Source organism: Haemaphysalis longicornis, unplaced genomic scaffold (genome assembly GCF_048455015.1).
Source record: "Haemaphysalis longicornis isolate Haplotype H1 unplaced genomic scaffold, Haemaphysalis longicornis Haplotype H1 scaffold_14, whole genome shotgun sequence".
Classification (NCBI taxonomy): Eukaryota; Metazoa; Arthropoda; class Arachnida; order Ixodida; family Ixodidae; genus Haemaphysalis; species Haemaphysalis longicornis.
In genome coordinates this window covers 32,418,667-32,707,024 of record NW_027526245.1, presented here as the reverse complement: position 1 = coordinate 32,707,024, position 288,358 = coordinate 32,418,667, and the positions used below count along the sequence as shown (strand labels likewise).

Genomic DNA, 288,358 nt, shown 5'->3' with positions numbered 1-288,358 from the left:
AAAGCGCGCCGCTGAGCCAATGCATTGGAACCGTACGACACACAGTGGCAGACATGATACAACGATTTGAAGGTTGCCAGCTGAGTTTTTGCTTACTAAAAACGGCGAAAGCGATGGGCTGTAATCTGGCAACGGGCTACTGTGGCGTTTCCGCGTCTGGCTAGCGAAGCATGCCGGGATTAATTGTAACATGGCGGACCCCTGGCCAGGCGGATTTTGTGTAGGCGGCGTCGACAGTATTGCGTAGTTTATCTCCTGGGGGTAGGTAACCGACGCGTTTTCGGTTTAGCGTGTGACTTATATGTACTGAGACTATTTGAGCAAGATGTGGCAACGCTCAGACAACACTTGCGCGCAAGCTCGAATGCGACTGATCGCATGCGCGAGGACGTCTAGGAATCAGCTGATCCGTACTGGGGCGCACAGAAAAAATGAATCTCCGTCATGATCTCCGTGCATTTTTGCGCTGTGCTGCTTTGTTTGCCATTCTGTGACATTTTGGGAGTCGCTCAATGCTTTTCAAATTAAGTGAAGTGAAGAACTGTGGCTTTGTAGCTGAATGTAAAACCTTTGTTGACACACACAAAAAAAGAAAAAAACGTTATCGCATGGGCCAACGCTGATATTGCCGGTGAGTCGCGCCCTTTGAAGCACAGGAACGAAAGAGCACGGTCGATCGCAGGCCAACGGAGTGGCAGAATGCATGCCAAGGGAGTATGCGAAATACAGTCAGCGGCGTGTCCCGTTTTCCTTTCCGTCTGTATTCGTCAAGTTCTAGCTGCTTTCCACCACTTCAAAGGGAAAGCTTGCGGGACTGAATGGGCAGTATTGAATGGCAGTAATTTGCCGCACAGAGCGCGCGAGGAGAGAACATTGACTTGTTGACCTATTGTGATTGATTGATTGATTAAAAAAGAAACCGCATTTCGTTACCTATTTTTTCGTTCTACCTTCACGAACGTTTGCGTGAAAGTTCGAAGCACGGAGAGCTGTAAGAAGTTCCGTGAATAAAACAACTGGAACCGAACAATTATAAAAGTTCCTTTTATTTCTCTTCCAACGGGAACAATCGCTGGCTGCCACTCCGTAGCCTGTAGTGAACTTGCGGTAGTCAAGGTCAGACCGGAATCGCTGTTCCGGCGTCAGTTCAGGGGCAATAGACAGGGTGTTTAAAAGAAACGAATGACAGCCTCGCAAGCGCCCGGGGAGGCACTTTCTCAGCGCGTGCATCCGAGTTGTACCAGTTGTACGCGTTTTGCACGCAAGCAGATCTGAGCTGGATACTGCACACACACACCACACACACTGCGCAAGTCAGGCGCAAGGGCCTCGCAACTTCCTAGCACACTTAAAGAAATCGAAACCAAAACTGAGCTACGCACTTACTTTTTGTTCGCAAATTAGAGCTTAATTACACTAAAAGTTCTTTGTAGAGCTAGTTTTAATTACTGAAGCAATTATTTGCAACTGTTTTGCTTCAGTTCTTTGTTTTAGTTAAATAATTAACGAACAACTCTTTACAAAACTGAATACAATTGATCTGGCAACCATGGGAATTGTATCATGTCAGCGCCCACGATTCGTATGGTCTCGGAGCTCGCTTTACCCCCCTGGCTGGGCGTGCTGCGCCAGCGATAAGCCACCTTACCTGAACTCAGAGTTACTCAATATAGACAGTTGCGAAACTCCGCTTCAGAATCCGGGCGGCCCTAGCCCCCCTACTCCGTGGAAGCTGAGGGGCAAGTCGACGCGCGGCACCTAGGAGATAAAAACGGAAATTCGCTAAAAAACTATTATTATTCAAAATTCTTTTGTAAAATAAAGATTGCTTTTTAAATTAAAACACAATAATTACGTAAAATTTACTTGTGTTTTTGCGGCTTTTCTTTTTATGACTTACGGCAGCAGCCGCAAGCACTTGAGTACTGCTTCAACGTCCTGCCGACAGACGACAGGCTAGTCAACTTGCCCCGCGCTTGCCCCGGCGCAGGGGGGCAACCGAAGACCGGCTTTCGATACATGGGGCCTATGGGGAGTTTCGCAATTGTCTATATCCAGTAACTCTGACCTGAACTTACCTGCGAGGCTGCAAGAAGAGCCGAGAGAAATCTAACTAAGCCGAAAAAACTGCAACAAAGTCAAGCCAAGCCATGCCAATGGTCTTCATTGGGTAGCCAATATGGCGACAACATCAAAGTGCGGCTGGCGTGTGTGTACATTCGGGAAGAAGACGGTTAGAAGGAAGCGGCTTTTGGCGTTATTTCACATCAGACGAGTGTGCATCGCGTCATCGAGAAGTGTTGGAGATGTGTCTAGCGCCCGTATAACTTTGGCAAGTATGAACCATGCCGCAGCGCGATCCATCATGGACCCGTCACCTCGCGGCTCCGGACATCTTTGCTCTGTCTGGTGGTATGCTGTGTAACGAACGCCTGACATCGCAGAAAGAGTGTGCATCACGTCATCCAGAAGTGTTGGCGATGTGTCTAGCGCCGGCTTAACATTGACAAATATGATCCGGGCAGCCGCCCGACCCATCTGACCCGTCTCCTCGCCGCTTCGGTCTCCTTTGTTCATTCTCAAGGGAATGCCTCACGAAGAAGAGACTCCATTCTAATCGCGTGTTGCGGAAGGGTGAATGCCGTTTTGAAGTTGCATCAAAATGGGAATGGTGTTCAATCGGCCATTAATGCGCTCGATATGTACCTATGGCTGGACCGTACAGGTTTGACGAGCTTTTCTGATTGCATGTTGCAGCTATTTTGTGGATTCGCATTGCAATTTATTCGTTCGTTCTTGATCAGGTTACCAACTTATGTATCATTAAATTATTCAGCCGGATTTCTGTCAGCCAGAGGAATTTGCCTGTGCACCCTGAAAATAAAATGTGTTGCCATGTTTCATTGCTTTGTTCGAACTTGCCACTGGTTCTGATAGAACTAGTACACTCTGGTAGATCTATCAGACTAATACAATCTGATAGACCTACCAGACTAATACACACTAATAGACCTAATCGACTAATACAGACTGATAGATCTGATAGACTAATACAGACTAATAGAATAATACAGACTAATAGAACTAATAGGCTAATACAAACTGATAGACCTAATAGACTAATACATACGGATGGGTCTATTAGTGGCAATAAGCATATACGTGTATTAGAATTTGTATCAGAATTTTTGCTATGGAGCTCTTCTTCGTCGTCACCATCCTTGGTGGTGGGCCATGGCGCCACGGGGATTGTCCGCCACGTCCCGTGACAATATAGTACCAACTATGGCTAATGATATGTATCTGTTTATATGAATTAAGTGAGCCTGGGTTCATGTGACTGGTGCTACTCATTTACCATGTGCCGCCTGAACGTGACAGCACTGGATCGATTCGCTTTTTGAGAGTGGACCATCTGCCTTAACCCGCATAGAATTCTTAACTACGGGAGCATCATTTTAAACTGTGCGGAATGCTTTTTAACACCATTTCCAAACTTGTTGCGTGAGAACAAGTTTCAGCTGTTCAATGCCACCGTACACCACAAGCTGAATCCAAAATGTATGGCTGTCATGCGGCACAAGGCCTAGATATGGGATAGTTTGAATTTTATCACTATAAGGATATCAAAAGCGCTTGAACGTGTTTCCACGACTTCGTTTGTATTTCCCTTCATTTTTGTCTTCACGTCTAAAGATTGCTTGCATCAATGCATGGAAAAGAAACCTACTGATAGTGACTCTAACCAGCCCCAAAGTAGGGGTAGTAGTCAGATTTAAGTGCAGTTCATATTTAAATTCACTCATCAATGGACCCCTTTTGAGAATGTGTCTCATCAAAATGGAGTGCTGACTGTGTTACTTGTTCATTGGTGATTCACTGTCTTCGTAGAAACTGCAGTCTACGACCTCTTGCTGTCCGCTAAGAGTACTCCTTGCATTGCCTTATTGTACTGCACTGAGCTTCGTCTAATTTGTCATGATTACAAGTGCCGGATGTAGTTTGCCATCCCATGCTATTTTTCTGTGAATATAGGAGTTCCACCCGAGACTGCATGCAACTAGCACAGAATAGCTCGTTCTTCACTGAAATGCCTCGAAGCTCTCACCTGTTCTTCTATTCTTCCTTAGACCTGCGATATCTCAATCAATGCCAGAGAGTTGCGGCCATTGGGAGTTTCCAATTGTGGTTTTTATTTTTCTTGCCTTTTTCTGTTTTGTTTTGTGACTGTTCATGCTTATCGTTAGGTGCGCTTTTGTTCTGCAATGGCGCCCTTCGAGCCATCCTTCTGTACCAAATAACATTTAAAAGTGTGAAAATGTACGCTTTGCGCAACTCTTTGCCAATCGTACGTGTTTTAACTTGCAGCCATGTTTTAATGTCTTTGCTGGCCTTTCCCCTCCCCCCTTATCTGATACCCTGAAACGCACCTTTAAAAAAATGAGTCATGGCCTGGTATATGTGGCACAAGGCGAAAATCTTAATCAGGAATAGCTTTTTGATGTTGTTGAAACAACGCAACAGCTTGAAGGCATACGTACACAAGAACAGTAAATGTGCTAGCTGCATGAGTCCATGACACAAGCAATCGAAGACGCCAAAAGGAAGTCAAAAGTTTTCCCCCTCTGTTCCTACGAACATTTGTTAAAAGCTAGTTGCGCATAGCTGCCTTACAAGGCAATTGCATAGGTAACACTTTTTTTCTAGTGCCTGCAATGGAAGATATGGCACACAAAAATAAACTATAACACCATAAGTATACGTATGTCAATTGATGTCATCATGCAGAAACATGGCTTGTGGTGGGAAACATCATCCACTGCACGCAATGAGGCAATGTACTGAGCATGAGCACACAATGAAACAACCAGAGAGAGAGAAAGAGAGAAAAGGCTTTATTGGACCCAAACGAGAAGTCTAGTTTTCTTCCATCTTGCGAGGGCTTGGCCAACCCCATGGTAGTCAGTGGACTTCCTTGCTACTTGGAGCTGTGTATGGCCTCGTCGTTGTGTACGCTTGTGTGTGGTGTGTTCCTCTGGCTTTTTAGTGATGTATGGGCACTTCCGCATGATTCTAAGAGCCCTAGCAAAAATTCTGATATAAACTTGTATTAGTCTTATACATTTTTGTATTAGGTGTATAAGACATGTATTAGTCTTATACAAACTTGTATCAGTTTTATAAGTTTCATATACAAGTTGCATTAGTCTAATACTATTAGTTTGTATTAGTTTACAAATACAAATAGATCTGATAGACCTGAGTCTAATACGAATAGAGACGTATTGGTTTAAATAAAAACTAATACAAATGAACCCGCAAAGTGCGATTGTCTGAATTTTTATTTTTTTTCCCGAAAATCACGAGACAAAAGGTTGAAATGATCGCCCTTGAGCAATTATTTTATTTGGTATAATATTATTAAGCGTTTTGTTCACTAATAAATCTCCGTAAATCTGCACCTTAATTATTATGCAAAAAAGGTCAACATTTTTTTTTCATTTTCGCTCCTAAAAAATGCGCTACATGAAGAGAGCTGATGGGAGCTGGGAGTGCTGCGCCAGCGATAAGCCACAGCGAGTGATCTACAGCTGCGGTTTGCGACAAGGATTCCGTCGACAGGCTCTCGAAATTTTGGCACGGCTGACTTTGAAGAGGTCGCTATAGGCGAGCTAGATAGCGTAATTTCTTGTCTTCCAGCGTCTGCGCCTGGTCCAGACGGTATCACCGCAGCGATGATTAAACTGTTGTACAATGAAGCCCCGGCAGACCTGTTGAATGTGGTTAATATTTCCCTTAAAAACGCGTGGATACTTCCTGAATGGCGCTTGGCCAAGATTTTACTTTTTTTAAAGAAACCGGAGCTTGGATTTACAATTGATAATATTAGGCCAATAGCACTAACATCCACCCTTGTAAAAGTAATTGAGCGCGTTTTGCTTCTCCGTATTAAGAAGTTTTTGCGTACAAGGAACATACTCAACTGCAGACAAATTGGTTTTAGGGAAGGATGCTCTATCTGGTGGGCGCATATAGACTTGGAAAGTCGCATCCACTGGGCCCGACGAAATAAGCAGATCGCAGCATTGGTCACCTTGGACATTTCGAAAGCCTACGACAGTGTGGAATATGGCATCCTTCTAGATCTCCTAGCTCGCTATTCGTTTCCGGAGTACATTACTGCGTGGGTAGCGGCTTTTCTGGAAAACAGAGAGTTTTTCTGTTCCCAAAATGGTTACGCATCTTCCCGGTATAAGCAGACACGTGGAGTACCCCAGGGGTCTGTTATCTCCCCAGTGTTATTCAATGTGCTTTTGAGCTCCATACCCATTCACCGAGATGTGCATACATATGTCTATGCAGATGACATCGCCTTTTTCTCTTCATCGCAAGACATCCATTCCTTATTTCATTCCCTTCAATCATATTTAAATGCCCTGGAAGCGTGGTTGGATACTTTGAAATTTTCTTTAAACATTGATAAGTGTGCCATCCTCGTGTTCCCTCTTACGGACCAAATATCGATTTCGTTATCGTATCACCAACAAACCATTCGTCAGGTTGATTCGCTAAAATATCTTGGGGTCATATATGACAGAAAATTGAATTGGCGCCTACACATTGAACATATAGCTGCGAAAGGCTCCCGTGCTGTGGCTCTACTGAGGGGTCTTAGCCACAAAAGAACAGGTCTGAGGGCAGATACGCTCTTGATGATTTACAGCATGTATGTTCGGCCAATCTTAGAATTTGGGTGTGTTGTATTCTCTGGCGCTGCGACATATAAGCTCGTGCCTTTGGTGAAGCTGGAACGACAAGCTTTGCGTTGCTGCTTAGGCCTACCCGGTTACGTCCCGATTCGGGTATTATACTTGGAGGCCGGAGTCCCAACGCTGAATTCCAGGTTTAAATATCTCACCATCAATGCATTTGCAAAGTACCTAGAGTCACCGCTGGCCAGATCACAGGCTGTGTTTGTCCAACACGCATTTGCGTTTTTCGGCACTAATTGGTCTCGTATCCGGCGCCCGCAGGTCATTTTTGCCAATTCTTTACTTCATCCATTAAACACCACGCTCCTATCAGTCCCCCTCTTGCAGTCTCAACCCACAGTAGTGGAGGTCTCTTTTGATAACATTTTCCCAAAACATGCTAAGTTGCTTCCAACCAACTTAATTAAAAACATTCTCCTGGCTCACCAATCCGAATACCCATCGCACGTGGTTATTGCAACCGACGCCTCTGGAAAAAATGAGAAAGTTGGGGTGGGTATCTTCTCTCCGGCATGGAATTGGTCTTTTTCATTGCGTCTACCCGATTATATTCCCATATTTTATGCAGAATTTCTGGCTATTCTTCTTGCTGTTCTGAAACTCGATTCGGCGCAATCTTCAGTGATGATACTGACGGATTCCCTCTCCGTGTGCATGGTCCTTTCTTCAGAAACTGTCAGTCCCATGCTTAAAACTTTTTACTCCTTCGTTCCCACGTATGTGCGGGCAATTAGGCTTGTCTGGCTGCCTGGCCACTGTGGATTAGCCCTTAATGAAGCCGCGGATACACTAGCGAAAATGGCATTGTCGTTACCTATTGTGGAGGTGCTTCCCCCGTTTGCTTGTGTGTTGTTAGCCCGTTATCGACAATACCTGTTGGCCCAGGACGTGTCCGATCACGGGCTGCACACCTCTCCGGAACTCGACCACCGCAGGTTTCGGTGGAAAAGAAGCCTCTGCCAAACTCGCTCGTGCGAAGTTTCGCTGACTTCGTTTCGGTGTGGTGTTCCCCCACTTAACAGGTATCTTTACCGGGCAGATCTAGCAACCTCACCCTTGTGCCACTTCTGCCATGAAATTGAATCGGATGAGCATTTCTTCCTTTTTTGCCGTCGATTCTCGCATCACCGGAGAAGACTGCTGGAGGCTCCCCTGCGGCGTCTTGGAATGCCACTAACCTTGCCAGTGCTTTTGTCGTTTGGAGGCACACAGCTAGGTCACTGCCATGGGGATGTCTGTCAAGCCATTCATTCCTTCATTTCAGAGACAGCTCGTCTGCCTTGTTAAAATGATTCTGATCAGGCTCTCTCACTCCTCTTTCTCCTTCTATTTCTGTCTTCAACCTATAGTCTAAATTCTTTCTTCGACTGCACCTTTTTGCCTATCTGGTTTTTTAGTTAAAAAAATACACTCTGCTTGGCCAATCCCCCTGAGTGGGTATGCGCCACTTTATGGGCCACCACCACCACCACCACCTTACCTGACCTTACCTGCGAGACTGCAAGAAGAGCAGCAAGAAATCTAAGCCGAAAAACTGCAACTAAGTCAAGCCAAGCCATGCCATTCGTTGGGTAGCCAATATGGCGACAACATCAAAGTGCTCCTGGCGTGTGTGTACATTCGGGAAGAAGACGGTTAGAAGGAAGCGGCTTCTAGCATTATTTCACATCAGACGCGTGTGCATCGCGTCATCGAGAAGTGTTGGAGATGTGTCTAACGCCCGTATAGCTTTGGCAAGTATGAACCAGGCCGCAGCGCGATCCGTCATGGACCCGTCACCTCGCGGCTCCGGACATCTTTTTTCTGTCTGCTATGCTGTGTAACGAACGCCTGACATCGAAGAAAGCGTGTGCATCGCGTCATCCAGAAGTGTTGGCGATATGTCTAGCGCCCGCCTAGCATTGACAAATATGATCCGGGCCGCCGCCCGACCCATCTTTGACCCGTCACCTCGCCGCTTCGGACTCCTTTGTTCATTCTCAAGGGAATGCCTCACGAAGAAGAGACTCCATTCTAATCGCGTGTTGCGGAAGGGTGAATGCCGTTTTGAAGTTGCATCGAAATGGGAATGGTGTTCAATCGGCCATTAATGCGCTCGATGTGTACCTATGGCTGGACCGTACAGGTTTGACAAGCTTTTCTGATTGCATGGTGCAACTATTTTGTGTATTCGCATTGCAATTTATTCGTTCGTTCTTGATCAGGTTACCAACTTATGTATCATTAAATTATTCAGCCGGATTTCTGTCAGCCAGAGGAATTTGCCTGTGTACCCTGATAATAAAACGTGTTTCCATGCTTCATTGCTTTGTTCGAACTTGCCACTGGTTCTGATAGTACTAGTACACTCTGGTAGACCTATCAGACTAATACAATCTGATAGACCTACCAGACTAAAACACACTGATAGACCTAATAGACTAATACAGACTGATAGAACTAATAGGCTAATACAAACTGATAGATCTAATAGTATGGTCCCTAGAATATGAGCTAGTCTGCCGTCCGCGCGGCTTATTCCCAAACCATATCCCGTAGGGGCCCAGGCCGACCACGCCCCCTACGCAGGGGTGCAGCCAAAGAGATTTAAAAAATTGCAATTTTTTAACCTCCTTGGAGGCAGCACCATGACGTCTCTACCTATATGTGAGCGACTTCATGCGAGGTGGATTTTTTTCTTTTTCCCCCTCCCCTCGTTTCGACTGCTTGGCAGGCGGCCAATGGTTTCGCTCCGTGGCCGGGGTTGGTCTGCGGCGCTGGGGAAGCTGACGCACATGTGGTAGAAGCTAACCTTTTGTACCTGAGCCACTGATCTCTCCGCGCTCTTCTTGCGCACCTGCAAGTTGACGCTGACCTCCGATCGTGTTCCTAAATAAGCGCTCGACTCGGTGCTCGAAGTGCGCGCGCGCGGATGGACGCTTTCACGTGCGTGTGGCAATTATACACGGTCCGGAAAGCAAACACCCTCATTGAAAGCTCATTCTACAGCACACAGAAGGGTATACAAGGGTATACAATTGAGTTGGGTGCTCTTTCACTATATACACAGCTCAAAACACGATTCGGTGCTGCAGGTAAGGATTACAAGAAAGGCAGCCAATTACCCATGACTACATTTACAAACTGTCCTACTCTTGCTAAATATTACAGCTACATGAGCTGCTACATTTTGGCACTTTCATAAGCACTATTACATTGCATTTCGTTAACATTACCTTCATTGCATTATTCTTTATCAGGAACAGTGCCACTAAGGAAAACATTGACATTTTGTTAACAGCAATGGAAGGTGTGAATCGTTCTTGCAAGGGTGATACATTGATAAGAAAGACACCAGCTCAAAGGTACACGTTTTACACTCGGTCATGAATTCTGCATAATTTGCACTGCTGGTCATAACAATTTAGGGAAACAATATCGAAAATATATACCAACCAAGGGCTAAGTAATAAATGGATTGTACAGCAACTGAAGTACTCGAGTAGTTTGATATATGTCTTCTGTACAGGGCTATTGACCACAGTCACTTCACTGAAGCCATCAGGCCGAGTTTGTTATCAGTAATCATGCGTGCTACCACTCACGCTGTTGCCAATGTCGATTAGTTATTTTTAACAATTTGTGCTTCACGCACACAGAGATTTTGCTGCATAAGATACGTTATTTATAAATAGACAGCTCCAGCAGGGTCTGAATGGCGCTGATTCCCCCCTGTAATAGGGAAGGCACACCAAATCGTTACCACTTAATTCGGCTCTGCCCGTTATTCGACCGTAATCGCCACCAGCTTACTAGTCCCGCCCCTGCAACTGAACAGGAACATGTTAGTCGGGTCCGTGACGATCCCACAGCACTAGAAGCAATTACCGAGTACGCCCTTGAAAACAGACTCTACAAATTGGTGTAGCAGCCTGGCCGACTTCCCCGTTCGGTATACAGTGTGAACTGTCTGCAGCGTGCATTGTTTTCAGTGTGAACCGCATTGTCCACAGTGTGAACTGTGCGTTTTGCTGCCACTGACTGACTTTAATGTGTTCATTTTGCGATTAGGACCCAAAGACTGCAACTGTGTTCATAGTGCGAGTTTTGACCTTCCCCTTTTCTCCTCATCCTTGCTCCCCCAGGGCCCCATGGCCTCTAATTTAATGCAGTGTTACACTCACTCAGATACGTATATTCTTTTCGCTGGGACTAATGAGTAGTTGCCCGTGAGCTTGAAGTCACAGTAGTCGCAGCAGAGATATAACTTAGTAAAAAAGTTATCTCCTTGGCGCACTATTTTTGCGATAGTGACCTCGGAGTCCAAATAGCGGCAAAAATTTGTAACTGTTAGAGATCCACTGATGGGTATAGATGAGCAGTTTGTGTCTCTTTCCTGCGACGCATTTTTAGCTACCACATATATATATTTCTGTAGTGTCTGGCCTTTTAATTCGCCAGCATTGTGTCACAGCTCATGCCTCAACTGTAAGCCACACACACGCAAAAAAGTATACAAATGTATAAACAAGAAATAGCAGGAATAAAAATATAAATAGTACAACACAAGTTGCCCGCGGAGCGAAACCATCGGCCGCCCCCAAAGCGCCGAAACGAGGGGAGGGGTAAAAAAGAAAAAATCCACCTCGCATGAAGTCGCGCCCATATAGGTACAGACGTCACGGTGCTGCGTCCAAGGAGGTTAAAAAATTGCAATTTTTAAACCTCATTGGCTGCGCCCCTGCTTAGAAGGTGTGGTCGGCCTGGGCGCCTACGGGATATGGTTTGGGAATACGCGTCCGCGCGCCTTCTCTATGGGGAGGCGTGTCCGCGCTGCAGATGCACGCACAGCGCTGGGCAGAGGCAAGGAGGTTATATAAAGATTGCTGGAGTGGAGGCCTCCTATGCGCGCCACTGCTAAGGGGTGAAGCCAGTCCGAGCGGGCGGCGGCCATCTTGGCATAGGCAGAAACGTACATAGCCAAGGCGCACACATTCGCGATGAAGCCTCCCTGGCCTCTGTTATTTTTGTAATTCGTAAAAATAAAAGAAAGCATACACATATCATGAAACAGCTTTATTCCAGCTACTACGATGCTGATTAAACAAGGTACGGGTAGTAGCAGGAAAACTTCATTTTGTAATTACACCACCTTAATGACCCCTCAACTTGAGGTTTCAACAGAGTGCCTACTGATTTTTGAAAAGTATAAGCTTAGTTAGCACATTCCTTACTTTTTCTGCCGACATTTTTCGATTCTTTTCCTTGATCATGTGGTGAATTCGAATTTTTATGTACAATTCCACCACATCTTTACACAATTTGTAAATGTGGTTGTCCAAGGCATCACCATCAAGGATGTGTTGATTAAGACTTGAGAACCACTGCTTGTCCGGCAGAAGACCAAGAATTTCCAGAACTAGGTGCCTTGATCTTGAGTGAACAGCCCCCAGTGTTGTGCATTCTGCCTGTAACCGACGCAGACCTTTCTCTGCAGCTGTACAAATCGACACAACGTCATCCGATGGTGAAGTAAGCCCACCTCTATTCTTATGCCTCACCAAAGCAGGCTGTTGTTCGGTTTGAAGGGCCATTACGCACTCTTCACACATGCTTGAGGCACCAAGACTTCTAGCAACAAAGCCAGCAATGTATGGCACCACAGATTGGCTAAATGAAGACAAACTCTCAGGGATGTCCAATCGGTGAGTGTAATCATGGTCTTCGGGCTGCATGATTGAACGCCTTGCCACAGTTGTGTCTGTGTTTTCCGTGCTGAGAACGGTAGCAGACTTGCTGAGGATGGACACAAGGTCTGGTGAACAGTTGCCTGCACTTGATGACGACACTTCTGTGTGCACTAAGAGGCGCTTATACGCAGCAGTGAACTGCGCTGCTGTAGGGTTATTGTTGAAACCACCTCGACCTCGAACACCGCCAAAAAAGGTTTCAGCATGGTCTTGGCTCATTTTATGAGTTAAAATATACGTCATAGAGCCATGGACTACCAAGTGGTCAAAAATATGCTCAATGCTTTGCATGCAAACAATGAATCCAAGGAATCCTGTCTTTTTTGGAGACTCTAGAACAGGCCGACCAGCTGGATCCTTCAGAGCCGTGATGTACCTTCGAGCTTCATCGAAGTGAGACTTCCAGCAATTTTCATTTTGCTTGCGCAGTGGGGCCTTGAACGACTTAGCTAAGGGGTTCCTAGAGTTTAGGATGTCGAAGAGGTGGTCGAAAACTCTGATGAACCTCGCAGTCGCACTAGCACCCCTGAATTGGGGCAGTTTCAGTTCGTGCTCACAAAACACCAAGGCATCAGCAACTGATGCGCTGAGTGCTTGGACGGCAAGTCGCACTTTCATTTTCTGCCTCTCCCATTGGACATGGGCACTCGTCAACTTGTTTCCCAGTCGCAATCCCTCTTCACGCTGAAGGGCGTCTAGTGCCTTTACATATGCCCATTTCACAAATTTCCCATCCTCATCAACCAAGTGACTTACAGTTGCCAGCGAGTTGCGTATTAGCTTTATCATGTGACATGCGTCTAATACAATGTAGACGAGCTTGCACGGATCACTAGGGTTCTTGAAGCTTGTCACGAAGTTCTCACTGCCGAGTTGGAGATCTGCACCAAGACACTTTGCCATGCTGAAATTAGACGCTGCACCATCAAAAGTGAGCGAAACAACTTCCACCCCTATAGATGCCAGCCTGGCAATGCATTGCCTCGTCAGTTCAGCCCTTTCTGAACCTGTGAGCGAATCAATTAGGAAGTAGCCTACAGGCAACTTCAGTCTCATATTCAAACCGACAAGCATATATACACATGCATTCCTTGCCTCCGGAATGCTGTCATCTTGCATGCCTGTGCCTAAATCGACATAACCAACGACCTTGTTTCCAACAAGCTCGATTTGCTTTCTGATAGCCATGTCATCAACTATTAGGGCACAATGGAGATTGCCAACACTTTTGACAAGCTTCTCGAGAAAGGAGAAGGACTCAACGGTGAACCCTGGCTCCCCATTCACCGACCGGTACCACTCTCGAAGCGTACGAGTTGCTGGCAGAGCTCCATTGAATTTCGATCTAACATATTCGTAAGCAGCCGGTGAATAGAAATGCAGTGTTAGCGCAAATGCACGCAGCTCTGGGGGGTATTTGCCTTTTTGTTGTTCTTGTGCCCTAGATAGTAGCTGCTGAATCTCAGGAGAAAAAGTAGCTTCCAAAACTTCTACCCCCTCCTCGGACAGGAGCTTTTTCTCCTTTAGTTTTTTCATTATTTCTTCGGCCACCTCGTTTCTTCGGCTGAGCCTTCGCTTGTTTTGCTGCAAAATTTTAACTTTCTTCTGAAGGTGAGTCACTTTTTGAGTCGATGCGTGGAGCAATTTCTTGTAGTGCTCTTTAGTTGGTGAAGCCGTGGCACCATCTTCCCCTTCTTGTTCAGCACACACAACTTCAATGCATCCAGTGGCGGGAGGATCCCGAGGAGTTGGTGGAGGGCGCTTCCTTTTCACCTGTAATTAAAAAACCAGTGCATTTAGTACTTCTGCATGCCGAACGAGCCAACTGTAAACACTAATGGAGTATCTACTCAAAACCTCTAGAAAAACATTGTCGCGCAAAATAAGCTGCATACATAAAAGAACACTTAACATGCCCAGCGAGGAATCTTGCTTGCTACGCAATGAATCGAGTTATGTATGAGTTATAATCATTCTGATATCACATGCCACGTTGCTTGTATATGTTCTAACAGCTTTACAGCTGAGTGGAAGGCAGTTAGGTTATTTTGAGGTAGACTGTGAGAGCGTTTGAACCCGCCGCGGTGGCTAAATGGCTAAGGCGTTCTGCTGCTGAGCAAAGGTCGCGGGTTCGATTCCCGGCCGCGGCGGCCGCTTTTCCGACAACGCGCGTGTGTTCGAGATTTTGGCGCATGTTAAAGGTCCCCGTGCTCAAAATCAATCCGGAGCCCTTCACTACGGCGCGCCTCATAACCTGAGTAGTTAATTTCGGCGCGTTAAACCCCACAATCAATCAATCAGAACATTTGTGTGCGACTTCGCTATCGCGAAGCTTTGTGGCGCGAAATATTACTGCCACCATCGACGTCAAGAATTCATACGAGAGCAACAAACATTACGTTTACGAGTGACGAAAACGCGCACAACGCACATTGCACGAGCCAATTTGAAGCAGAGACATTTAATACCGCTACACTGCGGACTAGGAAATGACTCTTACTGGCTTTTGCAGGTGTTTTGGGAACTCTGGAAACACTGTCGGCAAGCTTCCATGTCGCAGCCGAACTGTTTGTCCTGTTCGGTCGAAGCATTCCGGGGTGAAATGGACGGAACACAACTGGTCTCCGTCTTTCGGCTCCCAGCCCTCTCGACGAACCGCTTGTTTCCACTGGTTTCGCACCTCGGCATTTTTGGGGAATCTGTACAAGAAAAACTAGCTGTGATACCAGAAAACAAAGGACGAAGCGGAAGCAAGGCCCCCAAAATGGGCCCACAACGAGCAGCCGTGGGTGAACACACCATGTATTGTTTTGAACAAACTTCGGTACTTACAGATGAAAAGTTATTCCCTATCCTTTCTTCGCTCTATTCGTACATCCGTAGGCGACGCACGATGACACCATTTCCGCTATTTGCGTCACACTCGCGAACACACGTTTTTCATCTCCGCAGAAGCAAATGCAGCGCCCGCACGAACGAGGCCAGGTGCACGTTGGCCAGGCGTACCGGCGTACCTTCTGCCTTCTGCCTATGGCAAGATGGCGCCGTCGGCGCCGGGTGGCTTCAGCTGAGGAGCGCCCCCGCCACTCCAGCAAATTTATTTAAACCTCCTTGGGCAGAGGACGCTGGCAGCAATCGCAACGCCCGAGCAGCGGGAGCGAGAGCGGCCGCCGGCCGGCCTGTGCCGCGCGCTACTGCCGCGGAGAGCGGGCGCGCATGGGGGTTTTACGGCCAGTTACAGCGGTGAAATCCAGCGGCTCGGGGTACATCAGCTCACAATTGCAGCTGCGATAGAACTACTGTAGGTCCTTTTAATTTCGGCGGCCCGAATTTTTCGCGAATCGGGCTACAAAGCCTAGGCTATTTGCGGACGCTTACCTTCGCGAGTGAGACCGAAGGATGAAACCGCAGCAACGAGAGTAGCCGTTTCGCTACCACCGCTGGCACCATTATTTCGCGCATTGTTGAGACAGTGAGATCCGTTCCAGGAGAGCCCGGCGGCGCCACACGCAGTGTTTATGCTAATTGTGAAAACTACGTGGTTATCCCCGAACGTCATGTATTGAAGGTGGTCTGCATGTACCCGTCCTGGCTGACTCGAGAAAAAAGAAAAAAAAAGCTGTAGTGAAATGCTTTACCAAAACACCCGTTCGTAAATACTTCTGGCCGAGCCCTCCTACTTCCCCTTGGGAGGGGGGATGTTAAAGCAAGGCATATGGTCAATGAAATAAATAAGGGCAAGTCTCGTGCCCCGCGCGGGGTACGAGATCTAGCCCCCTCGCGGTGGCTCCTGCCCCCCAGAAGTGACGTCAAACTAAACTAGTCCCGTGACTTCCTGTGACGTCACTATTTTTTTTTTGCACATTTGAAGACGTTGTTGTTTGACGGCATGGAGGATGGTTGACGGCGTGTGTGCGCCATGTTGGATTCTGGCCTTGGCTCCAACCGCAAGCCTGCGCAACGTTACGTCCTTATCGCCTTGCGCAGCGGCTGCCTCGCGGTGCTTTTTTCTTGTTGGGAGGATTGTTTGCAATTATTCATTAAGTAGTTTTCGTGAACTTGCTGCTGCTAGTCTTGGTAAGCCTAACGCATCCTATTTTGGCAAGCTGCTTCGCCCCGCTTTTTTCCGTGCTCCTTTTGTTGCCGTTAAATATGTTGCTAGCTTCATATTGTCTTGCAGTTCGCGTGCCATCGGTTTTATGCTCCTGCATTTGTTGTCTACTTGTTCCGATCGCTACTTGCATTCCAAGCCTTGTATTTTGATTATGGCGTAAAACGTGCGGATCAGTTTCCCAGCGCTTTGCGCCGTGGCTAACGAGGTAGCTGACTTTTATGACGTGAAAACGCGAGCGACGCAGTGTCAGCGGCGTCAGTGTGCACGAATCAAGTATCGTCAGGTAGCGCAGGGCATCGTCGAACGCAATCCGTCCTCGCATGTAGCCTGTTCTGCAATTTTTCTCGCGGGGCACTGCAAGAAACCTTACTACCCCGCGGAAACGATCCGTGCACGCTGCATGCAGGAAGCGCAGATCCACTTTCGTGAGTGGCCTGGTAAATGGGAGAGCCCAGCAGCCGCCCGTCCATGGGCAGCATAGGTACTCAGCTATCGTTGAAACCAGCCGCTCACTGGCTGGCTTCCTGTGCAAGGAGGCTCAAGCTCCAAATGTGCAAGTTCGGGAGAAGTCAAGCCGATAAGATCGCCGTTTGTGCCAAGCTTGACACTTGTGTTAATAGTGCTTTCAAGTTTGGTGTGCTCAAGGTAAACAAGTGACTCTTGTTGTTCATCTATGTTTTTCGAATTTGTTGCTTCGAATAATACTAATGTTCTTTCATGATAGGCAAGGCTTCAAATGAGCTGCGAATTCTAAGCAATCCGTAGGCAGCCATTATTGAATGCACAGGATACAATGCTTTGTCTACCCTGAAATTTTCTACGTGTAACTGCCAGCTAGCAAGTTTAATGAAAGGCTGTTATCTGCTCAAATACAGTAAAGAGGTAGCAAGGGATAGATAGGATAGCCCTCCCTCCTCACCAGCAGATCGTCTGGCAGCGTCTCATAACTTCATTCACAATTACCGCATGGATTTTATTTCCCTAACCTTTGCCCCGGTGCCTTCTGCCTTCTTCAACCCGGTTAGTCAACAAAACTTCACCCTGCATATGTTCTAATTGTGTATTTTGGTACGCTAGTTTTTTGTTTACTCGTGTTTGGCTTGGAAGTCAACGTAACCAACAACAATACTTTCATGCCCACTTAGTTGGATGGCCAGTAATGGTGAGAGCTTCTTTCGAAGGCTTACAGTGGATTCACGAATTCTGACTGTGACATCAATGTACCCATCTGGAGCACCCTGTGGAATTCAACTTGACGTTAATACTTGTGTTCACAGCTAGTAATTGTCTGCTTTGTGTTTGGGGGAGGGAGGTGAACAGTAAAAGTTTCTAATTGCAAGGAGATATTTCATGTTCTTTTGCTTTTTAAGTCTGTGCTGTGTACCACTGACACCACTTTTAACACAAACTTCGCTCAAATAAGCTACATAATTAGGAAAAAAGGAAATGACCATGCGACCCACCAGCTCATTTTTCGCAACAGAACCTATGATGTCACTCGAGAATGCTTTGCGATTGGCGGAGGCCGGCAAAAGCAAACGCATGTTAGGCAGGGCTTACAGTTTGCATAGCGAGCTAAATGCCCGTGAAACATACTGCACATTCTTTTTATGACAAAGAACGGTGAAGTAAACGGTTGAAGTTCCGAACGAACACGCAAGCGTGTGCGCCAATGCGTACGAAACTACCGGCGGCCGAGCTCGACATCTCGCCGTCGCACCGTCGCGCAGACGAATTTTTGGGGTTCGAGGCTCTTCAGGGCCAACGAACAGTCCCAGCACGCACAGCCGCGACCTTGCTTGGTATCGTAATCCCTTCACAGGAAGTTGGCCGTCATATCGCCAACCAGCAAAGGTAAAAATAGAAACGAGGGGAGTAAGCAACAGCAAGAAGCGACGAGATAGTGCCAGTCGTCGCAGAAGTTTCGAATGATGTTGGCTTGCTGCTGTCGTTACGGGCTCGTTTCCAGTTTACAACCACTGAAAACTTCAGTTTGTTCGAGTACTTTACAATGAAATTTCGTTGCTGCGTTTTGAACAGCCCATGTAGTACGGGCAAATCTTCGAGGGAGTGCGACATCCCCGCCGGTGAGGAGATCTCCTTTCATGTGCTGCCCAACGACGAACCTCGGCGAAGCAAGTGGCTACGTTTTGTGAACTTTGCGAACGGAGGATAAAGAGAGCTAAAGGAAGTACGAGTGTGCTCGCTTCATTTCCGGGGAAGTGATTACGGCAGGACCCTTACGTTAGCTCACTCCTGGGACATGCTGGCGCTCGTCGCCGACTTTGTCAAATCGCAGTCAAAGCGGTCTGACCTTGGGGGAAAAAAATGCCGTAAACACCGCGCATTGACGCTCGTATCTTTCTGGTCGAAGCAGAGAGCTCGCGCGAACGGCTTTCCATACACGACACCGGCCAACTGGCATAAGCGATACTGCTACTGAAATTGAACTATTATTAACCGTAATAAAAATACGGCACATACGTACCAGTCTGTATTCGTCCGTCGCGACGGGGCTGACGAGGCAGCGGTGCCGACGGCAGGGCGTTCGTCTGTTGTGGCTATCGCGGAATGGTCGCTTTCCCGTCCACCGCGTATCCCACAACTCTTGCCGCTAGTGCACTTAGAAGCATTGAGCGTTCAAGTGGTGTGAGGGTGTTAAATGCAAGCCCGAGCTCCTCGGCGAGAGTTTTGTTCTCCGGATCAGGCGATTCCATGACTAGGGCAGCGGGTGCACTAGGTTTTACTAGTATTTTTAAAATGGCCGCCATCTCAGTCGACTCCCGCGTGTGGGTGCTATATGGAGTCGACATACTAAGTATCTGTTTCATGGACCGGCTCGTACGACGCCATTGTTCACGTCACGGAATGTGCAATTTTAGCGGGACATTTAAAATTTTGGCTTAAATTGCCTTATTTCTCAGTGAATAAAGCATCATTTGCTTCCGGGAAAGCGCTTGGGGTACTATTGTCACAAACTCGAGCGTACGACGTCTAAAAGTACCTTATAAATTTTTCATTTTTATTGTACAGCGCCTAATTCTTCTTGCAGTCGTTCGATTCATTCAGTTCGGTTCTATTCGCCCGAGACAAGGCTGGAAGTTTCTCGAACGAAGAGGCGGTAACACGATCTCACGCCGGCTGGCCGGCCAGAAAACAACAAAAATAAAATCTCCGCCGCTCCGGTTTCGTCGAAGCTTCCAGTACTTTCGAGGAAGTGCGCGTGGCCTTGCCAGTGCTAAAGAGCGTCGATGATTCTAGAAGGGAGAAGAGTGAAGTTGTTCGCTGACGGCGGCGGGCGCGTTGTGTGTTGTGCTCTCCCTCTCCGCGCCGGCACGGTTATAAAAGGAGGAGCCGCGCCTAAGCAAACCAGCTACGTTTGGACGTCGTGATTGACAACGGCACCTGCCAGTTTGTACATCACACCATCGGCGACCCGCGCCCTGGAGGACTCCAACGTGCTCCCGGGCCTCGAATCACCGTGATCGTCTCGGACGGCCTGGCCTACAGCGAAGCCACGCTTCCCAGGTAGCCGAATCACCTCCGACAGCGGTGCATCGTCCGGCCCGGTCGGTGAATATGCTGGGACTCTGTCTCTCATATGCATCGAACTGTTCGTTTCTTTTTTAGTTCACTGCTCCGATTCGTAATATTCATTTGTTAACGCTCCTGTTTGTATCATTTGGTCTAATTGCACTGTTTCTTGTATTTGAATTCCATCTAAGTTGTCTGTCATTATCGATCCGCTATCTCGTGCTTGTGTTTGTAACTTGCCTGTTTAAATATAAGTCTTTGTGCTGTTTTCCGTTCAAGGCTCTTACTCATTCTTGCCGCTCTGGTCGGCGAAAGCCGCACATCAGACGGCCACCCCCCTTTGTCACCTGTGCCCTGTGGATTCGGTGGGGTTTGTTGGCTATCTTGAGTCGACTCCCCATATCTTCTGATAGAGCACCCTAATTTAAGGAAACGGGTGACAACTATGAAACACCTAATCTTTCGAATAAAACAAACTTTTGTTTTCTCTTCATGGCTCCTTTAAGTGACTATGCTTAGTCGTAAGGGCCATAATACGGTGTCCCATATTTTGTTTGCAACGATGCATACCCAGCAGAGCCCAACTGCTAGAAGGCACATTCTCTGGTGGTGGTAATTAGCTTGAAAAAAAAAGGGCTCTGAAACTATTTTTTAAGCTAACAAGCCTAAAAAACAGTTTATAGAGCACATCTACGAGGGAATGGTTCTTGTACAGCTTGACATTACCCTCCAAGAGTACCTTATACCTTGTGCAGGACCTGGAGCCAAGGACACCTATGTGGACGTGAATGTCTGTATTGGTGTTTGTGAATATTGCAGTACACCTTAAAGCTGTATGTATCCTGGAAGGCTTCAACAATAAAATGACTCCAATGAACATACTTCTGCTTTGGTGTCAATGGGCAGCATGTGAGCATTGATTAGTGCTTCGCTGTTGACATTTTGTTACACAAAAACAGGTCTGATCAGGCACTGTAGCAAGTCTTCATGAAAAAACACGGGAAAGAAACTGGACAAAAAAAGCTGCGAACACATGGACACTGTTCATCACACCACCTTTCCGTGTACTTCAGTACTGTTATTGTCGCTGTATTTTCCCCAAAATATAAACCAAATCTCCCAGCTTCACACTTCATGCATAAAGCAAACATGGTGTTTGTCAATGACAAGTGATTCTACCAAACTTCCGTGGCTGTGAAAAAAGTCAGTGAGTAGCTCTACTTTCCCTGCACAGTCTGTGCTGTGAAGTTCCTTTTCCAAACAAAACGCAAGGGTTTCTTGGCACAATACACAGAAAAAATGCCAAATAAGCAAGTGATGCCTTCTAGCACTACACTACAGTCCTGCAGGAAAGCCAAACAACCAAGTGATCTTTTTGCTTGAGTACAAAGCTCTGCAGAGAAGCCAAGAAAGATTCTTTTTTTGTTGACATTAAAGCTCTGCTAGAAAGCCAAAACGTGTGGCTTCTGTCACTGCTGATTTGCTGTAAGACGGGCATGTGAATGTATTGCAGTAAGGCATTTGTTGTGTACATTTGCTTCATACCTAGATAAATATGAACCAGGCTGGCTGTGTAACAAAAATGTCAAGTGAGGTAACAACCAGATGTTTTATGTAAAATGTTAGAATACTGTTTGTTATAAGTAGCAATTAATGTTTTAATATGGTTTTGACAGTAGTTAAAGTGGCCTGTTGGTAATCATAGGCTAAAACTAAACAAAAGCAATGTTTCATACAGCTGCAATCGTGTGAAATAGAAAAAGAATGGTTTGGGCCCTAAATTCAGCAGGCATGTTCCAGCTGGGAATGTGTTTGTAGAGCACAACAATAATAAAGGCATGAGAAAAAAGGGTGAGCTTAGTTGAGTTACCCCCAAAGTATTGGTAGACAGTTGGAATGCTTACAAAAATTTATAAATAGTTTGGATACCCTGAAGCAATAGGGGAAACTTGCTTAATGTACCCCACACAACACCATTGAAGAATGTTACGCCTGCATGTACACAGCAGCGTTTAAGGTATAACACAGTTTTATTTGAGCAGAGGTAAATATGAGAATATTCCATAATCAATCCATTTGTACATAAATTAGAAAAAGCAGGGTTTTTAAAGTGAAGCTCGGAAGCACGCTAAATGAAAGGCACAAATGCCGAGTTGATGTTGTTACTAATCACAAATTTTAACTCGACCACCTTGCCGGAAACAAACCCTTCCATGGAGGGAGTGTGTGTAATCGCAAGATTTTCTAGAGAAAAGTTTGTGAATGCACTGTACACGTAGGCCAGAAGGTATTTTGACACCCCAGCCGAGGACTCTGAGTCGTCAGCGCTCTTTTCTGCTGTTTTGATGATCAAGGGCTGTTTGTTCAGGAACCACCCTCTCTTCTCCCTTTGGCCACCATCTTTCTCAGTCACTGCATTCATGTGCTTGCTGAGGGAGCTAGCAAACATGAGGACCACCTATAGGTAGGGTTACCTCAGGCTCGCACGATTGCTGGAGAGGCTAAACAATGTTTTCAAGATCCCCAACTGTGAGCTTGCACTTTTTTTTTGCGAAAAAAACAAAGACGTCTAGATAGGCCTTTGAGAGCTGTCTGAAATCACAAAAGTGAGTATTTTGTGCCCAAACTGGCCAGCTATACCTCACTAGTCGACCCACACGTTGAATGCCTCGCATAAAAATCAAGAGACTCACTGCATTCACTTATTGCATTGCAATGTGTGGGTGGGCTTTGGTTTCCACCTATGAAGCCTGCTGGTTGTGTTAGTGTCCAGTCCTGCTGTCAAACTTCTTTGAGACTTGCACTGCCCTGGAGTGTAGCACTGTGGATTCCTTGGAATTTATGTTGGCCATGAAAAATCCTAGTAAATCGTTACAAGCCCCTGAAGCTGGCTGGCAAGTGGGCATTTGTTTAGCGACCACTGTTTAGGGGCACAGTAGGCAGGCAGTTACAGAGGCTACGAAGAAAAAATACAAGGTTCGTTCATTAAAAAGACTTCTTTGCCCAAAAAACAAATGACATCAATTTTATTGTAAACTTCAAACAAATAAGATAGTACAGAAAATGTGTAGATCAGTAGAAGTTCCATACACACTTTCCAGCTATTTCTCTATGACATCACAGAATCTTGTTTGTGCAATTGACAGCCACCAACCTAACCCACCGCAAAAAAAAAGCATAACTGGGCAATTGCACTGGGGCCTCCATTCCGTTTGATCGTATCACTTGAGTGCTAATGTACAGTTAACACACAGATAACTGCATTTACAGTGCACGTCCATATGACGTCAGTCGTGCCCATATTACATCAATGCAGTTTGAAATTGGGATGTTTTTCACCATTTCTTTTGGTTAAACTCGCACCTTTGCCTATCAATTACATTTGCAGTGTGTTCGCTGCTTATACCCATGGACACAAACAATCCGCTGAGGCTTTCACGTTCCAGGCACACCTTAAGATTCTCTTTGACGTTGACTATTGAGCCTGCGTAGAACCCATGGGTTTTCAAATGCTGGAGGCATGATGGTCGGCCAAGTGTATACCCTTCCTGTTACCGTCTGTACAGCTTCTTCTATGACCCTATCGGCTGGGTGTCCTGAATTACGTCCCTTTGCATGAGGGGACTCGGTAAAATCTGGCCAACATAGCATATACTGCCACATATACTGAGACGTGAAGGTTATGCCAATGCAGCAGCTATGGCATGAAGTGCCTAGCTATTGTACCTTTTGGAGGACACAGGTCCTAATTTGTCGTAGCATCATGTGTGTGCCAATATGAGGAGCTGAATGCATGATGGAAACTACCCAGCCATAATCTGGGCCACGGGATACGAGACTGTCAATGTTCTCACTCTTTCACATCCTTTGTATCGCAGATGTATTTCTGCCACATTTTACTGTAGTGAAATGGCTCACCACTACAGCTGCAATAATTTCTTCTGAAAAATCTTTTCAAGCGCTGAACACCATGCATTTATGATGCAAGAAGCTCATGATTACCAGACTTTTCTGGGCACAAAACGTATTTCGGGTAAACAATTGTAAGCCACAATTCAATCCACTCGAAAATATATACAAAACGCGCGACAAACTGCCGATTTTCGGGTCTTCTTTGCTCATTTCCTTAAAGGGGAAACTACTGTGCTGGGTTGTACGCGGTACATGTGTGGAGACACCAATGATTACCTTTTCTAGCTATCCGTGGTTTGCACTTGTAATGCGTACATGCGACCAGTAAAATAACAGTGGCCGCGTCTAGCCTACGTCCTGAGCACTGTACGTTCTGCGCTGATTTCAGGCCACCCATTTAAGCATTCTGAACTTGCCGTGGTGCAAACTGTTGATAGCAGATGCCGCCGCGCGGACATGCCGCAGCAGGCTCACATAATGACGCTCGGACGGTGTCTTTTCTTGCGTGGGACGTGGGTTGTTCGAACGGGGCCACTCGACTGCGCGAGGTATCATCGGCATACAGCAGGCGGTCACAGGTCAGCAAGAGCGGATTTCGCTACCGTGTGGAAAGGCTGGCTTGGTCCCCGCATACGGCAACGTTCTCGCACATTCTGATAGTGCGTCTAACTCTGTCAATTCTGCTTTATCTACGTTTGTCGATCCAAGAAATTCAGGCATTCAGGGCTTTCGGAAACGCCATACCACGGTGTGCGCCATACCGACACAGAACAGGGAGCCGCGGCAGCATCGGCGGCTTCCGCAAGAACGAACAAAAAAATTATTTAATAAAACTTCTAGCAAATGAGTAGCCTTCTAATTTTTTATTAAAATGTAAAAAAAAATGTGCTTTTTGTATTCTACTACGCAATATAATAACATTAGCTGTTAATATGACGTCACTATGACGTAATTATGACGTCACGCGAGGCAGGAGCCGTTGCGAGGGGACTCAATCTCGCGCCCCGCGCGGGGTTCCAAAATAAGCGCTGACCTTTTTAATTTCAAACAGCCGCAAGTAAAATGATTGGCCATAACACAGATGTTCTCCCTTGTTGCTTTCCCTGCGTGCGTCTCGCGATTCACCCCGAGTATGCGGGTGATCAAAAAAAGAAAAAAAGAAAGTCCCGTGTAATGAAGAATGCAAGCGCATGCAGTTACTGTTTGGCAGCCTGATTCTAGTGAAAAAGTTTCCCGCACTCTTCAAGTTAGCGAATTTTCCAAATCGTGGAATTCACAAAAATTACAGGCGCGCAAAAGAGAAGCTAGTACCACAGTTTCTGTCTGTTGATTGAAAGTGCCCAAAACATCATATGCGGGCGTACATTCCTATTACTTTTATTCGGCATTTACATTTAAGAGATATTCCCAACTGGGGAGGCAGCGTTCGACGTGCGATGGGGCCTAATTAATGAACGATGCGAATTGGTCAGATTCCGTTCAAGCTTCAAAGCGTATACAGTAATCCCTCGTTATAACGAAGTCAGCAGGACGGCGGGAAATTTCGTTACAAGCGGTATTTAGAGATAAGCAACCGCTCGAGAAGAGCTTAAGCAAATGAGCTTTAATTGCACCACAACTGCAAGGAACCAAAACACAATGTATTCAGAGAAGAAAAACTTTATTCGGGTGTAAAAAGGGAATGAGTTTTGGCTGTTTCAAGTTTTTGTCGGGCACGAGCAACCCCATCTCCGATTTGACCAGCAACGCATGAGGCCGTGGTCGTCGCCCATAAAAGTAGCAGTGGCTGTGGCCAATTTATAGGGAGGCGTGCGGGCGCCACGGAATGATACGCGAATTTCGCGCTGGAAACCGCCGCAAATGCCGTGGCTAGAGTCTAGGGTTGTGCTTGTTGCGCTCAAAAAACGATTACCCGCTCACTCTGGGTACAGAGCGCAATCATGAAAACTGACGGTTTTCGCACTAGAGGCTTAGCATGATCACTGGGCAAATTTTCATCGAGGTGTGAAGCCGTGAAGTTTGCAAAACAAGGGCTTTTCAGCGTTCCCTCGTCAACGACACTGCTAATTCTACTGTTCGAGTGTCGGTGTTCGCACACCGTCGCGAAATTTAAGCACCGTACCACGCAGTTGGACCGTTTGTATAAAGTCGGTTGACGCAAATCGAGCATGAACTGACTCCAGAAAATCGCCCGGGGAAAGACCAGTTAGCGTTGACCGGCCATGTTTACCGCCTGACTTGCCGATGGGTCGCCGCCAATGGGCGACGCCTCCGCTCGACACTTCGCTCTAAGCGGGTCAGGCTCTTCGAGCGCTTCGAGTAATGTGGCCTAAAAAGCATGCGTTTGGGTTTGGACCAGAAGAAATTTCGAATAAAGCGATCTCGTTATAACGAGGGAATACTGTATTTGACTCCCAAGCAAAGAGGAGTGAGGATGGTTCCAAAGCGCCTAAAAAAAAATTACGAGGCACCCACACACAACACAAATATTTTCACGCGCTATATATCCACGAGGTCGCGGGTTCGATTCCGGGCCGTGGCGGCCGCTTTTCTGATGGAGGCCCGTGTGTACGTGATTTCGGCGCATATTAAAGATCCCCAGGTGGTAAAAATTAATCCGGAGCCCTCCACCACGGCGCGCCTCATCGCCTGCGTTGCGTCGGCGCGTTAAACCCTACAATCAGGCAGCGTACGGCGGGGGTATACACAAAAACGCTTCTTTGTTAGGTAACTTAGTCGGAATACCGCGTGATGTGCCCCAGCTAGCAAAAGGTTCCGTGCCGACAGTATTTCCGATGCCCCCCAGAATGTGTCGAAACCTTTTCCCTGGAAGACGATATCGAGGATAGAGCGCAGTGACACGATTCCATGGTTTGGCGGCTCGATCGTTCTTAATTCGCAAAAAAAAAAAAACGTACTGGCATCAATTCATGCTTCGGTAACAAACTCTTCGTATTCGTAGGAACCAATTTATTTGGCTAATCTGTTTTGTAGAGGACGAAAATGCGCCCTTGAAACCGGCTGAAAGCGCCCATACCTACGAATGCAGCACAGCGAAGCGCCGTCCGCTGCACTAGCTGCACTGCTTCCCAGGCCGACACTAGCCGGCCGCGCTCCGACTGCGTGCAGCGCCGCCGCTGCATGCATCACGGAGGAACCCCCTTCGCGGCCGGCGGACGGCAGACTAGCGCATATTTCTAGGGACCATACTAATAGACTAATAGAGACTGATAGGTCCATTAGTGGAAATAAGCATTACGTGTATTAGAATTTGTATCAGAATTTTTGCTAGGGAGGCAAGTCCAGCGAAGTTCGATCTCTGGTGGGATTTGCTATGTTGTATATAATTAAGGACAGTGGCTCGACCTCTACGTCACAAACTATGGACACACATGATTGGTGCATGAGGCAATGACGCTAATTATGGCCCAGCTTCGCCAATCACGCGTTAGGCATTGCGAGGGAGCGAGACCCAGCGCGTGGCGATCGAGGAGTACACATGCTTTGGGAAAGAGGCGGTGACGCTGGAGAGGAGCATAAAGTGAGGCTGCAACCAACGTTTATAGATACTTTTTCAGTTTCGGAACTGCGCCTTCCCGAGCGGGCGCGAGTTTACCCTAGGCGCTGAGAGGGCGCTCCTGTCGCGAGTTGCGCTGTGTAGGGTGTCCCTATTCGCACGCCCCGTGAGAACAATTTTTATTTTTAGTTCGCACGCCGCGTGGGAACAATTTTTATTTTTATTTCGCACGCCGCGTGCCAACAATTTTTATTTCTAGTTCACACGCAACTGAACTGGAGAGGAGGAATACACGTCCAGCCGTCCAGCGGTCCAGCCAGTTCTGTTCAGCCAGCCGTCTGTGTGGAAATGTGGGAGGCCTCGTGTTTGTGCTGCTTCAGGTGCTACAGGGAGGAAAAGAACAATTATTTGTAGTTGGCTCTCAACGTGTAAGTATTAGTTAATTGTATCGGCGCCTTTGTGACTGTATTGCAACGCTACTTGTGATACATTCAAGCAGTGCTCAGAGATCTGTCTCAGTTTGGCGGGTGGATTTGTGACGACGGCGAACTGTACCGATGTTTGTTGTCCCGCGAAGGTTTGCGTCGTCTCAAGTCACAAGTGTGCGTTCGTGCCCAGGGAGTGTCGTTTTCTCCGCGCATGTGCCAGTTTGACGCGGTGGGCGAATCGGCTGCCTACGCAAGTTATGTCAACGCCTCCTAAAAATGCGTCATTGGCATTGAGTTATGTCAACGCCTCCTACAAATGCGTCATTGGCATTGGAGGCAAGTGAGACAGTAAACAAAAAAGGAAGTAAAAAAAACTTAAAATGGCCACTTTCGAGCATACTGATGTCTGGCCTTCATCATCCTTGTTGCACTTTCAAAAGTGCCTTTTCGGCGCCAAGAAGTAACCTAGTGGTCCTGTTGCCTGGCCTGTTTCTTAACTAATCTGAAAAGTGATTGCTGCAGGGTTGTTCTGATCTGAAATATTAGTTTTTGTGTCGTGTTTTTTATCAGGCGATATGCACCATCTAGCCCAACAGCATATATTACTGAAATGTGACATTAGTGCAAAATTTGTAAGAAAATGGGAGTGGTTTTGCTTAAAACTTTTTTTTTCATGTGTGGTGCAACCCTTTCATGTATGTTGCAGGGTATTGCAACATATAAACTGTATACTGCAACACCCAGTATATTTCTCATTAGAGGGCAGTATTATAACTGTAGATCATTGTGTAAAAAGCCTTTTTGATAGCTCTGCAGGATGGGACCCTAGACAAGCGCCCTTCCCCTCTCCTCTCAAAACTGTACCTGCGGGCTGATCCGCAAATATGCGCATAAGCACAACACTGAATGCTGTTTGTACTGATTAGCGTCCTCTATTATCACTCCGTTTAATTTTTGCTGTATCTAAAGGTACTGGACGTACCCGCAAAATTTCTTAGCGATATGGTGGACGTATTGGCAAAACGTTTTATATTTGTGTTGGCTCTCTGGACTGCTCTTGACCTCTTCGATTATCAACCACTAATTGTTTGCCACCTTAGCGAGCTGATCCAGGAGCTTAAGCCACTTGAGACACCGGCCTGGTCATAATTGTTCTAATGCCACGTGATCATCTTGTACAGTTCGATGCTTTCCATACAGATCTGTCCAGACAGAACGCCAGCTGTCAGTAAAGTTCTGTTTAGGGGAAACGCAACTCATGATGGGAGCAGTCTTTCTTGCTTTTACTCAACCGGCCAAGCCCTTTCGGCGCTTGGCCGGTTATTATTATTATTCAATACTAATTATTATTCAATACTATTCAATATTCAATTATTCAATACTAATTATTATTCAATACTAATAATTACAGTTGAACCTCATTATAACAAAGTAGTTTCGTGGCAGTAAATTAGTTTATTGTACCGGATAGGCGTTGTGATGGTAGAGGTAAAACTTGGCTCTAATGAATCGGTAATCTGGCTAGTGCAAAAATCCCAGCTACGAAAACGCATTGTTCTAGGCTTCGAACTTACTGTAAACGAGTTAATCCTTAGCGGTCTCATTGTGGCATTTCAAACTAAATAGGCCCAAACATGAGAACGTGAAATTACAACAGGGCACAGATCATTTGACAGAACAGGCCTGCATTATTATTTATTTGAAGAAGGATGTGATCTTTGTACGGTGGCTTTTCATAGCGCCGAACAGGATAAAGGTTTCCGCAGTGACCACACGCAAAAGGGCCTTTTCTACTTCTACAGTTTTGGGCGTCAAGAGGTTTTTCTTCATTACAGTCGATATCGCGTGCAGCTCTTGCAGTTCCACTTTTCGGCACTGAAATGATGCGTGACCAACCAAAGTTTGTATTTAGTTCATTATAGCCGATAATTTGCTATATCAGTGTTCGTTATAATGAGGTTCAACTGTAAAAATGATTGGACTAACTCTAGCTCAGTCCAAACGGAATTCCAAACTGCTACCCCATGCCCGCTTCACAACATGCAACAACAGCAGTTTTTCTTGATATTTACTCAAACTGCCAAAATGCGTCTCCTCACTGACTAGCCAGAGTCCCTGTTAATTATTAATCATTGTTATTATTGATGATAGGACTTACTCTGGCTTAATTCGGGTGGAACTCCAAGCTGCTACCCTAAGCCCATTTCACAATACAAAGCAAGAGCTGTTTGCCATGATTTTACACAACTGGCCAAACTGCTTCCATTCACTGACTAGCCTTAGCCACTTGTATTAATAAAAACAGATGATTGGACGTAACTCTTGCGATGGCGACGTCAGCCTTAGCTTCAGTGAGCAATAGCAGTTTGGACAGTTGTGTAAAAATCAATAGCGACTGCTTTCACTGCGTGAATTGTAAAGCGGGCATTAAAGGGGTCCTGAAATACCTTCCGCCGATGCGTGGATGTACATGTAACCAAATAAAGCAATGTATTTGCAATCTCCTCCCGCAAGAATTTTGTTGAAGCAATGAGTATTAGCTGAGAAATCGTAAATCAAAAACCGCGCATTATCGTCGCGCCGCCTTTCCTCCTCCTTTCAACTTACTCTCCGCTGTTGACGGCGAGGGAGCCTTCCCTCCCATGATGCTGCGCTCCTCGGCGGTGACGTACTTCCGCTATCGCGCTGCTCATATCGCCGTCTGCTACGGGCAAGCTTTGTTGACACCTTGAATCCCTCACTCCGATCAAGGCTGGAAAAGCGAACGAAAAATCTGGCCCCATGTGTGCAGCGGCCTGGCCTTGCCCTTTCGCGGTGTGCGTTGCTGAAGGGCAGCACGTGTCTTTTAATCGGCGGCGAACTCGCAGTCGATCGGGGAGGACCGTGCGCTCGGTCCCTCGTGCACCGCGCACTGTTTATCCAAAAAGCGCCGTATCAGATGTGGCCCCGCTGGTGCGGGGTCTTATTTTGTGGCGGTGGTAATTTCTGCCGGCGGCATGTGAAAAAGACATTTTAAACCTACACAGAACCCGTGCACAAAACGCCAGTTCAGCTTGGGGCGACGCGTGGTGGAGAGCGGCAACGTTGGCAAAACATGCTCCGCTGCGGCTCTGAGCTTTCTAGCGCTGGATCGAGCACCATTTCTTTGACAATATCAAACATTGGTTGCCCTGGCAACAAGGCACAAACCGCTCTAGAAGTCAGTTACGGTTGCGTGATCCCGGTTCAGCTTGGCGCCCCACCTCGCGGCATATGGGCACTGCAGGCATACTACTCACTCCCATTTGGAAGTGCGAGATGCCTTTGGCATTACAGGAGGCGATGGTGTGTGTGTTGTGGACGCCTTTGTTTCGCGATGAAATGCGACGTTGTGCTTCTGCGGGTGGATAGTGCTTCCCATGGTCTGGATTATCTTTCTCAAGAGGCGTACTTCTCAACCTCGCAGGGGGTGTGTGCAGTGTGCGTGGCTAAAATCCATCTCGGCTTGTGCGCCAGAGTTAAGTGACTTGCTGTTCGTCCCCGCATACCGCGCGCGAGGTGAGTGCCGAATTTACGAGGGGCAGGAGGAGGCAACCCATCGTCTGTCAATCGCGGTTCGGACTTGCAACGCATGTTATGACGTTGTGTTCGTTCGAAACGCATCTCTGGATTGTTTGGAAGTTGAATAAACTGTATGCGTCAAACCCGGGCATTCGGCTCAGGGCGTTCTTTGCGATTGTACGAAAGAAGTGCCACGGGGCTTCAACGCTTTCTTTATGGAACGTGCTCAGGTAAGAGAATATTCATGTCGTGTTATGGCCGTGTTGCATTCAATACAAACGGTTAAGAGTTTGTTTACACTTGTTTCGTTTGTCGTAAAATGTCCAAGCACTCCGGCACTCCGCTGGCAGATCAGCCGGCGAGCCGACGCTGAGCAGACGACTTGTCTCTTTGCCGGAAGTGCGTGAAAAAGCCGCCCAATAGCAGGATGTCTAGCTCATGACGAACATCTGGGAATTGATGATGTAGACATGTGAAGATGGCGGCGTCCAAAAACACGAAGGAAAGGGTGAGAAAAAAGCGACAAACTTTGCAACAAAAGTGTGAGCTTTCCGCTGCGCGTAAAAGAGTAATACTTGGCACAGATGATGTTGACGACCCAATCTAACGATTGCGCTAGTCAATTTAGTGTGCTCAAAACGCCTTTCAGGGCCCCTTTAAGTATAGCTATTACAAAATGCTATCCACGGGTATGCACACACTAAAGGAAAACCTGTGAAGATGCGAATCCATCCGAGTTCAACCTAGTGCTCCAAACTACCTTTAAAAAATTTTGCTGCAGCTTTCCCACTCATGGCAGTCCTTTCAACAGTGATTACTCTGTAGTTATTTAGCAAAATGTTAAAATTTTTTGCGCAGCTAATATTAGGGGGGGAGGGGAACTTGCTTTGTGCACAGTTTCAAGTCTCGCACGTTGCGCGACTAGGTTCCTGAGCCATGGAAACTATCCCATAGAAATGTATGGGGAGTAAGATTTGACAGCGAATCACACAAAAAATATTCAGAATCCTGGAAAATTATTTTACTGTTTTCATCTTCAGGTTGACTTTTTGCTTTGTGCCAAATATCACTTTCTTGAAGTGGTTTTGCTAGGTTCCTGAGAGGTCGGAATTTTGAGCGAGAAAGCTGGGTATGTCTGACGTATCCTTAAGAAATTTTGCGGGCATGTCTGCTGTACCTTTAGAAAGTGTTTAATTTTCTGCCCCTTCCACCTACCGACACAACGATCAACTTGCCAGAGCTTTTCCACTAGTTGACATGCTCATTTTCTTCCATTAAATACTCTTATTGTTGCCCTGCATGCATGCACATTTTAGGTGAAAGATTGGTGTTTCTGACCCTGTTGCTTGGACAGCTTAAAGGAGCCATGAAGACAAAATACAAGTTGGGTTTATTAGAAAGACTGCTTAGTCCCGATAACAATGATACCAATATCATCGCAATCTTCGAACAAATAACGGAGATATTAAAGAAACCGTGTGAAGCAGTCGCGACCCCCTAGCCAATTTCCCGCAACTTTTCTATGACGTCACGGAACCTTGTTTATGCGATTGGGGGCCGCCTAACTGACCTGTCGCGACAACAAATGACTGTACGTCTGTAATGGGGCCTCTAGTTCGATTTGACCGCATCACTTGAATGATAACGTGCAGTTAACGCACTGAAAATTATGTTTTATTGTTGGCCCGTATGACGTCATTCTTGCTCATAACACGTCACTGTGGCGCAAAATTTGAAAGTTTTTAAATACTTCTTGCTTTTTTTTCGTTAAGAAACATCTTTTGTGGCTGTAATGGAGCTGACTGAGATACTGTATCCTAGTTCTTTCAAACTAAACGAAGTTGTATTTCCTCTTCATAGCTCCTTTAAGTGGTTTAGCTGAACATTTTGCATATGGGTGCTCATATTTTTTCCCCTTTACATATTTTCGTTTTCTTGTGTAAGGCATATATATAAATTCATTACGCTGCTGTTCTTCGCCATGGTTGAATTTTCTTCAGATGCACGCTGTCCCTGTCGACGTTTGCTTCAGCGAAGGCACGAGGGCCATCGTTGTGGCTGGTTTTATGAAAAACAGCTAATTCGGCACCCTCAATTATTTCATTCACAAGAAGCTACTGAGTGTTTTAAAAATATCTTTGAGGTGAGATTTTTCAGCACAGGTGGAATTTCGTCCTTGGGGCATTCCTTCCTCTCAACCGTGCATGCTGAAAAGGTGTGGTGTGCGTTATAAACAACTGGAGGGACCGTACAGTTGCTCAGAACAGGCTTCAGTTTCTCATTGCAGCATGGTGACCATCACTTTAGCTGGGACTTTAGAGATAAAGGGCAGCTATATATTTCTAGGGGCAAAGATTAGACATACAGACAGGGTGATGTAAACTTTTATTGAAGCAATAGAGGAATGTGGTGTGGGAGAAGAAGCTATGGGCAACGAGTGACCATCTTAGTCCGATTGACTGCGCGCTGCAGTTGCCCGAGTTCAGGGCCCTCTGATCTTTGAGCGGGTAATAGGAGAGATTTTTCAATTAATTGGTGCATTTATGTTAAGCAGCTATCTGCCTCTGACTGTGGCTGAACTGACATCAGATTCTCTAAAATAGTCATTTTGAAGTGATGCAGTATTGGTGCACAAATGCATGTGTGCCTTGGTTAGACGTCCCGCAGAGGAGTGGAAGATTGTAGAAATCGCACAGTACGTCTTGCTACTGTGCACGTCTACTCGACCTTAAAACGACAGGCAGAACAATGCACCCTCATTCTCCTGCTCCTCCACAAAATTACCTAACCAAGGAAAACGTGCAGGCTCAATTGTTATAACCATTAATAAGAATAAGTGTAATTAAATTTAATAAGCGGTTTATTTTACCATACAACATATAGCGAAGTTGTTGGTGCCGTAACTTTATTGTTATGTCCAATGATGTTATGAGTGGGTTGGACTGTATATATAATGCTCCTGTGTTGTTTTTATTGCTTAGAAATAATCTTTGGCTGCTACAACTCCCTTATTTTTTCTCTCCAAAACAGACTTATTGCTGCTCCCAAACAGTCCAAAATGACTGGGGCCAACCACATCACTTCCAGTGGGTTCCAGTTGCTGTGAGGGCTCTGGACAGCATGGAAGGTACCCCAGAGCTTGCGACGTGTGGGTAAACCTCCGAGCCAATGCGCGATCCAGCTCATCCCTGCCTGTCAGCCAGTTAGCATGGCATCTGCAGGCAGCGCAGTGTGCTGGTAGGCCATCCATTCAGCAACGGGACTTGGAGCACTTTTCCCTACTTTCCACTCTGCCACCTTCAGCTGCAGTAGCCTCTGGTCCAGCTTGACATTGGTTACGTATCACAGTGGACCAGATCCTGGAACAGCTCTGCCCCCTTCACCAGCTCCACCATGGCAAGGCACTTGCAGAACTGGACCCCGTAGGCGACATGGTGCTGTGTGGAACGCAGGGCCGGCTTCCTAAGTGGTGTAATGTGCAGTGGTTAATAAAGTTCTCGTAAACGCGAAGTATCAGCTGCAGAAACTGACAACACTACGAGGTGCTGCTCTGTAACCAACATGGGCTGGGCCTCGTGCAATTTGCCCACAGTTAGGCAGCACATGTGACTTAACCCTTGTTGTAGCTATCTTGCAGCTGTCACTGGAAGCAGTTATTCCTTGAATAACTTTTAAAGAAGTCATGAAAGTTAATCGCGAGCCTCACTCGTTGCGGGCAATGCTGTGCTCGGCACCAAAGGTGATTTTACGCTCAGTAATCTGTTCTAGTACCAAGGGCCCTTCAGAACTTTGGAAAAAAAACCTGTTTGGCAAATGTAACAAAAATGGTGTCAAACATGAGGAATGATGGTGGTGGCATTGTCTCTACAAAAAAACGGCTTTTTTTGCAATACTTCGGGCAGCGTCTGCTTAACACCTCGAATTTGTCTCCAAGAGTGAGTCCGACTTTCTCTGTGACTGCACAGTGGCTTCAGACAATGACAAGAGCGACAATGATCGTGATGATGCACTGGGTAATACATAAGTAATGCAAACCTACTGCTCCCTTTTTGTTTGGTGTCTGGCAGGCACTGAGGCAGAGGTGCCCTTCATAGCAGTTTTTTCTTCTCAGTTTTTAAGTTCCAAGCTGAAACCATCTTTTCAAATCATAATGCAAAAAAAATTACGATTAGAGAAAATTTGGAGAATTGATTGTTTTTTTTTTTAGAAACAATGTGGAGGTGCAAGGTGCAAACTTGGGAATGGGGAATAGAAAAGTAATTGGGCTATAGGGTGTATTCACAGGGCTTCGGGCCGCGCGGCGGCGCTACCTGCGCGGCGGCGACGACGCCATACTTGAGGTTGCACTCCGCCGCGCGGGCAGCGCGTTTCCCGACGCGAAACGTGGTTTGCAGCGTGCTGCTGGCAAGAACGTTCGTGTGGACGGTGTTTTTTCTGCGTGATTCGTGGGTTTGCGAATGCCTTGTCCTACCGAGTAGCTAGCATTGTTCTCGCTTCGAAAATCCGGACTGCGCTGGTCTCCTACAACCGCAGTCCCGAAGCAGGCCGCACGACAAAATAAAAAAAGCGCGCCGTGTATTTTTTTTTTTCCTTTCGATATTTCGAAGCGACGGTTAGGGCAGTGCTTGAAGGCTGTCTGTCTTCATTTGACGAATTCCCAAAGAAGTTATCAAAAATATGGATAATCAGTATCGAATCTGTTGGAACCCGTTTCATCCAGGTGGGCTCCGGGACGATGGGCGTCGGAGCTTTCACCTCGCACCTCGTCACATGTTTGAAACATTCGCACGCTTAAAATGTTCACAAATTAAGGTGGCCGGCGTACTTTATGGATGAGACGAACCATACTGGCCTCCCAGCCTCAACATGGGTTACTTCGAGTATTGAGGTGAACGCACGCGTACATGCAATTTCACTTCCCAGGTAATTGCGGGCATCCAAATTTACCCAATTCTTCATGGTGAAAAACAGCGCATCCAAGACGAAGACAGAGAAGGGAAAACACAAACACGGCGCTTCTCTGTCTTCGTCTTGGATGCGCTGTTTTTTACCATGAACATTCACCAACTTGCCCAGTTCGCCGCACTGGTAGATCCAATTCTTCTTCGTCGCTTTCGACTTTTCTCTAATTACCAAGCGTGTTACGTGATCAGACACTAAAGCTTGACGCTGGGTACACAGTTTGACTACTTCAAAAACAGCGCAGAGACTAAAACGTTACCGTATGCAGGCACAAACAGAGCAGCCTTTGTCACTTTCTCTCCGCTGCGTTCGAAGTAGCCAAAATGTACGTGTTCCATAATATTGTTCTGCTTATAATTTCCGCTTCGTCTTTACCGAAAGGAAAAGACTTGAAAATCATCGGTGGGATCTTTGTCGTCGCCACCATACCTAATTTTATCACGTACTTACCTCGCGATGGTTTCCACCCAGACCCTGTGCGTAATTGTTCCGCTTCATTAGGAGCTCAAATGTACGACCTTCGTGCGTTCAACGCACAGAACACTGTCTCCAGAGAACTCCACGGTCTCTCATACTCATCAAGAAGCGCGCAACATGCCTGGGTGGCACGGTAAAGCCAGCTCCTCTCTCACACGCCACCACCACATCAAATATACTCCCAGCCTTGGGTGAAGAAATTTTCTCAGCTCGCGCCACGGTCGCTTCAAGTAACGGAGGAAATAATGAAATATGCGCTCGGGCATGACACTGAGATAGCGCGAAATCGCCAAAACGGACCGGGTTATGCACGCCGCTGGCCGCGCCTGTCAAACCATCGGACAGTTGCATTCGTCGCGCGAAATCATGCCGACTTCAAGCACTGTCCTGGCCTTCGCTTCGAAACAACAACAAAAAAAAACAAAAAAAAACGGCGCCCTTGCTTTTGTCGTTCGGCCTGCTTTGGGTCTGCGGTTGTAGACGGGAACAGCGCACCCCGGAATTTCGCAGCGAAAACAATGCTGGCTACTCGTTACAACCAGGCATTCTCAAACACACGAATCACGCAGAGAAAAACACCGTCCACACGAACGTTCTTGCCAGCACCACGCCGCAAACAACGTCTCGCGTGGGGAAACGCGCTGCCCGCGCGGCGGAGTGCAACCTCAAATATGGTGTCGCCGCCGCCTAGGGTGCCTTGATGCTCGCGCGCTCCGCTAGCGCGCATCGAGGCACTCTACCGCCGCCGCGCAGGTAGCGCCGCCGCGCGGTCCAAGGCCCTGTGAATACACCATATATACCGAAAAGCATGTAACGATAGAAAGGTGAAGCCTTCCGAGATTTGGGTGCACCCATTGTGTTGAAGGAGACGGTAAGGCTTGGAAGAGTTCGGGCGATGCAGTTGTCCCTAGTTGACAAGGTAGCGACAGTGCAGTACAGCTGGTCAACGTCGTCAAGGAAGAATCATGAATATGAACTTTGAACAAGGGCCAAATCTTCACTGGTTTGATAGACACGTGGTAGTTGGGTCAACCGCTAATGACAGGTGTAGACATTGGGTAGGATACCGCAATGAGGTCTGGCTGCTGGTACCCTACGCCACTGCCCTTCCATGGTGTTGCCTAGAAGACACATAAAGGTTGTGCGACCGGCAGCATCAGGTACAACACTGGGGCCTAACGTCGTCGGCCTAACGTCGTAACTACACTGGATTTGTTGCAGCACTTCCTGCCTCACCATCTCAGGTAAGAACACTAGAGAAACCAAACTTAACTGTGTGCCTGCCCCTCTGAATTTCAAACATTTCAACGAAGATGGAAAAATAAAATGCACGTCGCGAACCTGTTTGCTCTCTGCTGCTAAAGATAATATACCATTTATTGTCCGTGTAATTAATAATGGTTACAAAATGTGTGCAGGTCCGCTCCCCCTTGCTGGTTTACAAGTTCCCCTATCCCTCTGTAGATATCCACAAATCTAATGGTCCTGTGCATAAAGTATTAGCTGTGCATAAATACATTCGCTCCAGTTGGTTCTACCATATATTGAACGCAATGAGATGACAGCGGTGCTTCCTTGGCGAAAACAACCTGCCAAGTTCTAGCCTCTATTACTAAAAATATTTACTATCAACACAATACATGTTTGGATTCAGCAAGCTGACACCAAAACGACAAAATTTCTGTGGCTTTAAAACGTTGAGAAGTTCATGCATAGTTCATGTTCTGCAATAATTTCCGCCCCGCATTTCCTGTCTCTAAAAGATATGGCAAACAAAACACTCAGAGAATGTACTGCTTTTCCTCACCACAGTATCTTGGAGGTGCCTGCTTTACACGCATAAAGTATCAAGCGCTCTATTTCTAGAAATATGCATATTTGAATGAGCAGCACAACCGCTGAACACGATGGTTCTCCGAGAACTGCTCATCGGTCGCATATGATAGAGCCCAGAAAAACTATAGGGGTAGAGATTTTCCCAGTGGAGCAACATCAGAATGCCTACCGGAATTACAAAATTGAAAAATTAAACGGCGGAGATAAGTCAGCTTCAACACTGAACTCACCGAAACACAATTCAAGCATTCAACCAAGAACAACTCGACGTGTGGCTCCGCGGAACCAACATGTTTACCAACGTGTTTGTCAAATTTATTGCTGCAACTGACAAACTATTGAGCTACTTACTAATACAGATTAGCCAACACCTATGCGGACAGCTTGACAATGCTAAGCTTGAGGTATGCCAACAGAGACCAGAGTGATTCGAAAGGGACAGCGCAAGCCGCGCTGGTCGCAAAGTAGGCGAAGCGGGCGAAGGCTCAAAGACGTGCGAACAATTTTTATTTTTTGTTGGCACGCGGCGTGCGAACTAAAAATAAAAATTGTTCCCACGCGGCGTGCGAACTAAAAATAAAAATTGTTCCCACGGGGCGTGCGAATAGGGACACCCCGCTATGTCGGTGGCAGCGGTTAAAGCCCCTCCATACTGCTCTCGTCCGCCGTGATGGAGGGCTTTAGCAGCGGTGGCCGCGGCGGCAGCGTTCACGGCGCGCGCCGATCCGCTGAGCCCAAAGTTGCGGTGTAGTTGCGTGTCTGCTCTACAAGTTTCTTCTTTTCGCTTGCGTTTGTCTCTACCCTTGAGCGGGAACCTTGGCCTTTTCGTGCATTCCGTTTGTGGTGCTACTGAACAGTGCGGCCGCGGACGAAAGCATTTCATGACTCCGTCAACACGCTTTGTTTTCTTATATGTGCTGGGCTTGACCAAATACCGACCTGCTTCGCAGCCGGCTTTACGAGCAGATAATAATAATAATAATAATAATAATAATAATAATAATAATAATAATAATAATAATAATAATATTAATAATAATGTACAACTAGAAGGAGGAGGAGGAAATCTCCTCTTGCTAAAAACTAATAATAAAACAGACTATTGAACAAGAGACAAATTCCTAATGCTAACACAATTATAACCAGTAAGCATATAATTCAAATCTAAATACCAAACTTCCTAACTTGACCAGGATTTTGGGTTTGCTTTAACCGGAGGAACAATTAGATTGTTTTGAAACTATGAAGGATACGCGAATGCCTATCATAAAGAAAGCAAGCAGTTGTTGCTCATTGCTTTGAGAAAATATCATTCGTGCAGCAATGAATTTTCGTGAATTGGCATGGCAAGCGGATTCGTGTGCACGCTTGACAGCTACTGCTACGCGATAATTCATTTTTAACGCTGTCGTTCTTGATATTTTACCCAGGTCCGCTCAAAATCACGTACACTATATAATTTCTTATGATAATGCGGCCTGTTTCAAATAAATCGCGCACTGGAACGGCCGCAACAAAATGATGACAAACTTTCGAGAACAGTTATTTGTTTTGCAGTATGCACCCAGAAGTGGTGAAAACCGGAGATGCCGGGGCCGGAACGCTACGGGTGGCGGTTCTCGACATTTGCATGAGGGCGAAAGAGCCCAACAGCGAAGAAAATCACGTGACTTTTAACCCTACGTACCGTTTAAGTTGGCGTACTTTTGTTTGCTGCGGGTTGTGTCATATTTTGCTGCATTCTTTTTTTTTTTTTTCTCGCGCACACGCACCGTTTGCGCGCGTTGCCGGGGCCCCTCCGGCGCGCATTGCCGGGGCCCCTCCGGCGGCGTGAAATAAATTGCCCGGACGCGTGAATGACAATCCTGGCCGCCTAGACGCACACCACGTGACCTTCTCAACGTCATGTCCGGTGTGTTTATTATACTAGCGCTTAAATAAACAACGTGTGTTTAAATCAAGCTCATATTGAAATATAATTTGGCTTAAAATTTTGTTAGAGCCTATATCAAGGTCTTTGTAAAGTTGTCGCCTCCGTTGTTATGGTAGCTGTATAAGCAAATGGCGGCGCCCTGCGTCTACGCTACGAGCACGAGCCGGTCGTGGCTACGAGTGATCGTCAGGCGCGCTTGGTCAGCATCAACAGATGTGTATCTGCAAACGCATGACACTATCTTAAAGCTCTGACATTAATGCTTTAATAAAATGCAGAAGGCGTATCAGACCGACGCGCGAAACAGCGCGCTTTTTGGTAACGCCCGTCGGTTCTCTTGAAACGTCGTGATCGAGCTGTTCAGACTCCTGCCGCGTCCGTCCTGTCGCTGGAACAAATAGGCGATTTTTCTTGGCTCGTCAGCCGGCAAAATGACACCGAGGAGTCCAGTTCAGGCATGCGTAATCTGCTGCGTATGCTTGTCGGAAGCGGCTGCTACGGAGTGGTGCGTCTAGTGGTTTGGCCGACACAAACACGTCTCGGGATCGCCAGTCCGGACGAAGCGCACGAGGTACCACTTGTAACTTGTTCAAATGACTTCATTAGTAACCAGTGCCTACATTTCGGCTACACAGTTAGGAGCGCGGGTAAATAATTCGGACGTTTTGCATGTGGCGTGCTGAAAGGTCAGTACATTTGGTGGCTTTACGTCTTGCACCAATTTCCTATATGCCTTCGTCATGCTCATGATCATTTTCGCATCTTTTTCTATCATTGCAAGTAGCGTGAAGCTCAGTAAAAGCGCGAGTGAAAATCTCAATTCATGCTAAAAATCTGTTTGCACTATTCCTCTTGAATCCACTACCGCACTTCATCGATAGGCAGTGAGCCCCTAATCATGTACAGCATGCTGTTGATGAACTCGTTGATCTCAAAGACTAACGAATGTTGTCTCACTTGTACACTAAATACGGCGTCCCCATTTAACTTAGTGGTCAAAAACTTGTGCAGTATCTTGACTATCAGTATTAGGCCTTTGGCATCCTTGTGCTTGGAGGACAAACCGTCGCATGGGCTGCCTATGCTGCCTTGCTGGATGGTGTCAAGGCAAGTGTCTTCAGCACTGTTTCCGGATAAGGTTGAAACCATTAGGACAGCTGACAAAACAAGTGCAAAATAAAATCACGGTGTCCAGGCAACAAGCTTGGTGAGGCGTCGGCCAGGCCTTTGGAGGGTCAACCAGAGTTACAATCAGGAAAGGAGCAACCAAGCGAGCCATTCACTCAGCCTGAGCATTCACAGGAACACAGCTGGTGTCAAAACCGATCAGGGTAGAATGACTTGCTTGGTTGCAATGATGGCACTGTTGTAAATAAATGAGATGGGCGCAGGCAGAGGGCGATAGCTGGGGTAAAGAAGACGAAGCTGCGCCCACTGCCTCGCTCACAGTATGTTCCATCGCCTTACGAGAACGGGTGCTGGGTCGTGCTTCTCTCTTGGATACTCCACACGCTGGTGCCGAAACCCGGGAGAAGGGACCTCCAGAGGTGAGCTACAGCGAGCGTATTTCGCTTCTGTTCGACCGCCTTCTTACCTCTGGAGATTGGGAATGAAGCCGTACAGGAAGCCTCCAACTCGGAGAACAGCGGGGCAGCCTTACAAGAAGAAGGTTGAACGAACCCAGCCACAAGATATCTGCCCGACACAGCGTGAGATGTCCGTGAGAGCAGACAAGACCGACGAGGAGACGACGCCGACTTTTGCCTTCTGAGCCCGGTCGCCAGCTCTAACAATAGACGCGACGCTGGACCGGACCATGGAGGCCCATCTCGAAAGGCGGCGCATCGTCCGACTAGAAATCACGACAATCATCGGCCAAGTTGAAGACCTCCTCCCAGTGACAAGACCATCAATTAGTGAGTTGAGTGAGCTTGCTACTAAGTTAACAGTACATCACGATGAACTGCGCCAAATTAACCGAGAAGTAGAATATTGTGTAGACATTGATAATCTGGAGGCCGAGTATGAAGACGCATTCAACTTTGACTACCTAGTTTTTATGGCAAAATCCAAGATTGAACTTAAAATAGTTGAAACAAAGAAAGCTCGTGAAAACCTAATTGCTTCTCTCAAAGAACGAGTTCGCGCTGAACGCAGGGAACGCCGGTATAATCAGACCAGATATTTGGAAAGTAGCAAAACGTCATATGCAAATCAAACTCATGGAGCGGAAAATGACGACGGACGACAAGAACTGAACAGGAATTTCCAATATATTACCCCAATGGAAGCCAACGGTCTTGTGAATTCTCCCGAAGAAACTGGAAGCGAGGGAGAGACAACCACCACTACGTTCATGAAGCGAAAGGCAATGATTTCTACCAGGACCGGACTTGCGCATACTGTGGAAACCACCAGCGACTTTGACATCGATTACCGGACACCGAAGATGCCCCAGGAGAAGCCTTGTGAAGGAGAAACGGTGCTCCAAGAAACCAATGATACAGAGTGCAAAAGTATGAATCCCACGATGTTTGACAGTTATTTTCCTGGCGAAAAGAAAAGGATATCTTCATTACAACCTCGCGTACTTGGCCCTCCATTGCTCAAACGTAAGGCACTGAGAAAGCAGCGCGTGACAAAGAAAGGCGACACTGCTAGAATTAATCGTTCAAGGACAAAGGACCTCAACGGCGGTGCTCTCAATTTGCCACTGCTGGATAATAATCACCAGTGCCAGCTACTGTTGAGGGTACGAAGGAAGAATCTTCTCCTTCTTGCAAGACGACACACAGTGAAACACAACTCAAAGCGCAGAACTGCAACAGCAGCTAACACTAGAAACCGAACCGTGCGCTCTGAAAAGAGCCGCAACGAGAGTACGACTCAAGTGCACCCGGCTGCTACAAGGAAAAATAACTTGTGCAAACAGAAAGAAATACCTGCAATCCGGACAAGCAAAAGACTGCATCAAGGGGCTGCAGTAGCTTGGCTCACAGGTCCAAGAAAGCCACGGCATTGTTTCCATCGATGGAGGTGGAAGCCGACATGTGTCGAACTTTTTTGGCCCACTCGGACATGAAGTTAGCTCTCCATGGACTGAACAATTTCTCGGACACAAACCATACTCATTGTCGCGCGGGGGAGGATGTTGTGAAATAAGTGGATATCCTTCTCTCGTGCCCCACTATCATCATCAGAAGTATGTTGGATTAAAGGCACCATCGGGAGGGGTCTGCGCGGCTCGTCCCTTTCTCCACAGGCACCATTGTGATGTGGGTAAAAGTTTCAAGATTTTAGAGGTTTAAATTTGGGTTTTACACCCCTAGGTTGCCTAGTACGGGTGTGCCGCGGTGAAGGCTCACAAATTATGTGAATGAGTTCCCCGGATGCTAAATTTGGACAGGGAGGGGAAGAAATGCGTGCACAGTTGTAGTTGAATGCATTTATTTCACATTTTTCTGTCATTAGGCTGCTATGAAGATAACAACAAAATCCTGGAAAAAGAAACTAGAAACAAGTTCTCATATTTCATCACTGTCTTTGACCGTGACACACTCTACTTTTGGCTCTGTGTCCGTGCCGTCCGAGCCTTGAATTGCTGGCAGGAGCTTGTGGACCCCCAATAAACTTGTGCAACAATTGCCAAAACCCATTGGCAACAGCTGTGGTAGCATGCAAATCTGGTGCCACCCAGTTCAGGAGGAAAGTTGCCCCCCCCCCCCCCCCCCCGAGGCGAAGCCACCACCAGAGCTCTGGAAGCTGAATGCAGCAGGTAAATCCACAGCCAGTGCTCAAGGCCGACCTGGGTGCCGCTGGGTGCCAGGGAACGGCGGCTTTCTTTGCTGCAAAAACACTGAAAACAGAAGAGGAGGGAGGTGAGTAGGGTTCAGTTTGTAGCCACCAGAATGTCACTTGCAGCCACCGGGCAAGCAGTCTTGCAGGGAAGTAGAGGAATACTACTATGAAAATTGGAGGCGCTGCGGAGATAGTCCTTGTCGGAAGCTACGAATACTGTAGGATCGAGCCACTGATTGCGTGCCTGTTTGAAATTAGCAGATTGGAGAATCGCTAGGGTGGTTTTGAGTACCTGCATAGAAGTACTTTGCATTCTAGTCGATGGGCCCAATTGTTTCCTCATATGCAGAAGCACAGCCACTATACCCCCCCCCCCCCCCCCTCCTCACCCTTTTGGAGTGACAGGCAGATTGGTCTTGCAAACAAAATAACATTGTGAAAGCAGAAGTTGACTCACTGATCTGCGAAGAAAGTGCTTTGCACATGCTTGCACCGCCGCGTGTGAAGGGGACAACCTTTCTACTCTTGACTCTTTTACCCTGCCATCGTCTGTTCAGCATGAGAGCTAATTGGGTGGCACAACTAACCAGCTCCGACCTTTCCTCCCAGCGTAGCCTGGTAGAGAGGGCCCGGGTGGCCAGTGCAGGCCAGGGTATCCCGGACTAGAGGAAACCCCCCACCAGGCGGGTGCCCAGACAGCAGCACCTAAGGCTCGCACAAATAAAGTTTATTCCTCCTCCTCCTCCCTTTTTTTTTCGGAAATGGTGTTACGTTTACCAGTCTGTGGATGCCTAAAAATTGTCGCACGCCACTTTTCAAGTGGGATGCCTCACAAAATGCGGAACTGTGCTACCATGAACTGCTATCAAAAGAAAACTTTCAATATGACCGGCTGCAAAACATTTTCTTGACAAGGAAGTGGGGTGATTGGGGACATGGAAAGACAAGAGGTTGAGATTAAGAGAAAGCATTTTAAGCCGAGTAATACTATTATTTAAAACGTTACATTTCGCACTAAAATTCACGCAGGCAGAGGCAACGAAGCACCCCAAATGGGACATTCAAATGAATTAGGGGAATTCATTTGAATGTCCCTTTTGGGGTGCTTCGTTGCTTCGCTGGCGGTTTAATTTGTTCCTAGCTCCAGGACCGTTCCGCAACGTCTTTGTTTTACTTCACCGCAGACAATTACAAGGTAGAAAGCATATGCAAGTTGCTGCTTCCAGCTGCTGTGCCGACTCAGTTTCCGCCCTACCCAGCCTACACGTTGCCGCCTCGTGCCAAGGAGAGCAAAACTCTGTTTAGTGCTCTCTCACTTCATCAGTTCACGTAAGCCAGAATATCAGGGGAACCAGTGTTAGTAGCATAAGAGAAAAAGAGAAATGCCTTCGTATAGAACAACGCAACACTGAACGTGCAGCCAGTGGATACCACTAAGAAAACATAGCTTCGGGCAAGCCTTCAGACTGTCAGAAACACTTGGAAAGTGGATTGAAAGCTGAACAGTGCCAGACAACATTTGACCTGGTTAGATGAACTGCAGAGACTAACCAAGCGCTTGGAATAACAGTTCAGCAATATGGGGACAACTGAGCTGTGCAAGCTCTAAAGACCTCTCAGAATCTGCACGAGCAGGAAATAGGAATGCGAAATTTGTCGAACAGATTATCAACATCGATAATCATTTATTGGGGCGGAAGAACTGCGTGAGTGCAGCCTGCTTCTTGGAGCGCAACGCGCTGCTGGTGACTGCTTGCTCCACGGTATCTAAACAGTCGACAAGCACAAGACTGCTGCCCTCAATGGCACTGCAGCATCGCCGTAGCAGGGCCACGGCAGCGATGGCTTCGCTCGCGCTCAGAAGCGGTACGGAGTCCTCAGTGTCTTCGACAGAGCGGAGACAAGCATGGATACAAGCAAACAATGGCGAACCCAGCGAACCGAGCAAGAAGTGCGCGCAGCGAGTTGCGCGGTCTTGAAGTTCGGTGACACCGCAGCCCGCAGCGCCCAATGTATCGCTTTCGGCTCCAACGGCATGCATGCGTGAACCTGGTCCACTCTGCCACGGCCTGGCCACGGCCGGTTTGGATGCGCCCGAGCTCGTGCGGGACTCGCAAGCGACACTTGCGCCACCGCTGCACACCGATATATTGCGAGACAGCCTGCCACATGCCTAAGGAGAGCGAGAAATCCCACGCGGAAGAGTTCGATATATCCATTGTGAGCAAAATCGCGTATGATATAAAAAGATTTAAATGCATGTAATTTTTACCGGAATTATACAAGGGTTTGATATAGGCAATAATTCAATATATCCATGTTCGATATAAGCTGGCTTTACTGTAATAACCATTGCTTTTTCTCTGTTCTCTCTCAGTGCTTGTTCCTTTGTACTGTGCCTGTTCCTGCTTCACGAACTTGCACTTATGTATTGGGATTTTGGTGAGCCACACCCTAAGTAATCAGGGAGTGAGAATGACAAGCTGGCTTAGTTTTCAATTACAGATCATAGGACTGCAAATTATAGATGCAACAAGCAGTAAGCCAGCATATGTTAGGGCTTTCTTAGACCGTGGTTAGGGCACAAAACCCTGCGGTATTGTTTTGCTTTCACCAATGGCGTTTCGTCGCACTGTTCCATTACCACAACTTGTATCCAAGGCATTTTGCATTATACAATTAGGTGCAATGAAACTGCAGCGAAAGAACATGCAAGAAAACACACCGGACACCTACTGTAAAAGTAAGACTGTCGAGTGAAAGTGAAAGAGAGACATCTGGAAGTTTTAACTATAGATAAACTTTCCTAACTTCTCGGGATACTTTACGTTAACATGTTTAGATCTATTGAAAACACAAACAACACTTACTTTTCTCAAAGCAGCGTTTGGTTTTCAACATGGGACCGTTCTCGCACCACAGCTGGAACCCTTGAGTGTTGAGGTGCTGATTCCCCCTGTAATACGCCAAGACAGATTTGAGGCACAAAAAGACTTTTGCATCAGCGTCCATGTAAAGAAGCTGTTGCACACCCAAATTTAGTGTGGTTGAATAATTTACTGCTTTTCTAAGCAAAAAGGTAATCAAATTTAAAGTTACTCAAAGGCTGTGCCAAACTCTAAAGCTCCCTTACCAAGTGATAGCCACTTCTATGCATTTCTTTAATCATGGATTTGTTTTTTTAAGGGGACAAAACATTGCCAACATTTAATAATGGCATCTGCATTGGCTGTATAGTCGATGTGCTTATTGCTTTACTATACTATACACTATACTTTAGTCGCCACTGTTTCCCTGCACAGTTGATTTTAATTAAACAAAAATTTGTTTTTCAAGACGGGTAGGTTAGCCTTGCAAAGGTTGAGTACCCCAGCTGTTTCTTTTCTGTGCACAACGTGAGAAGGCGCCATCCTAACTACTCAGGTTTCGGACTGGTATCGCTTAAAGCTCAACAACCAAATGTTTCATCAAAACTGCAGCCCACAGGCAAGGCTTCCCAAAGTAGCGACAAAATATTGCACTGGCTTTCAACTGTCACATTTCCCGACGTCAGACACACAGCTGGCAGCGATCCTGTTCACCCTGTCATCTAAGCACTGCCTCCAGGTTTTCTGCGGCCCAAGAAGAAAGAGTGTCCCCACGTAGCTGTAGAACCCTGTTGTGGTGCTATCAGAACCAACTGCGCGGTTGCATGGGTGGCTGTGGTTGGCGGGAGAGGAAAAGGAAAGGAAATGCACTGGGGACATTTTGAGCTCGGCAGGGAGCTTACCCGTAAGGGATATCCTGTGGTACATGTATAGCCATCATGGAGGTATCGGCAATACTTAGTGTTAAGCGTCTGCGTATGGGATGCACATACAATGAATTTGAAAAAAAAACACCATGTGTTTAGTATATAAGTGCAATTGTAAAGAAATGCAGGTGTTAAACTCATTGTAATGCTACGGCCGAAGGGAAAGATCAAAGCCGTATGCTGGACGTGCACACAAATGCATTTGAAGTGTATCTTTTTTTTTCTATGAGGTGCATTTGACAGCACAAAAAATAAAAGAACGCCGCCAATGACACGACAAAGAAAATAATGGTGAATGGGAGAACATTCGCAAAACAGGGCCCACTACTGTGGTTTATGGTGCTGGCTAGTGCTGGACACATGAACCACTCACGGTGTACCACAGCTCATGTGTGTGGTGCAATCAGTCACACCATTCACCGCAGGTGAAGGTTCCCAGGCTTGGCAGCGTCTTGCATGGCAGGATCAGCCACTAGCTGACACGAGACACTCAGGAACACCTCGAGCGCCAGAAAGGACGAGCCAGAATGTCAAGGACAAGTGTTAGCAGCGAAGCAGTTTGAGCCTGAGCAAAAACAAGCAAGGCACCACGAACTCAGGTCCCACCGCAACAGGAAGCCAGAGTGGGATGAAACAGCAGGGCCCTGAAGTCACTTGACCCATTCAGGAGGCCAGGCCCAGGCGGCCAATGGCAAGGGTCTTGGAATCCCGTGGCTCATCGATCAAACGTGTGGCACAGAGATCCGCCATTCCAACCATGCCCTGTCCTGGTTGTGCTTGTTCTCCCCAGGCTGCAAGATCTTTTGTGTAGAACCTGCGAGACATTCAATGATGAAAGTAGCCGGAAAAATGCTGCATCACCAATATCCTGCTACACTGCGTATGTAACACTGCTAGATTTCGACAGTTGCTTATGGCAGAGAACTCAGTCTTGAAATCTGTGCGTAACTTTTTGCACACCCCCGTTAGCACTTATGAATGCTCATGTTGCGTGACTGCACTGTGCAAGTGGTGGCATACTGCATTCATGTCTGTGCCCTTTCAGTACTGTGAACGTGAACACACTGAAAACAGCTCAAGGACGGAGTGGAAGGAAAAGACAAACACGGAGCACTGCCCGTACCTCATGTGCGGTGTTTTCGGTGTGTTCAGTTCATACTAACTAGCTCAACGTAGCACTCTAGTAAGAAGAATTGAACATGTTTGAATTTTGAGGTTGAGCTTTTCTGACCATTCAGGATTGAGAAAGTATTCACATGTATTTAACGTGCAATTTTTCCAACTAGTGACATGTTCTGCAAAGTCTGCAAAGCGCACATAAAAGCTTCTTTTCCAACCACTGGCCTGGTTTATTCACAACAAACAAAATCGTTCCTTTTCCCAAACTCTATGTTTGGAGAAAAACAGGGCAAGGGTGGCACATACATTGAAAGAAAAAGTGCAAAATACTGCTTCGACAAAGAAAAACAAAAGACAGAGAAGCTTGTTGTGGTGGAAAAACCGCTGAAATAGCAGGGACGAAGAAAGCAGCAGTCAACGCTCGAGCGCTTTCCCCACCAAGATGAATTCCAACTAGCCCAACTTTCCGTGCTGCGGCAGAGAAGTTCAGGAACCACATGACACACTGCTACGTCGCATCAGCCTGGCAAGAAACTTCAAGGCGCTTTTCTGAATTCTGCCTGTGTGCACATTACTAAAGCCTCACTCACATCGTTCGGTCACATCAATGTGACTTCTGACAGTGAAAGATTTGTTCGTACGCGCGTTTGTACGTCACCTAGTCCCTCCACTGCAATTTCATCCCGCTCAATATGCCTAACGCGCAGCAGCTAAGGCCAAAAAGCACCAAACGTTATCGAGAAGTATAGTTTTCTCTTTCGCTCGCCCAATATATCATATGGCATCCAAGTCGTTTGATACCAACCTGTTCGTATGTCTGGGCTTCGGCATTCGCACAGATGAACACGGTAGACTGCGTAGCGTATTGAGTGCTGTCTCGGCTGGCGTTCACGCCTTGGAGCTGCAACAAAAGCTACTTGCGTAGCGTGGGTCTTAACACCGAAAACACGGCAAGGAAGACTCCGAAGCCTTTAGAGGGGGATGGTGGACGCTTCGGTGTAGCGATTTGCGTGGGGTATTTAGCACCAAAAGCACAAAGTACCACCATAACAACACGACGAAGATGTAAGGACACTTGAGAGAGCAGTGGTGCGGCGCAAAGTGCTTCTTTGTCACGCTGTATTCTTCTAAATCTAGCCGCGTAGCAACGAGCATGAGCGCGCCGAGTTAGTGGGCGCCGCCATTTGCATTAACCAAGGCTGACTGTAGCCATGACAACAAATAAACAATCAAAAACTTCCCGGACGTGACGTTAGAGGGTCACGCGGTGTGCGTCTAGGCGGCCAGCTTTGTCATTCACGCTGCCCCGGACGCTCAGACGCGAAAGAGAGAAAAGGAGGAGTGCGAGTGGGAAAGGCGAAGGGCGCTTGGCTTCTCTTTCGCGTCTGAGCGTCCGGGCAATTTATTTCACGCCCTCCGGCGTGGCAAGCGCGCTCTGGAAAGTCAACCTTCTCATGTGGTGCTGATTATTCTTCTCCGTACCCAGGCGCGTAGCCAGGATTTTTGTTCGGGGGGGGCTAAGGTTGTTCTCGCCCCCTCCCCCCCCCCCTCCCGAAGAAAAAAAAGTGTGGTAGTTTGCAAGCGCCCTTAAAGGCTGTGAAGATAAAATATATGTTTGGTTTATTAAAAAGACTGCCTTGTCCCGATATCAATGATACCAGTTTTATCGCAATCTTCAAAGGAATAATCAAAATATTAAATTAAACGTTTGAAGCAATGGCGAATCCCCGCCCACTTTCCGGCGGCGATTTCACTATGACAGTTCAGGATCTTGTTGGTACGATTGGCGCCCAACGACTTAAGTCACCGCCAAGGAACATGATTGCGCGATTGTAGACGGGCCTCCATTGATCTTATCATTTGAATTTTAACGTGCAGTTAACACACTCATAACTACGTTTTAGTGCTAGCCTACATATATATATATACCACTCCTGCCGATATCACTTCACTGCAGCGCTAAATTAAAAAAAAAAAAATTGACATTTGATGCATTGTTTCGGTTTAAAAAACGCCTGTGATTGGAATGGAGCTGTGCGAGTTACCAAAGGCTAGTTGCTATTCAATTGAACAAGGTTGTATTTTCTCTTTAAAAGGCCCTTTAAGGTTCTCTCATGATATTGGTGTTGATTATGATTGTATTTGTGCCAACTGAAGTTGTAAACTGGGCGGAAATCCGCAGACCACGTGGTACAAATCTCTGCCCGTGATACGGGACGTACATTGCATGCACGGGAACCTTGTGCAGGCATTGCATTAAACGGTCATAGTTTCATGCAATTACTTGCTTTATTTCAACGTGTGGAGAATGATGAGTGCGACATCCGCAATGAAATGACGTAGGCCGTAAGAATTATATATTTTTATTTAGTTGTCCTTGTCCGAAATGCAAAATAAAATGTTTTGCATACGCCTGCACAGTAGCGGCCAGTGTCAGGCCAATGGAGCTCATTCTGTGCAGAATACATCGAATCTATGCACTTGCGTTATGTGTAGCGCAGGTCGTATCTTTAAAAAATGAGAGGCTATGAATTATACATGCAAGAAGCGTTATATCTCTAGCAATAATTTTAACAAATATCAACCCTAAACACACAGACATCATGCGCAATAACAGCGCTGTTAAGGGCGAAAATTACATGAACATGGCAAGATTAGTCCACACCAAAGCGGAATAATTCATCCATTGGTATTTTTTAAGTCATGCCAGTTTAAATTTGCCCTTCTGTTTTGAGTCTCAACACAGTCCATTTCGTAGCTTCTATCAGGTCTCCGGGCGGACATGAGAAGCTTGTGCTTTGTAACATAATGGATCTGGTTTACATTTCGGCACAGCCCAAATGTAGAGTCTGCTGTAATGAGCTTGGTGTTCTCAAATAGTTGCATTATTACCTGTCAAGTTTCCAATGCTTCGTGCATAAATGTCGTATAGTCTGCCTGAAGGCGTGTACTATCCAGTAACTTTTCTTTAGCAGCCACCCCATTTAGTTACCACTCCCAGATGAGGTAGAGCAAGTCACTGCAAAGTTCACCATTCGATGCTGTATCGAACTTTATATTTAGCAAGAAAAAATAGTAACGCAAGGACGACGATGTCTGACCATACTCTTGCGGTCAGGCATGTTCTGTGCAATCTGAGCAAAATATTGCTGTTTTGAATTTTGTCGTGAGATCTGAGGAAAGAGTTATAATGCGGTCCTACAATTTTGGTTTCAAACTTTAATGAAAGGACATACTTTTTTAGCTCACGCGTGCACTGCCATTTTTCAGCCAAGTACACCCTGCCGGTTTTAAAGCTAAACGATAAAAAAATATCAGTGCATAAGCATGGGCGGCTCTGGAATGTATAGGGCGCACAGGAGTTTTGTAGTTTTTGTTAGAGACGCGGGAAATGGAAATTATGTTGGGAATCTCCTTGGTCCACCAGAAAACAGAGGATTGGGCAGCTGTGCAGAGCCAGCATGACCTTCGGGCGTGGTGCGATGCCCGAAACAAGTCAGCATCTCATTTTCCGGAGTGCACCAAGAAACCATGCGTATTGGCATGGCCCCGCATACAGAAAGACCAAAGACTACCATGCTTCAGCATGAAGCGGACAATAATGACATAGTTAAACTATTTCCTTGGTTGACAGCGAGCGTGATGTTGAAACTGAGGCATGGTTTCAGGCTACGACAGGATAGATTGGCTAAAATTTGCAAAGTTGTTTACCGTGATAATTCCTCGGTCATTTCGGTTACTTATGAAATGCTGACGATTGCTCAAAATGTCCTTCATGCAACATTTTAGAATGTATACGTAGCAGTTGTGGATTCAGGAAGAAAGACAACAGCGCGCACCCGTATGTGTGTGTGTGTGAGGGGGGAGGTGAGCGGAGGAGGAGGGCTGAGGTGTGCTGGTGCTCTTGAGAGGGCCTGCTGTCTGTAGCCCGTTTATTTAATTAGGAAATTCTGTTGTCTTGCACGACCGATTGAGCCTTGAAAGAACGATACTCCTGCGTCCACAGAACTTCAAAGAAGGCCAGGAAGAGTTAAAGGAAAATTCTACCAGAAAGGCACGTTCGTTTCTTCGCCACCAGTACGAAGGTCCTTCACTTGCGCTGTGCACGCTGCTATGGGTTTAAAATTGGGTGTAGCAGTCGATGCACGCGTAGATAAGAAACGCGGTAACAAAAGTCCCGATAACGCGCACACAATGCGACAGCGGCTACATCACATGGAGTTTCGTTCCAGTAAAAGCAAACTATTAAAACTGCAGCCAGAACAAATATATTTTTCACTCTTCATGTACTGATACTAACGCTGTCCCGATACACTCTGAGAAACCCTCTCCAACTTCGTGCATAATAAAATATTTAGGCGTTTACAGGAGTTGAATTTACGTTTTCTCTCATTAAAAATCACCTATCCGCTCCACCGCGGACGCTTTTAACGACCAATTCAAACGCAAATACTGCATTCGAAATAAAACGAAATACACAATTTTAGCTCGCAGACGCAAGGTACTGGGGCATCGTGTAAATATAAAGAAATTATTATTTAAATATCAGAGAATGCATAACTGATCTGCACTTCACAACTTAACGTACAATGCAACCTCCATCGCCAAAAGACATCAGTGATCATGGAAGGATTAATCACTGGAAGAAAATGACTTACAATTCGAGGCCTCTTTTGGGTGTTGGCACTTGCAACATGAGCTTCTCAAAACCAGGGGCGCTTCTATCCTCGCGGCATATCGCCGTTGTGTTTCGGGCCCTTAATATACACGGCTCTGGGCAGCCGCCGTCCAGGGAAAAAGCGGCCGTGGACGCAATGGAGTGGCTTTAGTTGTGATCGAGGTAGAATATGGCCATGTGATCGTTGTTACTGTCGCGACGTCGTCTGCCTGTGGCAGGGCTGGTGACCGCCGTGCCTTCACATTTAGGATAAAGTCTGGGACTGGCTTGGGGAGCTGCAGCGCGCCTTTTTTGTCGAACCGCTGTTCTCCAGTTTCCTAGGTTAGGGGAGAATACCGCCGAACAAAGCTGCCTAATCGCAGGGGTGAAATTGATTGTCTGAGCCATCTGAGCCCACTCCCGGGCTCGACAGAAACGTGAAAAAAGAATGAAGGGCTGACGCGAGGAAGAGGGGCGTACCTTGCTGTGTGTCTCATTCGCAAAGGCCCTCTGCCCGCGCACGACATTCATCCAGCTAAACTGCCCCATCGCATTCTTCAGTTACCTTGCACGAGTCTTGAATGTGTGCCCACGGCCGCTTGATCTCCCCTTTTCTAGGAGATGGAGCAGCCGTGGTCAGCCACCGCCGCTTGCACGTTGTTCTGATTAACATACAAAGATCGTCTGTTCCCTTTCGGGCCTGCATCGTACCAGTCTTCAACCATCAATAACCGGCGGTCCCTCTTTTTTTTCGCCGCGAGTTAGTGCGTACCAGTCCTTGCTTCCCGGGCCGAGTCAATCTCCTCTGCTGAGAACGACTCAGCCAGCCTATTATTCTCTGTATTGCCACATGTCTCGCACAAAGGGACACAACGCATGCCTTTGTCGTCCCGTGCGCTGAGTTTACCTGAAGGCGCCGTGGCTTTCGGGGCTGCCCCCCTCCGCAATCATCCCTCAGCGGTTCGCACCCTTCAGGCGCTTCATTTTGTCACGGCCGGACTGGACTCCCTTTCCGCAGAGCGGAAAAAGAGTCGAGTCCGGGCGTGGTGTTGTGTAAACACCCATGCATAGGGCAGACATTGAGTCGTGAATGCTTCTATTAGTGGCACTTTCAAAGGATATGCAGCTTTGGTCACAGGCGACGTACCAGGCATACAGGCAGCCCGGCGACGGCCGGAAAAATTTCGGGGGGGGCTGAAGCCCGGTCAGCCCCCCCCTGGCTACGCCACTGTCCGTACCTGTACTGGGTTGAAGCGCACCGAGCTTTTCTTGCGCGCTGGCATCCCGACGCTCACATGCGGTTTCGGTTATGCTTTTCCTTTCGAGCTGAGCAGGAAGGCAAAAAGAACTTTTCCTAGTTAAGCAGCTCCACGCGCGTGTTGTGCGTGCGTGGGTGGGCGCACACCTCTGGTAGTCGTGTACATTGTTGGAAGCAAACAGTTACAATAAACAGAAAACACAATGCAATTTTTGGCCCCTCGTGTGGTTCTTCCGAGTCCTCTCTTGCAGAAGAGCATATACGCGTGCGCCAGTCGCTTTAGCTCAAAGTTGTGGCGTAGTTGCGTTCCTGCTCTTCAAGTTTCTGCGTTTCATTTGCGTTTGTCGACCCCTGTGCGCGATTTGCCCTTTGAGTGCGTTCGGTTTGTGCCGTATTGAACAGTGCCGATTTTATAGAGGATTTCGTGACTCTCTCAACACGTTGTGTTTTCTTTGGTGAACTTGGCTTACCGGAATGCCAACGTGCTTCGCACCTGGCTGCACGAGCGGATACCGAAAGAACACTCAGAAGCGTCACTTTTTTGCGCCGCCATCGGACCCGGAGCTCCTCCGAAAATGGAAAAGAGTGATTCCCCGCGCGGACAAAGAACTAAGCAAAACGTGCAAGGTATGTGACCTTCATTTTCTGGAAGAGGACATTGCGAAGACGTACAGGCATATAATTAACGGTAAAGTCGTCGAGATCGACCGGGCTTACTGGGAATTGAAGGAAGGGGCAGTTCCCGTTAATTTTCCCAACCTTCCCAGCTACTTGTCGAGGAAGCAGACTCGGCGGCGATCTCCTAAAAAGAGAAACGCAGCGTCTGCGCACGAGGTGGTCACAAACGGAGCGCACTTGCCCACGGAGCAACAAGAGCTGTCCAACCATGAGGCGCCTGTTCCCCTTCAGTGCACCGATTTTGCTGAGATTGTCGAAAATAGTGCGGCGATACGGCTCCCAGCCAACTGGAGAACGGCAGCACTGGAAGAAGAACCGGGGCAGCGTCGGCAAATTGTTTTTTACGTGGCCGGAATGAAAGCGGGTGCCTACACAATCCTGAAGAGCGTTGTTGTGTGGGACGATATCACATATCTTGTCCACGCAAACGGGAAGCTTCTCCGACAGTCGTCATTTGATGTAGAGATTCGTTCTTTGCAAGATCTAGAAGCCCTTCTGCAGATTGTACACAGCAAAAAATTTTGCCTAGGCTGCTCTAGCAGTGATGTTGCCACCAGCAGAGCAGGGGTGAAAGTTGGAGGCACATTGTTCCACAGGGACTGCTCAGTTTTGACAGATGCGGACAAAGGTGTTTGCAATAAGAAGAAGGCATCTTTGCCAGCAAGAAAGAAGGTCCCCGTCGCAGCGAGTGTGCTGAGGAAACGGGAAACGGTTGATTCGTGCCACCGCAGCACGTGAGCGCAAAAAGCGGGAAGTGAAGCGGCTCAGTGAGAAGCTGAGGGACACGTTCACAACGTCCCTTGATGAGCTCGTGCAAGACCTGCCTGAAATACAAAAGGTGGCCAGACAGCAGTCATGCAACAGGCAGCGAAATCACCCCGTGGTTATAGGTACACGACTGACTGGATCATGGTGTGCTTGCTTTTGCGACTGACAAGTCCAAAGTGCTATAGAACACTGTCAGACATGAAGGTCGTTCCTCTCCCTAGTGCAAGTCGCCTTGTGCAGCTACTGAGGGGGCTGCCATGTGAGTACGGCTTGAGCAAATTTGCCCTCGAAAGAATCAAGGTACACATGACTGGAAAACCCGATCATCATACGTATGGAACCGTAATAATTGACGAGGTCAAACTCAGGGAAACAACGGAATTCAACAGAGCTTCCTGCAAGTTTGACGGATTCGTAAACTATGGTGACAATGCCACAGCCGACACCAACAAATTGGCAGACCATGCTCTGGTCATCATGTTTAACCCCATGTTTGAGTCATGGGTTCAGCCTATAGCAAGTTATGCAACAAAAGGCGCCGCACCAGGGTGGGTGTTGGCAAAAATTGTGTTGAACGCGGTGCTGGAGTTGAATGACCACGGTGCTAAAGTGGTAGCAACGATCAGTGATGGTGCAGGAAACAACAAGTCAATGTGGACACATCTTGGTATCAGTGGAAAACTCACTGACGCCCAGTGCAAGATTGCTCACCCATGCATTGACGGTGCGTTTCTACACCTCATGTGTGATGTACCGCACATTATCAAGTGTGTCAGAAATCACATGATGAAGCACAAGTACGGGCAGGTAAGAGTACCCACACTCTATTCGAACCAATTAATACTTGGAACACCTGACCTTCATTAACAAGCCTTCCCGTTATCGCATTAATGTGGGAAACTTGAATTGCAGATTGGAGAGCACCAAGCAAACTACCAGCACTATGAGCGTCTGTTTGAGGCAGAAAAGAAGGCTCACATTAAAGTCGTGCCGAAACTGACGGAGTACCATGTGAAGCCGCAGAGGCTTCAAACCATGAATGTGCGTCTGGCCACTCAGGTAGGATATTTGTGACGCATTATTTGCCGCTGTAACCTCCTCCCGAGGCCATCACCTCGTTTAGTTACTGGTGTTGGCGTTTTGATGTAACGAATTGCATGTGAAACATTGTACAAGCACACTGAACGTGCATTCAGCAACGTCTCATTCTGAAAGACTGTGTATACTTACAATTGTTTGAAATGCTAAACAATGCTAAAATGCTATTTCAGCTTTTCAGCCGGAGCGTTGCTATTGGACTTAAGGTTTACCGGCAGCTAAAAGTACCTGGCTTCGCGGACAGCACTGGAACGGAACAGTTTACATTGCTGATAAATTACCTTTTTGACATTCTAAATACGAAGGTTCCTCCGGCTGGGATCCGGAAAGGTTCCCCCAAGATTCAGGTAAGCATACAGTATATACACAAAACACTAGAAACAAACATACGAGTCTTGCATCGGTAAGCGGAGACTGGTGTTTTGGAGTACAATTGAGGCTGGGCAGTCTCATGTTCGTTATTGCCGTTTCTTGTATTGCAGTTTTTGAAGGATTTTCTAGAGATGATGAATCGGACGGAATCAAACAGGAATGTCAAGCTCTTTGCATCTGCTCAAACTGTCGAGTCCATCCGTGTCACACTGATGTCAGTCCTGTCTATAATTGATTTCCTGCACAGCAAGGGCGTCAACTATATATTCTTACGGCGAGCTTGAACCAAGACCCACTCGAGGTAACTAAGTTGAAGTGCTGCTGCATTAAATGTGGTTAAAATGCGTCTTTTCTTTCTTTTTAGAGATTCTTTGGTCTTGTGAGGTCATTTGGAGGCGATGAAGACCATCCGACGGTGACGAAGTTCAGCCAAATATTTCGTCTACTTTAGCTGTACACACCTGTAAAAACGGCTGTGAAAGGGAACTGTGAGACTGGTAGCGACCGCGTTCTCTTAAGTGCATTTGAGAGCCTTGCAGCAAAGCGTCAAGACGCACTCCGCCAGAAAAGCGTGCAGAAAGAGCATGTTTGGAAAAAACTCATGTCTATTCCATTCACAGAACTGTGCGCTCCTGATGATCATGGCTGCAATTCTCCTGCACCAGAAACGACAGCGCTATATTATTTGGCTGGCTATGTTGCCTTTAAATTAAACAAAAACACACGTTGTGAAAACTGTAAGAAAGAAGCCCTGGGGTCGCAAGATTCCCTTCCTCCTGAAGCCGTGCTCGTAATTGAGCGTGCTTTTGTCACGGGAAGTCTCGTATTCCCCTCCAACAAGCTGTTCACCTGTATCAGCTCTGTGGAGCACACAATCAGGCAAGTGTGCAAGGGAGAGACGTTCGGGGACCTTTTCTGGGATGTTCTAGACGCCCTTATTAAGAAAGGTACAAATATTGTTGGCTGTCCAGAGCACGCTGAGAAGTTTACAGCCGAGCTTATACATTTTTATTTGGTGACCCGCATGCACTTTTTTGCGCGACTTGAGTGCCAAGAGAATGACAGCGCAGTTCGTGCACAAAGAGAACGAAAGAAAGCGAAACTTGTTTAAACAGAGCCGTGACAGCAAACGTTTTACCAAGGCAATGTAGTTTGTGAACACTATTCTTAATAAAGTTCCTCTTTTTCCCATTTTGAAAGCTGACTGCACACTAAAGTTTTTCTTTTCCCATTTTGGAAACACTAACTGCACGGATCTAAGTACGGTAAGGTGTGAACCTGGGTTAGTTGTTTCTTTTCTTCGTCGTCGCGTGTGCGCAGTACTCCGTGTGCATCGCGATACCCATATATTGAGCAAGCCCAAGCCGAATATTTATTCAAAATAAACAAAATGGATGGCCCCCGTCACGTTTGCCACCGTGCTCGTCTTTATTGCGCTAAGCCTCCCATTCATTCTGGACGTGGAGAATTTCGCATGGAAGAATACAACTTAGCACTGGATGGCTCCGAGTTGCGCAGTCGCAGAACTCAAAGCGGGCAGCCTGTGGCTCGGAAAGTGGGCTACTCAGATGTCTATCACAACGAAAGCAATTGTTGCGCATGGCTGCGAGGAAGTATTATTCGTGATGCAGTAAATATGTGCGATTGGCATGGCAAGCGAATTGGTGTGCACTCTTGAAAGCTACTGCTACGCGAACTTTTATTTAAAACTCTGTCGCTCTTGATATTTTAGCCACCGCTCAAAATCCCCGGGCGTGCGTACATTACTCCTTGCATAATGCGGCCCGTTTCAAATAAATCGCGGACTGGAACAGCCGCAACAGAATGATGAGCAACTTCCGAGAACAGTACAGTACGCAGCCAGAAGTGGTGAGAACCGGAGAAGCCGGGCGGAGCGGCCGCCGCTAGCAGATGACGCTCGCTCCCCTAGCGCAACTCGCAACCGCAGCGTCCGAGCGATGGCGAGAGTCGCGGCCGGCCGCCTTCTCTCCATGGCCGCGGCGGGGAGATACGGAACTGAAAAAGTATCTATCAACGTTGGCTGCAACCATTACCCCACCCTGTCTATGGCCATGCTTCACTGTGCATCACACAATGTGGGGAAGCTAGCTTAAGATAAACATGCACCGATCTCCTCAAAGTCGGCTTCACCTCTAAACACAAATGCATTGCTGGGAATTAAGACACTTTTCATGGGGAACGTAAGCGTCTGTATCAAAAATATGGAATGCCTAGGGTCTTTATTCTGAATTAATTTTTTTCACGCGCTGAAAATTGTTGGTCTACGATATCGGTCTGTCGCCGGAGACGATCTGCTGGATCCACAGCTTTGCATTGATTATCGAGCCATATATATGGTAGCATATGCGTGTGGCTAACTAATTTCTGGTGCCGCAAACCTGGGACAAGGCCGACATCCTTCGCACCGACATCGTGCCGAGGATAGAGAAGCCGCGCACGCGTCGAGGCATCCGTGGGTTCATCACCTGGAATTCTGCCCGCGTCCAACGATAACCGTTCTCGCCTATATCGACGTCCATAAATCATCGACGCGAGTTTCGCGACAGACACCGGCCCTTGGCAGGAGTTTGATGAAAAAAGTTCCTAGGCTACCATAAGAATTGAGATTGGCAACGCTGTCGATCGGCTGTATATGCCTGCAAAGGCGTATACGGGAATTAAATCTCCTCATCGACGGCCGCGGAATGTTGCAGCACAGAATGTTGCCCGAACATTTCTGCAACGTTTCCCCTTAACGTTGCCAAAACGTGGCTAATGTCCGCTTTTTTTAACGTTAGTGCAATGTTTCCCAAAAACATTGCGTCAACATGATATTAGCATTGCTCCAACATGGGGGCAATGTTTGAAGGGTGTTGGTCTAACGTTTGGATAACGTTGTTTCTGACGTTCGCCAACGTTGCTCCACTCTTGGAGCAACCTTCAAGCCACGTGCAGGACACATTTGAACAACATTTATAAGACGTTTTCTGGTGACGTTGCAGTAACTTTTCACCTACATTTTCGCAACGTGCTTACCACATTTAAGCATATCCCTGTATCATTCAGACGTTGTGATAACATTGCTACGATATTGCAGAAACTTTAGATTTACACTTTTAACATACAAAGAACGTTTCTTCAACGTTCAAGCAATGTTTTTATGAAGTTGCAATAACACTGCTACAATTTTGCGGTAACTTTCCAGCTATATTTTTCCAACGTGCGGGTAACATTTAGAAAACGTCGCTTTAATGTTCAAGCGATGCTTCCTACAACGTTACCGCGACTTTACAGATACGTTTTTTCACCACGATCGAGGGCCACATCAGCGCACTGTTGATGACTTTTAAGCAATATTTCTCTTACAAAGCAATAATATTGCAGCAATGTACAGGTAACTTACAGTTACATGATACTAATATACATGCAACAATAACTGGATGAAAATAATAGAAAACTTTTTCCTAGAGAGACGATTGTTGACTGCATGATAAGCGAGTGGTTCAAACCTTGTCCGCATAAACTCCTGAAAGGTATAAACCGGCATTTTAGACCTGTATATTCATACATTTGATCCCTACACTGACCAACACACACAATTAAGGCAGTCCGGCAAAATAACAAACTAAGAAATGGCAGAATTTTAAAGCAAGGAACATGCAGCTAGCGTAAATAACAACACTGAGACTCTTTAAAATGAAAGGACATGTGCTTTTTATTTTACCATTAACAATCGAGCCGAATACGCATTCTGTTAAAGCCTTGAATTTCGCAAGTACGCTGTTTCAGACGATGTCTTCGTTTTCCTCCTCCGGGGCTCGCTTGTTCTTCTGCGCCTTGACGAGTCAATTTGAGGACATACTTGACAGCCATGAACCCAGTAACACGTAGGGTTGTTACTGCGACGCTTAATTCTGCGAAATGAACAAAAGTTGTAGTTTATAGGAGAAGTTGCAAAGTTGTTACAGCATAGACAATGTCTCACCTCTCAGAACACCAGGACTTTTGGTATACAATGTGGCCTCATTGATTTTCTTGTACTGGCAGTTCAATTGAGATTTGACAGCCATTCCTGAGAAACAAACGAAAGGGCATTGCTGTAACACACAGGGTGCTCAAAAGCTCACCTGCACTTTGGATGACGTTTGCTGCCAGGTGAGCTAGCTTATTCCCATGTCAATTTTGTGGTGCTGGTAAATCTTAAGGCATTTCTGAAAACAAAACAGAGTCAGAAGGGGTGCAGAAAACTGAAGTAGTGAAGCAAATTTTAGCTAATGGAGAAAACCTTACCTTTAGGAAGGAATACAGCAAAACAGGCCGCTTCACTTTTCATTTTGTCTTGCTTGTTTAACTTTTTCTAATGCCTGTGTGGACACGCACATCGCGTGAGTGGGTTTAGCTCAAGCATCCCTGGAAAACAGAAAAGGATAAAAATACTTAATTATATAAAATACCTTACAGAAATTCAGTACTTAACTGAAAAGTCATCAGACAGCGTGCGAGAGAATTTTCAATGAACAAGAGAAGCCCGCAATGAACAAAAATGAGAAAATAGGCAATTGTCAAGAATGGAAACATTACACAACTAGACAAAATTACGTACAACGGCGTATTTTCTTGGTTGCCTTATTTTACCTTTTGCTCTCGAAAAATGTGCTTAAAACTGGCCTTGAGCTGCTTTTTTTTTTTGCGTATGCCATATTCTTTATAATTATAAGCATCCGACGTAGACCAGCTTTTCACATGGAAAGTTTGTGAATGCTACAAAGACGTCAGGCGTTGTTTTACATCGTAAGGCAGTTAGCATAACCAGATGATAATTCTTAACTGCAACGCTAATTGTGTTCTGGAACAGCTAGCATGCCGCTGAAACTCGCGTGAAATTACACATAACAAAGTTAAATTTATGAGATATTTTTTCGCGCGCGACAGCAGCTGTGGCGAGAAGTAAATTAAAAGCCAATCGTACGTATCAAGGTTCTTGCAGAACCTACACTCGATTTCAGCATCATAACAGGTGTACTTCTGAGCGCCCACCTGATTTAAGCGCTGAATACATGTTCCACGTTTTACAACAGTACGCATTCGCAAAAGCAAGAAGGATGCTTAAAAGCTAGACGGGAGGGCAGTCTTGTTCCCGCTCTTTTACGAAGTAAACTGCGTTCGAAAGAACGAGGCGAGCTCAGAAAATCGAGCGCTTACCTTCACTGGTCGGTTGCTATGAACTTTCCGGCCCACTAATATTCGCCGTAACATGCGGCCACACAACGAAATTTCGTACAATGTTCCTTCTCCATTCCGCTTGATTCTCAGGATGGCTCCTCGTTTCTGCAAAAGCGCGCGCTTTTCATTCACTATCCCCCGCACCAGCCACGGCTGTCAGGCGCAGAGAGAGAGGAACAGGAGGGGTCCGCTCTGCAAGGAACGCGCGCACGTGTGCGCGTGTGAGAGGAGGGTAGGACGTTGGCCAAGGACGCGCGTTTTCCTTTTTTTTTTTTTTTTTCGGCCCTCCCCAACTTTGCGCCGCGGCTGCTAAAACTTCCTTTGCGACACACTCTAGAAGGGACGGGGCGACGACCAAAAAAAAAAAAAAATAAGGCATGCAGGGAGAAAGGAACGCGCGAGACGTCGTGCCTCTCCGAGCACCCCGAAATTTCTGAGAACGCCTGGCGCCCTGTATTTCGTTTCGCGCCAAGCAGAACGCGACAAGTGTTCGATGCATTGGAGCCTCTTACGAATAAACATTACAACAGGAAAAATCTGAAGATAGTGTGTGCAATGCTATTGGAACGGAACAAAAGCAAAAATGGGAAGTTAGTTTTCAGTTACTTGGAATTCAGGTTCGTTTGTATTATGAGAAAATATCCTTGAAATATGCCAATGAGCTTTCGTACAGGCAGTATCGGCTGGAAAGTGGGTGTCAGGGTTAGGTCTTTGTTTTGTTTTATTGTTACAATATGCATGATGGTGCTCTACTTTGGCGCTCGAGGTAGGTAAAATGTATGGGGAAGTTGAAATATAAAACAGCCCAATTCATGTTTATTTCAAACAAGGGTGCAAGGTGTGGACTAGTCGGAACGTTCGCTGATCAGAGGGAAGTGACTAAATTACACACGAAGGGGGCAATTTAAAGAACATGAACTTTGGGTTTGAACCTGTCTCATGAATCAAGTGTAATTGCTGCGGCAATTGGAAGGAAAACACATACGATTGTAATTAGTTGGCGACATGTATGGCTTGCACTCCCCAGTATGATGCACAAAAGTTTTTATAGCTTGCATATAAAATTTCCCCAGTAAATTAATTTTTTCAAACAATTATGAGGACCCAGCAACAAGGAAATGTTTGAGCCTTCTATCTAGATTATTTTTGTCTGATGATATACAGGCGGCGCCATAAAAACAATCCGCCCATGCAAGCTTTAAAGGGGCCCTAAATAGGCTGCTTCCAAAGGTCGCCATTTCAATCGCGCAATCGCTAGAATGCCCCTTCACGGCAACGTATACCACATATTACACCTAACCAATAAAAAACATGAAGTAAAAATTTGGTTGTAGTACTCCTTTAAGATAGAACGTTAACAGTGCGAGACGCTTGTGAAAACTTAGCCAAATAATAATAATAATACTTTATTAGCACACATATTCTGGGAGACCCGAGCCTGCAAGGGCCAAATGGAACTGGAAGTTTCCCTTGTCGATTCATGATTACCTTTTTATAATACAGCCGTAATTTACTGCCTAAGAAAAACGCGCAATGTTTCAACAATAGGAAAGGAAAGTTGGGAAGTCATTTCTGGGTGCTGTTTTCAAGCAGTTATGAAAAAAGCTAGGTGTATCTGCGCGAAGCTCTTAAAGATATGACCAACACATAGAATGAAAAGCACGGCGTATACCCGATCAGTTTGTCTTTTCATATGGTGCACGTTCCCCAAAAGAACACATTTGCATTGTAAAGAGGCCGCGTTAAATTTCGGTATGTACATGGTGAAGTGAGCGGCAATATAGGAAATAGGAAGCCAAGTCGGAGTACAGTAAACTCGATACTATTTGACGATGGCATAAAAAGTTATTTTCTTGTTGTTATTCCAGTTTATTTATTTATTCGGCAAATAATGAGTGCGAAATAACAGAAGGCAATGAAACCCAAGTTCTGATTCGTGCCTCACGCATGCACTGACGTCGGAACATGCTGCATGCGCCGTCCATTTCATGCGCGCGTTGGGTTAATTAGCAGGCGCTGTATTCGGTCAGTTTCCTGGATATATGCGGCATACACATGGACAAAAACGCACCCGACCGGCATTTGTAAAAGACACACGAAAACAGCCCGATAGCTGGCCATACGTGACAACGCACATTCGAGGGTGAATGCTGCGCGCGGCTTTATCGGTACGCAGCAGCTGTGTTTTGCTCCTTAAGGTTAATGATGTGTTAAAATCGCACTAAAATATCTTATTTGATTGATTATGACGTTTCACACGCCGACGCTACACAGGCGATGAGGCGCGGCGTAGTAGAGGGCTCCGGATTAATTTTGACTACCGGGGGGATCTATTTAACGAGCGCCGAAATTTAGAACACACAGGCATTTTCGCTTCTCGCCTCCACACACACACACACAAATCGGCTGCCGCGGCCTGCCGCGGTCTGGAATCGAACCCGCGTCCTTGGGCTCAGAAGCACAACAGCCACCGGGGTGGGTTCCTAAAATAACTAAATCACACCATAAGATGAGACAATCGGTATACCAATTCTATGAGCGACACGACCTGCACGGGCTGGTAGGAACCGCTGACAGATTTTTAAGAGCGCATTCGCAAAATGGTGAAGTTGGTTTCGCACATCAGTGAAATTGTGCTTAAAACACGCTATTATTCGGGTGACATTTGCACGGATCTAGCGGATGACACTTACACGGATCTGATTTACACCGGATGTAGCAATTTTTCAGAGCGTGACTGTCGCGCCTATGGCACAGCGACGCTTCATCGCACACGTTCATAAATTTCACGGGCGCACACGTTCATAAATTTCACGGGGACTGGATTGCACGGAAACGCGTCGATATACAACAAAAGCGGCCGCTTACAGTTATTTAAGTCCAGTCTGTCCTCAAGAAATTCATATGTATCAGATGCACGCCGCCAAGAAATTTTTGCGTCTATACGTCGTACGCGTTACCAAATTTAGGAAAAGTGAATGAAAAAAAAAAGAAAAAAGCGGAAGAGTATAGAAATAAGGTGCCTCGATCGGTGTTGAGTCATATCTTCAAATCATTGTGGACAGCTCACCGTAAAAAAGTACACATTTGTTCAGCAACTCCATAAGAAAAGTGCGACTAGCACGACGAGTAGAAAATTCATGATTGCTCTTGAAAGTGACTGTTTTTGAGCGACATTACTAAGGCTGAAGTGCAAATGGGACATATAAATGGAGCAGGGGTAAGTAACAAGTAGGGCGCGAAGGGGAATTCAAACTTCTCATCATTGTTTATTGCTAAAAACAAATAACGCGCTGCAAGGATTGGCTTATAAACTGAGCAATTGCTATTCCGTAAAAATAAGAGGAAACAGGTAGAATACGGACACTTATATTTATAGGACGTACTTTATACGATGATTATAATAATTACGCCTGCGTGACTAACGGAGGTTCGATTTCTTCCACGTGGACGAAATCTCCGCGGGCCCGACACAAAGAAATGCCGCGCCAACACGATCATTGCGGATGACGCGAGCTCATGCACGACACCGATTACAAGGCTATAGAAAGAGTATTGGCTATGATCGGGAATCGGCCTGCCTGACCTGTTAAAATTCTGTTCGTCAACATAAACGAAGCCTGTTTGTGTATCTTTTTAGTTATACAGAAGGGTACAGCAATAAATGAGCGTTTTTGCAAGTTTTTCCTGAAAAAAAAAACAATCTTTTGTTCGCGCTCAATCTTCAATCGAAGGTCCCGTATTTGTGGTATATATTGATTAACACCAAGAACGGCGATGAGATTTACACTCTTACTAAAAACATGAAATAGAAACGAATTTCTATTATGGGACAGCCGGCGGCCATCTTGAAAAAATGACCGTCTTAGAACGGCGCAGCATCTGGCTTTAACGAAACGCACGATGCGCGAAATGGCGGTATTATTTTATTCTAGGCTTTCTCCACTGTAAAGTAATATTGTGCGATCATCCAACAAATGAGAGACTAAACAAAAGGATCTGCCGCCGAGTTTGGTTGCGCCATCCATCGAACCGGCACCACGCGTTTCTTTCGTTTGAGAAACGTTCAAACGTTCGCGGTTTCTTTTAGGTTTCATGGGGAAATCTACACGCTCAGTGTGACACTCCTCCACATGCATTTCTGCAGTTTTTCGAAAGAGAGAGAGAGAGAGAGAGAGAAAGAGAGAATCCACTTTATTTGGAACTGTGGCTGTGGTTTTAGGGTGAGGGGGGGTTTGGGGGTTCGAACCCCTCCCGAAATCTTTTCCAGGCAGCACGTAAACAATACTTACTGTTGCTTTCAGCAAAACTACCCCCTTCCCAAAATTCATAACCCCCCCCGAAAAAAATTTCTGGGTACGGCCCTGGGGGGGGGGGGGGGGCATAGGGCCGCTGCGACGTTGAGGGTCCGTTCGGTGACCAGTTTTTCGAGAGCCCTGTCTCCAAATGATCACACATCGATGTAGGGTGCCCTGCTGTCTGCCTCTGAATAACTTCAAATTTGGTACAGGTACCACCCTTTGTTCTGTTATATTCTCCGGTCTGGGGTGCTGCCTTAATTGTCCTGTGGTATATCATCAGCGGATATCAGAGAGGCTACACCAGATAGGCGATGCCTAGAAGATGGCATCCGTTCACGAGAACAAGATTGGCCCCTTTGGTGTAGCATGCGGCGAAAACCTCCCGTATTGGGAGAGACCCTCGTCCTGCAGTGGACAGGCTGACGATTGGGGATTTCTTTTATGTGCGTGCGTCGTGCGTGCGTGTATATGTAAGCGCCGTATTATACGCAGCTAAAGTACAGGAGGCGATGGTACAGTGAACTAAGGCGTCCGTTGTGCATAACCTTTTGAACTTTTGTAGGTGACGTAATCCCTCCAAAACATAGGTTAGTGTGGTGTTTCATATAATAAATAAATGAAAGCTGCTATACATTCAACATTCCTCAATATTGCGGCAACCTAGATAAACATGTACACAGGCAATGTTAGTTGTGGTTTTTTTCGTGAACATTGCTAAATATGTAAAAACCACACTCCCGAAATTAACGTATCCTGACGTACATGTACTATATCGACAACATTTAAGTTTGCTGTATGGGATCATTTGAATGTTTAGGCAGCTTATGTAACTCCCCATACGATCGTTTAACATATGACATTTGCCAACATTTGGCAACATTGCTGCAACGCGAAAAAATCGTCCAAAGGGCAACGTTGCCCATGCATTGTTTTTAAACATTGCATGAATGTACCCGACGTTGGCCCACATTTGGCAACATTGCTGCAACGCAAGAAAACGTGCATGTGGGCAACATTGCCTATGCGCTGTTTGTAAACGTTGCGTGAATGTTGTTGAATGTGTCCAACGTTGGCCCACATTTGGCAACATTGCTGCAACGTGAAAAAACGTGCATACGGGCAACGTTGCCTAGATGTTGTTTGTAAACGTTGCGCGAATGTTGTTGAATGTGTCCAACGTTGGCCCACATTTGGCAACATTGCTGCAACGTGAAAAAACGTGCACACAGGCAACGTTGCCTATACATTGGTTGTAAACGTTGATTCAATGTTGCTGAATGTGTCCAACGTTGGCCCACATTCGGCAACATTGTCACCACGTTGTGCAACGTTGCCTAACGTTACGCAACATTGGCAACACGGCAGAAACGTTGCGGCAACAATTTGTGCTACTAGGGTGTACGTTAAAGATCACCCAATGGTAAATATAAATCCCTAGCCCTCCAGTACGACGCAACTCATAGCCTGCAGGTGTAGCTTGAACGCGTTAAACCGAAGGCTAACCGTGCAACATATATGTCCATGCAAGTTATGCATCCAAAACTGGTGTGCTTGCAAGCACACCAGTTTTGGATGCATAACTTGCATGCACGGCAGAAGGCTGTGAATTTATCTGCCACTTATCTGAAAGAGTGCTGAGAAAGGAGAGCGTGGTATATCACAGAAGGCGGTTGCGTTGTTGTGTGCGAGCCATCGGTTATCGCCTCGACAGAACACGAAAACGCGCGCGTTAACCGCGTGTCGTCTGCTACGATCAACCATCAAAGCGGAAGCGTGCTGCCGCCGTACGTGCTGCCGCCGTACGGCTCAGCCTCAGTGCGTAGGCTCTGTACCGCTTTTCTCTCGGGCTGTGCAACGTTATTAGATCCTGGGCTGTGCGCCAACTGTTTACCCGGCGTTGTGGCAAGAAGAATGGCCTGTAGCTGCCCTTCTCGGAAATAGTTGCGAGATCTTGTAACGCGTAGTTTGGTACGACTGCAAACTGCTCTGAAATCGTTGCGTCGGTGGTATAGTGGTTAGCATAGCTGCCTTCCAAGCAGTTGACCCGGGTTCGATTCCCGGCCGACGCAGGTTTTTTTTTCTTTTTTTTTAGCTTTGCGTATTGCTATTATTGTCCAAAATTAAAAATTCCTAGACGGGCTCAGTGACCGTATCGACGACTATAGCGATCACTGTTCAGAAACTACATTTTCTAAGCTCACTATGGCGGCATGCCTCGACTTATAGCACGGAGGATAACCTTGACTGCATGCTTCTTGAACACTGAACTGGATAGACAAATTCTGATTTACGTCCAGTTCAGTGGTGTTTTATTTCAGCTAGAACGGCCCAGGTTTTCTTGCCTGATAGTTACAAATTGAACCATTGCGCACATATGTGTTCAGTACTCCTTCCTCCGTGCACGCGTACGTGCAGGACATTGCCTCTACATCGATGGCTCTCAAATTGGGCTCTACGGGGGAATTTCAGGGGTCCGCGAAGCGGTTCCCAAAACTATTCACCCCATCCTTCTGCTACTTTTTGCCAAATCTTGCTCGCTACGCTCAAAGATGGCCTCGCGCATGACCTTACGTTTCATTTCTCGGCGTAGCATAAGTTTTAAGGTTGGCTTTTTGCACAGCAAGCCAGCTATGCAGGAAAGCCAGACATCCAAAAGGCTGCATATAGGTTTGGTGGCTTTTAGCTGCAACAGCGAAATGCTTGCCAAAGACACACACCAGATCGAAGACACAAACGGCGGGAATGGTGCACGGGCGAATTTATCTGAAAGTGCGAATCGTTTGACATTTTAATACGAACAAACATCGTTTATCATTGGTTCCCCCGGCCATACACTTCTGCCAGCCTGAAAGGGGTACTTGGCCTGCTCGTGGGTGAGAACCACTGCCCTGGGAAATTCACTGACCTACTCCGTGCAAGGTGGATGACCAGCCAACTCTTTATGGTCCTTGATAAATACCAGGCTACGTATATTTAATAAACATCCTCCTCTGCTCTTTTCAGTTTCATCTCAAGGCCCTGTGATCCACAGGGTGGCCTTGCCACAATGCATGTTACAGCAAAGCAGTACACGGACGGTTGGGGCAGTCGACCTCAAGCACCCTTATGTGTGCAAAATACTCGATATCTGTACAGCATACCACACGTTGATGAACCCGGGGTAGTCAAATTCGTACCGCTCTGATACAATTTGTACCCAATCTCCCAGATGCTGCATTGAACTTAAGATTCGAAGCCTGCTTGTGGTCGCATGCCATAATCATGATTGGGAGAGAGCTTTAATGAAAGGGGACAGCCGAGAGGCAGGTCTTGTCATTGGTATGTGGAAGCCAGAGGGTCGATGCACAAGTTTCATGGCTGGAGTCGCAGTCACGCGGAGCGCTGCTTTGGCACTGAGAGCTGCTTTGCCTTAACGCGACCAGATGTCCTGATTTAGGAGGGACATGTCCTGGTTTTGCAGCTGTGGTCCCACTGTCCTGGCAGCCTGCTTGTGGGACGGTGTTTTGTCCCGCCTTTGGCTGAAAGAATGAAGCCTGGGCATAAAGCCTTGTGTCACGAATGAAAAGCTGCACGAATGGAAGAGCCACAGAAACCGTTTGAGGAACTACAAGAACACAGTGCAGATGACGGAACCAAACACAGCGCGCCTGTGTTTCTTCTTTAGTCTCATTAACGTCTGAGCTGTTTTCTTGAGTTAGTATACTAACAAGCCGTTCAGCACACATTTCGTGTTTGAGGAACAATGGGTGGGTGTGCTGGAGCACTTCAAGCCTTGCAACAATATCAAGACAATCGTCGAGTACACCGTAAGCTTGCCAGGCACAAACACACCAGGTGAAAGGGTGTTTGCCTAGATGAATAAAATGTCGACTGCAGACAAGAGGCACCTTATTCAGCCACACTCAAAGCAATGAAGGTAAATCTGCACATGACGTGCAAGCGGTACTACAGACACATCAGCAAAATGAGGAACTGTTGGGGGCAACTCATTCAAGCAAGATGTATCAGTTACATACCAGGAAAAAACTTGGAGGACCAGGAAGGCCGCATATGGTGCAGATGTAGTAATGCAAAGTGCAATTTGTTGTTTAAGCTATGTGCCACGTTCGTCCTTACACCCTTCCCCATCCCGCTTTTGGGTCTGAGGAATACGGTCACTTTAGCTTTGCCTCTGTTGTCATTGGCCACACACAGGGTGCTACACATTTATATAACAAAGGGAGCAGCCCTTCAAAATTGCAGTCTTATGTCGGGCAGGCCTGGTTCAGTTGGAACCGCTTCAGAGGAATGCAAGTATCCGCAAACACAATGCTAGAGCAGACACACATCACTCCAACACAAACTGCAGGCCACTGGTGATGATTTGGCTGGTGACATAACCTCAACTTGTGCTACAGATGTACATTTACAAGCTGTGCCAAAAGTTGATTGATTGATTGCAGGGTTTAATGCGCCGACGCAACGCAGGCGATCAGGTGCGCCGTAGTGGAGGGCTCCGGATTAATTTTGACCACCTGGGGATCTTTAACGTGCGCCGAAATCTCGTTCACATGGGCGTTTTTGCTTTTCGCCTCCATCAGAAAAGCGGCCACTGTGGCCGGGAATCAAACCCGCGACCTCGTGCTCAGCAGTGCAACGCCTTAGCCACTGAGCCACCGCGGCGGGTTGTGCCAAAAGTCAATCAACCACAAAGAGTTTATCCAATATACGTTATAATTAGCACTCAAATCAGGATGAATTTTTTAATAAATAAAGAAAAAGATGGCGAGAGCACCTTTCTTAGTCATAAAATAATTAGGTCATATTTGAATGTCGAGCGTTTGCCTTCAATTCTTTGTAACCCAGAAACTCGTGACAAAGAATGTACTTTGTCACAGTGTGTGCTATGTTAACATAGCAACCATAAAGGGTGTGTAACATTATCCAATAAACCGACGTAACATATCTATTTTGTCATTGCCTATTTGGGCCGCACATAATTGCACCTTTGTAAGCACTTACGCTGCACAAGTGAGAATTTGTTTTGTTGACATGAATTACACTGTGTCGAAAGATACTAAGGCAACTTTCCCAAAAAGTACAACATTTAACTTGCGACCGTTTGATAGAGCAACATCTACAGTGAATGTTTCACACTCAAATGGCTGCATTACAGTTTTATCTACAATTTGTTTGTACAGAGAGAACCACAGAAAACAATATCAGCTTTTGCTGTCTCCAAAGTTACATTTCAAGCCATTTACATAAAGGAGAACCAAACTGACATTGCAGCGGTCGTATGTGCAATGTGCAAATAAGGACTTGGCGAGCCTTTGGCGGACGTTTTACCTTTGGAGTCTCAACCCTATGGCAGCACAGCCTGCAAGCATGCTTTCCTGTTCACAGGCTGTTGACTCATTGCCTAGCCACTCACGACACCTTTATCGATTCCAGCGTTTGTCTTGTGCACCAATTGACCTTTCCTGCTGCCTCACTTGCATGACCCTTGGGGGACCAGCATTCCACTTCCTTATGGGCTTTTAAAACCACCCCCTTTCCGAGACTCCCTGTACACCTTCAACCCATCGTCTTGCCCAGATCAGGTCATTGAAAACTTTTTGTTGAGCTCCCAGGCTTGCACATTGTGCAGCTGCAGGGTTGCCCATCTTTTTACACGACCACTGTTACGGTTACCAGCTGTTCTTCTAGTGGTGCTACGTGAACTACCTCATATTTACGACATTTATGTTGGGAAACTGTTGAAACTTGCTGAGCACCAATTTTTTTCTTTTTGAGGTGTATACTCCCCGATTCCAGGTATGTTGACGAGTCCATCAGCCAATTCAACACATGCGCAGGTGAGATTACGTAATTGCCAACCAATCATGGCGAGTACAGCCACTTCTAAGCGTCACCGACTGCATCCGCTCCAGTTGCGTCGAACAGACCGTACCTCTGGATGCGGTAGCTTTCTTATGCTGCCCGGCGTCCCCTCTCACATGGGCCACAGCCCCGGCACTGGTGCTGCCTCTTTCAGCGAGCGTGGTAGCAGCCAAAACCACTGGGGGAGCTGTGTAAGCTGGCACATTGTAATTGGCCAGCCACTTGACCAGTGTAGGCATGCCTACCCTTTCACATGAAACCTGCTGTTTCGCCCTCCCCTGGTCACACCAGAATGATAATGTACCCCCTTAACCAGTCCCACGTTCAAACAGATGGCAACGGTGATGTGGAGGTTGATTACAGACAACGCAGTGTCTCAAGTGCCGTCCGATGGCACTCCAGCCGTGGCTAGTGTGCCAACGGGAGAATTGAAATTTTTAAGACTAGGCAGGCGCAGGGCATGACGTCTGCCATCGTCGTGGTGTAGCCATCCAGTCTTAGCTTGCCGATACCAACGGGGGTGCTTTTTTGACATGTTTAGTTCTATTTTAGGCTCATTTCTGGTGTTTTAAATGACTGCTTCTGCTTGTTAGGTTATTTTAAATTAGGTTATTCTGCTTGTTAGCAATGTTACGTTAGGCAGTACGAAGCAGTGCCAGATGCGGCACATCTTTCAAGTAGCACCGGTAGGCACTCCGACACAGCAGAGACAATCCTACCAGCTGCTGAGACACGTGCTCCCGCCTCTTTCCATCGTCTTCCCATAAAAGTAGTGTCACACGACAGCAATTATTTAGCCGATGATTGGTTGCATGGATTAACTGATTGCAGGCAACACAGCAGCCTGAAAATGGACACTGCACAAAACTTACTTCTCTGTAGAAGAGTAGCATGCAACTGGCACTAAGAACTCTGAGTAGCCGGGCTGTAAACACGGCAAATGCTATGCACCGGACGGGTTTAAGGCGGAGACCGCAAGTGGCCCATTCTGCAAAAAGGCGCAATTGTTGTTGCAGTTGTCCGGCCGAGAAAATGGCTGCCACTGTTAAGGGTAAGTAAAAAATGTGTGATTCGATGGGAATCGAGCACGGGTCTCCACAGTCAGCACCATGAGCTGCCAACTGTGTTATATCCACACCTTGCGAGCAGTGAGATGAAAGCGCCTGTCCCCTTCTTCTGGGATCACGCCCACTTGGGGGATCAGCCGGGAATCAGGAGTTTACAGAAGCTATAATGTGCCCACTTTACAGAACTTACGAAACTGTGAATTGGAAACGCAAACATTGTTGTGCAGTGCAGTGCCACTTGAATACTGAACATGATAGCACACGAGTAGGATAGGGACACAACCAGTTGCAGGGAACACCCGTTCATAGGAGGCTGTGGCATGTGCCAACTGCTTGCTGATGTAATTTGCACAGTAGGACAAAGAAATTAAAGTAGGGAGAAAGACAACATGCTGTAGCAGAAAAGAAGCTGGTTGACGGAATCTGCTCTAAAAGACAAAGGAGCGAAGGCAAAGGCAGAGACACAGACATAATATTTGAGGCATCAGGTTTAGGTTTCTGACACAGGGATGTTTGTCGCGCCCTTCACACTTTTATTTTGGAGTCAGGTCATTTACCCTGTTAATAAAACACATCTCGTACTTTCTTTTTCTGGTACGTGTGGTATCGGCTTTTACTTCAGTATGTTATAGTCGTTTCAATTTTCTTGTGTTCTCAAAATTGCCAACATCACGTCCCTCACATTCCCCTCAGTTCAATTTAACCGTCAGTTCAATTTAACCGTTAGTTTTAATTCGTAACCTTATTTTGACTTGGCCAATCCCCCAGAGTGGGTACGCACCATTCATTTATTGGTACCAACCAACCAACCAACCATAAAGCTGTAAAAAGTTTGCTGATAAATATCACTAGGCTTTCGCCTTGAAGGCACGCAAGCAGCGTTAGTGCCCGGAGGAATTTTCTCTTCTACGCCCACTTGCACTAAAGTGCAATGCCCGATGTGCAAGTTGATCGGGAAGTTGTGAAGATTCACCGCTCCATGATTGTTGCTAATGCGCTCAGCCTCTGCTGGACATCGATGGAGTGCCAAAGTAATAATAAACGCCCACGGTAGGATTGCATGCATGGCATGTTCTGAGGTCCTGCGGCTTGAGGCAGCACAACGGAAGCAATTAGATAAGATGTTTGAGAATGTGTTCCACAGATCTCAATCAACGCCTCAGGCCTTCAACAATTATTTAAAGTACAGTTTAGCTCAAAGAACGATATACTGGCTGTTACTCTCCACAGTGACCTCCAATATTCATCCAATCCCAAAGGTGAGCATGTCTTTTTTTTGTCGAGTGAGCAAGCCCACCCGTGCAACATGAATGCGTTTTTCTGTTTACAATCTTTGCGGGTGTCAGCTGGTGGAGCCAGCATGGAGGGTGGTGTGACACTGCTGTGCTCCACCAATTGACACCGGCTGCTACCCTCGTATCTCTCCAGCCCATCAAAAGCCTGGGAAGGTGTAGTACCATGGCAGCAACGGCACAGGCGGAGAGCAACGTGTCAGAAATGAGCCCAGATGACCCCTGCTTTTGATTTCCCTGTCACCCAGTTCTTTCTTGCCGACTTCCTACGTTGGCCAATCAGCAAAGTGTGGTCCTTCAGCAGCGGATGAAGAAGAACAAGCGGCAGTCTCTGAACAACGCAACAACGCTACTACGTTTATTCGCGGCTCTCAACCACAGCTCAGTCTCCCTTGTCCGACTGCTGCTGCAGAAACCTGCAAGGAGGAGAAGACGTCCCTCAGGGCATGCACCACCTCTTCACGCAAAAAGTTTGGCAGTGAGGCAAAGAGCTGCAAACTGCACTCAAACTGCAATGGCCGAGACACTCTTTCCAAAAATGGAGGCACCCAAAAACGCATGAGCCAACGAGGTCTTGCAGGTTGAGTGTGGTGCTTTTTGGCCGCAAGGTGGTGCGCAATCTCAACAAGGGGGCCAGTAGGTACGACGTGCCAGTCATGCTCCCCTGCTTAGCCTAAACCAGTTGGCCCAGCAATTCCCCCAAAAAGATGACTGCGACAGACTGACAGAGGTCTGTGAGAAAAAAACATGCAAAACTTAGGTGGGTTGTGTAACTTACAGCATAGAGAGTTTAATAGTACCACTAATATATACTCGAGGAGAATCTGGCTCTGCAATCACGTGCCGCCATAGGTGCCGCCATAGCTGCAAAATCACATTCTCCTCCTACTTGGCTTGGCTACTTTTTTGCTCTGCCAAAATAAATAACAAAAAAGGGTAACACTTTTTTTTTCTTGTTCGTCTTGCATGGAGCCTCTAAATAATCCCTGACAGATAAGTCCTTCAGGGCTCTTACTTTTTTATTGATAAAACAGCTGTAAATCTCTTACAGTGATAATGTCCTTTCCTGTAGCCAGAGGCAACTTTGCAGCCTGTCCATGAGCCACGCCAAAGACTAGTGGACAAGCCTGCCCAGTACAACGGAACGCCCACTGAACCACAGCACGCCTATAGAGTGGCGGCGGGTTTCCCTCTACTACGCATCAGCATAAAACTCAATGGTTTACAAAGGCCCCCCGTCATGTGGCGAGCCCCGCACTGCAGAAAGACAAGATATTGTGCCACTGATTGTCCGGGGGAACATGCCCCACTTGCCTGCACATTGCGAGCCACAATTCGTGGGGGCGCGGATGCTGGGGCGAAGCAGACGCCAGACAGCAATGAAGCATTTAGATGCACTTTACGTAAAAGGAAAGGGGATCACTGTGTGGGCGACGCTTCCATTAAATTAAACTCTCTATCGTGCGGCAAGACAGAGTTTGTTACACTCAAAATTTACCCCACTGTACGCAATGCCCCTTGGGGGGGGAATGGGGGGGCGATTTTCAGGATTCATGGCATGCTGAAATTAGTACCAGACCCCATTACTAAGACCACAGATACCAGACCACATCACTAAGGCTCTACCAATACAATGCTCATGATCAGCATTGGTTTTTACTGGTACCAGGCAAATAATTATTGATTAATAAAAGTGGCTCGAAACGGGAGCTAAAAGCAGGCTTTTACAGTAAAATAAAATTGTTGAAAAGAGCAAGAACATGGTTGGTGCTGCAGCTAGGTTGTAGAATAAAAGTGAGATTGTTTAAAAGAAAATAAAATGGCGGGTGTACACATATGACCAGGCAGTGACTATGCGTGGTATGATGTCCGGTTACGACCGTTTGAAGTTTGGGCCTGGAAAGCAAAACAGGTTTTTCTGGTTCCCACCTTCCACGCCCAAACCTCAAATGGTTGTAACTTGTGTTAGAAACCAAAGAGATGATGTTAGTCTTATTTCACTCCTTGATTTGCGTACAGTTGAATGGCTGAACAGGGCTTTTTTAAAGGGACAGACAACCGATTTTTGTCGCATATATGTTCTCTAGCTCATATGAAAGCCAGCGTTTTATATAGCCCGGTAACCACAAGCAATTTCTAAACAAACTGGCGAAAATAATTTTAATTTGGTAGCAAACTTCCTGAAATCGGAAGGGTGGCGGTTCGTAGTGTCGAAACTTGGCACTACAATATGCGTCCCTGTCACGTGACCTGAAAACCTCGCAGCTACTGTAACTGCTGAAATGTTTATTTACGTATTGGAAACTTTTTAGCACAAGTATTTGTACAAGGTTAAATTGTATATGTATTTTTTTAGCATTATTTTGAAATTTTTTGAGACACGCCGCCCGCCGCCGCTGGGTTGCTCTCAGTGTGGCTAACTGAGCCTCCATGCCCTGAATCAACGGCAGCGTTCAGTAAACAGACCCAGTGAAGGAGCTTTGACGATTCTGCCTGAGGCAGAGGCGTTTGTTCTGCCAAAATATTTGATTTCAGTTTCCAAATACGCCAACAGCTTAAAAAAAAAAAAACGTCGCGCCCGTGCAGAATCGAACTTCCCGCCTCCACAACGTGAAGCCAGATTCTACCTATCGTCTATCCCAACAGATGGCGCATTCGTGCAAAATAGACCATTGCATTAAAAAAACACATAAAGGAACAGGAAAGCCTGCGATTCAAACTTTTTTAGCTGGGAACAAGTTTTTAAATACCGTGTTTTATTTTGCATACAGACAAAAGTATGTTGCCGAGCTACTCTATGTCACGGTTGCCAGCATTAGTTTTGGGAGGGACACATCCGGCTCGTAGATCAAAAAAATTCGATTTAAAAAGTTTTAGGGCGTTATCAGCAAAACCGTTTCTTGTCAAGCTGCTTTAAGTGATGCTCTTTCATTCGGGATAGAGAATAGATACTCAACAAAAATCGGTTGTCTGTCCCTTTAACAAAAGCTGTCACAAAATCAAATATAAAAATCTGAATAAGTTTGAATGTAGTCGTTTTACGCACACAAAAATTTAATGTCTAAATCAGAATGAAAAACTACACATGTCCCCCAATTTTCATCATCATAACTGTAAAAATAAATTTCTTTGCCCCCACCCCCCCCAGTATGCCCACTTTTAATCTGTGCTATTTTCTGTAGCACTGGTGTTTGCAAGATGTGAACAAGCCAACTTGCGCCTTAGTGGCAACACTTCCCAGGGGCCCCTTTGACTCCCTCAAGGTGTATCAATGTGTCATGCACGACTCTTGGAATATACTTAGAATTATCGCTTTCCTTCTTCTGTAAAACTGGAATTTTTCCGGCAAGAAGCAAAAGCACACCCCCAACATCCTCTGGCAATGGTTGTGTCAGCAGCGTACACATCAGCTGCTGACCTCAGCCAGCCCAAGAGTCTGTCAAAAGGGCCCTGTGCCTGCAGCAGTAGTTCCCAAATCTAGCTCCTCTGGCGAACGCGCCGTGAGCGCATGCACAGTCAGAAGGGGCCCCTCACTTCTGGCAGGCCGACAGCTCCGAGCTGTTCTGCAGGTCCACGGGGGTGCTGCCGTGCTCCCGGTAGAACTTCCTGAAAAGCACCGAGACGGGAAACTGAGCCGCAGGTCGGACAAACGGAAGACACCCAGACGATCGTCAACTGTCCGCACATCAACTTCATCTCTAGCTTCTACAGGAAAACTGTATTCTTAACAATGTCTGCAACATTGCTGATTATCACATTATTGAGCTTTTCAGCTTTTTCACAGCTCGGAGCTGCCCTGGCACTAACTCCAGACAACACGAAACGTCGTCGTATTTTGAAAAACTTACTTTCATCACAGTTTGAACTGCAGAGTTGGACTTCTGCAAGCATTTTTTTTTGCAAGTGCTGGCCGTTATACGTCAACCGTTTACGTACTAAAACCCCTTTCCAGCAAATTGGGGAAAAAAAAAAGAACACTGGAGGAGTGCTGAATGTTGTATTTCATAATGTTGTATTTCAATACAGAATGTTGTATTTCAAGTAGTACAAGCTTGCACTTTTATATTTTCCTAAAAAACTGTGCTCCTCTTGAAAGAAATACACCTGCTATCAGTTATAAACGTGACAGCAAGGCATTATTGCGTGTCTCACAGTTTTTCTTGTATTTATGTAATTTTAATGAGATGCACAGATGAAGCTAAGAAAAATCAAGCGATGCGGTGACGTCGTCCCAAGTAAATGATAATGGCCAATATAAATTAACAAACAGGCAGGCGACTTGTATCCTAAATGAATTTGAAATCTAGAAATGCTATTTAGAGTGATAAACACACAAATTTGCATCTCAACCAGCACTGGATGTCTATCTGAATGGCACTCATAATGCATGACCTCTTCTGCTTAATTTACAGATCAGAAAACATCCGTGAACCGTGTGGAGGACACCATCTCCGTATAAACAGCAGACTGACGTGATATAGGTTCGCGCAAGAAAGGCACCTTTGGTGAAAAGAGGAAGAAAAGCAAGAAAACCTGAAGGCACCTTAATAATCTGTCCTAAGGCTCGCATAAAATTGCACACATCCGAAAAATAAGAAGTCCAAGCACACCTGGGCACTTCTTAAGGGTGGTGAATGCGAATGCAATGAGTGTCCTGCAGAACACCTGCAATGCTTTGGTTTGAAACGCTTCAATCTCTGTCCGACGTGTTGCGCCCCCACTCCTTCCTGTACTGGGAAAGCCGATGACAGAGCTCGATTTTGCTGCCTGTGTGCTTGCGTCTTTCCCCTCCCTTCATCTGGGTTGCACTGGCGTGGACCTTTCCAACACTGCCGAGTTTAAGCTCGTGCTATGGGACGCCAAGTGGCACAGAGTGATGCCCCCAGAAGAGCTGATTTTCTGGAAAGGAGGGTGACGTCAGATGCCAGCTTTTTTGCACAATGGGGCATTGAAGAATTTTTCAACTCAAAAACAACGCATCAGTGCAAGGGAATAAAAGAAGCCCAGATTTGCGAATGCAACTAGAAGCAGCATTCACCTCAAATGAACAAACAACCTCGGCCACTCCAATCTGGATCTGTTTATTCCGAGCATTAACGGGACTGTCACGTTAAAGTCCTGCTAGGCCGAATGCCCGCTGCAAACTCAGCTCGTTGCTCCTGAATTGAGTTCAGCACTGGCCACACTTTGTGCTACAAAAACACACAATTCCCTTCCTTCCCTTTTTGTGAAAACTTATGGGCTTGATTAATGATGGAGAAAAAAAAAAATGCTCCATTTATCTCGGCCATTTTCTATGATTTCATTGTGACTAAATTGATTAAAAACTGGTCAGCCTAAATTTAATTGAGGACGCAGACAAAGGCGAAACACAAGCACTGACTACCAACTGAATTTTTTACTATGTCTCGCCTTGTACATTTATACCCTCCCCTAGCCACGTGGTCATCTTTCGTCTTTGTCCTGAGTTAAATTTAGGCTGACCGCTATTTAATACATTATGATCCAACTAGCTCAGATTCTGCCTATTTATTGTGACCTCTTGAGAAACTTTTCTAGGCACAAATTGAATGCCCAAAAAAACATTGTCGTCGAGGGTAGAAAAAAGGCACAAAAAAGCAACTAACAAGGCTGAAAAAATCTTGCATCTGCGCTTGACTGAGGCCCAAGTTAGACATTGTAGTGTGCTTTGCCAGTACAGCCCAAAATGCCTGCTCTTAGCCAGAAGGGCCAAAATAGCGTAATGCCTTGAAAAGTTTTTGCAACTCGCGGGAAATGTTTGGTCCAGTTTGATACCAGCAATTTGCGACCTACAGTGTCCACAGAGACTGAGAAGTGACACTCGCGAGCCCACACATCAAGGAAAAAGGAAAAGCTTTGGCGAAAAACAGTGTGCAGAAATAGGACAGAAGGATGAAGTTGACAGACACGGGCGCTGCTAGTCGGTTCATAATCTTGGCAAAAAAACAGCTCAAAGATACGGGATGTGCTGTTTTTCGCCAAGATTATGAACTTACTAATCCGCTTTCACACATTAGAAAAGCTTTCCGAAGCTCCGCACATCCAACAGGATGTGAGCGTGTGTGGCTGACCACCTCTCAGAGGACCAACCCATCAACACATGCACTTCCCCTTTCTTTCCCCTCAGGGTACCGAGCACTCACGCCCGCGCAACGTCCTCAGGGTACAGGATGGGGCGCACGGGGCCGCTGCCGGCTGCCGAGCGGTAGAAGCTGGGCTCCTCGACCGGTGGGAAGGCACGGTACACGTCCAGCCAGAGAGGCTGGTCGGCCGGCAGCATGCCGCCCGCCTTGATCAGGCCCTCCACCCTGGGGGGGCAAGGGAGACAGGAGACGCTGGTCACTGCTGCACCACCCCCTTTCCTCTCTGGGGTCACAGGTTGACCCTGTGGCGAGGCAAACAGAGGCACTAGCACGTCTTTCTGGAGCCCTGAAAACAATGCCCTAACGAACGTCCTTGTCCTTGTACGCACTCCTTTCTCGTAGGACCATCTGGTGGCGGAAGAGTCAAGAGCAGTGACAAGAAAAGAATGTCACCCCAAAGCAATGAGCCAAAAATCCCTTGGGGCACTACAATCTCCCTATGCACTTGGAAGGCAAAAGCATTATGGCGGTGCTTTACTGCTTTATCGCGTTTGTGTCTCTATGTTCCCTTTTGTTCCTTCACCTTTTGGCGTAGGTCACTCTGACAGGCCGACTGGAAACGCTTGGCGCCATTTCTTCCCCAGAATCGCAGCTTTCCGTGGCTGGTGGGCACCTGTTTTACTCTTGTGCCATCCCGTTTCGCCACTGGCCACTGAGGAAGTGCAACGGTAATGCACTCAGCCCCAAATTTAGCACTGTGCATTGAATACAGTTGGTTAAAACTGACTGCGAATCACATTTCCCAATACGAATAATTTCTGCTTTGGTATGTAGGGAGCTTCTAAATTGTAGCAGGTCTTAGCGCATGTGAGTCTTCATGCATCAGTGCCTGATAAAAAAATGGTACACACAAAGCTTTCCACAAGACAGGAAAGTGGTAGAACAAAGAATGGGCATACAATGTCATGAAAAAACGTGGGTTTTTCAACATGCCGTGAACACAGGAGGTATATTTGACTGGCTGCAGTCCCTCCTTCTAAGAAGCGTTGAACAGAAGCCCTTGCTAGGCACGCTGGTGGCTGGTATGACCAACGCCAGGCTGCAAGCATTGCAGCCTGGCGTTGCAATAAATACTGATTCACAGAACACTTCATTTCCGCTTATTAATTTTACCGGTCTGCTCCAGCTGGAATACACCACAGTTGACACGTACTTGTTCCACGAGTCAAGCTTCCCTGCACAGCTCTGGCGTCGAGCAAGAAAGCGCACCTAACAGGGCATGCCGTGCGGTGAAGCTTCAACGGTTGCATTTCATGCGGCATAGCCAACTTGTATTGCTCCCTTACATTTCGAATATTGGAATGGTATAACTGTGCGGCTAATCGAGTGGCAAACACTATTTGGCAAGTGTCTAATCATTTGCACACCTTTGCCGAAAACATAGGCAAACACATCGCCTTTCAAACCAAAACGTGAAAACACAGGATGCGACAACGGGTGTATAAAGGGCAGGTGCATCGACGCTGGGGAGAAGAATTTTGCTCTTCACAACGTTTCTGGGTTAAGTAAACACGAATCTCATCCGCACGAAGTCACCGCTGAGCGCCCAACGGCGTGCCCACCTCGTGAAAATGTTGCCCAGCTTGTATATGCGACTGCCGGCCATGCTTCACTTGGAGATCACCGGGGTGGCACTGCCGATGTGGCTCAGCTGCGCTCGGACTAGCAGAAGCAAAGCACAACGTCCGTTTCACCGACACTGCACCAACCACGACGCTGCAGCAGGTATGCCCAGCGGTAGTGCCCAGGTACAGACACACCGAAGACCGACGGCAACCGAGAGGCCTCTTGTCATGTGTTGAGCGATAACAATTGCTGCTAGCACCATGCAGAAAACTGTCACGTCACATTTAACCGTTGCTCGAACAGCGGCCGCCAAGGACGAAAAAAAAGCACGTTGCCCGCGCTGAGCGAAAGGACGATGCACTTATTCCGGCTTGTAGCCGTTATTGTAGCCAGAGCCGTAGCTTGTAGCCAACATGAGCCAACGTTTTTCTGGCTGTGCAAGTAACGTTGGGAAGAACAGTGATTCTCTCCCGGCTGGTTTAGCAGCTCACGAGTTTCTTACAACATGATCATTAATGTAGGGAACTCTACGATTGCGCCCGCATAATTCCACATTGCGATAAGTGCGCTCATGACTCCATTGACCACACCTTCTCAGGTGGGGTCCCCAGCTGGAGGAACCGAAAGTGCCCAAAGAACAAGCATTGAAACAGTTATCTGTTGTGGAAGGGCTTTATGCGGGAGTAATTTTACTCGCAGTAAGTCCCAGTTCACGATGGGTGCACCGATGGTTGTTTTGGTGCAAAGTTGTTACTTAGGGGAGTCCTTTAACCGAGCTAGGTTTTCCTAAGTCGGCCGGCACTGAGCGCGCGGTCGTAGCGCAAACGTTCAACAACTACTGTAAAACTTATTCAACCGTTTTGTGCGTCGTCGAATCGTGCAGAGGATAAAAGCATGGTCCACGCCAGACTTTTAGCTGCTAGCAGGAGTACATAAGCACGGTTGTCGCAACGCAAAATGACAGTATTTTTTTGCATTCAAAGCGATATGACGATGGTCCTTGCTATTAAAATGATAAACTTTGCAACAGTCTCCACTGTGAAAGCACAAATCGTACAAGGGCGTAGAAAACCCAAGAAAAATAATAAATATGCATAAAATGCTCGGTCGGCCACAAGCGGCGCGTTTTCCGAGACCCCCGCTGGCAACAAGAAACACCAATGGCGGCGTCCTCAGTCTTGTATCATGGCGCCGAGCGTTGAGTAGCGGATCCTCGGCTGGTCGCCGCGAGAATACGATGGCCACGGTCGAGTACGATCTCAACACCTCGGGGGGCCTGATGACCGTGAGTAGGCCATGGGGCACGCGTCCGCCCGGGGCCGTTCGCTCCTCACGGCCTTCCCTGCCTTCTCCGCGCAGCAAATCCAGGCGCTCATCGCTCCCCCCGCCAGCGAAGAGGAGCGCCGCAAGCCGGCGCCGCGCCGTCACCGAGCCGTCGGGGGCCGCGCGGTCAACCACGACTGCTGCGACAGCTGCAACGAAGGCGGCGACCTGATCTGCTGCGACCGCTGCCCGGCCACCTTCCACCTCCAGTGCCAGTGAGTAGCGGCCCCCCTCCCCAAATAAAGGCTGCCCCCGCACCGACGCCGCTGGGCCGCAGGAAACGGACTCCGCGCCCGTCCTCCGTCTACGGCTGCTCGCAGCGTGGCTGTTCGGGCTCGCGAAGGCGCCCGCGACGCCTCGAGCGACATTCTCTCGCCGTAGTACGATGCTCCAGATGGAAATACCACACTGGCCCCGTCTCACCGCGATTACACTTCACATAAAGACGCTCGACTGAGAGGAGTCACTTTCGACTTCACGTCGACCTGAAGGCTCCGCGTCCTTCAGTCGCGCATTACCAGAAGCCGCCACGAAAGCGCTCTCAGTTTGTGTGCTCGGCAAAACGCGCCTACGTTGCGGAGACTCCATTGCGAGGAGCCCTAGCGTCTTGGTCACGCGCCACGGGCAGCTTCGATCGCGAGCCTCCGGGCGGGCGCCGCACACCGCCTACTTTTCGTTTGCGTCGGACTGAGAAAGCCGTGCGGGAATTGCATTCCTAAGTAGCAAATCCTGTGAGCTTTTAAAGACTCTGCAGCCAAGCCCGACGGGTTTCGCACCCTTCTTTTTCTTCTTCTTTTTTTTTTTTTGTGACGCGTGTTCGGCTTGGTGTTGCAGGCTATGCTTCGCTCTTGGAACATGTGTCTTACGATTATTTGATTGTAACAAAGACAGAACTGCGAAACATCTGAGCACATACTTGACCCCCTAAAGTGACCTTATAGAACCATACTGATGAACAAGAAGCCATCCTCTTTTTCGAAACGCTATTGTCCGGCCTCCCGGTTGTTTTAAAAACCACGATGAGTTGCGAGATGCTGCTGCAATTTCATTTCGATGCAGTGCCTGTCTGCTGCACACGCTGATCACATTGGCTGGTGCCCCTAGTACAAATAATTGTTTTGTGTCATTCATTCATCATACTTTGCATGCACAAACTATGTTATTACGACGCTCCTTTTTCATTATGCAACTACAGTCAAACCATGTTATAATGAAGTGCTATCGGGACAGTAAATTAGTTCATTATATCCGATATTCGTTGTAACCGTAGAGGTAAAAATTGGCTATAATAAATCGGCAATCTGGCTCACGCAACAATCCTAGATAAAAAACGCATTGTTTAAGGCTCCGAACATACTACAAACAAGGTAATTTTTATCTGTCTCCTTGTGGCATTTCAAACTAAACAGACCGGAACGTGAGATCGTGAAATTACAGCAGGACAAAGTTTGTTCGGCAAAATGGGCCTGCGTTCTTATTTACTTTTATTTATTTATTTTGAATTTTGCTTTTAATATGCTAGCTGTCGAGTTGTGAGCCTCACGGAAACCAAATACTTCTTTGTTATAGCCAATATCGCGCAGATTTCGAGGTTTGCGGTTTCGTTATAAAAAGAATAGGTGTCATTGAAATGAAGCGGGACCAAACAAACTTCGTATTTAGTTTGCTATATCAGTGTTGGTTCGACTGTATTTGAATACGTAAAAAAATGTATATATATGCCACGGTATCACCTTAAAACAGCACTACTGCAGAGCTAATCTATGCATTTCTGACGTTGCGATTGTTTTAGCTGGTAACTTGGTGGAACATGTCACTGACTGTTCCGAACTTTGTTTTGCACTTGCTTTACGAAGGCATCTGTGGCATCTCAGTCATTGTCCTGCTGAGCCCAAGGACACAGGTTTGAGTGTGGCTGCAATGAAGCTTTTCAGGCGGAGGCAAAAGGTGGAAAGACATGTGCGTGGGAATTTTGGCACGCGTCAAAAGATCCCCAGGTAGTTGGAGTTAATCCGGAGCCCTCCACTACAGCGGGCCTCGTAGGCCAGGTGTAGACGTTAAACCCCATAACTTCATTTTTTAGATTCTCTGGTGTCGAGGGTTTGCAAATACTTAGAGATTGTGATAATTTGTGCATATTTTCCTAAAGTATGTTGCCTATCAAATGCATGTGCGTTTGAAATGCACACTGTGCAATGTTTACCAAGCATAAATATTTTTTTATTGCTTATGGCGGAAGCATTAGGTAAGTAGGTACTTGTCGAGAAATTTGACGTGGGCATGCATGTCTCCATTGCGAATTAATAGCTAAGTTTGGATCCCTTGCCAGAGCAGCATTGTGGGGTACCCAATTGGGGGTGCCATTGCCATCTTTCTGTTAAACAGGGACAGGGTTCATGAATATTTCAAACAGCCCTGGCATCCCAGATATCCTTGCTGTCTGTGGGCATGACTGTGGAAACATTGGCTACTTCAGCAAAGCTAACTACAATGATCTCAGCAATGGTTTGGCGGTGTTTGTTTGGCCAGTACTACTGCCCTCCTTTAAAAGTCTCTAGGCAGAGAATGCAGTAGTACCCCACTGACTGAAACAAGGATCACTTTCAACGTTGTGCTGTAAGCATGAGGTTGCGGGTTCAATTCCTGGTCGCTGCGGCCACTTTTCTGATGGAGGTGAAAACCAAAAACGCTCGGGTGTGCGAGATTTTGGCACATGTTAAAGATCTCAAGGTGATCAAAATTAATCCGCAGCCCTCCATTACGGCGTGCCTCATTGCCTGCGTTGAGTCGGCGTGTTAAACCTTACAATCAATCAATCAGTCGGTTAATTTGTAAGATCCCTATCTCAGCTACATAGTCACCATGTATTCATCCCTGCATACGTTGGAAGGTTGCTGGCCTACTTTTCAGCTAACCTACCTGAAAGCTCGCCACGGGACATTCTGAAACCGAGCCTTTTTGGGACCTGACTGAAAAAAGCTGCAGAATGCTGAAAAAAAGATGACAGCCATCACCTGAAGATGGAAGCTGAACAAAAGGGGTGGTAGGCCCTATCACAGTGGCATATACATAGGGTTGTTCGTTTTTGCGTAAACCCTGATTTTACCCGGTTTTTACACCCCAAACATGCCTCAGGAGAATCGGATTAAACCTCCGTAAATGGCCTTTTCAAAGTAGCGATCTGCGCAATCGTAGGCTGACAGTCCACCTTTCTCAGCCAGTACTTGCTAGAAGCGAGCCCCACAAACCAAGCTTTCGAACTCATTGTGTATTGGCATTACTCTGCCGCTCGCTGCACCAGGCTGGCGAATGCTGACACTGTAGTGCCTCGCTAAAGGGAGCTGCGACGTCGAGAGGACTTTCTCCCAGCTGAGATGCGTTCAACGATCGGACAGGCGTCGAATGAAGACCGACATGCTGCAGATGCAGGTGTATGTAAAGAAGGATGCCTAAAACTTTGATGACCAGCTTTTTGTGAATGAAAAGCTTCAATTCATTGAAGCTATCAATGCTCTTCCCTGTCGGCATTACCAACTCATTTCCAAAGAAACACCAAATTTTCAGGAGTATTTGTGAGGAAACCCTGATGTCACCACGATTACTGGCTTGAAACAAACAATTTTAATGCGTTTGAGTTAAGAAGCTCGTGACACCTTCTGATGAAACAGAGTGTATTACATAGTACATCTGTGGATTTAACCCAAATTTCAGAATGGCATTATAAAAAAAAACGATTTCTCTCCAATTATCAGTTTTGAAAATAGCACCAGATTTTTACCCCCTGATTTAATGAAAAAAAAAAAACCCAAAACAAACAACCAGAGATAATTTTTGGTCCAGGTCCCCAGGCACCAAAAAGAAGGGAGAACATGGAAAGGAGGGGTGCAAGTAAACAGGACACAGTAACAACTTCAGAATGCAAAGAAAACTTTGGAGTGCATTGGCAGTACTGTGCTTCCAATTCAGTTGCACATTTTTGCTTTTCGTCAGGAGCATGGCATAATGGCGGATCGTTGGGTTGAGAGCAGATGCTGAATTTGCACACGGTTAAAGGAGCCATGAAGACAAAATACCAATTGGTTTTATTCGAAAGATTTCGTGTCTTATAGCGTCCCCAGCGCTTGTGCGGCACCAAATGATGCCGTATTCACTGAGAAATTAATCAATTTAGGTTAACATTTTGATTCTCCTGCCAAATAGTGTGTTTTGGTGACGTCTGCAATGAAGTCATAACGGTGCGTATACAAACAAATTTCCAGTGCACCATTTGGCTCTGCAGCCTTGCTTGCCGTCAAACCTCCCAGGTGGCGCTAGCATACTGAGCACTCCGCCGTTGGTTTGTTTTTGACCGTGTTTGCACCTGGCTTGTTTGTTTTTGTTACGGTAGAAAGTAATCGCTTCGTGAAACATGCGGTATGCTTGACAAACAGGTTCACGTAAGGCAACGTCGCTTTTAAGCCAATCGGCCAGCGTCGTATAAGACAACTCCAAAGCGTTGGAGGACTGCTGTGCAGCTAAAACAAGTATAGTACACCCAGTACCAATAGCAGTGCACATTGGTACTTCTATGTTTACGTGTATTTGCATAACTTTTGTTGTTTACCAGACCATTCTTACTGCTGTAAAATGGATATGCATTGCATCTAGGCACAAATAGCTCTTGTATTCTTGTAAGCAAAGCGCGAGGCACAGGATGAGAGAAAAGATGCGACGAGGACGAGCGCTAACTTCCAACAAAGTTTATTTCGAGAAGCAAACGAATATATACCCCGTGCCAAAACAGTGAAAAATTACACAGAATCATCTAGAGATAACACACTTGCCATGCACGAACATTCTATAGCCTCAGGAATTTCAACTCTTTATCACAAAACGCGAGGGAGGGGGTACTTGCTAGACACATTCCGGCCCCACTCTACAAATCTTTTCCACTTATAAGCTCTGCCTAAATGCGTTTGCTTTTGCCAGCTTTAGCCAATCGCACAGCTGGGCTCATATGACATCATAGGTTCTGTTGCGGGAAATGAGCGAGTGGGTTGCATGGCCATTCCCTTTTTTCCTAATTATACAGCTTATTTGAGCGAAGTTTACGTTAAAAGTGGTGTCAGTATGATTCTCATGAGGCAATCTTTTGAATGAACCAAACTTGTGTTTTGTCTTCCTGGCTTCTTTAATCGGTGCATCACTTCTGATAGGGAAATAGTTATCAATGGGTGTTGTCGGATAATGGTGAAAATCGGTGTCTTCGTTTTATCGTTCCTCCTTTCTGGCTGCCGCCACCGCCGTATCTCAGTGGCTCAGGCTTTGTGTTTCTGAGCCCAAGGACATAGGTTCGATTCCGGCCACACTGGCCGCTTCTGAGATGGGGCGAAAAGCGAAAACGCTCGTCTGTTGAGATTTGGGCACGCGTCAAAGACCCCCAGGTGGTCAGAGTTAATCCGGAGCCCTCCACTACGGCGCGCCTCACATGCCAGTGTAGCTTTGGCTCCTTTAAACCCCCAAAATTCAATTCAGTTCAATTCCTTTCCACACACACGGCCTCCCAGAAGAATAGAAGGGAGAGGGGACAATGATGGGGGCATCTGGCACCAGCCAGGCTCTCCGATCAAGTTTTGTCCGTGCCACAGAAAGAAAGTGTATTTGAAAACGAAATGCACTCAAAGCCTAGGGCATGGTCAAATTTGCTGCCGTGAAAGAAACGAAAGGAAAAAAAAAGTAAAAAAAAAACGCACCAAAGCTACACCGAAGTTGTGAGGTGTGCCGTAGTGAAGGGCTCTGGATTAATTTCGACCACCTGGGGATCTTTAACGTCCAGCCGTGGAGGAAGAGTGTCTGACGCTGGTGTTGTGGTAATGTTTTTGGAAAAAGAACACTGGACTGAGAAAGAGGTGAAGGGCGGCCCGTGAGATGTCCCGATGCTAGTTGACACACAAATGCTGCTGTGTTTGCTGCAAAGCAAAGTTGAGGCTCTGGGGATGAGAATCTAATCAAGTGTATGAAGGCACTCGAAGCTGCACACCTGCACCCAAATGTGACCGCCAAGCAAGTGTAAATGGCATACCACTTTAGTGTGATGTAGCCTGATTAAGATAAACCCTTGTGTAATAAAAACAAAGCATGTTCGATTTCTGTCAAGGAAGTTTCTACGGTTTCCTGTAGTTTCTGCAGTTTCCTGTAATGAAGGATGGAGTGGTATAGAAAGTTGTGGAGTTCCATTCAGCTGTTGGTATTCCACCAAGGCTAATGTCCATAGCACACTGCGGGTCAGACACCCAGCATTAGTAGCACTCTTAGGAGTAGTGGTTATCACGCTTCTGCTTGTTGGCTTTATGGTTGCAGGTTTTGCTCTTTTTTTTTTTTTTTTCATTTCTGACGTTTTTAACGCGATAGCCTTATTAGGCTCATATTCTGATTTTTTTCGTGGCTGCCAGCCATCTGCTATCAGCTGTGCTCATCAAGCATATGCGGAAGTACGTCATCGATAACAGGAAGCTGCAACTGAGGCAGCCAGATACATGAGATTGCAGAAGAACGGAAAGTTGGGCTAGTTGGTATGTGTTCATCGTGGTGGAATACAGAAGCGCTCAAAAAAACAAGGACGAAGGAAGAAGTAGACAGCACGGCGCTTACTCGCAACTACTCGTTTATTGAAAAACATACAAATATATACCATCCAGAGTACACGTGGTCGGATTCCCTCCCCCATTATACACACCATTACAAGACCTAACAGCGATCGAGGCACATGCGGCAGAAAAAAAAATATATATATATACATATAAGATACAACACACGCCAAACGTAAAGTACGCAAACCCTGAAAACAGCGCCACAACCTTAGATAGACCAAAGCTTTAGTTCCGCAACGTGTGACACAGATATGAGTATTCCTTGTCGGTCAAATTGAGGGAGGGGGCGCTGACACAGCGTTTCCCACACCTTTTAATGTGGAATGATTCAATAACTTCTCTCGTGGTTTTGTCCCGAAATTTTGATAAAACTGAAGCCTCGCAAAAAATCGGTGTACATCCACACGCAGAAGTAAACGGAGCACGGGAGCGGTGGCCGAACTGCATCGCTGCGCCGCGTCTGGGCGCCGACGGGAACCATGGAGCGCCGGTCAAAGAGTATGTTCGCACTTCCCCCGCCGCCCTATCTGATATGTTTAATCACCGCTCAGCTGTTGTGTAATGCTGGGCGAGACGGTCTTTAAAAGGCAGCGCTGGGCTATGAGAGGGGCGTTGGTTGCATTGTCGCTCGCAGGCATCAGCGGCGACCGAATCCGCTGCTCATGAGCTGGACGAAGCTGCGCGGGCCGGGAAACGTGCCTTTTGCGCGCTGTAAAGAGCGGCATAAAACTGAAGGCCGCTGCGGTTTGGCATAGCATGTCACTGCATGTAATTTATTGTAAGCCGGCAACAAAATTGCCCTGGACAATATAGAAAGCACATTCACAAACATTTTCGTTCTTCGAAAAAAAAAAAAAACTCGCTTCCGACATTTTTTTTTTAAATTTTGCGTTTGTCCAAAGTTATTGCTGCGCTCAGTCCAGAAAGGGGGAAAGGATGTCCATGCCGTAGAAATTCTGTATTATAGAATGCCGTAAAGTATATTATCTGTATTATAGAATGCCGTAGATACAATCGTTTCCTGCTATTACAGCGGTCCTCATAGGGTGCATATTTTGTCGTCACCTTAAAACCGACGTTGTTGTTTTTAACGAGTATCTTATATTAGTTAAGACAGTGTTGCAGATTTAAATTAAACTCCGCATTGAATTGAAAGGTGGCTTCACCGCATGACCTAAATGTCTTGCGAAAAACCGCTGTCAGGGCCCCAAAATGAACGATGATGAGTATAGTCGTCATGACCATCCATACTCGTCATCGGTTAATTTTGTACACAATTTTGTGATGGCTATCATCGTTAACGGGAGCGAAAGGGTTAATGTGCCAACAAAGTATGCTCCCTATGAGGGCCGCTGTAATCGCAGGCAACGTTTGTTCTCTAATACGTAATTTCTACCGCATGGACATCTTTTCCCCCTTTCTACAGAATAGACCTAGACTGAGCGGCAGCAATAACTTGGGACAAACTGAAAATTAAAAAAAAAATGGGGGAAGCGAGATTTTTTTTTTCGAACAACGAAAATGTTTGTGAATGTGCTTTCTATATTGTACACGGCAATTTTGTTGCCGGCTTACAATAAATTGTATCGCAATGACATGCCATGCCAAACCGCACCGGCCTACAATTTTATGCCACCCTTTACAGAGCGCAACAAGGCACGTTAACGAGCGCGCGCAGCTTCGTCCAGCTCATGAGCAGCGGATTCGGTCGCCGCTGATGCCTCCGAGCGGCAATGCAACCAGCGCCCCTCTCATAACCCTGCTCTGCGTTTTGAAGACCGTCTCGCCCAGCATGACACGACAGCTGAGCGGTGATTAAACATATCAGATAGGGTGGCGGGGGCAGTGCGAACACACTCTTTGACCGGCGCTCCATGGTTCCCGTCGGCGCCCATACGCGGCGCAGCGATGCAGTTCGGCCACCGCTCCCGTGCTCCGTTTACTTCTGCGCGGACCTGTACATCCACACGCAGAACAGTGTTTCGCCAAGTTAGAACCATCCTTCGACTTAACAGAACTTCGATGCTCTTGCAGGCGTACATTCAAGCATCGCCCAGTCTGGCCCACGTAGATATGGCCACAATTCAACGGTAGGCAATAAACAACACACGTTGCACAACGAACAAAGGGGGGGTTGTGCTCTACTCCGCAATTTCGTTTTCTTGTGCATTTTTTACTATTTGATAATAACCTATCTACTTTGCTACACACACCGTTCAGTTTATTCGGAGCCGAGAAAACCACTCTAACATCAAACCTATTGGCAACATTCTTTAACCCATGCGCCAACTTATGCACGTAGGGAATGACTGCCTGTTTTGTAGGCTGTTTTTCACTGTCCTTTTCCTTGGCCGCCCAATTAGACTTCACACACTTTATTAACTTCAGAACAACCTTCCGCATGACCGACTCTTGAAAACCAGCCTTGTTTAGTCTATCTAATTGATTATGAAAACTTGTGGACACTCTATCAGAACAAGATTTTGTAATGGCTGAGCGCAGACAAGAAGCAGCAATTCCCATCTTTACTACCTTTGAGTGCCCAGAGTTGAAGTTTAATATGGGCTTTTTTGAGCGCGGGACGTACGCCCAGCAAACGGTTTGATGTTAGAGTGGTTTTCTCGGCTCCGAATAAACTGAACGGTGTGTGTAGCAAAGTAGATAGGTTATTATCAAATAGTAAAAAATGCACAAGAAAACGAAATTGCGGAGTAGAGCACAACCCCCCCTTTGTTCGTTGTGCAACGTGTGTTGTTTATTGCCTACCGTTGAATTGTGGCCATATCTACGTGGGCCAGACTGGGCGATGCTTGAATATACGCCTGCAAGAGCATCGAAGTTCTGTTAAGTCGAAGGATGGTTCTAACTTGGCGAAACACTGTTCTGCGTGTGGATGTACACCGATTTTTTGCGAGGCTTCAGTTTTATCAAAATTTCGGGACAAAACCACGAGAGAAGTTATTGAATCATTCCACATTAAAAGGTGTGGGAAACGCTGTGTCAGCGCCCCCTCCCTCAATTTGACCGACAAGGAATACTCATATCTGTGTCACACGTTGCGGAACTAAAGCTTTGGTCTATCTAAGGTTGTGGCGCTGTTTTCAGGGTTTGCGTACTTTACGTTTGGCGTGTGTTGTATCTTATATGTATATATATATATTTTTTTTTCTGCCGCATGTGCCTCGATCGCTGTTAGGTCTTGTAATGGTGTGTATAATGGGGGAGGGAATCCGACCACGTGTACTCTGGATGGTATATATTTGTATGTTTTTCAATAAACGAGTAGTTGCGAGTAAGCGCCGTGCTGTCTACTTCTTCCTTCGTCCTTGTTTTTTTGAGCGCTTCTGTATTCCACCACGATGAATACATGAGATTGCCAGAATTTGGAAGACAGAGCTGCAGCCGCTGGTGAGTGGAAAGGAGGAAAATGATACTATGGCCGAGACAAAAGAAAAGATACGTGTTTTGCGCAGGCACCACGCTTGCGCAGTGAATTTCGTTTGGCGCACCAGTGGTACCGCACGCTTGGCAGACACGGTCGCCAGCCGTGCCCGCAACTTACGCCACATCCAAGCACCTCTCCCATGACTGAAAACGATGTTGGTGCCAGCGTTGCCACACCTAGCCAAAAAGGAGTCAAAAGGTTGATCTCAGGCTCTCAAAAAATGAAGGAAAGCCAGGGTTATGACCAGAAACGCACGAAAATAGGTCCCGATAAAAAAAAAAATGGCAGCATCTCCACTACGTTGCTGATGGCGAGGGTGTGGAGTATGGGGACTCGAAATGACATCTAAGTTGCGTCCCAAATGACATCCCACTTGTGCCCCAACCGTCATTCGATTTGAGCCGTGAGTTGCACCTTGATTATTCCCTAAATGAAACTGCAACTGGCAGCCAAAATCGAATTTCGTTTGATTTTCGCTTGATGGTGGTGGGCACACGGATGGACGCGGACGGACATTGGGAGGTCCTAAGGTACTCCGCACCGTTACAGGTGAGGGAGTAAGTCGTTTGACTCTCAGTTCCTAACTCATGGTCGTAGCCCAATGGGTAAGACAACTGACAGTAACTCTGTCTGGTCTACCAGACACAGGCTCAAATCCTGCCGGTGCCTGTGTGATTCTTTGCGATTGTAAATGCTATGCGCACGGACGCGGACGGACATTGTGCGGTCCTAAGGTGCTCCGCACTTAAAAATAATCTTTGGCCATCTCCACTAGCGTGAAGCCTGGGGAGGGGGGAAGCATGCAGTGTGTAAGTGTATTCTTGGCGCCTTGGCGTTTTCGCCTACGGAGATGAAACCGGTGGGTGTAAAGGTACACAGTTTTTCTGTAAAAGTCTCGTGTCTTTGAAGCACGAAGCTCTCTACAGAGAGGCGTAAATGAGTGTCCCGGTGTTTTTTTAGTACGCGTTACGTTGTAGCGCCAGGTGTAAACGAGTGTCCCGGTGTTTTAGTCCCCTGACTACAGGAGACGATGGCTACGACGACATGAGATGCCGACCACCCGAGCCCGTGAGGGGCTTCACCCTTAAAAATAAAATTCAAGATATATGGTATCCAATAAGAAATACAACCAGATATATGTGTGGTCTCTGATTATACAGGTTTGATGGTACTTTTATTACGAGTTTTTTGCAGCTTTATCACTGCCGCAAGCTCCGTCTAGCTAACACTGAGTGGCACCACATAGCCGAAAAAAATAATAATAATTCTGGGATCACATGTTGACCGTAATAGTAATGGGTCAACATGTGATCCCAGAAAACAGTCATGAAAAAACTTTCGGCATGTCTTTATGAGAAGCGGCAGAGCTGATCTCGCAATTGCCAAAATACAGAAGATCAACCATTTCCTCCACATTATAAAACGCCTATAAAAGAAAGAGCATGAATTAAAGAAAGGACTACGAAACTAATTCAGGCACTGATAATTAGCTGGAAATCGTACAGCCTGCCGTACCAGCTGTCTACACGCACTGAAAAAAGCCAAGTAAACACCGTCATCAGGACAGCATTTACAGCATCCCTCAACCTCCCAATGTTGATGATCGATGCAACGGTCTTTACATTGTGTCTTATGATGCCTTTGAAGAAGTCAGAGAGGCCACTCTCCTGGCGCAAAAGAAGCACCTGGGAAAAGCAAATTTGGTACTGGTCATCCTAGGGAATATAGGAACACCTCCAAAGAAAAATCGGCTGGATGTCTTGGTGGATATGTCACCAAACCAGTGACTCTCCATGAAAGCCCTTCCCCTACTGAAAAAACAGAGATGCAAGCCTATGCAAGGACAGGCGAGGACAAGCCAGGATCACATTCCTTTGAGGAAAGTTCCAAAACAATGGAAACACATTGTACACCGATGCCGGAATGTTCGAAATTACGAAAGTCGTCAATTGCCATAGCGGACTACCATGGCAATCACTGACTTCTACAGACGGCAATAGATAAAGAGGAAATCGGAGGAGGCCACTCTGATCTGCATAGTCGAACTACCAAATCGATACCCAAACATTATTTACTATGCTAAAAAGTCCATTAGTCTCCTGACTGCAGGCAAAAGTACCTAAACAATTGAGAAAGATTTTTAAATCCACAGTGACAGAAGTTCGTGTTACATTAACACCAGCACAGTCAACCAAGATCCACGCGAGCATAACATATCGTGCTCCCTGTTGGCCACCCCTCCCAGAAACATATGGAGAATGTCTCCTTATGTTATGCCTTGCAAGGCCATTTTTTTCCTCGCCATGCAGGTATCACAGCTCTGAAGGATTTCAAACTCTGTGCAGTATACCAACCAGCACAAAAAATCCACAAGTCTAGATGGGTGAGCATGTTCGGTAGGAAATGTCTGACATTAACCTTCCAAAGTTTAGAATGCCCAAGGCGGTACCTGCTCTCTGCTTCCAAATATTCTGGGCCTTGGCATTACTTCCTTCTCATGTGAGGAGAGAACTTAATTTTTGTTGGTGCCTTGAATGCGATTAACCTGATGCATGACCGTGTAAGCTTGTTCTATTTAAAGGCATTATGGTGAGTTTCAGGTATTTGTGCAGCAAAAACTGTTACAGGAGTTATAGGCAACAACATCCTGTTTGTTTGTCGCTGGATGCTTCAAAGCAATTTCAAATGTCGCATTGTTTGAAGATTTTGGTAGTTTCGTCAGTCGTGATTGAGTAAATTTGATTTGGCTTCAGTTCAACGCTGTGTAGGCCATAATGGCTCGATTTCCAAGTTATCCTGCTCTTTTAACTAGGCTCCCTAGCTTTGTTGCGACTTTCTAAATTTTTCGTGTATTTGCTAGCAGATTGTGGTTCTTGACAAAATTCTTTTGCCTTGCGCACTTTAGGCATTCCACAGGGAAGTGTCCTTGGCCTTTTGCTCTTCAGTCACAAAGCATCTAGCCTGTGACTTGTTGATGATTGCATTATTTATGAGGAAAGAAATACCACTGAAATGCTTCCAGGGCAGCTCGCTGAAATGCATTTCCTAGCCTGCTAGTATTTTTCACTGTTGCCTATTGCTTCTTACGTTCTTGCGCCTGCGTTTGCGAGCCTCCTTCCCTCCTTTTGAGTTACTTGATGTGTTCCTGTAGGGCCTGTGCTCCAGAGCAGCTCCTTATTTGACATGCCGACAGCAGTTCTGCTGGGAGAGCATCTCTGGACTGCCCCTGAACTGCTCTGGACGGGCAGACCATAAGGGCGGTGACCTTTGCAGTGGGCTCCCTGCAAGTGCTTTGACGAGGGTCCCTCTCCCTTCCTCCCCCCGCCCCCCTTTTGTACGCAGTGACCCCCCTCTGGACGAGGAGAGCCTTCCGTCAGGCGAGTGGATCTGCCACCGGTGCAGCTACCTGGCCAATGCCAAGGCCGCCGCAGCCGCCGCCACCGCCAGTGGCAATGCTGGGGATGCCAGCACCAGCCCCTGCCCGACCCCCAACGACACGGGGCCCTCTCCCCCCAGTGGCAGCAGCAGCAGCGTCCACAGCGAGCCCATGCTGTGCGAGGAGGCCAGCAACTGCAGCAGCAGCAGCAGTGGCAGCAGCGGTAGCAGCAGCAGCAGCGGCGGCCCCTCTGGGAGCGGGGGCAATGCCCTGCAGCTGCTGGTGGCAGCCGCAGCGGCCCTGAACGCGCAGCAGTTCGAGCTTCCCCCCGAGCTGGCGTGCCACATAGCGCTGCCGGGCAGCAGCAAGCGGCCGCGCCCCACCCGGGGACGCCGCCACGACCTCGAGCCCCTCGTGCCCCTGCCCCTGCGGGTGTGCTTCACCTGCCGCAGGTCAGTGCAGGGGCAGGGCGGGCCGCCCCTCGTGCTGCACCACCTGTGGCCTCTCTCTGTCCCACGTGTATGCATGTTATAAGCCCCCCATGCCAACAAACAGCCCCCTGCCTCCCACTCCGGAACAGCAAAGCGTTTAAGCCGGGCACACTCCATGCCAAAGACGACTTCGATGCCAAAGACGACGCAGTTGTCTTCAAGGAAAACAAGTTTATTGGAGCGAACTTGTGCTCCCCTAACAACTCAAGGAATACACAGACGGTGAAGCAGCAGTCAGCAGAGTGACGTACGCAAGCGAGCGTCGGCGATCGGAATCCCACGGCGTCTGCTCTACAGGCTTTTATCTTTTGGCGCGAGTGTTTCTCGAACCGTCGATTTACATCTAGATCGTTGAAGATCAAAGAAGATTATTCAAGGCTAGTGACGTTAGGGCGAAACGCTCTCTGTATCAGAATGAGATAACCCGTGCAGCATAAAAATAAAGAATTAAACACGCGCTTCGCTTCGGGCACAGACAACATAGCCGGGCGCTGCCGGGAAGCAAAAACAAAACATAAAAAAACAAACACAATGCCTAGTTCGCGGCAATATGCTCATCCTTCATCACACAGTGCTACTGTTTGTTTTCGACTCTGATGCAGCTCTGAGTCTGTACATTGGGGCAACGGTGAAAAAGTCCCAGAACTGAATCTTGAAAACAAGTTGAGAATGATTCCAGACTCACTGGGCTCTTCAGAGCGGTGCTGTTTTAGCATGCATGCTGAAACAGTTATCGCACCTCATGGGTGCTACAAAACGCAGTGCTTACATGAAATAAGAGGCAGGTAGAGATGCAGGGCAGGCAGTCTCAAAGCTGGGAAAAAATGTTGGGCTGTGGAGACGTGCTGATCATAACAGCAGCGGAAGGTCAACACAAAGGCTTAGAAACAGCAGCACACGGTATCAGCTTAGGCTGTGTCTACAAAGCACTGTCTGTTGAGTCAAGCAGTGATGCAGAACTAGCAACATGGCGGAGCGCATGTCGGTGTGTGCTATTAAGGCGCTGTTCTTGGAGGAAGCTGAGATTTGCAAATCAGGCCTGCCTTGTTGACAATAGGCATCACTAAAGAAGCAGTTGCTGCCACTTCATTAGATGTAAGTTCTCTCCAAGAAGAGGCCACACCCAATGGACTGTAAGACAGCAGCAAATGTGCGGAGATGTTAAAGTGGTTCTGCGCAGGCAGATGAAGGACTGAAGGAGAAAGGAGAGGATGGGCACTCTCCTGAATGAATGAATGAATTTATTGTCACAGTGGAAAGGAAAGACCACTAGCAGCCGCAGTCCGTCTCACCTAAGGGTGGACACTGGAACGCCTGCTGGTGCGGGGTTGTGGGGAATGGGGAACACAGGTGTACAGGAAAGGGAGGAGAGACAAGGGGAGGATACATATATGCATATATACAGTTCTGATAAGGACATGTACAATATATACAAGACTAAATGCTAGGAACACAGAGGGAAAAAAAGAAAAAACCCACACACACGTACACACCAAACAAAACGGCCACAGTTCAGTCGAACTGGGGAGAAAGCGGAGAGCCGGGAGGAGTCCCGGGGCATCCAGGTAAGAACCGAGGGCCTCGTGGACTCCGTCCCACACTCAGGCACCACCCGGCAGCCACAGAAACTCTTGGAGGGGCTGAGCCCTTCCCCTGAAAACGGCCAACAGTTCAGCCTTCCCTGCCGCAAACTGGGGACACTTGAGAACCAGGTGCGGCAGGGTCTAGACAGACCCACACTGGTGGCGCAACAGGTCGTCAACAAGTTCCAAGCGGTATTTTCGCTCGGCCGTCCACATGCACCCTACTCGGAGGCGGAGGACAGCCGAGCGTTGCTGTCGTGGCAGCCGCTGTCCTGTGTCCTGTGTCTGTTTTCGCTGCACCACTTCAGTGTGAACACCCACCCAGTCTCCCGGCTATCCGTTTTGGTAAAATGTGTGGAGCTCCAAGACATGACAGTTGGCCAGTGCACTTTGTTGGAGCCCACCGTTGTTCGTGTTTCCCTTTCTTCTCCGTGTATTCAGTTGCCACATTTGTAATGCCTGTATGCACATGCGTGGTGCCCCTATGTAAAGTCTGGCTCACTGTGGGAACAGACCCAAACTTGGTCTGCTAACCACTGTGGAGGAAATGTTTCACGCTGTTCCTGTGTAAACATAGAGACACGTATGAGAGGTGCAGGTAAAGTTGCCGTACAAGTGCTGTAAACCGCGAACATGCATGCGCAGTAGGCATCAAGAATATGCGCCCCTCTAGTCTTGGCGGAATGTGAGACGTTTGTACAGCTGCAGTACACCCACTTTAAGACACCAAAACGAAGCACGCATGGGCAGAGCTCCGGGGGTGTTGCTGCCTTTGGAGGGACTGGGTGGAGCCCGCAGGGAGGTGACCTGTGGCCTCTGCTGTTTCCCTTTGGGGGCACGATGCAGGAGCTGTCGGTGGGCACCCCTGATCCAGTGCGACTACTGCCCGCTGCTGTTCCACGCCGACTGCCTCGAGTACCCATTGGCCTCCCTGCCCACGGGACGATGGATGTGCCCCAACCATGCAGAGAACTTTCTTGTGCGTGCCTCCTCTTCTTCCGCCTTCACCCTAGCACCTCCTCACCTCTTGATTCCGAGAGGTTCTGGGGGGCATAGTACTGGCCTTAAAGACGCACCCTTTGATTCGCCTTCCTCTTATTATTAGACAAAGCAACCTCTCCGCTTGGCCTGATCAAAAAGCCCTGTGTTCAACTCTTACTTAGATGCTGTAAACACGAACCCAAATGCTTATGCTGGTCCTTGCTGAACAAATAGCTCGTCTCCTGCTCTCGCTTAAATTTTTTAAATGGAATCACGGTGTAAATGGGGCAACAACAGTGCGGCAGTTGTTTGTTATACGGGTAAATGAGAATTGTCACAAGGTAGGGTGTACTGTAGTCTGAACGCTGAATACGTAGTAGCATTTCATGTGGACCACTTCTATTCTACTCGTGACTTTGCTTGAGTGCATCCATGTCTGCGTCACTTTCAAGATCTCCTGCCTCATCTGTGAGCAAACAGTCAGCATGCTTGTGTTTTGTTTACTTGTCCTTGTGTTTGTACAGGCTGCAGTACTTGTGTGTGTAGTTTTGGTGTCTCGTTCTCAGCTGGTTTATGTCCACTCCATGGTAAATAGCTCTCCCACAGAGGCACTGGCACTCACCACAGCGAGAGAAAAAGTGAGGCAACAAATTGATAAACAAGTACTTGTTTCTATAGCTTTGTAATGTCAAAAAATGATAACACAGAAAGCCAGCAGAACCTCATCAGAACAATATCTGGCAGCCCTGGTGTAGTGTTTGGCCATAACAAAGGTGACTAATTACTTCGCTCTGACATTTGTTACAGATGTTGGAGTGAAAGCATGTATGGTAGCTTTACTCACCATATACGAATTACACTCGGTTAGGTTAGTCTGTGTTCGAATGCCTGCTCCTGAGTTTCTTGTTGACCTGTGTGTTAATGTCAGGCATGTGCTAGTGGCATGCGTGTATGCTGGCTGCCTTCAGTAAGGCGTGTTGCCACTGTCTGGTTCTTGCTTTCCTGAGGAGGAAAAGTTGGGAGTGGCTGACTAAGCTTTGATGACTCAGTGAGAGTAGTTGACCTCTCGGGGCATCAACTTTACCATAATATAAGAAAGTAGGATAGCAAAGAATGGGCTCGGGCAGTGCAGGACAGGAGAGGTGAATGGGAGAGGCCCCTGTCCCGCAGTGAACCTAATTAGGCTGCTGTTGATGACGATGAAGAGGATTGCATTGTAGTGTGCGAGTCCCGGTAGTGGACAAGCACAGCTGTGTGACTGATGACGACGACCAGGCCCCCCCGCTTGCATACATCGGCAAGTGGGTAGTGGGAAATGTCAAGCCCGTTGTGACTTGTGACGTGTTGCGTGCCCCTCCCCTCGGGCAGGAGGAGAAGCTGCTGAGCTCGGTGAGCCTGACGGAGCGCGTGCGGCTGTGGGACCGGTTCGGGGCCAGCAGCGGCCGCAGCCCCGACCAGGAGGCGGTCAAGGTGGCCTTCCTGGCGCGCGCCCACCGGCTGCGGCCCCCCTTCCGGTGTCAGCGGCAGCGGCCACGCCTCCACCGCGCCCACATCCCCCGGGCCGTGCGCGACCACTACCGCATTCGGCCCCCGCCCCTCTCCCCCTCCCTCTCCTCCCCCTCTTGGGTCAGTCGAGGGAAGAAGCGGGAGGAGGAGGAGGAGGGGGAGCAGGGGGAAGAAGACGAGGAGGAGCTCTGGCTGGCCTCCCTGGTGGCCCTGCAGCTGGCCCTGGCCGCACGCACTGCCGCCAAGTGGGTGAGTGGCACCACGGGGGGAGGGGGGAGAGAGACGCGGGCAGCGAGGGGACGTTGCCTGACTGTTTTTTATGGCACAGAGGCAGCTCTCGAAACCAAACCCCTCAGCTTCCCACAGCTCTCACAGAGCTGGCTCATTGGGTACTGGAAGAGGGTCCCACGAGCAGGTGCAAAGCAGGGATTGCTGACAGGGAATTTGAGGGGCAAGGCACCTTACGGGCTTAGGCTGTCAGCATCTCCTGTCGGTGTCTCATGTTGTCACAGTAAATCAAGTTGTGAGACAATGGTCACAAACCAAGTGTATAATGGGTAAAACTGGTTCAAAATGAACTATCAGTGTTTAGTTGCATTTATAACAGAAGTTTGTTAAATTCTGCATCGAAATTGGTTTCATACGCCAGGGTTTCTCCTGTAAAGCATGCTTCTTAGCATGCTGCGGCGTGTGAAGAGAAAACAACTTGCGGCCAGTCTGTCTGTCGTTTAATTGCTTAGATCCGGTTCAACGCAAGAGAGGGCGCCACCGCCTCAGCAGGCGCGTGATTGTTCCTCCCGCTGTCGCTTCTCTGGCACCCAATCAGCGCGTGCCTTGTGGTAAGAGAGGGACTTACACAACACTTACACACTGCATGCTTTGCCCCTTTCCCGGTTTCATGTAGAGGAAATGGCCCGGGATTCTATTAAAAAAAGCAGGGTAATTTTTCACATCTTGGATTTTGCGAACCCTAATTCAGGCATATCTGTATTACAGCTCATTGAACTTTGGTGGCACCGGTGGCAAGGAGCCATTTCGAATGCCCATTTCAAGCGCCAAAGTTCTGTGGTCGCCTGACTGTTCCCTCTCTCCCCGATGCAGAAGAGCCCGGTCAAGGAAGAGGGGGAGCAGCCCTGCAGGGAGGCCGGCTTCGGTGAGTGCCCTCTGCCCCACCCACCCCCACAAACCCGTGGGGCTCAAGAGCGTAACTCACTGGCCCCCAGCTGGCCTGTTCAGTGGGCAGGAATGCGAGTGAAAAGGGGGAGTATGGGGGGAGCACAAACTGGGGATCGTTCAGTGCTTCCCCCCTCAGCTACTGTGTAAGGTAGGAAGACAAACAAAGCAGCCAAGTTCTGGGTTCTACCAACACGATGCCCACGTGTGCACTCAGTTTTCCCTCTGCTTCATGGTGACCCTTTGGCTCCTTGTCCTGTGCTCATCATGCTAGATGCTCTGTTGGGGGCTGAGTCTTCAGCTTACCAGGTCTTATACACAGTGTTTTTTGCAAATGCAGTTAGTACAGCTCAGTTTGACTCAAATCTAGCAGATCGTGCTCACCAGCCTGTTTAGAGTGGTACCAAACTGCTACCTTTAATACACAAGGAAAACTGAATATTCAGTGTTTTGAAAGAAGTCTTGAGTATAAATGCTGTACTTTCTTTGGCCTAAATCGTGCCCCACTAATTCGATTCAAACCCACAGTTTTTCTTTTTTCAAGGATACCGTATAGTCCACTTAAAGCAATTTCCAAGTACCATGGAAATTCTATCGTCATAACCGATAATTGTTATAAATGGGTTCCAAAAAAATAAGAGAAGACAGCACAAAACATTTTATTTGCATGCAAGCGACGTCATACTATGTACAGTTAAACCTCGATGTAATGAAGGCGGTAAAATTCGTAATTTACTTCGTTACATTGAAATTTTGCTACATTGAAATTCACGGTTAAAACGAAGTGTTACGCACGTACATGGCTGGCACACTGACATCGCCGCGAGTACCACCTGCACGATGCAGCACCCATGAAGCGAAGCAGGTAGCTCAAGCTACTTATGATTGCCAGAATAGAACTCCGCACTTGAAAAAAAAAAAAGGGCAACACACCATTGTAGCTGTTACAATGTTAGCTCATGTGCAGCGCCCCCACGCGGCGCTGATAGTTTTGTGTTCAGCCGTGCATGCCTGGCACAGCAGCGAGTGGCCGGTTTGTGAAAGTAAACACGGTTCATTCTGGGCAAATGGCTCGGCATGTTCACATGTCTTTCGCGGGCCTGATGGCCTACTCCCGATCGCAGTAGTCACTTTCTGCCGCTTGGCCATCCGTACTTCTACACATCTAAGAATAGCTTAATCGTCTACGCAGTCATCGGCATGAACCACATGGAGCGTTTTTTGCATGCAAAAATGCACCGCGCAAGCCACAGGTGCACCGTAGCAGCCGCGGAAACTACCTGTGCAATGTGGGTAGCTCTGGCGACCACTTCTAATCTCTCGCTAAAACGCAATAAGAGGGGTGAACGAAGCTGTTCATGCAGGAAAGAAGCTGATAATTTGGATGAAAACTGCACTGTAGAGCATCATACGCACCGCTTGGGAAAGCAGCCGTCAAATATCCTTGACGGTGCTAAGCCTAATCATCTCTGGCAGGGCCTGTTGGCACCCCGAGCTGGCCAGGCCCAAGCACTTCGAATCTCCCGCCATGCGGTGCGTGCCTCCCCATTGGCGCAAGTCACCAGGCTCCTCCCACTGCCACAGGCGGCGCAAGTCGTTTTTTCGGCCAAGGCAGAAGTTGTCAGCGATGCACAAGCGCAGATGCGGGCGTGAAAAAAACGCATGCACAAGGCTCGTAGCGACCCACAAATTCTTCGCCGTGCACTTGCTGGAACGATGATACCCAACAAGTGCTAGCAAACACTAACAAAGGACAAAGCGGTGGCATGTGGTGGCAGCGCAGCTTGTAGGCACTAGGCTCGCTTATGGACTCCACGACTCGCGGCATTGGGCGGCCCATGTGGCTGTTTGCAGTTTATTGAGACCGCGTTTCGGTGCTTGCGTCTCCCTAATATACTTACAACCATAATTTCGGGCCTAGTTGTCCATGAAACTTGGTTACATTGAAATTTTTAAAAACGGGACTTCGTTAGACAGAGGTTAAAAATACATGGTGTGCATACACCTGACAATTAAAGCGGAGAGTTGGGCGAGTTGGTTGCTGCTGACTAATGAACTCACACTTCTAGCGAACTTTAGCACAGGACGAAGAAAGAAAAGACGAAACACATGCTAGCGTGTGTTTCGTCTTTTCTTTTTTTGTCCTGTGCCAAAGTTCGCTAGAAGTATGAGTGCATACACTTGATATTCGAAAAAATTATGTGGTTTGTTACATCGGGTGTATCGTTACATCGAGGTTCGACTGTACTACTTATTTTGAGAAAAGAAGCCATAGTCGGTCAGCTTTGTCTGCTGCACACGAAGCTGGCGCACATCTTTTTCAGGAGTATCTATTGGTGCTCCACCGAGCTGGGTGAAAGGTCCTTGGCGGAAATGTAGTCCTTGAGGGACTGTGTCATGCATTGCACCTGCTGTGAAGACACTACAGTAGAATCTCGATGATACGATTCTGGGTGATACGAATTTCGGGATGATACGAATTTCTGAAAAGTCCCGGCAAAATTGCATTGTTTGCAATGGGAAAAATTTCGGCTGTTACGAACGGACCTGCGTGGCCCGGCGGATGATACGAACGAGCCGGCGAGGCGCCCGACTGCCGAACAAGCAAGTGACGGCTCTCTCTCCCCATTTGTCACTCTTCTTTCTCCAGAAACGGCCGGGCTGTTATTTTCTGCTCGCGAAAACGCGCCCCACACGCCCCATGCGCGCCGCGAAACCCCTCGCACGCTGCGCGCGCCACGGCCGGCGGCGGCAACATGGCGGCGGCTTCGGCCGCGAAGTGGCACGGCCGCTTGTGCGACTGCTTCTAGCCACTCTTTAAAATGCCGCTCAAGGCAGACACGAAGTTTCTTGTGCAGTAAAGGAGCTGATAATGTTGGCGAAAACGGTACTATAAAACACCATCCGCGCCGCTAGTGAAAGCGCCCATAAAATATCTGCCGGAGTGCTAAGCCTAAACATCTCGGGTGGAGCCAGCGGGCTGTCTCTAGCGTTTCGCAAGTCGTCAGCGTCTTTTTCTGACCGAGGTAGGAGATACCGCGGGCGCGAAATCGTCAATGCGGCCTTGAAAATACAGCGCGCGCAAAGCCGAGGCGTGCGAATCGCGTGCAAAAACGCACCATGCGGTTCACGCTTGACTTGCGGCGTGTAGCGAGCTTGGACACCGGGAGTGAGGAGACAAGCGCGAAGCTAGGCGAAGCGTTACGCGCTCCAGAAAGGACTGCTTTGTGACGTGGGGGTTTAAAAAACGCAGAAAAAATCATGGATTTGTTCACGCGAAAAAAAGAAAAGAAATAAACGAAAACTTTTTTCAGCGCTCAATTTTTTGGTCTGTGTTGGTTCATACGAATTTCGGATGATACGAATATTTTTCGCGGTCCCGCGAGATTCGTATCATCGAGATTCTACTGTACCTGGGTAGGTTGCGCGACTGCGTCGTCACAGTCGTCACTGTCATCGCTGTCCGCAGCGCGTATCCACGCAACAATAGCCTCTTCAGTGAGGCACTCCGACATTTTCAAGACATCGGCCCTGACGTCCCTTCCGTGGAAAAACGGAGGCTGTTGAACAGGCACCCAGTCAAATTCTAAGTGGTGCACACACATGACGACAAACAAATGCACGAGCGAGCAGACGTTGGAACAATGCCAAAGCACGTGCGCCGGGAGGGGTTCGGAAGGAAAACTGCTCCCCTCCTCCCCTCGCTTTCTCTTATGTGGCACAGTCGACTCATTTTCTGAGGGGTGGAAGGGATGCAAGGCACATCATGGCTAGTAACGGTGTGGAGAGACAGCAGCAGCTTGCATTTTTGATGCATGTTGCAACTGGATTTGATCGTTATACAGTCTACGCCCGTTACAATGGACCCTCTTAATCCGGAAAAAAACGTCCGCTGTATCCGGAGTATGCAGTATCCGAACGAGAGGAGGGGAGGGGGGGGGGGTGACCTTTCTACACGCCTGCAGCACCTTTTCACAGCGTTCACGCGGGAGAAAGAATAACCTAAAAACCCTGTTTCCGAAGCTTCGCATCGGCACTTGGAAAAGGCTTATCCCATGCAGTCGAGTGCGTAAAAATGCACGATAAGCTGGGCAAATAAAGCAAGAATAAAACTAGGAGCAATTATTAACCTGCTATAAAAATAAGTCGTGGCCAGCAGAATTGGCTAGCCTATTTTAAAACCCTTCGTGATAAGGCAGGTTTACCCAAAACCGTTCTCAAACAATTCACATCACTGCCTGACGTTTCCCCAAGGCAGCTTCCGCATTTTTTTATAATTATAGTCCGGTATGTAATTAAAACAGCTAAACAGCTGATACAAAATAATCTGATGGACAGCTGTAAAATCGAAAGTTCTACCAGTTGGACTGCGCACGGCCAACACAATGGATTGCACACAATGGATGGGAGCCAACCTCCTACTTTAGGCATTTCTTACCTTTTTCACCAAACGGAATGAGAACGATGCATGCTTGGGAATAATAAATGGCAAAAAATGAAGAATCTGAGTTCTTTATTACATGAGAAAACTGTGAAGAGGGCAGACTTGACTCCGAGTGCGCCACTTTGCGTATTCGAAAGCACTGTGGTTCAGTCTCACCGGAGTCGTGTTTATCGGCAGCGGCCTTGTTCTTGACGGCCGAGCAGGCCGTCTGCTAAGATAGGCCTATACTTCTGGTGATGTTGGCCTGTCTTACCCCATGTTCGACAGCATTTATGACTCTTAATTTATCTGACAGTGAATTCACCTACCCTGCCACTCATGCACCTGGTCGCACAAAATAAAAAAGGCCACTGGCACTGACTTGGCTTGGCTGCGCCAACGGCCTGGCTGCAAGCAATGTTGCCAGTCATAACAGTTTTCTTGCCAAACTAAACAAAGAAGAAGCGTATCGGGTGCCGGCCCCACAGAAGTCTGCTATAAACATTCAGACGAAACAATTTTTGCCTAAAATTTAGTCTGTTGTAGCCGATAGTCTACTATAGCTGGGTCCGTTATGAGCGGAGTGAACTCCGCTTAAAATGCATGGGGACCAAATAATCCAACAGAAATGGTCTGTTGTGGCCGGATCCGCTGTAACGAGCGTAGACTGTATTGGATATTGCGGCTCAGGAGCATTGTAATAAACGATTTATCGTACCGTAGAAAGTATGCAATAATAGACGGTGCCATAGTTGTTCATCGTTAAATCTGATATAATGTTATGAACGGTATCATTATAAGGGGGCTCGACTGTGATGCGTACAAAATTCCATGCACATCAGAATCTAGTGCGAGCTGAAACCAAGCCAGTGGTTGCGTATCATCATGATCATCATCATAGTGCGGCACCCATAGTTGCACCTGCTCACGATCAGAGCATCAAAGATTGCACAGCCTATGGCAGATAAAGAATTCACACAGAGTTTATCTACTTGTGCAGAACAAAATCATGCACGGTAACATGCACACAACATTGACGGCAGAAAAGAGTTGTCTTTCCAGTGGGTGCGCGCATGTCATCTGCAAGGTGCTGTGGTCATCTCCAGCCTGCTTGAAGGGCTCTGGGGTGCCGACTGAGTGTCTTCTGTGCCAATCAAAAGTTTAAGGAAATCTTTGCCGACAGCATGCACCCCTGCTTTGCCCCAGCCTCGTGCTTGGCGACACCGCTTTCCTCTAGCGGCGAAAGAGCGGCTCTAATGCGGTGGCAGGCAGTACGCCCCATGAAGGTGGTTGTTTACCAGCTTTTATGGCCCCTTCGGTGGCCATAAAGGTTGCAGTGATTATGATCCCATGCTAGTTTACATGCAGTAAACTTTCTAGAAACGTTCACGTAGAAGTCACACCTCTGTGTAAGATTGCACCAACAGTAAAAAATGCGCAACTGATACACCAGGAAATACTGTAGGCGTTTAACTTTAAATTGAATTCTTAGTGCAGTCATTACTTGATTTGTACCCGTAACTGAAATATTGATGCGTCCCTACTATTTGTGCCACCTGGGGAGGAATCTTTGAATTGTTGCGATTCTCTGACTAAATTATGGAGGCTGTTGTTTGATGAGAGAATAACATGCAGCTTTTTTTTTCTTTCTTTTTTGCCATATAGTGGGGCTTTTTGTGGAAGTGCTTTTTTTGTGCTGTGTTAGTCCTCTCACTGTACCAACAGGCGATGCAGTTGTCGATTTTTTGTTCTGATTGTCAGTGACCTCTTCATCATTAACTGGAGAATGCATTTTTGAAGTCATGATATAGTTTTCTCGAAATGCCGACTAAAGAATAGCGATCAGGTAACCCTATTTTATGGCATATGACACAGCCTTGGGAATATCCATCATGGCAGAGATACATGAGCTTTTCCAAGCTTTGGTCATCTGGTGTAAAATTCTATGTACAAAGTGGGGGCCACATTGTATTGTGCCACATTTATAGTTCAGAGCGCATGTTTACCTGTTTGCTGCTGTGTCAGTAAATGGGTCAAAACTCTGGCAACACTGTTCCCACTGAAATTAGCAATAACTGGAATTTGTGATAACGCATTCGCTAAATGGCTTCACCACGAAATGTCGATGCCACCTTAGAGAAAAATGTAAGCAAAAAGTTTTCTTAGTGGCCATCCTTCAGGCGTTATGGATTGAGGTTTCACTGGCTCGAAATGTGGAATAAGCCCACCATGGTGGCTCAGTGGCTACTTGGCGTTGTGCTGCTGAGCCCAAGGACACAAGTTCAATCCTGTCCACGGAGGCTGCTTTTCAGGGGGAGGTGAAAAGCGAAAAGTGTGGAGATGTGGGTGCATGTTAAAGGGACGGACCACCAATTTTTGTCGCGTACCTGTCCTCTGGCTCGTATGAAAGCCAGTGTTTTATATAGCCAAGTAACAATAGGCAATTTATAAGTGAATTGGCACAAATAATTTCAATTTGGTGCTAAAATTTCCAAAATCTGAAGGGTGGCAGCTCGTAGTGTAGAAACTTGACACTACAATGTGTGTTTCCATTCACATGACCTGCAAATGTTGCAGCTACTGAAACTGCTCAAACGTTCAATCACTTATTGAAAACCTTTTAACGTAAGTTTAAATTGTAGACGTATTTTTAAACATTCTTTTGAAAATTTTAAGACACGCCACCTGCCGCCGCTGGGTTGCTCTCAGTGTGGCTTGCTGAACCTCCATGCCCAGAATCAATGGCAGGGATCAGTAAACAGACAGTGGTCAGTGAAGGAGCTTTGACGATTCTGCCCACGTCAGGGGCGTTTCTTGTGCTGAAATATTTGTTTTTGTTTTCCAAAACGCCAACGGCAGTTTAAAGAAAGAAAAAAAATGGATGCGCCCGGGCAGATCCAAACTGCTGACCTCCACAACATGAAGCCCGCATTCTACCTATATCTTCCATCTCAACAAATTGGCGTCGTCGTGCAAAAAAAAAAAGCAAGTAAAAAACAACACATAAAGGAATGAGAAAGCCTGCAATTTGTAATTTTATGGCTGGAGACAAGTTTTTAAATACCGCTTTTCATCTTGCATACAGACAAAAGTATGTTCCTGCGCTACTGTATGTCACGGTTGCCAGCATTATTTTTGGGAGGACACGTACGGTGCGTAGATCTAAAAATTTCGATCTTCTAGGGCGTTATAAGTAAAACCATTTCGTGCTAAGGTGTTTTAGGGGATGCTTTTTCATTTGGAATAGAAAACATATACTCGACAAAAATGTGTTGTCTGTTCCTTTAAAGGTGCACAGGTGATGGAAATTGATTGATTGTAGGGTTTAACGCACCGATGCAACACAGGCGGTGAGGCGCGCCGTAGTGGAGGGCTCCGGAATAATTTTGACCACCTGGGGATCTTTAATGTGCACCGAAATCTCGAACGCACAGGCGTTTTTGCTTTTCGCCTCCATCAGAAAAACGGCCACAGCGGCCGGGAACCGAAAAGTGGTGGAAATTATTCCGGTGCCCCCACTATGGCGCGCCGCACAGCCCGGGTGTTGCTTCGGTGTGTTAAACTCCGTAATCTGAATCTGAAAATGTGAGACGGCAAGAGGCTGACAGGGTGACCTCTCTCCTCTCCTGCGAGCTGTCATTGTTGAGTTTAGGGTGTGTATTCCTGGTCGGGGTTGTGGACAGCCTGTGCTCACGTGTGCCCATGGTGCAGGGCGGGAGCTGGGCCAGCTGGACGAGCGGCTGGTGAGGCTGCTGGCCTGGCAGCGGCTCCAGCAGCTGCTGGGCTCACCACCCGCCGCCACCACCCAGTCCTTGTCCACCCACGGTGAGCCAGTGAACCCTCCTCCTCCTTCAAACCACTCGCCTAGAGGAGGAGCACGGCATCGCATGCTTGGCGTCTTTCTGACTGCTCCTTATTACAGCAGGCTGTTCTTACCTGGCATACATGGGCTGTTTCTTTTTCAGTTTTAACACCAGAGCTGCTTATTAAGCTTGAGCTTGGTCCATCTCTGTATGCCAAAAAACAAACAAACAAACAAAAAAATTTGCCGAGCACACGTGAGCGTACACCTACACCAGAGCTGCTTAAGCTTGAGTTTGGTTCATCTCCATTTGCCAAAAAACAAACAAACGAACGAAAAACAAAAAAATTTACCAAGCGCACGTGTGCGTACACCTCCTTTGAAGTGCCCGGCATCATCCAACTCGGCCTGGGCCATCGTCAAGGCACTGGGAATCGATCAAGATGCGGAAACTGTGCCCCAACAACATTTTTGCCGTAATGAATGCGCCTCTGTTCTGTTAGTTCGTAGAGTGTAAAAAACATAGGAAGATCCTTGAAGCCCATACAACTCAACACTAGCGCTAATGCGATCCGTATTTCGGTGTACAACTCTTCGGCCGTTCGCGTTGGTGACAATTTGTTTCCCGGAGTTGCAAACTGCATATTCATGTGTGACCAGCAACGCTTGGAGAAATCATAAGTTCAGTTAAGAGCAGAAGAGGAGTTACGGAAGGTTTATTGGGCAATAAAGAGTGAATATCGACCAAAGGTCTTCGCGTACAACATTAAAAAAAAGTACAGCAAACACTATTCCCGCAGGGCGAAATCGCAGTGGCAGCCAGAACAGTGCTGCTGCCATATGTCAGCTATGGTGGGGGCTTCTTCGAACCTTACTGAGTAACTGTTATTCAAGGAATGTGTAGTTAACCAGCCAGGAATTCTTGAAATCAGGTAGAAAACATTGATGTGACACAAAGGGTGGGTCTCAGTCTAGTATACAGGGATTTTCCTCAGATCGCTCAGTGGACTAAAGCCTTGCGCTTACTCAATCCACGTTGCATCGGGGGTTGAAATCCCAGCAGGGTGTTTCCTTTTCTTTTCTTTTTTGTTTTGTGTAGTTTTTTAAGTGTCATGGTTTGCGTATCATATTCGCGAATCCAAAACAAAACTTTTTGTTTGAGCTGTGGAACTGCCATAATAAACGTCGATGCATCGTTGAAGTCAGTGGCAGGATTTGTTCAGTTTTAAAGTCACGGTTTTTATATATAAAAAGGAATTGTTCTTTCAGAGGAAGAAATACTGGTGTGTGTATTTTGAAAAATTGTAATGTCTTTGACAAACATTAAAGACACATGTCTTTAAATTGACTAGACACATGGTAGGCTTGGCTGGGAGGTAGAGCAGGAGGGGGGAATATAGGGCCGAGGCCGGCAACCAAACCCTCCACGTATTGCAATTGGCAGCCCTGGGCACGTAACAAAATGAATAAAAGGGGCTCCAAGCCATTAGGGGAAAAAGCAAGGGTGGAATGATTGTTTTGTGCAATCATATGCACAGTCGAACAAAGAGGCAGGCGCAGCCCCAAAACTCGTACTACTTTTCCGAGATAGCTGGTACCGTATTTATTCAAATCTAGGCCGGCCCCGATTCTAAGCCGACCCCCGAAAGTCCGAAGCCACAAAAAAAAAAAAAAAAACCTTCCCTCGAATGTAGGCCGAACAAAAAGGTGAGGTCAGCATTCACAAAAAGAAAAAACGTTTATTGAACATGAAGATGCGGTGCTCAATCTGAGTCATCATCGCTGCTAGCCTCTGAATGCCATCCTCGTTGCGGTGCACGCAAATATCCTCTCCCGTTGTGTCCTCCAACGACGGACATTTTTTCCATCCACGCCGAAGTCCCGCCCGGCTTGAACGTTCGTCGACAACTGCGCGGCTAAAACAACTTTTCTTTTAAGAGCGGCACTATAATGGCACTGCTTGTTAGGTGCCATTGCGCTGTCAAAACCAAACGCCACACCGCATGCGGACCATTCCATGACGCAGGCCACTATCCGCACAGTTCAAAATGGCGGCATCGCCCCCGGCTACTGGCTCGTCTAGTAATGGCTACAATACTTTCTTTTCTGGGTGGCGCTAGCTGCGCGCCACTTCCCTCAATTTCACTTGGAAAATGGCGCGTATTTCAAAATCCTCGAATCTAAGCCGACCCTGGAGTTTGATATATCAGTATTTCAAAAAAACTATCGGCTTAGATTCGAATAAATGCAGTAATATCGGTTATGGTGTACTTGCAGGGTGTCTAGCGACCGGGAAAACCGGGAAAAGTCAGGGAATTGTCAGGGAATTTTTTAATCAAGTAGTACCAGTCAGGGAAAACCACTTTGGGGCCAGCCCACACAGTTTTAGAATAGGGGAAACCAGTGTTGGAGGCCCCCAAGAAGTTACCGAACACAACACGTTCGCGCGCGACGAAAGCGTGAACCGCATGAAATGCTTTTTGGTTTTTCTGCAAGGGAAAACGCGGCGCATACGCCCGAGGCGCGCTGATGCCGCCGCGCAAACTACCCGCACGGTGCGTGCCGAGCGGTAGGCGTTGGCAACATGGCGGCAGCACCGGCCGCGGAGTCGTGCGGTACGTAGCTCCAACGGCCGCTTCTAACCGCTCTTTAAAATGCTACTCAAGGCACAAACGCACTTGCTTGTGCAGGAAAGGAACCACCGCAGGCACGAAATCGTCGACGCGGCCGTGAAAATACCGCGCACGAATCGCGTGCAGAAACTCGCCGTGCGGTTCACGCAGCTGGCTTAGGTTGCTGGGTGCATTTGCGGCAGAGGGATGTCTAGGTGGTGCCCAAATCGCACGCAAAACGGGCTTTTTTTTAGCGAATTTTAAAAGGCAGTGCTTTTTGGGAGGTAATCTTGAAAGAACTTCCCTATGACATCAGGAGCCAGAATTACATAATCAAAAAGGAACATGGTTTAGCGCGAACCCAGTGAACCGCATGGGGTGATTTCTGCTCGCGAAAACGCGCCGCGCACGTCACAGGCGCGCTGACGCCGCGGAACTAGAGTTCCTTTATATATAGCTATATATATAGCTTATATATACAGTCGAATCCCGCTACAACGAAATTGACGGGACGTGCGAAAAATTTCGTTGAAGCGAAAATTCGTTGAGGCGAAATCTGCCCCAACACACCACGGAAAGGCCAGAAAAATAGCCCCGTACGTTTCCACAACATTGGCAGCATAATACAATGTATAGAAAAAGGAGTGACGCGCCATAACTCATGTTTATTCGAATAACAAACATACCAATGGTTATCTGTTTTTTCACTACACCCAAAGAACGCGTTACGGAGGGGGGTGAAGAAATGCAGGCGCAAAACGTATCGCTGTACAACAAGGCGTGTCCACCGAGCTGATTACTTGCAGATACCTGCTAGGCCGTCGGAAGCCCCCCTCTCGCTTGTGGCAGGAGCAGTGCCGTTATCTTATCCGCCGACAGGGCACGGCAGCTACTGACCTTGGCAGGCAAGACGCGCGCACTTGCATTTAACATGACCGCGCGCTCGCGACTAAGATAGGATGACTAGGCTTCAAGACCAAACACGCAAACATGACTTTTGCTCTTGGCTATGAAGAATGGTTGAAGGAAAACGGCAAGGACAGCTGCTCACAACGCATACATGACGGCACCGCGCCAGCAGCGGAGCACATTCATGCAATTTCAACTGGATACGGATTGGCTGTAGCTCTGGGGCTCCGCCTTGGCGAAGCGGGCCTGTGCCTCGTGTTAAGACGGCCAGCCACATCGTTATCACCATCAAGCAATGGCGTGCGCCTGAGTTATTTTTTGTTTTGTTTTGGGTGGCGGTGTGGTCGCAACGCCCATGTTTTCGGTGAAACTAAGCGTCCTGAATGTATAAAAAGTTACAGATAGCTGGCGCTATGCTTATTTTATTGTAAAATAATTGTTCAAACCCAGCCCAAATCATCAAAAATTTCGTTGAAGTGAAAGCAAGCCTGACAAATGGTTCGTTGTGGCGAGGACTTTGTTGCATTGACTTCTATGGCTAGCTGACGGGGAATTGGAAATATTTCGTTGAAGCGGAAATTTCGTTGAAGCGGCGTTCGTTGTAGCGGGGTTCGACTGTATAGCTATATAGAGGAACTCTGCGCGGAACTGCCCGCCTGCTGCGCGGGGTGCTGCCGGCGGCGGCAACATGGCGGCGGCTTCGACCACGAAGTGGTGACGGGAGTTCGAGCGACCGCTTCTAAGCGCTCTCTATAAATGCCGCACAAGGCACGCACGAAGTTGCTTGTGAGGTAAAAGAGCTTATAATGTGGGAGAAAACGGTACTATAAAACATCATCCGCGCCGCTACTGAAAGGGCCCATGCAATACCTGCCGGCGTGGTAAGCCTTAACATCTCTGGCGGAGCCAGCCGGCTGCCTCGAGAGCTTCGAAACTGCCGCCATGAGGTGCGCGGCTCCCCATTGGCGCAAGTCGTCAGGCTCCTCCCACTGCCGCGCGCGACGCGCGTCATTTTCTGAGCGAGGCAGAAGCTGCCGCGCGCACGAATCGTCGACGCGGGCGTCAAAAAATCGCACGCACAACGCACCATGCGGTTCACGTCACATGTCAAACCAGGACAATCAAGAAAAAAAGCAAAAGGTGCTTGCTGAAGTGCAACTTGAAGCTTCTATCCCGCAAGATGAAATAAACTATCTGAAGCCGTAACTGAAGGCAAGCAAACCTCAAACAACAAACTGCAATTAATCAAAGTGGATTTTGAGAATTAGGGCACTTGCAACAAATGTGTTTTTCCGTATGATAGAATGTGTTTTCTCAACGCTTTTTATATGCTTCACGGACCGTTTCCACAAAATGGCGCGTGTTGTATTGGTCAGGGAATTTCAACTAAAATGGTCATGGAAAACCTGGAAAAGTCAGGGAAATTGAATTGGGCAATTTGCTAGACACCCTGACTTGTATAGTAGGTAGTTAATAAATGCAGCGATGCGTAGAAGTTTCCCGGAAAGTAATGGGAGGAAGAGTGGAATGCTCGACGCGCTCTACAAAAAGTACCTGCGGCTTTTTTGTTACGGTTATAAATGTTTAGAACCGATCGGAATAATGGAATGTAATACTACAACTGCCTGTAGATGAGCGCATGGCCTCACCACAACAAGACCAAGCTCGGCATTGGCGTGAACAAGCTGCCGGTTAGGCAATAAATAAACTGACATCAGTTCGGAATGCGAATTTTGGGTGACTTCATTTGCTTGCATATTTTAGACTCCCGTATGATGTACGAAGACTAGGGGTGTGCGAATATCAATTTTTTAATTTCGAAGCGAATTCGAATAATAAAAACAAAGTTCGAATCGAATCGAATATTTTTCGAATATTTTTCGAATACGAATACTTATTGTTTTTTGTAAAATTAAAGGGGCCCTGAAAGGCATTTTGAGCACACTAAATGAACTAGCGCAATCGCTAGATTGGGTCGCCAACGTCACCTGTGCCAAGTATTACTCTTTTACGCGCAGCGGAAAGCTCACACTTTTGTTGCAAAGTTTGTCGCTTTTTTCTCACCCTTTCCTTCGTGTTTTTGGACGCCGCCATCTTCACATGTCTACATCATCGATTCCCAGATGTTCGTCATGAGCTAGACATCCTGCTATTGGGCGGCTTTTTCACGCACTTCCGGCAAAGAGATGAGTCGTCTGCTCAGCGTCGGCTCGCCGGCTGATCTGCCAGCGGAGTGCCGGAGTGCTTTGACATTTTACGACAAACGAAACAAGAGTAAACAAACGCTTAACCGTTTGTATTGAATGCAACACGGCCATAACACGACGTGGATTTTATCTTACGTGAGTACGTACCATAAAGAAAGTCCCGTGACACTTCTTTGGTGCAATCGCAGAGAACGCCCTGAGCCGAATGCCCGGGTTTGACGCGTACATTTTATTCAACTTCAAAACAATCCAGAGATGCGTTTCGAACGAACGCAACGTCACAACATGCGTTGCAAGTCTGAACCGCGATTGACAGACGATGAGTTGCCTCCTCCTGCCCGTCGTAAATTCGGCACTCACCTCACACCCGGTTTGCGGGGACGAGCAGCAAGTCACAACTCTGGCGCGCAAGCGAGAAGGCTTTTAGCCAGGCACACTGCACATACCCATGCGAGGTTGAGTGGTACGTCGTTCGAGAAAGATAATCCAGACCATGGGAAGCACTATCCACCCGCAGAAGTACAATGTCGCATTTCATCGCGAAGCGAACGCGTCCACAACACACAGGAGGCGATGCACACACACACACACAGCTTCGGTCGCTGCATTGGCTTAGCTGCAAGCTTCGTTCGGACAATCAGCGATGCTACGACGATACAGAGCTGCGTGAGGACGATGTGCTAACCACTTCACGTATTTAAAAACACAGGGGCAAAGAACTAGGTTCATCGGAAGCAAAAAATCTTTCCTCCATTATAGTGCCTGAAATATACTGGCTAGTGTGCCGAGGGCGGGCTCCAGGCAGCGCCGGGAGCGATGTACGCGGCCGTCTGCCGCTTGGGGCGCTGCCGTGCGGGAGTGTGCGCGTTCATCCGGCCCGAGCAGATCACGCGGTTACCTCCGAGCTGCGTAGCAGACGGCACAACTTTCCATTCCCTCTTGCGACGAAAGCGAGCGAAAGCGACGGGAATTCTGTCGCGCAACCAAAATTTGTCCCGACCATTCGACAAAAACGATCGTCGCGCGACAAAGCGACGGAATTCCTGCCGCTCTCACTCTCTTTCGTCGCAAGTGCGAACGGGCCTTTATGCGCAATCTCCGCCCCACATAAAACAAGCTCTTGCTTGTCGCCTAAGCATACGGTTGATATCTGACTACGTTACACTGTGCTTGCCAGTGTATTTAAACGATGTCACTAGGTTTGAAACGTACGCGCTCGGCGTGCAGCTTTGTAAACGCAAGCGGTTTCACATACGCACGCTATTTTGCTGCTAATAGAGTTTTAGTACAGCGTTTGTGGCCTTTGCATACGCTAAACGCTAAATTTTTGCGTCCCGCTACGTGACACCGCGATGGGAGTTTTAGTAGAGCGTCTCATCAGTTTGGCGTAGCGACACACTAATGCATACGGCGCCATCTGTCAAGTGTTTTCCGAAATGTCTCGCCGGCTGATCTGCTAGCGGAGTGCCGGAGTGTTTGGACATTTTACGACTATCCAAACAAGTGCAAACAAACGCTTTCCCGTCAGTGTTGAATGCAACACATGGGTGCAGCTTGTCAGAACACGGGTTCTCGCTGATCGAGTGCAGCGTTGGTTTGCTCTTCGCCTTCACGTTCATCGCCGCTGATAAAGCGATCCGATCCGGCGCGTTTTGTGCACGGGTTCTGTGTCGGTTGAAAATGTATTTTTTCACATGCCGCCGGTAGTAGGAATTACAACCACCGCAAAATAACACCCGGCACCAGCGGGGCCACATCTGAGACCGCGCTTTTTGGATAAACAGTGCGCGGTGCACCAAAGGGAACGAGCGCACGATTCTCCCCACGCGGCTGCGAGTTCGCCGCCGATACCAACTACAGCTACGTACACCGCGAAAGGGCGAGGCCAGGCCGCACACATGCGGCCAGGTCATTCGTTCGCTTTTCCAGCCTGTGTCCATGGTGTCTACAGAGATGAAAAAGCCGAAAGAGCTGGCCCGTAGCAGACGGCAGTCTGTGGGAGCGCAATAGCGGAAGTACGTCACCGCTGAGGAGCGGAGCATCATGGGAGGGGAGGCCAAGAGCGAAGAAACAGTTGAAAGGAGGAGGAAATACGGCGCGACGATAATTCGCGGTTTTTGATTTACGATTTCTCAGCTAATACTCATCGCTTTAACAAAATTTTTGCAGGAGGAGATTGCTAATACATTGCTTTATTTGGTTACATGTACATCCGTGCATCGGCGGAAGGCATTTCAGGACCCCTTTAAAGTTTTTACCATCTAGAGACGCAAAAACTGCAACTTTATTGCACAACAAATCATACAAAGTAAAATTAGAAATTACACAATACCATTGCACTCAACAGGTTAAGGTCTGCACTCACTTAAATGTTAACACGGAGAAAGGTTAACTGCTCGACATGTTCGGGGAGCAGTGACAACCTCCTGCTCGTCACGACTCACCAGATACCGAAAGTAGCCGCTCACTTGAGACACTAGTGGCTGGCATGCCCGAGCCCGTGCACATTGCCACGCGCTGATACAGTAAAATCTCGATAATACTAATCTTGCGGGACCGCGAAAAATATTCGTATCACCCGAAATTCGTACGAACCAACACAGACCAAAAAATTGAACGCTGAAAAATGTTTGCGTTTATTTCTTCTCTTACTTTCGCGTGAAGAAATTCGTGATTTTTTCTGCTTTTTTTAACCCCCATGTCACAAAGCAGTCCTTTGTGGAGCACGTAAAGCTTCGCGCTCGTCTCCTCACTCGCTGTGCCCAAGCTCGCTACTGCCTACACGCCGCAACAGAGAAGCGTGAACCGCATGGTGCGTTTTTACACGCGATTCGCTCGCCTCGGCTCTGCGAGCGCTGTATTTTCACGCCCGCATCGACGATTTCGCGCCCACGGTAGCGCCTACCTCGGTCAGAAAATGACGCACGACGCGCACGGCAGAATGGTGGAGCCTGACTATTTGCGATGAGATCGAGACAGCCGGCTTGGCTCCGCCGGAGATGGTTAGGCTTAGCACCCCGGCAAATATTTTACGGGCGCTTTCTAGCGGCGCGGATGATGTTTTATAGTACCGTTCTCGATTGCATTATGAGCTCCTTTACCGCACAAGCAACTTCGTGTCTCCCTTGAGCCGCATTTTAAAGAGCGGTTAGAAACGGTCGCTCGAGCGCCCGCGCCACTTCGCGGCTGGAGCCGACGCCATGTTGACGCCGCCGGCCGCGCCGCGCGCGGCGTGGGGGTGGTTTTCCGGCGGTGTCAGCGCGCGTTGGGCGTGCGCAGAGCGCTTTCGCGAGCAGAAAACAACAACCCCGATACAGTCTGCGAAAGCACGTACCGTTCGCCGTGTACATGCTTCGCCACTTTGCTGTTGAGATACGCTCTGATTTTTTTTTTTTTTTTTTCTTTTCTTTTTTTTTTTTTTTTTTTAGTTTTGGGTGGTTCGAATATTTCGAACCGTAAAAGTGTAATTCGAATCGAATCGAATACCAAAAAATTCGAATCGAATATTCGAAGTTTCGAATATTCGCACACCCCTAACGAAGACATGTCGTCGCCGCGAACTGCGGTGACAGGGTCGTTCTCTGCTCGCGTGATCTTTCTGCGTGGCGTGGAGGCGTATAAAAGTCCCACCGCAGCCTTTTCTAGCCGTGAGCAGAGTGCAGGATTCATAAGATGATAGAAAACGGCCCGAAAGAAACGCCAAAAGTAATATGGCCAAAAGTAATCCAACCGGCATGAAAGGGGAGAGCATTACCTCTCCCCCATGCAAGCTGTGCCCCCTCGCATTGTTGCCATGACAATTACAACGCCTTCAAGGCCAACAAGGCGGCGGCGTTGCTATTACAATAATAACGCAATAATGTTTCCCCAGGCTCACCAGGGGAGAATATGGCGCTAGTACCACAATTAGCCCGGACGCTGGGTTGAAGGCTAAGAGACCGCCTCCTGGTGCCGATACTGAAAAAGCCTTTATTTAGTGACGCTAATGTCACCGAAAAGCGAGGCATCGTGGGCAGTCACGCTCGTGTGGTGCGAGGAGGTGGACGAAATGAGGGAGTCAGAGCACGGGTGAGAATGCCATGTTTTGATTTGCAATAACTTCACTAATACTCATCACTTCAACAAAATTCTTCAGGGAGGTAATTCATTTACCTGAAAATGTGAATACCCATGCATTGGCAAAACCTCTTTCAGGGCCCCTTTAAGTGGCTGAATTCACCGCTTCCTGGCTAGCCTTTGCAGGCCAAATGAATCACTGTGGCGATTCCTGGTCACAATTGTGTGCAGTCTTATCTACTGTTCAGTGCATTCTCATCTGCTCGTGAAGAGAGGTTTTGGCAATGGTCCTATCGTTGACCCAAAGAATGTTTTGTTTTGTTCTTACTTTGCAGCAGGTGTTTGAAAAGAGGTTTGATTTAAGCTAACGTGTACAAAATATCTTTGAGGAGCAGAATATTGGGCAATATCAAGGGAAAAAAAGGGGGGGGGGGGCTATCTGGAGACATCTTTCACAGTGTGACGTGACAAAAATGCAGTGGCTCTGCATTGGTAAAGATTTTAGTTAAAAGAACCAGAATGTGTATGACAAGGCTAAGCTGGAACAAAACAAGGCCAAAACAAAACCTACGAAAGAAAACAAGGTGCAGTATTTGTGAATGTCATGTGAGTGCTTGGCCCCCCGTTGGTGGTGACGGTGTGCGTCTGTGTGCACTTTGCAGAGGAGGAGGTGGTGGCGGAGGGAGGTAGCGGGGGTGCGGTTCCTGCCCCCTCCCGGCAGAGGGCAGTGCAGCAGCCGCGTGCGGTGGTGTGCCCCGTCAACGCCAGGGGAGGGGCCGTGCCCATGCTCTACCGGACACTCACCCTCGGATCAGGTAACTGGCTGAAATGACTGAAACGATGGGGAAAGAGGCCGCCCGTGCTTCTCTCCCTTTTTTGTCCTGGAATAACTGACCAAACATAGGAAAAAGAAATGGCACTCCTTGAAGTTTTCCCACTTAGGTTCCTCATCTGCGTTGCACTGTCCAGCTGTGGGGAAAAGACACACTGGAGCTGTGTGCATCTATTTCTCCATGCTAAGTGAATACGAAGCTAATAAAGTGGAAAAGCATTTAAAATCGAAAATATTGTTTTTGCATTTAAGTAGGGGTGTGCGAATATTCGAAAATTTCGAATATTACTCGAATATTAAATTCGTTATATTCATATTCGCTTCGAAAACTATGTATTCGAAAAATTTCGAATATTCGAAATGGTTCAAATATGTGGCTATTATCGAATATTCGGATTGATTAGATTATGCAAAACTTGCTGAATCACCGGGAGGGAGCATCGATCGGTATCTGCGTTCGGCATCCATTCCTCAGATCACAGGACGGTGACAACACCAAGAGCGTTCGGTCCCTGAGTCACACAAAATACTGCGTAATCCAACGAAGGACGCCTCCCCAAAATCAAACGATCGATCACGCACAAAAGCACGCATCACACCGCTCTTTCGGCCGAAGTGCTTACGTGCAAGCGACTTCAGAAATTGCACCGCGAAATTCGCCGTCTCGCGCGAGCAGGCCGAGACAGGGAAACCGAGCGAGGCGTCATATGGCATCCAACATTTCAGTCCACGTTTACATGGGCTTTATGGGGCCCCTCACGGTGCCATCGTGAAGCGGTTCGTAGATCGAACAGGAAAAATCGGCCGCCGACCGTGAGGCCCGGCAAGGCTCATCGACATTGGCATAGCAGCATGGGTACAATCGTCATCGCCATCGCGTCGTTGGCATCGTAGGCTTGTTGGCATGCTTCTTTGTGCGTTGATGTTTTGACTTTCTTTGTGGCTAAGCTTACATACAACGACCCGATATTGTGCACGTTTGCTGACGCGTGCCATGGCAGACGAGGAGGATTATGGCGAGCCGTCCGCGAAACGGAGCAACAATTCGGAGACCACGCCGAAGCGGAGACAACGTCATTGACGTTGTCTTCAACTTTGTGAAGACAACGTCATTGACGGCGCAGTGCACGACATGCGGCGCAACACTTCAGACGCATGCAGGCACGACTACTACGCTTGCCAACCATCTGAAACAGCATCCGGCCGCTGTTAAGGGGGGACGCGGCTTTCAACTTCGGAAAAATGACCAAAACATCGTTTTTTTGAAACCCGCATATTCGGCTTCTATGTTTCCTATTCTATGCATCTGCAAAGTTTTTACGCTGAAAAGCGTCGCAAAGTGGCATAAAAAAATACTTTTGTCAGGCGCGGTGACAAACTATCAGCGCAAAAGGCCGAAAAAACGGCAATTTTCGGAGCGCTCTATCTCCGCAACGGTGCCACCGGGCGCGGCCATTTTGATATGGTTAGATCGGCCGAGCGATCGTCTTTCCGGTTCCGCTCGTCTCTTTTATCTTCGTTCATTCACAAACGCACAAACGGCAGAAAAGAAACGACGCACAAACGAAGCTAGAAATAGATGCTGAAGCGCTGTTGGTCCTCCGGTCGGGGCTCAGAACAACGACCCTCCTGATTGGATGTCACGGGCGCAACGCAAGATGGCGGCCGCCTGAGCTGCGTAGCGAGCGCATTGAGTTCATTTTCGCCGCTTCGCTCGGCCGAGTTTCTGTTCAATCTGTGGTATTCAACACGCACGTTATCGCGATGGGAATGCCTGAGATTGCGAGCCAGATTACGGGAAGTTGTGTGGCTCGAAAGGAGGAGGTCATCGAACGCTTCGTGGTGCGCGTGACTCTACCGTCGCCAGACCCCGGAGGGTGACGCGGTGTGCGCGCTTGCGATAGCGGTTCGTGAAGTGAACTTTTAGTCGGGTTTGCGATGTTTACACGCTTAGTTATTGCTGTGTTTTGACTGTGGACTCGCTAGCCTTGAAAAAGAAACGGTCGACGCGTCAAACGCGCTGGCGCGCACGGCATAGCCGACGCGCATTGGAGCAGCACATGACTGGGCAACCGGTTACGATTGAACGCCAGTAGTTGTAATTAATGCCTGCGACGTTAGATTTAATCTTAAAAGCGACCTGACCAGCCATATCAGGTATAATTAAAGTTCGATATGTCGCGGTAAGCGTGCGCTGCGATGCGCGCGAGCCATATCGCCCGTATTGCGCAACGTTTCCCGTGCACTTGTAATTTTCATGCAAACAGGTTTGAGTTAGTAATATAGGAATAAAAATATGCTCTCTGCGTTAAAAATGTACGTTACTGTGGCAGCATTTAACGGCGATTTTTTAAGGGAAATTATTGATGCCATTGCTTAGGGCATACTGGCTGTGCTGCGAGAAATATTGGATGCCTTGAATGTCAAAAGTAGTAAAAAAAAATATGCTCTTGCATTGAAGTTGGAAGTTATGCAGAATACTCTACCAAGCTTCAAAGTAGCTCATTTTCATCCTTGTGGTATGCAAACTTTTGGCAATGAAAACCTGCACGTATGAGTACTAAGTTACTGTGCCAGGCAAGATAAAACATAAAAAAGCCAAAAATGTTCAAATTTAAAGAAAAAAAATGCTTAACTTGTTGCCATGGTGACAACACTGCAAAAGGAGGTTGTCCAGTGCTATACAGCCAACCAGCTAACCTACTTTGCATTGAAAGCCCATTGAAACCCATCTTCCCCTCCGTTTGGTTTGCAAAGGGGGTATGTACTCTTCACAGAGGAGCTGAAAATGATGTTTTCTGGAAAGAGAAAGGCTGTAAAAGGCACTCCAATTTCAAGGCAAGGCCTTCCAGAAGCCCCATGTTCAAAAGGACATGAAAGGCTGCAACCGTGGCGACTTTTGATAAGTGAAACCTATGTTGCAACTTCGGAAGCCGTTTTCTCAAAACAGTTTTTTTTGCCACCTATGTCGCTTGTACCAGGGATTTCTTCGTGACCACTGGGTCTATTTTGATTCCGTTTCTTGCATTACATTCCTTGATGAACAGTTCAGGTCGTGACACTTTTGGTTTTCCAGATTTGTTTTTTGTGACTTTTTTATTGAAATAGTCGTTCACAGTCGACATGCCTGTTGCACATTAACCTCTAAAAAAATGAAAACCAAAAAACATTGTGTTGTAAAAAAAAAATTCTAAAACTGTCACGACCTCGTCCATTCATTTGGGAATGCAAAGCACTTCGAACAAGTTTTCTATCGTGTTTTATAAGCCGCTCAAGCTCGGTACAAGCGGAACAGAAAGAAAATTTAATACATAAAAAAGTTTTCAAAATATTAGTTTGAAATTTTTATGGTGTTATCACGGAAGCATTTCCAGTTGCTGTGCCAATTTTCATCAAAATCCACAAAGAAATAAAAAAGTTGATTTTGAAAGCCACGTCCCCCCTTAAGGAGTACCGGAAGATTGCTGCAGGTGCGCCTGGGAAAGATCAATCAACGTTAAGTGACTTTGTGCGCCGCGCGGAGCCACTGTCAGAAAAAAAGACTCAAGCTCTACATAACAAGGTGGCTGCCATGGTAGCGCTTGATTTACAGCCTTACAGTGTTGTTGAAGACCGCGGGTTTAAAGAACTTATGGCTGAGGCTGTGCCAAACTATCGCCTACCATCGCGCACTACACTTTCACGCGCGCTCGTTCCGCGCTTGTATGACGACACATGGAAGAAGGTGAAGGCCGAACTGAGCAGTGCTTTTGAAGGAGGAACAACAGCTGTTGCCTTTACCAGTGACATGTGGACATCGCGCGCCAACGAAAGCTATGTGAGCTTCACTTGCCACTTTTTAACACCGACTTTTCAAATGAAACGATTCACGCTCAACACTCGTCACATGGCTGCCAGCCACAGCGCCGGTAACATAGCAGAATTGCTTGATGACATGTGCGATGAATGGGAGATACCCGACGACTTCCAAAAGTACATCGTGACAGATAATGGACGCAACATCCGTGCCGCGGTCAGGAGGCTCCCCTGGACTGAGCGCGCCTGCTTCGCTCACACCCTGCAGCTAGCTATCAATGACGCAATATCCTGCACACCTTCTATTGATCGTTTGTGCAAGAAGGCTAGGCTCATTGTTGGCCACTATAAGCACAGTTCATCAGCACAAAGGCGGCTAGAGGAATACCAAAAAAGAACTGGCAAAGATCCCCTTCGTCTAGTGCAAGATGTGGAAACCAGATGGAACAGCCAATACTTGATGCTGTCCCGCCTCTTGGATATGAAGGAAGCAGTCACTGTTGAGCTGGCCACATCGAACAGCAGCATTGATGGCCTTAGCTCACAAGAATGGCAGGAGGCCTCTGAATATGTCAAAGTACTGAAGCCATTCTATGATGCTACTGTGATTGCTAGTGCAGAAAGATATCCTTCACTTTCTGCTCAAGTGCCAATTATTTTTGGAATGCTCAACTGTCTTAGCAACTTCAGTGGCATAACTGAATTCCATAAAGAACTGGCTGCTTCCATCAAAACAAGATTCCCTTTGTATGCAGAGGACAAGGAAGCATGCTTGGCCATGTTTTTGGATCCACGTTTCAAGTCGACAATATTCAACCGAACAAACAGAACATGATGCGGTTAAAAGATCTGGTGCTTCAAGATCTGGCCTTATGTCCTACAGTGGATACGACTGACTCAGAAGCTAGGAAGCAAGAGCCAAAACAGTCTGCGCAGCCTTCCTGTGACGTCTGGGATGCTTTTGATGATCTGGCAAACAGCCAAGTGGGAAATAAATCCCTTTCTTCATCGGAATGGGAAATTGCTGCATATTCCGAGGAGGCGTTACTAGGAAAAGAGAGTGATCCATGTAGCTGGTGGCAGACAGTGGGCTCCTTCAGGTACCCCAGTCTTGCCAAGCTTTGCCTCGAATACCTGGCAATACCAGCCACTTCGGTGCCGAGCGAAAGAGCGTTTTCTGTGGCAGGTGAAGTTGTGTCTGCAAAAAGGGAGCGCCTGCTTCCTGATCACGTGGAACAACTCATCTTTCTGCACGACAACTTTTAATGTTTGTTGCCAGTTGTTTTAAACGGTGAATTTTTTTTTGTGCAATACACTTGTGATTTGAAAAGCTAAGTTTCAGCAGTCTGTCATAACGGTAACTAAATTGCAGATATTGATATTCTTGTGCAATCACACATTTTGTTCTTATAGTACATTGTTTTCATCACAATTATGGTGAAATAAAAGTTTATTAGTGAAAAAAATCTTCTATTTTTGATTATTCGATATTCGAAGCTAGATATTCGTATTCGATTCGTATTCGAAAAATGTGATATTCGCACACCCCTACATTTAAGCGAATGTTTGGTCCTCTCCGATAAGAAAGGGAAATTCACAAGTTCTCAAGCATGATTCAGTAACTATAGCCTGAAAAAAAATAAAGGGCTCGAGCATTTTAAGTGGTTTGCGCACTCCTTACGATTCTTTTATGGTGTAAAACAAACAAAGAAAAGCTATCCTCGTGCTTTTAGCTTTACTGGTGACAAAACTTCATTTCATGTGGTGATTTCAACCACAGGCGCTTAGTGTGTTAGTGTAATGGGGTGCGACCATATGTTGGGGCAAGGTTTGCAATTAACCCTTTATGAAAGAAAAAATTACATGGCAGCTTCATGATCAGCTTCATGATCTTTCATGTCAGCTCTAAGGAATGAACTTCGTGTACGGGGCAATGGAAGGCATGAAAAATTACTGGGATCTATAAGCCCTTCCAGACGCCCTCATGCAGTGATGGTTTTGCCCCTGCTCCTTAACCCTCTGCCTGCAGGTCCTTTTCCCCATACTGACAATGCCTGAATATTGCTTTCAGGATGCACTCGCACTGTGCATACAACAGTGCTTTCTGCAGAGGACAGTTATGCCTAATCTAAGCGTATGATAAGAGCGGAGACCAGCATTGATGCAGGTGCATTGTAAAAGGCAAGCTTCTTAAATGCAAAGTATAAACGCCTTTTTGTTAGGAAAGCGTCAGGAGTAGGAAGTGAGGCAAGGGTACGTTTTTCCTGTGTTCTATACAAAAACGAAAAGGAGCCTTATGGGTGAGAAAGTATTATGCTTGAGCATCATTATTCCACTAGGAAACTGGGGACTGTTTCAGTACGGAGGTGGGCTTTGTTATCTAGAGAGTGTGGACGTGGGCAGCTTGAGCCCAACTACGTAAACTGGATGATGAAACAGAATTACGAGGGCAGGGTTATTATCAGTGCTAATGGTATGAGAGTCGCTTCTGCTGCTTACTCGCACATCACCGGTGTGGTGCGGGAAAGCCCATCGCCTGTAGCAGAGGAAGCTGGTGCATGTCTGTGGTGTTTGATTGCAGGCTCTCCAAGGGCAGCGCATCCCGTGCTGGAAAGGGCATCATTGCAAAGGGCATCTTTTTTGTGTGTTTTTAGCAGAGAATTTCTCTTTTCCAACGAGGCGTAATTTTATATATTGGAGCTTGTTGAATCATTTGCATTTTCTAACTTTGGACGTGTTTGAAATTATGTGATAGCACCATTCGATTCAAAGCCCAATTGCATATCATGTTTCTTGCTTTGAAAATGGGAAGTTTGGAATGTGCACTCGGACGTTCCGCCGCACTTGCAGCCCCTCTGTGGCGCATGCCTTGAAACCCTCCCCCCCCCTCCTGTGTATCTCTGCAGGGGCTGACATGGACGTGTGCCTGGGCGACTTTGGCCACTGCGACATGGTCTCCTCCAAGCATGCCTGCATCTTCTTCGACGAGGTGAGTAGAGGGGGTGAGGTGTCCCTCGCGAGGGAGTAATCATTAACCGCGCCGCGTCTGTTGTCACTGCTGGTCAGTCGCTGCTTGAGCCAGAACAAGCAGTGGCAGGATGCTGGAATGTCTCTTCCAGAGTGCTCAGCACAGTGTCGGCTCCCTCGCATGTGGGCATGGCTGAACGTACCCTCAGCAAAGCTGCTGCTGTGCATTGGGATCCTGGAGCGACGGTAACAACACTATGCCTCATTGGCTGGGGACATCAATGGCTGTTTGCTGACAGTTTTATCTTTTGTTTAAGCTCCAGATAATTTTGTATGTGCCCATTTGGTAATCTTGTGTGGGGTCTTATGTGGTCACGGTGATCGCTGGCAGGGTGCCTGCATCACTCACGATAGATTCATTGGCAGCGACAATGGAAATGTGCAGTGTACCTGATGCAATGAACAAGCAGTTTCGGCGTGTGTGTAAACACCATGAGGGTCAACTTGCGTACAAGTAATTTGGTGGGATGATATGCTATTCATGACTTGTGTAGTGCGAATTTCAGCACGAAATGTTATCAGGCTAGCTGTCCAAAATGGTGTGTGGCTGGGAAGTGTGAAGCCCAGAGAAGTGGGGAGAAGGGGTTTGCTAGTTGGCAGGCAGTGGTGCTGATCAGTTGACAAGCAAGGGAACCGGTTGATGGATGGTGGTGAGAGGCGAAACAGTGGTTATGGTCATGCGGAGAAGTATACAGTGGCGTTTGGTTGAGGGTTTTGGGAACCGGTTGCCAGTAACATTGATTCCTGATTGCACTGTATCAGTAAGTTTACTCATGGCGAGTGTTGGGTACCTGGTGGGGAGAGACGTAGGTGGAAACCTACGCTGATTGCAACAGATGGGATAAGAGGTGATGTTTCACGTATGCAGCAGAGCTGCCTTGCAGTTTGCTATGCATTTCTTTCTTAATTCCCTTGGTATTCTTTTAATATCTTAGTTTGTAAGATACATATGTCTGTTTCTTCTAAATTTCTTTCTATTGGTCACAAAAGTTTGTGTTTGGGCAGTTTCACGTGTGTTGCATAACAAAAGGCTTCTGCCAAAGTTTACCTAGTTCAAAGAGGCCTTCGTTACCTGCATCCTGGTGTGCTTCAGTGTACACTGAGTCGTTTAATGTGGCGCAAAAGAGGTGTTCAGTTTGGTGTGGTATGGGAATGGTTGAGGTGTGAAGTACACTTTCCCATGGTGATGATGTCATTGCCACCTGATAGCCGAGCACTGCATGAAGCTAGCGCTTGTTCTGAAAAGTGGAGGCACAGTGCCCAGCGACTACATAGTTTCCACTAGTGAGCAGCGTATGAGCTACTGACATGGAGGAAAGAACATTCAGCAGAGGCCGTGATGTCACTTTTGTGAAACCACTGCCGCCATTTCGTGGTGACGTCCACGGAGTCCGCTGCCCTTTTCTCATTCTCTTCTGCTGCATCTCGCCTTCGCTGTTGCTACTTCCATTCAGAGAGCCAGGGCAGGTGATCGCCAAAAAATGCTGTGGATGCTGCGAAATCTATGAGAATTCAGCCATAGTAAATAAGCTATGCTTAAGAGTGGCGACACTGATGCATGGTGGCAGCCATTTTCGTGCTTGATGCCAAGGTGGGCAGCTTTGTGTGCCCTATTACAGCCAAAATTGACGGGCAGGATTGGTCCGGGCACCACTTGGCAACCATGACAGGTGTGCTTACTTTTTAAGGCAGTTCGAGGCAGTGCGCCGGTGTGACAGGGTCAGGCTCGGTTATGCTAGTGCGGCTTATTTAGTGTATCTAGGTTACGCGAGAGCCACTAAATAAGCTACGCTTTTCTAGTGGCTGCAGGTTACGCTAGGCCACTGTCGTTCTTTCCCAGCGGGAAGCGAAGCAGGCGTTTTCCACCTTCCGGCCGGTTGAAACAGCCCAGTACAGAGCAGCGTGGCATCTGTCTGGGGCTTAAAAACTCACTGTCAACCAGTCATACAGCCACACTGCACTCCTAACATCGTGTGTTATCGAAGAAGGTGTGCACACTTGAACACAGGGGCGCCAAAATGTCATCGCCCATGGGCCTTCGGGGGTAAGCAAATGTCACGTGACACGGTTTCACCAACGGCTACTGTCACCGGTGTACAACACTGAGAGAAAAAAGTGCCGATACTCTGAAACCTGGGCCTGCTTGCTCGAAGCCAAATAAGACAGTCTTATTCGCAGTTTAACTCTTTCGGGACCGCCAGAAAAAGTGATGAAAAAGGGAGGTCTCGGTACAAATTTTTTATTACATAAAGCAAAGGCACCATCCTGCCTTAGCATATACCAAAATGCAGCTAATTATATGTTCTTTGACATACAATACCAAGTTTTACTTAAACACTGACGATAGAACCATGAAAAAATCTGAAAGTGAGAACTTTGTAAAAAAACCACAGAAAAAGATAGAAAAAAGCATAAATATAAAAATATTAAAAACGAATAAAATTATTTCAGGATATACAAAATCTAACACAATGCTTTGTTTCTTCATCGCCAAAGTTTGATGAGGCTAGGTGTAACTGGTTTTTTGTTTTGTGTGTGATCTCTTTGGCACTAGGGCCATGGCTAAGTCGTCGCCCAGGTACACGCCGGGCTCTCGTCTCGGCGAAAACTTGATTCGTTTCTGCGCTGGTGGCAGCAGATCACCAGAATAGGTAGTTAACACCCTAGCGAACAGATATAAACTAGCCAGAACATATTTCGAGCGCACATACCCACTCCAGAGCCAATTAAAACTGAAACCAACACCCACCTTTGAGCGCAATTTGATGTTCCTGGCTGATTGACACCCGAATCCTCACTCGAGCTGAAATCCGATCTCTAAAGCCGCATTCCGACTCTTCACTGCCACTCTCATCATTAAAATCCACAGTAGAAGGCGAAGATATGCGAGACGAGACGAGGCGGATTTCTTATCGCGCTCGCGCGAGTATGACGCCATGTTTGTTTACATTCGAAACCACTGCCCGTCAGAATAAAATATCTGATGCGTTGCCGCCTGGCGATAAAAAAAGGAACTTCACAAAAGAGAAAACTTCAGTTTTCAAACTATCTCCTAGATGTCGCTAGGTGTTCCATTGAGCGAAAATTTGTATTCTGCAGGCTCGCGAAACCATCGATCATATGTGATCGATGGCCTATGGAGCGGTCCCGAATGAGTTAATCTTATTGGCAGTCTTATTCGGGGTCTTATGTTCCCTAGACTATAAGACGCTTTCTGGAAACTTATAAGACAGCGAATAAGACTCTAAATAAGAAGGCAATAAGACTGTGAATAAGCCTGCTCCGAGCAGTCTTATTCACAGTCTTATGCTGATGTGGTCGGTGATTTCATCATAAAGATCGACCTCCATACCGTGAAAAACGAGTGCAGTAGCTGTAGAAGTGGCGAACGATACCGAGCGGCGGCTGTTTGACCATCTGCTTGGAACAAATAAATGCCTGTTCCGTGGAGATCGACGCCGTTGGAAACGCCGTCGGGAGAGAGGGTGGAAAGGGACAGCCAACCACCGTTTTCTACTTTCTCTGTGCGCTATGGGCGTGTGTGCTTGTTTTTCCCGGGTAGTGCGGCTTTTTTCTCGCTCACGTCAAACAAAGATGGACAGGAATGATAGTCTGCGGCCCGATATTAGTCCCGAGCAGAGATCGGGCGGCCAAGCGCGCAGTGTGAATGTGTGATCGTCTGCTATGTCGGCTGTCGCCACAGTAGCTACGAAAAGGGGGCACGGAAAGGACGGAACAAATGTATGGTTTTATAAAATCATGCCTATTAACTCAGGAACAACAAATAGGCGTTCACAGTAGAACTGCAATGTGACAACAAAATTACACAAAACAGCAAAACGCTAGCAGCCTGTAGTACTTCTGCCCATAAGCGTCAAATAAAATCGCGTTTTCAGCGAGAAGTTGCGCAGACTTCGCTGACTTCGCGTCTTGCCAGCCTTCTCTTTGAAAGTGGCGGTTACGAAGCTTGATTGTTTGGGTTTGTACTTTGATTGCGCATCCTGCTTGAGCAATTGGGATCCATAGGCGGCACGTAAAAGCAGCATGCATAATATCAACATTCGGCTATATTCGACAGCGGCATTGTTTACAGCTGCAGCCCTCGCTAAGCGTGCTGCCGACTAGGCAGCGGGTTGTTGCGATCGTGTCGCCGTTTCAGGCGGCGTGAGCCGCTGGAGTGCTCGTTGCATCCGAGTCTACGTCGATGAACCCAAAGCCAATTCGCAACTTTCTAATTCACGGTGATATGCAAAGCACGACTCGTGTTGCGACAACGTGAGACAACGTCGCTGCTTTTTGCGTCAGCCCAGTGGGTTTCTTGGGCCCACGGTTCGAGCAGGCGATCTTTGTTTATGACTTCGTTTACGCGGCCAGGCGACCGAGGTCCGGCCGCGTGAGTTGGCCTACCAAGGATGGCAGGTCATTGTAACGTATTTGTGACAAGGCTCAAATACGCCATCTGATGGTCAGCGTTTCTTGAATAAATACAATGACGGTTCAAAATAAACACTTGCCCAACGCCGGAGACGGCAAAAACCAGTTTTGCTGCGTATTCCCTTTTTTCCCTAGGGGCCTCTCTCGTACTCATTTAGGTACCCGCTGTCCCTATAGTCTTCAATAAGACCGCTCTGTAGCCTGGCCTGAGTGCTTTCGAGCAAGCGCACTAGTCCGAATCTTATTCGCGGTCTTATTGAAGTCCGTGAATAAGACTAGACTGTGAATAAGACTGCCAATAAGAACGCGTGTTCGTGCAAGCGGGCCCTGATGTGCTGGCTCTAGTAGTAGCAAAGCCACACTCCCACTATGGGGACATCCTTGAAGGTGAAGACACAACTTCCTTCGCACTTTCTGCGGTGCATTGGGCCTACCATGGGGCCCCTCCTTAGTTTTCTTTTCCCCATGGCTGCTGCTGACAGCATGAAATGAACAAGAGGCGCCAGTGAGAGTGTTGCCCCTTTCCCCTGATCCTGTGTGCTGGTGGTGGTGGTGGTGCAGATCAGCAAGCACTACGAGCTGCTCAACTACAGCGAGCACGGCACCACGGTGGACAACGTGCTGTACTCGTGCGACTTCTCCGACAAGCGCTCCCCCACCACGGCCACCACCCTGGTGGGCGGTGGACTGCGCGCCCAGGCCACAGCGGCAGCCGCACCGCGCTCCCACCCACCTCCGATAACGGTGAGGCCCCGCCCCTTTCTGTTCCTCCTGCCCAACCGTAAAATGGAGAGTCGAGCAGTCCAGGGCTTGCCAGAGACTGTAGCACAAACCCAGTAAGAATAAATTGGAGCAAAGCGTAAACTTGGGCTAGGTAGGACACACGGTGCTCACTCTCAACTGGCGAATTTTGTTTGAGGGAAGGACATGCGAGAGAGCCCCAGTTATATGACTTGCTCAGGACCGTGAAAAAGCGTCGCAAAATGCAGGCACTGTAAAATCCAAACAACAAGAATTACGCCAATAAATGCAACTTCGTGTGATGGGTTTCCAGGAAACTTCATTGTAAGCTATAAATTAATGCCTTGCAGGGCTCGGAAACCCGGGTCAGTGAAAAAGGCAAATGCGAAAGGAGTATACTGCAATATAGGTGCCAATCAGGCCATGTGAGAACGGGCCTTGTACCGCCATTCCCGCCAGCCAATGCACACGCTGTGACGATAAACATGTGGAAGCATGTCAGCGTAACCTCGCTGCTGAGTAAGAGAAATGAACACCTGCACATTTCCGCTGTGCAACAAGGCAAGAGGCACCACAAAGGAGAGGGGAAAACGTGTGCACGGATTGGAGATGAGGCAAAAGCTATGCCGGAGGCAACCCACTGAGCAGGCTCATTTCTTTTCTTTGGCCTCATCTGTTGAGGACCGCATGTTTTTTCTTTGGAGGGGTCTTTCAGGACCCCTCCAAAATGATGGAGTGCAGTCATTAGGTTGGGTGGTCAAGGTCACATGTGCCAAGTATAACGTTTTTACGTGCAGCCGAAAGCTCTCACTTTCATGGCGCTCCCTCCCCCCCTTCCCTGCGTATTTTTGGACACCACCGTTTAAACGCCCGTACGTCATTGATTCTCCCATATGTACCATGAAGTAGCGGTACTGCTACTGGACGGCTTTTTTCTCACACTTCTGGCGAAGGGAAATGTCTGCTCTGCGTTGGCGGGTCATTGCGGCACCTTTGGTTACCGTATTTACCAGTGTATAAGTCGTGGTTTTTTTCTGAAATTTTCGTTGGTGCGTCTTATCACTTATGTATGGAATAAATCCGGTTCGTGGCAGCCGCGCGTGGTCCGCGCTCGAAGAGGTGCCTGTGTGCTGTCAGTGCACGTTGAGAGAGACAGCTCTATGGTCTAAATGAATCCGAAGGCCACCGCTACGGCATTTCTCAGCCAATACGTCACCTCTGGACGTTAAACCAAACAATTTGCAGCTTTTTCTGGTAAAAAAGAAAAATGATAATGGCCTGCGACAACCACGCGCCACTTTCCACCACGCAGAGTAACTGCAGTTCGGAATAAATTCAAAGTAACATCAAATTGGGTAGCGAAAACAAAACGCAGCTTATAAATAATTACAGGCAGTTTTACTCTGAAGGAGGTAAATGTGCTGCTAATTTTTCAAATGACGACTTGCTGATAACAAGTTCCAATTTTCAGGCCGCTTCCGTTCGCGTCAGTGCCATTCCCGACCGCAATGACACCTTTATTGCGCTGATCGTGTGTCGTGCTTCCATCACAGGTGTAGCATCCATCGTGTCCTAGTTCTCGCTAACCATGACGCCGCCTGCGAGGCGAAAAAGTTGCGATCTGAAGTTCAAGCTACGTGCAGTTGTATTTGCACAAGAACGTAGAAACCGGGCAGCGGGAAGGCAGTTCGAGGTTAGTGAGAAAATTATACGGGACTGGCGCAAATCCACCAGCGTGCTCCAGACTATGAAATCTACAAAGAAGGACAACCGCGGCGAGAAAGCATGCTGGCCCGAGCTCGAGGATCGTCTGCGCACGTGGGTGCTCGAGCAACGAACCGAAGGCAGGGGGCCGTCTACAGTGCAGCTCGTTCTCAAGGCGAAGACACTTGCAACAGAGGCTGTTGGATTTACAGGCGGTTCGTCATGGTGTTTTCGCTTTATGTGGCGATATATATATATATATATTTGTAGCTGGGTTCATAAATGCTGGACTGATCCCGTCCGCGAGTGGTGACGATGTTGGCGAAGAAGACATCAGTGAGTCGGAGGACGACAGCAGTGCGTCTGCGGAACTTTCATTTGAAATTGCTGAATTATTTGTTAGCGAGTCGGAGGAAGAAGGCTTCACTGGTTTTGCCTAAACGCCGTCCGTAAGTACATGTCATCTGTGTGTATCAATAAACCATTTCTCAGAAGTTAGTTCTGTCAAGACTTCGGACGGTATAGGCACGTGTCTAGCCCTCCTTACCGGGGGATGCATTCATAGGCGGCGGCCGCCGCGACCATGAACTTTCGCCGCACTTTCTAACGATCTGATTCACTATGAGTTTACCTACTTAACAAGTGCGTCTTATATACCGGTGTGTCTTATACACCAGTGCGACTTATATACGTTTTTTTTTTTCCCCGGAAAAACGGTCATTTTGAGGGGGGTGCGACCTATACAAACGTGCGACTTATAGACCGGAAAATACGGTAATTAGCGCTTCCTGCAGCACGCTTGTACGCTATTGTGCCCGTCTGTACTTGTTTACTGCTCTATTTCTCGTTCCAAGACATGGGTGCAGCTTGTCAGAACATGCGTGCTCCCTGCTTTAGTGCGGTGCTCGATTGCTCTGTGCCTTTCTGGGGGGGCGTTCAGTGTGACGGGTGAAGTGATCCGAACTGGCCTGTTTCATGCACGCGTTCTCTGCCACTTTGAAATGTCTTGTTGACGTGCCACCAGCAGGAATTACCGCAACAATGCAAAATAAGGCCCCACACTGGCGAGAAGGCGACATGTGAGGTGGCACTTTTCTGATAAACGTGCTGTGTGAAGGAGAACAAGACACATACGATCCTCCTTGTTTGGCTAATAGGGAATTCTGAACCAGCACATTTGTGATCATGCGTTCTGCATCTGTCTTTGATGGGAACCATCGCAACGTGCAGTCAGCAGAGCGCAAAAGTGGGCATCGTTGGAGACGTCACCTTTGAGGAGCGAAACATCATGGGCCATCAACTGCGAGGAGATTGGTGAAAAGAGGAGGAAAGGCGCCGCAGCGAAAATTCGTGGTTTTTCAGCTGATACTCATTGCTTTAACAAAATTCTTGAAGGAGGTGGCTACCAATGCATTGCTTTATTTGGCTATACAGTCGAACCCCGATGTAACAAAGTCAGTAAAATTTGTAATTTACTTCGTTACATTGAAATTCGCAGTTAAAATGAGGTGTTAACCACGTGAAGCAGTTCCCGCAAACGAAAGCGTGGCACGCGTACACGGCTGGCGCACTGTTTCTGTCGGAGCTTAATTGTCTACAGGAGCATCAGTGTGAACCGCATGGGGCATTTTCTGCACGCAAGAACGTGCCTTGCGAGCCACAGGTGCACTGATGCAGCCATGGAGCCCACCCGCCCGATGCAAGTAGCGCCAGCGACCGCTTCTGACCACTCGCCGAAGCACAACATGAGCGGCAAAGTTGTTCGTGTTGGAAAAAAAAAATGATAATGTGGGCGAAATTTAAACTAAAACGTCGTATGCTCTGCTTAAAAAAAGCGCCCATCAAATATCCTCCATGGTGCTAAGCGTAATCGTCTCTGGCAGTCCCAGCCGGCATCCCCGAGTGCTTCAAAGCTCCCGGCAGAGGGTGTGCGCCCCCTCATTGGTGAAAGTCGTCAGGCTCCTCCCACAGCCACGCACAGGACAAGTCGCTTTGTGGCCAACGCAGAAGCCGCCGCTGGTGCGCAATGCCAAGGCTCATGAAGACCCACAAATGCTTTGCTGAGCACTTGCCATAACGATGGAACCCTACAAGCATGAGCAAACTCAAACAAAGGGCAAAGTGGCGGCGCCATACGCAGCTTGTAGGCAAAGAGCTTACTTTTGGAGTTTGTGGCTCGCTGCATCCACAGCATTGGGCAACCCCAGACGCAGTTCGCGCTTTATCGAGACCCTGTTTCAGCGCTTCCGTCTCCCAAAATCTACTTCTACGACCAAAATTTCATGCCTAGGTGTTCACGAAATTTTGTTACATTGAAATTTCGGCAAATGGGACTTCGTTACACAGAGGGTGGGAATACATGGTGGGCACACACTTGAAGTTGAAAAAATTAACGTGGTTCCTTACATGGGGGGTTTCATTACGTTGAAGTTTGTACATCAAGGTTTGACTGCATGTGCTACATCCATGTATCGGCGGGGGTGTTTCAGGACCTCTTTAAACACGAACTAGCCCAGTAACAAGTTTTTTTTCATACTCGTCAAAGTTTACTTCGGCGGCTGAAATTTCAGTGGTGTGCACGCGCTGTTCGAACCACTCTTGGGAAATAAAGGAGGCAGGCTGGGGCTTTGTGCAAGAAGAGGTGAACAGCCCGTCGTCCCCTCTTTCCCTGTGCACGCAGGGTGTGGCAGTGCGGCGGACGTGCGGCTGCCGGACAAACCCCATTGGCGGGGCGGCCGGCTGGGAAGGCACGGCCCTGCTGCACCACGGCTCGCTCATCAAGCTCGGCTGCCTGCAGTTCGTCTTCAGCGTGGCCAGCGGACAGCAGCCGCAGCCCCCTCTGCACTGACCCCCCCCCCCCCCCTCCCTGTACAAAGAAGACCCCAGTAAACTGACGTGTCACAAGGCAGCCCTCTCGCTCTGTCTCTCCCGCACTGGGCCCGAAAGGTGGGGGGCTGGCAAACGTGGTGGTTGGCCAAAACGAGAACACATGCTCAGAACCCAGTGGGGCACTTGTTTTGTGCACACGTAAAACCGGTTGTACTGTCCCGAATTCCGATGAAGTCTTTAAATTCCACGAGTGTCACCTCGAGTCAGCAAAAGAAATTGTCCAACTTGGTCCACCAATAGTAGTTCCTTACAAATTTCTCAGAAAAGAAGCTAGCTAGAGCTGAATGTGCAAGCTGATAGCACAAATGGACTGGGACATGCTGTCGAGGATGGGAGTCAGCTCTTTTTTTTTCTTCTTGCATTTTGACATAGCATGACTTACTGTAATCTCAAAGCAACATGGAAGCCGGTGCTTGAGGGAATCGGAGAGTGAGCAGCTGCTAACTCAGTTATTCCATTACAAGGCTTTCTGTGGGCTGGGCTTCAGTGGGAGGCTTTTCCCTACAGGTTCCCTGCAACTTATCTGACAAGCTTAAAGGAGCCATGAACTTCATTTTATTTGAAAGAACTAGGATTCAGTATCTCACTCAGCTCCATTACAGCCACAAAAGACGTTTTTTTAATGAAAAAAAAGCAAGAAGTATTTAAAAACTGTCAAATTTTGTGCCACAGTGACGTGTTATGAGCAAGAATGACGTCACACGGGCCAGCAATAAAACATAATTTTCAGTGCGTTAACTGCACGTTAGCATTCAAGTGATGCGGTCAGATGGAACCAGAGGCCCCATTACAGACATCCGGTCATGTGTCATCGCGACAGGTCAGTTAGGCGGCCGCCAATTGCACAAACAAGGTTCCGTGACATCATAGAAAAGTTGCGGAAAATTGGCTAGGGGGTCGCGACTGCTTCACGTGTTTTCTTTCATATCTCCGTCATTTGTTCGAAGATTGTGATGATATTGGTATCATTGTTATTGGGACTAAGCCGTCTTTCTAATAAACCCAACTTGTATTTTGTCTTCATGGCTCCTTTAAAGGGTCCATGAAGAGAAAATACAACTTTGTTTAACTTTAAAGAGTTAGACTTTAGTACATCACTCGGCTTCATTCCGTCCACGAAAGACGTTTTTTAACCTATGAAAACGCAAGAAATACTTAAGGACTTTCAAATTTCGCGCCACAGTGATGTGTTATCAGCGCGAGTGACGTCATGTGGGCCAGCACTAAAAGCATAATTTTCAGTGGGTCAGGTGCACATGAGCATTCAAGTGATTCGATGAAACGGGACTAGCGGCCCCACTACAATCGTCCAGCCATGTGTCCTGGCGATTGATTAGTTCGACCGCCGTCAATCGCCCAAACAATATTCTGTGACGTCATAGAAAGGTTGCCAAAAACTGGCTAGCGAGTCGCCACGGCTCCATACGTTTTCTTTAATATCTCCGCTATTTTTTTAAAAATGAGCTCACTGCAGCAAATCACAGCCTCCAAGCAAATCACAGCCTCCACGCCTATTCTGGTGGTCTCGTAGATTTGAATACGACCATGCGGCAGGTGTGGACGCACATTGCATGTGTGTCTCTTTTTCACGAAGTTCTGAAGCCATAGGAGAAGTCGTAGTGGTGCATACTGTGCAGCAAAGACTCCTTTTCACACCGTCATCGCTGCTTGAAAGCGACGGACACAGCAAGCTTGTCTTGCTGATCTAAGCGACTGCCCGTAGCTGTTTTCAATCCCCGCAGAGTAGTTATGATCTTTCTAGAAGTGGAAGAAACGAACCTCAGGAATGGACTACTGTAAAACAGCACAAAATATCAGGACTAACTAGCGGGAGCACACAATACAAGCGCCGACGAATAACTCAGATCAGATTTTGGAAGCGTTTTGCAGCAGAAAAGAAGTGCACAAAAGCCATCCAGTGGAACGTTCTTGCCAAAGGGGCACATCCGAGGTGCTTGGTGTGTTAGGAACAGTCCCCCATAGAAAATGATTTTAAATGATTTCAAGAATGGGTGGCAACCCTCTCTCGGGTATTGGAACACGCTTTGTCCCGGGAGCTACTCGTTTTCTAGTTGGCTAGGTGTCCTCGCATTTCTTTTTGCTGTTGCTGCACTTTTCGCGAGGGGGCAAAAAAAAACCCTTGAACAATGATCCAAGGAAAAATGTTCTCTTGAAAGGGAACTTTTTAGGGATAATATTTGGCTAACTCTGTACATGCCGCCATTCATCAAGCTGCACCTTCTCATGAAGCCCCAAAGTTTGGTTTCGGGAAAGGGGGGGGGGGGGGGGGGGGGATTTCTGAAATTTTGTGAAAGTGAATACACACCGCATGCTCCATTCACTAATGGTTGTAAAATTGGTGCGTTTCACAGCAGTAGCATCTGACACGCACTGTCTAGTGCTAAACCTTTTTGGGTGCCGAGTCAAGAAGTATGCATTGCTGAAGTGTCTGCATAGTCAAAGAAAGGTGGGCAGCATTCCACATTCTACTGCAAACTGCATGCATGCAAGAAAGATGAGGTCATTCCTATATCCATGTGCATGCGTGGAAGTGAAATGTGCACAAACTTGCAGCTGATACCACTGGCCTCTACATGCTAGGTTATGTCATGTGGCAAGGTGTGGCAAACCTAGGTCATGGTGCAACAGTTTTTGGGCAGTAATAATACGGGAGCCAAGAATTTTTTTTTTTTTTGTCCTCAGATACTGCTGAGAATTTCTGTTCAATGAAGAGTAAGAGGTGTGCTCCTTGTCACCCATTGTCTCTGTACAGCCTGTTGCGTGCGGGACTTTTGCGGACCTCTGCGCCTTTAAGAACTCTGGGACGCCTGCACAATCCAGCTTCTTTGAAAAGACATTGGGAGGGGAGGCAAGTCTGAAGAGAGGCAAGTGTTTTTGACTGCGTGCCGTGTGTCCGGTCGTAAAAAAGGGGCACATGCGCCCATCAAATTCGGGAGGACACTGTAGTGAAGGGCCGGTGTAGAGTGGTGGCCAATCCACCGGTACCGGTGGCGTAACGTTTGTGCAAGAGAAAGTGGCATCGAAGAAGGGGAAGAAGACGAGGAAGGAGCTCGGAAGCGGTCGGGCAAGACGACAGCAGGACGGCGCCCTCGCGGTGTAGGCCCGAGGTCCATCACCGGCGCTTCCTTCCAAGTTCCCGTGCGTCGCGGTGTAGGCCCGACGACAGCCCTGGACGCCGCCGGGAGAAGCCAGGGTCCAGCCCACGAGCAAGCGGTGTGTCGGTGATGTGGAGTGCGAGCAGCGAGCCGTCGTTTCGAGAGCAAGCTATCTCCTCCCGCCGCTAATCATCGGCACCGCCACGTTCTCCGCCGTGGGACATAACCCCAGGTTGAAACTTCTCGGCGCACACATCTCGTCGGCTCTCCGGACAGACTGCCACCTCGTGTCAACTCACCGAAGTCACCAGCCTGTCTCTGCTCCATCCACCGTGCCAGCCCCAGCGGACTGTAGTGGACCAGTTCCTCGCCATTCTTGTAAATATTGTCCTTCCCCTTTCGTACCTGCCTGTTTGGATTACCTCGTGAATATAAGGCGTGAGTTGGCTCAGGAACAGTAGTCCGGCTCATTGCTCTGCACGCGGTCCAGCCCAACATTCATGACAGACACCAGCAAGTCAGGGCTTCAGCCGAGACTGAAGGTCAGGTTCTCAGAATCGCGCTGTGTGCGACTTGAGTGCTCAACAGGAGAGAGAGGGTTGTTTTTGGGCAGTGGAAGAGCCAACCGTAAAACCCGTAAAGCTGCCCACAAAACACTCATCCAGATGAAGCCAGGCCTGGGGCCTTGCCCATTAGGATGACATAATAATAAAGGTCCGTTAATATCACCATGACCAGTCCACAGTCTCACCTCGAAGGAGGGCCAGTCTCGGGAACCACGAAGCGCTTCCCCAAACTCTTACCCCATTCTTTTCTCCTTTTTTGCCACCTTGTTGCTGGGTATGCAAAAAGGTGGCTTCGTGCATCGAAGTGCAGGTTTTACAATTGGCTCTTGGCACGGCACCCCAACTACGCAGAAAAAGTGAAACTCACAAAAGGGAGCACGTAGGCGTTCAGGTTACCTTTAGCTGACAGAGCAAATCGTGCGGCAATGTGACAAGCACCAGCTTTATAAATGTCATGCACAAAAGGTGGGCATCGAAGGGATGTGTGGGGGAGACTTTAGCTGAAAGTGCAAATTGTCTTACATCAGGACACAAACCAACATTTGTTTATCGTTGGCTCCCCCGTCACTTTCGCCAGCCCGAAAGGGAGACACTCATGGTTGAGAAACAACTGGCCTAAGCTCTCAAAGGCAGTGGACCACAGCAGTAGTGGGGCGGGGGAGTAGTAAAATAAAATACGACTTTATTGCAGCGTTGAGGGAGGTGGTGGTTGTGGCGATTGGCAGGCTCCTAGTCGACACTGAATGCTTGTATCCCGGTGATGGCCCTGCCCAGGATCAGTGCGTGCACGTCGTGCGTTCCTGCAGTGGCCAGGCAGAACAGAAAAAAGGGACAACAGCCTTCACGTCAGCCAAGGGTCACCAGCTCCCCAAAAACTACAGTGCCTGCGTTTAACAAGAACCTCCAGACGGGCAAGCTAGGGCAAGCAAGATTACACCAAAGCTGCACTGGTGTGGCTGCACTGCCCTCGCGAGTGACGTATGTTTCAGGTGCGGGCACATTCGAGGGAGGCAGACAGACATCCCTGCCTAGGGGTGCATTGCACTGACAATTTTCAGAGGCCAACAACGTCCTAACAACTCTCCTTGGAGCAAGCACACTTTAAACGTCTCAGCCACACTACATCTAACCATAATACCATTTCAAGACGTTGTCAGGTGTGATTGCTTACTTTCACAAGTTCTGCCCTCCTCACCGTGTGATGGTGGCAAGTGTTGCACAAACAATCTCCTCTACTTCAACCCATTCAAAGCAGTCGACAGGAGACCCCTCACTCTTGGTGCAAGGGAACCATGCCGGGGCTTGCATCCGAGCTGCCAGGCATTTGGGGATGCATGTGGGCACATGAATAGCAAGCAGCATGTCAAGAACTGCACAAATAAAGCGATGAAGATGCCACTGTACAGTCTTGGTTGACGTGCAGTTCTTTGGTATGGAACTGCATTGCCCAACACTTGTAATAATTTTTGTTCAGAACATATCTAATTACAGCTACGGAACAGTACTTAATGATGTGGAGCAGCAAACTGTAACACAATACTCTGATGCCGATATAAAATTTCCTATCTCACTCATTCCAGGTGCTTCAGACTTGAAGAGAACATTCGTTTTCAATTCAAACCAAACAATTACTGGCTTAGTAATTTTCTCCAAAGCTCGAACTCCTCGTACTCAAATTTACAAACAATTAGAAAATTCAAACAGTGACACTTCACTAAACCCATGCTCTGGCTGCAGCGAAAAACCTAGCCAAATACTGCTGCACATGCACCACACTGGAGGCGCATGCGCACAGAAGCAAGCACACAACGGGGGCAGCACTTGCGTGGCTCCATTCAGGAGCACGGCATGTGTGGTCGGACCACGGCTGGGGAAAGCCTTGTTCCTCTCCCAACTGCGACGTTTCTGGGAAAGCCGAGTCCCTTGTGGCCACGCAGCTGGCACTGCGATGGACTCCCGTAACCTTCCCCTCGCAAGAAAACATACGACAGGCTGGCCCTCTAGCAAAACGTCTCACACAGGAGGGAATCAGAAGCAAGGTTGCCTGTGAGGAGGAAGCTGTCCTTCTGTATGACTGCCATGGGACTGCAGCAACAGACTCATCTCAAATCGGAGCAGCTCTGAGCCTGTTGCTCCTTGCAAGCCACCATTCACTTTGGGAGCGAGGTGTAGGGGGAGGAGGGGGCAGAAGAAGGCCCAAGCGGGTTACCCTCGTAGGTGTTGACGGCCTCGAGGTTCATGACGTGCCGGATGACGTGGTACTCGTCGCTGACGCCGTTGCCGCCCAGCATGTCGCGCGCCGTGCGGGCGATGTCCAGGGCCTTGCCACACGAGTTGCGCTTCACCAGGGACACCATCTCGGGGCACAGGCTGCGCACAGGGAGGGGGGGGGGGCGGCACACGCACTGTGAGGTCGGCCCGAGAGTGCGGCTGCAGAGAACAGACTACCTGTGTCTCCCTCCCAGTTACCGTACTTACCCGATTCGAACGTGCACTTTTTTCCCGCAAAAATAGGCCGAAAAATCGCATGCACGTTAGAATCCCATGTGAAACCAAAACCGCGGAAATTTCGTCCCACCCATCGCCATCTGAAGATAGCGCCAAAGTTTTTAGCAACGATTTTTCGAAAGCAGGAGGCTTAGGATGGCCTAGGTGCCCAGGCTTTTCTATCAGCGTTCACACACAAATCGTCAAGTCGTTCCACTTGCGAGGTTGATAACAGCAATGGCAGCAGCGGCAACAAAGGTGCGCTGCTTCCATGAGTGCCTTATGAGCAGCTCTCACGCATTCAAAACGAGCGGTCGGCTGAAGCGTGCCCCTCTCGAGAAGCTCGCGGGATGGGCGTGTAAGGCGTGGGCCACGATCCCATCGATCATGGTTGGACGTTCGTTCAGAAGTGTGGCATCGCGAACACGCTTGTCGGTACCGAGGACGAGATTTTGTAGCCAGCGGACAGCGGCAAGCCACAGGCGCACTGATGCAGCTGTGGAGACCACCCGCACGCGCCATGCGGGTAGCTCCAGAGACCGCCTCTAACCACTTCCTGAAATGCAACACGAGGGGAAAACGAAGTTGTCCTTGCAAGAAAAAAGGTGATACTGTGGGCGAAATTTACACCGTAAAACGTCATATGTGCCGCTTAAAAAAGCGTCCATCAAATACAGTAATACCTCGTTAACCCGAACTCGCATATCTAGAAAAATCGGCTAAGTCGAAATTTTACGCGGCACTGAACATTTTCCTATACGTCCCATGTATATTTTTCCCTTTATCTCGAAGTATTTTTGGTCGAAATAACTCGAAATCTTGACTGGGAGTGGAACGAAAATTCCGCCGCAGGACCATTTCACAAGATTCGCGCGATGCTGCCACGCCTGAAGTCCGTCGATTTTTTTTCTTATTTAGCCGCGCCTGCCATACGTCGATGCTTTCCGCGAACGCGAAGTGCGCCAAGAAAAACAGAAAAGTCCTGTTCACTGTCGACAACTGCCCAGGCCACGGCAAAATAGAGAATTTGGAGGCAGTGACAGTCGAGTTTCTGCCTGCCAATATGACGTCTGTGCTGCAGCCGATGGACCAAGGTGTCATCGAAGTGGCCCGAAAAATCTACCGAAAGAGCCTTCTCCACAGAATTTTGTTGTCTTATGAAAATGGCAAAGGCTACGAAATTGACCTGCTGGGAGCAGTACACCTTCTCAGCAGCGCTTGGCAGCAAGTTCGCGCAGCGGCTATCGCCAACTGCTTTGCGTACGCTGGGTTTTCACGTGCCGCCAGTTTGCCAGAAGCAGAGACGGCAGAGACAGATGACTTCACAGACTGTGGGGAACTTTGTCAAGAGGTCATCAAGCTTACAGGTAACGGTGCCGCCGAAAATGACGTGACTTTTTTGGAGTACGCACTGTGTGAGCAGGATGTGGCGGTGACCGGAGAAATGACGGACGTCGAAATCGTTCAAACGGCCACTAACGTAGGGGACGGCGGAGATGACGGCGATGACGAACCACCTTGAGAGGTGCCGACATCTTCTGAGACGAGAAATTTGCTGCGCTTGCTTCGAAATAAGGTCGAGTGCAGCAGCGGGGAAGATCGACTGATGCGATGCGTCAAGCAGCTGGAGGACGCCTTCCTAGGCCTGAGTACGACCGCAAAGCAGACGAGCATTAGGCAGTTTTTCTCTGCTAAATAAAATGGCAGTGCGGCAAAACCCAGCCGGTTAAAGTCTCTTGTATGTTATTTTTTTTCTCTTTTAAACCTGCACGAGAAGAAAGATTAGAAACTGCCGCTGAAGAGCCGGTAAGTAGTAGTGATTTTTCTGAAGAGCGCTCATTTTTCCCGGCGATTAGCGCAACCTTGCTTATCTTGAAAATCCGTTTATCTCGAAATTTTCCCTGGTTTTTACGACTTCGAGTTAACGAGGTATTACTGTATCTTCCATGGTGCTAAACCTAATCATCTCTGGCGGGGCCAGCCGACATCCCCGAGTGCTCCGAAGCTCCCGCCATGAGGTGCGTGCCTCCCCATTGGTGAAAGCCATCAGGCCCTCCCACTGCCCTCCCACTGCCATGAGCAACACACATTGCTTTCTGGCCGAGGCAGAAGCCGCCGCCGGCGCGCAATCGCGGACGCGGCCGTGAAAAAGAGACGCGCGCAAGTCTCATGAACAGCCACAGATGCTTTGTGGAGCACTTGCCGGAACGATGAAACCCAACAAGCATGAGCGAACTTGAACAATGCGCAAAGTGGCGGCATGCGGCGGCGGCAGCACCATACGGAGCTTGTAGGCAAGGAGCTCGCTCACGGACTCTTTGGCTCGCTGCATCCGTGGCATTGGGCGGCTTGAGTTGCCGTTCAAGTTGTATCGGCACCACATTTCAACACTTGCGTCTCCTGAAATCAACTTCTACAACCAAAACTTAGTCCCTAGTTGTTCCTGAAACTTCGTTACATTGAAATTTTGGCAAATGGAACTTCTTCACACAGAGGGTGAAAATACACGGTGTGCATACACTTGAAGTTATTAAAAAAAATTATGTAGTTCATTACATCGGTGTTTTCGTTACATTAAATTTTCTTACATCGAGGTTTGACTGTACCAGAAAAGCAAAGGAATGGACTCAGCACTTGCAACATTGAGCATCAAGTCACAGAGTCAGCAAAAGTCCTGTTCCTGCACTCCGTTTCCAATCAAACATCACCTGCAAGATCTTCGCTGGGCAGAGCCCAGACTTTGAATTTCCCTAGCAGACGTGCGTTTCACGAATCAAATCATCCGGAGAAAAACTATTCGGGCTGCAGTTGTATCGCAGAGCGCCAAGGAAGTGAGGGGGATGGCAGCAGGTGTGTTACCACAACGTGTGCCTTATTTATTCTGCGCCCATGGCTGAGCCTCTTCTCGAGACCAGGTGCTTAGGTAATGATGCTCGAACACAGAAGGCACTATGGCTGCAGTGTGTGTGTGTGGCCACCCCTTGGCTTGGGTCGGAAGACTGTGTCACAACACCAAAAGTGCCTGGAAGTGGAGAGGGGGGAAAACCCATTACCTTCCCTGGTCGAAGAGTCGGCCCACGCGTAGGCAGGCCTGCAGGCCCAGGGAGATCTCAGTCAGCATGTCGGCCAGCTTCTTCTGCACCAGCTGGTTGCGTGCCAGGGGACGGCCAAACTGCTGCCTGCATTGACCCCCCCGTCACCACGGCAGCGCCACATGATCAGGAAGCGCTCCCGGACTACCAAAGCACAGGGTCCGCTTGTTACACGTGCTCAGGGATACGTAGAGGCCAGTGTTTCAAGAACCTTGATGTCTGGGCAAGCTAAGCTGGGCCTGGCTTGCCCCCTTAGTTCCCAGGGGCAACCCAATTCTCTGTATTCCTCCCAGTAAAAGGTCAGGGCTAAAAGAGACCTTCCCTTTCAGTGCACGGGAACCCTACACTGGGAAACAACACGTGGCTCCTTCTGGTGTGGGAAAACACAGGCACAGGAGGCCACACCCTCCCGCCGACTGCATGCCACAATCACCTGAACAGCCCCAGAACAAGTTCAGCCTCTTGGCAGCCACGTTCCTCACTGGCCCATCAAATACACCTTCAACATTTCAAGCAGAGTTAGGAAGCCATGATTGGACTCATCTTCACTGGGCGCAAGAAGACACGGATGAAAGACTGCGCTATGCACAAACACTGTGCCACTCACAAACTGAAATTTATTTTGAAAGGAAGAAACATGTATACACGCTCTGTGCAGTGCACATGTCACACACTGATGCTAACAATTATATCACATGTTCTTATCTAAATATGCTACTTCTTGAAGCGACAGTGCTAGGGATGGCAGGCTGACGCATTTGCCGCCTCGTTTTTTGATTAAGTAGGCTTCAAGTATCTCCCTGGTTGTTTGACTGGTATGTTTGTACAAGCACGTGGTAGCGGCAAACTTTTCCGTGCATCCACACCCATCACAATGCGTTGCCAACTGTGCGAGTTTGTCTTTGTCGTTGATGGCCCGTTCAGTTGTGAGTGGTGCACCGTTTGTGTTGACCTCAGTCTTTCATCCATGTCTTCTTCTGTCTAGTGAAGATGAATCTAAACCAACTTGCCCAGTTACCTGTTTTGATGCATGATTAGACCACTTCAGGCGTGGGAAAGTGGATTACACCTCCCTTGGTTATGCGACGACCCACCTCTTACAACAGATCACTGCAGTCCGAATAAACTCTCCATGGAAACAATGCATTAAATACCCCAGTTATACAATGCACGATGGCACGAAGTCCACTTCACATACGACAGCCCGCACCTGGATACACCCATGGCAGTTTTGCTGTCATTCCAGTCTTTCCCAGTGCTTCCCTTGCTCTCTCACTATGTGTTTCCCGTTCTTTAACGACACACTATGTTGATCCTCTATCCACTGCACCACTGCCCCCCCTTTATATCTTTCCTGCCTAGGTTTCTTTCACGCTTTCCAGCAATTCAGCCAGCCATTATCTTCCCCCTCACCTCTTTTCTCTTTGCAGCCTCGTACTGTTGTTCATTTTCACTTCTGCTGCTAGCCAGTTCACTTCATTGTCGACTCCCCCCATATTTCCTGGACTCATCTCAGGATAGCCGCTGCCTGTACTTGTTTTCTTTGTAAATTTGCAATTGGCAAAGATCACGCAAAATTCACAAAATTAACTTGCGTTTTTTTTTTCCTCTTCCCTCGCGGCACACAATGCTTCCAAACAAGATGCTGGGTGATGAGATCAAGACGACGAGAGGGGTGGGGAAAAACATCGGGCTATTGGCCGCACTTGCACCTGCAGTTGCTGTTCCTGCTTTCACCCTGCTCTATGCTATGCTATGAGGTTTAAAGAAGGGTGAAAAGGGCCCGGAAGTGTCTGGCGTGAGGTGCCGACACCTTATCAGGCCCCTTCCCTGCTCCACTATGACTTGCTTGCACCAATGGCATTCGCGTCCTTCTCACGCTTGGCCCTGCTGTCCTTCTCGGGCTTGCCTGAATCAAGCGTGTCGCACACGGCTGGCACGCTAGTGCAGAATGGCCTTGGAGCACGCACAATGTCCGAATAATTCTCTTTCTTTTCAGGCATTGCAGGTTTAAATTAGGTGCTTGCAAATTATGCGCAATGCAATTTAAGGTAGGTGTTTGCCAATTACACCCTGATGCAGGTTATGCGGTACACACGGTAGTTCAAATAATTTATCCGCAAACATGTCGCGTACTACGACAGAATTCATTCACACCCTACAGATACAATGTGTGGGGACCCTTGTTTCCCTACGCCTCGCCTGCACATGTTTTCGCGAACCGGGAGCCGCCATTTTGGGAAGCCGGCGCGTCTCGTAAGTCCCCGCGTAACGTGCCGAACCGGCTCGCCGCGAACGTGTGCGCAAGGGCGCGAGGGAAGGAGGACCAGGGGCGGTATTCTCGAGTTTTGTCCCTTTTGCGTCCCTTTCAAAAGTGTCCCTTTTGGCGAGCCCTGATTGGCTAAAAGCAAACAACCGGAAGTGACGTAACGCAAGCGCGGAAAACCTACTGCCAACGCCCACTGCTTAACCGGAAGTACGTCACGATGAAAGGGACGCAAAAGGGACGTTTTCAAAAGGGACAGCTACGAGAATACCGCCCCAGTTTGTCACCTTCCTTTGCGCCCCGTCTCCCCGACCTGGGGAAGACCTCCTCTCCCCTCCGAGCTGGCCTGCGGGACGAACGAGCGCTCCGCCGGGAGTCGACTGGGCGATTTGGCCGGAGTCGGTTGGCTTGGCAGTGCCTACTCCGAATGCCCCGATGACGGTGAACCCAGTTGGCTCCATAAACTCTGCTGAGAGATTCTGCCCTGATCGGCCGCACGGGATACCTCCCCTGCTCCCGCGGCTGTGATGACGGATATCGAGGTCTGAGTCCCGCGGCTTGAGCGAGCGACAGGAGCCACTGTCTCCCCGCAAGCGATAGTCGTGTTGTCTGGTATATGCCCTGTATCTGCCAGGCAATAAAGCCTCACTTTGGATTGCCGGAGCCTCTCTACCGCATGTGAGTACCCGAACCCGCGCGCGAGTCTTCGGATTCCACAGGGCTAGTGTACGGCGCGTAGCGTTCTCTAGCGAAGCTAGCCGGGGTCCTCTGCTATCCCGTACGTTGGCCCACAAATGCTGCTTTCACCTGGCCCAAAGAAAGTCACATGACCAATGGTTCTACTGCACCGTTGGAACACCAAGTAGCAGAAGAGGCTCTCGGGAGGCTCAACCCCTCCTTTCGTTACCTTCACATGACACACTTGGCCTGTCCCTTACGGACGCACAGGGTAGAACGGCCACTGACCGGTCGAGGGTGTACTGCCGGGCAGTGTCGAAGCAGAACTCGGCTGCCCCCAGGGCTCCCCAGGAGATGCCGTACCGGGCACTCGTCAGGCACTGGAACGCCGACTGCGGGGGGAAAGGGGAGCCTGTAGAATGGCACACACCCCTACCCCTCCCGACAATACGGCCCTAGCGCCTCTTTGAAACACTGCCGTCGTCACAGTTTTTCCGCTACAGTGAAAAGAAGAGATTGGTACCACAGACAAAGCGAGTGCACCGCTCACACCTACAGCTGAAACACACAACAATGACAACCACGGGGTGTGTGGAAAACAAGGTATCATTGTGGAAAGTTTGTCATCAATCCCGCAAGGAGGTTCAGCGGTGGAGTCGAGTGTTTAGCGCTGCGATGGGAGCGTTGACCTATGAGCCAGTCCGTGCATTATTATGATGGAGCTGGGCAAGTCCACCAATAAGATGCGCAGGCACACGATGCCAATTTTGCTATGACTGACCATTACGAGACGATAAGTGGGTTGAACAGGCAGCACTCCAAGCTGGATATGCAACGTGAGGAAAGAAATGAAAGGAGGAGAACCTACTGCTCCGTGGTGAGGCATAAATCTGCGTTTTGGTCAATGCTCCCCCCACAATGTCCCTCCCCCCAAATAACCTAGAGATCCTACAGTATAGCTGCAGAGACCGATGCACTTTCGGTGGCAGCTTCGAGTGAAGAGGCACCACTGCAGTGCATGCCCTTTACTGTCTGGTAATCACTGAAAAATTACTCCCACCTCCCCTCGCGGGAACCCCTGTGTAGATGCGACGCATAGGGGGTTCCGTTGTTGTTTCCGTTAGGTTGATTCTCCCATCGCGTGAAACGTGCCGTGAACCCCCTGCCGCGGCTATGAAGCAGCGTGGCGCGGCTATGATGCAACACAATCCAACACAATCCACTTTAATCCAATCCAATCCAATCGAATCCAATGCCCCTCGCGAGAGAATGTTCGCTATCGGAGAGGAGAGGGGGTGAGCGGCGGAGAGCGCAGCTCGTGCGGCGAGGAGAATGGGGGAGGGGTGTGGACGGACAACGACAACACTGTATGGAGGGACAAGGCTGCCGTCGCATCTAAATGAGATGCTGTCGCATCTAAAATACTCTTCCCTTCTGTGCCTTTTACACAACAGTGCCTGGTTTACAAACCAAGCTACTCCTTCTCGCACAAGCGGAGCCCCCCATGATGACAGCACACTAGGCACTGAGGTGCAGCCACTGAGGAACAATGAGACGGCCTTGTTCCAGCTTGGCTTGGCTATGGCTTGACAGCGAGTGAGCCCTTTTTACAGGCCGACTCTGGCTACATTGATTGCCGCTGCTGTCAAACACTGGTGCCCAGAGGCAGCCAGAGTTGTTCAATACATGTCTAGTGGCTAAAATCCCCATGGGTCCTACGCATTAAAAGTGGCCCTGGAGTGTCCTCCTACCGTATTTACACGATTTTAAAAAGATGACTCGAATGTAGGCCGACCCCCCAAAATTTCACCTAAAAAAAAAAAAAAAAAAAGCAAGCGCAGAAAGCAGCCCGTTCGAATGCTGCTGTGAACGAGCGCCAAGAGAGTTTTTCGGGCTCAGGGCACTCATGACAGATGGGACGATTCTGCACAACACAGAAGTGACACAAGCACGCGGCAACGCAGCCACCTAGAAAATCGTATCACAAAGAGATGCTCTTCCGTCAACCACCAATACCCCCCTTATAGCAGCCCTTCCATCAATGATCGATGCTTCCACAAGAGCCGTACGCTTGTGGTGCACGCAGTAGATGTTAAGAAAAGCTTCTGTATAAGCACGCGGAATAACTATGCACTGTGGGTCAAGCGGGAAACTTTATTCCCAATCATGAGAACACATTTGCTGCGAGATGACAACCATCGAAGCTACCGGCAGCGGCCACTGCCGTGAGATACCAAGACAAAGAACGTGGCGGCTGATGGAAGTGGCTGCTCGCGATTTCCTTTGATTCGTGAGTACGTTACTCGCATTCGAGAAGCGTTTTTTTCGTCTCTAATAAACAAAATGAGTATTGCCAAATCCCTTGAATCAATGCACGCCGCTGATGTATGCACAATCATATCACGTTGTTCAGTACACTTTCAAACAGGCTGTTGAAAGGTTAGCCGCTCTAGGTACGGTGGACAAAGGGCACAGATCGGGAGCGCCAACTTTCAAAGTCGGCATCACTTTTACCGACTCCAGAATGTACGCAATGGTAAACGCTACACTTCAACCATAACCATTGAAACGAGGGTGTTGCACTTTCCCCAGCTCGTAGCACCCCTGACATCTCATTTCTCTTGCCGTTACAAGCGGCACAAAATTCGATTTCGATTCTAAGTCGGGCTCCAAACATTGAATTGTCAAACTCGAAAAAAAGGGTTGACCTATAATTGTGTAAATACGGTACTTTGGAAGAAACCAGATTAGCCTGCCATCTGTCAAAACAAAGTTGAAGCAACAATCAGCTGTTTGCAGCTCCTTCCTCTAACCATAGAGCTAACACCACGACAAACATTTTTTCGCTTGAAAACGAAGTACAGTTGAACCTCGATATAACGAACATCGATGTAACAAAATCCGCGATATAACGAATTTTTTCAAGTTTTCTATCAAAATTTTGCAAGATGCATGTATTTTTATCTCGAATTTATGAAGTAATTTCGTGCGGCGCTTCCGATTTAATGAAGTCACGACAAGAAAGCAAAAACGAAATTCCTGTCGAGGGACGTTTTATTTTGCCTCTCAGAGCCTACATTGAAAATATTCAGTACACGCATTAACCCTTAAACGGCTCAATGAAAGAAAAGCGGTGAAATCTACGGTTGACAACAATTAAAAGCGATGAAAGAAGCTGCTCAAACCGCTAGCAGTGGTCATAGACGGTTGAACAGTGCGGCCACCATTCTGACATCTCCATCGTTGCCTATGCCAGCGCCCTTTATGCTTAGGCTGCCGAAGCCTACTTCAAGCTTCTTTTCTACGCCTCCTTCCTCACGGTGCTGCTGCTCTATGTTGTGCTCGCTGATAACCACATTAACACTTTTTCGTGCATCATTAGGTAAGTCTTGTAAGCAGCAGGAGCACTCCACGGGAAAGAAAAGTGTTGCGAACAAGAGCCTGAGGAAGTGTCGGTGAAACCGACGGTAGACCGACGGCCACCGAAGTGATGAATGCCATCGACATTCTGCGGAGGTACGCAGGCGCACGCGAATGTTTAAGAGCAAGCCTTGTTAGCGCTGTCAGCATACGAGGTCAAGAAACGCCACGCACTGCTTACGGACTTCTTCACTACGGCTTAAACACTGAGTGCTGATGGCAATAAGATGCTCTCTTTGAACGTGGTCATCTTCGTTTCACCTGTGTTCATTAGACAGCTGCGATGTGGAGAAATCAGTTTATTTAGGGCTCAGTGGGCATAAAAGTAACTGCTTAATCGAATTTGGCCAGAAGATATTTAATGTAAGCTTTCCGCTTTAGCGGAGCACGTAAGCGGTGCTACACACAGTCGGTCCGGGTGTACTCCGCTCGACTCGCAATCATGGCTACCTCTAGTGTCGTGGTTGCATCCCGCGCCCATACTGCAGAGTTTTTGTACATGAAAAAAGTCTTTTGGAAGTTTTATAGCACCCTTCAGCTGTTGGCCCACCGCACCCCTCAATGCCGCGCCTAAGCCAACCACTGAACGGACTAAAAGAGGCGTAACTTTGAACCAGCACCTCGCCGGGGTGAAGTTCACGGGGCAGGAGCAGGGGTCGGGCAGGAGCAGGGGCGTTGTGTTTCATTGGTCGAGGAGGAGCACTTTTTTGGCGCCGAGAGCAGTTCTCGGTGCTCCGTCGCCAGCTGCGGAGTAACAGGGAACGCCAGGGAAGTCACATGACCTCTTTTACGTCATTTCTGGTTTTATCCCCAGGTGGCGGAGGAAAAATGGCGGAATTCAGCAGCCGCGATAGTCGCTCAGTGCGTACGGCAGCAGCTAAGCGCGGCCGTCTGGACAATGCTGCTACTTTTAGATGATGAAAGCACCACAGATTCAAGCGCAAACTCATCATCGGACAGCAGCAGCAGCAGCGACGACGACGACGATTTGACATTGCATGAGTTTATGTTCGAGCACCTGTTTACCCCGCCGGAGCATCGACCGAAGGTAGAGTCGTATCTGGAAAAGACGGCGGATGCTGTCATCGTTCGCAGCTAATTTTTGGGAGATACTATGGTGACCCTATCATGGACATGAACATCCGCTCGGCTTCTTCATTCGTCGCCATGCGGAAGGCAGACACAAAGCCACCGGCACGTATCTGGCAAAACTGGCGAGGAAGTTGGAACAGCGTGCGGACAACACGAGCGCGCGAAATGCTCCATGAAGCGAGAGCGGGAAAAGTTTGGTCACATGACTCTTGACATCACGCCCTCCCCCTCTTTTCACTGCTCCCGGAGCAGCGCGAATGTTTCATTCGCGGAACGAAAGCACACGTCCCCGTTACTCCCGTGTGCTGCTCTGGCTGCTCGCTCCACTTGCTACTGTTCTCCCAATGGAATTCGCCATAAGTGTTGACACTCTTAATTCACACAATTTTCGCGGCCAGATTTAGTACAAATTTCGCTTCAAGTGGAGAGGTAACTACATAGCAGTTGTTTCTGTGTGATGGGCAAGGTTTTGGAACCTCAATAACTGGTTAAATGAACTGTAAAATCGAAACCTCGATTTTACGAAATTCTCGATTTAACGAAATTTCCTCCCGTAAGTACAACTTCGTTATATCGAGGTTTAACTGTATTATTCAATAAGTGGCATTATTAGAGGTAAAAGATCAGCAAATTCCACTTTTCACCCTCTAATACCACACCGATGCATTTGTTGTTTATTTACTTAAAAAGCGAGATGATACAATAACGATGACTGAATATGCATGTTTGTGGTGTTATGAATCTACGATTCACTGAGTTGGAGCTTTTGAGTAAACTGGAAAAAAGTTTTTTTTTTCTTTTTCTGCACGAAAATTTAATTCATTTGGAGCGATCCATGCAAATCTGTTTGACACAAAACGAATTTCTGAGCACCAGCCCTTGCGGACAACTAGAGGGAAATGAAAGATACTTTGTTGAGGCATACAATTCACTGAAGTAGTGTCCGTTGTAGCAGGGTTTGACTGTATAATTGCAACTGTGGGCGCAACAAAAGATCATTTCCAACTGTATTCGTTCACTTGTTTGTTTGTCCAGTTACTTGCCAAACAGAACAAAGCCTGCCAACATGTTACGCGTTCAGCGCAGTGCACCAAGGACACGAAAAGCGAAAGGGGGGGGATTGGTTTACACAGCACATGAACCTCGCTCTTACAGCTAGCGTTAACAAGAAAATCGTGTCACAGGGCCCCAGAGTAAAAAGAGGCAACATCTGAAGTTTTGCCCAGTCAGAAGGGACATATATCTGGAGAGTGGGAAAGCGCTTCCTGTGTTGTTGCTCTTGCCTCATTCTTTTGCGTTCAAAGTTTGAGTACTTTCCCACTCTAGGTATGCAGCACCAACTAGCGCCCACTAATGGGGGGACGCGGGAATCAGATTGCGAAAAGTGACCAAAAAATCGTATTTTCGGAAGTCACATTTTGGGATTGCACGTTTTATATCCTATGCGTCTCCAAAGTTTCCCCGCCAAAAACAATCGTGAAGTGCCAAAGAAAAATATTAACGTCAGCTGAGGTGACAAAATATTTCTGCAAAATGACAAAAACATGGCAATTTTTGCAGCGCTGTATCTCCGGAACGATGCCACCGGGCACCGCCATCGTGGCCTAGCTAGATTGGCCGGCTCCTTAACTTCCGTTTTCCGGTCGCTCCTTTTGTCGTCGCTCATACACAAATGCACAAATGGCAGAAAAAGAAAGCCAGTGAAACAAAGCAGCCGATAGATTCTAACACGCAATTGGCTATCCGGTTGCGTTCGCTGAAACGGCTCTTCTGATTGGGCGTCACCATGACAACAAAAACATGGCCGCCGGGCTGCTGCGCATTTCATGTGCACTGTGCTCCACCAATGTTTTCAAGGTTTCTCAGTCGACTCGGTTCCAGTTTAATCTGTTGCGGTATTGGACAGTGACATTATTGTTACCATGGTGATAATGCTTGAGATCAGGCGTCAGATAGGGAAGTGCGCGGCTTGAAAGACACGTCGGAAGTGTGCCCGTGACATCGCCGTGGTCCGTCCTTGAGTAGGAAACAAGGTGAGTGCGAGTTCGTGCAGTGAACTTTTTGACACATTGCCACATTATAAAACGCTGAGTTATTGCTGAGCTTGCGAGCTTCTTGAATGGAATGACCGACTTGCAGGGACACACCAAAAATTTTTGTGGAGTATGTGCTCGCTGTGCCAAATGAAAGGACATCACTGAAAGCACCTTGAATCAAAATGTTTTTTTTTTATAAGGCCCTAGAACGTAGGAAACCAGAAGTTTTATATCTACTTGCCCTATGTAAGCTGCGAAAACGGACGCTGGCAACCACGACATTGAGCCGTCCGGCTACATAATTTTAACCGTAAACGAGATGAAAAGTGCTACTTAATCACCTGTTCCCAGCAAAAACAATAATGACATGCAGTCTCTGCCATTCCTTTATGCAGCTTTTGAATCATGCATTAAAACTGACGGGGCTATGTGTATATGTATGATAGCACCCTGGTTGGACACTACAGTGAAACCTCATTCACAAGAGACACTCGAGGGGCCCAAAAAACATCTCTTGTAACCCAGGCCTCTTGTACGCAATGTTGCTAACGTGGTTAACATAGGAAAACCACCCAAACCATCTTGATTAAAATGTTTCTTATAACCAAGTGTCTCTTGTAACGATGTTTTACTCTACATGGTGCCACCTTTCAAACTTCAGAAAGTTTATTTCAAAATTAAAATTAGTTTTGTCAATTCATTTAACAATTCCTCGTGGTTACCCCGCTGCATAAAATGCTGGCTTTGAATCGTTAGCTAGAGGACATGCACTCCACACAATGCAGCTGGCTGTCCCTTTCGAGAGAAGGGACGTGTTTATCGGTGACCACCGGATCAAAGCGGAGCCCCGTCTCACCTTGAGTCCGTTGGAGTGGGGCAGGAGGGCGTCCTCGGGCACCACCACGTCCTCCATGAGGATCATGCCCGTGGCCGAGGTGCGCAGGGAGAACTTGCCCTCGATGCGGGGCGCGCTCAGCCCGGGGGTGCCCTTCTCCAGCACGAAGGCCCGGATCACGCCCTCGGGCTCACACTTGGCCCACACCACAAACAGGTCCGCCACGGGCGAGTTGGTGATCCTGCGTCGCATCGCCAAAGGACCCACTCCGCCATCTCCGAGTGGGAAATACACAGCTCGGGCGATCTGCACAGGCTCCAATGCACTAACTCTCTCAAATAACCTCCCTCCCAAGACAGGAGCAATACACCGACAGATTCATCCCCTCGCTGGTTCTGACCCCTCTCCCCACCTCTACTTGGTGTCTATACGTGCCACTTTGTATCCCAGAGGTGAAGACATCGAGGCCCCAATAACCAACAGACAGAAATTTGTTTCGACAAACCGGAAAGAAAAAAAAATGCATCCGGAGGGTCCAATGGCTGCAGCACGTTTTTACACGCAGAAAGTGCCGCATGCAGTTCAGCCTTTCCAAAGTCACCATAGTCCTGACGCCAGTGGACAGCCAGAGGAAAGTTGACAAACACCTGAGCATATTAGGCTTTAGCACTGTTCGCTTGTTTTCCGAGCTGCTCAATCCCCTTCTGACACACTTGGTCACAAGGGGATTGTTGTCTGCCTTTTTATGATGTTCTCATCCATACCCTCCTGCCAAAATCCCAATGTGCGATTGCAGTATCAATAAATAAATAAACTGAAATAAGGGAACATGGCCTGAGAGTCTCGCGGAGACATTTTCGCTTACACGACCCCGATAGATTAGCAGGCTAGAAGGACACCACCAAGAAGGCCTCATCCCAAGCCTGGGAGGAAGCAGCAGGGAAAGCTGTACCAGGTCTTGGAGCCGTTGAGGGTGTAGGTGCGGGCTTTGGGGTCGTGGCGTGCCCGGGTCTCCATGCCCCCCGGGTCTGAGCCGTGGTTGGGCTCGGTGAGGCCGAAGCAGCCCAGCAGCTCCCCCTTGGCCAGCCGGGGCAGGTAGCGCTGCTTCTGCTCCTCTGTGCCAAACTGGTGGATGGGCAGCATGACCAGCGACGACTGGACGCTCATGGCCGACCGGTACCCACTGTCCACCCTGCAAGTGCAGTCAACTGCAATGTTAAAGGAGTACTGACACGAAATTTCAAAGCTGAGATAACTATGTAAAACGCTTCCTTTTTATCAGGAGATACCTCCCAGCAAGTTTCAACAGCAACCGTTCAGCGAAACATATTTAAAATCCATTTTAATCTTCGCCCGCTCGAGAAAGCCCAGAGCGGGCCGACGTGACATCATCTGCTACGTGCCCCAAACTGCCGACGTCGGGGCTCCCGTGACGAAGCCGACGCGCTGGCTGTGGTTGGCGCGCGCTGCTCGGGCGTGTGTACACGTCATGGTTTTTGGACTGACGTAATGCTGCCCGGGCCTGTGGGGACGGCGAAAACCTCGGCCGGTCTGGGCGCGCGCGTGCATTCGCTCGCGCGCGCTTCCAGAGAGGCAGCGATACGGCAAGAATGGTGACGTCATGTTATACATGCTATCATGGCGGCCGCTCGGCGTTTTTCAGTCGAAACCGAAACTGGCACGAATAAACGACGCCGTAAATGAATGTTTACGCTGCGCTCGACCGTATAATCTGTCACTCTATGATTAGTGGGCTGGTAGGCACGCATAGCAGCGAAAAAAACGTAACATAGAAATTTCGTGTCAGTACTCCTTTAAGGATTCATCCAAAGACCCTTCCAAGCAGGTATTGGGTTTAAAGTTCGCTTAATAACCGCTCACAATTCGTTTTTGTGTTTGGGGGGGATTCCCCAAGGATCTGTTGTGGGGCTGCTGCTTTTTCTTATTTACATTAACGACCTTCCTTCTCTTGTATCTGCCAATATCCACTCAATTGCCAATGACTGGCTTTTCATGAACTTAATACTCACGAAGCTACTAACTCTTCTAAAGCAGACCCAACTGTATAACTAACTGCTGCAAGGACTGGCTAATGGAACTTAAACCACAACTTTTCCTGCGCCCGACTTTCATTAAAACTTTCTTCTGTATAAAACACTAATCAGATCTAAACTAGAATACACCACATCAGTACATGATCCGTGTCCTGAAAATTTAGTTACCGCACTCAACCTTCTTCAGAACTACTCAGTTTACTTTGTTCTTTCTAGTTAGAACTGGAATGCAAGTGCGACGCCAATGAAAGACAGTACTATTCATCTCCCAGTTTCAGGATCTCGACGAAACAAAACAATTGTTCCTGAACTATGTTTCATAAACTATAGCCCCATGCTACCTTGTGTGGTGAACTGCTTTGCTGGCATCAGTACGTGTCACATCGCATTGGCCATAATCACAAGTTTGACTTAAACTACACACAGTAAAACCTCCAGAATAAACTGGTGCATGACACAACCTTTCAGTGGAAGCCAAGCTCTTGTAATCTAGTAGATAATGCTACACAAGAAAAAGTGTTTGGACCATCATGAAATGAACTAAGCACAGAGGAGGAGATGGAAGGCTTTTCCTTCCCTTGGATGCGTCTTTGGAATGCGTCGAGGCCGTCCCGTCTCCTCCCTCTCTGCTCACCTCTCGACCTCTCGGGCGATGAGTCCGTAGGCCACGTAGGAGGCCCCCGCGCAGCCGTACCCCTTGAGGGTGCTGCCCAGCACGCCGAGCTCGCCCAGCTCATTGACGATCTCCCGGTGGAAGACCTCCTGGCGGTTGGCCATCAGCACCCGGGGCTGCAGGCGTGCCTGGCAGTAGTCGCGCACCGAGTCCCGCACCAGCCGCTCTTCCTCTGTCAGCTGCTCCTCCAGCAGGAACGCGTCGCGGTGGTCAAAGCCTGCCAAGAGAGACCGCTCTCTCTCCACTTATCTTTTCCGGGACGGATCGGGTTCAAATTATGGGACTTTACGCACCGAAGCTACACCATAGTGGTGGGCTCTGGGTTCATTTAGGACACCTTGGGGATCTTTACCTAGCGTCGAAATCTCAACATACGGGTGTTTTCGCTATTCGCCTCTATCTGAAATGCAGCCACCGCCCGCTGGGAATAGAATCCGTGTCCTTGGGCTCAGCCACCGTGGCGGGTCTTTACAAGGACAGGCAGTGCCTACTTTTTGCAACGTTTGTACTATTTCGATCACTGTGGAGAGGGCATTGCTGCATGCAAAAGTTGCTTTTTACTCCATTTCAATATAACGGGCTTCTGCGGTCGGCAATCTTGGTGTGGAACAAGGTTAAATGCAACCTCTGTGCCAAACAGGAGTGCGAACAAGCAGGGAGTTAAGACACAGACGTTTGCAAACACACCACAAACACCTCTTCATTCCCACCCAAAATCCTAGCAACTGCCCAGCTTGCAGTAGCGCCACTCCCACCAGACGGGCCCACCCCTATACGCATCCCCACCCTCTCCTCTTGGGAGGCCGCTCTGTCCAGCACTGCCCCGCAAGACCAGCAGCGGCTGATCGAGCAGGCCCGCCGGATAGCGCCCACCATTGGAGTCCTCTACTGAGGACCCCACTCATCGAGGCTGCTCTTCCACCACCCACCCAGTCAGAGCAATAGATGTCTCCACCACCACCACTCAATTCGACCACCCGGCCAAAGTGAAAGGATGCTTCAACACGCAGTGCTTTTTCCTTTTTATATAGGTAGGGCCGTTCCAAAGTACTACAACTACTAGTGGGGCTCATATCAGTCCACATTACGCATATTTTAGGTACATCACCAAGAGTAGCAGCATTCTTTTAATCAGGTATGCATGTTGCATTGTTTTTTATGATGGGAAATGAAAAACAGCTAGGCATTAGATGGTGTCAAAGGGAGGCGAGATAAAAGCAAAAATGAAAGAACATTTCGGCTCACGAAGTCGAGGGTTTGACGGAAACCCGTCTGGTCAGGAAACATGTTGGAGTAGAAACGGAGACACCGACCAAAAGAAACTTAAAAACTTTAAAACAACAACAAGACGTTTCGGCTTCGTTACTGAAGCCTTGTTCACAATGAACAAGGCATTGTGAACAAGGCTTCAGTAACGAAGCCGAAACGTCTTGTTGTTGTTTTAAAGTTTTTAAGTTTCTTTTGGTCGGTGTCTCCGTTTCTACTCCATTGTGGCTCACGCTATTCGAAGCAGAAGAAAACACAGAACATAAAGAAAAAGCTCCACACTGTCCCAACAGATAGCTTGCAAACAGTGCTATTGCAGGAAATGTTTATAGAACTGAAGAAGCCTCAACTGCATTCACCATTGGAGGAGCGAGAGGGAAGGGGAAGAAGGTTCGGCGAAATTTTCAGCAAAGCAAGCACATACGCAGCCAATTTTTTTCAGTTCAGACCATCCTGAAATGTTGTGGAGGATAGCCACTGACTCAAACCTGCACTGGGATCAGTGCTCTGGGACCAAGAAACATGCACAGCCCATAATCTGATGTACAGTTACTCACGTTTTTTCCCGGATGATGCGGCACGGCCTGAGCCAAGAGTCAAGGAGGCCGAACAGCACACTCTTGGCAGAAGGGTACGACAAAGCTCTACACGCCACAAATGTGGTTCGGCCAAGTTCTCTTGGGGTTTTTCTGAAGTCCTATCAGTGCATAACCCAAAAGTCAGCCCACACACTAATGGTACGCAACCTACCTTCCCAACAAGTACAGGTTATGTTTGTGTACACATGCCCATTCAAGGTTGACAAAACGCACAGCAATGGAATCGGTAGCTGCTACAAGGCATAGTTGCAGTGTGAAACACCATGTGTGGGTGCTGTTCCAGGCTAAACTGTAAGTGATGGGTAAAGCGATGGGTCAATGGGTAAAGATTAAAAAACAGCCTGCAGTTACACAGACCCGTTTCTTGAATCTCGCCACCTCGTTTCAGAAACTGTCTCAGCCAGGTTCCGCCATGAAAGAGGGTTTTGCCGCAGGCATATTGAATGTACCTTGCTGGGTGAAAAGCAGCCGCATTTGTGCCCTTCTTAAAGCAGCACAAAAAGACCAGATGGTGGGAGGGACTGGTACACAAGCCCCTATTTTTGTCGCACTGGGACACTTCCACAATAAAACTGAACCCACTCGCCCCGTCTTCCTCAGGGCTGTTACGTCGGCTATTTTTCCGTGGTCCCAAGTCTACAGCACTGAGCTCATCTGCAAAACCATCTAGATACGTGCACTATGACTTCACTTACAGTTATGTCAACCGGCAACCCCTGCAAACACAGAAACGTTTTCGGTTCGAACAGACAGCCAATACTTCCCCTGCCCTCCCTCTTAACAATGAGCACACAGAATGAAACTTGCTGCACTTGTGAGCTCTCAGTGATAAAATATAGAAGGGAAATAATTACCCTGCGAACAACAAATACGAGAAGTTAATTTTCCAATGAATTTCACCTTTATAACCTCGACATGGTTAAAAGTACAATTGTTTTTAGTTTAAAAGAACCAGCTTATTGTAACTCACTCATCTCGATTCCAGCCACAGAAGGCGTTTTTTTAACCTAGAAAACGCAACAAATATGGCAAAAACTTCAAATTTCTGGCTGCAGTGACGTCATATGGGCAAGCACTAAAAACACTGCTATCAGTGTTTTAGCTGCGCATTAGCATTCAAGCAATGTGATCAAGCGATACTAGAGGCCCCACTACAGCTACCCAGTCTTGTTTATGGCCAGTGGCTTCGTACAGTAGCCGCAAATCACACAGTCAAAACCCAGCGCCATCACAGAGACCTTGCCAGAAGCTGGCTGGGGAATCAGCACTGCTTCTGTCTGCGATAAGACTGGCATGCTTGTTATTGCGACAAAGCAGACCTGTTAATCAACAAAACTACTACGTTGTCTTCACGGCCCTTTTGGGAGCCAGGGGCTCAAGTGAACTCATTGTTGATGGGTAGCTAGTTCAGAGGGCGAGAGGTGTTGGAAACGGGGGAGGCATACATTCTACAAGTTGAAAGGTTGGCGATTCTTCTTTTTTTCCTCGGATGATGGTGGCTGGCATTTGCACCACAACCTGCCCACTCATTCGCACCCCTGCTCAAGTTCTGCCGAAACCTTATCATGCACAAAAGGGGACAATCTGGTACTAGAGATGGCCCATTACTCATACTTCTGCAGCGAGCATTGTGATGGTTTGCAGCGCAGGTCACATGTAGTGAGCTGAGCAGTTTTGTTTTCCCAGGTTTCAGCCATACAATCGCTCCCAAACACTGACTGTGATGACTGTAATTTTGAAACTCACGCCTGCTCATGACAAATAGCTGTGACTGCTCTGCAATGCTGTAAGCTTGCTTCCGGCAAGATCTCGGTGGGATGTGCAAAATCTGCTGCCGCCCTAATCATTGCCACTGGTGGTTTCTTGGTGGACGAAGCCACTCTTACCCCACTAATGACCTCTGGAACTTCTCTGCCTCCTTAGTGCTGGCCACTTTATGCACGGCACAAAATAGGACCTCTTTGACCCCATCTCACCAAACCAACCTTCCCTTGGTCTTAATTCGGGCTGGAATGTCTTTCATCCTTTCTAATCCATGATGTTCAATCTTCGTTTCTAAGTGTAACAGCTGTCATTTTTCTTTCACCAAGACTTAAAGCTATCTGATAAATTTCTTCTCGAGGCTCTCCACAGGACCACAAGTGCAATTCTGTCGCATAGGTGAGCACAACAAGCACAGTGAACTTCTTTCCTTTTTTTTGGTAATTTAGTCGAGCAGCGTTTCACTGGCCAAAACGGCTTTCTAAATTCCCGTCCCCTGTAGCACATAGTAGTCCTTAAACCAATTTATTTCTCCCACTTAAGACTTAAGCCCTGCACAGACTAACGTAATTGTATCCACCACTTAACAGAACTGTATTCATCGCCCACCACAAACGTTTTCTTCCAGACTCTTCTAACCAACCCGTGACGGGCCATTTCAACAATTGCTTGGATGTTTCACATCACCCTAGGTTTCTTGAGGTCTCGTAAAGACGCTGATTGCCCTTGCATGTTTTCTCTGGAACCAATTAACCAGACAGCGTTATAGAGAAAGGAAAACACCTAAACCAATAATAGCTCTTTTAAATCCCTGTCAAAGATGTTCACAACCAATACAGTGTTACCTGTGAACTCCAGCTGCCCACACATTACCCATTTCTTCCCAGTACGCTTCCGCATATGCAGTCTCAGAAGCCACAACTTGGGACTCTCCCCTCTACACGGGTTGAGCAAAGGGAGGGGCCACGCCACTCCAAACAGCTTGAAGCTGCCACTTACAAATTGCGGTATCGACTGTCCAGTGAGCTGCATGTCTGCCTCCATCAGAAATGCAGCTGCTGCAGCTGGCAATCTGAGCTGCAAACAAAGTAGCAGAGTGGCTTTGCAGCCACGGTGCGTACTTCGCATCTGCACAGCTGTACTTCCTGTTCATAGATGCTATCACAATCGGTGCTGGATGTGCACAAAAATGCTCGTAATGGATAATAGACAGGTTTCGCCTGCACACCTACGATACGAAACACAAGGGGATAAGCTAGTATTCTAAAAAGCACCTCCAAATGTGCATGACATCTCTGGTCTGGCTTCGCGGGGTTGTTCAGACTACTCTAGAGTTCCCTACGAATTTGCTTCCTACAACAGAAATTGAGAATTTGGCCGTACGTTGCGTAATCATGACAGCTATGCATGAAGCACAACAAAGGCATTAATGCACTGCACTTGAAGGCATTATAACTAAGACGACGGCAACTTTGACCCCCCTCCCTCCCTCTCTATTTCTGCGAAACCTAGCTCACATCTCGTGAAGGCCCTAACAACGGCCCCCTGGTACAGAGGTTACACATGTTGCAACACCTAAAATTATCACCTGGTCGCGCTTAAACGTAATATATATTCATGCAATGTCATAGCCATTTTAGCCACAATACTTCGACAATTTTGACCACTTTTTTTTTTTTTGCTGTCTTTACAAGCAAAACCCGTTATTACGACTCTTACGCACGCTAGAACGATGTTACTCCGCCGATATTACGTAGCAGCCGGTTCCTTACTGACTGCTGGCCCAATACGTTTCCCCTACTGGCATTTTTTTACTCAGGTACCACAGTTCGCCCCGAGCTCTATTTTCCGCGCTATCAGGCGACACAGGCGCGCGTACTGCGCAGAGAGCAGAGATGACCCATGGCTTTCGGGGCAGTGCCGACGCATCCAATGACGTTCGAAACCGCGACCTTCTAGCCCACGACACTCGCGTTTTGCGTCACAGGAAAGCGGCAGGCTGCCGATCCGGTGCAGGGCGCACACCACGTGACCGCGTTCACTGATCTCCAGAGAGAGGCACACTCTTCGCGCCGTGTCCGCGGCCACGAAACTACCACTGTGGTATTCTTCCAAAAGCACCGAGCAAGGATACAGGACAGAAGCTGCCGCGGCGCTGTGCACCGCAGTAACGTCCTCGTCGCCGATCGCCACATGGTCATCGTCCTTGGCTGTCCCCCGGGGTTACTGTGGCCGGTGCACGCCGAAGGCTGCAGCGAGCAACAGGTGCGGGCACTATCACGAGACACGCACCGGTCGACCTGCCGCAGATAACGCGCGACACACGGACGACAGGAGACAAGCGCGAACGGGCGCACACGGAATTGAGGACGTCACATTGACGTCACAAATGTACGCAGCGCGAAACACAAAATGTACGGGCATACAGGTGCACTGGTACGCGCACGGGTCCACCGCATAGCTTTGCAAATGCCTGCTTGTCTAGTTGGATTTGAACCACTTTTGCTCCACGACTTGAACTAACTGCCTGAACCTCGCGAACCCTGGTGAACCGCAGTCGAGCTGATGAACGCCCTACGTGGTAAAGTCTTCAGGAACCTCAACTACCGGGTTGGAAAAATGTTACATAATTTTGCTTTCTCAACTGGATGTTTTGTTATGACTGCGATTCTTGACTTCTTGGTGATAAGATTAATAAGATTGTTGATTAATGTTTTGTGTGTTCTTAGTTCTTGCGCAATTAAATCCGAGTGAGCCTCTCGAGTAGCGAAGACGATCCAAGCCAATGCCCCAGCAAGCATGGCGGCGCCCTTGGCGATCGCGTGTGCCCGTCGGGCGTGCTTATTCAAGTGCAGCGGCGTGGCTCTGTCGCAGAGCAGGAACTTGGATGGCAGGCGTGTGCCGGACGAGCCTATGAGTGAAAATGACCACGTGTCGAGCAACTTCGTGAACCGGAACCCGCGAAACCTGGAACAGATGCTGCTGGCGCACAAGCACGGAGGCTTCGAGCTCGACCGACCGAGTCGCAGCTACTGGCACAGGTGCGGTGTACCCTGGACCTTCGGTTCTCTTAGCTTTGCCACGGAGGACATGGTACACTCTTCCTGTGAACCAAACATGCTTCGGTGTCGACACCGATCGCGGTGCATGCATCCAAAACCCCGGCCCCCTGGCAGCCCCCCAGTGCGCCTTGAAACCTAAAGTGCCGGGGACATCAGAAACTGCTAACCCTCAAAAGCGTAGTGATTGCGAAGAAAAGCAGTGCTGCAGAGTTCTGACCCTCTCGCCTACTACCCCCACCTTGAAGTGGGTAGATTTTGACCATGTCCTTCATAATACAGTGTAGATTTTGAGGCATGGTACTATTTGTCACGACCTGCTGTTATCATCTAAACTCGCGTTGCTGCGTGATTCCGAAGACGGTTGTAGCTTCTGCGTGAATGACTTTTTACATCCTCGAGAGTTTGTTGAGTTTCAGGAGGGTGGGAAGAATCCTTGGGAGCTTTTGGCGAGGCTCCTAAAGCTGTTCAAGCTAGTGTCGATACCTCCAGTTGGACGAAAGGTGAAGTGGAGGGGGGTCAAAGTTTGACTGTGCATGCCGGCGAATAGCCTTGGGCGACGCTCGTCTCTGGAAGAGGACGGAGGGGTGGCGGTGCCCGTCATCGATGCCGTCCTCTCTCTGCGTGCAGGCTGGAGTTCTCTGGCGGCCGGCAGCACGTGAGCGGCCGGGTGGTGCACTGCGAGGGCCACACGGTGGTGCGAGCCTCGAGCAGCGAGTGGGGCATCCGGCGGCAGCTGGTGAGCGGCACGGACCGCAGCGCGGCCGCCGCCGTAGCGCGGGTGCTCGCCCGGCGGTGCCTCGAGGCCGGCCTGCTCTGCGTGCAGCCACCCACCCCCGCCCAGGGGCCCGCCGAGACGGCCGCCTCCCTCCGGGTGGGTGCCGCCGACCTGCCGTTGTTGCAAACAGCAGCTAATACAGCCAGCCACTGTCTAAGCTAGCTGTGGCAGCTGTGTTTTTTTTACGGGAAGTTGCACTGGGCGTGCTCACAAAGAAGGACAAAAAAAAAACATACACTTTCACATGAAGACGACACACTGACAACTGATAAACGAGGCGAAAACATACATGCTAGAAACGACAAATTGTAGAGAAGGGGAAAAGGAGAGTTCGCTATGTAAAGATAGAGAACTCGAAGGCAGGCACATGTGCTGTCATTAAAAAGATGTTTCTAAAAACTGAATCTCACACTGGAGGAGCACGATGGAAGAGGTGTTCGCATACTCTCCCTGACGCCCTGACATTGTGGCATTGCTTCAAATATCTCATCCTTCGCGTAGAACAAAATGGTGGTTTCATCAAAGGCAACAACACACTTACACCTCGCACAGTGTCCGACAAGATTCCCTACTGTACTGACCTGTTGGCAGTCATATCTATGTTCTTGGAGTCTCGCTGTTAATACAATGGCCTGATTGTCTGATGTAACAATGACCGCAAGACAAAGGTATTTTATATACGACTAGCTGAGCGCATTTCACCAATTTGCCCATGTGCCACACCTGCTCATTGCCTTAGATGCACCGCTTTCCCCTCTTGTCTCTACTGCCTTGCAAAGACCACCGATTTTTAAGTTTGTGGTAAGAACCACAGGTGCATTATGCCTGCCCCTGACTTTTTTTAATCTGTGGGAAACTCCGCGAACATATTGCGTAACGGCTGGTCACCTGCGTTCCTTCGCAGCTGTATGCACAGCAGAAACGTAGCTAAGCCATCCTAACTGAAATAAACAACCACAAAACGAGCCTGAAGAAACGAAACCAACCCCAGTAGTACAAAAATAGTGTATGTATATGCTTGCCATAGCTAGTTGAGCTGGCGATTCGCTGACGGAACCACCAAATTAAAAAAATTAAAAAACAAAAAGCTGTGTCTTGAGTGCTGTCCAACAGTGCTATAAAAACTCCAGTAAAGTGTCATCCACTAAGTTTGCGTCTGCCAGAGTTACTCAATATACACTAGTTGTGGTGTGGCGTGAGATGTTTGAGTTGGCGGTGAGATGTTTGAGGGACTCACGCCGCTGTCGTCTGCTACACTCCGCTTGTGAGGGGTAGCAGTGTCTGTGCTAGAAATCGCCCGCTTTGCTGCTTCAGTGCATTAAAATCATGGTTCTAGTAATTCAGTTATTTTTGCCAGCTTCTGACACATCTAAATAATTTCAAGCTGTATCTCCCAGAAGTTTGCAACACACGAGGAGATAGAGAACAACTTTCTTCAGAGCATTGGTCAGGAGATCGTGTGTAGCTCGTCCTTTCTTGCTTATTCGCGAGGATCAGCGCTCAGAGCTCTTTGATAAGTATTCAAAATGCGTAGGCTTCCCTGCAGTTTTTTTTAGATGCTCTTATGAAGACTCAGCAGTCTAATGCTACATACCAACAAGCAGCGGGCCCCTACATGCGCATCGGACAGCAGGAAATAAAACGGCTGTCTTCTATTTCTTTCGTTGTTGTTGACTTGTATCAGATGGGGTTTTTTTTTTTTTGTGCCTGACGCATTAATTTTTCTGCACAGTCACAAACGTCTTATTAGGAGGTTTGGGGATGTTTGGAGGCTCACAAAGATAGTGTTGATATTTTCTTAAGGTTGTATGGCATACATTCCCTTCTTCACAAATTGGGTTTCGTTATGGCTGCGTGCAAGAAGGGGCATATCCGCAGCGTGCGTTGTTTATTTACAAGCAAATACAATGAGAACGTTTGTGCTACGCCACCGCGATCGCGCCCCAAACAACGTTGTCCAGAGTACTCGAAGGTGGCTTTTGTGCTCCGAATTTCTATTGTAATCATTGTTATCATAACGACCTGACTCTCAACCCAAACAATGATAACATGATTACGGTGTTGAAGGCATGATATACTCGCTAACTAGCGCAATAAATAGTATGCGCGCATATATTACAAGAATCGAAACTGATGAATATTTCCAAGCAGCTCTTTATTGGTTTCCAACCCTTCGAGGCGCAAACAAAAAGTCCTATAAATTACTCTTACTCTCTTGTCCTCAACTGAGGACCCGGCCCACTGACCAGCACAATTTCATTGTTAAATAAAGTTTTCTCCTCCTTCTCCTACTCCTCGCTTGAATGCAGCTTTCCTATAACGCATATCCGAATATGGGGAAGATTTAGCTGTGCAAAATGCACCGAAATATCCCTCCAGGTCTGAACAAACACATTGTTACTTTATTTTTACTGTAGACGTGACTGGCTTAGCTCAATAAACCTTAATGCTGGTTAGAAGCCTGGTATAAAACCAGCCTATACACACAGTGGGTTATTTGGAACTCAGATTACTGAGTTTTTGCAGCCTATAGTGCATGTCGCCATACTGTCATGCCATGACAACGTAAAGAGATGTTATACAATACTTTCGAGCGTTCGGCAAGGTTGCAAAAACTGTTTTACCTGACATATGATTACTGGGAATCGTTATACCTTTTGTCAAAGCCTTTGGCCGTGAAGGCCTGCAATTTGTTTTCATCTTTTATTTTCGCTGTTGTCGCTTCCTAGCAGCTGGCTGTTTTTTTTGTTCGAAAGATTACTTAATACAGAAGCCGACACCTAGCTATGACTGTTCGTGCTGCGTACAAGACCAGCTTCGCCAGGAATGGGGTGGCGCCGGCAATGTTTCTCCCGTAGCGGTATCCAAAACTATACTTTAATTGACACCATGAACTAGTGTATGCAATTTTAAGCCTATTAAAATGACAAAAAGTTACGCACACGCAAATTCTGGTGCGGACAAGCATCAGACGTTGACCGAGCGCTAAGAAACAGCAGGGAGAGCAAGCCTGAGTGAAGCAGACGACAAATGTGAGAACCCCTAAGCCGACGTCACAGAGGCGCGCTTCGCAGCGCCGCCCGTGTTCAGGCTCACCGCCAATAGGCCCCGTGTGGATCCGTGGACCTGAGCAGCGCAGGACAGGAGCAGTTGGAGGTCAGTGGGAGAGGCCTTCGTCCTGCGGTGGACCTGAGTGGGACTGATGATGATGATTAAAAGCTGGTCCACAATTGGCCTAGTGCACAATGGGGCAAGTTCACTAGCCCGCCATCTGTCGGCAGAAAGTTGAAGTGGTACTCAAGTGCTTGCGGCTTCTGCCGTAAGTCACAAAAAGAAAAACATAAGTAAATGTTACCTGATTTATGTCTGCTAATTTCAAAAGAAGTTTGGTTACTAAGTGAATGTTTAGCAAAGTCCAATTTTGTCCCTAGCTAGGCGCCAAGGCCCCTCAGCTTCAACCAATCAGGGGGGCCCATGCAACCCAGATTTTGAAGCAGAGCTTCACAACTGGTGTATATTAAGCAACTCTGACATCTGGCACAACTTCGCTATTCATAGCCCAACCTAACATAAGTAACAGAAAGCAATAATTTAAGATGCCGAAAAATAACTTGCCTAAGCCATGAAAATTACAGTTGAAACCAGAGGTGAAAATACATAATAAAAAAGGTAAGAGCCGGACTCAGACCGCTGCCCCCTGGTATCAGGAAGCTGACACGCAACCTTTACTGCCACCACTATACTACAGCCATGCCTGCAGCACTGAGGTAAAGTGCCACTGGACAGCACTGTAGACACTGCATAGAAAAAAAGTGAACCAACTCAACACAAATAGTGCCATGGCAAAGTAAAAAAAAAATTTGTCAGAAGTAGCTGAAACCTGTGTGAAAGGACGAAAACCATGAAAACGTATAAAACAGTAGCTGAAACAGGGCTAAACGGAGCAGAACTACCCAGAACCCAATTTTTAATGCACAAAGGCCGCGTAAATGGATTACGCGTGTGATGGAAATGTTCTCTTTCAAGTATAACAAGAAGAAACCTGCCTATTGGATTTTAGCTCGGGCTCACAAGCCCAGAAGTGGAAACTCCACACTTTGAGACCAACCAGTCCGGCTTGGCAGATGTCGATACTCATGTTCAAACGTGCTGCCTAAATGGCTCAGTCTGTCACTTGGCCAAGTTGGCCAGGAAACGCTGCTCCATGCTATTTTCTAGAACTTGCCAAGAGAAGTTGCCTTTTAATTGGGAACTGTGTTTCAAAGCTTGCAAAGATCAGCAGTGAAATGAGCTTCGCGTGAATATGCGTCGATTTTCTTGCTCCTCACTTCTTGGCTCCCTCTCCACACCCCTTGTAGTTCTTTCTTTCCCCATTTCCGAGCGAATGGCAACATGCAGGCAACGGCGCAAAGGTTGTTGCTGTCCGCAGTACTATAGCGAAAGTTTTATGGTCAGTGAGGCCGGGACACACACAGAGGGGCATCGTTGGAGCAGTGGCTGCTCAAATCCCTCATACAAAACACCGTAACTGGCTACGTTGAAGATGAAAAACAAAATTTCACGCCCTGCCATCTACTTTCTTGCTCCACTGTGGGGCATCAGAAGGAAGCTTTCGCTGTCTGGCAAGATGATATGAATTCCCGAGACATTCCACCATCTTTGTCATATCGACCGTTGCGTCACTCTTGCCTGTTTCTTCAGATGCGTTTCCCTCCCTGGAACTAATGTCCCACATGTGGATGAAGGGAGGCCCGGCTTGATCTGTATACAAAGCGCGATGACTTTATCAAAATCGCTGGCAGCCATACCTGGGTCAGCCTTTTTGAAACGAGCCCACTCCGCTGCACCCAGTTATAGTGGCTTCTCTTTAGGCATGCCTATGGCCATAAATGTGCTTGAATCATCGTGGGCCTCCCTAAAAATAACGTACCTGGCCAGTCAAACCACTCTACTATGAAATATTGAACAATAGCTTCATAAGTTAACAGTTACTAACTATAACTGTGGAACCAAACAGTCTGTCACTTGTCCACTGTTCTAGTACTCCTTTGCCCCACCGGTGCTGTCAAGTGACCATTCCTTACCTGGTCTGCATTTCCCTCCTGCAGCTGCAGGCCTTCCTGGACGGAATGAAGGAAGGGGGTGTCCTGCTCACGGAATCCTGGCAGCCTCACATGGTTGCTGCATCATCGTCATCTTGAGACTCGAGCCTTGCAGAAACCAGCAAGTTCCAGCTAGTGCAGTTAGTTGCTTGCACATTGCAACACACAGCCAAGTGCAGTTTTCAGTGACTGCATTCTGTTCAGTGAATGAGTATTGCGTGTGCAGTAAAAGTTTCGAAATATGCGCAAGCATGGTGCCTCTGGTTGTTTCAGCTGTGTTACGCCACCTTCCGTGGTTCGGTATCCACAGTGGTTCTGTCCTGCAGACACAAGGCCAAACACATCCCTGCCTTAGGTTGCTTGGACTAGTCGCACTTTATGTGGACAGGAAGGGGAGGATGCCATCATTTTGCTGGGACTCTCGAAGGGCCCAATGGATCATTTCGTGAAGCAGGTTTGTGCGATGCGTTTTGACGTGAGGTTTCACTCTAACTGGGACTTGCGTGCAAGGCATCGCGACCTAACAGGGCCACTTGTAGAATGTTCTCACATGCAGGTGGTTGGCTTGTATCGAAGAGATAAGTCTAACACCACATGAAGGAATGTTAACTAGCCTCATTAGCAGTGAACTGACTGCTAATGAGTTAGTTGGTTGGACCCTTAAATCATGGCGCATACCCACCCGGGGATTGGCCAAGAAGCTACCTGTAATGATGAGGCTGTGACCCGGTTTCTTTTAGAGAGAAAAGAAGACTAAAGCAAGAGACAAAGATTGAGAGAAGTGAAAGAAATGTTTGAGGTACCCACCGTTAATCATCTTCATCTACATGATTCTTCTTGATCTGACGCAACAAATGCGAAATATTTATTTTCGTAAATTGTCCGGAACGATTGTTTCATTGTCGCCAACTGCTGTAACTGTTCTGCTGCTTCCATCACATCATAGGGGTTCTTGCTGTGTAAAGGCAGGCCTATCGTTGTTGAAGGCAGGCTCAACAGCCAACACCCTCCAGGTAACAGGCATTTGCTGTAAAACACCTTTATTATTCTTTTTTTTTTTGCTGGAATGCCACCGTAGAACATCCCCTGGTCATCGCCTCCTGTATTTTTTCAATGTCAAACGCATCGCCCTCTACAATGGGACTGACGGGGACGGCTGTTACGGCCACATGTCGTAAGGTGCGGCCCTGAGCTTAACCAGGATCACCCGACTATAGCAAAATCTGAGAGCAGCTTGTTGTGCCTGGTCGCCAGGGCAACCAATGTTTGCGACCGCCAAAGTAGCAGCGCTCTGGCCAGCAATAAAAAACTCAGCCGAGCACATTTTGCCCAAGTTGCCGCTGTCTGCTACACGTCGGTCATGTGACTAGAGAATTGGGAAGGTTAGCGATTGGGGAGAGTGGCCACAGTAGAAGGAAAGGGCTTGGTTGGCCGCTCGGGGCTGATGCGTTTGGCATTGAAAACAATGCAGGAGGTGATGCTCCTCTGATGAAGCTTTTATTTTTGCTCATGCCAGCTTCACCGCATTCCCTGCCATAAAGTTGGATTTTTCGCATAGCTTATGTTTTTGCAGTGAAGCACTCTTACAGTGCAGGCACGGGCAAGTTGAGTGTGGGAATCAAATGAACTGCATTATGAACACAAATGGAATGAATTTAAGTTTTGCTTCACTCCTCAAACAAAATGCTGCTTGGAACCGTTGCAGGCTAACGTGGAAAGATAACTCATAAGGCTAAGAAACAAAAAAGACTCTTTTTCATACTCGCCAGCCTCCAAAAAACGCCACCACAAAAAGTAAAGCGGTAATGCAGTTCAAATAACAAAGGCACATTCAGGGGCATTTTTTAGATATATTGCAAGTCGAAACAAAAACACCGCCTCATTTGGCTTGTTGCGGTTTAGACACGTGCATAATGATGCCACGTTATCCACAAAGTGCTTTTACACGAGATGATCTGTTTGCAGGGCGACAGGTACGACAAGGTGAAGCATAATGTTGAGATGCTCGATCAACCCTGCTGTGGATGGCACCTATGCCAAGAGCAAATTGTTCCAAAGCATGGCATTCTGGGTAGTGCTCTCGTGCTTTTTTTTATTCTCAGCACTGCAATAGTGTTCCGACCTTGGGTTCCTCGAGAACCGTCTCCAGGGCATTTTCAGGTTCTCCTGGTGCCACACCTATACATAAGTTCTTTCTAATTAAAGAGCATAGTCAGGTGCACTTCAGATGTTCATTCTGATTTAGCAATCCTGTCACTGAAGCAAACTGCCTGCTGTCCTAGTGGCCACAAGTGCTATTCGCTTACGAGCATACCTTAGGGCATGGTTTCTCAAAGTGGGTTCCGCGAAACCTAGGGGTTCCGCAGGCCCCTCCTCAGGGTTCCGCGATAAATTTTCCCTGGTTCCGCAGTCGCAAAGTCTTATATGGTGAACTTGAGGTGCGATCGATCTAAGGAACCTCCATTACTCACGCCCGAGTGTCAGTAAGCACATCTCGGCGCATAACAGAAACGCGCGAGCTGCGCAATAAATATCTCCAGCAGCTTGTAGCCAGCCAGACTCCGAAAACGGGTCACGTGGTTAAACTATTGCACTTGAATCTCGGCCTTATATTACCCCCATGCGCATTTCTCCTGTTTGGAGATAGGTGCTGCTAGCGTACGCATTCGCATAAATCGACGGGGGAAAAAAACGATACCCTTGCTTGCTTTTGAATTTATTGCACGTTAATGTAGCATGAACGGAATGAAAAATGGTGGGAGGGGGGGGGTTCCTTGGCACTTAACGGAACTTAGCAGGGTTCCCTGGAACCAACATGCTTGAGAACCCCTGCCTTAGGGGCCTATTCAGGCAAGGTACAAGTTTGTTTTATGCGAAAGATTTTGTGTTTTATATTGCCCCAGTGCTTCTCCAGCACAAAAACGACGCCTTATTTACTGAGAAATAAAACAATTTAAGCCATAATTTCGATTCTCCCGCTGAATAGGTGACCGGTAAAAAGCACAAAGGCTCACTGGCGTGTTGTCTGCTCCGGCCAATTCTGGTTCGAGAGCTCTCCCGTCTTCCTGTATGCTGGCGCCTTTCACGTGCACGTGTGCGTGTTGTTTATTTGTCCCAAGCTGCTTACCCTTTCAGAGAAACCTCTAGCAGGGTCGACCGTTGTTGTTTATTGAATTTTCGGTGCACGGGTTTTCTTTTTTTTTTTTTTTTTGTATTTTTTCGGTGGAAACATATAAACAAGTGCACAAGCACGTGAAAGCTGCCAGCATACTGGAAGCCAGGAGAGCTCTCGAACCAGACGTGGCGGGACTCTGCGGGAGCAGACAATGTACCCATGAGCCTTTGCGCTTTGTACCGGACACCTATTGTGTGTTTCATGACGTCTGCAAGGATACATCCTAGGAAAGTACTGAAGTGGACACAAGTGTGCGGACTGTGGTTGCAGCAAACGGTGGATCGCCTTGTTTGCTGTCCTCATAGATGGTGCTGTCCTCTTAGATGGTGCCACCATACCGGTCGGGACCGCTGCCCACCCGCACTTTGTTTTTGACCAGATTCGTGCCTAGACAATGCTTGTTATGGTTTATAGTACTCATTTCGCGTGACATTGGGTATGCTCGACAAACTGGCAATTTCACAGAAGGCATTTGCAATTCCTGCCTTCTCATACTGATGTAATTAACACTCGAGTGTTGTAGCCGCGTTTCCACATTTTCACAACTATTTTGCAGGTTAGATAGCTCCTAAAAAGTTTCTGTGCGAGTTTTTTTGTTGTTGCTTGTTCTTGTTAGTCTTCGTGCTGATTCTCTCTCTTTTTTTTTTTTTTGCCATTGCGGCAACATTATGTTCCAACTAGATCAGTACAAGGCAGTGGCGTAAACGGAAAGATAATTTGGAGGGTGTTATACACCAGTGGAAAAATAAAAAACTGAAAGGAAAAAAGAGACTGCATGAGATGCCCAAACAATATACATGTCATTTTTCTGCATGCATAAATTTCGGTGAGTGTCCTAACACTGAAACACTCCCCCTGGCTAAGCCCTTGGTACGAAGTTCCCGTTGCAAGTGCACCCACACATCTGCTTTCCCGTTGCACTGCTGAGCACGAGGCCGTGGGTTCGATTCCCGGCCGCGGCGGTCGCTTTTCTGATGGAGGTGAAAAGCAAAAATGCCCGTGTGCACGAGATTTCGGCACACAGATCCCCAGGTGGTCAAAATTAATCCGGAGCCCTCCACTACAGTGCGCCTCATCGCCTGCGTTGCGTCGGCGCGTTAAACCCTACAATCAATCAATCAACATCTGCTTTCCCCCCAAAATGTAAGAACAAATTCCCCCGAGCACAGGCTGCCAACAAAACATCTCCGTTACAGTCAAGGGACCATCATGGCTGCAACAATCATGAGACACCATCGAGACTGTGCCACTTGGTGCGTGACGATGATTCCAGGTCTGGTGGAAAAACTGCCCAAACACAGGAGCAGGGGAAAACGTGAAGGAACAGAAAAGGCTCGCACATACACCCTGCTTATTCAGGGTGTCTAGAAAATTGCCTAATCTAATTTCCCTGACTTTTCCATGTTTTCCATGACCATTTTAGTCGAAATTCCCTGACCTACACAACATGCGCCATTCTGTGTAAATCATAGGTGTAAATCGTCCGTGAAGCATATAAAAAGCATAGAGAAAACACATTCTATCGGATGGGGGAAGTACATTTGTTGTAAGTGCCCTAATTCTCAAAATGCACTTTGATTAACTTCAGTTTGAGGATTGCGTGCCTTCAGTTACGGCTTCAGAGAGTTCATTTAATCTCGTGGGATAGAAGCTTCAAGTTTCGCTTCAGCGAGCACCTTTTGCTTTTCTTCTTGATTGTCCTGGCTCGACATGCAACGTGAACGGCATGATGCGTTTTTGCCCGCGATTCGGGCGCGTCGGCGTTGCGCGTGCGATTTTTTGATGCCCGTGTCAACAACGCGCTTCTGCCTCGCTCAAAAGTCGTCAGGCTCCTCCCACTGTCGCGCACGGCAGTGGGAGGAGCCTGACGACTTGCGCCAATAGGGAGCCGCGCGCCTCATGGCGGCAGTTTCGAAGCGCTTGAGACAGCCGGCTGGCTCCACTAGAGATGTTTAGGCTTACCATCCCGGCAAGTATTGCATGGGCACTTTTACTAGCCATGCGGATTATGTTTATTGTACCGTTTTCACCCACATTATAAGCTCCTTTACCGCACAAGAAACTTCGTGCGTGCCTTGTGCGGCATTGTAGAGTGCACTTAGAAGCGGTCGCTCGAGCTCCCAACACCCCTTCACGGTCGAAGCCGCCGCCGGTAGCACTGCACGCAGCGTTCGGGTGGTTCCGCGGCAGCGTCAGCGTGCCTGTGACGTGCACGGCGCGTTTTCGCAAGCAGAAAACGCCCCATGACGTTTACGCTAAACCATGTCATGTTCCTTTCTGATTATGCAATTCTGGCTCCTGATCTCATAAGAAAAGTTCTTTCGAGATTAGCTCCCAAAAAGCGCTGCCTTTTAAAACTCGCTGGAAAAAAAGGCGCGCTGTGCGTGCGATTTGGGCACCATCTGCATCGTCCGTCTGCGCAAGTGCACCCAGAAACCTAAGCCAGCTGCGATCTGCATGAGCCGCACGGCGAGTTTCTGCATGCGATTCGGGCGCGGTATTTTCACAGGCGCGTCGACAATTTTGTGCCTGCGGTGGCTCCTTCCCTGCACAAGCACGTGCGTTTGTGTCTTGAGTAACGTTTTAAAGAGTGGTTAGAAGCGGTCTTTCGAGCTACTGCACTACTCCGCGGCTGGTGCTGCCGCCATGTTGCCGGCGCCTGCCACTTGGCACGCACCGTGCGGGTGGTTTCCACGGTGGCGTCAGCACGCCTCAGGCGTGTGCGGCGCGTTTTCGCTTGCAAAAAAACCAGAAAACGTTTCACGCGGTTCACACTTTTGTCGCGCGCGAACGTGTTGCGTTCGGTAACTTCTTGGGGGCCTCCAACACTGGTTTCCCCTATTCTAAAACTGTGTGGGCAGGCCCCGAAGTGGTTTTCCCTGACTGGTACTACTTAATTGAAAAATTCCCTGATAATTTCCTGACTTTTCCCGGTGGCTCAAAATTTCCTGACTTTTCCCTGTTTTCCCGGTCGCTAGACACCCTACTGTTCAATGTTGGTTAAATGTGTTGAGAAGATTGCACCATCTTTTGCCATCCTGTTGCCACAGAGAGTTGGTCGCATCAAGGAGACAGCTTCGCTGGCCAGCGCTTCCATAGAAGTGCTTCAGCCATGCACAGTTACTAGGAGGCAAAAGTGTCGGGATACGTTTTGAGTGGACAATCAGTTTGCCTGGAACTCAAAGGTTGTGGTGCCCGTTCAGAGCTGTGCCAGAGAGAAAGAGAGACTGAGAGCGGAGTACTGTAGGAAAGGGCAGGCAGTGTAAGTGAGCATTTATTACTGTTGTAGCGGCAGTGGCGGTGTGGTGCCCCCTGTTCCCCCTTGCTGCTGCTGTTGCTCTAGGAGCAGCTGCTGGGAGGCCATGAGCAGCCGGTAGCGCATGCGCAGGTTTCGTGAGCGCACGTGCAGGTTCACCAGCTCCACCGTGTGCGATGCCGGGAACCAGCCACGAGCACCGTCCCTCAGCCGCTCGCCCTCGTACCAGCCTGCACGACCAGTCACACAGGGCACTTCAGGGCGGGACAACATTGCGTTTCCCCCACCATACACAGATAGGCTATTTTAGGGACGAAGCACCTTAGGGGCTCGGGCTGTCGGCATCTCCCATCGTCTCGTGTAGTCACCGTACTAAAACAACGGGGCACTCATTTTACACCAACTCAGGCTAGAACGTATCATCTCCGTGGGCAAGAATGCATACTAAAAGAACACACTGAGACACCCATTTTCCAACGCCTCATGCTAGAACGTTTAACCTCCATAAGCAAAAGCGCCAAGGCCTAAGACACTGAGTGCTCAGCATCAAAACCACATTATGGATGTTATGGGACCCCCTCCCACTATGTGTTCCTGGTAAAGATTATGTTTGCAGATTATCTTTGAAGGCTAGGCAGGATCTAGCGACACTAGCCGAGTGCAAGCGGCAAGCCCGCCTTCCCCAGCACCCAATCAGCGCCCACCGTGCGGCAAGACAGAGACGTACATTTTTTGAGTACACTTATACACTGCATGCTTTGCACCTCCCCGGGTTTCCCGGGGAGGTGCAATGCAGATGGCCCGGTTTATTTAGGGGCTTTTTTTTGCTTGTCACAAGCCTGGCATGGCAATGGAATGCGCTAGGAAGCCACAGCCACCTTGCATGTTTACCACAAGATACGGCTCATGTTGTGACAGTCTTGAAATCTGTTTCTTTGATGGCTTCATCAATTTAATATGAAGCATCATATCCACTGTTCCAGATTCTGCCGAAACTTGTCACATACTGCTTGCCGAGTCATTTAAAAGAATATAAGCATAGAGAATCCACAGCTGTCACAACTAAAGCAGACCAAGCAGTGTCTCAGTCTATCCGGCCACTGTCGCCCTACCCTTGTCTAAACCAAGGCAAGAGACTGAAAACACATTATCGAAGAAATTGCTCCCGAAGTTTTTGCAGCTATGCCAGGTCTCGAGGTGCATGAGCAACATTGCTGTTCTTGCTTGCAGATGACCCTTTGGGCTTCTGCTCCTTAATGTGGGCGCCCATGGGATGCCTTTCTGCCTTCCTGAAGCTCCTTTTGCACAGGCCTCTGGAGAACAGAGGCCTAAGGATTTACACCCAGTGAAGAACAAAGGTCATCATCGGCTGGCTGGTTGGCAGTATTGCACTTGACAACTTTCCTAGACACAGTTGCGGACTGACTTTCGGCTTTTCTTTGTTTTATAACCTTGCTTGAAACAGCAACAGCTAGGTACATAGTACTCATATTCAGAGTTACCAAAGGTTGATCTCCAGAGCATTACAAGAACACAAATGAGCTACTGGGAAGCTTGGTAAAAGTTTTTCGTGTAATTCAAACCTCAGTATTTTTCTATAAGCTTTTACCATTCAGGCAAGCCAGTATTCCTTGTAGCAGAGCAGACGTTGTGTCAGCAAGACAATGGCTCGTGCGCTTGTTTCCCAAACCCACCTTCCCAGCGCAATTTGCCACACTGTACTGCGATTTGAATAACCATGCCATCTTCATTACATTGCTTTATCATTAAATCTCGTTCCTCGAGCATTCATTACAACCACTTGCATTCAATAGTAACTGGTTCCACAACTGGGCGATTCCACAATGCACTGCAATACAGCACACGCCACAGCTTTTGATGCATTGGTGCTCTCATTCCCAAGGCTAAGAAGCTGGCTGTCAAACAGAGGAATAACTCGACATTTTATAGAGCATTCCATTGGGCAATATGGAAACATATCCTCGCACCCAGCTGATATGGTGCATGAGCAGCTTTTCTCCCTTTCTAATGTTCATGGTGCCGGGGTTTCCCTGCCCTGACTGCACTGTATAAATATTACACGGACAAGCCCACCCATACTTTACACATATTTTGAGGAAAAGACTGCTGCAAAAAAATGAGCCAGATTTGAAACATACCTTACCCTTTCGAGCAAAGAAGCTTTTGTCAATTTAATTAAGCTGAACTCTGTGCACCTACTTTGGAGTAGCTTGAATGGAGAGCACTTAAACTTTGACAGTAAACAAGGACGAGAAAGACTACAACACAGGACGAAGCGCAAGATTGCGCTTGCGCCATCTTGCGCTTTGAGTTTTGCAGAGTTTTGCAATTGGTGTATATTGAAGAGCTCTGGTGTGACGCAGGGCTCACCAGCCCTGTGCCAGACAGGGAAAAGGGGGTGGCGTCGGAAGGAGGGGCACTGACCGTCGGACATCTTCCGGAAGACGTTGACCACGTCCGCCTCTTCCAGGGCCAGTTCGTCGGGCTGCTGGGGCACATAGGCATGGCGACACTGCACCTGCGGGCAGTCTGCAACACAGCACGCACCGCCACGCATCAGTGCACCGTCGCAGCACAACGCCAAAGAAGAGGGGCCACACTTTCAGGGACAAAAACAATTACACCACTCAGAAAGAGGGTGATTCCAGATGGTGGAGGTTTCAAGCAAGCAACTTTCATAAGCACTGGCAACAGTATGCTTGAGAAAAATCAGTTGGTGGCCTGCTAAAGCATTTTGCTTCATTCACTCACATAAAGTGTAGCGACACAGCTGTGTGCATACCAGTGTTCCTTGCCACCCCTCTCGGTGTAAAGCAAGGAACACTGGTGACAGCTCATGTTTGTGGCAGACGGATGACGGTGGCTTTGAGTGTATGCATATATGTACGTGTGTTCACAATTAAACTTTTCAGTTGCTAGTAGCGCACCATCCTGTGTCCTTTCTTGTCCAGGTTTTGTTTGCGCTCTACCCGTCATGAAACTTTTACCCGCAGTAGCGACTTGACCAGCACTCAACAGCATCCCTGCTGCCAATGATAGGGTGGTGCTGGCAGGGCTTACCCCACTCCTCGTAGATGCGCTCGTCAGGGTCGCTGGACACCATGGGGGTCAGCACGTCCATCCACCGTGTCTTGTCACTCCTGCAAGCAAGGACGACGGGGTTGGGGGCCGCTCTGCACGTTTCACTTGGTTCCGCCAAGTGATCTTGCATGTACACCTGCGATGCTTCAGTCAAATCCTGTTACAGCAAACTTCACTTCAACAAAACTTCCTCTGCAGCAAAGTAGTTTCACTTCTGCATCCGTTACGTTTAGGTTTTCAATTACAAAAATTTTCTACCACCAAACAACACTCTACGGATCATTCTGCTTTAACCACATTTTTGTGAAAGGATAATTAAAACTTACCATTCATCTGCCAACTAAAACTAACAAAATCGATTCTTACATCCCCGTAAACATACTGGGCGTCTAGGTTGTACTACTATCACTCTTTCCCTCCAAACAGCTCCCGATGCCAGAGTGCTCGCATGCCAATTGGCCACTGCTATGGAAGGGCACCATTGTTTGATGCCAATAACGATGTAGCCAACACCTGACATAAAGGAAACTAATTACCGCAAAGCCATATCAATACAAAGCTGCACCTCTGTACTTATATCCCCGAGGACAAAGGAGTGAGTGTACATGTTAGCGACACAGGACGATAAAGAAGGAGGGCGGTGGTCAGACATGTCCTGTCTTTAGTGTGACTTAATCCTTTAAGTGTTTTCTCAGCTAACTGGAAAAGGTCCTCCTGTTCAGTTTTGAGGATGACAAACTCTCATCTATGGCTTATATTGCATTTCACCCACCAAGTGGAAGCCCTTACTTGATTTTGTTTTCTCCCGCAACACGAGCGCTATTTCTTAGTGAAAGCATAACGTCCAGTGGCAGCGACGCATGCACCGGTGGCCTGTCAACCCCTGGTACGCAGGCATGGCTACGTGCAACTCTGTACATCATTTTCTTTGCAGACTGGTGGGCGTGGTGGTGTCTGCCAATATACCATCTTTTCTTCTTCTATCTTCTTCACGTAGCAATAGTTTAAAGGGACACTAAAGGGTGGAAACAAGTTGGCTTGCGTTGGTAGATTACGATGCTGAGAATATGAATACAACATTCTCACAACTCGCAGTTGATTGGTAAGGCAGGACCGCACCTTCTTTGTGGCACTCCTATTTTGTGATGCGATGCCTACGTCACGAAAAAATGAAAGGGAAATGGGAGAGAGAAATGCCAACTTTATTTACTTATTCCTCAAAATAACGCATTGTTGCTGGCCGAACAAAAGCCGAGCGAGCTACGAAACGTACGATCTTTCAGTTAAAACAAAATTTCATTCAGCCTTTAGAGTCCCTTTAAATGTTTGCAATCTTTCACTGGTTGTTGCATTATTATTGGCTGCGAGGGCCACCACTGGAGAGGCCGGCACTGGGATCGTTTTGACGTCACTGGCTGGATCCCCGTTCCTACCTTGCGGCGAAGTTGGATTGCAGCGTGTGACGCTTGGTTTAGTGCGCGCCGTTTAAGTCCATTTTCGTGTTAATTTTCGGCGTTTGAAGATAGTTATCAGGGCGTAAAGCGCAGTTTGACCTCATGGGGACCTCATAACCGTGTCAAGTGTGGTTGGCTGCCCGCAAACGACTTGAGCGTAGTGGTGTATGCGGATGTATGCGATCGAACCCGGTGTAAGCGTAAACTGCGGCTCGTTTCCCCGATCAACATTGTAGGCTACAATGATAACCGAGATAAATTAGTAGATTTCGCTTGTCGTTTGCAAGAAATGGATGAAGCAGGAAATCATGAAGTTTTTACTGCTCGCAGAAACGCTCCGCACACACGTCTGCCGCGCCTGCCCGCTGGTGGCTCGAACCGACGCAGGTCGCGGCAGCAACACCTTGTTACCGCTTTTTTACAGCCTCTTACCCTCCTCCTGATGTGTGAATGCACTTTCACCTCTCAAAAACAAATAAATAAAAAATCATGCTGATTGCAGAAAAGCCGTTCCACATTCGCGAAGGTGGATGTTATTATGGTAAAAAAATTGTGTTAGGTAGTGTCATCAGCTGCGATTTTCAAAGCGATGCTCAAATATCTGCCACGATCTACACCGTCCGGCCGCAGAGGTCGGTCCCGGCACCGCTGGCCCGTTCACGCACGGTGCGGTGAGTGGCTGAAGGATGGCGATGCCTGCACGCAAGAATCGGCCGAGGCCGTGGCAGGTATTTTGAGCATCGATCGCTTAAACGGCAATCACCGCGGATACCAAGTTCCACATACGAGAAAGAGGTGACAGTGCGGTGAAAAGTTGCATTAGGGACTGTGATTCACTACTATAACGATAGTGGCGATGAAATATCTGCCGCGACGCTAAGCCTAAAGTTCCCAACATCCGACTCCGCGCATCCGAAGCCGGCTGCGAGCTGTTGGAAAAGACCCTCATCTAAAACTCGCCGCGTGCAAGCACGTTGCGTTTGGGTCCCCCTAACTTGTTGGGGGTCCCCAACGCTTGGTTCCCCTATTCTAAAACTCCCCATTACCCCACGACGTGCTTCGCCTCATACACAGCCGCGCTTCCTGTCAGCAGTCAGGAATTCTAGAACTTAATGTTAGAGAAAGGCGCAGACTCATTGTAAACAGACAAAAGCGCATGTTGCAATTATAAATTCCCACGGCGAGGTCCTGATTAAAAGTAAACATAGGCATGTCTAAATACGCTTGAAGGCGTCGAAAACTCGCATTAATACCATTCATACATTGCGGACAAGTTGTTCCTAAAAGTAACCATATCAGCCGTACAGAATAGTAATTGTTAATCTAATCACGGCATAAATATAAAAAGAAAACATTGGAGGGGAACTAGAGACTGCTTAAAGGAGCCATGAAGAGAAAATACAACTTCGTTCAATTTGAAAGAACTAGGATTCAGTATCTCACTCAGCTTCATTAGAGCCACAAAAGATGTTGTTTAACGAAAAAAAAGCATAAAGTATTTAAAAATTTTCAAATTTTGCGCCATAGTGACGTGTTATGAGCAAGAATGACGTCATACGGGCCAACAATAAAATATACTTGTCAGTGCGTTAACTGCACATTAGCATTCAAGTGAAGCGGTCAAATGGAACTAGAGGCCCCATTACAGACGTCCAGTCATGTATCGTCGTGACAGGTGAGTTAGGTGACCGCCAATCGCACAAACAAGGTTCCATGACGTCATAGAAAAGTTGCGGGAAATTGGCTAGGGGGTCGCGACTGCTTCACACGTTTTCTTTAATATCTCCGTTATTTGTTCGAAGATTGCGATGATATTGGTATCATTGTTATCGGGACTAAGCAGTCTTTCTAATAAACCCAACTTGTATTTTGTCTTCATGGCTCCTTTAAGCGAAACTGCAGATCGTACTAGCACTAAGCACGTGCGGCGAAGCAATCCGCTCACCATTCTCACGTAGTCATTCATTTACCAGGCAATGCACGCAGTACGCGCCGTGAGATCAGAACTGAGCGGCACGTTTCCGTTGCTGTTGCAACGTATATTTTCTTTGCACACATGGTCTCATACATGTCATGTCAAAAGTATTTCATAAATTAACAGCGCACGTACTTTCTCGGCATCAATTGCATCGTCCTTGGTGTTAGCTGGCTGTGTATGAGCTGTCGGTGGGGATTGGAGCAACTACCTAGACACGGCGGTGTCAACCGGAACAAGCCAGCTGCTGACTGCTTGCCCGAATTATTCGGTCTGTAGACAACTTTTTTCTGTACTAGTTCGCATCAATGCAGCAAGGAGGGGTCACACGGTGGCCGCAACAAAAAACACACGGTCACATAAGCACAGGAAATGTGTTCTAGCAGACGACAACATAACCCGCATCTTACAAGTGACATCACTCGTAGGTAGCACCACGGTATGTCCTCGAGGCCAATACAGTAGCCAGCCATTTTATTGGACTCCTAAAATTCAGACTTCCTGGATATTCAACACTTTTCTGAGAACCGCCAGTTGACCCATAGGGGTAATTTATATCAACAAGAGATATTTCGAACAAAATAAAGACAGAAGTTTTATTTTCCGGACAAAAATTTCCGCAACAGAGCCATGGGGTGACTCCATCTTGAGCTTTAAGCCACCTGGCAAGCTTCGGATTGGATGGAGATTGGTTTGATTCCCACCGGGATAACAAACTGTGAACTTGCAGACCATAATTTTGTGTGTATTCTGCGCCGGAAGCAATCTCGAAAGCCGGAAACTTATAATATATGGCCAGTTTTTTTTTTTTTAGACACCACAGCAGATCGCAGACTTGCGCAGCAGTGGCATAGACATTCCTGCTGCCATTACATTTCGAGAGTTTGCTGCAGGGGACAGCTACATAGTGTTGTGCGCGGAGCTAACAGACGACGAGATTGTGCACAAGTGACCACACTGCTGCTATGTGACTGACCCCGAAAAATACCCTTCTCACCGCCCGCAACCGTCAACGCAAGACATTGCCAATGCTTTGGCGTTGTTGTCCAATGTTTACGAATAAAACATGACACTTGCAGAGATGCAAGCAGACATTCTCACACGCAGGAGCTATTAAGGCAAGGAACTATTCGCGACTTCTTCAGTCCTGTTTAAATGAAATAAAGTAAGTTTTCGTGACTCACAGATTTTTCCGACTGCTCTTTTATTCAGGCTATTTTCCGTCCCCCTCCAGGTCCTAAAAATCTGTCGGCTTCTGTACACCTTCTGAGCCAGCAGCGTCAAGTTCTCGATGTCATTGTAGGTACAGAGTGCACCTCTCCCGATCCAGACAACGTAGCGGCCATGCCAGCGCCGCGAGGTGTCTCAGGTGTTCATCACCTCCCCGGCCTTGTCTACCACATTGGATGCTTCCTGCCTTGTGTACCAGAACCCACAGCACCGATACGAGCTTTGCTGAGGAAGAAGCCTGAGTGGACTGACTTGGGGCACGCCCAACAGTCTGCCTTTCCCAGGCTTAAAGGAGCCATGAAGACAAAATACAAGTTTGGTTCATTCGAAAGATTGCCTCGTTAGAATCATGCTGACACCACTTTTAACGTAAACTTCGCTCAAATAAGCTGTATAATTAGAAAAAAAGAGAATGGTCATGCGACCCATTAGCTCATTTCCTGCAACAGAACCTATGATGTCATACCAGACAGCTCTGCGATTGGCAGAGGCTGGCGAAAGCAACGGAAAATAAGCAGAGCTTATAAGTTTGCCGAACGAGCTATTTGCGCTTAAATTTAGGGCACATTCTTTTTATAGCAGTAAGGATTTCGAGTCGTCTTACACGCAGTGGCCAATTGGCGTAAGCGACATTTTCTTACGTGACGCTATTTGTCGAGGGTATGATGTTTCACGAAGCGATTACTTTGTACAGTAACAAAAGCAAGCCAGGTGCAAATACGGTCAAAAAGCAAAGCAACGGCAGACGACGGTCTATGCACGAGTATGGTAGTGCCATCTGGAAAGGCTGACGGCAAGCAGCACTGCAGCCGAATCATGCAGTGCAAGTTCGTTTGTATACGGGTGCTTATGACTTCATTGCTGACTTTCGAAAACGCATGATTTGGTGAGAGAATCAAAATTTTAACCTAAACTGATTCATTTGTCAGTGAATACGGCATCATTTCCTGCCGGACAAGTGCTAGGAGCACTATAAAACACGAAATCTTTCAAATAAAAGAAACGTATTTTGTCCTCATGGCTCCTTTAAAGAAATGCTCTGCTCTGACCTCGGTGTGGCTCAGTACAAACATGGCATACAAGGTGACAGCATCACACGATGCGAGGTCCTTTAATCTTGGGGCAGTCATACAACACGAGCAGCCTTCCGGAGAACGTCGACCAGTCGCCTTTGCATCGTGGTCACTCACACCAACCGAAGCACAATACAGTCAGACTGCGGAGGAGGATGTCTGTGGTGTGAACTTCTTCATTGAAACAGATCACCAGCCACTGCTAGCACTCGTGGGGACCACGGATGCTGACTTGCTGCCTCCGCGGATTCAACGGTTCAGGCTGAAGCTGATGCATTTTTTGTACCCAAGCTTCTAGCCACAGCAGACACTCATGTGCACCACTAGATGGTCCTTGGCCGGGGCACGCTGATCAAGTTGAGTTCTTTGTTGCAGAGCTTCTTTGCTTCTTCCCAGACTTCATCTTCTCACAGAAAGTCGAGCTGCACTACGCCCAAGCCAATGATGGTGAGTGCAGTCTCCTGCTTGATTACCGTATAAACACGTGTAAGGGCCGCACCCGTGTACGGGCCGCACCCCATTTCTCTGAACTATATATTTGGAAAGAAAAAAAAAAACGTGTAAGGGCCGCACTCCCACTTTCGTTGGCCCATATGTATTCAAAATGCGCGCGCGCATGCAAGTTTCTAAGTGTTATCAATAGATGGCGCTATCTATTACGCCATTAGCATTACCAACTTGTGCAGTTCAGCCGGCCATTTGCTGGAGTTCTGCACGCCGTGTTGTCTCTCATGTTTGCTTGTCTTCTACTGAGCGTTTACGTTGTGGCACGATGGGCAAGCACCTGAATAGCTACACGGCTGGCGACAAGTTAAAGGTGATCGAGTTTGCTCTCGAGCACGGGAAACGTGCCGCTGGCAGAAAATTCGACGTCGACGAAAAGTGCGTTCGACGATGGTGCGCTCAAAAGGAAGCTTTGTGCAAGTTTCCGGAACTGGGAGAAGACTTGTTCCGCTATGTGACTGAAGTGCGGAACGATGGTTTTGCACTCTCAACGGACATGCTGCGCGTGCAGGCACTAGCCTTGGCACGTGCGAAGAACATACCGATATGGTATTGGGGATGATTAGGCGGAGCAATTGCCGGCAGCTATGCAAGGCCAGGTCAGCCTTATTCAACAATACTTACTACTACTACTACCGGCTGGGACTTTCAATGCTAGTGCTGGCTGGGTGCAAAGATTTCTGAAAAGGAAGGGGCTCTCCTATTGGCGAAGGACCACGTAGCGCCAGCAGCTGCCAGAAGACTTCACCAACAAGGTGCTTAGTTTTCATAAGTATGTCATCGGCCTTCGCCATCAACATAATTTGCTACTGTCGCAAATAGCAAACGCTGATCAAACTCCTGTGTGGTTTTACTGTCCGGAGAACTACACAGTCGAACTGAAAGGCGGGAAGAGCGTCGCCGTGCGGACCACTAGCGCTGAGCGCCAACGCTGCACAGTGATGCTTTGTGTGGCCCCGGACGGGCGGAAGCCACCTCCGTACGTTGTGTTCAAAAGGAAGAGGATTCCCAACGAAGTGTTCCCCAAGGGAACCATAGTTCGAGCCAAAGAAAAGGGGTTGATGAATGATGACTTGGTGCTCGACTGGGTGAAATGTGTTTGGCAAAACCGACCGGGAGAGCTGTTGGCCAAACGGTCACTTTTAGTGTTAGACAGCTTCCGCGGTCACCTAACCAATAAGGTGAAGGAACAGCTGCGCCGTGTCGGCACAGACTGGTCCGTGATTCCGGGCAGCCTCACTGGAATGCTGCAGCCACTGGACGTCGGCGTGAATCGACCTCTTAAGGTTGAATTCCGAAGGCTCTACACTGAATGGATGGCAAGCGGCAGCCATGAGCAAATGCCGACCGGACGCCTGAAGAGGCGACTGCTTGCGACTCTTCTCGGTTGGATCCTGTCAGTGTGGAGTTCGGTGTCGACGGACGTTGTATCCCGAAGCTTTAAGGTCACCGCTATATCCAACAGCTTGGATGGCGCTGAAGATGACTGCTGGTGGGAGGACGATGCTCCGCAACGCATTATCTCGGACTCCGAGTCTGAGGACTCATTGAGCTACGACGATTAAACACATGCCGTGCGCTGCAATAAACGCTCTTCATTCCCTAGCTGGTACGTTCTTTTTACTTTAAAAAAAAATTCCCATCGCGTGTAAGAGCCGCACCCTGAAAATTAGCCCTCATTTCTTGAAAAAAAAAAGTGTGGCCCTTACACGCGTACTTCACAAAGAGCTGGCCTAGGCAATCAAAGCTGCCGCTTCAATCAAAAAGTGCTGGCAGTATAGCGGAGACCTCACAGTGTGTTTGAGGGGCTACTTTTGAAAGGAGTCCGCGTTGTGTTGCCGTTGGCTTTTCAGCGTTCTATGCCTGATCTCATTCACGACGGCCAACAAGATCTCGACCGATGCAAAGCCATTGCACGGGATTCGGTATGGTGGCCGGGAGTCAACCGCCACATTGAGACCCTTGTCTCTAACTGTGCCAAGTGTGCTGAAACCCACATTCAAGGTGCAGAACCCACGACGCCTTCTCAGACTCCAAGTCTTCCTTGGGAAGAAGTCTTCCTTGGGTGAGGTCGTAGTAGATCTTTTGCACCTGAAAGGTCGAGATTATGTTTTGCTGATCGGCTGCAGGTCACGCTTCCCCGAAGTCATCAGTCTGCGCTCCACTACTGCACCAGCTGTTATTGCAGCCGTCAAGAGCATCTTCGCACACTAGGCATCCCAAGGGTGGTCCACAGTGACAACGGTCCACAGTTCTCATCCACAGACTTTTCTATCTTCGCACAGGCCTCAGACACGTCACCAGCAGCCCCCAGTTCCCGCAATCCAATGGCAAGGTGAAGAGAATGGTGCGGACCGTCAAGGACCTGCTGCACAAGGTGGATGATCCTCATTTGGCACTGCTTGCCTACAGGGACTCTCCGGGCGTCAACAGGATAAGCCCTGCACAACTTCTCATGGGCAGATGCCTGCAAACCAGAGATCCCAAGACGGCACAGCAGCTCGAGCCAAAGTGGCCCTCATCTCAATCCTCCAACCTGGGTGATAGAGCCAATCGAAGGAAGCAGGCCCTGGACTTCAACCGGAGGCATGTGGCTCAGACACAACGCCCTCCACAAGCAAGTCTGGCTAGATAACAAAAACACCCCTGTTGGTTCTGGGCCAGTGCAACGTTCCTTGTCTTATGTTGTGGAGACACTCAAGGGAGGTATACAACATAATCAACTACACCTTGTCCCAGTGTCTGGTGGGGTTGCCACCTTACCCCGAATAAAAAAATTAGCCCTTATGGGAGGGGGGGCACTATATAGGAGGTTGAATTTTTGTTGAAAAACTAATTTCACGTTTTTTTTACATGCAATCCCATTTATTGTAGCGTTTTTCTACACAGAAATCCACATAACATTTGTACTGAAAGTAATTGAGATTTCGGTTATTGCTCTGCATGTGCTGCACTGAAAAGTTACCGCCCTTGCTGACCGCACCGGCGGCATTTCGTGGTGTTGTTCCTCCCTTTGGTCCCCTTCCATCTCAGGAATCGCGCTTGGCCACGTATTTTCTCAGCTCGCGTCCCTTTGCACAGCTTGTCGGCACATATTTACCATTGTAGTTGCTGAAATTGACGCTTACAAAAGGCCAAAAAAGGAATACCCGCGGCACGATAGCCAAAAAAAACCGGCCAATGTCGGCCGGTTTTAGGTACAGACCGGCAACCAGCCCGCTGTCTAAAAAAACCGGTCAGGTGTCAACCCTAGTGTCTGGCATCCCAGTATTGGAGGGTCTGGTTGAGCCTGTCACTGAAGAATAGCCCGAGAGTGAGCCACCCAGCAGCGAGACTTATGCAGGAGGGGCAGAGCTAGTTCCTTCCACACAGCCTTCCTTGGCTTCACCCCAGCCCCAGTCTTCAAGCTTGCCTATCTGTGTGTCTACGTATGGCAGAGTGATCCGGAGGCCGAGAGTAGCAGTAGAGTAATGTGTTAATGTGTAGCCATAGGCCTGACTTATGACATCCACTCCGCAACACACTTATGTGAACTGTAGGTTGCAGCACTGCATAGTTGGAAAGCACCACTGGTGTCCATTTCGTTTGACGACCACAACGAATCCCACATGTACCCACCCCAGTGGCTCGATTGTGAAGGCACTGTGCTGCTAAGTGCAAGGACGGAGGATCGTTCCCAGCTTAATTAAGAGGCTGCTTTTCTAATGGAGGCGGAAGTTGGAAACGCTTATGCGTCGAGATCTGAATGCGTGCAAAAAAGATCCCCTCCAGGTGGTCAAAAATAATGTGGAGCCCTTCACTACAGCACGCGTCATAGCCCAAGTGAAGCTTCAGTGCACCGAATGAGTGAATCAGATTTCCACACGTGCCGTAGCACCCTGAAGTAAACGAAAAAAGAAACCTGAAGAGCCGCCTACGGCGGAACCTGCACGGCAGCTCGGCCACTCACTCGGAGTCGGAGGCGAGCAGCATTTCGAGGGTGCGCCCGGCGCTGTTCTGCAACAGGGTGAGCTGGAAGAGGTGTCGGCAGCAGTCGGGCAGGCGCGGGGGCAGCGCGGGGGGCTCCCCGCACGCCTGCACCATGTTGCGCGGGCAGTGGTCCAGCACGGCGTAGTAGTCGTCACCCTGGAACAGGGGACACAAGGACGGACTACGGTCAGCCCCAAAAGCCCCGCCACTGCCACTGCCGCCGCAGCCGCACACGCCCCACTCGCCTTGCGCTTGGTGACGAGCAGCAGGTCGGTGAAGAGGAAGAGGTGCAGGGCGGTGCGGGCGCAGCGCACCAGGCGGCCCCAGGTGCGGCGGCGGCTGTCCAGCGACACCCGCACCAGGGGCCCCCGCTTGACGAGCCAGCGGCTGGACGAGATCAGGGGCACCGCCCGGCACTCGCGGAACTCCAGCGCCCGGCTGATGTGCAGCATCTCCTCCATGCGCGCCATCTTGCGCGCCCCCTCGTTGCACTCGCACACCACCTGCACCGTCCACATCGACATCGCCATCGTCGTTCGTTGTCAGGGCAGCTGAGAGGCCGCTTGCACGCAGTCCCCCGTAGGTCGCAGCTGGCAACTACCCACTCTTCAGTCAGTCCAAGTGACTATTGCCTTTGCATCTGCCCATGGTGGCGCCGATAGATGCATACCTTCACAGGGGTCAGGCATTGTTATTGTCCTTCTACCAGCAAGGCAGTGCAATTCAAAGTGCAAGATTTTTCCCCTTTCGCAGGCAACACTTGTCAGCTGAGTTATAGGGAAGCACACAGGGTTAAGAAAGGTCTTTAAATGAGCCGAGTGAGCAAGTTGGCTTTTGAAAGTCACTGTCCAGACATAGCTAAGTCTGAAATAACGTGTGTGCACTCACGGGAATATTTGTTATTTTTTCCCATATATTTCAATACATTGTTAGTGTTCTGAAATTCCTAAGTACAGTGTAGACCATTTATAACGTAACCGCTCATAGCGACAGACTGGACATAATGTGGGTTTTCCTGGACACCAGTAGGCCTTCCATAGAAGTCAATGCATAAGCATACCACTTATAATGCAGTTACACAAAACGCAATACCGTTTATAGTCCTTTTTTTTTTTTTTGCTGGTCCACTGATCGACTAGCGCAGCCGGGCATTGTTTCAGGGTCGCGAGAAAGAATAAAAAATACGGAATCAGCCACATCCCATGCAGTGCACGCTCCCTGCTCTCCCGTAACTTCGACATAGAAAAGAAAAAAAATAGGCACCCTTCATTTCGCGCCTTCTCTTTCACACACGTGATAACCACAACTGCCCTTGCTTGATGCATCTTGGAAAATAGCGAGCCCCTCCTTTCCCACACTCCCCCTCCCCTCACGCGGTAAGTCATTTCCAACATAACGTTATGCAGGTAAGCAACTGCGCTTTCCCTTTTCGAACATCTGGAGATAGCAAGCTGCGCTGCTGAAGGGTTTTCCCTACCTGCACGCTGTGCTGATAAGCAACCACCTTCGACATAGCAAACGTGAGTTGGGGTGAAATAAAAGAAGAAAGAAAACCCCGCTTGCATTGTTATCACGTTGTCTGGTGGCATTCACTCACATAGATGTTAAGAAATGTAGACATGCTCCCTCAAAACACAAACACAAAGAAGTTAAAGCTGCGCTCGCAGTTTGTAAGACCTGCGGTGCCTTGATGGACGCGTGTGAGCGCCCTGGTAAGACCATGTGTAAACCCTGCAGTAGCGTATGTGGAAAAAAAAATGGAATAAAGACCGCACCACTATTTTTAAGAGGCCTCCATGCGAGTGATGATAAACAAAGAATGACTGAAAGGTGAATTGCAATTTGGTTGGATTCGCACATGCTTTGTTTATAGTGGGGTACTGCTTATAGTACTGCGGATTTTTACAGTTCACAAGACATACGTTGTGAGCAGTCTACACTGTATTTGGTTTGAACAAAGAGTGAGCTTAGGCGGCTCCCTTCACCACAAAACTCTGGCATGTCCAGGGGTGGGGTGTTCTTTGCACAAAACAAGTCTCAGGCTGCGTTACTTAACTTGGTTCAATAACTTGGCATCCTCAATGCATGCCACCAAACAGCATGGCCTCTCGTCAAGCAGGACGACTAGAAGCTGTCGGTGAAATTCTGCCTGGCGGGCAATTCAACAAAATGTCCTACTATGCGCATATATTTTGCTACGAGACTGCCTCTGGGAAGTCACCTGCTGAGCAATGCATTTGTGCAATCTAGTGATGCCAACTTTAAATAGGCTGAGCGTGAAGTGTGCGCAATGCTCCCGGCCACTGAGCCACAACAGTAACCTGCATACACACTATGCAGACACCCACATTTCATGTTGCAAAGGTGCGGCAAGTCTTGGAGGTAACGCGGCAGCGCGTAGAGCACTCCACAGTTTGCTACCACTAGCGCAATGCGAAGCACTGAGGAACCATAGCAGGCGACAGGTAGTTAACTCCACCTCTGGTGATGATTGTGCATTGCTGCAGCATTCCTGCAATGCTGGTCGTGGCACTACTTGTGGCACAAGTCATGGCACTACTTGGCACTGTTACCTCTAACAGTGGCCGTGCACGTACACTGATGTTTACTAAGCTGGATTGCAGGATTCCTGGCTGCTGAACTGTGCGTGTCTTAAACAATGCTTATCCACTAAGGTTCCCCGCTCACCCATAGGCAGATTGGTTGCCCACTGGTTTTATCGGCATTAAGGGTGTGCGAATGCCAAATAGTAACTTTCGAATCGAATATGGAATCGAATGCAGAAAAAAAGCCGAACATCGAATCGAACATCAAATATAAATTAAAACAATTTTTTTTTTACAGGCCTCGATTTTTCACAGGTTTTTTGAGCAAAAGCAGAAGCTACTACGCACGTTCAAGAGACATGACGTTCTTTTTGCACTCAGAGAACACACTTTTCAACTCTTATCGGCGGTACTCGATGAATCCAGAGCGGGTACAATACACATTTGAAAAGAAAGAAAAAAAAGAAACGGTTTGCACTGCAGTTGCTGTACTGCAATCATAGCCAACACTACACAGTGCCTCGTAACTCAGAAATTAGCCCTTTACACGTTTCAAACAAAATAGACCACGAAATGCGACCGTCGTGTGAAGTGAGCGCGAACCAAGCAGCGGTTCACTCAGGAAAATGCTTAAGATGTTCCAGTTATCGTCGTAACACCCTGTGCGTAGCGGATGGAAAGCTCGTACTACAGTCACCATGGACAATCCTGCGCTACCCACTACGGTCTAAAAAACAAGTAAACACGCAGTAACCTCACATCAACTGCACTAGAGACAGCCAGAACCGCTTTTGATTTTAAATTAATGGAAGCACTGTCAGAACAGTGGTGGTCTTTAGCAGAAGCTGCCCTAACACGTAAACATGCGGTCGCAGAATTCAAAATGGCAGCCAGAGCCGACGGCGACGGCTCGAAAAAAAGATCTTATCGACGCAATCGCAGATTACGCCGTGCAGCGAGATAAAATCTATGGCCTCTGCAAGGCGCACTCATCGAAAGTGCAATTTGGGTGAAACTTGCCGAGCAGACAGTGTAGCAGCAGTGCTTTAGCGTGCACCGACGTCTCTCACTTTCGCAAAGCCAGGGAACGTTTGGAAACTCCACTCGACTATTCGAAAAATCGAATACAGTTAAACCTCGTTATAACGAAATTGAAGGGGCACCGCGATTTGCTCGTTATAGCCAATATTTTGTTATAGCCGTAGCCGACATTTACTGCAAATATTATGCATTGTAGTTACCTAAAACCATCCTAAAACAAAAAGCGGGCGAAATAGCATCTTGCCGCACGGCGGTAGTCAGTAAAATAAACACATTCCGGAGGTAAAAAGGAAAAGTCACGAACCTACTTTATTGCAGTTCAAAACTCGTATTTCAAACAGACTTGGCTACGAAGAAGTCCGTAATTGGACGTTGATGCACCTTCCTGATGCGAGCGATAGCTCGCTCAGCTGCGGCCGCTATGTTCACGCCCTCGTGCGCGCCGAAGTATCGGCGCAGCACGTCCACCGCATCTAGTGCCTCCGACGCCGTCCTTAGCGCTTCCTTTCACGCCACGTGCAACAGCGCTGACGATGGACTCTCGGTTGCTCCTGATGGTGGACAGCGTACTCGTCCACACGTCAAAGTCTCTTGCCACCTTACCACGGAGTGCACCTTACCTTCCATCGCGCCCGATGCGACGGCTTTTATCATAGCCTTCTTCTGTTCAAGCGTGATAGTCTTTCGCTTCCCGCCTGTCGCACTCGCGTTGTAATCACGCGGGCAGTACGACGATAAAGCGACGTCGGCGATACGAACAGGGGAGGAGGGGGGACAGGAAGGCGACGCAACCGCGCGCGCCGTGTGCATTGGGGCTCGTACTCACCGCGGATAGTCCGCGGGTAGTCCGAGGATTCCCCGAAGCCATAGGGATACATGGGAAAAACGAACGTCGGACTGCTTCTCGGGGAGCCCGCGGTGAGTGCGAGACTGTAAATCGAAGGGCCCCATTGTCTGCATGCCGTGCGCAGCGAGAGGAGGGTGGGAATGGCTTCGCGGGCGCAGCCTTCGCGCGCGTGGCGGGAGTTTTGAACTGCTAATACAGTTGCCGCGTCGCGCACTGTCTCAAATCCGCGTTGCGCACTGTTGTAAAATTAGCTCAAAATTTGACTTCTCGACGAAATTTGTTCGTTGTATCCCGTAAAGGGCAAATTTTACCTCGTTAAAACGAGGTTTTAAATACATTGGCTTCTATGGGGACTTTCAAGGGGAATTACGATTTGCTCGTTATATCCATTATTTCGTTATAGCCCGTCTCGTTATAACGAGGTTTAACTGTAGTAGCTATTCGATTTACGATTAGAGTTATTCGTGGAGGCGCTATTTGATAAGTATTCAAATGTTTGATTATTCGCACACCCTTAATTGGCATCTCAGTTTGGCGAGCCTGTCATACTACGCCAATTTTTCACTGGCTGATGCGTTCGTGTCTCCACTGGTGCAGCGTGACAACGGGGTCTGCAAACATGGTATCGGCCAACGTATTGGTGACTCGTGGGTGCCGCGTCCGCCAGGTGTCTGCGCCCTCTACGAGACACCAGGGGAGGAAAAGGAGGAGGAGGAGAGGCAGGCGCACCTGGTTGAGTGCCCCGAGGGCATTGCGGGCGGGGGCGCTGTCGGGGGCGTGCCGCAGCAGGGCGTCGGCCAGCAGGGGCAGCCGGGTGATGCGCTGCATGGGCAGCAGCAGGAACGAGTGCAACTGCAGCCCCTGGCAGGCCGCGTGGGCCTCCAGCTCCCGGATGCGGCCGCTGACGTCCGGCCGTGCGCTGGCCAGCTCGCGCAGCAGCCGCTCCTGGTGGCCCTGGTGGGAGCAGTAGCGCACGTACGCGGGGCCGTGCTTCCGCGCATGCCCGCACAGGGCGTCGCACACCCGCCGCTCACACAGCAGGGGGGGCTGGGACGCTCCCTCCCCTTCCTCCTCCTCCTCCTCCTCCCCCTCCTGCCCCCCCTGCCAGGCCCCCTGGAGCGCCCTGAGGAGGTCCGCGCTGGCCCCCCGCAGGGCGCCCAGGCCCCCGAAGAGCGCGTCCCACTCGCGGGCCTCCAGCAGGGGCTGCAGCCCCGGGGCGAAGTGGTCGGTGAGCAGGCGCAGGCTGCGCTGGTACGAGGCCTCCGAGGTGAGCACCTCGAACAGCGCCTCCTGCTGCCGCTGCTCCTTGTCCGTCAGCCGCTCCAGCACCCCGCTCAGGCGCACCTGCACGCGGGGACGGGGACCAAGAATGCTCACAAACAACGGACCAGAGAAAAATATGGCAGAAGACACTGGCTTCGTTCGTTTTCCACTTCTACGTGGGATAGACTCAGGTAAACAGTTGGTTCACTTTAATTAAAAAAAGAAAAAAGCCTCCCAACAATTTGTGCAAGCTTGCTGCAAGTCTTGGATCAGAAGAAAGCCAGTGTTCGAACTTGCAATTGATGCACACGATTAGTGCAATCCATTTCAAGGAAAAACAACATGTCACTCTGGAAAGCAACAACACGCTCTCAATGTTGCATAGTTAGCAACAGACAATGGCAGCGGCGGCCCAACAAGATTCGCTGAAGAGAACGCACAACAACCTGCCCCAACCCACTACTGGCACTACCATCTTTGTCTGATGTGCACGGACAGCTACGCCTCGTAAAATATGGTCCCAAAGATAATGCTCGAAACGTTGATGTGCAGTAAAACAAACGGCAGAGCAAACCCACTGTGACAAGACAGACAATACTCTTTGCCCACTTTCAGGCTCTGCTATATCTGCTCTTCCCCCCCCCCCCCCCACACACACACAAATATATTGTCACAGCACTTATGGGTGGACAATGCCCCACAGCCCCATGACCCAAGACAGATGACAGTGACGATAAAGATGTAGTGGCCCCATAACTTACACAGGCTCTCTCAAGGCCAACTTGTACATAATGGAACCAGATCGCCCATCATTCTTAACCTCGGCTACTGTCCCGCCGCCATGCACAAAGGGCAAAAGAGGGGTCCTCCCACCTGAGGCAGGTCGCGCCAGAGGGAGCGGGGAGAGTGCTGCGGGGACTGCTGCCGCCGGGGCTTCTTCTCCTCCTCCCTCTCCTCCTCCTCCCCCTCCGCCTCTTCTGCCTCCTGCTCCTCCATGGAGGACCCCCAGAGGCGCTGCACCACGGCCCGCTGGTAGAACTGGTACAGGGGCTCTTCTGCCACCAGCCGCTCACCCCCACCACCACTGCTCCTACTGCGAGGCAAGGGACAAGGGGGGGCTCTTCCACTCTAGGAGGCTGTCGGCAGAGCCACAGGGTTGCGTGCCAGACGTGGCCCTCCTAGCAGCAGTTGGTGGGTCCACCTTTTCTACAGTTACTGCCCGAGACCTGCGCAAAGCTACAATCTTGACAAGGCTTTCGAAGATGAAGCCGTCTTGTAGTGTTGTGCCTTCATGTTAAATCTCCCGCTGGGCATGTGCCACAGTCATCACTATCATAGTGTAGAGATCACCCGTGCGATAAGATTGATCATCCCCGTTGTGAGCAGCCATAGCTCTACTCTCCCTTGTGTCACTCTTCTCCTACGTTTGGTGCTGTTAAACCCGGGAAGACAGATGCATACCATAAAGAAAACCATGAATGCCCCCTCTGGCTTGAGGTGTTCAGAATCCCGTCATTTCAACTGCCCAGCCCTGACCTCTACTGGAGGTCGCCACGGCTGTCCCTGACTGCTACCAATGACCGACAGTAACGTCCACCATGGATAAGCTATGTTACAGCAACACATCTTGTGCGGAACCATTATGAGTCCACTATGATGAGAAGACCCCACAAGACTAAGTGAAGAAAGACAACGATGCAAACAAGGGGGCAAAAAAAGAAAAAAAAAAAAAAGAAAGAAACAAGTCCCACTCTGTGGGGTCGTTCACCCCGGGCTTCTGCGCCAAGAGCTTGAGAGATGAGGACAAGCTCATGCAAGGCCCTGCCAATCAGCAGCCACTAGCACCGACGGAAATTGGCGATCCCGTGGTGTGTCGAGGTGTGTCGAGAGGTGTGTCGAGGGTGACCGGGACGCACACGGTTGGGCACTCGGACCCGTGTGGCATCTCAGAGGTGCTTCACAATGAAAAACCTTACGCCCTCCTCTCTGCAAGCAAGTCACCTCTCCGTGTCCAAGAGAGCTACATTTACGTCGTGGGTGGGAGCTCGCGACACACTATACCATTGCAGACCCTGACTCGCGACCTGGTCGCACATTGCCGCATGCCACTGTGCTCCTCAAACTTGCAGTGCGCCAGAACGGTGCAACTGCAAATCACTGATTGTGCCTTGCCCCTTTACTTGAACTCTTTCCGTGTTCACTGTTGTGCAACTGCAGTTCCCCATTGTTAGTCTTTTGTCTTTGTCTGCTCGGCGTGTTCACTTCAGGTTTTGGCTAATACAAAACATAGCGTCTCATCAGTAATGTTCTTTATTCTGTTCATTATTTTGTTCACAAGCTGGCGCTGGTCAAGGCAGCGACAGAGCTTCAGCAAGCCTCCTCGCCATCTCCGCACAACTTGCAAGAAGCCATTGCAGGCTTGCAAGCAAAGACGCTGCCCTTTAGGAATTAGACAAGAAAATCATCGAGCTACTTGAACGCGGCAAAGTCAAATGGGATTACCTCAACACCTTGGAGTTCACAGGAAACATTCGCCATTCCTTCAACTGGCTGTACTACGCCTTGAATGTCATAAAAGCGCTCGGTACGAGAGTTACCACCAGCAGCACTTCAGGCTAGCCCAACTGCACTCAACTGTCAAGCGTCGTGTCTCTATAGCCCATCCAGACAACCACCCCCACATTGGCTCATGCACATCAACCTCGCAAGTTGTACGAGTGAAGCTGCAGGTTTCCATTTTTCCCAGTGAGCCACGTCAACAGCGAGGGTTTTGAGGCATCTCAGGGCAACTACACGTGGCTAGATGGACTTTTCTGACACGGTCGGCGTGAGGGGCTCTTCCCACTGTCAACCAACCGTCTGCTGGTGGAGCAGTCGGATACGTTGACGCTCACGTCTGTCACGCAGAAAAAATGAAGCGAGACCGCATTCTGCCACTCTGCGCACATCAAAACGTACGCAACCTCGACTCAGGTTAGTGCAAGGCCAGGAGGTTCGTTGGAGTACAGCTGCCAAGACCACGCCCAATCTACCACGACCTGCAACACAAAGGAAGTGTTTCTTACCGCTACTAGGACAAGAGAAGATTGTCGATACCCACTTGTCTGGTAATGTCTCTGAGGTCTCCACTAAGGAACAGGCCATCGTTGCATTCCAGGCATTGCCATAGCAAAACGCAGAAGATGAGGACATGCCAGCAGAAGCGGGCAAATAGGCGACAACCCAAGAATGAAAGGACATGCCAGTTGCAGACAAGGATGGTTCAGCCTTGCTTCACGCCGCCACAGAGTATCCACCATGTGAGTTTGAGTGCATCTTTGTTACAGACTTCATGAAGGATGAATCCTTGCTGAATCCTTGCAGCAGCTATCACCAATCGCCAAAGTAGCGTGGGATGCTGCAACCATACGCAAGTCTGAACTGCTCTATGTTCTTGAAAAGAAACAAGAACCACCCTTGCTCAAAATTCTTTCTCACTGCGAGAAAACAGTGCGGCCCAGCCTAGAAGCATACGGGCCGTGCGTCGAGCTAACATCCCACACGAAATTATACTCTCCGGAAATAGAAACTACCGAAAAGCTAAACCAAGGTAGGCAAAAACGATCTGGGAGCACCACTTGACTGCATGCACCATAGCTGCCACAGCAATGAGACATCGAGAGCCGTACGTCACCTCCCTGGCAATCACTACATGGTTTTCAAGGGCTGCAAACAGTTGCCGACCACACAGTTAGGTTGCTACGTGGAAGCAACGTTGTCACAAGCATCAGAGCAAGCCTTGCCAACACAGCTGCTACCAGTCCTGCCCATTCAATCCCACTCTCACCACCAGGTCACATCATGCTGGGGGCTGAGGCTGAGGAGAATAGTAACGTGTGTGGCTGCTTTGGTGAAAGCTGACAAGTGGGTGTCGCTGCCTTTAGAGTCTTTGCCATTGCCTGTATCACTGAACCATGCGAACTGATTATTGCGTGCACTGAAAAGGGTTAATAAGCACGATGGTGTGCGCTGCGGGTGTTTACAAGTGAATGACAGTAGTAGGCCTCTCTCCCAAAAAAGACCGCATGGCTGGGTTCCCCTCAGGGCTGTTAGGAGGCACTCACAAGTGCCAGGATGCCAGCGAGAGCAGTGCACACACACCTGGGGTCAGTGGGGCAGGGGGCCTCCGAGGTCGGGGAGCCTGCAGGGCACCAGGGCAACCCCCGGTCAGTAACCACACACACGCAGCGCCACAGCACGCACACTCCTCTAGGCTACCATTACAGGGTTTCACCCTAGGGGGAAAACTGCCGTACCACCAGGGTGTTCCCTGTGGCTCCATTCCTACTTGGCCTGGCTTGCAACGTGGCTTCTTTGCGCTTTGGATGCCGATGCCAACAAGGGCAACAGATGTTAAAAAATCACCGATGAATAAATCTTCCAACAGTTATCCTTTTGAAATAAATAATAAAAGAAAACTTCCCGTAGTCTTTTAAGATTGCTATTTCTTTGTAGCCACACATAACTTTTGAGCTTGTTAATGCCCCATGCCCAGAAAACATGGAACACCTATGTGTAGTACCCAAGCAGATTCTCGTTGCAGCCAAGTCTTGCATAGACACCAGCAGCAAACTTCCCTCTCCATATTAGTATGAAACTTTATGGCTGTAACAGCAGAGTCGGGGGGCAGCCAAGTTAGTAAGGGTGTGCGAACAGTTATTTCTGGATTAGAGGCTAACACAAAGTGAATAACGATTTTGTTCGAATGACGCGAATCGGAGCGAACATTTTCAAATCAAAGGGAATATTTAGCAATTCGCAACGAGAAAACTCAAATTCACAGCTTTACAAGCCTGCTTACTTAGGTAACTATAGCCTGTAGAAAAATGAAAGACATGTTTAAAATGGTTCGTAAAATTTTTCTATGGCACATAGCACACAGAAGCTATCCTGCTGCTTGCAGCTTTATTTATGATACTATATTTTATGCGGAGTCCATTTTCACCTCATATGGAAACCACAAGTGTTTCAATATTAGTGTAAATGAGGGTATACATTCTGACCATCTTTATCTCGTTTAGTTTTCTCGTCATCGAATTTTTTCGTCATCATATTCAGCACAATACCAGATGAAGCAGCATCGACTAGCCCCTTTTGTTGTCCTTTTCACCTTCACTCTAACTAGCTGAGGTTAACATGTGGCAAAAATGCAAACGGCAGTTTCTCATACAGTTCTAGGATGGAAACTCGGAGTACGGGGCAGTGCAAACTGTCAGCCTGATTCATCAACCATCCTCTGCACGACTTCATTGTGTGCTGGCATCATTCCCACTTTGCACTTGCACTTTACACTTTCCCACTACTAAGAATGCACAAATTTTATTTTTAAAATGCATTTGCACTGCAAATCTCCCCACACGCATGCATGCACGAGAATCTAAAATGTGGGTTTGCAAAGGGGCATGTTGATAGAAGCCTATAAAAAGAGTTTGCCCAAACGTGCAGGGAATGTGCAGATAGACAGATTTAGCTTCGGGAGGGGCCAAGTGCCAACACCTTGTCAAGAAAGCTTTTTTTTTGGTGTATAGGAGCACAACGCTAAACAAGTTCATCGTTCTTCTATGTTCAGTATACAAAAAAGAAACGGGGAAATTACAGATTTAAAAAAAAAAAGCCAATTTCAGAAAACTGGGGCTTGCACGCAGCTGGGCCTCCTTATCCAGAGGCTGTTCACTAGGGCAGCCTGAGGACAGGGTTGCCCGGTACCCAGATTGAAAATTCGCCGGGAAATTGCTGAAAGTAGCCGAATCACCTGCCAACTTCAAGGGGCCATGCAGACAAAAACAAGTTTGGTTCATTCGAAAGATTGCCTCGTTAGAATCATACCACTTTTAGTGCTCATTTCGCTCAAATAAGCTACATAATTAAGAAAAAAAGGCAACGTCCACACAACCCACTAGCTCATTTCCCGCAACAGAACCTATGATATGTCATACGTCCAGCTCTGCAATTGGCTGAGGCCTGCAAAAGCAAGCACAAATTAGGCAGGGCTTATAAGCTTGCCAAACGAGCTATTTGCGCTTAAATGTAATGCACATCCACCTTACAGCAGTAAGAATGGTGGGATAGGTAAACAGTGAAAGTTACGAAAATACATGTACAGTGGAATCTCGATGATACGATTCTGGGTGATACGAATTTCGGGATGATACGAATTTCTGAAAAGTCCCGGCGAAATTGCATTGTTAGCAATGGGAAAAATTTCGGCTGTTCCGAACGGACCTGCGCGGCCTGGCGGATGATACGAACGAGCCGGCGAGGGGCCCGACTGCCAAACGAGCAAGTGACGGCTCTCTGTCCCCTCTTTGTCGCTCTTTCTCTAGAAACGGCCGGGCTGTTGTTTTCTGCTTGCTGACACCGCCGCGAAACCTCGCACGCTTCTCGCGGCGTGGCCGGCTGCAGCCGCAAAGTGGCGAGGCCGCTCGAGTGACCGCTCCTAAGCGCTCTTTAAAATGCCGCTCAAGGCAGACGCTAAGTTGCTTGTGCGGTAAAGGAGCTGATTATTCATGCGAAAACGGTACTATAAAACATCATCCACGGCGCTAGTGAAAGCGCCCATGAAATACCTGCCGGGATGCTAAGCCTAACCCTCTCCGGCGGAGCTAAGCCGGCTGTCTCGAGCGCTTCGCAAGTCGTCAGGTTCCTCCATCCTGCCGCGCGCGTAGTGCGTCATTTTCTGGTTGAGGTAGGAGCTACCGCGAGTGCGAAATCGTCGATACAGGCGTGAAAATACAGTGCGCGCAAAGCCGAGGTTCGCGAATCGCGTGCAAAAACGCACCATGCGGTTCACGCTTGACTTGCGACATGTAGTGAGCTTGGGCACCGCAAGTGAGGTGACGAGCGCGAAGTGTTATGCGCTCCAGAAAGGACTGCTTTGCGACATGGGGGTAAAAAAATGCAGAAGAAAATCACGAATTTCTTCAGGCGAAAGTAAGAAAAGAAATACACGAAAACTTTTTTCAGCGCTACATTTTTTGGTCTGTATTGGTTCATACGAATTTCGGATGATACTAATATTTTTCGCGGTCTCGTGAGATTCGTATCATCGAGATTTTACTGTAAACAGTAAACACGGAAGTACCGATGCACATGCTGTTGGTGCTGGGCGCACTATATTTAGTTTAAGTGCACAGCAGTCCACCGCTTTTGACTATGGTAACACACGGGCCTATTTTTCACAACACACAAGACCCTATTTTTCGAGCATACCCCATGTTTCACAAAACGACTACTTTCTACCGTAACAAAATCAAGCCAGGTGCAAATACGGTCAGAAACAAAGCAACGGTGGAAAACCATCCGCGACGGGGACTGACGGTAAGCAAGGTTGCATAGCCTAACGACACACTGGAAGTTTGTTTCAATACCCGCCCTTGTGACTTCATGGCAGACGCCACGAAAACACACGATTTGGCGGGAGAATCAAAATTTTAACCTAAACTGATTAACTTCTCAGTGAATACGGCATCGTTTGCTGCCAGAGAGGCCCTGGGGGCACTATAAAACATAAAATATTCCGTATAAAACAAACTTGTGGTTTGTCTGCATGGCCCCTTTAATTAAAGTGAATGTTTGTAAAGAAGCCACAAAATCTGCCATTTTCGGCAAGGCACTTGCAAGGCAAGGCACTAGTAAGCACTTTTTGATTACCCAGGGGTGAGACAGCCCAAAGAGATTTGGGAGCAGTTTTTGGAGCAGCAAAATTTCGATTTTGGAGCAGAAGAATCTTGATTTGGAGCAGGCAGAGACATTTAATACATCGTCTTGTGAGCTTAAAAAATCACAATTTCAGCAATTTGAAGGGTCAAGTACACATTCCAATCAGTTTTGAATACACAGAACACTGAAACAGCCTTACGCGAAATAATTTTTAAAGATTATCACAAAGTTCTAACTGCACTACCTTTTTCCTAACTGGTGAGATTGTATTGTGGCTGTACGCAACACTGACAACAAAACTGCCGTTAACATTATCAAATTTAAGGGCTCTGCAATTGTGGCGTGTTTTTTTACCGTTTCAGTGATAAAACTATTATTTTTGTAATCCCAGGCTGCGTTGTACGAACGAGTGTAGTCACGGCAACAGTTGAGCAACTTCGAGCTAACGGTCGCATAGCCCAACCAGCCTACCCGTTGCAGTCCGTGGGGCGCACGTCCACCCGGTGATCATTTGAGTAGTGTTACTGTTTAGCCACCTAGATTTGGGCATTAAATTTCACTTCGCATGCATCAAGTGTTATTAGTCGCGTGCTATGGCAACCATGCAGTTCTGCAGCTATTGGGCGCTGCCTGGACATGTCACGGCGCCGCAGCGCAGCCCGCAGCTTTCGTGCCGACCGTTCCCTCCCGGGCCGAGGCTTGCGATCGCGCTTCGAAGCATAGCAACACCTTAGCATTTTATAACACCACAACGAGCCAAAAAGTTCAATTAACGAACCCGATTATAGACGCACGCACCGCGTTTCGCACTCAAGGACAAACCACGCCGAAGTCGTACGCCCCACATTTCAAAACTTTTTTTACGAGCCGCGCAACTTCTCGTAATCTCGCACCAATCTCAAACCATATCCCCGCGTTACCGTCACTGTTCAAAGCCACAATTGATAGAATGAATAGACTGGAACCCAGCTGATAGCGTAAAATAAACCAGGGAAAATATCGGCGATACGCAGTGAGCGCGTGAAGTAGCCAGTAGCAGGCAGATCAGGCGGCGGCCATGCTTGTACCCACAGCGATGCCTAATCGGGAATGCCGTTTCAGCGAACCCGGACAGAAAGCCAATCGTGTTTTAGAAGCTATCGTTTGCTTCATTTCTTCAGTCTTTCTATTTTTGCCATTTCTGTGTTTGCAATTGACCGCCAATAAAAGCGGTCACCGGGATGCGCGAGGCTTTCGTCCCCGCCGTTACTGACATGAGCCTCAAAATCCGTGCCTTTCAGGCTCTTCTGGAGCAGTTTGGCGCAATTTTCGCAATTTTGATGCTTTTGGAGCAGCTTGGCGCAGGAAAATGGAATTGTATCAAAAAGGCGCAATATGCGCAGCTGTCTCACCCCTGATTACCTTCGAGGAAAAAATGCTGAAATTACGAGAAGCAGTAAACCGAATAACAAATTTTATTCGTTTTGCTGTGGTGTGAGAAAGCGACACTGGTTGCCTACTGTCTAAACCTAAAATATGCAAATTTAAGTAAAGTATTCAAAGAATAAGAAGGACTCAAAACGGGCGTTCGCTGCACACCACGTTTTACCACTTTCGCTGCCTCTTTACATTCCCGTGCCTATTATACATCGTCATACACACTTCCCACCACTCTGCATGAAATCTCAAGCTTTCATATTGAAAACAGCAAGGCAAATAACGATTTGGTCCGGTGAGTAGCACTGTACGGTGGTGTGTTTGAGTGACTGATTCATCTAGACTTTGCCAGATCGCTGTCGCTTGCCTGAAAGTTTGTTCTGTTCCGTTTGTTCAGTTCGTCTCGACGGCTGCGGTGCACTGAAAGGTCATATAAGGCACTTTTTGTTGAAAGTGGGGCGTCGGAAGGGCCAGGAAATTGAACAACTCACCAATGCTCAAGGGAGCCAGAAAGATAGATAACCACTCTGAAATTTCTAGTCGCAGTTTGGAGACAAATCGCCAGACCTGGCAACCCTGCCCGAGGGTGAACACAGATATCAGGATGCCGAAAGAGAAGCAAAAGAAGATAAGAGGCGGCCTTCACAAAGCACTTTCCTCTCACCCTTTCACTGCAAGTCACTGGAGCAGTGTGAAAAGGCCCGTCACCGCTAGCAAGGTGCGTTCTTTTGAACTACGGAATACTGCAACGAAAATTCATGCGAAAAAAAAAAAATTTCTTATAGTGCTACTTGTTTCGATGCCAAACTGAGTGTTGCATTATTCACTGTGGAATTTGAACGTTCAGAATGTTCGCACACCCCTCCAAATTACTCAACACACACGGACTTTCTGGGGTCAACAAAAAGTTGCGTGCCGTATAGGGCAAAATGAAACAAACACTGGACACATGGAGGACACGCAACGAGGCAACCCAGGCAATTATGTGGACGGAGTGAGCTGTGTGCAGACATAACACACAAAAGCAACAACAGCAAACGGATAAATGCAAAGCCACAAACAAAACTACTACTGTACTGCAATCAATGTTAGACATTTTTTTTGTTCTTGCAAAAGAACATAAATTAGTAAGGAAGTTCAGTACTATGCAGTAAACCCTTATGACATGCTGCTGTTTTTAAAGGTGTCTTTACGCAAGACAAAAATTTTGCTGTAGGCTCTTCGTGGCCTTTGTGAACTGTAGAATTTACAATGCGTAGCTTCAGTTCAGCTGATGGTACACCAATAGCCTTATGCTGACAGTTGATAGTTTTGCAAGTGCCACCTACATAAGTAGTACCACATGGATAGCTAAAGCGGTTGACTGTCAGTACTGTTCTGCTACCACAGCAATTTGGGCTTGTTGGTACACAACTAAAAGATAGTTGGAAGGTCAGTGCGTTCCTTGTCATCTTGTCCTTGTGCGTCTGTTTATTTTTTGCACTACCGTACTTGAGTAGACTTTAGTAAGTAGTTCCCATTTCTATTTGGCTACAACCCCCCCCCCCTTCCCTGTTACAAAAGGTGCACAGAGACGCACACACACCATTGACGGAGCGCAAAGAGGAGGAGGAGGACACCGTGGGTGGCAGGGGCGGGGGTGACTGAGGCCGCCTCGGGGGCACCGCCGACACCCGGTGGAGGCGCCGCCGCCGCTGCTGCTGGCGGGGCCCTGTGGTGGTCGGGAAATGCGGGGCATTGCGCACGCTTGCAGCACAAGGGCAAGTACGAAAGGGGGTCTGCGACACAGTGCACGGGATTTCGTATACAGTAATCCCTCGTTATAACGAAATCGCTTTACTCGAAATATTGCTTTACTATCATCCTTCACAACGCACTACTTACTCCCTTCTCATACGTATCTTCTCGTTTAGATCATGCTCACATAGTTGGCATTCCTACTTGCAATACCAAAGCCTTTTTTCATTCTTTCATTCCACGTACCTCTAGGGACTGGAATCGTCTTCCTTCTGATGTCACTACGATTAGCAACCCGCACTTGTTTCGTTCCACTGTGTGCAACGTCATCACCTAGATTTGTCTATTGTCTGTAGCGATACATCGGTTCGTGCCAATCCCACTTGTTTTGCTGTTTTGTTTTCCTTTTTATGAGTTTTGCCAGGAACTCCAAAACTGACACGAAATTGCAATGCAACTGGCCTCCTGCATTACTCCTTACAACATGTATACCTTAGCCACATTTCTCACGTTGTAAAAAGAATGATTACAACCTTATTTACTTATTTTACGTTTGTTTTAGAGGTGATATGTACTCATATTGTGTTCGTTGTACTGCATTTCTCTTATTTCTGGTTATGCATTTACCCACTAGCCTCTTGAATGCAATTGCCTTGAGGGTATTCCAAATAAATAAATAAATAAATAAATAAATTTCTTCTGGTCCCAAAGCGCACAAAGAGCCTGACCCGCTTAGAGCGAAGTGGCGAGCGGAGGCGTCATCGAGCGGCGGCAACCCAGCAACGAGTCAGGTGTTAATATGGCGGGTCGAAGCAACCTGGTGTTTCTCCGGCGATGTTCTCGAGCCGATCATGCTCGATTGGCACCCTCCGACTTTAGACAAACAATCCAAATGCGTGGTAGGGTCATTGAATTTTGGCTCCTAGATATTGGTCAATGGCATGGATGCGGTGGTGCGTGACCATCCACACTCCAAACATGGGATTAGCAGTGTCATTGAGAACGGGGCGCCGAAAAATTCTTGTTTTGCAAACTTCACGGCTGCACATGTCGGGGACAAAAGTGCCCAGTGATCACGAAAAGCCTCCAGAGCAAAACTGGTCAGTTTTCATGATTGCGCAGCGTACTCACAATGAGCGGGTACTGGTTTTTTGAGCTCAACAAACGCAACCTCAGACTCGAGCCACGGCATTTGCGGCGCTTTCCAGCGCGAAACTCTCGTAGCGTTCCGTGACGCCCGCACCCCCCACCATAAAACTGACCACTGCCTTCCCCTTCTCATTCACTCTCGTCGGCGAGGCGTTCGGACGCGAGTCACTACTGTCGCTTGCCTTCGTGTCAACTCCTTGCCGCCTTGCTGCCAGTTTTGACATTGTTGCTTCTCCAAAGCTCTTCCAGTGAAAGCTCACTGCCGTTTTTGCACCCGAAAAGGTTTTGCTTCACTGAATACATTGTGTTTTGATTCCTTGCAGTTGTGGCGCTGTTAAAGCTCGACTTCTCTTGCTTTTCTTGAGTGGTCGCTTATAACAAAATACTGTTTATAACGAAATTTTTCGCCGTCCCGCTGACTTCGTTATAACAAGGGATTACTGTACATACAGGGTGGTGATGCCAACAGTGCCAGCACTGTGTCAGTGCAGGTGCTTTGCGGGAAAGCCTGTTGCTGTGGCCAAAGAGAGCTGGCACAGTTTGGCAGACGCTGTGAGAGGTCTGTGTTACACGTCAATTTGCCGAATTTCAACATAACGAGAACCATCATATGCGAAGTACCAAGATTTCCTAGACGCCAAGAGTTAGACAAAACTTTGTCTGGTCAGGCATCATTTGAAGAACCGGTAAACTAGTCTCTGACCAACACAAAAAAAGGTGAAAGCCATTTTGTAAACAAGGAACTTGTATGAGCACTGAAACGTCATACTTTTTTGACTTAGAGATAATTAGCCATTTTTGGAGGAACAATAGACAAAACAGTGTTAGTCATAAAAATGTAATCTTTTTATCTTCTAATGCTATAAACCCTGGAAAATGCAAAAAGAGAATCGGTTGTTTGATGCATCAATGGGAACTAATTTTACTGCAAATTAAACTTTGGTGGCACCAGTGGCAAGGAACCATTTCGAATGCTCATTTCAAACACTAAAGATTAATGAACTGCAAAACTAGTTCCAAGTGGCCGGCACCAAAAAACTGATTCTCCTATTGCATTCCCCAGGATTCATAGTGTATACCATTTATAACGTAACCGCTTATAGTGCGGGACCGGATATAACGGGGGTTTTTTTGACCACCGGTCTGCCTCCCATAGAACTCAATGCATAAGCATACCGCTTAAGATGCAGTTGGCCGAAGCACAATACCGTTTATAGTGCGGTTTTTTGGCGGGTCTGCTGATCGACCGGCGCAGCTGAGGCATCGTTTTAGGGTAGCAAAAGAAAAAAGAAAGGATGAAATCGGCCATCTGACGCAGCGTGCACCCCTTGCCCTCCTCAATGTAGACACCCAAAGAAAAAAAAATAGGCACACTTTAGTTCGTGCGTACCTGATAACCACAACTGACCTTGCTTGATGCACCTCGGAAGATAGTGACAGACTCCCCATCCGCGCGCCGCAAGTTGATTTTATTAATCGTGAACCGCATGGCCCGTTTTCGCGCACGAATCGTGCACATCGGCGTCGCGCGTGAGTTTTTGTTTTTTTCGTGCTCGTATCGACGATTCCGCACTCGCGGTGGCTTCTTCGCGTGGCAGTGGGAGGAGCCTGACGACTTGCACCAATGGGGAGACGCGTACCTAATGGCGGGAGATTCGAAGCGCTCCGAGCCGGCTAGCCGCGCCAGAGATGTTTAGGCTTACCACCGCAGTATTTTTTGATGGGTGCTTTCACAAGCAGCGTGGATGGCAGTTTATATCCCACTTTTCGCCCACATTATTAGCTCTTTTCTTGCATGAGCATCTTCGCTTGCGCCCCGTGCGGCATTTCAGCTAGCGGTTAGAAGCGGTCGCTGGAACTTACTGGAACTGCCTGCACCGCTTCACGGCCAGTGCCAACGCCATGTTGCCACCTCTTACCGCGCCGCCCACACCACGCCAGTTGTATCCGCGCTGGCGTGCACTGCACGTTTTCGCGATACCAAATCTACCACACGGTTCACGCTTTAGAACGTTGTTGCAGATAAGCCACCGCTCTTTCCCTTTCCGAACATTTGAGCCGCGCGAAGCCGAAGATTTCCACCACCAGTACGTTGCACTGATAGCAGCCGCCTTCGCCATCACGTGAACACAAGGTGGGGTAAAAAAAAAAAAATCCCGCTGGCGTTCTTATCACGTCTTGCGGCCTCTGTTCATAGACGCTAAAAACGCAGCCATGGTCTTTCAAAACAAACACAACGGACGTTAAAGCCGCGCTCGCCGTTTGTGAGACTGCTTTTGCCCTGCAGCAGCGGCTGATGTTAAAAATAATACGAAATATAGACCGTGCCTTCGTTTTTAAGTGCTGTGCGTTTGAGTGATGATAAATATAGGTTGACTTGAGAGATAAGTGGCGATGTGGTTGAATTCGCGCGTGTTTTGGTTATAGTGCGGTACCGCTTATAGTGCGGATTTTTGCGGCTCCCGCGACATACGTTATAAGCGGTCTACACTGTATTAGAACATATAGGCTGCCCAGGTCGCCTAAGCGTCAGGGGCACACCCGCCAACTTGGGTGCCGCCAAGGCTGGCCAGAAGCGGCGCCTTGGTTCTGCGACTAGCACTGTTTTGTCTATTGTTCCTCCAAAAATGACTAGTTATCTCATTATCTTGGGAACTAATTTACTGACTCAAAAAATAATGGCATATCGGATGTCAGTGGGAAAGAAAAGCAGCAACACTGGCAAGTTTCACAGAGTTTACTTAAAAATAAAAAAAAAAGATAGTTTTAAGAGTCATGTCCAATCTGTGGTTTGCAATGGTCTTATCTGCACCAGTCAGTGTGTGCAGGAGTGCCATTACTACATCGTTTTATTGACCGTCATTTGCTAACAACAAGCTCCCCCTTTGTCATTGGCAGCTTTTTTGGGACCAATGCAATCCCCCATAATCAGTAGTAATTTGCTGCTGCCTGAAAGTGCGCTGCTTTCCAAAGTGCCCTGACGCGCAGCAGTTGGCCGACACGCTGCTGCACAGTGCTGCAAGGACAAGACAATGCACAAGGAAACAGACCAACACTTGCGAACAACTGAGGACAGCACCGACAGTACTATTTGCGGGGCAACCACCACTCGCACTTTCACAGCAGCATGCCTGAACAGCACAGTGAACAAGCGACGACACGCACGTGCACACGCTCACGGGCTTCGCGAAAACTGCCGCCCACCGCCCACAGCCGCCGAGCATGTCCGCCCACCTGTGGCGGTCGCTGCTGCCGTGGCCGTGGCTCCGTCGACCGACAGCTTCACGTAGAAAGTGGCCAGGGGCCTCCGCCGGCCGCCGCCCCCGCTGCTGCTGCTGCTGGACGTCTTCCGGCCGCCGCCGCCGCTGGAGGCCTTCTCCGAGGGCGCCTCCTGCGACAGCTGCCCAGGTCGCCCAAGCGTCAGGGGCACACCCGTCAACTTGGGTGCCGCCAAGGCTGGCCAGAAGCGATGCCTTGGTGCTACAAGCATCAATATACTAGGGAACTTGCGGAGGACTCTGGTCAACACCATTCACCTGAACAACTACCTTTATTAAGTCCCAATCCCCGTTAGACTCTTCACACCAGTGAGGGGTGGGACTGGGGTGAGTGGAATAATGATGTGCCGCTTGTTACAACAGGTTAGCACAACTTGCACCTGTCTACAATATCTTTACGATTCTAACGCGCACCTTTTTTTGCTAACAGTAGCCTTCAAACTTGTGTGCGCTGTAAAGGCTTCCGTACTGTAGTGTGTTGGTAACGCTCACCAGGAGTGAACAACAGTTGCCATTGCTTAGCTCCACTGCGAATACCGAGAGTCCAACAGCAATGCAGCTGGAAACAAAAAAAACCACTGGGACAAGAGACTTCTCCCTTCTCTTCTGGGAGCCAGCCAGCGCATCAACTCTCATGCTGCCATTACTGGGATAGACGGCATCAGCTCTGTAATCAAACAGTGCATGTCGCTTCAATGACCCTGCTTCAGGTGACGACACTGTGATGGTATAACTGCGGGCACTTCTTCCAACCATTAGCGTCCCACTGTTGGCAACCCCCAAAGAGCTACCAGCTGACGTCCTCAGTTCCCGCATGCCACCTGCAGGTTCCCCTGGACGGCTCACCTTGGGAAGGCAGGCAGAGGTGGTGGTGGAGATTTCAAGCCGGATGTCCCCGTCCGCCTGGGTCACCCCGTCCTGCAGAGGGAACCCTCTTCAAGAGCACACCCCCAACACAGTGGCCAACCCTAGGGAGGGCTGACCCAAACCAATTGTTAAGGTGGAGAAGCCGTGCACAAAGGACGGGACTGTGACGGGAGACAGGGCGGGTGCAACAACTGAATGTTATTGGGAAGACATGGCAGCCAGCTTCATCAGTGCATCGACCTGCTCAACACTTTTTTGCACATGCCTATCCAAATCGATATGTTGTAGTTGTTCATTGCTGCTTTTAAGTGCAAATTTTGACGTTTTCCTCTTCGAATTCGGCCCTTTCTGAGTGCACTCTGAAAGCTGGCTCCATACACTGAGTCAAAAGGACACTTATATCCCCTTTACTTTTGTTTTTTCGCGCAACACCTTTTTTTTTTAAAACGCCACCGGAGTCATGTGACAGGCGGTCTGAAGATGCAGCAATGGCATCAACATCACTCGCGACCGGGCCATGAAAACGCTCCATTTCTAGCAATTTGGATGAGCCTACGCGCGAGTTTTCAGATGATATCAGCAGTGCTGACTCCGAGGACAACTATTATTCATCGGATTTTAGCATTGAAAACGAAAGTGCGTAAAACCCCCGTTCTACACAAGCCCCAGAAAATACAGAAGTATCATAACTGTAAGCTGTACGTGCTACGAACAAAAAAGAGTGGAGCAGAAAACCATTGTTTCTTGCAACACATATGCAGCCAAGTTAGTTTCACAAGTTCGATGAACAGCTTTCCAGTGGCACAAAACCCACTAGCGCTTTTTTTTTTTTTTTTTTCGTAGGTCAAGAAGTTTTACAGTTAGGCATCTCATCTTTGCAGGAGTTTTGCACTGCTGGTGTGTGTACAATATGCATATTTTAAGTTTTCTGAGTGTTTTTTCTGTGTGAAGACACATCGACACTTCTTGCTTATTTTTTGTTTGTCACAGAATTTTTCTGTACAGCTTGTTTTTTCCCCACTTAAATATCCTTGTTCAAAATAACTGCCATCACAAAGGACATTTACCCTTCTACATTCCGATACCATGCGTTTACATGTTACATTATTTTTGCGACAAGAAAAAAATAATTTGCTAGACTTCCCAAAATCACTGCTTCTCTTGTGGCCAGGAAAGTGTTAAGAATTGGTACTTATTCCCATGCTAAGGTACAATGGGAATGAGTACGAATTCTGAAACAAGTTGAAGAAGCTGGCTGCCTTTGCGTATGTGCAAGAAGCGGCGTAGTATATTTTTGCACGTCTTCCCAGTAACAGTGATTTGTGACCCTGTCTCCCGTCACAGTCCTGTCCTCTCTGCAGTGCTTTTTCACCTGAATATGCAACACCAAGTAGCCACAATGCAGCAAGGCAGGCCGTACCTGCAGTGGGTGGTCGAGCACATCATAGATGGGCTCGTACAAGTGCTCGTACGTGGTCGACGACGAGCTGCTGTCGTCCACCTACGACAACAGTGGACCAGGGGGGAGGGGGACACGTCGTTCAGGTGCAATGCCAAGAGGACAGGTTCACAGGTTCACGTGGGATTGCCGATTAACTCTTTCATAAGTGAACAAGGCTTCCAGTGGGAAACCTTTTTTAACAAACCTCTGGTCGGCAGTCCCACATTTTTAACTAGGAACCCTCCACAAGATCAGGCAAGACATTGCCGAACCTCAGATTTCAAGAGGAAAAAGCAAGCTACCACACGGCTCTTGGATAACACTGCGGGAGAAGAATGGATCTTCAGCAAGCTCTGCCAGGCCACCCAGGGGGAGGAAGTTGCACCTTGGCTGCACTGCACGTGGTGCATTTAGAGACTGCACTACAGGGAAGCCTGAGCTGCATCTCCCGTCAGACAGCTGACAGCAACCACAATCACCCAACAGAACCCAACTACCTACTGCGTATTGGAACACCGAAAATGCCCTCTCAACACAAAACTAAAACCTCTTCCCCTCTGACACGACCACGGCCGAGACCAGTCCTCTGGCAGTTTCAAGCAAGGCTTTCCAGTTTCAAAGCACACTGGCTCTGACACTTCTGGCAAAAGCTCTGCACTGTCACAAAAACACAACAGTTATGCCTGTCTCAAAATGCACGCTGAGCAATCCCTTGTGCTCACGCTTCTAATATGCACTAGTTAGCGGGTCATTCATTTGCAGACTGTACACAACGCGCGCATTACAAGAATGTCCTCAATGTTGGATTGCATTGCACCCTCCCTGTGACTGCAAGCACAAGTGAGCTGGGACTAAGCGAAAAGAGTTCCTCTTCCCAAAAAAACTTGAGAAGAACTGCTCCCAGATGTGAGTCGCATTTGAAATAGTATCCCCGATCTTTTGTGGCACCTGACCTTTCCCTCACATTTCTCCACCTCTAGCCACCCAACATCGACCGACTGTTGCTCAATGGGCGCGTTAAGCCCACCATCTTCAGCAAGTGAATTCTCAGCCATGCCAGCTGAACTCACTGAAGATGTAGTTGATGATGGTGTACTAAATGAAAATGGCAAAACATTTTCAGAAGAATAACGCTTAGCTTCTGTGTTCTAAATTAGTTCTGTTAATTTACAAATTTTTTTCGCCACAGCTACGCAGGTGCCATTGCAGCTCCGGGGTGATTGCATCCAACGTGGCCACAGGCTCTCCCATAGCGGAAAATTGTTTTTGTAGGGGGATGGAGGCCGCCGCTGTTCTTGGTTACATTTACATTTTTGCATAAATGAAGAAGCGAAGTGCTCACAAATTTTTTTTTACAGATGCTCATTTGAACTGCTAACACGATATTCACATTCTTGGTGTTTAACATGCTGACGCTACACTTGGGCTATGAGGCGCACTGTAGTGGAAGGCTCCAAATTAATCTGGACCACCTGGGGATCTTTAACACGTGCCAAAATCTCAACACACAGGTGTTCTTCACTTTCTGCTTCCACGAGGAAAGCAGCCACCGCAGCCGGGATTGAAGCCTGCACCCTTGGGCTCAGAAACAAAACTTTGTAGCCCCTGAGCCTCCGCGGTAACGCCCTGTGTGCTTGGCCCTTTCACCCTTTCTAGGGCCACCACGCACTACGAAGAAATGACATGTGGCAAAGACAAAATGCAGACCAGTGCGAACCCACCACTGTGTTGCTATACTGAAGAAGGAAGAGCCTGGCGATTGGCTTCTTGGGCTTCCCCCAGTTTCAGTGACCGCTTTCACCCGATGCAGCCAGCTAGTACTGCCCTCCTGGTGTCGTCTGCATGGCAGAACTGAGCCATGCCGACAGTCCCCCCGCACCCACCCTCACCATTTCCCAGGTGATGTCCTCGTAGGGCTTGTCGCTCGCCGCCAGGCTCCACTGGTCACTGCAACTGCGCAGGGGACACCACACACACACACACACACTCAAACAGGATGGGGCCACAGCAAGTGAGAACACTGAGAGGGACCCGTTGCAGGGGCTCAGTGGCTGAGGCATCACTTTGCTGCCAAGCCCAAGGGCGCCGGTTCAATACTTCTCAGATGGAGGCAAAAAGAAAAAACGGCTGTGTGTTCGAGAATTTGGTGCACGTTTAAGAATCCCAGGTGGTCAAGGGCTCGTGTTAAAGGTTTTGCAAACCTTTCATGCAGCGTAGCACAAGCAGAAAGAAGCCGCCTTGCTGCACTTAGCTTTATTGACATTAGATTTAACATTGGGATAGCTTTCACCTCTTACGGTGACTTCAACTGCAAGTGTATTAGCGTAATTGGGGCGTAACCACTGTATATATATATTAGGGGCTTCGTCTGACGTCTCCTGTCGTCGTTGACATAATCGTATCTCATGCAGTCACGGTACTAAAACACCGGGAAACTCGTTTACGCCTCACGATAGAGAGCTTCGTGTTTCAAAGACACGAGATGTTTACAGCAAAGCTGTATACCTGTACCCCCCAATGGTTTCATCTCCATTGGCAAAAATGCCAAGGCGCAAACAAATACTTATACACTGCATGCTTCGCCCCTCCCCAGGTTTCGCCTTAGTGGGGATGGCTGGGGATTTTTTGACAAGCCACATGGTCACCACAATTCCCTTGTGAACAAGAAATGTATACAGCGGTTTCATGGACCTTCATATCACATCTAAACAAAGAAATAAACTCTTGCCGTACGCGGCAATGCAAGGCACGAACACTTAATCTGTTCAGTAAACCCTCCGTGCATGCCTTTATGGTGTGGCAGTAAAACCTGTCCTGCACACTTGCGCACGGCTCCCTCTCCCACAACTACAGTGAAACCCGGTTATAAAAAAGTGTGATTCAACATGTTTTGTTCTCTATTTGAAGTAGATATTGACACATGCACTAGAGCACGCGCCGAGATGTCTCGGAAAAAAAAAAAAGAAGGAGGAGGATCACACGGGCGCAGTTGGCCAGTGCTTCGCAACGTGAACACCACGCTGGTTCCTTTTGTCTTGCTTTGGGCACAAGTTCGCCCCTAATAAACGTCCTTTGGTTAATTGTCACTCGTCTATCCGTGACAACTGACGGCTCCCTCTCCCACAACTACGCTGAAGCTTGATTATAACAAACGTGATTCAACATGATTCGTTCTCTATTTGAAGTAGATATATAATCAAACCCACTTATAACGAACTTCCGTATCAAACTCGTTAAAAACAATGTGAACATAATCTACATCAAAAGAAATGTGCTGCAGGAAATGCACACCTGAACACTGCGTTTAACACCATCCATGAAAATCGCATTCTCGACACGTGACATCACTGCAACGAACTCCAGTCCACTTCCCCGTATTTCGGCGCAGTATCGCCACAGCACAGAAAGGGCTTCTCGCAACATCGGGCGAGGATTGCCCGATTGTGGTTAAACCAGCACGGCAGTTTCGGCCACTTTTTCCTCTCTTTCCTAAAGCGTGATAGGTCCGGAACTGTTTACACGTTTTCGACATAGCGAGGCTGGCAAAAGGCACAGATTGCTGCCCGCTGCGGCATTTTCCAGAAGCACAGTGGGCAGCTCAGTGTTGCGGAGGCAAGGTGCAGCCGGCGCGAAAGCGTGTTAGCGGGCATTTTGTGACCAATCGTGCGCTCTAAGTTCGATATATCCAGTGTTCAGTTCGTTATAACAAATACACTTTACACGTATAATGGCGAAGGAACTTTGAGTGTCCGCTATAAAGCATAATTCGGTTTATCCGAGTTCATTATATTCGGGTTTGACTGTAACAACTCATTCAATTTGGCTTTTTAAAAGCACTTGCATTGCGTGCGCATTTCTTGCGCCCTCAAGAAGTGTGGTTTCTGAGAAAGGCATGTCATGCCTCATATAAAAGTATATAAACATAGTTGAGAACAAAATCAGGGTAGGCAAACCAGCTTCGGAGATGATGCTGTAGTGTCGACCTTTGCTTGTCAAGAAAACTATCTCATTGTCTGGCAGAGTGAGGCTGGACATATTGATCAATTTTCTGATGTCTCATACAAAAAACAGTAAGGAGTAGTACGGGATAAAGAAAAAATCAATCTGCTTATCATTTGACCAGCAGACCGCGCACTATGACAGTACACAGCTGGACTTGCTTATTTAGAGAGCATTAAGTGGGGCAGTTCAGGCATATTCTCGTTGCCAGGATGCAAAAAGAAAAGAGAGGGGCTGCCTCTCATCTCCTCCAAGCTGTTTACACTCGCATCACTAAAGCAGTGCGGGAAAGCCTGTTGCCGGCAGTGGGGAAGGAGAGCGCTGGTGCATGTTTTCAAACTTTGAAATAGTTCGAAAATTTATTCAAAATTTTTCTGGTTAAATCCGAGTACCTCGAATAAACTTTTGAAGCATTTTTAATAGTGCTATCTGATTTGAAGCTGAATCAATTATTGCCTTATTTGAATCGATAATTGGAAGTTTAGAATATACAAACAGCCATATCTTATTCAGATCTGCGACAGCACATGGTTGAATCTCGACACACCAAAGCTATGCATCACCACTTTGGTCTGGCATTCGCAACAGCTTCTTTTAAAGATGCACTGCTAAAGGTGCAAAAATACAGACCAGCATACACAGGGTGTCTGCCAAGTTGAGGGGCCACTGTGTCATTCTTATTAGCAAATGTTTAATCGAAGCACCAGGCCTTTGTTATAATGAGCTCGTTTTGTTCCAATTAGTACTATTCCTTTATTCAAAATTTAGTACTGTTTCATTCAAAACGCATGCGCTGCAGTTCAAACTATGACTTGCACTGACATAATAGCAAAAAAATGCCCACAAAAATCCCCCTCCCCTTATGTAGCAGTTATTGGCAGAACTTTTGTTACCGCGGGAAAATTGACCGATTTTTAGGGGTCCAAGAAAACATTTTTTTCTGCTAAAAAAAAATTGGTTAGGCACTAATTACAGGAACACAAAATGCAGATTATTTAATGGCTGTTACAGTAACCCCAGTTTTTTAAATGTTTTCATTATCATAGTCACGAAAAAAAATATCAAAATCAAAATTTTTGTCAAGTTGTCGAAAAAAATGATAAAAAAGGAGTTGTGTATATCAAACCACCCGTAGTAGAAAAAAATTAGAGTATACATTTTGTAGGGAAACATTTCAAAAACACGCCCTAGAAAAAATGTCGACTTGCGAGGAACAGTTTGTCACATATAAAAAAAAACGTTAGCACGCACGGTGCTCATGTCATGCAGTGAAGCCCGACCTCAAATTCAAAATATGCAATTTCGGGTGGTTCCCTGGAATAAATCTGGGTGGTTCCCTGGAATAAATCTGGCGGTTCGACATTACCAGAGGCACCAATTTGCCCCCACATAAAGTGAAAACATCTTGTCAATGATTGACTTTGCATTTACAGCCAGCACACTATTTGGGACAAGCACACCATGCAGAAGAACATGCATGAAGTTGAAAACGGAACTCAGTGGTTGATGCTTGTTCACGGTCAGTTATCTCTGAAAACAAAGTTGAGCTTTATTATCATCTTCTGACTCGCAATTGTAGCCTTGCTTGCATGAATGAAGTGCGATGCGCTAGAATCGTGCCCTGCAAACTTTGGCCGAGTAGCTGTAGCGCGATAAAAAAGATCAGCACAATGAGCCTCCTCCATTGCAGCGCCACCTAACATTTTTGAAATGAAACAGTACAAAAACTTATCGGAGACTCTGTCCAAATAGACAGTTCAACTAAGCAGCAACATTAGACACCCGAATATACCCTCGCATGGAAACGAAACTGGAAGGCGAACAGCTGGCAGTGTAAGGCCGGTTTGAAGCGCTGCCCTCGGCGGAACAGATATCTGGCCCTCCTACATAGCACGCAGAAATGTGTTCACTGCACTCCCGTTTGCTGTTTCATCTGTTCATCGTATAACTCATTCCTTCTAACTGTGAGGGCAAATAAATAAATAGCTATGTGCAAAGTATATATGCAAATGAAAAAAAAAAGAAAAGAAATAGCTTCCCCTGTGGGACCACTCTGCCCTGTGGCCCCGCCCCAGCCAGGATACGACTCTTGTAACAGCCTCCCCAGTGCACAACGACCTCCGCTGCGGTTAGGAAGGGGAGAGAACGCCACCCACCTCTTGCCAGGGCTGGCCTCGCTCTCCGTGCTGCTCAGCGATCCCCCGTACAAGGAGGGCTCTGCACACACACACACACACACACAGCGGGATCACCTGTCAGGGCCCCCGCGCCACAGAGTGAACGGGGATTCACCATGTGGCCAAGTACAGCAGGGACAAGGAAGTGGCCAATGAGGATGAACCAAGAAGCACAACGCCGCCAGCCCATTAACCTATGTGCAACACGATACAGTGACGTACACTGTGTTCCCATGCCACAACCGATGCCCCTCTGAAACAAAAATCCCCAAAACCTGCGGCAAGCACTCAATTGGTGCCCCTTATGGTTATTGTCAAAGGGACAGGCAACCAATTTCTGCACAGTATGTGCTCTCCACTTGAAATGAAAGGGCATCACTTATTGAAACATCTTGAAATGAAACAACTTTCCTGACAGGGCCCCAGAACACAGCAATATACTTTTAACTGTACACGAGACGGAAAGAGGTCTTTGAAAACCCGTCCTCAGCTGAAACGTCAATAAAGTGCACCCTTTCCCCTTCCTTTATGCGGTTTCTTAATCCCCGCATTGAAAGCAAAAGGAAGCTGTGTGCATACGAACCACGTTTACACACTATGTCACGCCACCTTTCAGGCAGCTCAGGGCCAAATTTAAACTATTCCCACCAATTTATTTATACACGGTACAGTTAAACCTCGTTATAACGAGACGGGCTATAACGAAATAATGGATATAACGAGCAAATCGCAATTCCCCTTGAAAGTCCCCATAGAAACCAATGTATTTAAAACCTCGTTTTAACGAGGTAAAATTTCCCCGTTACGGGATATAACGAACAAATTTCGTGGAGAAATCAAATTTTGAGCTAATTTTACAACAGAGCACAACGCGGATTTGAGACAGTACGTGACGCGGCAACTGTATTAGCAGTTCAAAACTCCCGCCACGCACGCGAAGCTGGCTGGTGCGCCATGCGGACGCTGCGCCCGCGAAGCCCCCACCCTCCTCTCGCTGCGCATGGCTTGCAGACAATGGGGCCCTTCGATTTACAGTGTCGGACTCACCGTGGGCTCCCCGAGAAGCAATCCGACGTTCGATTTTCCCACGTATCCCTATGGCTTCGGGGAATCCGCGGACTATCCGCGGTGAGCCCAAGAAGAACCCCAATGCACACAGCGCACACGGTTACGTCGCCTTCCTGCCCCCCCCCCCCCCCCTCTTCCCTCTTCCCTCTTCCCCCCTCCCCAGTTCGTATTGCCGACGTCGCTGCGTAGTATGGCGTAGTTGTGTGTGCGTGGGTTTTGGCAATCTTCAGCCTTGTCTTTTATCGTGCTGCCGGCATGATTCCAACAACGCGAGTGCGACAGGCGGGAAGCGAAAGCGAAAGACTATCACGCTTGAACAGAAGACGGCTATGATAAAAGCCGTCGCATCGGGCGCGAAGGAAGGTAAGGTGCACTCCGTGGTAAGGTGGCAAGAGACTGACGTGTGGACGAGTATGCTGTCCACCATCCTGAGCAACCGAGAGTCCATCGTCAGCGCTGTTGCATATGGCTTGAAAAGAAGCACTAAGGACAGCGTCAGAGGCACTAGATGTGGTGGAAGTGCTGCGTTGCTACTTCGGCGTGCACGAGGGCGGCGAAGGTGAACGTAGCGGCCGCAGCTGAGGGAGCCATCGCTCGCATCAGGAAGGTGCATTCTTCGTAGCCAAGTCTGTTTGAAATACGAGTTTTGAACTGCAATTAAGTAGGTTCGTGACTTTTCCTTTTTACCTCCGGAATGTGTTTATTTTACTGACTATCGCCGTGCAGCAAGATGCTATTTCGCCCGCTTTTTGTTGTAGCTCTCTACAATGTATAATATTTGCAGTAAATGTCGGCTACGGCTATAACGAAATATTGGCTATAACGAGCAAATCGCGGCACCCCTTCAATTTCGTTATAACGAGGTTTAACTGTATACACATTTGTGGTGGGCGACAACATGACTAAGTGCTCAACTATTAAGCATATGCTGGTGCTACTAGCAAGACTGCCACTTGTGGCTTTTGCACACTAGCTGGGGAAAACACAGTGGAGCAGTGGCAGCTGTGAAGGCTGCACGTGCAGCACAGTGCGCACAGATTGCTTACTTCTCTCCATGTGTGTGTGGATATTACGTGCCTGCGGGGGGCAAGAGAACCAAAGATACAAACTCTCGCGTGTAGTATTTGGATGCAAGTAGCAGACACGCAGTGCACATCGACTAAAGGAAGCAAGGATTGTGTTATCACATGCACATGCACAGGAGTGAGAATTCCTTTGTTATATCTGTTATTCTGGTCAAAGCAATTACGATGCAGCCCATTACTGTCAATCAAGTATTCATAAAACAAAAATGAATATTCAGATGTGCCTCCACAACTGTCACGGAAATTCAGCACAACCAGCCAAATTTTACTTTGTTTGCGATTTCTGATAATTTGCTCTGTCAGTAATAACCCAATTTTCACAGGTACACGGCTGTGAAAAACTGCCGGGCTCACTTCTGCCGTGCCATAACTAGCAACTCGTCGCCGGTACTTCCGTCTTTGTTTCTTCCACAAATTTTTTTACCATACTCCGGTTCTCCGCACATCCTTCATTCCTTCACCATCCTATGCCTCTTCACGCATTGATCATCAGCATAAGGTAGGAGTAATGCATTGTCACACTAAGACATGTTCGCAGTCATTTATACCCAGGACATCGCAGGACTGGAACCACCTTCCCGGGCCAACAGCTGCCATCACAGAGCCTCTACAGTTCCGAAGGAACTTAGTTGACACCGTTTTTGCCGGCACTATCTGATAATGTATACCATCACTCATGCTGCTTTTGTTGTACCTTTTGTTGTTTTCACCCACTCCCCTCTGTAAAGCCCCTGGCCTTGAGGGTAAAATAAATGAAATGAAATGAAAACCCTACCTATAACCTGCACGCCACGTAACAACATCCCCGGCCCTAAAAGGCCTCGCAACTTGCACAACCCACTGCTTAAAGATATACTGAAATAGTCGTGAAAATGCTGCGACAAAATGTATATCTCTATACATCGTAAAGATATAAAGATATATTTTAATATATATATCACCATTCAGTTTTACAGCAAAGAGTGTTGCAAAAGTCTCACTTTATGGATTGCTTGCTGTGCTGATTATGTGCAGACAGCTACACGGCTGTGAAAAACTGCCGGGCTCACTTCTGCCGTGCCAGTCATCTGTTATCTTGTCGTCCCCGACACTCTCACTTCTGCCCAACGGTGTCGGATGTTTGAACATTATGAGAGTTTACTGCGGAGATAAGGTCGTGTACAGGCTGACGCAGTAAAAGCGCCGCTTTCTTTTCAGCGCCCACAATTTCCCAGCTACAGAAAACAAGGGTTTACGATGACCAGCCTTTCATCACTAGAATGCAAGACACACTCTGGGATCGTGGGGGACCTTACTCTGCACGGAATAAAACCACGCATTCAGAAAGGCTTTGCTCGCAAGTAGGCTGTACAACCCTACCCTAAGCATTTGCTAGAAATTAGTATGATTGCAAAGATGCACTGCGACTGAATACGAATTGTACAAGAGAGAGAAGCAGGGAGTTTTATATCTTCAAGCCGCAAAAAGCTCGTTGGCACAGAAGTGGCCACCTGTTAATGAGGCCCTGCCTGTCTTGCTTTCATTCTGTGAACAAAACAAAAGTACAGAGTAGAACACTTCTAACGCATGTTGCGGGAGCCGCAAAAATCTGAATTATAAGCGGTACCTCACTATAAACAAAACATGCGCGAATCTAACCACATCACAGTCTACCTCTCAATTCGTCTTATATCACTCAAAGAACCGGATGCCCATTAAGTTTTTTAGCACGCGTGTGTGATTATGCCGAATGTATACTGCATGCCGTCTTTTCAATAAAAATCCAGTTGCGAGTTAGCGCCAGTCCCGTCCTTTTCACCGTCCGTGTCTTTCGCTGCGCTAAATCTTTTTTCTGCAAACACACGACACTTAAAAACGCAGGTGCAATGCTTAATTCATTTTTTTTTCTCTTTTTTTTTTCCCCTTTTTTTTTTCAAATCAGTTGCTGCTGCAGGCTCTTACAAACCACAAGTGTGGTCTTACAAACGGCGAGCGCAGCTCTAACTTTTTTTAATGTTTGTGTTTTGAGAGAGCACGACTGTGTTTCTTAGCGTCTATGAACGGACACCGCACGACAACATGATTAAGAATGCAAGCAGGACTTCTTTTTTTTTTTTTCACCCCACCTTACGTTCGCGATGCCAAAGGCGGTTGCTTATCAGCGCGATGTAAAATAGTGGAAATCTCCGGCGTCACTACTCACTATCTCCAGATGTTCGAAAAGGGATAAGGTGGTTGCTTATCTGCACAATGTTCTAATAAAAACAACTTACCGCGCACAGGGGAGGAGGGGAGGGGGGCTCGCTACTTTCCTTGGTGAGTCAAGCAAAGGCACTTGTGATTATCACGTCAGTGCAAACGGAACACACGAACTAAAGGGTGCATATTGTTTTCTTTTCTATGTGTTAAAGCAGAGCAGTGCACACTGCGTGCGAGGGCTGATTCCATCTTTTTTTCTTCATTCTCGCAACCTTAAAACGATGCCCCAGCTGGGCCGGTCAATCAGCGGACTCGCCACAAAACTGCACTGTAAACGTATTCTGCTTCGACCAATGGCGTTTTAAGCGGTATGCCTATGAATTGACTTCTATGGGAGGCATTCTGGCGGTCATGAAAACCCACGTCCCAGCCGAAAAAAACCATTGGCCGACCAATTGGTCCAATTTGCAACCTAATGGGTCCTAAGACTCCTAACGGAATCCCAATGGTCCAAATTGTAAGCGCAATGGGTCCAATTGGACCTATTGGAGCGACCCGAGTCGGGGCCATTGGATCGAATAGGATGGCCAGTTGGACCAATTGGACCCATTGGCTCCGACATGATGACCAAATTGGGGAGCCAATTTGGCTTTGGGGAGCCAATGGGTGCCTAATTTGGATAGTATTCAATTTCGACAAACCATTTGCTAAAAAAAGTTAATTCTCGCTCTCAACCTTCATTTGAAACCTTCAGAAATGTTCGAAACTTCAACCTTTACATATATTTATATTTATGAAGCAATTAATTTTGAATATTACAATAAGCAATTCAAAATAAATTTCTCAAAAACATGATAACAAGTAAACACTAAACTAAAGAAAACTTTCTGACACGAGTAGCAAATTGTTTTGAAATACAACCATATATGATACAACCACGATCCAATCCAATCGAATCCAATCCATAGATGTACAGTGGATAAGTGGTGTTGGCGGTGTAGGCGTGTTGGTAGACTGCCCACGCAGTCTTCCCTGACTGTACATTGCATTGGAAATGTAAGGTGGTCTGCAAGAATGTGAGAAGTGGCGACGATGATGTCGTACACCAATAGCAGTGTGTTTCAAGATGCATCTTTACACTGGACGCCCCTAAGCCTCGCACCGAAGAAAGAGTCCCTGTTTATGTGAGTAACCTAGCTGCTTCATTCTTCCTTGCCATTTTCACTCCTCGTAGTGCGAGCAGTATCACTAAGAATTAATTTGTCTGCCTAAATATATTTCAGGGCTGTTCAAGTTACGATTGACAGATTCACGACATCACCACGCAACGCAGTTTGCTACGCATGGGACGTTGTTGAAGAGGTGAGCTCACGCCACTCAACATTTCAGTGGCTTGTTGTTTTAATGCGCGAAACTGCGGTTTATTATAAACTTAACCTATTGTTTGCTTTTGCCGCTCACTTTGTGAAGGTCCAGCCAGCCTGCGGCGAGCGGAGCACAGCATGGGCAATGGCCTGTGAAAAATTGCTTAAAACGACGAACTGTCTGCATGCCGTGTATACAAACAGAGAAATAAAGGTGTTGGTCCATTCCAAGAGTTCTTCTATTTGTGGTACAGGTAATAACACGCTACAGCGGCAACTCAGATGGAGTGGCTGCAGCAATGGGATAGGACCAACTAAAAGTGCAACAGGTTGGCGGCCAATCCGAAGTCCAATGGATCCTCCAATGGGAAGACCTATTGGCGTTCCAATGGGCTCTCCAAAAGGTCGCCCAGTTGGCCGGCCAATGGGAACGCCAATGGGTGCCTAATACATGAATGGCCGACCAATAGGTGGACAAATTGGCCGACCCATTGGAATTTCAGTAGGTCAGCCAATGGTTTTTTTCAGCTGGGACGTTATCCCCTGTCCCGCACTATAAGTGGTTGCGTTATAAATGGTCTACACTGTATCACACAAAAAAGAAAGATGTTTTGCACGTTCCCTTTGTGCCTATGCAGTGATGCTCATGCACTTGCACAATTTGTGGGTGCACTAGAAGACTGTCTGCAGTTCGCCAAAGCTAGTTGCAGCCCAAGGCACTGCCGACTCCAAAGTATTCTCACCGAAGCGCTGGTTTTCACAGATGATGGAAACATTAACCGACTCTCCGTGGAAATATGCGAGGGATTATGAGGTTCTTAATGGGAAAAAGTAAGAAAGCTGGGAAGAAAACGAGATGTGCTTTAGCTAAATTACATATGCAGGCTAGCGGGCACCTGCCACAGCCCAAACAAAAAGTGGAGTGCAGTAGAACATCCATGATACAATGCAGTCAATGCAAATTCCAGGATGATCAAACAAACTTCAGGGAATTCCCAGGCCAAAGTCTGTTGCAGACAATGGGCTTAATTTCATGTTTCACGAATGCCTTTTAGAACCTCGGTGAACGCTATAAATTAACAGGGTCCTCCATGCAACGATATCATTGCCATTAAACACCTCGAAAAAGACTCGTGTTGCTGTACAAGTATCAACACATATTACACCCTGTTTGACAGCAAAGGCACCTCCTGTATGGCTGTGCTGAGTTTAGTTTCATTCAATGCTACGGATAATTACTGTTACATACGAATCGACTGCGGTGAGTGTGTTGACGTGGCGCACAGGCTTTAACAGCACACAACGCGACTCAAGTGGCCTGATCCGCCTCCTCCCCGCCGGAAAAGATTCAATAAAGTCATTTTCTCTCTCTCTCTCACCACTGAATTTTCCTGTGGAGCCTTGGCGATGTGAGACAAAGCTTCCCTACTGGCAGACTCCTAAATGTTCGTACGTCTGCCGCACAGGCGACTTTGCGCTTGCGCTGCAGCCCAAGAAGCCTCTCGCGTGTGCACGGGTTGAACATTGTGGCTGTTCACACTGTCTGACTCGCGCCTCTCCGACACAGCCTTTGCTTGTGTGTGTTTGACTCTGCTGTTAAACGTGTTGACACTCGCTAGAAGAGGCTCACTCCCTGATGAGAAAAGGCAGTGCGAGTTTGGACTCTGAGGAGAATGTTACCCTGCGCGTTCGAGCTGTCATTTCGCATGCATGCCAGTGTGCTGCTACCTGTACCATCGCTTTTTTCTACTCACCATGGATTAAACAAGTTAGGTTTGGCATTGGCTCTTTGTCGCTGAAATGGAGGCAACTCTCCTGTAGCCACTCGCCAACACATCGAAACAGGGGTCATACTTGTTTGCCTTTGACCGTGTAACATTACAAATTGAAGTTTTTGAACCAATTATGTGGCCATGCCAGTTCTGTGGCCGCTGTGTGGCTAGAACGGGAGCGTATTCACGAGAGGAGGTGGAGTGAAAATTTTCTGCAACATGTAGCAGTACGCATGCTCTGCAGGACCAAGCAAAAACCCTAGAAAGTCTCACTGCGCTAATCGAATGCAGATGTATGCCAAACACAAGTTTTAAAATGGTCACACTTCTGTAGAGCCCCTTCTTGGTCACGAAGGCAGACAGAGACAAGACGAACTAGGAGTACCTTCAGAGCCAACAGTACTAAGAGAGATCCTTCATAACCTGGCTTCTGTGGGGGGCCCTCCTCTCTGCGACTTCCCAACTCTGCTGGAAGAAGAAGTACCTGTCGCGTGTCCCTTCTGTGCGGACCAGCCAACGAGGGGAGCGGGGAGGAGGATGCTGCATCGTATTACGTCAAATGTAAAGAAATCACCCAGATGAAGAAGAGGACTGATCGTGGGGGTGGCCAAGGAATCAACAGAGGAAAAAGAGCAGGAAGCTGAGAAGCACCGGACGCCATGTTGATTAGTGGAAAAGGACTGAATCTAGAGTAAATACACTCAATCTTTCCTTACTGCAGCCTCAGTTGGACTCCTTTGTTCGACAGGGGTAGTGGGGAAGTGGGCAGGTGTGGAAACAATGCTCTCGTGGTGTGGGGGCATGAGACGTACCCTGCTGCTGCTCCTTCTCCCGCGTCCAGAGGAACGACTCGTTGGCGGGGGCCCCCGTGGGACGGAAGACGGTGGCCTCCCCCTGCTGCTGCTCCTGCTGCTGCTGCTGCTCCATGGCCGTCACCGCCACCGTCACAGTCGGCAGCAGGGGAGGAGGGGGAGGAGGTGGGGGAGGGGGTGGGGAAGGAGGAACAGCAGCAGCCGGAGCGTGGGGGGCAGGCGGGGTGGGGGGGCAGCAGCAGCGGGCCTCGAGGTTGCGCACGGCAACCTGGACGGCCGTCAGGGGCCGCTGCGGCTGCTGCACCGAGTGGGTCCGGCGCACCGAGGCCACCGGGGGACGGCCGTACCCGCTCCCGGAGGAAGGGGAGGAGGAGGAGGCCCCCCGGAAGGACGACCGCCGGATCCCCAGGGGGTGGGGCCGCCTCCCGCCTGGCAGCAGCGCCGCAGAGGAGGAGGAGGGGGGCGGCACCTCGGCCATGCTCAGCTGCTCGAAGCTCTTGGTCAGCGAGGCCACCCGAGAGCCCGGACGGGGTGGCACCACCCCCACTGCAACGCAGGAGCAGAGGAGGTCACCACCCGTGTTGGTGGGAGGGTGGAAAGCTGGGTGGCGAGTGCGCTGCACACCACTCTACAACACTGGGCTGAAAGTGAGAACATGCAGCGGGGCAGGGGCAAAGCAGGAACAGCGCTGCTTTTCTTGCCCCACCTCCGACGTTTGCATGTTGGATCAGCACGGAGAGGGAAAGGAGACTTGATGCTGCAGCACCACACACTATGAGAAGCCACCTAGTAGCTGCACTTTCACTTCTCACTATCACCCACCGTGAAAGTGCAGGGGGCCACTAGCACTCTTTATGTGCGAAGCAAAACGAGATCAAGTGCACTCAAAAACTGCCCAGACAGCACTTCATCTGAATCGCAAAAAGAAAACGCCAAAGGTCACACTTTGAAACATTGGCGCATATAGACAGAGCATTGGGAAAGGATTTGAATTTTCCGTGGCCCACTTTGTACCGTGTTCGTGTCTCTCCGGTTAAAACAAGCGACTTGGGAATCAGCACTTCTGAGCTTTTTGTGGGAATATGGTTTGTTTTTTCCTCAATTTCGCGCAATCCTGCCAAAGTCTGCCACTTTAGATGACCCGTGCCTTGCCTCCTGAGCTGTTTCCCACATGCAAGCACTTTATTAGTCCGGATGCAATAGTCCTCACCACAGGGCAAAGAAAAATAGGGACCACAGAGAGGCACCGACTTGCTACTACTTTCGCCTGCGCAACTGGAGGATGTACACAATCTGCGGGCAGAAGTGGTGTAAATGAATGTCACTGTAGTGCTGAAGGATTCAAGGATGCACAAGAGAAGAGACAAGTGTACTGTAAATGTAACTTCGAAACATGAGAGTACTGGCTAGTTGGATACCCACATCTTGCATTAGTAGTTTATTTGATTAGCTCATCACCGTGAATATCAACCCAGCCCAGTTTCCCCCCTTCGAAGGCAAAGTGGTGAACTTCCCACTGCAAGTGCAGCAGCAAAAATGCTACACCGTGTGCAGGCCCCAGATCCCATTACGGATTTGCCACCCCACGAGTCCTTCACAACCAAGCCACTGAACAATGGCCACCTTGCATGGGCATCCCCTACCTACAAGATTTAAGGACTTTGTCAAGCTACATTGCAGTTTGCAAAACCACTGCACTGGATCATGATTACACATGTGGCGCAAAGCCCTATATCCATAGCTTTTCTTTTTTTTTTTTTTTACTTTCCACTTGCTGTTATGTAAAGCTTGTCCAGTCTTCTCCTCTGGGCGACCATAAATGTGCCGTGTACTGTGGCTGTTTACAGTCAGATAATAGCTGATGGCCTTTATATACAGCCAGGGCGATTAAACACAGAAGTAAACATCCCAAGGAGTTTTTCTTGTTCTTGTTTAATGGATGGCTGTCTTCACATGGCACATCTATTTACTGCCCCTCGCTAGCTAGATCTGTTGCCATCTGCGCACACTCACGTGTATGCTCGCAGTTTTGTTTCTTGCTGCCAATGCATTCATTTATGGGCCTCCACTAGCTTCATTCATAGGCCCAACATTTCCCTGCCCATTTTCTATGCAGCGTCTCCTTCAGTAAGCAAAACTCAGTTTTCAGATTTCGACTGTCTTTTCCAACATGTCTAATGACTGGAATCCTCTGACAGCCTTGTCACCACTTGTGTCCTCTCGGCAACTTTTTAGGAATCCATAGTGGCAGCGTGTGCATATTCACTAGCACACGCTATGGTCGTCAAAGAAGTTTTTTTCATCACTTTCTCTAAATCTTCAACTGTGCACCAGCAGAACAAAAACACATACGTACACACGAATTCTTCAAAGACAAAGTAACGGCACTTTTGGTTTTGCATGGCAACAAACTGTGCGTGTTGCACAGCACGAAGCTCCCTTTTTTGCAAAGTAAAAATATGGGCAATAAAATACATTTTGCGATATGGTGAAACCCTGATTGTACGTCCTGCGATTAATGCGACGAACTGCTTCTTACGACAGATCACTGCACTCTCGGCAAACTCTTCACACAAACAAAGCGTTATCCGTTACAATCAGTTACACAATGCAACAAGAGTACACGTGGTCCACTTCATGTGACTGGAAATGCCCTTGGCAGCTGTGGGCCAGGTGTCCCTCCCACCTTTCACACCGCTTTCTCCACCCTCTCCTTGCATGTCTCTCTCTCTCTCCAATGGCACACTGCGGCTCCTCGATTATCCCTTTCGCACTTGGTGCAATTCAGTGTTCATTTCCGCACACACTCCTACCACGAGGAGAGCCTTTGGACAACCCGTGGACTATCCGCAGCAAGTGCTTATCTTTATCTGCTTATCTACTTTATGTCTGCTGCACGGTCCTCTCCGCTACCCGTTCAGGTCTCTCGCACCTTTGAGAACTGATCTCCACTTTCACGTCGCTCCCTTTGTCACGTCATCCGGTTATTTTGTTTTGTTTTTTCCCGCCATTCTTTCTTTCACTGCATTGTATTGTCATTTGTACCTCTTCCACCGTCATTGCCGTCTTCTTTTTTCGTTTTTGGCTTACCTCAAAGGCTTCCCCTACAGCACCTGCCTATGTTTGTTTTCTTTGTTAGTTTGCTCTTGGCGGAGAGGGCTCAGATTGGCGGAGTTTGTTTTTATTGTTATTTTTCCTCACTGCGTACAATGTCTTGAGAACAAACGCCAAAATAACCAAAAAACAGGAAAAAATGTGCAGCTAGTAGCACCCACCGTTGCATGTGCCAACCGCTCTACCATTTTCGCCAATAACAGATGCGTGCTTCCCTGCTCTGGTTCGCATCTTTCCCACACTCTCGCCTTCCTCCATCCTGTTGGCCTTATGAAGCTTGTATTGCGTAGGCGTGGTGAACACCTGGCAGGTCGCGAGTAATTTCGTTTTTCTCTTAGGAATATGGGATTTAAATTGGGGGCTCGCAGGTTACGCAAGATGAAATTTAAAGCGGGTGGTTCGCAAATTCTGCGAGGACGCAACTGATGCACTAAATATGGCAGTCTAAATAAATCCCTAGCAAACGTGTTCTGCCTGACTATAAAGTAAGGCAGCATCTACTCACACCCCGACCACACAACACCCTGGTCCCACAAAGTTGTCATGCGGTCGCGAGAAAGTTGTGTGCTAATTGGACTCCCAGTGCATCTGCAAAATGCAGCCCTTCAAACGTGCTTTGTGCCAAGTTTTCCTACGCAGCGTGTCAAACCCTACCATGAGTCAGAGCAGCAGCCGCAACACGAGCAGAAGCGGCTTTTGTACAGCCCTTACCTCCTTGGCCTGGAGCCAACGGAGCCCTCGTTATCCTTCCCTGAGCAAATAACCTGGTAAACACCTTCTAGACAGAAGAAAGGCGATGCACTGCCTTGTGGCTCTAATTTCTCTCTGGAATTGACCCCTAACACTGGATACCCTTATATCCGGGGCATTCAAGTGGCCTTGTCACAGCTTGCACTTCTTTCACACCACGCAAAAGCTTTCTTGCAAGGAGGTGCTGACAGCAGTGGGGGTTGCAGACTCCGTCATGACGTTAACAAGCGCTGGCGCTAGCTGTTGTTGTTATGACACTCTGGACGCAGTTGCACTTCAGGAGTGAAAAGCCTCTGCAAAGACCCTTCTTTTAGACTGTGTGATCTATGGTGCATTGACATCTCAAACGCAGATGTTGAAAATCAAATCAGTGCGATATAGGTACTGCGAGTTTGACCGAGGACCTAAGGGCTGCAAAGCCAAAGGCAGGCCAGAATGCCACGAGGTCCCTGCCGGCTTGGGCGCATGCCAAGAAGTTTTACAGGCCAGGCTCATCAATTTGCAAACCCAATCCAGGGGTGTCTTGGTGCTTCCCTCTGTTTGAACACTCGCGATATCGTCGCAACTCGCTTCTGGAAGTGTGACAACTACAGCCAAGGGCTATTAGATCTGGCAACTGCCACAATATTGCTTGCGAAGCAACCTCTTTTTTTGTGTGACGAGCGACTTCTGGCATGCTGCCTCAACTTTAGAGTCGCTATTTTCGTTTTTATCTATTTCCAGCCTCTCACCTGCCGACACCTACAGCGTCAGTGTGACAGAACTTGCGAGAGCTCTGCCCCTTAAGCTTGCCAAGAAAGAGAGCGAGAGATGAAAGGCGTGCCTAAAATGTTTCCCCCCATGTGGGCAGGAACCCTCCTGGCTGCAACCACCTCCTGGCCCAGTCCCCCTCACATTAGGTGGTGGCAGCGTCAAGAAAGAAAGTGCCTCGGCTGACAGCGTGCCCGAGGCACGTGCCAGTTCTCCAAGGAGCCACACGCACCCCTGGACCTGGTGGGCTGCTCCCCTCCTCCTCCTCCGCCATTGGTCGGCGCCTGAAGTCGGTTGAGCACCGGTGGAGACGCATCCCTGCGCCGCTGCTGCTCCTGGGGCTGGGGCAGGCGCCGCATGGGCAGCACGGTCGCCTCCGGCCGCGTCCCAGTGGCCACACAGTTGGACCGCGGCCCCAGCAGCCGCTTGGCGGCCAGCCGGGCCGAGGTCGGGGGGACGACGGCCGCCGCTGTGAGAGGTGGGGCCGACCCGGGTCGCTCCTGCCCACTCATGGCAGCACGGCTGCTGCAAGAGGGGAGGCCGACCCAGGTCAGTTTAGCTGGCCGGTCTGACACACGAACAGAAACAGCAGCAGGGGTGAAAAGAGGGGAAGCCATCGGTGGCCCAGACACAAACGTGGTCCAGTGAGACACCACTCAGACGATCCAAGTCGTAACGCTGTTGGCACTGGTGTACGCAGGGGGGGGGGGGGGACAATAAGTCCTAATTGGACTTATTGTCCAATTAGGACAACTGAAAAATATTGTTCATCCGCAAGTGACAACCCAACACACTTGCACATATTGGACGTCTGCTCTCAGCTCAGTCAGCCGTTTTGCGATGCCGTTAGGCATTCAAATAACTATTACACAGTCACCTATATGTACCCCTGATGAATGCCGTTTTTTTTATTGGTTTTAAGTTTTTTTTTTTTCATATTGTGTTTCTTTTTACTTCTTTGCCTTTTTTATTTCCTGGTTCCCGCCACGTCCAAAACGAAATCTTGCGTACGCCACTGGCTGTTGCCATTTCTTTGGTGCTGCTATGCAAAAGGAACCAAGTACACACAGCTAAACTTAGTGTAAACAACTTGCAAAAATCTACTCTGCCTGTCTCAAGCACAGCGTCACGTGTGTGCCAAACATCCTACTTCATACAGCTAAACTGTCACGTGGGACCAAAGTGGGGCTGAGAGATCAGTGCAGTTCAACCATTATCACCGTCATAATCAGCCTATTTTGAAACACTGCGTGACAAAGGCCTTTTCCATCGATTTCTGACAGCTCGCATCAAATTGCAATGCCAAAATACATTCTTTACCCCATTTTTTTTTTTATTTCTTCCCTCCATCGTGTGAACGCCGTTCCCCCACTTCTTCTGCCACCCCAATGGCACCTGGCCCTCAGTTTTTCACATCACGTCCTCCACTTCTTTGTCTTAATTTTGAGCTAAGACATCTTCCATCCGAGTTCGCTCCTTGATCTACAAGATGCTCATTTTAAATTTCTACATGTTACTCCCATCACCATTTTTCCGTGGCTTGCTAGACTCACCTATGTTTTCTTTCCAGGTGTTTAGTAAGCCGCCAAGCTTTTGCCCTATGAGCTATCACTGGCAATTTGCCTCGGTTGCATACCAATCTTTTTAGTGATGAAGGTGGCGTACTCTTCATTATTTGAAAGTGCTTGCAGAATGCACCCCAGCGCATACTGATCCTAAACCGGACTTCTTTCTCGCAGTTACCAACGTAGCACTGACAACTTGTCCAAGATGGTTACATTCATCCACCTCTAACGCATTTTATTTACTAGGTGGAGCTTTCTGCATGTCTTTTAAACATTACTTTCGATTTACTCATATTCATCTTCAGAAGAACTGCGAGCTGGGCTTTTTGGTAAACGTTCATGGTAGGAAAAGCGCTACGACAACGAGGACAGGCAAGTACATGGGACAAAGCGCTACTAGCAACTGAAAATTTATCATGGGAAAAAACATACATATAACGCCACCGTCATAACATCCAAATTTACGATCTACCATCCGCCGAGATCCCGTTGCAACAACACCAAACAGTCTACACATAATCAAACCGCACATGTGCTGACAAGAACAAAACGCAACACATTTTATCAACCCTGGTTCAAAAAGGCATACTCAGTGTCAGAAAGCAAAACCAATGGTTGGCTAACACAGTCATTCCCTTCTTTCTTTATACGGAAGGATTCTATTTCTCTTGTTAATCATTTTTTGTGTTTATCAACCGTTAACGTGTCACGCAATTTTGGGCGGCACTGGCAGTCTCTGCAATGAACAGATAAATGCGAATACGGTGACCCTTTTAGTGAGCTCTGATGTTCGCGAAGGAGCATGTTCAGGCAGCGGCCGGTCTGACTCCTACGTATTTCTTTCCACACGTTAAGGGAATATTGTACACAACGTCTTTTTTGCACTCTACAGACTTCGTGCCGTGTTTCCTACCACATTCCTTCAACCTCATGATGGAGCTTTCTGAGTGCAGTTTGTGAAAATCTTCAACTGGTTTTAACTAGGATAAACTGGTCGCAGTTGGGAACTAACTGAGCTTTCCTTTTTGGGTGCTCTCTCACTGAACAAGAAAATGCCATCCGTAAATCTTAAGCACTTCAAATGTCCTCCCCTTACTCGTTTCCCAGACTTCTCCCAATAAAAGCTTCCCAAATACCTCCCACTAAACAGCCTGCAAACAATTTACGTGCCCTGGACCCAAACACTTTGATGCCGCTACCTGACTGACAAAAGTGCAATAACACCAACCGACTGAACAGATTCAAGACTTGCTTGTGAAAGAGCCAATTATTTTAAGCAATTCCTTATTAGGCAAAATACGAATGTCATCAGCTATTTTGCTGCTGGGGAATTAAACAGTTCTACAACCAAACCACTGCAAACCACAAGCTATGTTGAGATTTTGTGATAAGCATGTGCCCAGTGCCAGTAAATTTATCTGCGGAGCAGTTAAGGCTGAAAGTTGGGCTAGTTGGTGTTGACGTTGTCTTTCGCTGGTAAAATAGCTCCACTCCTGTGGAGCATAGTGACATGACAGTTACGAGTCTGCTCGCTCCATGAGCCATCCACAAACACTGTACATGTGGTGTTCCCGCCATTTGCTTGAAAGACGCGTAAAATAGTGTGAAAGTGTTTTTATACATGCACACAGACACAATTAACGTAGACTTGACTTTATGAAGAGGGTGGAACTGCAGAATATTTTTCTAAATAAAAAGAAATCATGAACGGTTTAAGTGAAGAGAAAATTAACTTTTTGATGAAAAAGATCATGTGTCACTTTTATTGAGAGGACCAGTAAACACTTCTTACGGCTCACTAGAGCGTTTAGCACCAGCCTCACTTTGTCAAAAGTAAAAAAAAACCCTGTGAGGCACCTCAGTAGGTGCGAGCAACACTGCCTTCCAAAAAATTTTCCAAGAAACAATTGCACTTGGCTAACGTTGCTTGTGTTGCCTCTTTTTTTTCTTGTGCCCACGAGTCACATTGCAGTTAAGAACAGGAACCAGCTAGCAAGGGTCACCAGCCCTTTCGTGACCAAACGATAAAGTTTGGAGTTCGGAAAACATACAAAACTGTTAATCGACCTGCCTCAACCCCAGATTTTAAGAAAAACGGTCTGCTTCCGTATAGGTAAAGACAGTAATTGTCTTTGTATTTCTTGATTGTCTTTATCTGTACGCATATTACTCTCCCTTTGTTAACCCCTTGTGACACATGATGCAGTTTGTGGTACATAAATTATTAAAATCAGCGGCATAAAGCAACAGATCACAGGTGGCAAAACTAAAAAGAGAAGTGTAAAACCATGTTTCACCCATGCAACTAGAAATTATTCCTACATAGTGACGGCCTTGAAAGCATACCTAGAAAAGCATAGCGCTTATTTACTGGCTCTAACTAATACCTGGTGGATGGGATTCCTGGTTGGGGGGAAGATGCAGAACGAAGATAATTCAGAGTAACGTTCTGCTTGCAGCATTAAAAAGGGACTGAAATCTGTACTCTCGTGACCCTGCCAATGTTATGAAGGCCCAGTTGAATGCGAATATCCAGCTGAACCAAGATGCTTTGAATGGCACAATAGCGCTTACATGTCAGCTGGGAAACATTAGAGTGATGCACTATCAGCGATATAAAATATACACTTGACAGGTTGCTGGCAATGGGAGGCAGAGTGATGGGACTGTTCATGATGGGACTCTGATTGGAGTGGCCAGCTTATCTTCTCACAATTAGTACTGGTGAGCATTACTATACAATCGATAATATAGAGGAGCATTCAGGAAGTGGTCGCTATATCAACTGCCTATGCAATGAGTCAATGAAACAGACAGTGCCAGAATATTTTCGGTAATCTTTCCCAAGGGGGCAAGGCATGTGATGAATACCCTTGGTGGAACCTTCTTTTCCTGCATCCTGATGTATTTGCACGGTTGCATATGAGTCGCTACATGCATTAGTATTCCTTACGAACGAACATAGCTAAACCATGTATTTATTTATTTACTATGGAGTGCACCGACAGTTTTAATTTCTGCGCTTCAAGCGGGGACAAGGCCGTCACCCGGAAGAACTAGGCCCGGCCGCTGCCCCTTCGCGACAACGGACGGACGGAAAGGTCGGAGCCCCGCGTAGGTAGTGCAAATAAACAGATAGAGCGGCCAGCAACCTTCGCGTTGCCGCGAAATAAAGCCCGCGAGATAACTTCTCGCGGCACCTGCTGTTAGCGCATGTAAACAACGCGGCACATCCTGAACTCTCCGGCAAACCGCGTTTTCGCGAGACACGACAGATGCTGCAAATACGTTCATTCATGCCGCCCCCGCGTTACCCGCGGCGCGTCGCTACCGAATCCCCTCGACGCACGCCGGGAACAAAAGACGCGTATTCGCGACTGAGCCCGCCGGCAGCGGATCCCAGCGCGCGTACTCACTCGATCGCAGACGGTCGGTCAGCGGCGAAATGCGAACGTCGGCTGCTATATCGAGGAGGCACGCGGGCCCATCGTGCGGGCCGTGTCCAGCAGCGCGGCCTGTCCGAGTATGTAGGTCGCTGGCCGATCAAGCAAAGCGCGCGCCGCCGCCGATGACTCACCGGCGTCCCGATCGACCAGCGTAGGACCGGCCCCCGAAACAGGGAGGGAGCGAAAGAGGGGCCCGCCGAGCGGCGTCAAACTTTCCGCCCACGAAGTCCACTCCCGCCGGTCAAGCGACGGACTCGCCGCCGCAGCACCAGTGCGTTCACCTCGCCGGGACGTCACGCCCTGCCGTCACCCGAAACTACTCGCTCGGCGGCGGCACGCCACATGCCACCACAACTGTCACCGACGACGCGCATGTTGCGCGAACACGGATCGAGCGTGCGTGCGGCTGCAGTCACGGTCGTGCTCTAATCGGGCGCGACGCGCGGCGCACAACGGGGCCACGCGGCTACTGGCGCGCTCGCGTGCGCGTTGCTGCCCACGATAAGCGCCGCCGCCGGACGCACGAAGTCGATTACACTTTCTCCCCCCGTGGCAAGAGAATCGTGACAGGCCCCGAAAAATGTCCCAAGGGGATCTACACTCCGGCCGCAACGAATAAAGTGGGCCGAAGCACTCTCTGCGCCCTCGGCGGAGATCGTTTCATTTGCTATCTCGTAGCTGCAAGTTTGTAATTAGTTCTAGAACTGATTACATCGGTTAAAGTAACAAGGATGTCCTCTTATCGCTCTCTCATGGCCTCGCTCTTCCCCTATGTAAGCACCACCGCTTTTCTTCTCTCTAGAGACCGCAGTCGCCTTTTGCCCATTGCAAGGGACTTTGCTTGCTTTGCCCCGTGCGTGCACACCTTAGACGGGACCTGTGCCTCAAAATTTCATTTCATTTTCGTCCTCGAAGAAAGTCTAATTGGAACAGCCGCGCTCGAAATTTGCGCGCGACATTCAAAACTGTTTCGGTTTCGGGTGTTTACATGTGATCGGGTGTTCTTTTTTAACTTTTTTACTCTTTCAAGGGTTCTGCATTCAATGCGGGGGAGGGTTACAATCGGTCCCAATAAAAAAAGCACGCCGTGGACAGAGAAGACACCGACACCAAACAATTCTGCGGCGCTTTTAATTTTTTTTTTATCATGCTTACTAGCGCTGCGGTGGTGGGAACAGAAAACTCATGCCTCTGGTCATGGCCTGCCCAACTGCCGTAACTGTTGAGAATTCATGCAGCCAGTGGGTAACGGGGCTGGCTTCGCCTGTGCACGTGTGTGGTGGTGTGGTGTGGGCACCGGGCTCTAACCGCACGTTGTGTGCCCCAGCTCACGCACGTGGTGGTGGTGACCGCGGCATCATGGTGTTCCTCACCGCGATCAACTTCGGCGTGAGAGTGAAGAGCGGCGCGAGTCGTTTCTGGAAGAGGCAACGGATCTTCCAGCTCGCCGCGGTGAGGGCCGTCCATTGACTCGCTCCCTTTGCCTGAACCTGACCCTTCTTGATTGCCTACGGTGGTGCCTTTACTTCGCTTCCCCGTATCCCGTAGTTTGCTGCCGGGGAAATCATTCCTCTGGGTGCTTAGCGAGGAATAAAGTGGCGACGAGTGGCGGTTTAAAGGTTAGGGGCACTGTTCACCTAAACCCTCGTTTGAGGTGGTCATGTGGTGAAGCACCTTTGGCAGCGCTTCTAAACGTTGCAGGCTAACCGTGGGGCTGCGAAGCCCCGTAAAGGGGTGCAGCGTTCGTTTTTTGTTTTTTTTTTCTATATTTATAGGGTGCGGAGAATCCTCGGAACACCTGCGCAATATCCTTGGTGGCGCGTTAAACCCCACAATCAATCAATCAATGCAATGAGTCCGCAACTGTAAATCTAAGAGCCGCACTGTTATAAGTTTACAAAAGGGTGCGTTGTTTTGCCGGCAGTCAGTGTTCCTTTTACGGTGTTGCGGTACTGTTTTCCTACATGTTTTTTTTTTTTTTTTTTTTACATATTTAACCTAACCCGTGAAGGCAACAACTGAATTCCAGACAAAACGGCTCGGCATAACCGAGCGAAAGACACCCAGTTCGTAAACCAGAAAAAAGTAGCCTATGAATATAGTTAACGAAAGAACAGATTTAATAAAAAACGGAAATAAAAAAAGAACGCCCACCAAAATCGACCCAACGAGCACCTTTCCCATGAATAACCAGAAACGCTACCCGATGCTGCCTTTTGCTTGTTATTACACGAAAGACTTGGATGGAAGGATGAAATAGGAAATTTTGGGGGTCAGGAAGGGGACTCATTCCAGCAGTGCAGCATACGAAGGAATGATAGTGCGTGAGAAGATGAAGACGAGTACAGGACAAGCGCCAACTTCCAACTCTATTTTGCATGAAATCGCAACACACACATCTACTTCCCACTGGTATCATCCATGAACCAATGAGCAGACGCACCACCCTTTTCGGTATAGTGAAAACAGATTTCAAACACAACAAACAAAAAAAGGCGGTAAGGTGCGGTACACGAAACAGAAGGCACCATATAAGAGATTTAACATGCCAACTAAACAATGCATCTAAAATGAACACGTGTCAATCATAAAACCAAAGAGTGAAAGCAGGGCTAGTGAGGTATAAAATTATCGAAATAGAATGGTAAGAGTCGTGGGAAAATGAAAGCGGTGAAATAAACAAAGGGTGCATTTCAATTTCTTTTTTTTTTTTTTTACAGAAGCCCAAGCATTCCCAAGCGAAAAGGATTTCTTCCTTTTCTGAAGTTCTCTTAAATGTGACCCTGTAAGAATGTTAATTCTGTGGGTAGCAGGCTTACGGAAGGCGTACTGACACAATCCTCCCCATAGTCTCTAATCCTGTAGGCTTCGATAATTTCTCTCTCTGTTTTTGCCTTCACCATGTGCCGAGAATTCTGTACCTTCAAGCTTTGGAACTTAGCCACAGGTTGCACAATGCATAGCCACATGCCCCCCAGAATTATTTTTTAACAGAAAGATTGTGCTCACGTACCTTCTCATTAAAACATCTTTCAGACTGAGCAATGTACACCTTTTAGCAGGTCAAATGAATTTTGTAGACTACGCCTGAAATGTACTTCATGTAGCATCTTCTGTGTCGTTTTTTTCATACGCAGCCTTTTATTGTTTAGACATTAACGGGCACAATTTTGATAGCTTACAAGGAGGAGAAAAAACCACGCAAACATTGTACGAGCTTGCTACTTCTTTTATGTTATGAGACACTGCAGATGTGCAGATTCCTAATTTTGCCTTCTTGCCGTTCCTTTTCGTGAGATGCCCACTCTGTATGGAGGTGTGGGAGAGAAGCCTTCGTCCTGCACGAGTGTAGGCTGATGGCTTTGTAAAACTTGCTGCTTTGCTTGTGGGCTCATGGTCGTCACGGGGAGGTAGCGCTTCAAGGAACGAGACACACGACAGAAAACGGACAGGACGGGCGCTGATGGTGGTGGTGGTGATGTTCATTATCATTTCCTCATCATCAGTGCTGCTGCTATTTATGAGGGGATTATCCCCCATGTCGTATGAAAACCTCATAAATGAGGTGGAGCATGTCCGAAGCTCCGGCACCAGAGTCCTGCAGCTGCCGTGGGGCTGGCGCTGAGTTCAGGGAACTCCTTGCATTGCTTCGCAGAGTGGAAAGACTGGTTCGGAAAGCACTGTCGTCGGAAGACGTCGGAGCTTCTAGATGTGTGCAGTATTGGAGTTGGAGAATTTTGCAAAAATTGGCTGTACGGAAGTGGCAGAACCTCCGCTCCAAACTGGACCTTTGGAAGCGTCTTTCCAAAATGTAAACTATGGTTTTCATGCTTCGCTCACTGCTAACATTGGCATTTTTTTTATTTATTTTTTAGTTTATAGACCTCAATCAATTCGCTAGTGTTGTGGATGCTCCAGAGGAAGTTTGTGCAAAAATCCCTCACCGCTTTGTTGCTTGATACACTTCACAGTGACTCTTCACAATGTAATGCTGCTAGCGAAGAAGACATGCCATTCACAATGGCCAAACTATCAGCTGTGCTTAGGTCTGCTAACCGATATGTGCTGACACCATTACCTAGGTTGCACCTTATATATATATATAGTCTGGAAGCATGAAAACTCGCACAGAGCGCAAGAAAGTAAGGTAAGTAGAGACAGAGACATGCGAGGAAAACATTAAAAAATAAAACTTTACTGACGTTTCAGGAAGACGACTTCCTTTCATCAGAGTTCCTTTCTCCACCTTAGTGTCACTTCCTTTGCAAACAGTGCATGTAACTCTGAAGAAAGGAAGTCCTCTTCCTGAAACGTCAGTAAAGTTTTATTTTTTAATGTTTTTCTCGTGTGTCTCTGTCTCTACTTACCTTATATATAGAGAGAGAGAGACAGACATAAATAACGGTTGGCAGTCAAGAAAACCTTGGAAAGCAAAGGGGGGAATGTGGTAGGTCATACAAACAGGTGAAGAATTTTTTGAGTCAGATAGAAAGTGGTGAAAAAATGCCCACCGGGTGGGATCCGAAGCCACGACCTCCAAAATACCGGTCTCGTGCGATGACCACTACGCTACCGGCGGGGCTGTTTCCCCACCACTTTCTTGGGTATTTATGTCAAGGTATTTTTTGTTTCCTGCACTTGGGGGTGGTTGCCAGCGCCACTCGGACTACTCAGGGTGAAGGGGACCTTCTTTTTAACCCCCGGGCCGTGACTCGAGTGTCTACGACATGTCAAGAGTGGTTGACCAGCGTTGAATCCTCTTAGCTACCTTTGGCACCAAGAATGCCAGAACGGAGGCCCTCGCTATGCATGTAGTGAATCAGAAAATGGGAAATGAGGGGCTCGGTGAATTAAGACAGAAAATAAGGGTTGGCAGTCAAGAAAACCTCGGAAAGCAAAGGGGAGGATGTGGTAGGTCATAGAAACAGGTGAATTTTTTGAGTCGGAAAGAAAGTGGTGTGTATAGGTACACACACACACACGCACGCACGCGCGCGCGCATGCACGTTGAGGCTAAGGCATCACTGCTCGATTTATGCAATCATTCCTGGATGTGCAGTTTAGACCCCAGCTGGAAATTGGATCCCGTGGTAGCTGTGTTGAAACACCGAAAGGCACTCGCAGACGTCAACCTGATTTCGTATGATTGTGCTATTGTGTATGACTGGCAAGCTCATCAACCCAGACTTCTGATTTGGGATGCCAAATGGTGTGTGCATTTGCAATGGAGGTGATTATTAGATCAGACTTGATGTGTCCTGCACGAATAATTTTCATTGTAAGCTTTGGCAGACAATCTCCCTTCCCTGTGGAGTTCATGGGGACCTGAAACAGAGTGCGTGTCCTCGTGACAAAAGCAAAAGTGAACACTGGGAGGGCGTCTCTTGCCCTGCCCCTATCTGGCCTGATTTCTTTATAGAAAGTTCTTGGCATGCAGACAACTTCAGCAACAGCATGCCATGCAGCAGAGATGCTTCTTCAAGACACGCAACTCAACAGTACACTGTGAATACTCAGTCATATGGTTATTTCACCCGGGTGTCATTTCCTTTGCAAACAGTGCATGCAACTGCTGCGTCATTTTATGTCTCGTGTCGTCCATTATGTGGGTGATGAACACTAATTATGCCTATTGAAAATGCCTCAGCTTTGTGGTGTTCTCCGGCTTTGCACGCATGTGGAGTTTGCAGGATTGACTAGGCATCGTGTGAAAAAAAAAAAAAAGGTGTGTTGCGATGGCCATATAAAAAAAAAGATATGTGACAATTTTGTTTTTCTCCATCGCAATGTTGAAACAAATGCGAGAGTGTTAACAGTATGGTTGTTTGGCCGATCGAAACACGACTGCATTGCAGTTCATGCAGTGTTAACCAGGTAATTTTTGTGGGACTACCAGGTATGGCGAGTCGTTGCCGACAGAAGTGAATCTGTCTCTGGTGGCTCTGTGCACAGCACTTCTATGGGCGCCGCCGCAACTGCTACCGGCTGGCAATCCGGAGTGTCCAGAAGGCCCTGACCCACTCCATGGTTGGACGGCGGGTGAAGCGTGCCGAACTCGGCCGGGTGAGTTCCTCGTGCGGCTTCAATTCGACACCACAAAGCGGACAGGAGCGTTTGGGCATCCATTTGTGGAGGTGCATCGCTCCGCGATGTGGAGAACGTAAAACAGTGCAGACAACCTCTGCAAAAGAAAGGGAACAACATCCCGGTGTCCTTGTTGTTTGTGATGTATATTCTCTGTCGTGCCCTGCCAACTTGTCCAAGCTCTGCGATGTGCCTGGCATCTACATCAGCAGGGGAATACAGGAGCCCTGCGTATTTCTGAGTGATACATTTCAAGTACGTGTAAAGCATTGTAATTGTACGTGCACCAGAGCAAATGTAGGTGTTGATCTGAAACAGTATGGGCTCAGAAATAATACTAGTTTACCAACATGGTAGCCAAAATGTCAGTAGTAGTGAGGGGATGCCAACAACCAGAATCATTTTTTTCCTAACTAGGTTAGAACCAACTAATTCTGGTCCCTCGAAAACTTCAGAGCTGGCCAAGTTGATTTACCTCTGTTGGTTGGGGGTGAAATTGCTGGAGGAAAGGGGGGTGGTTATGAAAGAATTACGGAAGGCTTTCCAGGCACGATGTTGACTGGAAAACATGCATGCATATGTTCAACACGAAATTCAGGTTGCGTACGTTATTACCTCGGTGAGCTTGGAGTATGTAGCTATGCTCTGCGGCTGCCACTGTGTTGCGGGAAGCACTAGAAGCGCTAATTGACATGAGAACACAAACTGCGCCAGACTCACTTTTCAACCCAACAGGAATGGTAATGGGGAAGGTGTGCGGACTAGGCCAAACAATGTCCGCATGCCCCGCACAAAGCCACTACGGAGTAATAGGCTGTATTGAAGTGTAGTGGTCAGTACTAAAGATCCTATCGGACAGCAAAACGGAGCAGTCTGGAGGAGCCTGCAAAAATGTGCTCATCTTGATGACACACGAGGTAGTGGTAATGTTTGGCATTCTGTATCTGTACCTTGCGTGACTCCGAGGCGTCGCTGTGAAGCACGCTGTGAGCCTCGATGGCATAAGGTCAGCTGCAGTGGTGCACTGGAAGGCCAAACCGGTTTTTCTGGTTCCCACCTTGCAAGCCCAAACCTCACACGGTCGTAACTGCTGGTACAGACCACATAGAATGATGATGTTAGTCTTATTGCACTCCTTGATTCATGTACAGTTCACTGGTACTTTGTTTGGCTGCATCACTCCAGCAGTTTTTGCACAAAAGCTGTCAAGAAATGAAATATAAAAATCGGAATAAATTTCAATGCAGTCATTTTACACAAAAACAAATTTTATGTCAACAATCACAATGAAAAACTACACGTCCCTCAATTTTCATCATCATCACTGCAAAGAGAAACTTTTTTGATCAAAGACCTTGCTTTAATTTAAAGGCAGAATGGAATTGCTGCACAGTATGCACTGAGTTGCGCCATAGGCTGCTTTTTTTTTTCAAATTAAAAATAAGTTTAGCGCAAAAAACCAAAGACAGTTGAAAGTTAGCGCCTGTCCCGTCTCCTTTCTTGTGTACTGTCTTTGGTTTTTTGCGCTAAGCTTATTTTTAAGAATCTTGAACAAACTAGCCCCCCAACAAGTTTTGTAAATTAGCTGCTTTTTTAATTGGTCGCTCCAGGTCTGTGCCAAGTGAATCGCGTGCCTGAAGATAGAGAAGGAAACTGCGCTTATAGCGGAAGCAGGGACGATTATGAATGTTGCAGGGGCACAACCACGTAGTGAAACAATGTGGGTGGCATGAAGTTTAGTTCGACACGAAAGTTGTACTCTGAAGTGCATCATGTGCCATTGGCTAAATCTTAGGTGTTGCCAGCTCATTCTCACCTCCCGATGTATGGCAGACGTGTGCGAGAGCTTCTTTCACAGGAGTATGGTCCCGAAGACAGTCCTGGGAATAGCGTTGATTACTAATACATGCGTACGAATTTCGCATGACAATGAATGCTTACCGCTTGCCCATGAGAAGGGTATCTTTGAGGATTTACTCACCATGCTCCTTGAGGGGGTGAATTGCCACATAATTTTTACACCTCCAACTGGATTTGCCGCAGATGAGAACTACACACCGGGAGGGAGTAGCTGAAGCTCCTGTTGGGTAACGCAGAGCTACTCATCACACGTGGCATGCCAAGCAGCAGTGTGTCCAAGCAAGGCGTTGTGAACCCGGGCTGTTTCCAGGAAGTGAGGTTAAAATTCTCAAAACCTTCGCACAATTGAGCTAAGAACGGTGCTGTCCTGCACAGTGCAAGTGTTGAGGCTGCCCACGCTTCCCGCCCTTGTTATCCCATTTCTCTGTGGAGGCAGTTCTGTGATTTGATTAATTTCCTGGCACTGTTAGGTGGCCGTGTCTTGAAAAAGGGGGGGTCATTTGGGAAACACTTGAGTCATCTGTTGGGCCCCCACTGCCCGAGAGAGAGAGAGAGGAGTCCCTCACTGCTGCTGTTGTTCCTCTCTCTCCTCCCCACGTGCAGCTGTGGATGGGACGCATTGGTGCAGCCTCCCTGGAGCACGGCATCCCCTACGAGCCCTTCTACATCAACCTCAACAAGGTGAGGGGGACTGGGAGGACTCTGGAGTTTGTCTGCCTCCTGACGTGTCTCATCTGTGCAGCCAGCGCAGGCAGGAGGGCAGATGCAGGCGTGCAGGGAGATACCAAGGGGGACAAGACATTATGTTAGCACTGAAAGATGGGACGGGACGCAGGGTAGAAGTACCTGGGACGAACGCTCGACTTTTGTCCTGTATTTCTATCCCGTCGTGTCCTGTCCTCAGCGCCGTCACAGTGTCTTCAGTATCGAACAGCCAACTGGCCCAGCTTTGTGTCCTTAATGAGATAGCGAGGCATTGAAGGAGGGCACGGCCAGGAGAACGAATGGCACCATTAGCAAAGCAGCCTTTTATGGGCAATGGCAAGCTCCGGAGTTGGGCCATGAGTACAAGTGGACAAGTGTTTTGGGTTTTGCAGCAGAAGTTTGGGAGCTCTAAGCGCAGACTGAAGAGAGTTAGAAGGAACACATGCGTCGCCCACTATTGTTATACTATTTGTCTTTTACAAATTTACAATTTATTTATTTACTTATTTATTGAGGAAAGGTGGGTTTGAAAGTGCCATTTTCTTCTTGCTTTTCGTCTCTCATGACTTGGAGACAAGTTTCGACCGCCCGTTCATGAGGTTCACATAGTGTGGTTTCACAAATTGTGGGTGCGTGTGCTATTTGTAAGTTGTTCCTGAACGAAAGCGGAATCATAATACAGTTGAACCCCTTTATAAGAGACACATACCAGGGAGCAGTTTCTGTCTCTTATATCAGATGTCTCTTATAAGCAGGGAACCATTTTTTCACTTACTAATCGGACCCTAGTTCAATGTGGGCCCCATATGACTAAAATAAGCTCAAAAGAACGCTACAGCATGTTGCAAAAGATCCATTCTAATTTATGTTCGGCCCCCAGAATTTATGAAACAGTTCCGAATCTTGTTTGCTTCATGACTGTATTTACACTGTATTTTACAACCGATTCTGCAAGCTTTTTTTTCTTTCCTCGTTTGTGGAAGATGAATCGTACATGTTGAGTTCACAAGCCTGATGAATAGGCAGAGCGCACAGCTTCTACCGCTGTGGGCTCAGGCTATTCATTATGCTTGCAGGACTCAACATCTGCGATGCTTCTTGATTGGGAGCTATGCGAGTGGGAGAACCCGCATGTGCGATCGCACTCCATCCAATAGATGGCAGTAAGCTTCAACCACTTCTGTAAGTTGCATTTCCATTGGCAGGGCTTCTCATCGTCATTTCATAGCTGACTGAACCACTGTGTGTTTGCTGAAGTTATAATAAATAGTGACTGCAGGCGTCTGTCATTCACCTGTGCTTCCAGGATGGAAGCAACTGCAATTAGTGACTGGTGGCAGTGCGTCTGAAGTTAAAATGTCTGTTACAAGCGAGATTATTGATTAAAGTTCAAGGATGACTTGTCCCTTATAACCAATCTTCTACATCCGATGTCTGTTATAAAAGAGGTCGATTTAATGGGAAAGATAGGGCAGCCAACCATGTGGGTCAATAGTGTCTCTTATACCCATTTGTCTCTTACATCAGTGTCTCTTATAACGAGGTTCAGCTGTAACCGCAAATGTTTTGACTGAGTATACTGAATTTACAAACAAGTGCAACATCAGTGGATACTTCGTGAGTCAAGGTTTCTACATTGCTGTTTAGAAATGTAGGCTGTGGGCACCTGCTGGGTGCTGAAATAAAAGATTGCTGCATTCCAGCACCTATGCTGTTAGGGCTCAAAAAAAAAACTACTAAATTCTCTCTTCATTGCAGTTTTAGTGAATACTGCACGAATAAACCTCGCTAGCAATTCAAGTGGTATTGTCATGCAGTGAAGACGGAAGCAACATTTTTGTAGAAATCTACGTTTTATGGGAGTGAGCTCCCCAAAAAACTCGCAGAATACAAAAGCAACGAAAAAGCAGTCAACAAAGTGGTGTGCCCAGACGAGCGTATTGGTAAATTGAATGCCATGGCCTTTTCTTGCACACATTTATCCATAGCTCTCATTACTGGAAACGTCAATTGAGATGGTGAACACTTTGGATTAAACACGAACAGTCCGACGGTGACTGCAAAGCTGCTTCCTTTCCGCATGAAAACCAGACTGCTGGTGCAGCATTCAAAAGGAGTGAACACACGCCTGATTGAGAACACAAGATAAGATACTGGGATGGGACCAGATGCCAGCAACGAAACATAAATAAGCGAGCCAAGAAGGCCTGCGTTACAGCAATCCTCTCTTTTTTTTTTTTTTTTTTCTTTTTTTTTTTTTTTTTTTTTTTTTGGCAACAGGTGGGAACAGTAGCAAATGCCGCGAAAGATGAGAGAATGTGTTGGCGATGAGAATGGTGCTTTTAGCATGTGCTGAAGTTGGGTTTTTAGAGCAACTTGGCCTCAGATCGGCCAAAAGAATTGCAGCAGTGCTTTGCTAAGGGGTCCGACCTTTTGGTCCGACATAAGCTGTGCAAAGCAGCCTGAAGCACCAAATAGAGGGAAAAGGCAGAAATTTTAGGGCTAGCATTACAGTGTATCCAGCAGAGAAAAGAGCTACGCAGCACATTTTGTGCGTGTGTGTCAAATTAGTGTGTTAGTGCTCTCAGTGGCTACCAACAGAAATTTGGGAGAGTTTGGGGTGCTGCTTTTTAAAATAGAAGCACGGGGGGGAGGGGGGGGAAAAGGCTGAGAAGTAAAATACAATGCCACTTGTTCTTCTTGCTGTGCACTGTATTTCAGCACTGTTCCTTGCAAATGTTTGTTTAGCTGACATGCCGTGCCGTGTGCTGTAGCGTTGCAGTTACTGGGTAGGCAGAGTGTGTGTTCACCCAACGGCGTCTCTCTGTTACTTGTCCTTGGTTGCAGTGCCAGGTGGCCCTGGACCGCAACGTCCTCGCCCAGCTGACCTACACAGAGCCCCGCACATTCAAGGTGGGCACGGCACGGGGCCTTCATTCCAACCTCTTCACTGCCACTCCCGAGATAACTTGGGAGGCCGCCCCACACGCACGCACACCCTTTGCGACGCCCGAGTGCACTCTTGTTGCCTCTTCACCCAACCCCCTGTCACGCACAAGACAACTTGCGTAGAGGGAAATAATTGTAGGCATGTCACGCCATCTGTTGAGAGGTCACATAAATGCATAACACTTGTCAGGTAAATTCTAGACACCGTGTTTCTTCATCCTTGTTGCTTTGGTTTATCGCAGCAGCACAGCAGAAGTGAATGAGGTGGGACCGAAGCTGCGAAAGGTTTGTCACTGTCTGCATTTCAGCTGGCAGGGACAGCCCGGTGTCGTGCGTCGTTTTGGAGAATATCATACTAAAAGGATCTCCAAAACCCCGGAAATTTTAATTAGCTGCTAATTATATTCTTATTTAGTTGAGAGTTAACGTGCACATATTTCATAACGCATTTGTGTTGGATAAGATAACCCTGAATGGAGTGTTTGCATGACCTGCAAAGCATCGTAATGCATTGCTACCGTAAAATGCCCACGGAAAGAACCTAAAGAAAAAAGCGAATTTAAGCCGGGAGGGTGAGCCAGCCATAAAAAGAAAAAACACTGCAGCAAAAAGGGTTAGAAGACACTGACGGGAGTTGTAAACACAGTTCGGGGACCATGCCAGATTAAAGTCCAGAAGGAGGCCATGCTCCAGATTCTTCCAGCCAATTTACACATTTCTTTTTTTCCTGCGAAAAATGAATGCATTCAAAGATGCCATTTCCCTCGCATTGCACTCCCTATCCAGTCGCTGCTGTTGGCCATGACGCCCCACCCACAAAGTCTGTGGGGGGTGCTGCTTGGCAGATTGCGTCCATTTTCAACCTGCATGCCCCAAAATAGTAGTACTAGTAGTAATAGTAGAAATAGTACTACCAAGAAAAGGGGAAAAATGGAAACTCAGAGGTGTTGGGTAGCATCTGAGGGCATAGCGAACCAGCGGGACATTGCTGTGGTAGTTCGTGAGTCAAGCCACCGAGGGGGCTGGCTGTTTTCTGTGTGCCCGAGCACATTATTTATTTTTTTATTTAAGAACATACTGCAGGCCATGGAGGCCCAAGCAGGAGGGGCATAAGGTGGTAACAATGTCAACCATACGATAATACAAACAGTAAACAGGAAAAAGCACAAGCAAGAAAAGAAGTATAAAACAGTGTACGCTAGGCACAACTAAACAGGCACAACTTGTAATTTGCTTGTAATGAACCAAGAGAGTTTAGACAATTTTCGGGTGTATTGTTCCAATCATTAATTTGGGGGGAGGGGGGGGGGGAATTCAAAGAGATTGGTAGAAGTGAACATTGGGGTTAAGGACAGAGAATGGGAATGATGAGTACGGCATTTCAAAAGGGATTTCAAAATTCAAGGGATTTCATCAGCAAGAGGTTTCAAAAAGGAACTCCAGTCCAAAGCAAGTTTGCAGTGATAAAGTATATACAATAAATTAAGGCGAAGAAACTGTCTTCTGGACAGCAAGGTTGGAATTCCGTTGTCGCACATGAGCTCGAAAACCGAATCTGTGCGATGAAACTTTGAATAAACAAACCGAATAGCTCTCCTTTGGATCTTTTCTAACAAGTCAATATTCTTTGATGTGTGAGGGTCCCAAGCAGCACAAGCATACCCCAGTTTAGGTCTAATTAGTGTTGTGTATGCAAGTAGTCAAACATTAGTCGGAGCGTCTCAAAGCTTATGCTGAAGAGAACATAAGTTACAAAAGCAGGAGGAAGAAACATTAGTAACATGAGAATTCCAGATTAGATAATTTGTAAAAGTTGTGCCCAAATATTTATATTTCTGAACTTGGTTTAAGAGATTTCCTGCAAGAGAGTATGAAAATGTATGTATGTATGTATTTATTGTACTTAGGAAAAGGAAAACCCACCAACAGGCGTAAATTGTCTCGCCTAGGGGGCGGACACCGGAACGACTGCTGGTGTAGGGGGGGAGGGGGAGGATAGGGAGAAAAGAATACATAGGAATAGGAGGATAGGGGAGAAGGTTGACATTACAATGCATGTAACTCGCGCAAGGGTAAATATAAAACACAAAAGAGAAAAAAAAGGAAAAAGGGGAATAAGGGTAAATATAAAACACAGAAGAGAAAAAAAAAGGGTTACACGCTGGGAAAATTAACATTACAGAGAAACACTACAGATATAGACAACACATGAATCTACAAAGGACACAGCACACTTGTAAAAGGGGTCACACACGCACACACACAAGTACAGAAGCTGCTTCAGCAGCAGCACTCCTCCACAATCTGGGCAGCTAGGCAGAGTTGTAGTGGAGTGCGCTGTGCAGCCCCGAGGCCCACAGGTATGTACCCAGGGCCTCGAGCACTTTGTCTCGCTCCCTAGCACTGCCTGGGGGCCAAAGCAGATCCTCAAGTGGCCGCGCTCCGTGAAGCACGACCAGCAGCTCTGCCCGCCCTGCCGCAAACTTGGGGCACTCGTATAGCACGTGCGGCAGGGACTGCACGGGCGCTCGGCAGTGGGTGCAGGAGGGGCTGGTCGCCCGCCCCAGACGGTGCTTCCGCTCCGCCGTCCACACGTCCCCCACTCGGAGGCGCAGGATGGCCGAGCGCAGTCGTCGAGGCAGGCGTGAGGCCCGCACAGGCGGTAGGCCCCCTCCGACACACAGCCGCAGGTCCGGATGCTTGGTCCGGATGTGTCGCTGGATGAGCAGGCGGGCGTCGTCCGCTGCCGCCTGAGCCACCATGTCCAACGGAGGCAGCGCGTGTGCCCCGGCGGCCAGCTCGTCCGCCCGCTCGTTGCCATCCAGACCAATGTGGGCGGGGACCCACTGCAGGCACAGTTGAGTGCCCCGGTCCGCCAGCTGTGCCGCCTTCTCCCGGATGCCACGCACCAACAGGGAGTGCGAGTCTCCGTCCTGAAGACGCACCAGGGCCACTCGGGAGTCGCACAGCAGGGCGCAGCGCTCGGGCAAGGGCTCCATTTCCAGCAGCAGGTCCAGGCCCAGTCCGACCCCCACCAGCTTAGCCGTGGCCGAGGAAGAGGCATAGGACAGCCGCGCCTGTCGGGTGGCCTCTCCCAGCACGGCGGCCGCTGCGGCTGACCCCTGCTTCTCCCGCACCGAGCCATCTGTGTATACTAGGGCGTGGCCGTCTAGGTCGCCCCAGATGACACCCCGGGCCAGCTGCAGTTGCCCGCAGTGGGGTGTCCGCCGCTTGCTGTGCAGCCCCGGAAGGTCCAGCCGCACGTCAGCTGCCAGAGCAGGAGCGGGGCCACGAGGTCCCGCGTCCACGGGGCCCACCACCTCCTCGTAGAGCATCAGCATGCGCCCCATGCGCGAGTGGTGGTGGCTCTTCAGCCGCCGCAGCAGCGGACCGCCCCCCTCGGCGCGTCTCAGCCAGTTAATCTGGCCAAGTGCCCGCAAGTCAGCTGTCATCTCTAGGGTCCACGCCCCCGCCTCGGCCAGCGTCTTCTCGCACGGCGAGCTCTGGGGCAGGCCGAGGCAAGCGCGGACCCCCTTGCGGTGGTCTCCCTCCAGCTGCCGCCAGGTGGGTTTCCGCAGGGTCACCAGTGGGAGCGCATACATAAGGAGACCCACCGCCGAGGCACTGTACAGCCGGAGGGCCATCTGCTGCGAGCAGCCGCTGTCCCGGGCCACCATCTTGCGCACTGCTGTGGTGGCCAGCTGCGCCCTGGCTCGGAGCTCCTTGGCCGCCTGCCGGAAGTTCAGTCGGTGGTCTAGGGTGAGCCCCAGGTACCGCACCCTGGTCCTCCACTGGAGCTCCTCGCCATCGATGGTCAGGCGCCGGGTCCATCCACGGGCGGCGGCATCTGGATGCACCAGCATGGCGTCGGTCTTTGTCGCCGACAGCTGTAGGCCGACGCCTGCCAGCTTGGCACGAACTGCCTCCATGGCCGCCTGCAGTTGCTGTACAATGGCTCGGCCCTGACCCTTCGGCCCCAGCACCCACAGGGCGATGTCGTCGCCGTACACCGAAATGTACACTCGGTGGCCCCCTCCTCTGGGCAGGCGGCCTGGCAGGGCTGCCATCACCAGGTTGAAGAGGAAGGGGCTGATGACGGAGCCCTGTGGGGTGCCCACGTTCACCGGCCGGGGAGCCGACAGGGCGTCCCCCACCTGCACCTGCGCCGTGCGGCCCGTCAGGAACGCCTCGACGAAGCCCCGCAGCTTGCCCGCAATGCCAGCCTCCTCCATGGCCAGGGAGATGGCATGACGCTGCAGGTTGTCGAAGGCGCCCTTCACGTCCAGCAGCACCAAGGCCGCCACCTGCTTGGTGGCCCTGGCGTGTTCAAGGGCCGCCACGACGTCGGCGATGGAGTCGGTGGCTGCTCGGTGCCTCCGGAAGCCCGTCAGCTGCTCGGGGATGGCCTCTTCCTCCGCAGCGATGGCCTCCATCCTCCGCAGTGCCACCCGTTCGAGCAGCTTGCAGCCGCAGGTTGTGAGGGCCACGGGCCGGTACGCCGTGACTGCCACAAGGCCCTTGCCTGGCTTTGGTATGGGCCGCAAGATGGCCAGCAGCCACTCAGGTGGCAGTTGACCCGTGTCCCATATGACATTGTAGGCGGCCAGGAGTCGGCCGAACCCCACCTCATCCAGATTGCGCATCATCTGGTAGGTGAGGCCGTCTGCTCCTGGCGCCGACTTACGCTTGCAGCTGCGGAGGGCACTGCGGAGCTCAGTCTCTGTGATGGGGGCGTTGTTGAGGGGGTGGTGCACCTCCCCCGTCCCAGCAACAGCAGCAGCGGGCCCTGATTCCGCCTGGTGTGGCGGCAGGAATTGTGCAGCGAAGAGGTCAGCCAACTCCGCAAAGCTGGCCTGCTTGCGGATGGCCATGGCAGCCAGGGGGTTGCGGTTTCTCTGGGGTTTCAGGATGGAGTTGAAGATGCCCCAGAGGCGGCGGCAGCGTGGGTCGGCCTCCGAGCTGACGCAGAGCTCAGCCCAGCGCTGCCGGCTCAGGCGATTGGCGTGACGGCGGCACGCCGCATCCACTCGCCGGTACGCCGTCCAGTCCTCCCGCTCCCCCGAGCGCTGAGCCTTCCTCTCCGCGCGGTTGCGCACCGCCCGCAGCTGCAGCAGCTTCAGTTCCGGCGTGGTGGCCTACTCGGCTACTGTGCAGCTCTGTGTGGATTGCCTGGCGCAGCAAACCAGGCCCCGGAACAGCTCGGCTCCTTCCCCCAGGTCCTGCTCGGCGAGGCAGCGCCGGAACCGGTCCCAGTGGGTGACGTGGTGCAGTGCGGCTCGCTTGGTTGTCCTGTCAGGTGGTGCGATGTGCAGTGGGTAGTGGTCGGAGCCCCACGTGCTGGGCTCCCTCCTCCAGGTGGCCTCAACCCCGGCTGACACTAGGGTGAGATCAATGGCGGTGGCTGCGGAGTTGCCACGCCGGAAAGTGCTCTCACCAGTGTTCAGCGCAGACAGGTTGAGGCGCAGCATGGCGTCCAACAGATGCTCACCGTGAGCGTCCATCCGGCCATCTCCCCACGCAGTGTGGTGTGCGTTGAAGTCACCACAGAGGAGATGGCGGGCTGCGCACAGGGACACCAGCCGATCCAGGAGGCACGCGTCCCAGCGCTGACCAGGGCGCACGTACACACTGCACACTGTAATGTCTGCACCACCCGCACTCAGCCTTAACGTCACTGCCACGCACTCCTGCACAACTGTCGTCACCGCACTGGTATCCAGCTCTGCGTGCTGCACATCGTTCCTCACAAACAATGAGGCACGCGAGGTTCCTGGGGGGTGGGACGGGTCGCCACACACCACCGCCGAGCACTGGGCACTGTCACACGCCGTGGGGCTGTGATAGCCGATGTAGCCCGGCAGGCGAATCCCCCCCGAGCCGTCCCTTCCCGCACGCACATAGCTCTCCTGTAGAGCCACGACATGGGGCTCGTGCTGCAGCAGAAACGCACTCAACTCCGCACGACGCGGTCGCAGAGAATTGACGTTCCACTGCAGCACTGTAGGCACGAGTGGCTGTGTGCGAAAATTGTGTGAAAATTGTGTGAAAATTGTGTGAAAATGTGTGAAAATTGGTGAGGATTCCGTTTATTGGTAATGTGAAGGGAGACGGTTTTTTCGGGGTTTAGTGCCATGCCCCATTCAAGGCTCAAGGAGAGGATTGCAGTGAGTGAGGAGTTAAGAGCTTCCTGGTCACTAATAGAATTAATATTATTAAAAATAACGCAGTCGTTGGTGAAAAGTTTAATTTGGATGGGTTTGTGATTACGGAGACAATGTCATTGCAGTAAATCATAAAAAGTAAGGGGCCAAGAACGCTACCCTGAGGGACTCTGGAGGTGACTGGAAGAGTACTAGAAACAGAACCGTCAATGTCTACATATTGGCTTCGATTCGCAAATAATCTGAAACTCATGCTACAAGAAAGGAAGGAAACCCGATGAGATGCAGTTTGGGAATTAGTTTATGATGCGGCACTAAATCAAACGCTTTGGTGAAGTCTAAACAAATTACATGTACCTGCCCACCATCATCGAGTGTTGAAGCGAAAGAATGAACAATTGAACATAATGCAGTGGCGGTTGAAAACCCCTTCCTAAAACCATGTTGCAATGGAGATAGAATCTGGTGTTCATCAAGAAAATTTAAGATAAGAGTTCCTACTGTACGCTCTAGAAGTTTCCATGAGGGTGACAGAATAGAAATTGGACGATAGTTAGCCAAAGAAAGAGGGTCACCTTTTTTAAAGATAGGAACAACACTCGCCACTTGAGGTATAATAGCAGATCTAATGGACACCTGAAAAACAATAAGGAGGAAATTGGCTAAGCGTTCAGCATAGCAACGCAAGAAAGCGTTGGGTAAACCATCGGGTCCCGGAGAAGATTTTCACTTTCAATTGAGGAGCATAGTTAGAACCTACGCAGTGGAGCAGCCACAAGGAAGACGCGGAGCAATTCACCTGAGAGCGCTTGTTCTGCAGTGTGCGACTTAGCTCTTCTGCTCAGGGCTTGGCTGGTTTCTATGTGTGACAAGGTCATTCATTCGCAGCCGTAGCCACGATCACCATGCTTGCAACACTCAACACCGCCTCGTGTCCACCTGTCGTGTCGTATCCACCTGCTGTCATATTTGATTAAATTTAAGGGGTTTGATTTTGCAATAAGCTGAGACGAAGAATTTGGGAAGTGTGCATGTATGTCCAGTCACAACACTTTTGTGTAAGGTGATTAGGGGAACAGTGGGAGTAGCGTGGCTGGTGCAGGTGATGTGTTGTGCGGCGCATCACAAACTGAGTGGAGTCTGGCGTGGCTGCCTCGCTAACCTCGAGGTAGCAGAAGGGAGTGCGGGAGACATGCATGGGCATATATCTAAGCAGTTTCTCTGAATTTCCGCCGAAGAAACATTTACAATGGCATGCTACTTTCCTCCTCACGCTGTCTTCACTGTCACCATCTTTGCTCTAAGTAGAACTTAGCTTTTCTTTCTCTACTGACCAGTGGTCAGTCATTTCCTGTCGTTAGTTTTCTGACCACTGCTGAGGTTGTGTATTACTGGAAGCCCACCAACCTATTGGATGGTGATGATGATTGGGGGGTTTAACATGTTAATGCAACGCAGGTGATGAGGCGCCCTGTAGTGGAGGGCTCCGGATTAATTTTGACCACCTCAACTTTAAGGGGACGGAACACCGATTTTTATCGTGTATATATACTCTAGCTCATATGAAAGCCTGTTTTTAATATGGTCGGGTAACCACAAGCAATTTATAAACAAATTAGTGGAAATGACTTTAATTTTGTACTAAACTTTCCGCAATCTGATGGGTGGCGGTTTATACGTAGTGTAGAAACTTCACACTAAAATATTGTCACGAAGCCAAAGACGACGCAGTTGTCTTCAAGGAAAATATGTTTATTGGAGCGAACTTGTGCTCCCCTAACAACTCAAAGAATACACAGGCGGCGAAGCAGCAGTCAGCAAAGTGACGTGCGCATGCGAGCATCGGCGAGTCAAATGCCGTGGCATCTGCTCTGCGGGAATTTATAACTCGGCACGACTGTTTCTCTAGCTGTCGATTCCATGCAGAACACTGTAGATCAACGAAGATTATTCTAGGCTGGTGATGCTAGTTCGAAGCACTCTCCCTATGTAAGGAGATAACACGTGCGGCATAAACAGTGGAACATGTGTTGCACTTGTCCCACAGATAACATAGCCCGGCACAGCGAGTTGGCAAAAACAAAACATAAACAAACAAACCCAAAACATGGTTCGTGGCAATATGTGTCCATACCCCTCTGCATCCATACCCCCCTTTCCCTCAGTGGGCCCCAAAATTCATGTGGGCTGGCGCGGCGGTAGTTTCTTGTGAACTATCCCATATCGTACATTAACGGTGGCACCCAAAAGTGTTCTAAAGCTCGCCAAATTTGTCCACTTACAAAGGGTAGAGTTGTGCAAAGTGATGTGCCTCGAGGTCTTTCTTTCGGACTAATTATTCAGGTTCAACGCTTTAGAAAATGTTTCATGTACTGCACTGTGCCCTGAAAGATGCCGTGATAGGCCCTTGAATGTCTTTGAATTCTTGCCCCTGAATCCTGTATGAGCCCTGCCAGCTGTTTAGCCGCATGTCACCGAAGCAGTGCAGGAAAGCTCATCGCCGGTAGCGGAGAGGGCTGGTGCATGTTTTCGAACATTGAAATGCTCCAAAAATTTATTCGAAATTTTCATAGTGCCACGCGATTCAAAGTCAAATTTAATATTGCATTACTATGATATTTGAAAGTTTATATATTCGCACACTTTTAGTAATTGTTGTTCTAAAAAAGTTTTTTTTTTTATGTTATGAAGGTACAGTGGAACCCCGCTGATAGGTCCCTCGAACCTACAACGACCCGCTTGTTACGACGGATCACCGCAGTCCCGGCAAACTCCCCATAGAAACAATGCGTTAAAAACCCCGATGATGTGACACTCAAGTACACGCGGCCCGCTTCATACGACAGGCCCTGGCGCGGATAAAACGGCGTTTGCCCCTTATTTTACACCACTTCGCCGCCTCGTCCCGTTCTTCTTTATTGTTAACTCCCATTTGACGCTGCTTGTTGTGCAAAGGTCTGCAGGCGGGCCAGGCCAGTTGCTGAACGGACGCAAACAAGCAGGCAGGTACTCGTGAGCAGGAGTTAACCTGCGACAGCCGCACGCGCCTGCAGTACGTCAACACACCGACCATGAGAAGTTGAGGTTCAGATGGCAGGTGGACCGTGAATTTGAAGCTCCCGTCGAGCCGCTGGCGAACACGGAAACACATACGACGCAACCCCACGGCGATGACCGATCAGCGGCTTTTTCCTCCCACTCGATCCAAGTTGCTTCCTTTCACGGCGCTCTCTCTCCCTATATATCTCTGCTTTCTGAATATCAGTGTCTTTCTTTCAAAGCCACGTTGTCACGCGGCTCCCTTTTTTGGTAGATGGCTCAGTTCACGCGCATCCGCTGCAAGGGTGGAGACACGTATAAGTTCGCACCGCGATTTTGGGTCGCTCACTGGCTGCCGCAGTAAGTTACTGTAGCAAGACCAGGCTATAATTTTCGCCGCAATGCGGTTTACCCCCGAAGTATGAATCATCTTATCTATTTCGCGTTGCTTGGTCTTGTGGGAAGCAAAAACAGCAATGTGTTGACCACTTTGACCCAATAGCGACGGCCCAGGACCGTTCAAAGGGTGTCTCCACCACGTATGGCAATGACGTTTTTTTATTTCATCTCCGCTTGTACTATCGTTTGCTTCGCTTGGCCTTGGCAGTTTCAACTGACCTCTTCCTCTCTCAATTTGCTCCACCACGTTGGCCTTATCTCGCGCGCGCAGGGCGCTGGATGGCACGGGTGTCGCGTAGCGCGTGGCACTTGGTTGGTGGGCTAGCTGGACGCCATCGAGGGGAGGGGGCACAACATTGACGTTGCCTTTTTATAAACTTGAGATTTCAGCTAAAGGTTCGCAAATCACGCGTGAACACGCTAACTGTAGTAGTTTAAATAAGTTCTCAGCCCACCTGTCACGTAAGACCGTCTACTAGGCCGGCGTTTACCAGCACTCCGGTCGTACGACACCCCGATCATATGACGCTTTCTAGCGGTCCCTTGAAAGTCGTATTGTCGGGTTTCCACTGTGTAAAAGCAAAAGAACTTCCTCAGGAATTTTTGGAGACTTCTGGGCTTCTTTTTGACAACAGGGGAAAAAGGCTCGAGTCCCCCTCCCCCAACCTGCCCCTTCCAGAGTCCCTGATCACAGTAATGTCCTTGTTCCTTTGCATACAGCCTCACTGGGGTTACACCTACTTATTGCATTGGACATGTCATCCACACATCCAGTGAACTCAAGGGTGGCCACCACCTTCATCCCTTTGGGCATGCTGCACTCTTGTGTTGGGTTTCACTACTGAAGCCATAGACGAGCCAAACACTTGCGTCGCAAGTTTGACTCACATTGGGTACATGTTCGAGGGGCTTCTTTTTAGTTTGGTGTTTTCGAGCAGACCTTCAAGCTGCCTGCAGTCTTCAGGTCCCACTTGTAGACAGCTACAAAAAACCACCCACTTCACCCGCTCTCCTTTTGCATTGCTTCAGTACATTGCTTCAGCGGGCATTGCTTCTGTACTCCATTCGTGATGCACTGAAAAGATGCAGAATGTCAAAGAATGCATAGACCTTCCTGTCTTCAGACATGGGGTGTTCGAAGAAGAGCTTTGTTGCATCACATTTCCCACTGACACCGAGGCAGATTGAGAATTTCCTGTTGGTGCTTGCTGCATCACCTACGATGCCATCAACGACCGCTCCCGTGTCCTCCAGCACGACAACGGCCTGCAGTACTACCCTTAGGCTTACCATCGGTCCTTTCATTGCCCCACTTAATGCAAACACGCCAATTGGTTGTGTGTAGTTTTCTCCAGAGGGGAAAAATATAAGCGCAAGTGCATGGTTGGCCAAAGCAGATGTGTCAGCACTACCCTTAGGGTAATCGAAGAGTCTGATGTAGGTTAGCGTCCTTGACTGGGCACATTTTCTCTCCCCAACTCAAATCGCATCCAAAAGAAAGATGCCGTGTCTGTGGGAGTCAAAATTTGTTTCGAGCTTCTATTTTAGTGCTGGGAAAAATTTAGCATTAAAACGACGTTTTGTACCTGTGGTAGAAATTTACTTTCTCCTGGTCTTCACACAAGGCAAGAATAATTTGTATGTCACAATCCCTATGAAGTCAATCTGGGGATGGCAAACGAATTTGGAAAAGGAGACGCAGTAGCAGGCTGTCGTCCGCATAGTGCCTTCCCTCTTTTGACATTGCCTTTGCAGCCATTACACATTCCAGCCAAAGCACCATGCATGCTTATGGCACTGTCTTTGCCCCAGTTCTTCCACCTCGCTATTTTTAGAGTCATTCATTTGTTCTTATCACTTCTGCAGCTCGCTAGTCAGTGCATGCTTTCTGCTTTGGAGCCTCAGCTTCAAGTGATAGCAGGCAGAGAGTGCTTTGGCAATGCCTCAAATTTTGGTTCCTTCAAAAAGCATGCCAAAATGTGTATGCATGCCCACTTGACTGGCTTTTTTTTTTCCATGCTTTGGGAATATGTAGCAAAAAGTACAAAGCTTTGCAGGGTTTTTGCGTTTTGGAAACCTTGAAAATCACGGAACAATTTTCTGTGCCTCCAGACTCTGTCCACTCCACCACAATGCAATTGTATGCCAGGAAACTTGTCCACTTCTGAGCCACCGCTGCAGACAGCAGGGTTGGTACAGTTGCACCAATTGCACCAGAATGCCACATTTGCGACTTGCTGTTACAGGCTGTGCCAGAACCGCAAAAGTGATTCTAACTGTGCCAAAGCACGGAATTCAACAACCCTTTTCAAGCTGAGTTGTAAAAATGAAGGCAAGATTACCCGAGAGAGGCGTTGACATCACTTCTTGTGAAGACGCTACCACCATGTCAAGATGTCCATGGTGTAGAGCAGGGGTTCTTAACCATGAGTGTGACGCAGACCCCTTTTTGGCTTGCAAAAGCGATGGAGGACCCCCGATGAACTAGTATGTTGATTCATGTCGCAACATGAAACGATTAGCAGTCACAGCCAGAGTGTCCCACATTCTTATTCAGTGTCCGCCTTTGTGTCTGACTTTTACGCCGACGCATGTTATGTCATCACATTTTGCTCTTGCAGCTGAAGGTAACCCCAACACCCACGTGCTGCCTTCTGTGTGTCTCGCTTTCCCGCATTGTTGGGGTGCTGTGCAAAAAGCCAACTTTAAAGCATTCTACACGGAGAAATTGAAGAAACCACTTTTAATACCCCTGTCAAACGTGCCTATTTAAGTGCACTTCAACGGAGTGCGCTCAGCTAAACTGTCATTCGGGTGCAACTAAACAGCAAACGCAAATGGCACTTCCCACCGAATGCACTTTAAGCTGAGTGTGTTCCCAAAACACGCTTTACCCAGGCCTGCTTACCGAGTTGTCTCGGCTGCAAGAGTCCAAAAATCGGGAAAAATTCCATAAAAGAACGAGCGTTTTGATGGCTATAAGTTGTGTTAAAAGTTAATTATGAATATATTATTGATTTATTTTTACAAAAAGAGAAGCAGCGATGAAAAAGAGAAAATTCCTCGCCCAACGAGGAGCCAGCGCCGCCTGGTGGAGTGTTGCTCCATGGCCAGCGTTCTTTGCGGCATTCGCATAGGTGGTTTGTTGTAACTTCGGGGTTGCGTTCCTGTTTCAGTCTTTTTGATTATAATCCACGCTCTCTGATAATTTTCCCTCGACAGTAATGCTGCTGCGATTCACTGCGCAGCGAAGAACAATGAATATGTTGCCGCCGGTGTGAGAGACGCCAATTGCAGTGTTAAACAATATAAACACAATAATGTTGTTACATTGTTTCTCACGTGACAAAGAAGTAATTTTTCAGAATATTTACGGCGGCTATCGTTGCTGACATCACGGCCAAGGGCCCTTTATTTTGTCGTTAAGCAACGTGCGGCCAAAGTGTCATTCAGGGAGCACGAGTGCACTCGGCCTAAGTGCACTTAATTTTAAGTAGGCACGTTTGACAGGGGTCTAAAAGTCATGCTGTGAAGCCGCCTATTTGCATTACCAGCAAGGTTTCGCTAAAAGAAACGAACGGGGCGAGGGGTTGAGGGAAGAGTTTTGAAGAGGGCTTCATACACCCCCATTTGAGAATCACTGCCATAGAGAATAACGCAGTTCACTTTGGCTTCGGATCAAATATAACTTCGAAATTTTGGAATAGGTAAATTTTCGAAGCATCTCAAAGTTTGAAGACACACACCAGCACTCTCCGCTACCAGCGATGAGCTTTCCTGCAATGCTTTGGCGACGTTCAGTGCTGCCACTCCTGCGCCAAATGAGGTATCCTGCGCCATCCTGATAAAAAAACCACGATTTTGCAAGCAAGTGCGCCAAAATTTGTGTCGCGCCAATCGCATGCAGCCTGTTACAAGCACTACTTCGCAGTGGTCTCTAGACATGTACTATAACTAAATCGGGTTGATAACTTGAACTCCCTCGCACCCGTAATCGTGTTTTCCGCGGTGAGTTTGGTTGGCGCCGTCACTGGACGGCCGATAGTGTTTTCGTCTAGCAAGTCATTGCAGCGCTGGCGTACCGCGGTTAAAAACTTTCCGTCTTGTTGTAGTTTCCAATAATTCCTGCTATAAAGAATAGGTAGTTTTAGGTGGCGTTTATTGCCGGCCCTCTCCGCTCCGAGAGCCAGCGGGAGCGCTGTTTCGCGGCATGCGTGACGCGGTCGGCTGCAAGCTCTCGCTTCGCTTGTTGGGTTCGCGGAGGGGACCGCCGCAAGTGAAGCGGGCCGTGAAAAACAGCCAGTCTCTCTAAAGCACGAACCTCATGGAGCGTTTTCTGCTTGCGAAAACACGCCGCGTAAGCACCCGCACTCTGCGCGCGGCGTGGCAACATGGCGGCGGCTTCGGCCGCGAAGTGGTGTGGGGAGCTCGAGCGACCACTTTTAAACACTCTCTAAAACACCGCTCAAGGCGAGCACGAAGTTGCTTGTGTGGTAAAGGAGCTTATAATGTGGGCGAAATCGGTACTATAAAACATCATCCGCGTCGCTAGTGAAAACGTCCATGCAATACCTGCCGGGGTAGTAAGCCTAAAAACCGCCGACGGAGCCAGCCGGCCGTGACCGGGCTGTTTCGAGCGCTTCAAAACCGCCGCCATGAGGCACACGCCTCCCCATTGGCGCAAGTCGCCAGGCTCCTCCCACTGCCGCACGTGACGCGCGTCATTTTCTGAGCGTAGTAGAAACTGCCTCGTGCGGGCGTGAAAAAATCGTACGCGCAACGCCGACGCGCACGAATCGCATGCAAAAGTGCTCCATGCGCATTTCTCATGCACATTTCCAGCTAGCTTGGAAATGCGCACGGGGACTGATAGCAAGCGCCTGCATCTAATAAAATGAAAAAGTAAAACACGAGGGCTTGCCTCAACAATTAATAAACTAGAAAAGAGGCGCGTTGTTTTTTTGCTAGGCAGGTTTTTCGAAGCCTTTCAATATTCATTATCGTGTTGCATGTTGTCTTTTATCCACACCAGAAAGGAACTAAATACCTTGCAAATTATGTTTTGTTGCATTTTTGCTATTGCGTAGATACTTGGGGATTTAATTGCATCAAACTTCTGGCGACTTCTAGCGACTGTTTCGAAATAAGTGGAAAAAAAATCCCATTGCCCCAGGAATGACAGGTCGGGCTATAAAGAGCCAAATATGGCTACTTTTTCTTGTGGTTGTAGAACTTTTCTTTATTGGCTATTTCGCTATTCTTGGGCTATTGGGAGAACTGACTGTGAAAGCTATTTTTAATGCATGTTCGAGCCTGCTAACTATGAAGCGTTTTCAGTGACTCCTTGAAAAAGACTTCCCCTAGTAGGGACAAGAAGACCATTATTCTTGAGCTGTGCCGTCCATTTGTGATCGCATGTGGGAAAAGCACCTTCAAGCGCATTCCATGACCACCTACACATCAATTACTGGACGATACTGGTCAATCTTTAGTGTTGAGAGATGCTTTGGACTCATCTAGCAGTTGATGTTTAGTTGCTCCAAGGTGCTCCAAAACTGGCATTTAGGTGCTCCAAATTGCTCCAAAATTAATAATTTGCTGATACAAAAATTGCTCCAAATCACCGTTCATCAGTGGCACCACTGCATGTGGATAAATGGGTAGTGGATGGTGCGTTTGGGCAGTCTCTTATCTCCTTGGCATCAGGCCAACTCCACCCTGGTGCTTATCTTTGCACATCCTGGCAATGTGATTGCATCCAAGCTTTTTCAGTCAACGCTCCGTAGATAAGAAAGCCCAGCTGCGTACTGTCATAGTCTCTAGTTTTCTGATCAAATGAGGCACAAGTTGATCTTTTTTAATCATGTGAATGTTCGCATCCCTTTTCTATATAGGACCTAACAAAAACCAATGAATTTGTTAGCTTCACGCTCCTAGACACCGAGATAAAGCTTTCTTGGCAAGTAGGCGTTGACATTGCAGCGCTTGCAAAGATGGTTTGCCGTGCACGTTTGTCAATGCGCTCTATCACTTTTTGTCTCAAATCTTGTTGTATGTTTATATCAGGCGTGACAAACTCTTCTTGGAACGCAAATTTCAGATTCTTGTTTGTGCGTGCAAAGACATGGGGGCACAAGTGTTTTTAAAAGTGTTTTAAACGCCAATTCATGAGTTAGAACTAGAAGGGGGGCCTCCGAGCAAATGCAATAGGGGAGACGATACCACGACGCCATGGCGGCATGCTGTGGAGGGTTTATGAAGCAAGCTAATTCTGTATGCCTTACATTGCCCCACAGGCTGTGCCTATTTTTAAAAGCGGAGCTGTTGTAGGCCGAGCCTTTTTGTCCGTCTGCTGTAGGTCGTGCGTTGCGCATGGGCGCAGAGGAAGAGTATGTACAGGAGGCCAAACGGCCCATTGTGGCAAGTGCAGGCGAGCGACGAGATAGTGTCACAGTGAAAATGGAGACAGACTACAAAGAAGCTTCGTAGCTGCGAAGGAGAGGGTATCGGCATGTGATAGATAAAATTATAGTAGCCACAATTCATCCCAGGGCTGTGCAGGGAAAGGCCGATCACGGCAGCCGTGCAGCTTTTTCTCCTGCGACAGATGCTACCAGCTTGACCCAAGCCTAGCACTTGCGACGCCGTCTGGCCGCCCTAGGAAGTGCCGTTTCCCCCTCCTGTCTTTTTCTTACTCTGTGCACAGCGGTAGGAACAGGTTCCTAGACCCGCTGGCAACCTTGCAGAAACCAGTGGAACAGAGAGAGGGCGCAGTGGTCGTGCAAGGGCGGGTTCCGCTCCCTCCCGCTGCTGACGTTTTGCTGCCAGTTCTTTTGTGTGGACCGCAGAATCTGCATGGCGACGCTGGGGGGGGGTTGTCGGGCGGTTGCCCGTTGACGTTTGAGCCAATACGAGAACCGCAGCTCCACTGTTTGAGCGGGTTTCACACTGTGGGAAACTGGTTTTTTTTTTTTTTTTTTTTTTTTTTTAGAGCTTGCATTGCATAAAGGTGCACAAAACTGCCATATACAGTGACTGCAAATTTCAGCTTGAACGTGGAAAACCACGGAAATACAAAAGAAATCGTGGCCAGAGTTTTGCCATTCACGTTTCTTATTCTTACGGGAATTGTGGTAATGATGTAGCTCGTCAAAATATGAAGTACAGTCGATCCTGGATATATCGAACTTAGGTGTATTGAATTATTGCATATATAGAACAGTCCTAACATCCCCTTGGAAATCCTATGGAAAAGAAAATATTTTATATACTGAAATATTGATATATCGAAGTACTTTGCGAGATCTGTGGAGTTTGATATATCCGGGATCAATTGTATACCCTAACCACACTGAAGCACTTGTGGTTGGAGTGACCATGACAGGTGAAGGCTGTCCTCATGTAGAATCAAGCATCAGTAAAGCCAAAAGCAGCGAGACGGCTTCTTTGCGCTTGCCTTGTGCCGTGTGGGAAGTTTTACCACTCGCTCTAAGTGGTGGGTGTGTGCCTGGTGACTGTGCAGAGCCTGGCCACCCTGGCGCGGTTCAAGCGCAGCGTGGACGCCGTGGACCAGAAGTCCGTGCTGGAGGAGCCACCGGAGGGCGTCTTCAGCCGAGGAATGCTCTGAGCAGCCACACCAGGCGGCGCTTTGGGGGGAAAAGGGGAGCGGAGTTCGTGCCGGGGGGCCAAATGCCACCTTCACGGAGCTCCCCGTTTGTGAAGCTACGACTTCGCAGGCACTCTCACTTGGTGATAGGTGGGCAAGACGGGTAGAGCGAGCCGGTAATTATGGTTACGTGCTTCAGGGCTCTGAGGGAAGAGCTAAAGAAGCACATTGAACAGCACTAAGTGCTGTAAAGGGAGATTGTCCTTTGCCTTGCATTGTGCGCCCCTGTACTGCACTTTGTCCATTTCCGTAGTTTGTTATGCATAGCACATTCTTGGACATCCATAGTCACCAAGTTGCAGGGTTTTGTGTGGCTGAGGGTGTTGAGGAATAAATTCAGTGAAAGCTAGTACTGCCTTGAATGGGGTTTTTTTTTTTTTTTTTTTTTTTTTGCTTCTAGCAGATTACATCATGGTTTCTTGTGGCAGTTAGCTGTTTCCTTTGCAGTGCCGTACAGCAGGGAGGTGTGCATGTTTCAGCACTTGGCCAGTGAAGAAAGCTGGAAACAAAAATAGTTGCTGAATGCGCAGTACCTGTTGCAGCAGGAAGCATCAATCAGATGGGACAGCAGACACGCTAGGCTTGGCTAAGTTTTGTGACAAAGACTAAAGAGTCATGCGTGCATGTACGAGAGTGGCAAGGCAGGAGAAAGAAAGAGAACTGCGAGCTTTTGATGGCAGCTATCGTTGCCACTGGCCAGTCTACCTGAGTGGGCAATGAGATTCGGTTCCCTGGCCTAGAATTTACTGTGCACACACAGCATAGCCATGCACTGGTTCACTTGGAACACTGCTTCTGTTCTTTTTGTGCAACTGCTAAAAGAGCTCTGCAGTTTTCTGTCAGCAGCTTTGGTGGTAGAATCCTGTGTTTTGAATGAATGCGTGGGTTGAAGCCCTTAGCAATGCCAATATTTTTCTTCAAAAACCTGTGATTTTTTTATTGCAAAATGTTCTCTTAGCTCAATTCTGTACATTCTTTAAGTCGGTTCACTGGTAGGACGTGGCATATTGACACGTTCAATTGGAGTTTTGCATCGCACCGCAAATGCGGGGCTTGTACCTACCTTCGAATAGAATGTTGCAAGTGGGTGTGGGAGTCTTCAGAATGGGCGTGCTGGTGTCGGAGCCAATCTGCCTTTTTCATTTTCTCTGTGGTGGCCTCTGGTGGTACCAGCGGGAAGCAATATGGCAAGGGTGCAAGTGGGCCACCACTGCAGCAGGAGGGGAATCGGCACTTCGTAACACGTTTTGTGCGTGTGTGTGTGGAAGTGTGAGCCACACATCTTGCAGCTTCAAAAAAAAGTATGTTTGAAGATGCATGGTTAACATTGGGATCACCTCAACAAGCGTGCGACGTTCATTTCTTTATGCAGCATACCCCAAGTGTCAGTACCGGAGGGTGGCTATCTGAGGCTGTTATAGTAATGCCCTTACGTCAATTGGTTTTTTTTTTTTTTTTTTTTCTTCTTCCCTTCTTCTTCTTCCCTGGCTCGTAGTAGGAAGGGGTTAGCAATAAAGGGCCCCTGTCAGGCAGCCTCATAAACCCAGTCACTTAAGAAGTCTTTATGAAAACAATAGTTTGAGGCTGGTGCGTTTGTTTCAGCGATGCAGAAACTTGTACCTGAGCGCAATAATACTGACCGTTCATACCGTCAATGTTTTTTTTTTTTTTTTTTTTTTTCTTTCTCATTCCAACAAGCATAAATGCACACCCAGGTTACTTTTCGGAGCGCTTCGATCGAAGCAGCCAAAGTCCTAAGCAACCGAAAACCCAATGTATATCAGAAAATTTCTTTTTATGGCACATTTTTATTCGTAACTGCACTTTTCACCCTTGTCACACGATTGCCCTTTCTTCTGTAGAAGAACTCTCACTTTGGAAAGTTGGTATCGGTTCATTCCGTTAAAACAGTGGCAAGGTGACAAGCGAAGGAAAAAAAAGTGGTACACATTATCTACTTTTCTACTGGAATCGCTAGCTCCGCATCATTAGAACCAAAGCATTCCCCCAGTAGTGAAGGGCCGAGTGCAGATTGCGCTGGAAAAAAAAAAAAAAACTAGCGATTTTCGCATGCATGCTCGGAAAAAAAAAAACTGACGCACAATTCGAACCCGCGCAGATCGCCGTTTCTGATGCTCTAGACCTCTCGGCCAAGGTGGCACACCTCGCTTTTCCCGAATGCCGCGTACACCAAACTTAGGCTCAGCTTTTCACATTGTGCACCGCTGTGAATATGTCGCATTATATTATTGCTGGCACCCAAACTCATCATTCGTTGGATAGCGCTTGTACTTTAAGCTTCCCTCGAGCCCCCACGAATAGCCGATAGATACCCAGCGACTGCGTTACTTAACTCTTTCGCTACCGCACCCATCAAAATCGATCAATTTGATCGATACTTTTGGGAGCGCCTTTTCATAGCGTTACAGGCGTTTCTCGAACAAGTAAAGCTGTTTGGAGTTAGATCAGAAAATGGCTTTTCAAAATCAGTTTTGTTTTCATTTTTTGCAACAAAAACGTGATTTTTGACACGCGTTTGAATTACCAGGGTGTGGAAAAGGGGTGTGGTCATCGCGCGTCACGGCTACCAACGAAGAATGCGTGCAACTCGTAATTACTCTGCACCAGCGCTTGTTTTTTGCTATCAGGGCGTGAATGGGGAACTAGCAAACGATTTTCAATCGTCAGGTTCGCGCTCTGGCAGTAATAATCCCAGAAATCGGCTGAAAATGTCAAGCAGTGCCTGGTTGCAAAGCTACTTTATGATTTTAGGCGGTTTTATTGCCTTTGCGCACGTTGTTCTAAGTACTGTGGTAGTTCTACTTACCCCAGGACCATTCGCAAACAGTTTACAACAGTTCCGGTTTCGTTTCTACATCGTGAAATTCATATTTAGCGCTACTACGCAGTTAGCCAACTTCAAGGCTACCTGCCATGGCGCCTGAAGCGTCCGCGACTGATCCTCGAACAAAGCACGGCGCTCCTGATTTCCCCCCCACCCTAACCCGATTTCTGCGATAAAAACTTCAGATGCAAGTCACAGGTCACACCCAGTCGCCAGATATCTGTTCCGCCGAGGACAGCGCTTCAAACCGGCCTTACACTGCTAGCTGTTCGCCTTCCAGTTTCGTTTCCATGCGAGGGTATATCCGGGTGTCTAATGTTGCTGCTTAGTTGAACTGTCTATTCGGACGGAGTCTCTGATAAGTTTTTGTACTGCTTCATTTGAAAAATGTTAGGTGGCGCTGCAATAGAGGAGGCTCGTTGTGCTGATCTTTTTCAGCACGCAACTGCTACTCGGCCAAAGATCGCAGGGCACGATTCTAGCTCATCGTACCTCATTTTTGCGAGCAAGGCTACAACTGTGAGTAAGAAGATGAAAATAAAGCTCAGCTTTATGTTTTGAGAGATAACTGACCGTGAACGACAAGAAGCGTCAGCCACGGCGTTCCGTTTTCAACTTCATGCATATTTTTTTCCGCATCGCGTGCTAGTCCCAAATATTGTGCTCGCTGTAAATGCAAAGTCAGCCATTGACAAGATTTTTTTACGTTATGTGGGGGCAAATTGGTGCCTCAGATAATGACAAACCGCCAGATTTATTCCAGAAAACCACCCGAAATTGCACATTTTGAATTGGAGGTTGGGCTTCACCGCATGACACGAGCACCGTGTATGCTAACATTTTTTTTTTGTATCTGACAAACTGTTCTGCACAAGTCGACATTTTTTCTAGGGCGTGTTTTTGAAATGTTTTCCTACAAAATGTATATTCTAATTTTTTTCTACTGCCCGTGGTTTAATATACACAACTCCTTTTTTATCATTTTTTTCGACAACTTGACAAAAATTTTGGTTTTGATATTTTTTTTACAACTATGATATATAAAAACCTTTAAAAAACTGGTATTATTGGAAATGCCGTTAAATAATCTGAATTTTGTGCTCCTGCAATTAGTGCCGAACCAATTTTTTAGCAGGAAAAAAAATGTTTTCTTGGACCGCTAAAATTAGTCAATTTTCCGGCGGTAGCGAAAGAGTTAAGCCAGCAAATATGATTGCAAATCTTAGCTCGCTAGCAGACTGCCAGTTACCGTCGAAATAAAGTGTTTCGTGTACATTTGTTTTCCACTTTAAGATAGAAACTTCAGTTAATTTTTATTTCTCGCTTCCTAGATTAACTTGAGAACTCTTCTTATGGCCTTAAAACGCCTTATATTTTCTTTGAGTGGGCCAGCCATGCAGGCATATGCAGCTTCACTCAAGCGAAATCAGCCGTGCATTGGTAGCTGAAGTGCAGATTGCATACATAGTGTGAAGTTGTTGTTTTCGCTTCGTTCATCTTACGAAGGTTATCACGCTCTATAAAAAAACTATATAGACACATTTATTCATAGACGCGGCACGATACTTGTTAGGGCCAGCCTGTCGTCTTCAGTTGGCGAGCCCGTCGTGCTATGTCGACTTTAGGTCAGCCGGTGTGTTCGCGCATTATGACAAAGCGATCTCAGGATTCGACGTGCGAGTCGGTTGTGGGCAGCGGTGTGTCGGCCTTACGTGACTATGGTGAGACGCACAACGGGGTGTTTATGCATGGTGCCGTGACGCACAGTTCCGGACTTGTTCACTCCTGTTTCGGGTTTGGCGCGTATTGACAGAAACAAAAATTACCCTCTTCATGTTATGGTTTGCGCAACAGTCGCATTAGAAAGATGTGCTGCATTCCGTTTGCTCTGTGGGTGCTGAACCTGGTCACATGCTTTCACTACACGGGCTCAGTGACAGCGGTGGGGTCACCGCGGAGCCGACTGGCCGACCCCTGCCGCACTGTTTCCAGCTTCCTCTGCCAGGGCCACACGCATGCGCAGTAGCGTTGTGAAAGAGGCGGATTTGGGAGAAAACGAAGAATCGGCCATGAGCTCCTAGCCGATGGCAGTTGTCCTCATCATTGACTTATCCCCTTTAGTGGATATGGGGTGGTAGTAGTTGTAGTAGTAGTAGTAGCAGAATTAGTGTTTGAGCCTCTGAATTGTGAGTGGCTCCCTAGTCCAGGGATCCATGAGATGAGCAGGAAGCTTTCACTCTGGATGCCCGGACTCTAGATAGCCACTAGTCACGAGGTTCTTCCACAGCTCGTGTGGGAAGAGGGATTGGAGAGGAGGAACTTGGGGATTGTGCTTGCACTGTACCATAATATGATCTGGGGTAACGAGGTAAGAAAAAAGAGGAAAAGCTTCACTGATCAGACATGTTTTACACTGGCTGTGCGTATTCTTGCCCAGTAATGCGGTAATTTCATTTCGTTCAACCCTTCACCCAGAAGTACTGGATTCACCAAGTTGTAGTGATCGTCCGGCCCTTGACCCAATGGGTAAAAAACAAAAAAAATGGCCAGCTGCACAAAGGCACTGTGCTGCCCTCTTGAATGGCTCCTGGAGCGACGCTTTGGCCGATGCCATCCAGGCACACACACATCACGGGTGGTGGCCCTTATGCAAGCATGGACGTGGTGGCTGGGTGAAAAGCACAGGGCGTGGCCTGCCACATAACGCAACATCACACAGGCACTCCAACTACAGAATTGGCATCACACGAGCAGAGATGTGTTCCCACCAAATGTCAACTTTGCTTGAGGATTCAAATGCCAGTGTGTGCAGTCATAGCACCCGCAAGAAGAAAAATGCACAAAAACTGAAGAATAGTTATAGTAATAACGATAGAACACATGCGTGTTACGCAATACAACGCTTATGCTTTCGCAATCAGTACACAATACTAGTGCTTAGGTCCTTGTATTCTTAGGTGTCCTTGCATACTTTTTCTGTCCAATGATGTGATGAAAGCAACAGCCAAAGCAAAGTATTTGCAACTTCTTTTGAATTGCGAATGGCAGAGCAATAATTCCAAGTTTAGCAATGAATTATCTCGTCACTGTCAGTATGGAGCCTACCCATACCAGCAGGCATCCAAAATATTGTTGTGCACCTTCAAATTGAACGCGATGCTCCACCGCAGCCAGACGGACTTTAGTGGCTACATTTCGTATCCCACAGAAATATGTTGGCCGTGCTTTGCCACCAGTGTTGATTTGTCCCGCTTTTTCCCTCCCTGGGTACCATCCTGCTTGCGTAAAATCAAATGGCGACCTAAGCCAGCAGAATATACCAATGCTCACCTCTGAAGAGGATATTTATTCAGGTGGCTCTTTTTCTCCTGGTGTAAGTGTATCTGCTATGTGCCAATTTGCGCAATCATTATTCAGGCTTGCATGTCGAAATGAATTAGCATCAATTCAGAACACCTGGGCATAGATAAGTTCACTGTGAAAATGAGACAGAACACAGGAGGGAAAGTTGTGAACCTCATTTGAGAGAAATGGGAAGAAATTTTTTATAATAAAATACATATCCACTATATTCACTATATCACAGGGGAAGTTAACTTCAAGGCTGTCGAGGGGACGAAAAGAAGATTAGAATGCTGGTGGACGAAAAGCAGAGAGGGGAATATTGCCTAGGACAGCTACCACCTGTAACAGGAAAAAAAAGTATTTTGTGCCTAATAAGCTTTTTGTGCCTGCCCTAAGGAGCGCTAGTATTAAACCAAGAGTATAAAACAGGTATATTAGACCTTTTTGGTAAGATGACATGTCATCACCCCAAGGGGTAAACCAATAGCAATCATCATCATTAGTGGGCTTCAGGCGAAATAATGAACCAAGCTCAAACAACAAGCAAGATCTTCAAACATTGCACCTATTTTGGAAAATGCAATTTAGCCATAGGCACTATTGAACTGGGGTGCCTGGAAGGCAAAAAAAACACAAATGACAACCCAGAGAGGGCTGGTAAACATTTATTCTAAATGATAAAAACACAAGAAAAAAATACCAGATAAAAAGTTACAAAAGTAAGAAATAGGCATAAGAACAGGTGACAAATGAAAAGTAATGAAATTGAGGATGAAAGATCTCATGGATGATCAGGTTAAAATCCCTCGAGGAGCTTCTTCAAAAAAAACAGGAAGAGAACAAGACACGGCTTTCAGAAAACACATTGCGTGCGTCGCTTATTAAGGACAAAGAAAAAAAAGAGGGACAGAGAGCCAGTAGGGGAATCGCCCAGCAAAGCCACATGCTTGGGTGCTTGGGTTATGAATTCCTATGAACATGCTTTGGTTATGAATTCCTGATATAAATAAGTGTGAACCATTTATAACGTAACCACTTCACTTATAGTGGGGGAGCGGATATAATGCAGGTTTTTGTGACCACGGATTTGCCTCTCATAGAACTCGGTGCATAAGCATACCACTTTAAAACGGCTGCCCAAAGCACAATGCCGTTTAGAGTGCAGTTTTTTGGTGGCTTCGCTGATCGATTGGCGCAGCTGGGGCATCGTTTTAGGGTCATGAGAAAGAAAAATAAAATAGGCAGAATCAACCATCTGATGCATAGCTCTCCTCTAACTTCGACATAGAAAAGAAAAAATAGACACCGTTTCATTCGCGTGTTCCGTTTGCACTCGCGTGATAATCACAACTGCTCGTGCTTGACGCATCGCAGAAGATAGCGAGCCCCTCCCTCCTCCCCCCTACAGAGTTTTTCTGAGGTGCAAAGTTTCGCCGAATACTTGACTACTAAAGAATTTTTTTCATGCTTCTCTCATCAAAGTCTGTTGTTCCTCATTCCCTGTATCATTGATTAACAGCCTAAAATCCTTTTGGCAAACTTCGGTTCTCGCGTGAGCGTTTTGAATATATCAAAGTCTTTTTAAATCGCCATGGGTTGCCTACTTCACAACCATGGTCTCAGGCATTCCGTGACCGCATCAGAAGGTTTGGAGCAGTCTGCTGTGAACACGTCTGTGGTGTTTGGGTGTGTTTGCCTGGATTGATAAACTTTATCTGGCTTGAATATGTTACCAGTGCGCAAGTACACGAGGCTTTAGGTGAGCAAAGACGTACCACGTTCAAGATCCTTCACAAAATATTTCAGAAGTGGCATAGTGGGGACAATTTATAAACACATCCTCCACTGGAAAATTTTCTCTCTCTCTCTCCCTCTCTCATATGTGTATATATATATCAGAATTAACAGTGAGGAGTTTAGTGAATGGACACAAGGAAAGCCAGCAGTCAGATCGTAGAGGAAGGAATCTTGTTCCAAGAGAGAGATTTATCAGACGTTTGAAAGATCGCAAGTGAAGAAAAACACACTGGCCAGGTGGTAGCCAAATCCACTACATTCAGAATACCAGTGAAATGATCTCATCTGCCCTCCTAACTTTTTGCCACCACCTGCCACGCTTGCCTTAGTGACCAACTGTTATCAAGCCTTCGCGTTGCATGCCCTGCCCATCCCCATTTCTTTTTCTTAATTTCTACTAATATGTCCTTCACACGCGTTTGTTCCCTGACCCACCCCGCTCTCTTCATGTCCCTTAATGTTACACCTATCGTCTTCGGTTTCATTGCAAGAAGTTTGTGGGGCGCAGTTAGCACAGGACCGGGATAAATGGAGATCTATGGGAGAGGCTGTGCCCTGCAGTTGGCACAGACGGGCTGATGATGATGATGGTGATGACCAGTAAGATGCTCTACCAAGCCTGTGTTCCCAATTACTTGGCCATTTATGCGGATATATTTGTATCATACCCTTATGGTAATGGCCAGTGCCGCTTAGACAGCTCTGGGTGAAGGGCGCCTTCTTTTTTGGCTCCTGGGCCGTGAGCTGTCAACTGGCGGAAACCCTCTTAGGCATCAAGTGCTGGTACAGCCAAGACCCTTGCTATGCATGTAAGGAATCAGAATTAGGGGCTCGTCACATGAACACAGAAAGGAAATCAGAAATGCAGATGAGGGCTTAAGAGAAGTATTTCGCCAGTTGTTCTTGTTGAACTTTTTTTTTTCTCCACGTATTCGAAAGATATATAGTGAAGAAAGAGGTGCTTCCTGGGTGGGACCCGAATCGACGATGTTCGGAATGCCGGTTTGATTCCATGCCAGCTAGACTCCAGCTTCTGGGGTATTTATGTGATTATATTTCTATCCTACGGTTGTGGATGATAGCTCACGGTACATTGCTTTTGTCTCCCGGGCGGTGACTCGAGCATCCATAACGTTTTTCTCCTACCTGTGGCATCAATGCTGCTAGACCCGAGGCCTTCGCTATGCACGTAGGGAATCAGAATTTGAAATGAGGGGATCGTTAAATACACAGAAAAAAGCCAGCAGAGTAAGGCGCCAAGGCGATAGAGGAGTAGTTCAGCATGTGTTGCTATTGAAACAGCTATTGTTTCATATGTTTGGAATATAGTAAAAAAGGGGAGAAAAACATGCTCCCTGGATTGGACCCAAACCCGGTCCGCCATACCAACTCGGCTATCAGAGAGGCTATGCTCCCATCTACTTCAGTATCTGTTTGTATGTATTTGCACTCTACTTTTGAGGTTGGTAGCCTGCTCTGAAATTTGGGGTGAAAACTAGCTTCTTTTTAGCCCTCGGCCCAAGACTGGAGGTCCTTGATATGTAAGGAGCAGCGGAATGGAGGAAGTCCTCTTCAGCTACCTATGGCAACAACAGTGCCAGATTCGAGGCCCTCGTAATGAAACAACAACAACAAAAAAGAAAACATTTGTCACAGGCACTGAGGAGGGCACAGGATAAATAGTTCCCAAATCATTCCTCTTGATTTCATTGATTGATTGGCTGTTTATTGGAAGGGGTGGGGAAGAGTGGGAAAAGGGGAAAAGTTATCAAAATAAAAGTATTCCAATACACATTTGTTCTTGTCACATTAGAAAGTCAGTTCGCACTTGTCACAGAATCACTAACCCATACATGGCTTAGTCAATCATGAATCAAACTGCTTTATAGACACCATTCTGGAGGGAGAATTCTACAACTGTCTCTAATGAAGAGGGATTAGCGCGCATTTGACAAATATGGTCCTGTTCATCACACGGGATGGAGTGTAGTCTTAAAAGTTCTGATCATCCTTGTGAAAAGGCAGAGCACGTCCAGATAAGATGGTAAAGTTTGGAGATGACTAATACCCTACAAAATATGCACTTTGGATTATATGGTGTACGAGGATGGGTCCATTTAAAAAGAATGTCAGGAGTATATGCAGAGTTTGTGTAGATCTTGTTTGCAATAACTTCTCCTTTTCTGGGGAGACGTTTTAGAGCTGTGAGGAAACCCACAGGGGAGGATTCCTGGAGGCGCTGACGACTGAGGAACTTTGCCTTGCAGTAGTTTTCAGGCCAGGTCGCGTCCTGTGGGGGTGGGTCCGAGGAAACCAACATTTTTTCTTCAGGTGTTCCAAATGTAGTGAGATAGGGGTAGATGGGTAGGTGGGGGCATGCAATCGGTCAGTCAGTCAGTCTAAGAACTCACCGCAACAGCCAGCCCCTCTCTGGTGTAATTGTGTAGTTGGGTAGAGTTGTAAGGGCACTCCCACAGCTTGTGTTCTTGGGTAGGGGGAGTAAGGCAGTGGGGCAGAGCAGGACAGGGTGTCTGGCGAGTGTTGGAATAGATGGAGCCGAGTAGGTGTGCGTAGTTGGGCATGTTTGCGCCTGCCAAATGATTACTTGCCCACTGCCGGCAAGACCAAGGTGGAGGGGAGGGAACATGCGACGTATGCTTGGAAGATGGGAGCAGAGGGGGAGGACAAGGATTGGTGTTGCGGGTGTCGACGGGCCCAGAAGAGAGCTTCACGGGCAAGCTGATGAGCGCGTTCATTCCCTGCAATGCCTACATGACCAAGTATCCGGTGCACGTGAAAAGGCCCTTCAACGTTGTTGAAGAGGGACAGTGAGGACGGGAAGGCAAGACCCTGAGTCAGGTGGTAGCAGGCTGACTTGGAATCGGTGCAGATATTGGTCGTGCGGACGGGGGATGTGTTGTCAGCAGTGGCAAGAGCGATGGCGAGAAGTTCGTCTTCTTCTGGGGAGGAGCAGTGTCGAGTGATGGAGTGGTGAGTACCCCCTGAGGATATCTTCAAATGCCGCATCTGTGAATATGCCGCCGCGGCTGTCGTCATCGCGGTTTATTTTCTTAGGTGTATTATGCGGCATGAATAAGACGTCGTTTGGGATTGCTTTCCTTGGCCATGTGGTGGGGAATGAGTGCTACAGTAATGTGTCGGAGTATTTTGCTGTCTAGAGGAGTCGTTTGAGGTCGGGCGGGGGAGGGGGGGGAAGGGTATTTTAATGTGTGTAAGATATGACGGCCTGCTGCAGTTTCGGAGAGGCGTTGACGTTGGTGGCTGCAATGGATCTCAATTATATTAGAAACCGTGGGGAGAACACCAAGTTGCGCAAGTTGGGTGGTGTTAGTCGTGATCGGAAGACCCACTAGAATCTACCCACTAGAAGAATCTTTGTTGCTATGCGGATAAGAGCGTCAAGCTTCCCTTCCAAGGACCTTAGGTAGGCGTGAAGAGGATGACGCACGGTGCTTGATAAGGAATGTGGGAGATAATAAGAGCATCACAGACTTGAAGGAGGCCCTGTTCTTTGAGTCCTCTGGAGTGCAAGTAGCACGACGCATCATGTTAAGGGATGGGTTCGGCCTGATGGAGGCTGTGTTGAACGGCCGAACCTCCCCCTCCATCAGATTGCATGTGAAGGCCGAGAACTCTCGAAGTTTTTCGTGGGTGAATGGTGTTGTGATGATGAAGGACAACTTGAGGTGGGTTTTAATGACGGGAGTGCACAAGAAGCAATAAAGTTTTCTCAGCCGAGCAAGTTAGACCAATAGTGTGAGCTGCTTGAACAACAGCTCTAAGGGCGGCTTGTAGCTTTTCTAGAATGAATCCAGGACTGCCGTGATTGATTCAAATAGTGATCTTGTCGGCACACAGAGAGTACTGTATTTCGGGGGAAGGTTCTAGAGCGCGGTGGATACGGCGCAAGGCGAGGTTAAATAATGTAGGAGAGAGGACCGCTCCCTGAGGAATGCCTCTCTGTGGGTGAGGTACTGCGTCAAGCTTGTGGTTGCCAATTTGTATGGTCGGGATACGAGATTGAAGGAAGTCTCAGACGTAAGTGTACATGTTCGAGCCGCGCGTGCTACTTCTGAGAGAATAGCGTCATAATCCACATAGTCAAATACCTTCATGAGGTCTATAGTGAGGGGGTGGCTTTTAGCTTGGCTGAGCTGGGATTATTCAACGCAGAAATTTATGCTAGTTGGTTATATGACCTTGACATGGTAAAAAGCACACTAGACGGGCAGAAGAAGAGACTGACACAGGACAAGTGCTCATCCTGTGTCACTGTCTCTTCCTGTGTCCCCGTCTTGTCGCACCTTTTACCATGCTTAGCTGGGAGACTGAAGGATATCCTCGTATATGCAAAGCAGTCTATGTTGAGTAGATAGCTACGAGTGATATCCAATCAGTGTGAGGGAGTGCTTGGGTATCCTGTAGATGTTGCTGAATGAAATGGAGGGCCATGCGCTCCATAACTTTGCCAACATGAGAGGTCAGTGTAATGTGATGGAGATTACAGAGATCTAGAGGTTTGAGAAAAGCGTTTCGCTGGGTTAGATGGGGGCGCATATATGCTTCATTCATACTAAGGGAAGGGTATTTTCTCTGCCTTATGTGGGGTGTCGAGAGTGTACGGGCAGTCTGCCAAAGGAGACAACAGCACTCGGCGAGATATGTCACACGTTGGCCTTAGTTACTCGATCGGCATTTGACGTTTTCCTCTCAGCATGGGGCGTAGAGGAGTGCAGCAGTGGCATAAAAGTAGAGAATCTGCCTTGCATGCAGAAGAACCATGGTTTGAATCCCGGTGCTGAGAGAGAAATCTGCATTTTGATGGAATTGCAGGAGGAGGCCTCGGGTGCAGCCTGATCCCGGTGACCATTGCCGGTAACGCGCTCTTTCACCAGAGCAAGATTGCTCACCTTGGTGTAGTAATGGCCACAGCCTGAAATTATTATGCCAATTAACAAAAGGGTTCAACTTCAATTGAAGACGACTCAGCAAGCAATGGAATGGAAGATAGGTGTAACATTAAAGGAGTACGTACTGACACGAAATTTTCGTGTTACGTTTTTTTCACTGCTATGCCACTGTTATTTCACCAGCCCACTAATTAATCATAGAATGACACAGTAGACGGTTAGACGGTCGAGCGCAGCGTAAACATTCATTTACGGCATCGTTTATTCGTGTCAGTTTCGGTTTCGACAAAACGAACGCCGAGCGGCCACCATGACAGGAGGTATCACGTGACGTCACCATTCTTGTTAAATCGCTGCCGCTCTGGACGCAGCTGCGAGCGCACACGCGCGCCTAGACCGGCCGAGGTCTTCACCGTCCCCACGCGCCAGGGCAGCATGCGTCAGTTCCAAAACCATTGCGTGTACACATGCCAGAGCAGCGCGCGCCAACTGCAGCCAGCACGTCGCCTTCGCGCCTTCGTCACGAGAGCCCCGACGTCGGCAGTTTGGGGCAAGTAGCAGATGATGTCATGTCGGCCCGCTCTGGGCTTTCTTGTGCGGGCGAAAATTAAAATGTATTTAAAATATGTTACACCAAACGGTTGCTGTTGAAACTTGCTGGGAGATATCTCCTGATAAAAAGGAAGCATTTACATAGTTATCTCAGCTTTGAAAATTTCATGTTAGTACTCCTTTAAGGGACAAGAAGAGAGCGGAGTGGGTCAGGGAACAACAAACGTGTTAAGGAGATATTGGTAGAAATTAAAAATTAAGACGACGAAATGGGCATGGGCCAGGCATCTGATGCGGATGCAAGATAACTCTTGGTCATTAAGGGTAACAGAATGGATGCCTAGAGAAGGCAAGCGTGGCAGGGGGCAGCAGAAAGATAGATGGGCAGATAAGGTCAAAAAGTTTGTAGGGGTAAATTGGTCGAAGTTAGCACAGGACCGGGATCCATGGCTTTAATAACATCGTATTTACAAACTCGCACGCAAGCAGTCTCAATTGGCGAAAAATCATCGGATTCTCGGCCATTGTATGCGGGTATTCCTCAGGGAAGTGTTCTTGGACCCCTTCTATATAACTTTTACGTCAATGATATTACTACAACTAGCCAATCTCCGCAGTACGTCATATATGCAGGTGATACAACACTTTTATTTTCCAGCTCTAATGGCCAAACCCTTGGATCTGAGATAAACAAAGCACTGTTAGAGTTGCATGGTTGGGCGTGGTAAATTTAGGGTTGTCTTGGAGGTTCAGTAAGTCTTTGGCTACGCCAACTGGCAGTGGCTTGACGCGAGTCTGTGCTTTGATGGCTGCCTTTGAACATCTGCAGATGAGTGTTATTACTGCACACTGATGAGAGGCCCCACGTGCATGGCACCTGTTGGAAGAGTTTAACTGAGAGGGGGCAGTCCAGTTGCCCACTAAAGGCCGCACACTGGTGAGAGTCCCTACGTGAGTAGCTCCTGTAGGAAGAGGTTCACTGAGAGAGCGGCGACCCGGTCGCCCACTAAAGTCCGCACACAGGTGAGAATTTCTGTGCGAATAGCTCTTGTCAGAAGAGGCTAAGAGAGGGGTGACACGGTTGCTCACTAAAGGCCGCACACTGGCGAGAGTTCCTACGTGCATAGCACCTGCCGGAAGAGGTTCACTGAGAGAGGCAACCTGGTTACCCACTAGACTGCTCCCTGGTGAGAGTCCCTACATGCATAGCACATATCAACAGAGTTTTGCTGAGATGGGTGGCCAGGTAGGCCACTAAACACTGCACACTGGCGAGTCCTTACATGCACAGCACCTGTCGGAAAAGTTTTGCTGAGGGAGTCGACCCAGTTTCCCTCCAATGGTCGCGCGCTGGTGAGGCTTCCTACGTGCATAGCATGTCGGAAAAGTTTTGCTGAGAGAGGGGCGACCCAATTGCCCACCCACACACTGGTGTGAGCCCTAAGTGCATAGCACCTGTCAAAAGAGTTTCACTGAGAGCAGTGTGGAACTGGCAGCCCCAATTCCATGTCAGTTAATTTGAACTTTCTGCACTTCCGTTCCTTTCATTCTGTGGAATGCCAAAATTTTGCCAATTCTCACTTCTGGAATTGCAAGAAATTAAATTCTATTCCTTTAATTCCTCAAAGTAGAAACCACCTCTTGGTGGCTGCATCCAATCACCTACCAACACAGCATGAAGCTGACGTTATCAGACACGTTAAAAACTCCAAAGACATGCATACAGTTCCACACAGTGGAGACAAGCAATGTAGTGCCGTGGCTACAAGGATCGAGAGCGGATTTGGAGTACGCTACTCTGTGAAGACTGTGTCGGGAAACGCAATGATTCAAATTGTACCAAGTTGTCCTTTGGCTTCAAAAAACACATCCTTTATTAATAGTTAAATTACAGTCTGTAGCTTTCTGTGCCGCTACAGGTGGAAGCCGAAACCAACAACTTCATCACTGGTTATGGACGGAGGATTAATTCTCAGGATACACCCCAACTCGCTGTATTGCGAAAAAACAGAGCTTCGACGTGGAAGAGCTGCACAACAGTCTTTGTAGTTGCTACACACAGTACAAGCAGGGAGTGTCCTCAGCTTTCCCACCGAATACCCTGCCACGTGTAAATTCTACCCCAACCCATGTACCCTCATACACATGATCTCGGGTAGCGCACATTTCACCCTCTCACCTTTACCCACTTCCCTCTCCGAGCTGTGGGAGAACCTGACGACCAACCCCAGCTTGGATGCTTAGCAACTCCTGGTGTCCAGGGCTGAGGATGCACGGTCATCCTATCGTCTCCTGGACTGAGGGACCACTCCACACCACCAGGCTGACAATGAAGTTTTTCCTCCTTCTCCTTCCTTGGGCGCTGCTGGAAATAATTGATTTCCTGTCACCTGTCAAAAGTTTAGCCGAAAGAGGCAACCTGTTGCCCACTACAGGCCACACACTGGTGGCCTGTAGTGGCATACAGAGTACTGTATTTCGGGCAAAGGTTCTAGAGCGCGGTGGATACGGCGCAAGGCGAAGTTAGATAATGTAGGAGAGGACCGCTCCCTGAGGAATGCCTCTCTGTGGGTGAGGTACTGCGTCAAGCTTGTGGTCGTCCTAATTTCAGGACCCCATTGTGGTGCCAGCTGCAATGGCCCTCTCCAGCAACCGAAGTTGGTTGTTTGGACTGGAACTGGACAGCACACTCTTCCACTACTCATGAAACGGACTAGAAATTCGATCTACATTGGTGAGAGGCCTTACATGTGCAACACCTGTCAGAAGTTTCGCCAAGACGGGCGACCTGGCTGCTACTAACGACTCCACACTGGTGAGAGGTCTTAAGTGCGTAGCATCTGCAAGAAGTAGTTACCAAAAGATGTCACCTGGTTCCTCATTAAAGTCACATCTTGCAAGGGACCCCATGTTTGTAACATCTACGAAAAAGAGCTTTTCTCAGAAATCCCACCTGTTTATTCTTGAAAGATTGCACTCTGGCGAGAGGGCTTATGAGTGTAGTCAATGAGATCTTTAATTTAGAGGTGATCTGGTTACTCATGAAAGATTGCGTACTGGATTTTAAAGTCCAGCCTCGTAGTTATGACAGATAACTTCTAAATCATCTGTAATAGGACTTTTAACAGCAGAGCTGTTCTAAGTCTAGTTTTGTCATCCGTGTGGCAGTGACACGCAGGGGTAGGTTTCTGAATCTGCTGCAAGAGGGAAGCCCAGTCCCCATCAGGACGGGAGCCGATAAATCAGAATGCACACTGGGGAAGGGGAGTGTACATCACTGGCGCGTTCTTTTGCCCCCATTCACTCCACACAGCAGCTGGTGCTCGCCAGAGCATGGGCCGTGCCAACATGCACATCCCGAGTTTTGAGAGCGGAAAGCCAAAGCAAAGTGTCAAAATTGAGTCGGAGTCACATTTCTCAACTAAGTCGTTAATTGCGCTAGTTGGTAAAAAGATTCATAGTGGTTAAACAGCACAAACAGATGGGACATTTGAAAGAAAACAACTGCGCTCTTGTTACTTCCTTTCTACGACCCGTCTGTTTGCACTGTTACACCACTATGCCTCGATTAACTCTTGTGGTTTAACCGTGTTTTGAAAGCACCATGGCAACTTCAAGAACTGGCACACAGCCACATGTGCTAATGTGCCAAATGACTGCACTGATTCCCACGCAGTGATCGCCGAGGCTTTGATAGCCTTGTGTTTGTGCACACGTGTATGTCCACACCAAACCGGCAACATCTTAGTGTGGCACGACGGCCCAGACTAGGGCGGTTTAGAGAATAGTTCTCTCTGCACAACACATGTTGCTCATTCGAGATCTCGCACAATGTTTTACGGAGCACGCATTTTTTGGTAGTTAGACCAAAACCTTGTAGCTAGTGTGTTTGTTGAGTAGACCGACTCGGGCAAATTTTTTTAACCCGACTAGAGTCAAACCCCTTCTAGCAGCATGTACTGGATTGCTTGCAACTTTTCCTGTTCACTTGAGCATCTACTAACATAAACCAACCAATTTTCACTAAAACACGTCGGGTGCCTTCTTGGCTGGTTTAGCCTACCAACACAGTTCTGTGAATCTGGCAAGATATGGAGAAGAGCCACGCGAGCTGCATATTGGCATCCAGGTTTGTTGTCTTCCCCGTTATAGGTGGGGTGCTTGTGCCTGGCAAGATAAGTGGTTGCCAATGTACAGCTGAGGGGATGGATATGGGAACTTTGCTGGTGTAGTGCTGCTGGTGGATGTTGCCACAAATTGGCAATATTACCATTCTGCCATTGAGCACCTGAAGCCTTGAAGCAACAGACTCGGCATTATTGCCCTCTGAATAGT

At 48.1% G+C, this 288,358-nt stretch overlaps 6 protein-coding genes, 2 long non-coding RNA genes and 1 other non-coding gene across 19 annotated transcripts; 4 read left to right on the top strand and 5 right to left on the bottom strand.

Annotated features, from left to right (window-relative positions):
• Nucleotides 1–44,184: 44,184 nt before the first annotated feature.
• LOC144165240 (uncharacterized) lies at nt 44,185–50,691 on the bottom strand. 2 transcript variants are annotated; one of them, XR_013321416.1, is made up of 5 exons: nt 50,271–50,691; nt 48,935–49,160; nt 48,720–48,846; nt 47,424–47,509; nt 44,185–44,611 (listed from the first exon to the last, which is right to left on the bottom strand). It is a non-coding gene; the product is annotated as an uncharacterized LOC144165240 (long non-coding RNA). The 2 variants fall into 2 exon arrangements; XR_013321415.1 differs by having other exon boundaries at nt 48,720–49,160; nt 50,271–50,689.
• An 11,302-nt stretch (nt 50,692–61,993) lies between these two features.
• LOC144165031 (uncharacterized) lies at nt 61,994–63,655 on the bottom strand. 2 transcript variants are annotated; one of them, XR_013321318.1, is made up of 4 exons: nt 63,499–63,655; nt 62,587–62,706; nt 62,424–62,507; nt 61,994–62,368 (listed from the first exon to the last, which is right to left on the bottom strand). It is a non-coding gene; the product is annotated as an uncharacterized LOC144165031 (long non-coding RNA). The 2 variants fall into 2 exon arrangements; XR_013321317.1 differs by having other exon boundaries at nt 61,994–62,507.
• A 6,162-nt stretch (nt 63,656–69,817) lies between these two features.
• Nucleotides 69,818–69,889, top strand: Trnag-ucc (transfer RNA glycine (anticodon UCC)). Its single transcript has one exon. It is a non-coding gene; the product is annotated as a tRNA-Gly (tRNA).
• Nucleotides 69,890–76,369: 6,480 nt separating this feature from the next.
• Mrps23 (mitochondrial ribosomal protein S23) lies at nt 76,370–84,165 on the bottom strand. Its single transcript, XM_077695368.1, has 4 exons — nt 83,768–84,165; nt 82,206–82,370; nt 79,576–79,647; nt 76,370–76,457 (listed from the first exon to the last, which is right to left on the bottom strand). Exons 1-4 carry the CDS (start codon nt 83,809–83,811, stop codon nt 76,424–76,426), a joined length of 315 nt encoding a protein of 104 aa, XP_077551494.1. The 5' UTR covers nt 83,812–84,165; the 3' UTR covers nt 76,370–76,423.
• A 187-nt stretch (nt 84,166–84,352) lies between these two features.
• Nucleotides 84,353–139,731, top strand: LOC144165237 (PHD finger protein 12). The gene is made up of 11 exons (XM_077695367.1): nt 84,353–85,056; nt 85,131–85,309; nt 98,511–98,996; nt 101,465–101,597; nt 102,968–103,354; nt 104,207–104,258; nt 112,413–112,526; nt 122,950–123,102; nt 129,821–129,903; nt 134,937–135,119; nt 139,501–139,731. The coding sequence occupies exons 1-11, from the start codon at nt 84,862–84,864 to the stop codon at nt 139,666–139,668; spliced, it is 2,133 nt and encodes a 710-aa protein (XP_077551493.1). The 5' UTR covers nt 84,353–84,861; the 3' UTR covers nt 139,669–139,731.
• A 4,322-nt stretch (nt 139,732–144,053) lies between these two features.
• On the bottom strand, nt 144,054–168,016 carry LOC144165235 (glutaryl-CoA dehydrogenase, mitochondrial). The gene is made up of 9 exons (XM_077695365.1): nt 167,785–168,016; nt 163,848–163,874; nt 161,986–162,241; nt 160,250–160,489; nt 159,319–159,538; nt 152,203–152,306; nt 148,932–149,057; nt 145,601–145,761; nt 144,054–144,191 (listed from the first exon to the last, which is right to left on the bottom strand). The coding sequence occupies exons 1-9, from the start codon at nt 167,849–167,851 to the stop codon at nt 144,121–144,123; spliced, it is 1,272 nt and encodes a 423-aa protein (XP_077551491.1). The 5' UTR covers nt 167,852–168,016; the 3' UTR covers nt 144,054–144,120.
• Nucleotides 168,017–168,421: 405 nt separating this feature from the next.
• On the top strand, nt 168,422–174,838 carry Mrpl18 (mitochondrial ribosomal protein L18). The gene is made up of 3 exons (XM_077695366.1): nt 168,422–168,691; nt 169,340–169,583; nt 174,596–174,838. The coding sequence occupies exons 1-3, from the start codon at nt 168,450–168,452 to the stop codon at nt 174,686–174,688; spliced, it is 579 nt and encodes a 192-aa protein (XP_077551492.1). The 5' UTR covers nt 168,422–168,449; the 3' UTR covers nt 174,689–174,838.
• Nucleotides 174,839–181,003: 6,165 nt separating this feature from the next.
• Exn (Ephexin) lies at nt 181,004–242,134 on the bottom strand. 9 transcript variants are annotated; one of them, XM_077695355.1, is made up of 17 exons: nt 241,661–242,134; nt 236,912–237,204; nt 232,066–232,611; nt 223,766–223,826; nt 219,500–219,563; nt 217,590–217,670; nt 216,149–216,220; nt 215,259–215,424; nt 210,724–210,849; nt 204,165–204,204; nt 200,898–201,117; nt 199,491–200,105; nt 194,573–194,830; nt 194,308–194,483; nt 184,102–184,181; nt 183,466–183,570; nt 181,004–181,250 (listed from the first exon to the last, which is right to left on the bottom strand). In XM_077695355.1, exons 2-17 carry the CDS (start codon nt 237,189–237,191, stop codon nt 181,042–181,044), a joined length of 3,099 nt encoding a protein of 1,032 aa, XP_077551481.1. In that variant the 5' UTR covers nt 237,192–237,204; nt 241,661–242,134; the 3' UTR covers nt 181,004–181,041. The 9 variants fall into 9 exon arrangements, with proteins under 9 accessions (XP_077551481.1, XP_077551482.1, XP_077551480.1 ...); XM_077695356.1 differs by having other exon boundaries at nt 236,912–237,201; XM_077695354.1 differs by having other exon boundaries at nt 241,822–242,134.
• Nucleotides 242,135–242,929: 795 nt separating this feature from the next.
• Mrpl20 (mitochondrial ribosomal protein L20) lies at nt 242,930–270,900 on the top strand. Its single transcript, XM_077695364.1, has 5 exons — nt 242,930–243,142; nt 247,643–247,753; nt 250,238–250,315; nt 253,187–253,252; nt 270,410–270,900. Exons 1-5 carry the CDS (start codon nt 243,050–243,052, stop codon nt 270,512–270,514), a joined length of 453 nt encoding a protein of 150 aa, XP_077551490.1. The 5' UTR covers nt 242,930–243,049; the 3' UTR covers nt 270,515–270,900.
• Nucleotides 270,901–288,358: the final 17,458 nt, after the last annotated feature.

Coding starts and splice junctions, on each gene's coding strand:
- Mrps23 (XM_077695368.1), bottom strand. CDS start 83,811: ATGGCCGGCAGTCGCATATACAAGCTGGGCAACATTTTCACGAG. Junction 79,648..82,205: donor CCTGAGGACGTTGCGCGGGC/GTGAGTGCTCGG, acceptor GGTGCTTTTCAG/GAAGTTCTACCGGGAGCACG. Junction 76,458..79,575: donor GAGCTGTCGGCCTGCCAGAA/GTGAGGGGCCCC, acceptor TCCTCCTTGCAG/GTTTCTGCAGCAGCAGTCGG.
- LOC144165237 (XM_077695367.1), top strand. CDS start 84,862: ATGCATAAAATGCTCGGTCGGCCACAAGCGGCGCGTTTTCCGAGACCC. Junction 85,057..85,130: donor CCTCGGGGGGCCTGATGACC/GTGAGTAGGCCA, acceptor TTCTCCGCGCAG/CAAATCCAGGCGCTCATCGC. Junction 129,904..134,936: donor CCTGCATCTTCTTCGACGAG/GTGAGTAGAGGG, acceptor GTGGTGGTGCAG/ATCAGCAAGCACTACGAGCT.
- LOC144165235 (XM_077695365.1), bottom strand. CDS start 167,851: ATGACCATGTGGCGATCGGCGACGAGGACGTTACTGCGGTGCACAGCG. Junction 162,242..163,847: donor CGCATCATCCGGGAAAAAAC/GTGAGTAACTGT, acceptor CTCTCTTGGCAG/GCTTTGACCACCGCGACGCG. Junction 144,192..145,600: donor GGCCGTCAACACCTACGAGG/GTAACCCGCTTG, acceptor TGGCCACTGCAG/GAACGCACGACGTGCACGCA.
- Mrpl18 (XM_077695366.1), top strand. CDS start 168,450: ATGGCGGCGCCCTTGGCGATCGCGTGTGCCCGTCGGGCGTGCTTATTC. Junction 168,692..169,339: donor AGTCGCAGCTACTGGCACAG/GTGCGGTGTACC, acceptor CTCTGCGTGCAG/GCTGGAGTTCTCTGGCGGCC. Junction 169,584..174,595: donor AGACGGCCGCCTCCCTCCGG/GTGGGTGCCGCC, acceptor TCCCTCCTGCAG/CTGCAGGCCTTCCTGGACGG.
- Exn (XM_077695355.1), bottom strand. CDS start 237,191: ATGAGTGGGCAGGAGCGACCCGGGTCGGCCCCACCTCTCACAGCGGCG. Junction 219,564..223,765: donor GAGGCCAGCCCTGGCAAGAG/GTGGGTGGCGTT, acceptor TCCCCTGCGCAG/TTGCAGTGACCAGTGGAGCC. Junction 194,484..194,572: donor TGCTCGTCACCAAGCGCAAG/GCGAGTGGGGCG, acceptor CCCCTGTTCCAG/GGTGACGACTACTACGCCGT.
- Mrpl20 (XM_077695364.1), top strand. CDS start 243,050: ATGGTGTTCCTCACCGCGATCAACTTCGGCGTGAGAGTGAAGAGCGGC. Junction 243,143..247,642: donor GGATCTTCCAGCTCGCCGCG/GTGAGGGCCGTC, acceptor CTCTGTGCACAG/CACTTCTATGGGCGCCGCCG. Junction 250,316..253,186: donor TCTACATCAACCTCAACAAG/GTGAGGGGGACT, acceptor CCTTGGTTGCAG/TGCCAGGTGGCCCTGGACCG.